This window comes from Globicephala melas, chromosome 9, assembly GCF_963455315.2.
Source record: "Globicephala melas chromosome 9, mGloMel1.2, whole genome shotgun sequence".
NCBI lineage: Eukaryota > Metazoa > Chordata > Mammalia > Artiodactyla > Delphinidae > Globicephala > Globicephala melas.
In genome coordinates, this window is record NC_083322.1 from 101,623,268 (window position 1) to 101,911,625 (window position 288,358).

At 37.9% G+C, this 288,358-nt stretch overlaps 1 pseudogene; it reads left to right on the forward strand.

The window, feature by feature from the left end:
- The first annotated feature begins 231,329 nt into the window (after window positions 1-231,329).
- LOC115861023 (nuclear transcription factor Y subunit alpha pseudogene) lies at window positions 231,330-232,046 on the forward strand (annotated as a pseudogene).
- The last annotated feature ends 56,312 nt before the right edge of the window (window positions 232,047-288,358 follow it).

Below are 288,358 nucleotides of genomic sequence, written 5' to 3' on the forward strand. Positions count from 1 at the left end.
GACCGTTTCAAATTTGGAGCTGGTAGATATAAGCCTGCTTCAATCGTTGCTGAACATATACATTTTGTGCATACAGGCTTGCATTTCTATCAGTTTTATACATGGGGTAACTTTCTGGGCTGTACAGTGTGAATGATTAGATGCACATTTTTTTTTTTTTTTTTCGGTACGCGGGCCTCTCACTGCTGTGGCCGCTCCCGTTGCGGAGCACAGGCTCCGGACGCACAGGCTCAGCAGCCATGGCTCACGGGCCCAGCCGCTCCGTGGCATGTGGGATCCTCCCGGACCGGGGCACGAACCTACATCCCCCGCATCGGCAGGCGGACTCTCAACCACCGCGCCAGCAGGGAAGCCCTAGATGCACATTTTAAGATTCCCAGAAATGCCTCCATATTTCTTTATCCTGTAAAGTATCTCACTAGTGCTATGTTGGAGTTTTGGTCTGAAGGTAAAATTACTTTAATTAAGGATTATTTCCATAGCCACTGAAATATTTTTTAACATTGTATTCTTATTGTAACATGTTAAACTATATTAATAAAATGAACAAATGTAAAACTGAACTTTTTTCCCCTTAATAAAATGAATTTGCCGCTAATATGTCATTCTTTTCATATATTACCAGACTTATTTTGTTAATTTTGAAAGATTTTTGCATCTATATTTATAAATGAGATCAGTCTCTAATACACGTTTCTTATAATGTCTTTGTCAAGTTTGTGTATCACAGGCAGTCATGCTGGACTATATAGACTCTTTATATTTATTGGAAGTACTTCCATTTTTTCTATTCTCCGGAAGAATTGGTAAAATATTACTGCTATTCTTCCTTAAATAGTTAGTAGACTTGATTTATCACTGAAGTAATGTAGGCTTGGAATTTAATTTGGGAAAGATTTTTTTATTAAGATTCAATATATTTAATAAATATGAGCTATTCAGTTTTTCTCTTTCTTTTGTTTCGGTAATTTCTTTTTAAAAAGATGTATTTTATCTAAATTTTATTTGCATAAATATAGTAAGGACTGAGGATCAACTGCTTAAAGAAACCAATAAGAGATTAAAAATAAAATAATTGTAAAAGTAACTACAATAAATAGATAAGGGATAAGTATGAAGATGTGAAATATGACTTCAAAAACACAAAATGTGGGGAAGGGGAGAAAAATATGTAGATCTTTTAGAATGTGTTTGAACTTAAATGACTCCAGTTTAAAACACATAGAAATAGTTAGACATCAACATATATGAACCCCATGGTAACCATGAAACCAAATCTGCAATAGATAGAAAGGAGCACAAGCGTAGTACTAAAGAAAATCATCAAAGCATGAGGAAAGAAACAAAAATAAGAAGAAAGGAACAGAGAAAAACTTCATAAACAACTGGAAAACAAGTAATAAAATGGCAATAAGTACATACCTATCAATAATTACTTTAGGGCTTCCCTGGTGGCACAGTGGTTGAGAGTCGGCCTGCTGATGCAGGTTCGTGCCCCAGTCCAGGAAGATCCCACATGCCGCAGAGTGGCTGGGCCTGTGAACCATGGCCACTGAGCCTGCATGTCCGGAGCCTGTGCTCCACAATGAGAGAGGCCACAACAGTGGGAGGCCTGGTACTGCAAAAAAAAAAAAAAAATTACTTTATATGTGAATGGACTAAATAGTCAAAAGACATATGGTGGCCAATTGGATAAAAAAAAAAAGACCCTTCAATATTCTGTCTACCAGAGATTCATTTCAGGGCTAAAGATACACACAGATTGAAAGTGAGGGGATGAAAAAGGATATTTTATGAAAATGGAAATGACAAGAAAGCAGAGACAGTGATACTCATATCAAACAAAATAGACTTTAAAACAAAGGCTATAACAAAAGACTAAGAAAATATTATACAATGATAAAGGGATCAATACAAGGAGAGATTATTGTACTCATTAATATATATGCACTCACTACAGGAGCACCTAACAATATGAAGCAAATACAAATGGACATAAAAGAAGAAATTGATAATAACACACTAATAGTAGGGGACTTTAACACACCACTTACATCAATAGACAGATCATCCAGACAGAAAATTAATAAGGTAACAGAAGTCTTAAATGATACAATAGACCAGTTGGACTTAACAGATATCTACAGGATATTACATCCAAAAACAGCAGAATACACATTCTTTTCAAGTGCATATGGAATATTTTCCAGTATAGATCACATGCTAGGTCACACAAGTCTCAACAAATTTAAGAGGATAGAAATTATATCAAGCATTTTTTCTGACCACAACAGCATGAAACTAGAAATCAATTACAAGGGGTTCCTTGGTGGCACAGTGGTTAAGAATCCACCTGTCAATGTATGGGACATGGGTTCAAGCACTGGTCTGAGAAGATCCCACATGCTGTGGAGCAACTAAGCCCATGCGCCAAAACTACTGAGCCTGCACTCTAGAGCCCATGAGCCACAACTACTGAAACTCATGTGCCACAACTACTGAAGCCTGTGCGCTTAGAGTCTGTGCTCTGCAACAAGAGAAGCTACCACAATGAGAAGCCCTCAGCAATTAGAGAAAGGCCACACACAACAATTGAAGACCCAATGCAGCCAATAAATAAATAAATAAATACACAACTAACTAAATAAATAAAATCTATTTTTAAAAAAAGAAATCAATTACAAAAAGAAAAATGTGAAAAGAACAAATACATGGAGACTAAACAACATGCTACTAAAAAACCAATGGGTCAATGAAGAAATCAAAGAGGAAATCAGAAAATACCTTGAGACAAATGAAAATGGAAACACAACACTCCAAACCTATGAGATGCAGCAAAAGTTCTAAGAGGGAAGTTTATACTGATACAGTCCTTCAAGATACCAAAAAAATCTCAAATAAACAATCTAACCTACCATCTAAAATAATTATGTAAAGAAGAACAAACAAAGCCCCAAAGTCAGAGGAAGAAAGGTAATAATAAAATCAAAGTAAATAACGTAGACACAAAAAAATAGAAAAGATTGGGCTTCCCTAGTGGCACAGTGGTTATGAGTCCGCCTGCTGATTCAGGGGACAAGGGTTCATGCCCCAGTCCGGGAAGATCCCACATGCTGTGAAGCAGCTAGGCCCTTGAGCCATGGCCGCTGAGCCTGTGTGTCCAGAGCCTGTGCTCTGCAACAGGAGAGGCCACAACAGTGAGAGGCCCATGTACCGCAAAAAAAAGAAAATATCAATGAAACTAAGAGTTTTTTAAAAGCTAAAAAAATGGAAAAACTTTTAGCCAGTCTTACTAAAGAAAAGAGAGAGAACACAAATAAAATAAGAAATGAAGGAGAAGAAATAACAACCAATACCACAGAGATACATAAAGTCATAAGAGAACACTATCAACAGTTATATGCTAACGAATTGTCATCCTAGAAAAAATGGACAAATTTTTAGAAACAAACAGACAAGACTGAATCAAGAAAAAAACAGACAATTTGAACAGACTAATCATTAATAAGAAAATTCAAAAAAAAAAAAAGAAAATTCAGTTCATAATAATAATAAAAAAAGAACTCCCAGCAAGAAAAGTCTAGGACCAGACAATTCCCACTCACAGGGGAATTCTGCCAAACAAACAAAGAAGAACTAATACCTATCCTTCTCAAATTATTCCAAAAAAATTGAAGAGGACAAAACATTCCCAAATTTATTCTATAAGTCCGTCATTACACTGATCACAAAAACACCAAAAGACATTATAAAAAAAGAAAATTACAGTCCAATAACTTTGATGAATATATGCAAATATTCTCAACAAAAGATTAGCAAACAAAATCCAGCAATATATGAAAAGGATCACACACTATAATTAAATTGGATTTATGCCAGGCATGCAATTTAGTTCAACATTCTCAAATTGATCACTGTGATACACCACACTAAACAAAAAGAAGGGTAAAAATTGCAAGATTATCTCAATAGTTGCAGAAAACACATTTGACAAAATTCAACATATATTTATAATAAAAACTCTTATCAAAGTGGATATAGAGGGAACATGTCTCAAAGTTACAAAGGCAATTTATGAAAAATCCACAGCAAACACCATATGCAATGGTGAAAAGCTGAAAACCTTTCCTCTAAAATCAGGAATAAAATATGGATGCCCACTCTCACTGCTTCTATTCAACAAAGTATTGGAAGTCCTAGCCACAGAAATCAGACAAGAAAAATAAATAAAAGGCATCCAGATTGAAAAGGTAGAGGTAAAACTGTCAATATTTGCAGATCACATAATACTTTATAGATAAAATACAGTTAAATCTCCGCCCAAAACCAATTAGAACTAACAAATGAATTCAGCAAGTTGCTATATACAAAATTAATATACAGAAATCTGTTGCTTTTCTAGAAACTAATAATGAACTATCAGAAAGACACAGTTAAAAAAATAATCTATTTAAAATCTCATCAAAATGTTGGGAAAAAAACCCCTAGGAATAAATTTAACCAATGTGGTGAAAGACCTATACTTTGAAAACTATAAAAAAATTATAAAGGGTATTGAAGATGATACAAATAAATGGAAAGATATCTCATGCTCTTGGATTGGAAGAATTATTATTGTTAAATTGGCTATACTACACAAAGCAATCTATAGATTTAATGCACTACCTATCAAAATGTTCATGATTTTTTTCATAGAACTATAACAAATAATCCTAAACTCACATGGAACCACATGGGATCATAAGACCCCAAATTGCCAAAGCAATCTTGAGAAAAAACAATAAAGCTAGAGTTATTATCCCAGATGTAAAACTATAGTAAAAACTGCAGGAATCAAAACAGCATGGTACTGGCACAAAAACAGACACAAAGATCAAAGTAACAGAATAGAGAGCCCAGAAATAAACCTATGCACACATGGTCAATTAATTTATGACAAAGGAGGCAAGAATATATTGATACAATGGAGAAAAGATAGTCTCTTCAATGAGTGGTGCTGGGAAAACTGGACAGCTCCATGTAAGAATAAGATTAGAACATTTCCTCACACCATACAGAAAAATAAGCTCAAAGCAGATTAAGGAACCAAATCTAAGACCGTAAATAATAAAATTACTAGAAAATAATATACACAGAATACTCTTTGACATAAACCAGATCAATTCATTTTTGCATCTGTCTCATAAGGCAAAATAAATAAAAGCAAAAATAATGAACAGAACTTAAATAAACTTAACAGTTTTTACACAGAAATGGAAGTCATCCACAAAACGACAACCTACTGAATGGGAGAAAATATATGCAAATGATACGACTGACAAGGTGTTAGTATCCAAAATGTATAAACAGCTCATACAACTCAATATCAAACAACAACAACAACAACAACAGCCCAGTCAAAAAATGAGAAGACCTAAATATACATTTTGCTAAAGAAGACATACAGATGACTAACAGACACATGAAAGGATGTGCCACATCACTAACCATTAGAGAAATGCAAATCAAAACAATAATGAGAAATCACCTCATACCTGATGGAATAACAATCATCAGAGTCTACAAATTACAAATGTTGGTGAGGATGTGGAGAAAAGGAAACACTTTGTAAACTCTTGGTAAGAATGTAAATTGGTGCAACAACTATGGAATATTGTATGGAGATTCCTCAAAAAACTAAAAATAGAACTACCATATGATCCAGCAATTTCACTCCTGAGTATTTAATCAGAAAAAATAAACACTCCAATTTGAAAAGATGCACACAACCCAATGTTCATAGCAGCATAATTTATAATAGCAAAGCTATGGAAGCAAACCAAGTGTCCAACAACAGACAAATGGATAAAGATGTGGTAGATATATATAATGAAATATTATGCAGCCATAAACAAGAATAAAATCCTGGCATTTGCAGCAAGGTGGATGGACCTAGAGAATATTAAGCTCAGTAAAATAAGTCAGACAGTGTAAGACAAATGCTGTATGATATAACTTATATGTGGAATCCAAAAAAATAATATAAACATGAATATAGCAAAACAGAAACAGAATCATAGATACAGAAAACAAACTAGTGGTTACCACAGGGGAGAAGAAAGGGGGGAGGGTCAAGTTAGGGGTATGGGATTCAGAGACACAAACTACTATGATAAAATAGATAAGCAACAAGGATATATTGTATAGCACAGGGATTTATAACCATTATCTTATTAAAATTTTTAATGGAGTATAATCTGTAAAAATACTGAATCACTATGCTGTACAGCTGAAACTACTGATAATATATTATTGTAAGTCAACTATACTTCAAAATGAAATAAAAAATAAATTTTATTTGCATAAATTTGTTGATAATATTCTTTTATTTCCTTTTAAATCTCTGAATTAAATTTTGATATTCTTTTTTTATTACTGGTGTTGGTCATATTTGACTTCATAAATTCTCTTCATTTTTTCCAGAGGTTTATTCAATAATCACAATTGCCTGAATCAATTATTAAATAACATGTGTAAAAGTCATTGTTTTTCTGATTCATTAAATTATACCACATTTATTGGCTTGCATTATTCTGTGAAGAAAAAAATTTTTTACTCTTGCTTTCTGAAACGACAAAATGTCCTGCACTCACACTGTTATATTTCTACCTGGAACCTGTAGTTAGACATTTCTCCATGGAGTCTCAGTTCCTTTTAAATAGAAATAGAATTACAATCTAATCTCTAGTTGTTCTCATCACTAATTGGCTATCATTGCTTTTGAGCACTTTTAGTAGACAACGTTAAGAGATATATTTAAAAGCCATGCATTCATTCTAACACCTTGAATTCAAATCTAATACAATTGGATTTGTCCTCAGATTTCCCCACCCTATATTTGTTTTTCCCTTCTCTCATAATTGGTTACAAAAACTAGCAATAATTTTACTCCTTTGCTGTATCCTACAATACACGCAAAAATAGTTTCAGAATTATGATATTTATAAAATTTAAGACAAACTTACTATGTAAACTTCAAAATTTTTCTACAGATTTGTTTTGTTTTCTTTTCCTTTTCTGAATTACCCTGCATACTTTTGTGGGTTTGCTTAGCCATATCATCTCTAAAATAAATTTATCTAGCTCTAGAAAAGAAGTTTTATAGTTTTTTAATATAATTATCAATATATAAAATATATAGTTTCACAAAAAGAGAACAGACATCTTTATAAAGTTGACTCATCCTATCGAAGAATGAGATGTTTTTTCATTTGGCTCTAACCTACTTTTGTGTCTCTCAGGGATATTTAAAAATGTTCCTTATAGATATTTTTCACATTTCTTATTATGCTGCTTTCCTAGGTATTTTTAATTTTTGTTACCACAATGAAACAGTATTTTCTCTCCCTTTATATAATCAATTTATTGTTTGCATATATAAATGCTACTGATTTTTACTTATGACTTTATTTTTTTAATTAATTAATTAATTAATTTTTGGCTGCATTGGGTCTTTGTTGCTAGGTGCAGGCTTTCTCTAGTTGCAGTGAGCAGGGGCTACTCTTTCTTGTGGTGAGCAAGCTTCTCACTGTCGTGGCCTCTCTTGTTACAGAGCATGGCCTCTAGGTGTGCAGGCTTCAGCAGTTGTGGCTCGTGGGCTCTAGAGCACAGGCTCAGTAGTTGTGGAGCACAGGCTTAGTTGTTCCGTGGCATGTGGGACCTTCCTGGACCAGGGCTCAAACCTGTGTCCCCTGCATTGGCAGGTAGATTCTTAACCACTGTGCCACAAGGGAAGCCCTTATGACTTTATCTTAAATCAAACTTATTGAGCTATCATTGTGAAAAATTTAAGTGCACAGTCCATTTTGATCTGCTTTGACAAATATAATCACCTGGAAATGATCATCAAAACCAGACGTAGAACATTTCCTTCACACCAGAAAATTGCCTCATGCCTCTATGTGGTTAATCTCCCCACTCCCAGCAGCAGACACAACCATAGGCTGTCACTGCAGGTTAGGTTTTGCTTGTTCTTGAATTTTGTACAAATACAATCAAACAAATTGTGTCACAGAGATGCAAACACCCTAATCCTCAATAACTGTGAATGCTGCCTTACGTTGCAAAAAGGAATTTGTCAGTGACAAGAAACACAGTCTGGAGAGGCACCATACACGTTGTGATGAGCTATAACATAGGGATGGAGTAGAGAGGAGAGACAGCCATACACAACATGATTTTGAGTGAGTTCCAGCTGTACATTCTAACACTTGAACAAGGAGAAACAGTCATCGTTTCGTGTCTGGTTCCTTTTTGTCACTGTAATGTCATTGAAATTCATCCATGCTGTTACCTGTTTTAATGCTGAGGAGTATTCCACCGTGTGGTTATAACACAGCATATTTATCCATTCTTCTATTGATGGATACTCATTTGTTCTAAGCATATGACTATTATCAATAAAGATGCATTTTGGAATCATGTGCTTTCATTTATCTGTGATGAGTGACAAGTAGAATAGCTGGGTCATTAGGTAACTTTATGTTTAATTGTATAAACCATGACCAAGTTGCTTTTTAAAGTAGTTGTGTAATTTTATACTATCATCAACAATGTAGGGGAGTTCCAGTTACTCCATCATTTCTGGCCATGGACTCCAGTCTTTATTTTAGCCGATCTGTGATGGTGTCTCATTCTCCTTTTAATTTACAATTCCCATTTTTATATTTTATTTGAATTTATATATCTCATTTTATATAGTATTTGTTCATTAAAAATGTGAATCCCAAATACAACAATTAAATAAATAATTAAAACTCATATTGGGGTTCTTTTTCTTTTTACTAAATTGTAACAGGTCTTTATATATTCTGAATAGAAGTCCTTTAACATGTGTATATACTGTCAGTATGAGCCAGTATCTTGCCCTATCATTTTCTAAATGATATTCTTTCAAATTTTATTTTTCCAACAATTGGAAACTCATATTAGAAATACAGTTGCTGTTTCCATCTTTTTTTCTCTCTGAATGAAGACAGTTTTATATTTTTTTCTTTTCAATGTAGATATTTATTTTCCTTGTCTAATTGCATTTTGTCATCATTTCATAAAATATTTAATAAAATGATGAGAGTAGACATCCTTACATTGTCCCTAATCTTAGTGATATGTGTTCAACATGTAACATTCAAGTATGATAGTACGATAAGTAGATGTCATAGATGTTTGTATCAGTTTTCAATTGATACATAACAAATTGCCATTTAGCAGCTTTGAAACTTATCCTAAAATTACATAGGCCAGAAATTCAAAACAGGTCTCACTGGGTTAAAATCAAGGTGTTGGTATGGCTGTGCTCCTTTCTGGAGTTTCTACGAGAGGATCTTCTGGTTTAATTTCAACTTCTTTTTCTAGCTCCTTAAGGTGGAAATTTAGATCACTGAAATTAACATTTTTCTTTTCTTTCAAAATGTCATGTCCTTATGAGACTGAGTCATCTAATCCATGAAGTATGTGCTATCATTCAAGTTTTTTTTTTTTTCTTTTGGGAATGTTTGCCCATATCTTGTCATGTTTCATGCCTCCTGTTATTGTACCTTTTTCGTTTCCATAATAAAACTTATTTCCAGGGCTTCCCTGGTGGCCCAGTGGTTGAGAGTTCACCTGCCGTTGCAGGGGACGTGGGTTCGTGCCCTGCTCCGGGAGGACCCCACATACCGTGGCTGGGCCTGTGAGCCATGGCTGCTGGGCCTGTGCCTCCGGAGCCTGTGCTCCACAACGGGAAAGGCCGCAACAGTGAGAGGCCCGCGTACCCCCCAAAAAAGAAAAAAGTTATTTCCTCTTGCTTTATGTCAATGAATTAAGATTTTATTTTGAACATATGAAGCCTATTGCTTTTTTTGCTGATTTTTAAAAAATTTGTGAGTGTTTTTTTTCATTATTGTGGAAAGTTTATTCAATTATTTTTGAAAACTCCAATTATTTAAATAGTTTAATTTTAAAGATTCTATGGAAAATGTGGCTCTCTGCATTTTTGTGTGCTTACATGTCTGCATTTAATATGAAGTTTTTATTCTTGATATTGTGGATTGTCTTTCGCAATTTCCATTTCTCCCTTCCTTCTCAGAGAAGTTGGAAAGCTACAACTTTATTTCTCATATTTGCTTGCAGCTTTGGGTCTAGAATTAAGAAAAATCCACAAATTAGTAACTTGTGAGTGGTTTTAATATTGGTTTTCTAGGTATTTTTCCAGTCGTATTATTGTATAATTACTCAATAGAATATTTTAAACATTTGATTCTAATTTTTGTAACTCTAATTGTTTTTCTCATATTTGAATATAGTAGCTACATTTTCCAAAATGTTAAATCATACTCGACATAGTTGCTTTTATTTTCTTCATATCTAAGTGAAAAAGTCTCTAGCATTTTCACATTAAATAAATTGCTGGCTTTTGAGCTAGGTATATATATGTATTTTATCTGTTAAAGGTATATCAATCAATTTTATTGAGTATTTTGAATATGAATGAATGTTTAAAGTTTTGACAGCGTTTTTAACAGCTATGGGGAAAACCCTACCATTTTTTTCTAAGATGAATTAATATGTTGAATCATAACAATGGTGTCCTAACAGTGAGCCAATTTTACATTTCTGAAATAAATCCTTCTTCATATTGGTGTGTTATCTGTTTACCATGCAGTTGAATTCTGTTTGCAAATATTTTACTTAGGGATTTTACATTTTTATACCGATATGAAACCTTTATTTTTGCTATGGTTATCAGGTTGGAATGTCAATGGTATCCTCTCTTCATGGCAAGAATTTGACTTTTTCTTCTTCTTCTCTGGAACAATTTGTGAATTATTAGAAACTCTGCCTTAGAAGTATTTATAGAACACTTGTGTAAAAACCCTGTGCTTGCTGATTGTTTGTGGAGGCTCTTGGATAAGTTTGGATGAGTTTTTCTTTTTTTTTTTTTCAGTTGTAACATAGTATAATTTCCTCAGAAATTATCCATATCACCTGGGTTTCCAAATTGATTTCCAAATAGTTACTCAAATTAATCTCATATTTAAATATTTTTCTGTTTAAATCATTATTCCCACGTATGCTAGCTTTACATATTTATGTTTTCTCATTTTTTCTTTATTATATATGTAATAGTTTATCCACGTTGTTTAAAGTTAAAGGATCAGCATTATGATTTATTTTGCAGTTCTCTGATTTTCCTCTTTTCTGCATTAGTTATAGATGTTGCCTTTATAATGTCTTTCCTTCTTTAATTTACTTTTTTCTTTTGGTTCTCATGCTTTTTGAATTGGGCATTTATTTTTTTTTATTTTCATTATTTCATTTGTATTCTTATAAGTATCTAAGGCTATGATTTCCTCTGGAGCTGCTTCATTTTAATGCATAAATTTTGATCTGTAAGTGTATTATTATTGCTGTTTTAAGAAAATATGAAGATGTGAACTTTTATATATTTAGAATCAAACATTGATTAATAGAGTTATAAAATTTTCAAATATATGTGACATTTTTGTTGATTTTTGTTATTACTCCATGGTTGTATTGCATGGGATATTCGTATTTTCTATCCCATAGAATTTAATGAGGTTTTCTGCATGAAAATTAACTACCAAAAATTCTTGTGTTCTATGGAAATGTTGAAAAGTTTTCTTTAAAAAAAAAAGGTGCATTCACTATTATTAGGATATGAAAATCATATATACATACATATACATATATATGTATACATAAGATCTATCTTACAGATTTTTATTGTTTATGTCTTCTATATTTTAGTTAGCTGTTTCTGCTTTATGAAATTGATACTGTGTTTATCCAAAGTATACTGTGTATTTTATAATATTTATTGTACTTTTTCTTTATGTGATTTGCTTTTCTTAAATTTTATTCATTATTCCTTTTGGTGCATATGAAGCTTCACATTTTTGTGCAAATGGAAAACTTTACTACTTTTGATAATGTACTGAACTCTATTTTTGCTTATTTTAGTTTCTACTATTTGTTTAATTACTTTAATAATATTACTTGAAGCTTACAATATAACAAATAATATTATTTAGAGGCTCTACCATAAATTAATACAACATTTATCTTTCTATCACTTTTTTCTTCCAATTTTAACTTTTTGTGTTTCATTAAATCATAAAATATTTAAATACTATTCTTACATTCCAAATCTACTTCTTTTTAAATCTGACATTTACAATTAAATTCAGGTGATGGTTACTACCAGGCATCTTCCCTCAGTCATTTCTTAGTGCATTAAGTAAGTTTATGTCAGATTCAAGTTTCTATGAAGTGCTTTTGCAAGTACTTTCCTGGCATTAGAGAAATGCATATTAAAACCACAGTGGGATACCACTACTCATACATTAGAATGGATTAAAAAAAAAAACACTGAAAATATTGAGCTTTGGCATAGATGTGGAGTAATTTTTAGACACTACAAATGAGATTGCAAAATGGTGCAGCTGCTTTGAAACAAAGTTAGGCCATTTCTTAGAAAATGAAACACACTTATTATATAACCTAGCAATCACACTTCCAGCTATTTACACAAGAGAAATGAAAACCAGTATTCAAAGATGATAGAATGTCTTGGCTACTCTTTGACATTTTATTTCCCTATAAAGTTAGAATTTCTTTGTCAATTTTAATCAATTTAAATCAGTCTGGGGAGAATTGACTTCTTTATAATTTTGAGTCTTCAGATTAAAAGTTATTTTTAAAATATTATACTGCTTTTACTAGTATAATACTACTTCTGTATTTTTACAATACAGAATTAACTCATGTATTTTGACCTTTTATTCAATAACCTTGACAACTAGTGATATCTTCTAATAATTTATATAGAAATTGTTTTTCAGGTTTTTACATACATAAGCATGTCTTCTATAAAACAAGATTAATCAAATCAGGGATTGATTTGCCTAGAAGCTGCCTTTTTGATGCAATTCAGTGTTGGATTAGGATGCCAGGGCACCTCTCCTTCTTTGTAGAGATCACTTTTTGCCACATTAGCCCCAAGACCGGGTTCACGTTTTTGCTCAGCTTTGCAGCTTTTTAGCACCTCTACTGGAAGAAGAAGCCAACAAGCAATACTAGAATTGTCAGAAACTTCTAGAGGAAATATGGCCCCAAATACTGCCTACATCTTTCTCTTAATTTCTTTAGTATTTCAAGCATAATTTTCAGCCTTCAAATAACTTAATATTACAAATTATGAGACAAATCAAATTTTTGTGTTACCAGATAGAACACATGAAAAGATCATAGTGTCCTATATGTGACATTCTTGCCCAATTCCAATGGTGAGTCAAATCATGAGAAAACATTTGAAATGAAAAACATGAGACATTTTGCACAATGACTAGCTTGTAATCTTCAACACTGTCATGATGAGGTAATCATTTCTATACATTCTAGGTGATCAGTGGTATCCTTTTCCTAGAATGGCTAGGTGTAAAAGGTGAGGTCAAATTTACAGCTTCTAAAATCACACAATCCTCCATATCTTGCAGAAATCCTTTAAATTCATAGGCAATGAGCTCTCTGGAAATATATGGGTCACAAAGGAAAATTCTTTCATTAAAAATAATTTGCTGAATGACTTTTCATATAAATACATTCACAAGGCAGAAAAAGAAAAATAAAATATGGCAATGTTTTGTTCTTTTTGTTGCTGTTTGTTTATTTTCCAAGATATTTAGTCAGTAATTTCTTAGAAAGGTCTCCATGAGAATTTTCAACTTTTTCACAAGTTTCCTAGCTTGGGATGAATTAGAGACTGCAGGTCTGACTGCTTTTCAATAATAGTTAGCCCATGCTCTGTTAGTCTCTGGCACACTGTGTCTGACTCCTTACTATGTGACAAAGAGGGATCCAACCTCTAGATGCTTCTCCAAACATGAAAAATCCTGGAATCCATGGAAGGAAATCAGCTAGGGTTAACTAAGTCAAAACAGCAACCACTGAAGATGATATTCATTTTCACACACAAAAAAAATGAATCAACACAGAAATACTTTTATCTAGGCATAGAAAGTGTTGGAATGTATACAAAATCAACAGCAAAGAAAGTAACTTGTTTACTAAGAAAATCAAGGAGATATTCTTCTATGGAACATTTACATGAACTCAAAGTTCCCAAAATTACATAAGAAATGATCAGATTCAATCTTCTGAGAGCAAAGATAAACAAATAAACAAAATGCAGTGCACTTGACAATGATGATTCTGGAGTGTGCAACAAAAATTATTAAGTCATAAGACAAATGAATCTTGACCCCTAAGATTCTGAAAACATTTGATCTCATCAATTCTTTATTGACAGAGTTTCTTAAATGCTAATGGTTATTTAGGTCAATATTGAGTTAATCATGACAGGTGATCAATCAATTAATAGCAGTAGCAGATGTGAATATCTTCTAAGTACTACGGCATTAGTAATATAAAGCTTTTGATCTTTAAAGTGAAGGACTAGCAGGCCAAATAGTTATGAAATATGTTTAACAGTTCAGTGTTAGAAACAATGTTTAACCAGAGGGACAGTCCACTTGAAAGTGTTTCCTGAAAAAACCTTATTTCAAATGAAAAAGTATATTACATATCTTTAATTAATATTTCTCTTATATTAAAATTAGAAAGGCCTAAGAAATTTACAAGCAGAGTAATTTCAAATTACATATTAAAGAAAGGAAAATATTTTATCGTTGCTCTTTTCTGACAAGAAATATTTTTAAATCATAAGATAATTTATAAAAAATCAATTTTTATTATAAAATAAAATGAGTGCTATGTAGAAAATTCAGAGCGTAAAGAAGCTAAATTATAATGATTCTACCATCTAGAGATAATTAATGAAAGCATTGTATTTTGTTAGGGAAAATGAACCTATTGATACCTTGCAATATTATCTTGTGAGGGAGACTCTTTAAATTAATTGCCTTTTCACATTCATGGCTTCTTTCCCTTGTGACTCATTACTACCTATTTCTTAGAAATGTTACTCTTTGGGTTTCCCTGGTGGCGCAGTGGTTGAGAGTCTGCCTGCCGATGCAGGGAACACAGGTTCGTGCCCCGGTCCGGGAAGAAACCACATGCCATGGAGCAGCTAAGCCCGTGAGCCATGACCACTGAGCCTGCACGTCCAGAGCCTGTGCTCCACAACGGGAAAGGCCACAATAGTGAGAGGCCCGCGTACTGAAAAAAAAAAAAAAAAGAAATGTTAGTCTTTGTGAAATAAGCTATTGTCTGAGATATTTGATATCCACCAACCCACTCCCTGCCCATGCCTTAGTAGAGAACAATGCTTTGGGAGACGAGAGATAAAAGCTGAGACTCAGAGAAGATTGAAATTGATATTCTATGTTTCTTTGGGAATCTCATGTTTACCTATATGATCCAGACTAAAAAGAAAACATGACTTCCATGATAAACAAATATATTACCCCTTTGCTTTTATTATTAAAGATGAATGGCATATTCAAAATTCAAAGTGACATATTCAAAAAGTAATTAGGAACACAATTGGAGATATTTGCCTTGTTGATAACAGCAGACTAGAGAAACCGTAGCAACTCCTCTGCTGAGGAAATTGATCAAAATATTTAAAGAGTAAAAATATGCATGGATAAATAATGAATTATTATAGAGATCATTATCTGGTTGGGGAAGAGTTACTGAGTGAAGAGGAGTGGCTAAAGCAGGTCAGTCAGTTTCCTAACTAGAGCACTTTTACACTTGGCTTGATATCTGAGAATATAGGGGAGAGCTGGAAACCTCTGGGGAATATATTGTCAAAGGGACTATAACCCAATTCTGAATTATTTTGATCCCCAAAATAAAATTAATTGAGTTGGCCTAAGATTGCTAGTAACAAGGTACCAGGAATACACAATACTCTCTCTTTAAGAAAATAATATCCTAGGCCTCATAATTTCTATAAATAATTTTGAAAAGACAACGCCTATACAGTCTACAAAGACTGTAAGAAGAGAAAAAGGAGGACGTTGTATAATGATCAAAGAATCAATCCAAAAAGAAGATATAAAAGTCATAAATATATATATACCTAACATAAGAGCACCTAAATACATAAAGCAAATATTAACAGAGATAAAGAGAGATATTGACAGTAACATGATAATAGTATGGGACTTTAACATCCCACTTTCTTCTAGGTTGTCCAACATATTGGAAAATTTTCTAGAAACATACAGCCTACCAAAATTGAGTCAAGAAGAAACAGATAATTTTAATGGACCAATCGCTCAAAATAAAATAGAATCTGTAATAAAAATAAAAAAAAGAGAAGTCACTGCAAACAAAAGTTCAGGACTGGAGGACTTTACTGGGGAATTATTCCAAACGTTAGAGAATAAGTAACATCTATCCTTCTGAAACTATTCCAAATATCTGCAGAGAAAGGAAGCCTTCCAAACTCATTCTCTAAGGGCAGCATCACCCTGACACCAAAACCAGAAAAAGATATCACAAAAAAAGAAAATTATAGGCCAGTATCACTGATGAACATAGATGCAAAAATCTCCAACAAAATGATAGTAAACCAAACTCAACAATACAGTAAGAGGACCATACACCTATGACCAAGTGAGGTTTATCCCAGGGATGTAAGGATGGTTCAATATCCTCAAATCAATCAATGTGATAACATTAACAAAGTGAAAAACAAAAATCATATGTTCATCTCATTAGATGTGGAAAAAGCCTTTGACAAAATTCAGCAATAATTTATGATAAAAACCTCAACAAGATGGGTATAGAGGAACATTTCTCAACATACTAAAGGTCATATATGATAACCCCACAGCTAACTTTATACTCAATGATGAAAAGCTGAAAGCATTTCCTCTAAGATCAGAAGCAAGACAAGGATGTCCATCTCAACACTTTTACTCAACTTAATATTGAAAGTATAAGCTACACTAATCAAATAAGAAAAATAAATAAAAGAATACAAGTTGGAAAGAAGAAGTAAAACTGTCACTGTTAGCAGATGACATGATACATACATAGAAAATATTAAAGAAACTACAAAAACTATTAGAGCTCATCAATGGATTTGGTAAAGTTGCAGGATACCAATCTAATAAACAGAAATCTGTTGCATCTCTATACACTAACAACAAATTAAAAGAAAGAGAAATTAAGAAGACAATCCCATTTACAAGAATAGAGTGCTTAGGAATAAGTCTAACCAAGGAGGTACAAGACCTGTACTCAAAAAGCTATAAGATGCTGTTGAAAAAAATTGAAGAAAACATAAACAAATGGAAAGACACAGTGTGTACTTGGATTAAAAGAATTAATATTGTTAAAATGACTATACTACCCAAGGCAATCTACAAATTCAAAGAAATCCCTGTCAAAATGCCAATGGTATTTTTCACAGAACTAGAATATACAATTCTAAAATTTGTATGGAAACACAAAAGTTCCTAAATACTCAAATCAATTATGAGAAAGAAAAAACAAAGCTGGAGGTATCATACTCCCTGATTTCAAACTATACCACAAAGCTACAAAACAATCAAAACAGTATGGCACTGGCACAAAAACAGGCACATAGACCAATGAAACAGAATAAAGAGCCCAGAAATGAACCCCCATTTAATGGGCAATCAATTTAGGACAAAGGAGACAAGAATACACAATAGGGAAAAGAAAATCTCTTCAATAAGTGGTGTTGAGAAAACTGGACAGCTACATGCAAAAGAATCAAACTGGACTACTCACTCACACCATGCACAAAAATAAATTCAAAATAGATTAAAGACTCAAAGTAAGACCTTAAGCCACACAGTCCATATAAGAAAACACAGTCAATACACTCTTTGACACTGGTCTTAGTAATATTTTATTGGCTATGTCTTCTCAGGTAAGAGAGACAAAAGCAAAAATAAACAAAAGGGACTAGATTGGGCTTCCCTGGTGGTGCAGTGGTTGAGAGTCCACCTGCCGATGGAGGGGACACGGGTTCGTGTCCCGGTCCGGTAAGATCCCACATGCCGCGGAGTGACTGGGCCCGTGAGCCATGGTCACTGAGCCTGTGCGTCCAGAATCTGTGCTCCACAATGGGAGAGACCACAACAGTGAGAGGTCCGTGTACCACAAAAAACAAAAAAAACAAACAAACAAAAAAAGGGACTAGATTAAACTAAAATGATGGAAACTATCAGCAAAACAAAAGACCAGCTACTTTGAGAGAAGATATTTGCAAACAGTATATCTGATAAGGGGTTAATATACAAAAATATAGAAATATCTCATATAATGCCAAAAATCAAATAACCTAATTAAAAAATGGGCAGAGGATCTGAATAGACATTTTTATAAGGAAGACATACAGATGGCTAACTGACACATGAAAAATGCTCAACATCACTAATCATCAGGGAAATGCAAATCAAAACCACAATGAGATACCACCTCACATATGGTACAATAGCCACTATAAAGAGGACAACAAATGACAAGTGTCAGCCGGGATGTGGAAAAAAGGGAACACTTGTGTACTTTTGGTGGGAATGTAAATTGGTGCAGCCATTATGGAAAACACTATGGAGAATATCAAAAAGTTAAAAATAAAACTACCATATAATCCAGGAATTCCACCCCTTGGGATTTTCGCAAAGAAAAGAAAAGCTCAAATTAGTAATGATATATACACCTCTATGTTCATTGCAACATGATTTACAGTAGCCAAAATATGGGAGCAACCTGAGTGCCCACTGATAGAAGAATGGATAAAGAAGATCTGGTGTATATATATAAATATATGGTATACATATATAATGGAATATTACTCACCCATTAAAAAATTGAAATCTTGCCATTTGTGACAACATGGATAAACCTAGAGGATATTATGCTAAATCAAATAGGTCATACAGAGAAAGACAAATGTTGTATGATTTCACTTATATGTGGAATCTAAAAAACAAAACAAATGAAAAAACACAACAAAATACATAGATACAGAGGAGAAACAGGTGGTTGCCAGAAGCGTGGGGAGTGAGGAGAGGAGAGAAATAGGTGAGGGAGATAAAGAGGTACAAGCTTGCAATTGCATAATAAATGGACCATGGAAATGAAATATACAGTGTGGGAAATATATGGTAATCAATCATGACTGAGTTGCTCTGGTGATCAGTTTGAAATGTATAGGACTATAGAATCACTGTGTTGTGCAACAGGAACTAAAAAAAAATAAATCCTAGACCTCATACTATTTCTATAAACAGTTTTGTAAAGACAATGCCCAGTATACAACCAAAAATAACCAAACACGTCTGGAGACAAGATAGCATTAATAATATAACCAATATAAGCAATAGAAAATATAAACAGACCAATAGAACTACTTAGTATTGACATTATCATGCACAGGTACTAATCATGGTGCTCAATTTTAGAGGGAATATGATGATGTTGAAACAAAACTTGGTCTATCCAATCCTTCCCCCTAAACTGATAAATGAAGTAGGATAGCAAAAAGGAAAAACAACTCCAGATAATATCTTCAATGAAACTAAGTGATAATATTATTCTAAAGATATCAGATTAATAGATGAAGAGGCCAATCCATCAAGAGTAACTACAAAGTTCTCTTTACCTTCAAAAACAAGTCCCACACTTTAATTGAGTACTCAGTTGATAGATCTGTGATAACAGTTGAAACTGAGTTAAACCTTGAATTTTTCTTTATTACTATGTCTAGCAGGGGATGGAAGCAAAGAATGAGTATGATAAGGCAAACTGGGCCTTCAGAATCTCAGAAATTATTCAGAGACATGTAAAGTTTTACACTGAGAAGAAATTGTTCACCAGAGAATAGAAACTCTTCAGACCAATAACTCTGGGATTGAAGGAGAGAGATTTGGTTATTGGTGGTGGGGAATACGAAGAGACATATCTCTGAAAGTATTGAAGACATGTTCTTACTGAGAGATTGTTTTCTTGAATATTTTAAGGTCATGAAAGAAATCTCACTCCTGTGTATATATCCAAAAGAAATGAAATCAATTTTCTCGAAGAGATATCTGCACTCCCATGTTCATTGCAGCCATGGTATGGAAACAACCTAAATGTCTTTAATGGATGAATAAATAAAGAAAATATGGTAAACATATAAAATGGAATATTATTCAGCCATTCAAAATAAGGAAATCCTGCCATATGCAACAACATGGATAGACCTTGAGGGCATTATGCAAAATGAGATAAGTCAGAGAGAGAAACACAAACACAACAAATATCATATATCATTTATACGTGAAATTTAAAAAAAAAAAAAAAAGATAATTTTGGGGACTTCCCTGGCAGTCCAGTGGTTAAGACTCTGCACTTCCACTGCCTGCAGCATGGGTTTGATCCTGGTTGGGGAACTAAGATCCCACATGCTATGCAGCATGGACAAAAAATTAAAAAATTAAAAATAATTTTAAAATGCTAATTTCATGGAAACAGAATAGAATGGTGTTTGTCAGGGACTGGGGATAAAGAAATGAGATGAGGTAGGTCAAAGGGTAAAAACCTTTAGTTATGAGTAATAATTTCTCAGGATCTAATGTACAGCACAGTGATTACAGTAAATAATACGATATTGTATACTTGAAAGTTGTTGAGAGTAGATGCTAAGCATTCTCACCACCCCCCCATACACAAAGCTAACTATGTGAAGTGATGGATACGTTAATTAACTTGTTCTTGGTAATCATTCTATAATGTATATGGATACCAAATCATCAAGTTGTACACTTTGAAGATATTCAAAGAAAGAATGATGTAAAAGAATTTAATATCCAATGAAAGAATATCCAATGAAAGATATTCAATGAAAGAATTTAATATCCAATGAAATTGACTTTCAAAAATTTAATATCCAATGAAAGAATTTAATATCCAATGAAATTGACTTTCAAGTATAAAGAAAACAGAGTTATGAATATATGAGAACTCAGGGAATATTTATTTTATGTGTCCTTAATGAATCAATTAGAGAATGGTTTTCAGAAAACCAACAGAGTGTTAAGAGAATTTTCCATGTACAATCTTTTGTGAATATTGTATATAATTAAACATAGAACTTATATGAAAACATGAAGTTAATAGTGACAAAATAGTTTTGTCACTGTTGAATGACCTAACATTATAAAATAATACAGTAAATAAAAGTAGAGGCAGACACATGGAAAGCAGTAAAATCCTTGTTGATAATTCAAAAAGAGTCAGGTACCAAAATGTTCATTGCAGCTCTATTTACTATAGCCAGGAGATGGAAGCAACCTAAGTGTCCATCATCCAATGAATGGATAAAGAAGATGTGGCACATATATACAATGGAATATTACTCAGCCATAAAAAGAAACGAAATTGAGCTATTTGTAGTGAGATGGATGGACCTAGAGTCTGTCATACAGAGTGAAGTAAGTCAGAAAGAGAAAAACAAATACCGTATGCTAACACATATATATGGAATCTAAGAAAAAAAAACAATGTCATGAACCTAGAGGTAAGATGGGAATAAAGACACAGACCTACTAGAGAATGGACTTGAGGATATGGGGAGGGGGAAGGGTAAGCTGTGACAAAGTGAGAGAGTGGCATGGACATATATACACTACCAAACGTAAAATAGATAGCTAGTGGGAAGCAGCCACATAGCACAGGGAGATCAGCTCAGTGCTATATGACCACTTAGAGCTGTGGGATATGGAGGGTGGCAGTGAGGGAGACACAAGAGGGAAGAGATATGGGAACATATGTATATGTATAACTGATTCAGTTTGTTATAAAGCAGAAACTAACACACCATTGTAAAGCAATAATACTCCAATAAAGATGTAAAAAAAAAAAAAAGGCTACTTGTTCAGACATATCCTGGGAGAAAGGAAGGCAGGAAAATGACACCAGACAGCAACAGGCAGTACCCACAAAAAAAGTAACAGGAGAAAGATAAACTGTGCTTGCCACAATAAGAAAATTTAAAACAGTATTGAGAAATTTGGAAGAAAATTCTCCAATGACTTAAAATGAAAATATAGAAATAAAATCTTAAGTAACTATATTAAAAATATTGTGGGTGGTAAGAAATATAGAAGCTTTAGGCAGAAGGAACAAAATATATGGGCTTGCAATCCCAAAAGAAGAGAGTTGTAAAACTAGGTCAGTTGCAGTATTTGAAAAATCAATGGCTGAGAACTTTCTGAATCTAACAGAAAGTATTGAATTACAGTTTCTAGAAGGCCAGCCCAGCAGCTCCAAGCACAACTGGTGGAAAGTACAGATGAGAGAGAGAGAGAGAACACAAAATGACTCCAAAGGGATAGAAAGAAAATTGACATCCCCATTAAAAAAATAAATAAATAAGATAATGGTGGTAGAAAAAAAAATAAAAACCTGCCAATCTGGAATTCAAACTTATCTCAAATATATTTCCCTAATAAGGATGAAAGAAGAAAATTTCAGATAACAAAATGGGAGGCAATCTGCGACCCACAGAACTGTCCTAAAGGAAACATTGAAGGGTGTTTCTGTCATGGAGGAAAGATAAATTGAGAGGGAAAGTTCACAAGATGGAAACGAGCAGAAAGCAATGAAAAACATAATTGTATGTGGACATATTGTCCTTAAATGTGGGTCCCTAACCTCACGTCCCAGTGTTCATACCAGGGTTCTCCTTAGCAGCCTGTTCCCAAACCCTCAAAACCACCATAGCATACCTTTCTGTTTCCTCCTGGTGAGAAAATGCTTTTTTTTTTTTTATTTTTGATCTGAGTCATGAGAATTATTACAACCCACATTTTGTAAAAATGTGGTGATATTCTATTAATATTATCAGCACAGTCAATAATAGGGATTTCTTCTGCACTTCAGTTATTACTCTCCACCACTGCTACAGTGAGGTCAACATGATTGATTTTCCTATTTTACAGGGATTGCGTTAATGGTGGGAGAATTTTCCAAGCCTATCTGTAGTCTTTGATGCACAGTTAGTATAGGAAAATATAGGAACTGAATTTCTAGACTGCCGTCAGCTGGATGAAATCTTTTGTCAGAGCACTGCCTGATAGAAATGGATATCTCTTACACTTATATACCAACACAATTTCATGTCAGATACTGATTTGTTGCCATTGGATGCTCACCTTTTCTGAAATTATAGAGAGCTTCCATTTCAAATTGTACACGATATCAGAAATACAAAAATTTCTCCTTCTTTCTTCCAGATGAACTTTTTCTTCATCAAATACATGACTGAATGTTATCAAGAAACAGTTTTCCTCTAAGCAAAAGTAGAATAGATTGTAATATGTGAAGTGAGCTTTGCTGCTTTAAAGAATAATGTTTTTGTTATTAGGTCCATGCTAGGAGCTTAATTACCTAACAATTCACTCAGAGAAGAGGAATAATAAGAAAAAGGAAATGTTCCTTATTGAACATGATTTTAATTTCATTCCTCTATGGTGCTTTTCCCTTCCAACAGAAAGACATTAGATCAGTCACTGAGGTGACTACCATCTATGCCTTAAGCACAAAGACATTATATCTTACCAAACATCACCCAAGATAACATATGAGGTTGTAATTTTTCATCAACAATAAAGACTTCAAAACAAAAATTATCAACTAGTATGAATTGATAATTTAATTATTTTACCTTTGCTAATCATAACTTAATTTAGCATCAGAAAAAATACATTTCAAGTATGTTAGATTTCCCGGCCACTTTATTTCCACTGAAGGGTTCATTCCAGTCTTTGTACAGTAGGTAAAGCTCTGTTTTCCTCCCTTATATAGGGAAGTAAGTTCTGTCAGGCATGTATTTGGTTCCTTTGTCCTGTCATAGAAGCTTCCAGTTCCTTTACCGTGACAGAGAAGGGAAAAAAAGGGTTAGATTATTGAACCTATAAAGAACAGTCTAATACATAGTGTCTATCATATTGGAAGATCATTTAAAATATATAAATTTGAAGAGTTAATAAGAATCTTTAAATACACTATGGTCTGTGGTTTTCACAACACCCTTGTGCAGTTTACACTATTATTCTTTCATGCCTTCAGTCCTCATCCTCCTCAGTCGTAGGAGAGACATGACTGTTCATATATGTTTCATCACCATTCTCTAATAATGTAAAATGGAGATGACTGCATATTCAGGTTTCAGAACTCTTTAGAATGTTTTATTTCACAAAAGCATATGAAAATGTATAGTGTTTTTGATTTCCATGCTAGAACACTCTGCATGATGATCTTGCTTCTTGATATATATGATATTTCTGTATATGGAATATATACTCCTTCTTGAAAGTAACTACTGTCTCAGTTTGAAACTTGTATCCACAGAGAATTGTTTGAGCAAACATAGAGTCCTCTCTACCTTCATTCCTGTCTATATTCTTTATCTTATTAAAAAATCAAAGCAGAGAAATAACTACATGATATTTTTTTTGGAGGGGTTGTTTGTTTTTGTGAGAGTTTTTGGTTCCTTGAGGTGCTACTTTTACTGATTTGGGGTTTGGCATTTTGCCCTCGACTTCCACAGAGGCACACACAAGAATCATGCACCCACATATAATGTGTATTTATGCTGGGGATGCTGTTTTGGTTGTTGTCTACTACTTCACAGTTTGTCTCTTTTAGGAGGACTCAAGGGAGTAACTTCCCTTCAAATCTCTGTGTTCCTTTCCTCAAAAAATGGTTTGTTCTTGTGAGGACGTATTTTATTTGCTCTTCTGTCTAGAACAGTTAAGACCTTATGGTATTCCCCATCTTATTAACCTTTACCATGTGTTTCTCTCATTTTTTTAGCCTCGTAACATACTTTAGACATTTCTATAAGTTTTCAAAAATTTGACATGCAGATGAAAATATATAACACACCATCACCTTCATTACACTGTTGGAATAAGTAAGTCTCAGAGAAATTATTGAACACATTTTTTTTAATCATGATGGAGCTACCATGATTAACTCAACTTAGATTCTAAAATTTAGCATCTTATTCTTCTGCCTAGGGAGCTGGAACAGAGTCACCACAATACTAGCAAAAAAAGAAGGCTGGATAACCTACAAAACTGTAACATACTCTGAATCTACCTGAGAGCTGAGGTTACAGGAAACCTTAGCCAAAGCACAGAAGTAAGGAGTGGCTGATATACATATGGGTGAAAAGAAATCAGTTAAAATTTCAATGACTGTTTGCTAGTAAGGCAGAAAAGAGACGCTGGAAGCTGAGACACAGGGAAGTTAATACTCACTTGCACTCTCTTTTCCATGGACCTCCACTGGATGCTCCCAAGAGAGATAAGGGACAGAGCTGAGAACCAGACAGTGTCTCCGTGTGTGGGGCAGATGTGCAAGGAGCAGCTACTCTTGCAAGAAAGGAAGAAGGCTACACCACTCCCTCCTGCTCCCTTCTTTCACATAAAGCAATCAAATTCAGCCTCTAGAGGAGAAGTAGGCAACTTTGTCATGCCTAAGACCCAGGTAAAGGCCCACTGTTGATGTGGATGGCAGAGAAAAATCACTTTAGACCTAAGGAAAAAACAGGAAATACTCTGTGACCCAGCACCTAAGTCAACACCATCCAAAGTCTCTTGTCAGGAAGGGAGAAGTAGGAAAATCTCCCATTAAAGACCCACCAAAAATACTAGGGACTAGGCAGAGGGGAAGTAATGATGAATCTCACCCTCAAGGAACAGGAACATAAGGACCAACAAACACTGTGGATGGTCCAGGACAACCTACCATGCCCCTGCCTTCCACTGTCAAGCAATGATCAAAAAGCAGCAAGAGATTATGCCTTCCAGTTTGGCATGCAGAGTTTGAAGGTCATTATTCCTCACAGCAAGAAAAACATCTCAACAACCTGAAAACTATCAACTCTCTTTAGATCCATCAGAGAATTGAAGTTATAGGACTGCCCTGAGTGTTGGAAAGACAGGTGAATAGAGAACCACAGATTATCAGGAACATAAGCTCATGATCAGAAGTCAGCTGTTAGTACCTGTAGGAACACCTCAACTGTGATCCATGAATTTCTGGAAGCTCTGTGTGGAAGAGACTGAGAGTTAAAAAACAAAGTTTATGTGAACCATCAATATGTCTCTCAACAGGCAAATGAATGAAAACCAGTGGTATAGCCATATAAGGGAATATTATCGGTAATAAAATGAAATGAGCTACCACTTCATGAAGAAATGGATGAAACTTAAAAACATGTTGCTAAGAAAAAGAAGTCAATATGAGAAACTAAGTACTGTATGATTCCAAGTATATGACATTCTAGAAGAAGCAAAAACTAAGGAGACAGTAAAAGTATCAGTGGTTTCCCAGGATATGGGGAAAAGGAGAAAGAGATGAATAAGTGGAAGGTCAGGAAGTTGTAGATCAGGACAACTGTTCTGATACTGTGATGACAGATGTAGGTTGTTATACATTTTATCAAAACTCACAGAAAATGCAACAAAAAGATTGAAGCCTAACGTAAACTAAGAACATTAGTTAATAATATGTACCTGTCAATTTTAATAAATGTAACAGAAAAATGCAAGATGTAAAAAATGAGAAAACTGTGTGGGGGGTGAGTGGGCTTGGAGGTATATGGAAACTGTGCTTTCTGCTCAATTTTTCTGTAAATCTAAAGCCACCCTAAAAAACAAAGCCTATTAATTAAAACTAAAATAAAAAGCAGCATCAGTCTACTGCTGGGAGCAACAGAGTAGAGATAGACTCATTCTTGGGTACAGATGTACTGAAGGGAAATATAAAAGCTGAGGCTAGAGCACAGACACGAAAAATCCTATGGACTCTCACCTCACCCTAGGCACAAGGTATTGTTTTTTTTTTTTAAAAAAAATGAAGCCTACAGTGCTTCATGGTTAATTAATGGTCAATTAATCTATGACAAATTAGTCAGGAATATAGAGTGGGGAAAAGACAGACTCTTCAATGAATGGTGTGGGGAACACTGAACAGCTACATGCATAAGAATCAAATTAGACCACTTTCTCACTCCACATACAAAATAAGCTCAAATGAATTAAAGACTTAAATGTAAGACCTGAAACATAAAACTCCTAGAAGAAACTGGAGGCAGTATTCTATTTAACATCAGTCTTAGCAGTGTTGGTTTTTTTTTTTTTGGAATTGACCATTTAAGCTTGGGTTTACTTCTAGGCTCTCTATCCTGTTCCATTGATCTATGTGTCTGTTTTTGTACCAGTGTCATACTGTTTTGATTACAGTAGCTTTGTAGTATAGTCTAAAATCAGGAACTGTGATACCTCCAAGTTTGTTCTTCTTTCTTGAGATTGCTTTGCTATTTGGGTCTTTTGTGTTTCTGCACAATTTTTTTCGGGATATCTGCCTCCTCAAGCAAGGGAAACAAAATTAAAAATAAAAGGGACAAACTAAAAGAACTTTGCACAGTGAAGGAAACTATCAACAAAATGAAAGGCTGCCTACAGAATGGGAGAAGTTATTTGCAAATGATATATTTAATAAAGGATAATAACCAAAGCAAATAAAGAACTCATACAACTCAGCATCAAAAAGCAAACAACCTGATTAAAACACAGGCAGAAGGGCATTTTTTTTTAAAGAAGAAATATAGATGGCCAACAGGCAGATGAAAAGATCCTTGACATCACTAATCATCAGGGAAATACAAATCAAAACCACCAGGAGATACCACCTCACACCTGTCAGAATGGCTATCATCAAAAAGACAACAAATAGTAAGCATTAGTGAGGATGTTGTGAAAAGGGAACCCTCATGAACTGTTGGTGAGAATGTATATTGTGCAACCACTATGGAAAACAGTGTGGAGGTTTCTCAAAACATTAAAAATAGAACTGCCATATGTTCTAGCAATTTCGCTTCTGGGTATTTACCTAAAGAAAACAAAAATACTAATTCAAAAAAGTATATGCACACCAGTGTTCATTGCAGCCTTTTTTTACAATAGCCAAGATATGGAAGGAACCTAAGTGTCCATCAATAAATAGAAGGATAAAAAAGACACAGTGTACACACACACACACACACACACACACACAATGTAATATTACTCAGCCATAGAAAATTAAATCTTGTCACTTGTGACAACATGGATGGATATCAAGGGTATTATGCTAAGTAAGATAAGCCAGACAGAAAAATAAAAAAACTGTATGATCTCACTTGTGGAATCTAAAAAAACAAACAAAGAACAAAAGAAATAGAAATAGAAACAGATTCATAGATAGGTAGAACAAACAAACTGGCGGTTGTCAGAGGGCAGTGGGTGGGTATTTGGATGAAGAGGTTGAAAGGTACAAACTTCCAGAGAGAAAATAAGCCATGGGATGTAATATACAGTGTAAGGTATATGGTCAATGATATTGTAATAACTGTGTATAAGGACAGATGGTTACTAGACTTGTCATGGTGATCATTTCCTAATGTATGCAAATATTAAATCACTATTTTGTACACCTGAAACAATTTTAAAAATTAAGAAAAGTAAATTGACAGATTCTCATAAAAACTATATAAAAGGAAACAAGAAAATAAGATGTATGACAATGCCAGTACAGTTTGGGAGGGAGCAATTAGAAGTACACTATTATAAAGTTCTTACATTATACATGAAGCAGTATAATAACTTGAATGTGGTTTGTTATACATTAAAATTTTATGTTGTAAACTGTATGACTATACCAAAAAATTAGAAAAAATGGTGTAGCTAATTAGTCATCAAGGGGAAAAATGGATCACAAAATCAAATATTCAATTAATCTAAAAGCAAACAGAAAATGAAAAAAGAAACAAAATAGATAAAAACAAAACAAAATGAAAAATTAGCAAAACAGTAGATTTAAATTCAACAGTATCAATAAATAACTTAAATGTAAATGTATAAACACATCAGTTAAATGACAGAATTTTTTATATTGAGTTATAAAGCAAGACCAAACTATATATAGTTACAATACATTTTCTTTAAATTTATAGATAGAATGTTACAAATTTTAAAAGATATACCAAAATAAATATGCCTTATTTTAACACTAACCAAGGAAAGCTGGAGTGGCTGGACTTCATAACAAAAAAAGTGCCAGGGGTAATACAACCAAGAGAAGGGGACTCACTCTAGGAAGCTAATCGTCCTGTGTATCACATAATAGCAGAGCTTCAAACACACGAAGCAAAACTAGAGAACTGAAGAGATCACAGGCGTGTCCACAATTCAGGTTGGAGCTGTCAACACTCTCCTCGGTCATCAGCAGAGAACTTTGATAGAGTTACTAAGAATAAAGGAAACACTAACCCTGTACCCCCATACTCCACTCAACAACAGCAGACTCACACGCATTCGTTCAGAGGAACGTTCCCAATACAGACCACAGCTTAAAATTGAAAACTTTAAAAACCGTGAATCTTTGTGTCCATATCTAGCATATATTTGACCACAATAAAATTGAACTTGAAATCAGTAACAGAAAAGGTATCTGGAAAATAGGCAAATATTTGGAAATTGTTTAAACAATGCACCCCTAAGTAACCCTCATGTCTACACAAAACCCAGTACACAGACATGTATGGTACATTTCCTCATAATTTTCACACATTGAGAGAAATGCACAACAGACTATTAGATAAACTTACAGATAGTACAATAATACTATTTAGCAGTAAAAATAACCAACTACTGAAATATGCAGCGATAAGTATAGGTCTTAACGTATTCTGGTAAAGGAAAAGAAGCTAGACTTTAAAAGGTGCATAGTTAATAGCTCCATTTATATTTTAGTTTGGAAAAATATACAATAGGGTCAGAAAACAGGTAAGTAGCCACCAGTGACGGGGTCGGGGGGAGGGGGCTGGGGAGAGGGACTGTATGCAAAGGAAAGAAAGGGAAAATTTTAGGGCAAAGATTTGAAATGCGTACCTTGATTGCCGTGGTACTTATATCACTATATGCATTTGCCAACATTCATAGCACAGTGCATTAAAAATGTGGAAGTCATATGAAGCAGGAAACTGTGCAAAGGTTAATGTATGCAAACTGTATCTTAAGAAATCTAACTTAAAAACAATGAAGTCTCTTTCAGTCTGCCCTACCATGGAATAAGCTAGACCTTTGTACCTGGGGAACAAAAGAGAACTTCTGTGGGGGATGGCATGGGACACCTTTAACGTTTTTCTTTTTTTTTTTTTTAATTTTCCCATAGATACAATGGTAAAACTAAACTTATGGATAAAGCTTATGAATAAAAGCAATTTTATTCTAAGGCAACACGTGTGTTTCTTTGCAATGAATACAGTTAGCAAAGCAAAATAACTAAACTTGATTTTTTTGTTGCTTTTGGAAGAGTTAAATATTTATGCAGCAAAAAATATTTCCAAACCTTGAGAAGTAGATGTTAAATTTCAAAAGCACTCAAGATTTTCAATTTTAAGAGTACGTCAGCAATGCATCTCAGTTGCTTTTCCAGAAGCTGCAGTCTTTCTTTGATGACTCTGGCACTTCATATGGCTAAATATCTTAAATTATATTATTATAGTGTGTATTTCCTAAGAACATGCATTGAAATCTGTTAAAATTAAAAGGATCTCCTAAGGCATAGTTAGTTTTGTTTGGTTTCTTGCATCGAACTAAGTCTAATGAGGGCAAAATTATATATAAACTTCATGAGTCAGTGACCAAAACAGCAATATAAAATACTTAATTTTCAAATATGAATTATTTGAAGATGTCAATATTCTAAATTTAATGTGATTTTAAGTTCATTGGTGGGTCATTTTGCCAGTTAATTGTTTCATGAAAAAAATATAGCTACAAATTTCATCTCCCTTCTAGTAACACCATTGCAAATGCATCCAGATTCAAGCAAAAGGGGATCCTCCCTGTACAAATAAATGTCCTTAATGTTCATCACATAGGCTCAGCAGCAGAAAGGTCAGAGGTCCTAGGAAATGGTGTTTAGTCAACTTATTTCTGGTCTTATAAACCTCAGGACATTGTTATATAAATGTATAGCTCCTCCATATAGCTTTTTAAACCACTTTTTAAAAATTGAAGTATAGTTAATTTACAATGTCATATTAGTTTCAGGTGTACAGCAAAGTAATTCAGTTATACATATATATATATATTCTTTTTCAAATTATTTTCCATTACAGGTTATTACTAGATATTGAATATAGTTCCCTGTGCTATACAGTAGGTCCTTGTTGTTTATTTTAGATACAGCAGTGTGTATGTGTTAATCCCAAACTCCTAATTTACCTCCTCATCCACCCCCGCTATCCCCTTTGGTAACCATAAATTTGTTTCCTATGTCTGTGTGTCTATGATAATCTCTAGGTCCATCCATGTTGCTGCAAGTGGCATTATTTCATTATTTTTTAAGGCTGAGAAGTATTCCATTGTATATATGTACCACATGTTCTTTATCCATTCCTTATCCATGTTCGATGGACATTTAGGTTGCTTCCATGTCTAGGCTATTGTAAATAGTGCTGCTATGAACATTGGGGTGAACGTATCTTTTTGAATTAGAGTATTTTCCAGATATTTGCACAGGAGTGGGATTGCAGAATTATACAGTAACTCTATTTTTAGTTTTTTAAGAAACCTTCATACTCTTCTCCATAGTGCCTGCACCAATTTACACTCTCACCAACAGTGCAGGAGGGTTCCCTTTTCTCCACATCTTCTCCAGCATTTATTATTTGTAGACATTTTAATGATGCCATTCTGACTGGTGTGAGGTGATAACTTATTGTAGTTTTGACTTGCATTTCTCTAATAATTAATGATGATGAGCATTTTTTCATGTGCTGTTCGGCCATCTGTACCTCTTCTTTGGAGAAACATCTACTTAGTTCTTCTGCCCATTTTTTGATAAAGGACTTGTCTACTAAGGCACAGTTATGCCTAATAAGGTTAGTGTCTACTTGCAATTATTGCATCCAAATTAAATATTGAGAAAACAAGCCAAAGGTTTTCTGTTTCTAATTAGGTAGGCTACCCCTTAGTACTCATGCAAAATGACTAAATATTATGCATTTTAAAGAGAAATCTTTGCAGGACATCTGTCATATTTTTAAATATTAAATTGTATCTGTGTATCAAAGTATTTTATTTCAGTTTAATGGAAATTCTTAATAGGACGATTGAGAACACCATAGGAAGAATATATTTATTTGTATCCCAGATCAGAAATAACAAAATTTTTATTTTTTTTCCTGTGTGTGTGGTGTTACATGTTTGGGAGTTTTTAAAATCTTCACTTGTCTAAAGTAACATTTTTTATATTATTACATGAAGAAGACTCATTAAAATGCATTTTCTGGTAATTTTGGAGGGTATATTTAAGCAAAAGTAACATACTCGGTGGATTTAAGCATAAATTAGTTTTGCTGTTAAAAGTATTATGGCAAAATATGTCTGCATATAAATTCTATTAGCATTTTGAATTATTAGGATAAATCCCTGAAAGTGGGATTTTCAGGTCAATATGAAAATATGTATTTAGGGTCTTGATATATATTGTCAATTTTTTAAAAAGTAATGTATATTTAAGATTTCACCACCAATATATGAACGCTTGTGTCTTTCTACCTGTTATAATTTACTATTTTTAATTAAAATTCAAATTGACAATTCAAAGATTTTACTGATTATTTTTTGAATGTACATTTTATTATACATTGAAATGTTTTTCTATTTCTCACACATAGATTGTTGATTCTTATCCATTACTAAATTTCAAACTATATTCTTTATATGTTTCTTGCCAAATTAAGAATTTCACATATTAGGGATATTAACACATAGTCATATTAGCACATTAGTACATTATTTATGACAAATATAGTGTTAGGTACTATATTTATTACTTTTCTGACTACATAATAAGCTATATTTATTGCAAAAAATACATATAAAAACCCAAAATCCTACAACACAAAAATAAAGATTAATAATATTTCATATACATTCATAAGTATGATATACATACATGAACCTATTAGTATATATTCAATATAGGAAATATAATTGTAAATAATCCTTCTCTTTAAAGACATTTTTACTATTTTTCATAGAATTATTTTAATAGCTGTCAAATATTCCAAAATGTGGAAATACTTCATTATTTTTATCATTTTCTTTGCTAGTTCCATGTAGGTATTATTTAGATAAATAGTACAGCCTTTTTTTCAAACTTAAGAAAAACGTAACATTAAAATGTTGAATTATATTTTATAAAATTAAAACTATTCTGTAGTAAATTGGCATTTTTACTATCTTGAAAACTCTTATTAACCATACGTACTTCTCTATTCAAACCTTTGGGATTTTCCTAATGTAGTTTCTATGTATTTCTCCGTGTTTTCATGAACTAGTATACTATTATTTATACTGTGGGTGAGATAATTCCTTAAAAATAATTTGCAATAAATTATATCTGAAGTAGCTGGATATTTTTTTCTGTCACAGGACGTTTATTAAGCTCTCTCCTTCAATCTAACACATTTTTCCTTTTAAGTGTAAAAACCATCCTGTGTAACTCAGTGATTTATCAAAATGTGAATACTGCCCAGATAAAGAAATAGAACATTTCCAGAACCCCTAAGAAATAACCCTCATGATTTCTCTCAAACACTGTCTTTTCACTGACCTGAAGTGTATCATCATTCTAATATTCATAGTAAATACACTTTTGCATTTTTAATCATATTACCATGCAAACATATACATATAAATTATTCCTTTTAAAAATTTTTTTGTGTAAATGGACTCAGAGTTAATGTTATTTTTGCCTCTTTTTTTTGGTCAAAATTTCATTTGAAAGCCATTGATACTGTTCTCTGCAGCTGTAGTCTGTGAATATTTACTATTCTCTAGTGTTTCATTGTATTTATAGTTTATTTTTTCATGCTCTTGTTGATGTATATTTTTATTATTTCCATTTTGGGTAATAATGTATATATAATTACACTGCTGTGAATATTCCTGTGAACAGGAGTATGCCTTGTTCTTAAGTAAAAACCTAGGAGGAGAAATTCAGGGTCACCATTTTCATATTAAATGGATGATACTTAACATTTTTAAGGTGGTATTACAAATATTACTAATTCATACAGTTTTCACACCAGCAGTTTATGAGAGTTCCTGTTGATCCACATTTTGACAAATATTTTAAAAATTATCATCATATAGGTGACTGTGCTGAGATACCACATTGATAAATTTGTTGGCCTTTTCCTCATAAGAAATGTGATTAAATATATTTTTTTACTGTTGTTTGTTATTACCATTTGTATGTCCCAATTTGGGAACTTTTGGTTCAGCAGTGTGTGTGTGTGTGTGTGTGTGTGTGTGTGTGTGTGTGTGTATGATATATAGATAGACAGAGAGAGACAGAGACAGAAACAGAGAGACAGAGGGAGAGAGAGGGAGAGGGAGCAAGAGATTGCTCTATGATTTACAACATGCATCTTTAACTTATAATACTCAAATATGAATTGAGGGCTTCCCTGGTGGTGCAGTGGTTGAGAGTCTGCCTGCCGATGCAGGGGACACGGGTTCATGCCCCGATCTGGGAAGATCCTACATGCCACGGAGCGGCTAGGCCCATAAGCCATGGCCACTGAGCCTACGCGTCCAGAGCCTGTGTTCCACAACAGGAGAGGCCACAACAGTGAGAGGCCTGCATACCGCAAAATATATATATATATATATATATATATATATATATGTGTATATATATATATATATATATATATATATATGAATTGATATTATACCACTTCAGCAGAATGTGAGAATTACACCAGAGCGTACTTTCATCTCTCTTCCCCTGATATCCTTTAGGCTATTGCTATCATACAAATATATCTATACATATCTATATGTGTTTATCATATGTTTATGTATGTAAGAAACAAGTCCAAACACTGTTCATTAATTTGGAAAACCATAGCCCTCATTTAATCAAATAATTTTTGCATAGGCCCTTTGTCTTCTTGGATTGCATCTTCCCAAATTTTGGATTGCTTATTATTTTTCCACAGGCAAATGATACTCTGGTCATTTTTTTCCAATTATATTTCTTTCTGTGCTTTATTTTGCTATAGTATCTTTGTAATTTTCACACCTTTTTTTATCTGCAATGTCTAAACTGTTAATATTACACAGTATATATATATATATATATATATATATAAACATCTTTATTGGAGTATAATTGCTTTACAATGGTGCACTAGTTTCTGCTTTACAACAAAGTGAATCAGTTATAAATATACACATGTTCCCATATCTCCTCCCTCTTGAGTCTCCATCCCTCCCACCTTCCCTATCCCACCCCTCCATGTGGTTACAAACCACCGAGCTGATCTCCCTGTGCTATGTGGCTGCCTCCCACTAGCTATCCACTTTACATTTGGTAGTGTATATATGTCCATGCCACTCTCTCACTTTGTCACAGCTTACCCTTCCCCCTCCCCATATCCTCAAGTCCATTCTCTAGTAGGTCTGTGCTAGAGAGGGTGTGGAGAAAAGGGAATGCTCTTGCACTGTTGGTGGGAATGTAAATTGGTACAGCCACTATGGAGAACAGTATGGAGGTTCCTTAAAAAACTAAAAATAGAACTACCATACGACCCAGCAATCCCACTACTGGGCATATACCCTGAGAAAACTATAATTCAAAAAGAGTCATGTACCAAAATGTTAATTTCAGCTCTATTTACAATAGCCAGGACATGGAAGCAACCTAAGTGTCCATCAACAGATGAATGGATAAAGAAGATGTGGCACATATATACAATGGAATATTACTCAGCCATAAAAAGAAACGAAATTATGTTATTTGTAGTGAGATGGATGGACCTAGAGTCTGTCATACAGAGTGAAGTAAGTCAGAAAGAGAAAAACAAATACTGTATGCTAACACATATATATGGAATCTAAGAAAAAAAAAAAGATCATGAAGAACCTAGGGGTAAGACGGGAATAAAGACCCAGTTTATATTTTATTTCAGATTATTTATTTTCCATCACTAGAAGTTATTTTGAAGTTATTACAAGTTCTGGATTCCAAACAAAAATTAACAGGCATGCAAAGAATGAGAGTGATATGATTCGATCAATAGATTCTGAAACTACAGATATAATGACACTAACAAACAAGGACATAAATCAAGTTATAAATATGTTCTATGTGTTAAAGAAGGATGAAAACCATAACCATGGTAAGACTCCTTGTCTCAAAATCTACTGATAGTAACATAGTCACTACAGCTTTCTTAGGATTAGTGTGGCTTATCTTTTTTTCCATCTTTAAATATTAAACCATCTTTGTCTTTAAAATAAAAGTATGTCTTCTTGTTGTTTTTATCCAGTCTGACATTATCTCCAATTTATTTTGAGTTGTTCTTTACATATAATGTAATCATATATGTTTCTATGGGTTTAAATGTACCATCTTTCTTGTTTTCAATTTGTCTAATATATATATATTTTTTATTATTTCCTGGTTTCTTTGAATGAGTTGTTATTTATAGTATTCTATTTTAAAAGCTAATGGACTTTAGCTATACCTCTTCCTTTTTAATGTATTTGCATATGTATTAATTGTTCTAAATCTATGACAGTTTTTCATGAATTAGTATTATAACACTTCACATATAATGTAAAAACCACCCCCGCTAGGCTTTTGTGTCATTGTCATTACACGTATTATATCTACATGTATTATAAACTCTGTAATATATGGTTATTAATTTGCCTTTAAACAATTTATTTTCCTGTAGAGAATGTAAGATATATGAACATTAGACTGTTCTGTATCAATATGTGTACATATTCAGTGCTCTTCATTCCTTTATTTAGATCCAAATTTTCATCTTTTATCATTTTCCTTCAACCTAAAAAGCTCCCTTTAAAATTTTCTATGCTGAACATCTATCTGCATGGTAAATATCTTTTCCAATCTTGTATATCAAAAAATCATTTTACTTAATTTTCATTTTTTAAAATATATTCTCTCTATACAGAAAAATCCTAGTTGAATAGATTTTTTTCCCTTACTTCACTCCCTTACTTCATTTTTTTTTGACCTGCATTCTTTTCAATGAGAATCAGTGGATTTTAAATTACTATTCCCTCTGTGTTATTGTCTTCTTTTACTCTAGTGAGCCCTGGTCTGGTTTCTGGAGACCTTTCCTAGATTGGGATTTATTGAGCCTCTTGTATGTATGTGTGTGTGTGTGTGTGTGTGTGTGTGTGTGTGTCTTTTTTTTCCTCTAATTTGGAATAAATATCACCTATTACATATTCAGGTTTTTTTCTACCCCAGTTTCTCTTTTTCCTCTTCTTCTGAATCTCAAATTGCATGTATGTTTGATAATGGTATTGCCCTCAGGTGGTCCAGTTTTTGTTCATTTTCTTCACTATTTTTTACCTATGTTCATCCCGTTAAACCTTTTTATCTGCAGTTTCCAATATGCTGTTAAGCTCACTGAATGATTTTTTTCCACATATTCTACTTTCCAGTTCAAGGATTTCAATTTTGTTCTAATATTTTCCTACTGATATTATACTCTCTTCACTAATTATATTTGTCATTTTCTTTACTTCCGTAAGTAGGAATATAATACATGTTTTAAAATAGAGAACAAATGTATGGACACCAAGGTCGGAAAGCGGGAGTGGGTGGTGGTGTGATGAACTGGGAGATTGGGATTGACATATATACACTAATATGTATAAAATGGATAACTAATAAGAACCTGCTGTATAAATAAATAAAATAAAATAAAATAATTGCCTATTTCAATATTGCTATCATTTCTGGGTCTGTTTATATGCTCTTTTCCTGGTATGTAATATATTAGCCCCAACTTTGGGTACAGTGTTTTAAAGAACGGAGATTTATTTGTGTTTTATGCCTTTAAAAGATGTTGATTTTTTTTTTCTTTCTTGGAAGGCAGTTAATCTCCACTGACCATTTTGATGCTTGTTTTTAGGCCTTGGCAGGAAAAGCACATGAGTTTGACTTGGTATTACTCTGATACAAGGCGTTCTGAGGGTCCAAGCCCCACACCTCTGTTTCTCTGCACTTTCCACCTTTGGAATTTCTGTTCACCTTACAGTTACCTAGTGACTGTTCTCTTCCAGGTCACAAAACATCCCTTTTCATGGACAACTAAGCATGCAGTCACTGACTTCGCAACACCTCTGTGAATTCTGTGTAGCCCTGTCTCCGTGAAGGCGGCACAGAAGCCGGTGGCTCAGCCTCGCAGAGGTCTCTTCTCTACCCCTCAGCTCTGCAGGATTGTTTTACTCCTTCCTTCCTGGGCTTCAGTTTGGAGTGTACTTCTAGCCAGAATGCCACTTTGATATCTTGCCTGTTTCCCATTTCTCAGAGGTCACATTATCTAATCTCTGAAAAGACTGCTTTCATATTCTCTCCAGGTGCATAGTTTTCAAAGGCAGAATGGCTTGTCTGGTGATAGATACTTTATTATGGCCAGAATCAGATACGGTACTTGTCAGTTTTTTTTTTTTTAATATCAATGTTATTTATGACTCTAAAAGAAAAGTATGAAGGTATGATTCCTTATCTCATATTCTGTGGAAGAGCTAATGCAGTATTACTATTATTTCTATTTAAAGACAATAGAATTCACTATTGAAGTCAGATAAGTTTGGAAATTTCCTTTAAGGTAATTCTTTATTACAAATTAAATTCCATTAATAGATGTAGAACTATTAAGTAATTAAGAAATAATTACAAGAGCCCTAAAAAAATAGGTTTTTACAAAAGAAAAATGTTTGCCTTCAGGCTTCCAAAAATCCTAATATCCACAGCTTCAAAGGCTTTTATATTGTGAAGCAAATATTCTATCCTCAGACAGAGTATCATTTATGTGTGGGAACAAAGGAATTTAGACAAGCAAGGACTAAGAAAGTGTAACACCTATGTGTCCTTTCTAAAAAAAAAATTACTTGAAATATTTCAGCAGCTTGAGAGATGAATGAACCTTTCAAATCAGTGTTTTTATAAAAAGAAGATAAAAAATGAACACCAGAGAAACTTTAGCAAAATTGGACATGAGGGAGTAAACTACACATAAGCTAGCTTAAAGAACAAAATATAAAATAATGAAATAGAATTAAGAGCATATTTATCTTCATTTATTATTATACAGTGATGGCATATGGATCAAAGATTTAATCTCCAATGGATCTAAAACAATGTAATACTGAAATACTTAAATACAAGAGATGGGCAATGACTTCCAGTTGCAAATGATGCAAATTCAACTCAGGTCAACTTAAGTGAAAGGCCCCAAGTTGACTTACCTTACTGGGATGTGGACTGGTTTTAGGCACAGCTAATACAATAGCTCAAAATGTTGCTTGGGACACGTCTTTCCCTTTCTTCATTTTGGGGCTCTGAATATTTCTAGTTGACCTAATTCTATAAGAAAGCTTATTTCCTCATGGCAAGAGTGAGGGCTGCTGGAATCCCAGACTTACAGCAACCCGTGGAGCCAGAATTGTTTAGGCTTGATTCATGATCCCACCTTGATGCCTGGAGATGGAAAGCTTGAATCAGATAGGGTGTGTTCCTCGTGAGAAAAGTATATCCAGAAGAATGGGGGAAAGAGTTCTGGACCAATAAAATAACAAAACTCGAAAAAAGACAAGGGAAATTAACAAACTCTTGACCATAATTATTTTTATATTTAATTCATTTCTATGTATGTATATTCTATGTCGTAAACAATATAAAGCATCACATACTTTAATATTAATTATGAATTATAGCTTTATTATTACAATATAGAAAAGAAGGGAGGACACTTGATCTCTCTAAAATAAAGTGCCTTAAAAACTGTAACCAGAGAGAAACTTTTATTAAGTGAACTTATTCCAGAAAAAAAATTAAAATGTTGCTTCACTTCATCTTTAATGACTGTCTAGTATTTTATTTTACATATGGAATTTAAAGGGCTAACTGTCTAATAATGAATATTTAGATAATTCCGTTTAAGTGTGTGTGGGTGGGTATGTAGGGAGGGAGAGAGAGAGAAAATTCCTTACATGTTTAAATTTAGGTCTAAAACTATGCCAAGCACAGGGCATATCAAAGCTTATCCTAAATCTTCTGAAATGTTTGACGTTTGATTTGTTCAGTCCAAATAACTTTAGTAATAATAACAAAAACATTGTGAAACATGGAGATTTTCCATCTCACGTTGGGTGTCACGGTTTTCTGGGTTTTACCCAACTGCGGTCCGTCCAGGAGGAATGACGAGCTGGGTGTTGAGTGGTTAAGTTGGGCTGTACTCTCAACTTGTTGGAGGCGAATAGCGGGCAAAGGGCTGGAATGATGGCTTGAAAGTTTGTCAGCATCCATTCATGATGGACCAGGAAAGCTGGGTTGAAGGAATTGAGTTTCTATTTCACTCAGTGAAGAAAAAGAGAATAATACTCCCAAATCTCCTCTTCAGACAGTGAATTGATTGGAACAGGTGAAGTTTACTTTAAAATATTATATGGAGACAAAGAGTGGACGCTTTTACTATCTGGGTTTAATGCCACGGATCTCCAGTTTTTCTCTGCAGGGAATACTTCAATGCCCTGTTTCCTTCAGCTCTGTACAATTAATTCTGGTATGTTCAGCCCAATTCGAAAGGTAAAAATGTTCATAAACACAGCCTGTGCTCTAAATCTCAACTTCAGGTACAAATAGCTTACTTTTATGGCTCTCCAGATGTGTATCTCTTAGTGCTATATATCCTCTTGATCTTGCAAATACACTGGAGTCTTTATCTTTCTTGAAAGTAAATTATAACTAAATAGTATAGACTAACACTATACCTTGAGGCTATAACTCTTTGTTAAATGACCCTGTATAACGACATTAACTTAAATGTAATGTAAATTTAAACTGTTTCTTTTTTGTTGGGTTTGTAGCAGGATTACTGTAAACAATTTCTACATGGACCTTGAGTTTACACTATGTATTGTTTATGCATTGTGCCTCCTCTGTATGTTACCTTCTCACTATTTCCTAGGCTTGGTTCATTATTGCAAGCATATAAAATATAAGAGATCTCTTTCAGATATTAGCCAATAAAAAGTATTTTTCCTTTGCCTCTCAAGACATCAGCTCATTTTATGATTCAGTTAATATAAAAATATACATCTGAGAATTAAAGAAATAACTGCAGGCACTAAGCCTGCCTAGAGCTATCATTCCTACTCCTTTTTGTTCGTTCCTAAACTTTATTAGAAACATCACTTTTTCCTCTGTTTGTGTGAAAATTATTTTTTAAAATTTAGCTTGAGAATTTTGTATCGAGGAAGAATATAATAAACATTAAAGAAGCTGACTGGGAAAGATGAGAAACAATGATAAATATGTTTAGATACTTATCACAATAAACTCTATACTTAAATTTTTTTCGAAGGAGGAAGAGCCACAAGCAGAGCCCACTGTTCCTTCAAGGACAAGTGTAGGTCCTATAATACTGCTGACTCTGCCATCCCAGAGGTGGGATGGGGTCACAAGTAAACAGGATCTGCTTATCAGAAGAGGCTGATATAAAAGTAATCAAGAAATAATGAGAATGTCCAAGGGAGCAGATCTAGAAACAACAGATAAAAATTTACAAAATGAATAGCTTCATAGATAAGTCATTTGTGCCATATTTTAGATTCCACATATAAGTGATATCATACAGTATCTATGAAACAAAAAGAGACTCACAGACGTAGAGAACAGGCTTGTGGTTTCCAAGGGGGAGGGAGGTTGGGGAGGGATGGATGGGGAGTTTGGGGTAAGCAGATGCAAACTATACACATATATATATATATATATATATATATATATATATATGATGGATAAAAAACAAGGTTCTACTGTATAGCACAGGGAACTATATTCAATATCTTGTAATAAACCATAATGGAAAAGAATATGAAAAAGAATGTATATATATATGTATATATATCTGAATCACTTTGCTGTACACCAGAAACTAACACAACATTGTAAGTCAACTATACTTCAATAAAATAAATTTTTAAACTCCAATAAAGACGTTAAAAAAAAGAATAGTTTGCCTCAATATATGAGATTCTAAAATAAGAACAATTTAACCATGAAATCGTTTTTGTAACAATGAAGTTAATTCCTTTCCATTTTGAAGTATTCAAGGATATAGTCACATATTGTCAAAAGGATTTCTGATATGGAAGGAAACAAAAGTCTGCCTTTTATGTGACTAAACCAGGGCTGAAGGGTACTGAAGCAACTTTACCTTAAAGATATGGTTTGTGTCATTATGTGTTCTTAATTGAATATTGCAAACTTCATATTATTCTGCAGTTCATTTATCCACTCATTTTGTCTTTTTACAGCCTTTACAAAACTCTGTTACTCTCCCCATACACAACACATGCCTTTGCTTCCTCAGCAGAAGACTGTGTCCCCTAACTCATTAAGAACATTGAAACTGGTATGTGAGCTACATGAATCTATCTCATATGAGAGGTTGTGATGATGACTCAGTCTTTATTATTAGCATATTTCATGTTGTCATTTTCTATTGCTGTTATTAATGACAGTTTTATTTCTTAATATTTTATATAGGTGTAGAAACCCATGAGTGAGGAATACTGCTTCAAAAACAAGGAACTTCTCTGCAGACAAAGTCGCATCCTCAGAAATTAACTGGTCCCTTCCCTCTTTGGCTTACTATAATGATGAGGCAGAGCTGCAATACTAATACACCAGATTTCTCTTATTGGCTCAATAGTTTAGAAGAGTCGTGCCTCTTCTTCAGGAAATTGCTTGAAAGTATGGATAATGGAAGTAGTAAAAGAAGAATTTTCCAGAGAGGCTCAGTATTCCATCCAATGGCACTAGCTTGGTAGTTGGGTGGAAAGTTGATCAGAATCAAGTGTGTCTCTAATCATTCTAACAAATTCTGAGGAAGAATGTGGCACCACATTAGGACTGTAACAGCAAGCGAGACTTGTCCTGGGCTTCCTAGAGAGATGGGTATACAATAATCAGAATTCCACATCAAATATTCATTGTGGGGCTTCCCTGGTGGCGCAGTGGTTGAGAGTCCGCCTGCCAATGCAGGGGACACGGGTTTGTGGCCCGGTCTGGGAAGATCCCACATGCCGCAGAGCGGCTGGGCCCGTGAGCCATGGCCACTGAGCCTGCATGTCCGGAGCCTGTGTTCCTCAGTAGGAGAGGCCACAACAGTGAGAGGCCTGAGTACCGCCAAAAAAAAAAAAAAAAAAAAAAAAGATCATTATACAAATTGGCAAAAGTAAGATTAATATTTGAGTCTCAATAACAAGATTAATAGTTTACATTTCTCTATGAAAAGGCAAAGGCAGATTCAGTAAGTGGAAAAGCAGTAGAAGATATTAGAAAAATATATAATTGGATGATAAAGGAGCCTCAGATTAATCTGTAATAACAAATGCCAAAATACATTTTAGATGAATTTCAGAGTTGAATGTTTCCAAAATAATTAAGGAAATGCTGTATTTTGTTGGTTCTAACATCTGTGTATTTCAACATTTTAATATCATTAAAATAATGATACACATTACAATGAATGGCATGTCATAGTTTTATTTCTTAGTGGTACACAAAATAATTGTGAATCTTACAATTAAGATGTCTTGACTTTAATAAGAATGATATATATAAAAGTAGGTAATTACTTATCTGACCTTAGGTGGAAGAAGAATTTCTAGGCAATCTGGAAATTACTCGAAAAGCATAATAGCCAAGCCAAATGTATAGAGAAAACCTCCATAGATAAATAATAATCATAACAATGTTAAAAGCCAAATAAACTGGAAAATTTGGGGAAATAAATGATGTATAATAGGTTATGCAACTTTTTTCATTTTACATAATTTCATACATAGAAATTAGAAGACTAGTATAAAGAATTCCAGTATACTCTTCACACAGATTCTTCAAATGTTAACATTTTCCTACATTTGCCTTAGACTTGTCTCTTCCCGTGGGAAGGTAGATATACCTATTATGCATCTGCATATCCTCTCAAAATAAGTTGCAGAGATAGTGTTCCTCAATTAACAAGGATATTCCCTCACATAATCACAATGCAGTTATAAAAATAAGAAAACTAACACTGATACAACACTATTAGTTAATTTATAAACATTATTGACATTTTAATGACTATTTCAATAATTTTCTTTATAGAAACACAGATTGTGAGTTGCATTCAGTTATTATGTTCCTCTCATATTATGCAGAACTCATTTAATTTGAACTTTTGTTAAATTTCACTTTACCTTTAATGACTGAGTTTTTGATAAGTACAGGAAATTTATTTTTCTAAAATGCCCATCAATTTGAATTTGTCTTATGTTTCCTCATCATTGAATAGATTTTATTCACTTTTGTCAGAAATATCCCAGAAGTGTTATGGTGATCTTCTCATTGTCTCATAGCAGAAGTCACAAAATACCAATTTGTCTCAATACATATTATGTCAACTACTTGATTAAATTCATGTCTGCCATACCACTCCACTGTAAAATTCTATTTTTCCTTTTATAATAAAGTAGCTGTTTATAGATACTTTGATAACATGTAAATATCCTGTTACTCTTCAAACTTTCTCCCACTAGTTTTAGCATCTACTGATGTGCCTTACCTAAAACAATTATTACTGTGATGGTTACCACATTGTAGTTTCCTAATTCTATCATTCTTTCTGTAAATATTAGTTGACATTCCAATGTAAGAAAAAGTTCCCCACCATTTTCTTGTATAAGTATAAACTCATGGATTCTTATTTTATTTCATAGGTAATAATCAATTAATACTTATTTTGGCATGAAAATTGTCTCAGGATTATCTGATAGGAGTCCCTAAATTCAGCTCTGGCATGTGTGCGTGCATGTGTGTGTGTGTGTGTGTGTGTGTGTGTGTGTGTGTGTGTTGTCCCTAAGCATCTCCCTTACTTTCTGACATAGAGATGTTGCAGGTTCATCTTGTCCTTTCTCTGCCCCAGCCGTAGCATTAACCCTTCCTCCAAGGAACTTTGGTTTCTTTTAGTGAATATTGGCACTAGGTTTCCTACTTACTACTATGGTATAATTCTCCTAGCCCTTCTGAGAGAACAGAGCTAATAGATGATACATAGAAAGATACATAGATACATAGATACATATTATAGATAGCATATTTTGATAGAGATATAGATAATATATTTAGATACATAGTTTATGTAGCCATAGTTATACCCAATACATATTCATCTCTATATCTATAGTGAAACTGAGATGTAGTTATATTCATATACAACAATTGATCTATGTAACTATATCTATATATAATTATATCTGTATATATATATTTCAACATATAAATATATCTTATCTATTTATCCATCTATATAAAACTATGATTTTATATTGGTGCCTTTGATTTCAATGCAGTACCACGGAATTCATTTCATATTTATAATTTATATCTGACAGTGAGAAACCTAGTTCCCATTATCCACAATGGGATATTATTAGCTCAGTCCTAGAATGTACAAAAGGTCACTTCAGAATAGCTAACCTATATATCTGCAAGAAAAAAAAGAAAAAAATAGCCAATAGTTATTGTCATTTTTCTGTTTGTTTGTTTTGTTTTAGCTTGAGGGTATAGAGTCAAAGTACAGTGTGCAAATATTACTTGAGTTAGCTTTTGTTTCTCCAACCAGTGTGGCAATTTTATTCATTTTAAAAGCAGTAAGTACATTTGTTTCTCTTTCAGGTTGGAGTTTTATCCCCATCCTTGTTGAGTATGGTGTGTGGTGGAGGGGAGGTAAAATATGAAACATTAATGGAGCTCCAAATGTCAACAATCTAAGAAGCTATAGTCAGAGAATTGACCATCTCTCCATCCTTTTTATACCCTTCCCAGTACATCACTTTCCTCCCAATTCCTACCAATAATTGTAAGTATTTCCAATTATTAAAAGTGAGCTTTAAAAGTTATATTTGACATAAAGATTATATATATTATATATATATATAATTCATATGTGATATTGTAAACAATGCTTTCATTTAGGGTCTCCAGAGGCACAGCGTGAGTTAAGGGCATGCATGCATGCTAGTTATTAAGAATGTATCCCCAGAAGGCATTGAAGAAACAAGGGGAGAAGAGGAACAAATCCAGAAGGTTTCCCGCAGGTGCAGGATTTCAGGTGGACTGACATCCTGACTGTTTGGGAATCAATAGCTCCAGTTGACAAAGGGTGGTTATCTGAAGGTGGTGGACTCTATCCATTAGGAGTTAAGAATGCAGAAGGTAGAGGAGCAGGAGTCCCAGACCAGAAAGAACTGGAAGGAGTGTCAAAATCTCTACTCCAACATGGATAATAAAATACAGTCACTCAGCTTTATTGAAGCATTAATCAAATGAAAATAGTAAAACAAGAATGCGGATATTAAATAGAGCCATGAATAAAAACTAAGCACACTTGTTTGTCATCTTCACTTACACATTTGATGTGTCTGAACATCAGGTTTGCCTGTAGTCTTTCTAACAATAAATATGGAAAAAATAAATTTAGTGTCTTAATTCACAGTGATCAGAAGTTAAAATATAGGCAGATATATAGATGGATAGATAAATAGATAGATATAATTATGTATAGGTAAGTGTATATAAACAGATATAGAAGTAGTAAGCTACAACTTCTCTTAGTACGAAGATTGAAAAGAAATTTTCATCTGATTGAGTACATAAAGATTACTGTGTAATACTATGAACAATTTATTCACAATATTTACACTATAAATCCAGCTTTTTTTTTTACTGTGACCTTTAGTTTGGGTTGTTCTTTTATGCTAAAGCAGAATTCAGTACAAAAAAAAGTTGTATAACACAAACATTTCATGAAGACATTTTGCTTTTATAATTCTGATTGATTTTATAATTCTTGAATTATTTTCTTAATTTGTAGGTAGAAGTTCTATTGAACTACTACTATTCCACATTTTATGACAGAAAGTAAAGCATAGCATCACTCTCTCCTAGAAGGTTTATCTTTCATAGATATAGGACTGAAGGAAAAGTCAAGATGGCAAATGGGTGTGAAATAATGTCCCAGCTTGGCTCAAAGGTATCTAGCCATCTATCTAACATGTCTCTATCTATATCTATCCATCACTACATCTATATCTCTTTATATATATGTGCCTATACATACATATATATATATATATATATATATATATATATACCTATGTATCGATCTATATAAAACTATGAACTGATATTCGTGCCTCCTCAACCAACATCACAGGATTGCAAAGATCAGGTACTTGAGAGACTCCAGTTTAAATGCATTCCCAAATTGCAGAAAAAGAAGGTTCAGATAGCAGAATGATACCCCAGAGCATGTCAAGAATACTGTACACAAGGGTGTGTGACACATGGCAAGAGGGACATTGACACACTGAATTGGATCCAGAGGAGAGCTTTTTGAAATGGGAAATAGTATTGAAACTGGGTCGTATATGGCACAGTCAAAGGAACTTGAATATATAGCTTATAGAAGAGAAGACTTGAAGGAACATGGGAGACTGTTTTTCAAGTTTTGAAAATTATCCTATGTATTAGTATTTAGAATTGATATATGGGGAATTTGTCAAGCAGACATTAAATCAATTTACGGGTTAAAGGGAGACAATTGAAGAGGATGAGTTTTGAACAAGTAAAGCCCCACTGCCCAGTGAAGAGAAATGTCATGAGAGAAAACTGCTTCCTAAAATGTTTCCAACTAGATACTGAATATAGTTGGATTTTTAATCAGTCAGTTGTCAAAGTCCTATCAAACTGCACAATGTCACAGTTTTGGAAAACTACAAAGAATATGTATTTGGGAACAAAATAAGTGGCTTTACCAGCTGTGGGAGCTCAAAAACGTTACTATCTCCTCTAACCCCAGCAAATGTGTCAATAAGATTTGGGTGATATTTCCATCTTCATATCAAATTTCTGACATTGAAGTAAGATGTTCTGCACAATTTACAAAAAAAAAAAAAAATAGACCTGACACATAGTGGGAGAGCTAAGAATATTAATTTACTTCCTTCCCTTTCTCTCAGCCCAAGATACAGAATTTGTATCAAGATCCGTTTAGATAAGGACTTGAAAGCACATAGTGATATATATGACAATAACACCAAACCATACTCTTACGCATAAGGCTCAGTAGATTTATGAGAAGACCACCAAACAAACTGAATCTTGGATTCTATTCCAAGAATCCATTTCTTCATTGCAAAATGGAGATAACTCCCCCATTTACCTCATAGGGTTGTTGTAAAATAAAATGATTAAAATGCATGAAAAATTTTTATGAAACAATACAAAAACACTACATGATGGTAAAACCGATATCCTATTATTACAGTCATAAGACTATAAATGTACAGCTGAAAAGTTAGGCCTAGGGTAAAAATATGACTCTTCTTTGATAAAAGATGAATAATCTTTCTTAATAGCCTTCCCAGGGACATGTGAAAAAAGTTCTAAAAACAAAATTCTTACTTACTGCCTACCAGTCAGAGCATTTGTTTTTAAAAACTTCTAATGCTTCATTTGTTTCATAGAGTAGGATCACTGAAAGGGCTCACAAGTCTTCATAGGGTGAATTCATGTAAAGCTGAAGTAAAGATAAAGAACACAGAGAAAAATCAGGCAGGCATCGTGTACCTAAGAGTATTACAAGCATCCTGCTCACTCCCCAGGGTCCTTCCTCAGATGTACAGGATGTAACTTGGAGTAACCAACTCATATACTATTCCTGGGACTTCCCTAGTATTAGCACCTAAAGTTCCACATTCTAGGAAATTCTTGAGTCCAGATATCTGGAGTGGTTGGTCACCAAAAAGAAGCTTCACCTTCAGAATATTAATCAAAATATCCATAAGGAACTGTGCCTTCAGGAAACCCCAGGCAAAAGTTTCCAGTGAGGTCTATATATCCCACTGGTCTTATAGCAAAGTCAGACTGAATAACCTGGTGTACACAGGTATAAACCCCCAATCAACACATTTCTGAAAAATGTAGTGACATTAACCTTGAGCTCCTCCAGGGAAGTTTCAAATTCTATGCAGCACATTATAATTCACCAGCTAGCACATCTCATTCTTATCTTGGACAAAGATCAGTACCAGACTTCCAGGCATACCAGAAAAAAACACAGAGTTGTCCCAGTTCAGCTTAAGATTATCCACTCTTTTACACTGTTAAAATCTACTCAGAATTTAAGGCCTTTTGAATAATCAGCGTATGGAAAGTGGGAAGACCCTGAGCTCACCCCCTCCCAGGGACACACCAAAACTACAACTAAATATAGAACAACTATCTCTGAGAATGACCTGAAGACCAACAGAACAGGTTTTCTACAACTAAGGATATAAAGAAAAGGCCACATGGGGATGGAGAAGAGGAGAAGAGATACAGTCCAGTCAGAATCCACACACCCAGTGCAGTGACTCACAAGTAGGGGGGATATTACCATTATGGAGCCTCCCCCAAAGAAACAAGGAGCCCAAGCCCCACGTCAGGCTCCCCAGTTGGGGAGACAAGCCCCCATGACTTCTGGCTTTGAAAACCATCAGAATTTACATCTGTGAAAACTAGAGGGCTATGGGAAACTGAGGCTCCTCTGTTGAAGGGTTCACAAACAAATTTACTTGCACCAAATACCAGAACAGAGACAGCAGCTTGAAAAGCAGCTGGGTCATAGGAGAAGGAGATTCATTGACTAATTTTAGGGTGGTGACATAGGGGCAGGAATCTGGTGGAAATTTCTCCAGGGACAGAAGTGCTAGCAGGAGCATTTTTTATAAATTTATTTATTTATTTATTTTTGGCTGCATTGGATCTTTGTTGCTGTGTGCCGGCTTTCTCTAGTTGTGGCGGGTGGGGGCTACTCTTTGTTGTGGTGCATGGGCTTCTCATTGCAGTGGCTTCCTTTGTTGTGGAGCATGGGCTCTAGGTGCATGAGCTTCAGTAGTTGCAGCACACAGGCTCAGTAGTTGCAGCACACAGGCTCTAGAGTGCAGGATCAGTAGTTTTTGTGCATGGACTTAGTCACTGTGCCGCATGTGGGATCTTCCCGAACCAGAGATGAAACTCGTGTCCCTGGCCTTGGCAGGTGGATTCTTAACCACTGCACCACCAGGGATGTCCCCAGGTGCATTTTTTAAAACTCTCCTTCCATGTAGCTAGCTCAGTCTAGTGGGCAACATTTCTGTCACTCTCCTTCAGCCTAAAACTGTGCACACCACTCTGTCAATCCCTTGAGGACCAGCCCCACACAATCTGCCCACCCAAAGGCTGGTCTCTTTAAAGCAACTCTCATCCTGCACCAGCCAGGGTGGGGTTGTGCCAGCTAACACCACCACCACCCTCCCTAAGCAGTTCACCTTCTGTGAGGCCAGCCCCACACAACAGCAAACCCACAAAAGTTATGGTTGAGCCTCACAGCCAGTTGTGCTGGAGCCAGCATTGCCCTCCAGCGTACCCACAGCAGTCACAACCAAGCCTCATGGATATTCACACCAGGGACCAGACCTCCTACCATGGAGTCTACAGCAGTTGCAGCTGAGCCATGCAGCTAGCCAGGCTGGGGATCACATGCAGCAGATGCTGCCCAATCACAATAGGAGGGCACATGCAGCCCAAACAGGGGATACCTCTAAAGTTTTGGTAAAAAAGAATGATTGCACCACTGGGCCCCAAAGGACATCTTCTACATAAGGCCACTCTTTTAAGACTGGAAGATCTAACTGATATACCTAATACATAGAAACAAACACAGAGAGTCAGGCAAAATTAAGAGACAAGTATCTTCCAAACAAGACAGAACAAGACAAAAACTCAAACTAAATGAAATGGAGAGAATCAATTTAACAGATAAAAATTTCAAAGTAATAGTTATAAAGCTCTCACTGAACTTAGTTAAGGAATACACAAAATTAAAAGATGTAAAATATGATGTCAAAAACATAAAACAGGGCTTCCCTGGTGGTGCAGTGGTTGAGAGTCCACCTGCCGATGCGTGGGACATGGGTTCGTGCCCCAGTCTGGGAAGATCCCACATGCCGCGGAGCAGCTGGGCCCGTGAGCCATGGCAGCTGAGCCTGTGCGTCCGGAGCCTGTGCTCCACAACAGTGAAAGGCCCGCGTACTGCAAAAAAAAAAAAAAAAAAAAAAGCATAAAACAGGGAAATGGGCATAAAAATGTAGAAATTTTAGAATGCACTCCAACTTAATCAATCATAAAGTTAAAATAACACTAAAGTCATCATATTACAAGGGAAGAGAAAAATAAAAGGACAGAGAAGAATTACAAAAACAGACAGAAAACAATTAACAAAATGGACATAAAAGGCTTCCCTGGTGACATAGTGACTAAGAATACACCTGTCAATGCTGGGGACATGGGTTCGAGCCCTGGTCTGGGAAGATCCTACATGTCACAGAGTAACTAAGCCCATGTGCCACAACTACTGAGCCTGCACTCTAGAGCCTGCAAACCATAACTACTGAAGTCTGCCCGCCTAGAGCACGTGCTCCACAACAAGAGAAGCCACCGCAATGAGAAGTCCATGCACCACAACAAAGGCCACAACTGAGGAAGCTGGCATGCAGCAATAAAGACCCAAGTCAGCCAAAGATAGATAGATAGATAGATAGATAGATAGATAGATAAATTAATAAATTTATTTTAAAATATAGAAATAAGTACATACCTAACAATAATAACTTTAAATGTAAATGAATTAAGTGCTTCAATCGAAAGACATAAAGTGGGTGAACGGATTTAAAAAAGACCTAAATATGCTTCTTACAAGAGTCTCTTCTGACATAAAGACACACATAGACTGAAAGTGAAAAGATGGAAAAACGTTATTCCATGCAAATGGAAACAAAAAGAAAGCTGGGATAGCAATACTTAATTCCAACAAAACAGACTTTACAACAGTGACTGTAACAAGAGACAAAAAGGATATTACATACTGATAAAAGTAACAATCCAACAAGAGGTTATCATATTGTAAATATCTATGCACCCAACATAGGAGCTTCTAATACATAGATCAAATATTAACAGACATAAAGGAAGAAATTGAGAGTAATACAATAATAGTAGGGGAATTTAACATCCCACTTACATCAATGTATAGATCATCCACAAACAAAATCAACAAGGAACATTGGCCTTAAATGACACATAAGAACAAGTTGACTTAATTGATATATATAGAACATTCCACCTAAAAGCAGCAGAATACACATTCAAGTGCACATGGAACATTCTCCAGGATGGATCACATGCTAGGCCACAAAGCAAGTCTCAATAAATTTAAGAAGATTGAAATAATATCGAACATCTTTTCTGAGCATGATTATATGAAACTGGAAATCAATTACAAAAAGCAAACTGGAACAACATGATACTAAGCAACCAATGAGTCACCGAAGAAATCAAAGAGGAAATCAAAAAATAACTGGAGACAAATGAAAATGGAAATACAACATTCCAAAATCTATTTGAAGCAGCAAAGCCAGTTCTAAGAAGGAAGTGTATAGCAATACAAACCTACCTCAGGAAACAAGCAAACAAAATTTTCAAATAAACAATCTAACCTTACACCTAAAGGAATTAAAAAAAGAACAAACAAAGCCCAATGTCAGTAGAAGGAAAGAAATAATAAAGATAAGATGGAAATAAATAAAATAAAAACTAAAATAGCAATAGAAAAAATCAATGAAACTAACAGCTGCTTGCTTGAAAAGATAAACAAAATTGATATAGCTTTAGCCATATTCTTCAAGAAAAAAAAAAAAAAAGGCCTCAAATAAATGAAATCAGAAATGAAAGAGAAGTTGCAACTGAGATGACAGAAACACAAAGGATCATAAGAGACAGCTATGAATAATTATATGGCAATGAATTGAACACTCAAAAAAAAAAAGGCTATATTCCTAGAATGTACAATCTTCCAAGATTGAATCAGGAAGAAATAGATAATCTGAACAGAATAAACATTAGTAATGAAATTGAATCAGTAATCAAAAACCTCCTGACAAACAGAAGTACAGAACCAGACAGCTTCACAGGTGAATTCTAATAAATATTTTAAAAAGAGTTAATACCTATCCTGAAACTATTTCAAAAAATTGAAGAGGAAAGAAGGCCTCAAAACTCTTTCTACTATGCTAGTATTGCCCTTATTACAAAATCGTAGAAAGATGCTGAAAATAAAATTACAGTCTAATATCCCTCATGAATATAGATGCAAAAATCCTCAACAAAATATTAGCAAACTAAATTCAACAATACACTAAAGAGATTATATACCATGATCAAATGGGATTTTTTCCAGGAATGCATGGATTGTTCAATATTTGCAAATAAATCAATGTGATATACCACATTAACAAAATGAAGAATAAAATCATATGTTTATCTCAATAGATGCAGAAAAAGCATTTAACAAAATGCAACCTCCATTTATGATAAAAACGCTCAACAAAGGGGGTACAGAGGAAACAAAATAAACATAATAAAGCCTCAACATAACAAAGACCAAATACGTCAAATCCTCAGCTAACAACATACTCAATGGTATAAAGTTGAAAGCTTTTTCTCTAAGATCAAGAACAAGATGAGGATGCATATTTTTGCCACTTTTATTCAAAATTGTATTGAAAGTTCTATCTGACAAGAAATCAGACAAGAAAAAGAGATAAAAGGCATTCAAATTGGTAAAGAGGAAGTAAAACTGCCACAAAGTGCAGATGACATGAAACTACGTATAGAAAACCCTAATGACTCCACCAAACAGCTATTATAACTAATAAATGAATTCAGTAAATTACAGAATACAAATTTATTATAATATACAGAAATCTGTTGCATATCTATATGTTAATAACAAACTCCCAGAAAGATAATTTAAGAAAAACAATTCAATTTACAATTGCCTTAAAAGGGTTAATTTAACAAATAATACATTTAATCAAGAAAGTAAAAGACCTGCACTCTGAAAACTCTAAGACATTGATGAAAGAAATTTAAGACAACACGAACAAATAGTAAGTTATATCATGCTCATGGATTGGAAGAGTAAATATCGTTAAAATGTCCATATACTCAAAGCAATCTACAGACTCAATGCAATCCCTTTCAAAAAACTGATGGCATTTTTCACAAAATTTGAACAAACAATTCTAAAATTTGTATAGAACCACAAAAACTCTGAGTAGCCAAAGCAACCTTAAGAAAGAGGAGGAATGCTGGTGGTATCATGTTCTCTGATTTCAAACTATACTACAAAACTATAGTAATCAAAACAGTATGATCCTGGTTCAGAAACAGACACACAGATCAATGGAACAGAATAGAGACCCCAGAAATAAACCCATGCTTATATGGTCAATTAATCTAACACAAAGGAGCCAGAATATAAAGTGGGGAAAAGACAGTCTCTTCAATAAATACTGTTGAGGAAACTGAATAGCTATGTGCAAAAGAATGAAAGCATACCATACACAAAAATAAACTCAAAATGGATTAAAGACTTAAATGTAAGAAAATGAAGCCATAAAATTCTCAGGAGAAAACATAGTGTGCTCTTTGACATTGGTCTTAGCAATATGTTTTTGGATCTGTCTCCTCAGGCAAGGGAAACAAAAGCAAAAATAAACAGGACTACAACAAACTAAAAATCTTTTGTACAGCAAAGGAAACCATTACCAAAATGGAAAGGCAACCTACTGAATGGGAGAAGATATTTACAAATGATATATCTGATAAGAGGTTAATTCTAAAATGCATAAAGAACTCACACAACTCAACAAGAAAAAAAATAAACAACCTGAGTTTAAAGATAGTCAAAGGACTTAGATGTTTTTCCAAAGAAGATACACAGATGGCCAACAGACACATGGAAAGATGCTCAATATCACTAACCATCAGGGAAACGCAAACCAAAACTACCTCACACCTGTCAGAATGGCTATTATCAGAAAGTCAAGGAATAACAAGTGTCAGTGAGGATGTGGAGAAAAGGGCACCTTTGTGTACTGTTGGTGGAATTATAAATTGGTGCAGCCACTTGGAAAACAGTATGGAGGTTCCTCAAAAAATTAAAGATAGGACTTCCCTGATGGTCCAGTAGCTAAGATTTCATGCTCCCAATGCAGGGGGCCCGGGTTCAACCCCTGGTCAGGGAACTAGATCCCATATGCTGCAACTAAGAGTTATCATGTTGCAACTAAAAGATCCTGCATGTCACAACTAAAGATCCTGTGTGCTGCAACTAAGACCTGGCATAGCCAAATTAATTAATTAATTATTTTTAAAAAATTTAAGGTAGTTCTACCATATGATCTAACAATTCTACTTCTGGGTATTTGCTATATTTAAAATGGTAACCAGCAAGGGCCTACCATATAGCACAAGGGAACTCTGCTCAACATTCTGTAACAAGCTTATTGGGAAAAGAATTTGAAAAAGAATAGTTACATGTATACGTATAACTGAATAACTTTGTTGTACACCTGAAACTAACACAACATTGTTAATCAACTATATGCAAATATATAATAAAAGTTGAAAAAAAAAGAAAACAGAAACACTAATTTGAAAAACATATGTGCAGCTCTGTGTGTATTGTACCATTATTAATTATAGTCAAGATATGGAAGCAACCTAAGTGACCATAGATAGATGAACAGATAAAGAAAATTATATTACATATATATATAAAATCTCATATACATACATATATATACACACACACAATTAAATATTACTCAGCCATAAAAATATTGAAATCTTGCTAGTGAGACAACATGAATGGGCCTCAAGGGTATTATGCTAAGTGAAATAAGCCAGATGGAGAGAGACAAATGCCATATGATTTCACTTATATGTGGAATCTGAAAAAAAACAAAACAAATGAACAAAGAGAATAAAACAGAAGTAGAATCATAAATACATAGAAAAAACTGGTGCTTGCCAGAGGGGATGGGGGTGGTGGTTGGGTGAATTAGGTGAAGGGAATTAAGAAGTACAAACTTCCAGTTATAAAATAAATTAGTCATGGGGATATAATATACTGCGTAGTTAATATTGTCAATAATATTGCAATAACTTAGTACAGTGAGAGATGGCTACTAGACTTATACAGTGATCAGCTCTTAAGGTATATAGATGTCAAATCATGATGTAGTACACCTAAAATAATATTATATGTTAACTGTACTTCAATATAAAAATAAAAAGGAGAAAAACAAGACTAATCAACCTGTGTGGGCAGAATTCTAAGCTGACTCCATAATTCCTACACCCTGGTCTACATACCATATATAATCACATCCCCTTGTGGGCAGAGCAAGTGAATATGATACGCTATCATTCCCATGGCTGGGATTCTAATCAGTTGGCTCTGAGTTAATGAAAAGGAGATTATTCTGTTTGGGCTGCACCCAATCAGGTGAGCCTTTTAAAAGAATGTCCCCTCCTGTCCTTTGAAGGAAGCTAACAGGTGTATAGTAAGAGCAGGGAGCCAGGTGCAGGTACTTGCCTGTAGCCTCAGGAAGTGGAGAGAAGTCCCTGGTTGACAACCAGCAAGAAAACCGGACCTCAGTCTTGTGCTGCAAGGGAATGATTCTGCCAAACACCAGTGATCCTGGAAGCTAAGAGCACAAGGATTTTGTTACTACACTTTGGCATCTCAAAGATGGCATCAACTAGCTGGGCTAAACACCTGGTCTGTCTTTTTTGTTCTATTTATTTGTTTAGGTAACATTCATTTATAACATTAACTTAAATGTGTACATTTTATTTTAACTTCTGTATTCACTACAGCATGCTCACCACCAAATATTTGGTTTCTATCCATCACCAGACAGTTGACCCCCTTTTATCATTTTGCCCTCCCCTCTGGAAACCACTACTCTGTTCTCTATATATATTTGTTTTTGTTTGGTTTGGTTTGTGCATTCATTTATTTATTTTTTTATATTCCACATATAAATGAAATCATATTTCTTAGCCCGTTAAAATTCAGATAGTAAGTGCTGGTGTTCAAAAGTCAATTTATTCATGAGTAAGATGACTGGTCAAAGGGCTGAAAATTAATTTCAATAGATCACTCTGAGTGGACTATTGAATATACTGCGGGTATATACTGCGGGTTAAGCAACAGCCCGAAAATGTCGTGATCTTTAGGCCTCATCTGAAGTCATCACTAGCACATGAAGAGGATTAAAATTATATTGAAAACATTGGTAACCAGTCACTAATGACCGAGTGGAATGTCACTTCCTTTGTTCTTATAGGTATTGTCCAAGTGAAAGGATGTGCATTTGGTAAATGTGTTTAACCTTTCACAGATAGAGAAATAAGAAGATTTCCATTTAATCTCTCTTCTGAAAAGCTAATGTTAAAATGAAACGTCTTGAGCCATTGGAAATTTATGTACAATGCATTGTATAACTTTTCAACACTTACCCTTCTAATCCTATATTTATGAAGGAGACTCTTACCTTACCAAAAGTTCCTAAATTGATAGAGATCAAAACCATTATTGCATACATGGCAATGACATGAATTTCCCTTACAAATATTCATTAGTACTTAAGCTATTAATGTGGAAATTGTCAACTGTTTAATTTTCCACACTAAATCTGATTGTATCAAGGAAATAATTATTATAAACATATATATTTAACACCAGTATCCAAAATGCCATATAATATAATGCTGGTTAACATTTATGAGAAATATAAATATCTAATACTACGTGACACCTTAGTTCAAAGAATCATGGAATAGGAGGAAGCCAAGAAGATTCAAACATATTCAGCCTCCTGAGTCACCGTGAAATTCCTTCCTTTCCCATTATTTTTTCTCTTTTTAATTACTTTTTGTTGGAGTAGAGTTGACTTACAATGTTGTATTAGTTTCTGCTGCATGGCAAAGTAAATCAGTTATACATATGCATATATCCACTCTTATTTAGATTCTTTCCCATATAGCTTATTACAGAGTGTTGAGTAGAGTTCCCTGTGCTATACAGTAGATTTTTATTAGTTATTTATTTTATACATAATAGTGTGTATCTGTCAATCCCAATCTCCCAATTCATACTCCCCTTTCCCCTTAGAGATTGCCATACTGAGTGAAGTAAGTCAGACAGAGAAAGACAAATATCATATGATATAGCCTATATGTGGAATCTGAAAAACTGGTACAAATGAACTATTTACAAAACAGAGATGAGTCACAGTGGTAGAAAACAAGTTTATGGTTTGTTTTCCCATTATTAAAATGATTATCCTGCAATGAGGGTAACCTCATTCTCATTCTTTACTGAGAAATCTCAGTTCCTTTCCTCTTTCTAAGCCAGGTCAACCCCTGACTCTCTCATTGTAAATCATCTCCCTTCTCTAAAAAAGTCTAATTCTTATCCTTCTTGTAGGGTAGCATAGTCAATCACACCATATTTATTCACACGTGTCTCTTGTTTAGTCTGTGTTCCCTCCTCAGTGGTTGACCTTTTGAGATTAGAGACCATGTTTCCATTATTTTATATATCTTCCATTATGACATTCAGGTTGAACGCTTAGAGTTCAAGTTTGTCTTGGAAAATAGCTTGACTCTCAGATTCTCCTCAGATGTGTTCACCTCAGGCTTCTCATGTTCCCATATTTTCCTTGCTTGAATGACCTCTATCATTGGTAACTGTAATCTTCTTCCTTGTGTTCCTGTGTTTATCTATATTGGACATTCTGTTGGAGGTGAGACATCAGTATTGAAGGTTACTTAGCTCTGAGTGCATCAGGCATGTTTATGGGCTCAAACCTGTCAATCATTTTGGCCCTGGCTGACCTATCTTTACGAAGCTGAATGAGCTCACCAGACTGATGGCCAGGTAGGTCGGGAGGGTCTGCCTAAGCTTGGGAGGAAGAGAGCCATTACTGTTAGTCAGAGCAGACATGATGCCATAGGAGATTGTAAGGGAAAGACGAGTGTCATCCAAAAACAACCAGACCTAAATATTTTCAGATTTCTTGTTGCATAATATAATGACAGCTAAGGCCAGTGATAGACAATGTTGTTTAGCAATCTCGTGTCATCAGAACCTTGTAGGTATCCCTAACTGATTCTTGGCCATGTGGGTAACTTCACCAATGTCATGCATCTGCGACTTGTCTAGCTTGGCCTACAGAGTCCAGGCCCCATCAACCAGACCAGTATTCTGATTTACAAACAAGACATATGTATTAAGATATAGAATTTAATCCCTTCTTAGGAGGAATCAACTTCAGTCCAAGACTAGGTCCTGGAAAGGAGAGGGTGTGGCTAGCTACCATGGTCATATTACTACAGAGGTGAATGTTCTCACTGAGCTACGTTATATGCTTGCTCTGAATTCAACACTAAATGGCTGCCCACTCAGTAGTCAGATTCTCTACCCATATGAGAGTCCAAGGCAGTAAGTATGACATTATACTTTTGGTTAATGAGGGCAGTCTTGTTAAAATTCTGACTCTCAGGTCAAATAGCAACACATTTTGGGAGGCATCTTCTTGAACAAACCATGAGCAGTCACAGCGGCAGCTGGCTCATTGACAGTTTTAAGAATATAACACCATCCATGGTTTCATCATTTTTGAAGATCCCACCACAGGAGTAGTTAAGCTACTGCCATTGTTGCCATTGGTAACAGTCATCTTTGTCAGAACTATGGGAAAAAATAATAATAAAAAAGAAACTGTCCTATCAAAACTAGTCCATGAAGACTGTCAGCCTTTCTGTATCTTTCACCACCAGGAAAGGTCAATGCTTCGTGTTTAATGGGAAAACAGCACAATTATATCTGAGTAAAATCAGATTTTCCACAATAACAATGAAAATCACTTGCTTGGGTCTATCACACCTTAATTCTTTGCACCTTGCCAATCGATCTCTCAATGCCAGTGAAACCACAGAGCTCAAATAGTCCTGTATCCATGATCTCAGCCCTGAACAGGCTCCACTCACCCATGTAGAGAGCTATTGGCACAGAAATAAAGAATGCCAAGGTCAGTTGGACTTACAGGGCCCTTCAGCAGGTCTCTGGTCCATCGGAGAAAGATGTGGACACCAGAACTGAAGAAATGGGGCTGCATTCAATGAGATGAGGCTATTTTGAAAAAGTTATCCACATAATATATCTCTATCATCATAAACTCAACGTCTGTCTTTCCATTTAAATCATGTTTTTATGCTTTTTTATTGAATCTTGTCTATTTTGCTTTGGTTGCAAGGCTTATATTCTGTATAATATTTTTTTAAGTACAGGGAACTGCAAAGTAAAGAAACATTACAATTTATCCAGTTATTCACTTAACTTTTGATAAGTATCCAAAATATTGTATAATAATTTTTGTATAATTATTTAAACATAGAATCTTTTAACATCCTAATTTCTAAATACAGATATTTTATGCTTTTCACTTCTTCTCTTTTTGTCTTCTGTCATCTTTGTCAGTTGCCACTGTAAACTGTGATTCTGAGCATTTTCATCTCACCGCTTTATCTTTTTTGGTAGCTCTTCCAAGCCACCCCATGTTCTGGAACATCAGATCTAAAGTATAGACTTTTCATCCAAGCTCCTTCTTCCTTGATTTGCTTTACTGAACTTTCTGATCTGTACTTAATTACCTTTAGATGTTGATTTTATTTTATCTGGTGTAATTTTACTTGGGATGCTAAATCTGTCTTCCACAGTTTTTTCCTTCGTTAAATATATGTTAAACCCTATTTAATCTTATTAATAAGAATGCCATTATAGTCTATCAACAGATGAATGGATAAAGAAGATAATCAAGGAAATATTACTCAGTCATAAAAAGTATAAAAATTTGCCATTTGCAACAACATGGATAGAACTTGAGGGTATTACACTTAGTGAAATAACTCAGAAAAAGAAAAATACTGTATGATATCAGTTATATGTGAAGTCTAAAAAGTAAAACAAACAAACAAATATAACAGAATAGAAACAGACTCACAGATACAGAGAACAAATTAGTGGTTACCAGTGGGGAGAGGGATGGGTGGGAGGAGAAAGATAAGTGAAGGGGATTAAGAGATACAAACTACTATGTTTAAAATAAATAAGTTACAAGGATGTAATGTACCACACAGGGAATATAGCCAATATTTTATAATAACTTTATATGGAATATAAGCTATAAAAATTTTGAATCACTATCTTGCATACCTGAAACTAACATAATATTGTAAGTCAACTACACTTCAATAATAATAAAAAAGAATAACATTGAAATATTTTTATGTAAATAAACTAAAGGGAAAAATATACTTAACTTTAAGCGTTCAAAGATAAATCCCACATTATTCTCCGCAAATAACATAAAGATAGCATTGTAAATTAATCTCCTTCACATCTTAAGTAAGAATGAATTTAGTTGGAGAATATCATTATACTGAGGATGGAAATTTTGATAACTGGTGTTGAAGCGCTGAGTTCAAAAGCCTGGAGTGTTGTGGACAGCAAGGCAATAGCGTGAAGGACTCTTTATGAGTGTAGAGATCTTAACTAATGAGGAACTCAGTGAAACTCAGCTTTTTAAACCAAAATGTTCTCCTTAGTGTTTGTCCAGATGTCACCAAAGGTTATCTGATCCAATCCTGGCATGTCCCTTGAGCCACAGTGCCAGCAACATAGTAGGTGATTTTGCAGCATGTCTGCCAGAAAAATAAGTACATGAATTAATATATTAAAAGGAAGATTAAAAGAAAAAGGGAAAACAGTGAGTAAGAGAGAATAAAAGAGAAGAATAAAATCACACGGGCTCAGCATGTTCTCCCTCTGTTCATGTCTAAACCCCACAGGATTTCCCAACTCACAGAGCAGTCAGAACAAAGTCCCTTCACAATACCTAGGTTTGCTAGAGCTGTGGGAAAACTTAGGGCTTAGAGGCTCACTTTTTAACCCTAGCACTTTATGGAACATTTTAAAGTTTATGTAGAGCTTTAAAAAATGCATTTTCTCATTTAAATTCATTTTCTGCCAGTGGCTTCCATATTGCCCAGATGAGAGTAAACACATCCTCACAAAATTTTAAAATGAAAGTGATCATGTTGTGTGGTGAATACAACTCTGCTCATAGCCACTTTTTCTTTTTTTAATGGTTAGAAGAACACATTGTTTTTGTGTTTAAACTTATAAGCAGGGAGAGAGAAAATTAATTTACCAGATAAATGAGATACTGCTCTGTTAAATCTATCATTGGTTGTCTCAAATTTAAGACAGATTTCTTCCCTGTCCAGGAATCAGAAAAGCTGGTTGAGGCTGAAAAATCAGATTTTTTGTTTGTTTGTTTGTTTATTTTTGGCCTTGCTGCACAGCTTGTAGGATCTCAGTTCCCCCACCAGGGATTGAACCTGGGCCACAGCAGTGAAAGCCCGGAATCCTAACCACTAGGATACCAGGGAACTCCCAGATTATGGTTTTAAATAAAGGAGAAAGTGTTTTGATCACTACCCTTTTCCCAAACCCTGGAGTCACTTTGGAGTTTGGGATTTGAGCACAGTGGTGGCATCCTCATTGTGGTGGTGGTGATGTTGGTGAGAACGGGCCATCCTGATTCAGGCTATAAGCAGTGCCTTGACTGTGGGAATCTAGAAACAATAATAAAACCAACCAAAAGTTAATCTGTTTTGATGGTCACCACGCACCTGTCATTATACATATTGTCAGTAGTAAAATACTCCTCCACACTGGGGCGGAGCACAGCCCGCATCCCCTACCCCACCTCACAGCAGACTTGGAGTTCAGACAGGGAGTGTTCAACTTTTAAAATGTGAGGGTTAAAAATTCTAAAACAGGAAAGAGCTATCCTGGAAAGCCCTTGCACGATTCAGTTCACTCCCAGGTCCCTTCAGCTTTAAGCTTCTTAGATGTATCAATGCTGATTAGCAGTACATATCACAATATATAGCATTTATCAGGAGAATTAATGAGGCATGAAGCTCACTTAGATAATTCACTTATTATTCTAATAATAAACATATTAAGTCATGGCAGCTACTTTTTCCCAAAGGTTAAAATGATGGTATTTCAAATGTCATGTTTTGGATATCTGAGTTTCAGTCCCTTTATTAATCACCTACAGTAAACTGATTCATTACAGGTATTAATTTGATCCCCTCTTTTGCTGTCACATTATTAATACCACAAGCAAAAGTGTGTCATTGTAGAACTTATTGTTAGAATAAAATTTCTGCAGAGGTTATGGAGATCTGGTTTAATAAGAAGAAAATATGTGAAGAGTGATGGGGAATACTTATCTAAAGTTATTAAAATAGATAAGCAATCTTTTTATCTGGAAACAAACCACATTATCAGCCCCAGACTAACTTTTGGAGAAGATGGATTCACTTGGGAATGCTTCCTTAGCCAGGAGGAAATATTCCTTCTGGAAAAGGAATATGGGAAACCTTCAGGTTTGCAGAATCTGAGGCTAGGACCTGTCTTTTCATCAACATCACACTGCTAGCAGCTTTTGTCACTTGCTGGCTTAAACAAAGCAGCACACTCAGAGCCTTCCAGATGTCTTTGAAATCAAGGGTAATGTTCCCTGATTTATTTTCCTCTTTTCCTCTTAAATAGCATTCAAGTGCTGCAGGAATTAAGTAGTGCATGATTTCTCTGGGTGAATTTAAGAATATGAGGAATCAGTCTTCTTATAAAGCATGGCTTCAGTGTGTGTAACTATTCTATTTTAGCTCAAACTTTAAATACCCAGGAATGAAAATGAATTACTGATGACAAAGCAAATATACCAACTCTTGTAATTCATGGTTCAGCTGAAATAAAGGTAATTATATTGCAATGAAATAAATAAATCAGTCCATAATAGGCATAGAGAAGATCTGGGAAGATATTTATCTTGTATTTTTGCATGCATGAACTCAGCTTCCTTTTTGTCATTCAAAGAAGATAAGAATTACAGGAAAAGGAAACAAGTGTTTACTGAATTCCACTAGGTTGCAGGCTTGTTTGTCAAGGGGAAACCTTGAACAGAGATACAGGTCCTCTGTAAGGAGCACATGAATCTTCCTGTGTCCTTGAGCCCATACGACCATATGCTCCTTGACTGTGTATGCTAATGCTGGTATTCTAATATTGTAGGTGGAGGTAGGGATGTTTTAGGTATCCTGCAAACCAATCCAAATATAACCCTTCATTAAGATAAGGTTGGAGGGGTCTGACCACCCTGCGTCCCCTGAAGAAGAATTTTCATGCTGTTTCTTCCTTGCAGATCAGACTGAGTGACAATGTAAGCGCCAGCAAAGCCTGCACTAAATGAAACTCTACCCACTTTTCACACCGTTGTTTCATTTTGATGTTCAATTGTATCCTTCCATCTAATCCTCTGGAGGAGAAGTTAGAGCTGCAGAGTTCATTTTCTGAAATATTTGGATGACAAGCCTGGCTTGTTGATATTAGAAGGAGGGGCAAAGCGGCTCAGACAACGGAGCTGGAGTGTGCACATTCTAGCAGTCATGAGTTTGAGATAGCAATAAATTTGAGGTCTGTGTGCATAAGACATACAAAGACCTAATCTCCTATGTCAGCAGCCCTAGTAACCACATATATGGATGGCCTACTGGTCCCTTGAGGACTTTTGGTCCATAAGCTGGCCATGCTCTTTCTAGGACTTGGCTAAGCCTCTCCTTATGACCCCTAGAGAACTCAGAATTATATCCAGCTTTTGGGGAACACCTCAGTGTCTGAACAGACTTTGAGACATTTCTAATATAGTATAGAAATGAAGCATTCAGTGTTTATTAAGGATGCTGGGTCTTCCCTCCATGCAATAGGAGTAATGTGGGAGCTGGACTAAGTCCATTTATTGTAAGTAGCCACTGGTGAGTCTCATCCCAAGCAGACCATGTTTTAAACAAACACAAATATTGACAGAAGTGGTCAGTATATCCCACGATTCATTTGCATAGGATTGTAAATGTGAACAATTTATATTAATATTCCAAATATCACGCTTCACCTCTGGCTACCATTACATGCAAATTTCCCCCTGAATCTCACTTCCAAATATTGTTAAAAATTTCCAGGACTATTTAAATGGGCTATGGGAATATAATTTAGGGCCTAAATTTTACTTGTACGTGCTTTCAGGGGCAACAGGGACAGTCCAGTATTTTTTCTTTTGTATATCAATCATACCTCATAAAGTAGTTTAAAACATAATAAAGGTAAAGAATATAAAAATTGTTAAATGAAAAATCTCCATCCTAGTTCAGCTCCTTATGGATTACCATACTGTAAAGAACTGGATGTGAACATTTACAGAAATCTATTGCAATACGCATGGACAATTTTAGATATATTTTTAAATAAATACTCTTTTAAGTTAAAAAAAGAAACCCAGAAAAGTCAACATAATATTGAAGAAGAACAAAGTTGGAGGTCTGACACTATCTGACCTCAGGACTTAGTGTAAAGTTACACTAATCAGAACAGCGTGACATTGGTGAAAGAATAGACAAATAGATCAATGAAAAGGAAGAGAGCCCAGAAATAGATCCACATAAATATGGTCAACTGATCTTTGTCAAGGAGCAAAGGCAACAAAATGGAGCAAAAATCATCTCTTCAGCAAATGGTGCTGGAACAACTGAATAAGTACAGGGAAATAAATAAAAATTAACTCAAAATGGATCATAGACCTAAATTTTAAGTGAAAGGCTATAAAACTCTTAGAAGATAACACAGGAGAACATTTAGACAACATTGGTTATGGTGATGCCTTTTTAGATACAATGCCAAAGATATGAGCCATGAAATAAATAGTTAATAAGCTGGACTTTATTAAAACTCAAACCTTCTACTCTGTGAAAGACAGTATCAAGAGAATTAGAAGACAAGCACAGACTGGGAGAAAATGTTGACAAAACAAATAAAGGACCATTATCAAAAATATATAAAGAACTCTTAAAATGCAACAATAAGAAAACAAACAAAAAAAAAACAGATTCAAAGAGGACTGAAGACCTTAACAGACACCTCACCAAAGAAAATATACAGATGGCAAATAAGCCTATGAAAAGATGTTCCACATGATATGTCATCAGGGAAAGGCAGATTAAAACCACAGTGAGATACAATTATACACCTACTGGAGTGGCGAAAATCTGGAATGCTGACAATACCAAGTGCCAGTGAGGATGTGGAAGCAGCAGGAACTCTCCTTCATTGCTGGGTTGTAATGCAAACCAGTGGGAGTGTAAAATGATAGAGCCACTTTGGAGGGTAGTTTCCTACAAAACTTGACATCTCTTACCATATGATCTAACAATCAAGTTCTTTGGTATTTACCCAAAGGAGTTGAAAAATTATGTCCACACAAAACCCTGCACATGGATGTTTATAGCAGCTTTATTCTTTTTTTATAATGTACATTTTTTTCTTTTTTTAAATTGAGATATAGTTGACATACTGTAATATTATATGTTACAGGTGTTCAACATAGAGATTCACAATTTTTAAAGGGTATACTCCATAAATAGTTATTATAAAGTATTGGCTATATTCCCCATGTTGTACAATATATCCTATAACTTATTTTATACACAATAATTTGTACTTCTTGATAGGATTTTTATTCTTAATTGTCAAAATGTGGAAGCATCCAAGATGGCCTTCAACTGGTAAATGGATGAATAAACTGTGGTACATCCAGACAACAGAATATTATTCAGCACTAAAAAGGAAGGAGCTATCAAGCCATGAAAAAACATAGAGGAACCTTAAGTGCATATTATCGTACTAAGTGAAAGAAGCCAATCTGAAAAGGCTATACAGTTTATAATTCCAACTATATGACATGCCAGAAAAGGCAAAACTACGAAGACTGTAAAAGGATCAGTGGTTGCTGGGAGTGGGAGGAGGTGGGGTGGGGTGAGGACATGAATATAAATAGCACAAAGGACTTTTAGGACAGTGAAAATATTCTGTATGATGTTATAATGATGGATATGTCATTATACGTTCGTCCACATCTGTAGAATATATACCACCAAGGCCACTGTGATGTGTCAATGGAGGTTCATCCTTGGTAAAAGCTGCACGATTCTGGTAAATAATGTTAATAATGGGGAAACGCTACATGGGTAGGGGCAAGGGGTATATGGGAAATATCTACTCTTTTCTCTGAATTTTGTTGTGAACCTAAAACTGCTCTAAAATAAAGTCTTAAACAAACAAACAAACAAAAACTGGAAAAAGATTTGCACCACATAAAATGGTGCAAGGCCCACATTGCTCTGATCCTTGGGCCTGACTTGTCTTCACAGCTCACCCATCTCTGCCCGTCCCAGGGTCAGCTTCCCCAGGGAGGCACCACAGGCTGCCTGTGGGTTCTTTCCTGCAGTTTTCTTCTGCGGGGCTCCTGCTCTCCCTCCTGACCTGCTCTTCCAGAATGGGCCCCACTGTCGTGCTTCTGAGTTGCTAGGGTGTCTCTGTTCACAGGGTGGTCAGGCTGTGCCTCAGGGCAGAATCCAACATGACTGCAGCTAAGATTAAAAGGCAGATAGGTTCCTCCCTGGGAAGAGACCAGTGCAGGTTTGGAGGTCACCAAGACTAGACAACACACACCCCATCCTCAAGCAGTGTATCTTTATAACGAGAGGAGAGAGAGTGCAGGAGATTCAGACCCTGCAGTCCACTGGGTCCCCAGGGGCAGATTCCCACTGGGTCTGCACTCTGCACAACCCGAGCAGTGTGAGTGCACACACCCGCTTTGTGCTGCCCTCCCTGGGGGACTGGACCTAGCAGCAGGGTTGGCCTGGGCCACTGATGCACGTGCTCAAGCAGAGAAAAGCAAAGCTCATACAACAAGCCAGACCAGGAAATCATGTTCCCAAACACAGCAACATCCCCAGCTCAGGATGTGTGGCTGCTTTACCTCTTTACAAGGAAACATCCCTGGCCCAAGGCCACTCTTATGGAACCACACAAGGGGTGACAAGCTGGGCATGACTGTCTTTCCCAACACCTGCTGATATGGCTTTTGTCTTTATACCACAGCCTGCTGCTCCTCCCCAGATTTCACTGAAATGCTCTGGGAGTGGGTGCACATTGGTAGAGGGGCAAGAACAGCCTCAAGAGAAGAGCAGAACTATCGCTCCATGCCCTCTGACATCCGAGCTGCACCTGAGCTCTGCCCTGAAGCCCTCATTTCTTCTTTTGCATGTCTGGTGTCCATGAGATCCTCAAGCCAGTGATTCAAGTGACACCCACTATCAGCTGGACACAGTTGGAGAAGATGCGGGCAAGACGGCTCACAAGGCACTCAGAGCACCGCTCAGCTATGATACAGGCAACAGAGATAAACATGCAAACACAGACATAGATGATACAATGTTTTAAAAGTTTTCCAATACATGAATACTGGTAAGAAGAGGGACTGGTGAAGGCTTGGGAGGAGAATGGAAGATTTATCTGAGAAGATGACCTGAGGAATTGGAGTCAGATACCCCATAACGTATGTAAGGAGATGCGGCAAAAGCAGAGGGGCTAGGGGTGAAGCAGGGAGTCAGGGAAGGTGGGGGGAAAGGCACGGGAGGTGAGGCAGGTGGGAAGGTGTGGTCATGGGCCCTGCACACTGGTGAGGAGTGGGGCTTGCCTTCTCACTGCAGAGGAATCATTGAGGATTCTAAGGCAACATTGAATTGATTTGATTTTCCTTTTAAGAGATCATTCTGGTTTCTATAAAGAGAATGGACTGACAGGAAACAAGGAAAATTGGTTTTAGTTAGGAACATGGTGTATCTGGGGATCACAGTGACCTGGATCATGAACCCCGTCCCCAACATCATCTATGAGTTTTTAAATAATATCAAGTGGAGGTACCCAGCCCATGTCCTTCTTTTTCACCTTAGCTCTTTGTTCTTCCATGTAGGGGGTTGCATTCATGTGTTTAGACACACTAGCCTTTGTGCCCAAGCTCCAAATACACCCCACACCTTCTAGGATCTAACCATGGTTAGAAAGGGTACAGGCACCCCAGTGTTCATTGCAAAGCTGTTTACAATAGCCAAGACATGGAAGCAACCTAAATATCTATCGAGGAATGGATAAAGAAGATGTGGTACATATATACAATGGAATATTACTCAGCCATATAAAAGAATGAAATAATGCCATTTGAAACAACATGGATGGACCTGGAGATTATTATACTAAGTGAAGAAAATCAGACAGTGAAAGACAAATATATAATATCACTTATATGCAGAATCTAAAAAAAAATGATACAAAGGAACTTAGTTACAAAATACAAACAGACTAACAAACTTAGAAAAAAAAATTATGGTCACTAAAGGAGAAAGGGGAGAGGGATAAATTGGGAATTTGGGATAGACATATACATACTGGTATATTTAAAGTCGATAACCTACAAGTACCTACTGTGTAGCACAGGAAACTATGCTCAGCATTCTGTAATAACCTAAGTGGGAAAAGAATCTGAAAAAGAATAAATATATGTATATGTATAATTGAATCACTTTGTTGTACACCTGAAACTAACACAACATTGTTAGTCAACTATACTCCAATATAAAATAATTTTTTTTAAAAAAAGAGCACTCACACCATCACATTTGCCCACTGCAGGAACCCTGAAAGAGAGTGAGGGCCTATTATTGCAGGAAAGGCCAGGGTCTCAGGTCCCCAGAGGGTGATCTATGGAGTTTCCAGCTAGAGGCAGGCAGAGCTGGGCCTTCCAGAGCACAGGGCCCAGAATAAGAATGTTGGTTGTCCCGAGTCCAAACTAGAATAGTAGCAACGAAGGTGAAGATTTGCTGCCGTCTCCAGGTTTCAGTTTGCAGTAGAACCACTCATCTGAGCTGAAGGCCTGAAGGTTCAGCCCATTAGACAGGTATGTCTCTGAATGTCTGTGATTCCCAAAGAGACCCTGCATTCCAGGAAAACTGAGGGTAGGCCCTGGAGAGCTGGGTTAAGTACACTTGAATGTTTCATAACTTTAAAAATCTTCTCTGAACCTTCTTTCTGATTTGAGAAATTGGCCTTTCTGGAGCCCATGGACTTAACAGAGTCTCATATCATCAGCCAAGTATTACATAAGTATTTTCTCCCTGAATTCACATATCAAGTTTGACATGAGCATTGTTGTCTCTCTTTTGTAGGTGAAAAAAATGATAATAAGAAAGATCAAGTCAGAAACTATATTTAATGTCTTATAATAAACTATAATGGAAAAGAATTGGAAAATAAAACCAATACAATTATATACATATTTATATGTGTGTGTATGTGTGTGTAACTGAATCACTTTGCTGTACACCTGAAACCAGCACAATATTGTAAATCAACTATACTTCAATTTAAAAGAAAATCAATCAATAAAACCAAATTTGATCCATTAAAAAAGAAGAGAGGGCTTCCCTGGTGGTGCAGTGGTTGGGAGTCCGCCTGCCGATGCGGGGGACGCAGGTTCGTGCCCCGGTCCGGGAGGATCCCACGTGCCGCGGAGCGGCTGGGCTCGTGAGCCGTGGCCGCTGAACCTGTGCGTCCGGAGCCTGTGCTCCGCAACGGGAGAGGCCACAGCGGTGAGAGGCCCGCGTACCGCAAAAAAAAAAAAGAGAGAGAGAGAGAGAAAGATCAAGTCACAGAAAAATTTAAGTCTAGGCCTTCAAGACGCATGGACTTTCCTTTATAGCTATCTGAGTCCTGAAAGGACTTTAGAAATCTTCTCCTCTAATCCTTCCCCACACCCCAAATCAGAACCCCAGAGACAGGGAATTAATACCAGTTCTGGGAGTTGCTAGGCAAATTTCTCACTCCCAGTACTTTCCAAGTACCTAGTAATTGTTCAGTTCTTTCCTGCTTCCCCTATCTTTGCAATACAGGGTTGCTTCTTTGTAATTTTTTTTTCTCACGTGGGAACCACCTGTTATTATGTGTTGCCATTTTGCAGAGGCTACATAGAGACACACTGTGCATCCCATAGTGACCGGATTTGAGAGCAAGGTTAGAAAGAGAGGTCAGAGCGTGTGTGTTGCTGCAGGAAAAACATGTTTCTATGTTCCCTTTTTCAACTTGGCGAGCAGATGGCTGGAGCCTTAGATGAGTGCCAGGAAGAAACAGCTGGCAAATCAAAACATACTGAAAGTTGTTAGAAGTGCTCATGAGAATTTGGAAGAAACAACATTTTTGAAAAAAGGGGAAAAGTTCAAGCCATACTTAACATGCAGAACTGAGCTTGAAGCAGGAAACTGAATACTAAAGATGCATGCCAGGAGGCAGGGTCTGGTGCTGGATCCAGCTTTCCTAAAGGCGCCTGCTGGGGTGGGGTGCGGTGGCTACAGGGAACATAAAAGACAGGTAATTCAGAGCTGGTGAAAATGGGGATGGGACAGGCAGAGGGATGAAAAGGAGAGGCAGGGGTGTTGCTTCGCAATCTCCTTGGGAGCTCCCCTGGTGAGATCTGAAAATGGTCCCCATACTCAGGGGACAGGGAGGGACCAAAGAAAGAGGCAGACTCTCCTGATGGGCAGGTGGCAGTTTCAATAAGCAGGGAACTTACTTAATGAGGCTTGTCTTGGGCACCTCAAGATGAGTATATCTCGGCACCTGCCCACCAGAATATTAAAGGTTTATACGGAGGCCTTACCTGGGTTCAGTCACACATACCATCCAAGCTGTCTCAACACTTTACTATTTCAAGGCTGTGTCCTCGGGGGTCTTCTACCCTGGGAAAGGCAAGCATGTCGCACCTTCCAAGGACAGGGGAGGGGTGAGGAGCATCCAATTGCTCTGGTCTAGTTGGAGGGTCAACTGGCCATCATATCTTTTTGATGCCCTCCTCCAACAAGGGACCTAGAGTAGAAGATCCGTAAGAAAAGGGAAGTGCCAGAGAAGGGAGAGTGAAGGGAAGAGTAGGGAGGGTGAGAGAGGACAAAGGAGAGGGAATTTAGGGGAATGTCCCAGTTTCTGACACAAGAGACTCCAAATCCTTGGAATCTCCTGAGTGTTTCCTTTGTATGTTACAAGATGGCTGGTGGATGGAGTCCCTAGATAGTGTCAGGATGAGGGTTTTCAGAAAGACCACGGCATGGCTAGAGGTTGGAACTTTCAACTCGCAAACTCTGGGGAGAGGCTCTGGAGACTGAGTCCAGACCTTCATCATTGTCTCAGATCATTGACCATTGAATCACCAATGATCAATGATTTAATCAATCATGCCTACATAATGGAACCTCTATAAAAACCCTGAAGGATGGGTTCAGAGAGCTTCTGTGTTGGTGACCACATGTAGATACTGGGAGCGTGGTGAACCTGGGAGGGCATGAGAGCTCCATACAGCTTTGTGTCCTTTATGATAAGCCAGGAATAATTAGAACAAAAAAAGAAAAGAAGAAGAAGGAAAGATGAGTGATAAATTACCCCCAACCACAGGCATCATCTCTTCTCAGAATTCCAGAATTCTCACTCCTTTCATTTTCTTTTTCGTGACTCTCCCTTTGAACATTTAAAGTAAAAATGCTTGGTCCACAGCACCTCTCTGCTTTCTGCACAGGAAGAGAACTGAGTGACTGCAAGCAAGGAAGGATGTAAAGATCCCCAAAGACTTTTCTGAACATGTCTGGTCTTTGCTGGTCTACAATTAGGAGAAAACAAGTGGAAAACTTCTGAGGCTGCACCACTCAGACTCAGGGGAGGACCGGGGCAGGCACACAGGGATGGGGGATCATCTCACGACTCACCCATGAAAAGTACAAATTACCGCCGAAATTTCACAGTAGAGAGCAGTGGGTAACGCCAGATACACCTATCTGTAGATGACTCTGTTCTTTCTGAGCATTGGGCACCTCATTCAGAATATAAGGGTAACAATTACCTTATAGGCTTGACATGGGAATCAAGGGATAAAACACTCAAATCATCAAGCAAAATGTTCTGCACACTTGGAGATGTTCAATCAATGCCAAGGAAAGGGCCCTCAGAAAGTAGTCATGAGCTATGACAATTATACATTTATGACAGATTTCATTTGGTCCACGTTACTCCAGGGGTAAGGGCAGCCATGTACGGTCATTAATATTTAAATTTTTCCTACCTTTACATGAAGTGTTTCTTTTTCTTCAATATATTCAAGATCTATGAGTTATGAGAATAACTGGGAAGAGATATGGGGATATATGTATATGTATAGCTGATTCACTTTGTTATAAAGCAGAAACTAATACACCACTGTAAAGCAATTATACTCCAATAAATATGTTTTTTAAAAAAAAGGATAGATTGGGCATCCAAAATATTTATGTCTGAAACTCTAATAAGATCACTACTTTACCTGTTGGAATGGCTATCATGAAAAAGACAAGAGCTAACAAATGTTGATGAGGATGTGGAGAAAAGGGAATGTTTGTGAACTGCTGGTGAGAGTGTAAATTGGTGCAGCCACTGTGGAAAATAGTGTAGAAGTAATCCTACTTCTGAGCATATATACAAAGGAAACAAAATCACTCTTTTGAAAGATATTTTCACCCCCATGTTCGCCAAGACATGGAAAAACCTAAGTGGTCATCGATGGAAGAATAGATAAAGTAAATGTGATATATATACACAATGGAACATTATTCAGCCATAAAGAGAAGGAAATCCTGACATTTGGAACAACATGAATGGACTTTGTGAGCATTAGGCTAAGTGAAATAAGTCAGACAGAGAAAGATAAATACTGTATGCTCTCACTTATACATGAAATTTAAAGATACCAAATTCATAGACACAGAGAACAGATTGGTGGTTGCCAGAAGCAGGGAGTGGAGGGTGGGCAAAATGGGTGGAGGTGGTCAAAAGTACAAACTTCCAGTGATGTGATAAATAAGTTCTGGGAATGTAATGTACAGCATGGTGACTATAATTAACAGTTCTCTATCGTATATTTGAAACTTGCTAAGAGAGTAAATCTTAAAAGTTCTCATTGCAAGAAAAAAACTATATGAGGTGACGGATGTTAACTAAACTTGTGGTAATCATTTTGTAATATATGCATATATCAAATTATTATGTTGTACACCTAAAATTAATATGATGTATGTCAATTATATCTCAATGAGACTGGAAGAAATCATGTTGCTACTTTGAATATTTTGATGAAATTTATCCAATGCAGACTAATTAACTCAAATATCTAGAATATAACTGGAAACTGAGTTAATAGCTTTATATACAAAACCAGTGTGCAATAATTGAGCAAATATATCAGGTGACTTGGGATTCACATAACTTAGGTAAATTTAAGGTATGTATTTAAGCCTTTGATGGCTGAATATGCTCATTTATAAAATACAGAGTATAGTTTAGATGAACTGAAGATCTCTTCCAACTTATGACATGTCTTGATGTGCGTGGCCCCAGCACTCTTTTGCTGAGTAGGACCCAGGAAAATTCATAAAGGAGAAGTTACTCTCTTCTCCGTCTTTAATAGATTTCTTCCTTAACCACTTTCAGCTTCCAAATTCTCTCAAAACTGCCTTCTGAAAACCTAAGCTTCCCCACTGTGTCTCCACCCAGAGCTCATTCTAGTCATTTTAGGAGTTCTTAACTCTTCACAAAACCTTCCTCAGACCTCATAAACATTATTTGAACTTAGCCTTTTTTTAAAACAAAAAAGTTTTTAATCAAGTAAGTCCTATTAAGATTAGAGATAGGACAGGATGTGATTCAAAGTGGGAGTGTTGGAGGGAGGAATATCTTGAAGGCAGATCTGAAATAGCCTGACATCTGCTCTATAGAATGTGGACCTGGCCTGGTGTGTTTGCAAATCATTAGCAACTCCACTCCTCACAGTTTTTAAGGCCTCTGCAGCTTGAGGGACAATTTCCTGAAAGTAAAAATGTTGGGAGAAAAGTCTCTGCATACTGAAGACCTGGTTTCAAATTATTATGAAATTTAATATATTTGATTCTCAGCCCAAGTCATTTCTCTCTATATCAAAAAAAGATTGTTCATTATTAGAATGCTCTTCCTTATGTCAAATTGCAAATTGTCTCCCTACATTTTCCATCTCTTGTTCCTAGTTCTGTTCACTGGAACAGCTCTTCTAATTTATTTTCTGCATTAACATGAATCAGCACACTCCCATGAGAGTAGAATTGCCATGATCCTTGACATATCAGAGAGAGTTGTTCCCTTGAGCTGTTCTTTTAAAATGATTATCTGTTGTGTATGCACAAGTCCTGACACAATATCTTGTTTTACCCTTTAAGAAAACATACTCATTGATTTATTTGCCCATCCATTTACTAACAAGTATTTTTACGCTGCCTCCCATGGGCCAGGTACTATTCTAGGCAATAAGGATGCATCAGTGATCAAAATAAATGATCTGGGTATACATATGAAGTCAACTGTGGAGAGTTGGAAGATTTAGTGATGGGTATCAACCATTTATCTACCCTGAGGACAGTCACAGGATCAACAGAGCGGGCAGTGTCAAGGTTGGGTGTGCAGGAAGTGTGGGAGGATGGGGGAGACACCACGTGAGGTGGGTTCGGAGCACATATGATTGTAACTCTAACCCCTCGTCCTTCCCCAAGATGAATGGCTCCCTGGGAGAGTTGCCATGAAGAATTAGTCATATAGAACAATGTGTTTTCTGTAACATAGGAGTTCCAGATGGCACAACACAAAGGGGTGGGAAGGATTTGGGACATGGAAGACAGTGAGAGCAGAGAAAGTGTGGGGACCAAGATCAACTCAGTGGGTCCAAGATCAATTTCTGTAGCAATTTCAAACCAAATCCCAGTAGACTCAGCATCACAGGTTGGTCTCCCTTTGATGTTTAAACAAAAATGTTGCACTGAAAATATTTCTGTGAAGAGTTAGAAATTTATAGAGCATAAGCAACATTATTTAAATTTCAAGTTTTAAAACCTCGGATAATCAAATAGAATTTGTTTCCTCTCATTCAGTTATCCTCCTGCTCTCACCCCAAGAACCATGAGCTGAATGTGGAAATTTTTTGTTATTGTTTCCTAAAAGCGAAATCGAAGTATCAGAGCTCAAGTAGAAACAGGCAGTTTACTCTTGCTATAGGGACCAGTAGTCTGGAAACCTGAAGTGATCCTCTGAAATCATTAAAGATTTTGTTCTGGGTTGTTCATTTCCTGTTACTTGTTTGGACTGGATTCTATTAGCTGCCCTGAACAGCAGTAGACTAGTGATAATTTGCTGGTAATTCCATGTTGCCAGTTGCTAATAGATTGTGCCTAGCTGCTGTATAAAATATTTAACTAAAAGAACCATCAGGGATGCAATGGAAAATTATTCCACATTGAAATGTTTCCACCCATAGCTGTAAAACTAGCAATTTTTCTGGTTCCAACAGTCACCCTGTTCACTCATTTTTATTTTTCTATACCCTGATTAGCTCCAAAGACAGAATAATCTCAGCACCTAGATAATCTCTGTTTAAACTTCTCATGTGCTATGGAATTAACCCTGCTCAACCCACATCTGATGTATCAGGAAGGTATAGACTACTGCCATGCTCCCAGCCCTCTCTCCTCTATCCCAGTGGATTTCTCCCCTAAAGATAAAGACAGGTGACTCCCAAGATTGCATTTTAAGGTCTCTTTTTTTCATGCATGTCTCCCCACTATATCTTATTCCTCTCACCATAATTCCAGTTTCTTAATTCTTTCTTTCCTGAAATATTCCAAATATTTCCTGAAATATTCCAAATATTCCATGATTATGTAAATAATCATGAAGATATGATTCTTGCAAACAAATGCTTATATTAAAATGTGGTCTTGTGTTATGATGGCCTAACTTCTTCCTGGGCAGGTATGTGAGATAATATACTTAAATCATCCAAAATGATCCAAATGTATGCTCATTCGTAACTATGTCATCTTACTAATTCTTTCAGTGAGGTGCACACTTTCCATGGCTAATTTTCTCAACTTTGTTCCATGAGATTACACATTATAAATCTCTACACTTTATTTTCTTCTCATTCCAGTTGGCCTTTCTTTGTTCTCCATGATGAAATGTCATCTGCTTTTACCTCACTACCTAAATCTGAATCATCAGTCAAGTTCACCTGTGAGCTTCATGTTGCAAAACAAAATGAAGATATCTTAGTCCTCATCTCATCTGACCAGCCAGCAGCATTTGACACAGTTGGTCAATTTTTCCTACTGAAATATTTTCTTCAATTGACAACTGGGATACCACTGTTTTAATTTTAATATTTTACTAGACATTTCTTCTCAATTTCCTTGCTGACTGACTTCATCAATGGATGCCCAAGAATTTGTATTTTGCAGGATTGAGTCCTCCTCCATCCTGCTCTTCTCAGTTGTAGCCAGTGCCTTGTTACCTCTTCAATCTGTGCCCTCAACTCTCCCACAGGTCCTCAGCTGTCACAAAGGCTTTCCCCAACTTAAAATTCATATTTCTAAATCTATCTATAACATTTCCATTTGTAGGTTTAAGAGACATCTCAAAACCAACTTATCCAAAACAAGATTCATGATTTTTTTTCCTATGACCTACTCTTTGGAAGACCATACGATCCATTTCTGTAAAAGGCAACGCCATCCTATCACTCTGAAATAACTCAGACTTCCTGACTTATTTTTATATGCCACATGCAAATAATCAGAAAATCCTGTTGAGTTTTATTGCATTATTCACAATAGCCAAGATATGGACACAGCCTGTGTGTCCATTGACAGATGAATGGGATAATGTTAATGGAATATAATCTGCAAAAACAGAGTCAGTAGCACATTGTTTAGTCTCCATGTGTTCGTGTTTTTTACACTTTTTACCTGTAATTAATTTCTAATCTCATAGAGCTGTGGTTGGAAAAGATGCTTCATATGATTTCAATTTTCTTAAATTTACCGAGGCTTGATTTGTGACCCAAAATGTGATCTATCCTGGAGAATGTTCCATGTGCACTTGAGAAGAAAGTATTCTGCTGCTTTCGGATGGAATGTCCTATAAATATCAATTAAGTCTATCTGGTCTAATGTGTCATTTAAAGCTTGTGTTTTCTTGTTAATTTTCTGTCTGAATGATCTGTCCATTGGTGTAAGTGAGATGTTAAAGTCCTCCACTATTATTGTGTTACTGTCGATTTCCCCTTTTATGGCTGTTAGCATTTGCCTTATGTATTGAAGTGCTCCTACTTTGGGTGCATAGGTATTTATATTTGTTATATCTTCTTTTTGGATTGATCCCTTGACCATATGTAGTGTCCTTCCTTGTCTCTTGTAATAGTCTTTATTTTAAAGTCTATTTTGTCTGATATGTATTGCTACTCCAGCTTTCTCTTGATTTCCATTTTCATGGAATATATTTTTCCATTCCCTCACTTTCAGTCTGTATGTGTCCCTAGGTCTGAAGTGGGTCTCTTGTAGACAGCATATATATGGGTCTTGTTTTGTATCCATTCAACCAGTCTGCGTCATTTGGTTGGAGAATTTAATCCATTTACATTTAAGGTAATTATCGATGTGTATGTTCCTGTTACCATTTTCTTAATAATTTTGGGTTTGTTTTTGTAAGTCTTTTTTTCTCTTGTGTTTCCCACCTAGAGAAGTTCCTTTAACATTTGTTGTAAAACTGTTTTGGTGGTGCTGAATTATCTTAGCTTTTGCTTGTCTGTAAAGCTTTTGAGTTCTCCATCGAATCTGAATAAGATCCTTGCTGGGTAGAGTAATTTTGATTGAAGGTTTTTCCCTTTCATCACTTCAAATATGTTCTGCCACTCTCTCTGGTCTGCAGAGCTTCTGCTTAAAAATCAGCTGATAACAATATGGGGAGTCCCTTGTATGTTTTTTGTTGTTTTTTCCTTGCTGCTTTTAATACTTTTTCTTTGAATTTAATTTTGGTTAGTTTGATTAATATGTATCTCGGCATGTTTCTCCTTGGTTTTATCTTGTATGGGACTTTCAGTGCTTCCTGGACTTGGGTGGCTATTTCTTTTCCCCATGTTAGGGAATTTTTTTACTATAATCTCTTCAAATATTTTCTCAGACACTTTCTCCTTCTCTTCTTCTTCTGGGATGCCTATAATTCGAATGTTGGTGCATTTGATGTTGTCCCAGAAGTCTCTGAGACTGTCCTCATTACTTTTCATCCTTTTTTCCTTTATTCTGCTCCTCAACAGTTATTTCCACCATTCTATCTTCCAGCTTACCTATTCGTTCTTCTGCCTCAATTATTCTGCTATTGTTTCCTTCTAGTGTATGTTTCATTTCAGTTATTGTGTTGTTCATCACTGTTTGTTTTTCTTTGTTCTTCTAGGTCTTTGCTAAACATTTCTTTTATTTTCTTGATCCATGCCTCCATTCTATTTCCAAGATTTTGGACCATCGTTACTAACATACTCTGAATTCTTTTCAGGAGGATTGTCTATTTCCTCTTCATTTATTTGGTCTTATAGGTTTTTACCTTGCTCCTTCATCTGTAACATATTTCTGTCATCTCATTTTTGTGGATGGGTGGGGCTGTATTCCTGTCTCGCTGGTTGTTTGGCCTGAGGCGTCCAACACTAGAGTTTGCAGACAGTCGGGTGAAGCTGGGTCTTGGTGCCAAGATGAGGACCCTCCAGGAAAGCTCACACTGATTAATATTGCCTGGGACCTGAAGTTCTCTGTTCGTCTATCGGCTTGGGCTCGGCACTACCATCACTGGGGCTCAGGCCCGACCACCAGCCTGGGAACCAAGACCCCACAAGCTGTGTGGCATGGCAAAACAAAACAAAGATACCGGGCTTCCCTGGTGGCGCAGTGGTTGAGAGTCCGCCTGCCAATGCAGGGGGCGCGGGTTCGTGCCCTGGTCCGGGAGGATCCCACGTGCTGCGGAGCGGCTGGGCCCGTGAGCTGTGGCTGCTGAGCCTGCGCGTCCGGAGCCTGTGCTCTGCAGCGGGAGAGGCCACAGCGGTGAGAAGCCCGCGTACCGCAGAAAACAAAAACAAAAACAAAAACAAAGATACCAAAACTAAAACCAAAACAACAAAACAAAACAACCCCCCCCCCAAAACGGACAACAAACAAAAAAGAGCAGAACAATAACAAAGGATAAAAAATAAAATAAAATTAGGAAAATAAAAAATATATTAGAAAAAATTAAAATGAAACAACAGCCACAAAATAAAACACAACAGCAAAATAAATAAATAGATTGAAAATAAATAAATTAATTAATTAAAACATAAAAATTACCCTGTGCCTCTGATATCAGTGTCCTTGCCACCACAGTGAGCCACATCCAACCCCCACCACCCCCAGGAAGGCCTCCAAGAGTTCTAGGTAGGTTTCAGCCCCACCTCTGCATGTGTTCCTCTCACCAGCATCTGCTTCTGAAGCTGGCCCAGATCACAGGTGCCCGTGCAGGCTGGCTGGGGCACAGGCTTCCATGGGTGTGTCTGCAGGAGACAGCGCAGCCAGAGGAGGTTTTGGAGGGGGCAGCGCTCAGCCCGCCTGGGCCCACGCAGCCAGGAGAGAGTGGGATGGATTGGGAGATTGGGACTGATATATATACACTACTATGTATGAAGTGGATGGCTGGGGACGGCCTGCTGTATAGCACAGGGGGAAAAAAAAGAAGGTACAATCTGTTTGCAGGACATATATTAAGTTAATCTTAAAAATGCATTCCAATATACATTAGATGCAGACAAATACTAATTGAGTCCACTTACACAAGCTGCGTAGAATAGTCCAATTCATAGTCAGAAAGTACATTGGTAGATGCCAGGGGGCCAGGGTGTGGGGGGATGGTGAGGGGGAATGGAGAGTTAGTGTTTAAAGGGGATAGGGTTCCAGTTTAGGAAGGTGTAAACTTCAGGAGAGGGATGATAGTGAGAGTTGCACAACAACATGAATGTACTTAGTGCCACTGAACTGTACAGTTAAATATGGTTAAAATAGTATGTTTTATATTCTGTGACTTACCACAATAAAAAACAAATTTTAAAAACTGTTGTATACCTGAAACTAACAGAATACTGTAAATCAAGTGTACTCCAATAAAAAAGAGAAAGATATAAAAAGAAAAAAAGAAAATTATATATATGATAATATTTTATCCTGTATGTTACATTTATTGTAAATCAACTATACTCCAATAAAAAAAGAAACATAAAAAAGAGAATTATGTATATGATAGTATTTTATCAGCCTTAGTGAAAAGGAGATTCTGATATTTGCAACACATGGATGAACCTGGTGGAAATTATGCTCAGTGAAATAGAAAGAAAGAAAAACACTGTATGATCTCATTTATTTATGGAAGGTCAAAGGTCAAATTCATAGCTAGAATGTTAGTTACCAGGGACTGGTTTGGGGAGGCAGCAGAATGGGGAGATGTTTGTCAAAGGTACAAAGTTGCAGTTATGTAGGATGTATATCTTCCAGAAATCTAAGGTACAGCATGGTGACTATGGGTAATTGTATTGTGTTTTATGCTAGAAATTTGCTAAGGGTATAGTTCTCAGGTGCTCTCTCTACAAAAAAGAAAGGGTAAATATGTGAGGAAATGGATATGTTAATTAGCTTGACTGTAGTAATTATTTCACTTTGTATATGTATATCAAGACATCATGATGTAAAGTCTATATATATAATTTTCATTTAAAAGAAAAAAAAAATTTTAAATTAAAATCCAAACCCTATGGCCTCTAAGACCCACCACTCTGCTATTACTCCTTTGCTCTCACCCACTGCTGTGTTCTCAGTTGGTCACATGACTCCTTGCCATTGTTGAGACATCTGAAAAAGGACACAGCCCGGAAATGCTGAACCCACTTTTCCCTCTACCAGGACTCCTCTTCCTACAGACAGACATCTGGCTTGACCCTTCCTTTCATTTATGTCTCTACCAGATCTAAGTATCAGAGAGAACTTTCTTGAATACAGTTTCCAAAATAAATACAGTTTCCTGACATATGACATATTTGTTTTATCTGATTTTATACACAATGTAAGTTCCACAAGAGCAGAACCTTAGCCATTTACTTCACTCATATACTAGCTTTAGATGAATAAGTGAATAGGTGAATGATCAAATAAAAAGATAGCTTAAAACATGACTGTTCCCTAGGATACAACCTGTTGGCTTCATTGGCATGGCTCTCTGCAATCATGCAGGACTCTGGCCTCAGAAATGCTTACCTTTGGTTGAATACTCTGTTGTTACCATCTTAAAATTCCTTAAACAACAAGGTCCTACTGTATAGCGCAGGAAACTATGTTCAATATTCTGGGATAAACCATAATGGAAAAGAATACGAAAAAGAATATGTATATTTTTGTCACTTTGCTGTACAGCAGAAATTAAACACAACACTGTAAATAAATTATACTCCAATAAAATTTTTAAAATCCTAATTATTTTTGCATGAGGGTCCCACAGTTTTATTTTTAAAATTATATAGCTGGTCTTGCCTCCTGGACTGCCATGATCAGTACGCTTGATGCTATCTCATTACATTCATTAGGGAGATTTGACCAGCTATTTCATGCTTCCTTTGTATTCTTAGCCAGTGTGTATTTAGTTGTTTTGAATTCACTCTCTTCACCTTAATACAGAAGATCTGTGTCGTAAGGATGGGCAGTGCCAGCTCTATCAGTGACTGAATCCCCAGTCCCAGGGAACATTGGGCCCCGAGGTAGAATGAACAGAGCTGGTATGCTTTATAAAACCTTAAGAAAGTGTTCTGATATCATGATACTATTTCCTCCAAATTGTTCATTGTAAACTTTTTGAAATTTCCATCATATTTCATCCTCTTCCCATCAACATAAAGTCAACAACTCAGAATGATTTAAATTGGCTGCCCCATAAAAGGATGTTTGCACTTAAGTATGGTAGCCATGATCCTATGGACCCTGAATATATCAGTGTAATTTTTAACAACTACATTGATTGAATTGAAGTGCATTTTAGTTTTTTTATTCTAGATCTGTTGCAACCATGGGAAAACCCAAAAACATAAATGCCAAGAAGTCTGCCTCTGACAAACAAGCTTTATTACAGATACAAATGGCCCCTATTATAAGAATAAATTAAGATTTCAATGAAATAATTTTACATGAAAATAAAAGGAAGGAGAATAGAAGACAAGGCGGCAGAAGCAGATTCTGCAATTTAAGACTTTTCCCTGATGACTTCTTGCATTTCTTTTTCCATAACTAACTTAATATTTTTACTCATGTTTATCTCTTTTTTAAAAAAAATATTTATTGGCTGCATCCGGTCTTAGTTGCAGCACACAGGATCTTTCATTGCGGTGTATGGGCTCTTTGTTGCAGTGCACAGGTTTCTCTCTAGTTGTGGCGTGCAGGCTCCAGAGTGTGTGGGCTCTGTAGTTGTGGCACGCAGGCTCAGTAGTTGCAGTCCACAGGCTTAGCTGCCCCATGGCATATAAGATCTTAGTTCTCTGACCAGGGATCGAACTGGCATTCCCTGCATTGCAAGACAGATTCTTAACCATTGGACCACCAGAGAAGTCCCTCATGTTTATCTCTCAACTTTTGGGTTTATTCTTCTCTGATATTTAAGTTTTCTATCTCTACTGGTTTCCGATTAGACAAATCATATTTTGTTAGCTGTGATAACATCTGTGTTTTCACATTTTCCTACATGCCATTTAGGAAAATCTGGTATGTAATTTATATCTTCTAACTTCTTTGCATAAATTTTTTTCAGTGTCTTTGTTTTGAAATTTATTTCTCATTTAATTCTTATTTTTGCATTTATTTGGTTAATAACAACTTTCACTTATTAAAATTATTTTAGCTACTGCTTTGATTATTTTGTTTATTTTTCCCAAGAACCAGATATATTTTATACTTAAAAAAAATATAACATACACACTAACACATACATATCATATATATACAACTTTATTTTAATGAGGTGAATTCACATATTCATATATGAGTGGCACTAAATACTTTCATAATGCTGTGCAACCACCACCTGTATCTTACTCCAAACCATTTTTATCACCACAGAATAAAATCCTGTATCCACTACTCCCCATTCCTTCCTCTCTGAAATACCTGTAAATCATCAATCTACTTTCTGTTTCAGCAAATTTATCTATTCTATATATTTCATATAAATGAAGTCATACAACATGTGACCTTTTGTGTTGGTCTTTTTTACTCAGCAGTGTTTTCAAGGTTCATTTATGCTGTGTTAGTACCTTTTATGGCTGAATAATATTCCATGTAATGGACACACAACAATTTGTATATCCATTAATCCCTCGATGGATATCTGAGTTGTTTCTACATTTTGGCTATTGTAAATAGTGCTGCTGTAAATATTCATGAACAAGTATTTTTAACACCTCTTTTCAATTCTTTTGGTTATATATGTAAGTGCAGAATTCCTGGGTCACATGGTTATTCCATGTTTAATTTTTGAGGGAGGGCCAAACTGTTTTCCACAGTGGCTGAACTATTTTACATTCCCACTAGCAATACACATGGGTTTCAATTTCTCCATATTCTCACCAACACATGTTGTTTTCTAGGTTTTTCATTTGCTCATTTGTTTTTAGTATGGACAACTTAGTGGCTGTGATGTGGTATCTCACCGCGGTTTGGTTCGCATTTCCCTGATACTAATGGTGTTGAGCATCTTTTCATGTGCTTGTTGACCATTTGTATATCTTCTTTGGAGGAAAGTCTATTCAAATCCTTTTTCTGTTTTTAAATAGGGGGTTTTATCTTTCTGTTGTTGAATTACAATTTGAGATCTAGACTTCCTCTTCTCCTTTGTCTTCCCATACCTTCTCACAGGGTGAACACATATTCCTGAGGTCTTGTCTCAGGCTCTCTCTCTCTCTCTCTCTCTCCATCTCTCTCCCAGCTTACTGACATCTACATCAAGGCCATGTAAAATAGACCTGAAGGAATAGCATACCCCTACTTCAGTGCTTGCCACTAGTTTGAGTTCAGATTTTTCAACGAACTTTTTCTTCTGTCATTAACACCCTTCTTGGATGACACCTTACCACTTAGGTTTCCAGAAGGAGTCAGGCTTTCCAACCTATAGCTTCTTGACCTCTGAACTTTCTATCTCCTTCCATCTTGACTTGGGAAGCATCCATTTTAGTCTAAACATTTTTTTCTTATATTCCCTACTGAAGGAACCCAATAATAGTCAAAACACACTAACCATCTGGATCTTTCCAACCACTTCACTGAAAGCCATAAGACTATCAGGTGTATGGTTAACCTGTCATGTTATTTTAGGCAACATTGAACCAAATATGCCTTCACTTCACACCATGAGTCTTGGGGTTCCAAATTAGGATAACAGTTAACCTCAATGACCAGTGCCCGTTTGCTAAGACAATGTTTCAAACACACCACAAAGTATTATTTTGCAATTTAGCTATGGTATCAAATGAACCCCCAGATCCAATGGTGTACAAAGGAGGTGAAGGTAGGTGCAATGTGAGTGGTTATATTAGATTCCTATTGCTGTCCTAACAAATTATCACAGACTTGGCCATTTAAAACAGGACAAACTTTTTAGTTTACTGTTCTAGAGATCAGAAGAACAAGATGTGTCTCAGTGAGCTAAAATCAGCGTTTCAGAGGGTTGTGTTCCTTCTCAAGGCTCCATGGGAAAGTCGGTTTTCTTGTTTTTTCTGGCTTTGAGAGGCTGCCAACATTTTTTGGCTTGTGGCCTCTTTCCCTCTTCAAAGTCCACAATGGCTAATTGGATAATCTTACAATGAATCACTCTGACATACTCTACTCTTTCACTGTAAAACTCTTGTGATTACACTGGGCCCAATTAGATAATTCAGGATAATCTCTTTATCTCAAGGTCACCTAAACCTTTATTCTCCCTTGTCATATAACCTAACATATTCACAGGTTTCGAGGGTTGGAATGTGGACATCATTTGAAAGCGTTCTAACACAAATGGCAAAACACAAAATAAGTCTCTAACTCACTTAACTGCCAAGGAAGATATTCCTGGTCAGTGGTTGTTCTTCCACTTGGGGATTCAGGGTACCAGGAGTCCATCATTTTTTGACACCCCTATTATCAGTGTGCAGTTTCCAATTTTGCTGTGCATGGCACAGAAGTAAGAAGAGTACTGAGACTAAGAGGTTACTGGAAGTAAAACGGGCTGTTTCTGGGCAGATTCATTGATTAGAACTCAGTCACATAAATGCAATTAACAAACTCCTATAGGGGCTTGGATATTAATCTCAATCTTTACCCTAAGAGAACAGCACAAATTTAAGTGAGCAGCAGGTTAGACTGTGTCACACCAGGGACAGTATTTATGTGGGCAGCTAGAAGCCACCAGGAGAGCACAACATAATGCAAAATATTACTTTAATAAAGTCAATGCTTCTTAAGATATCACCATTTTAATTTTACATTGCAATGCAATGGGAGAAGGTCATGCAGGTATTTTATTTTAACCCTGCAAAGGCTCAAAACTTTCTTCTTGACAAAGTCCTTGGGAGAATTTTTGGATATAAAGATGAGTTAATTTCCCTTTCATTGAACCCTGTTTTTTTTCCTGAGTAAGCTCACTATTTCAGCTTTGATATGAAGCCAATCAGTCACATGATATCTAGTGGCTATTTTTAAATTAAAAAAATCATTTTAATATGTATCTTCAAGTTATGAAAAATGTGAGAAACAAACTGCATTTTGAAAATAGTTATTTGGAAATGTTTTCATTGTATGTGATTTTGTTGCCAAAAATGACATGTGAAACCACAAAATTTCTGACATTTTCATACTAAGTAAATTGGAAACATAATTTTCTAACTTGTTGAAAATGCTCCTAATTAAAAATATAATAAAATAATTTTATTAACATTTTTTAAACTTTTTTTTAAAATAAACCATTTTGATTAGTTTGCAATGAAGTAACATCAACATCATAATAATGCACTACTAAATTTTATTAAAAGTTTGCATAGTTGATGAATGAGATTTAAAATGTCTTTGGAAGTACCAGATTTTCTTTCTGGAGTTAGGAACCAGTAAAGAGAAAGATATGCAACAGTTTGCCAAAACAAATATAATGTGCACCTTAAAATTTAAATTTGGTAGCAATTCCATCATGCATGCCTTTCATTTATAGCTGCATAACTTCATGAAGTTTCTTCTTCTGATGACAGCCACTAATTTTAATCAGTGGAAAAAAGAAAACTTAGAACCAAACCTTTAATTTGCTGCCTCACAGAGTGTTAAAGAAAGATATTAAAATATAATGAGGTATGTTCAATCATGCTGTGTTAGGATGTAATAATAATAATGATAATAAGAGAAATAAAGGATCATGTACAATTAGTAAGTATAATAGATTTAAAAGCATATTGAATATTGTTCATTTCACTATTTTTTGAAAAATTTTTTTGTTTTATTTCTACAAATCACATAATAAATTACCATTTTCTGCATGAATAATTTTAAATTAATTACTAAACAAGCTATATAAATTTTAAATTGTATGAATAAATAAACAAGATTTTTATCGAAACAGATTCTCCAATAAAATGTCCTGAGTTCGTGGGTCCACTCTCCTCCATGAGTTCCCTGCACCTGTCTCTCCCTCCCCATGTATCTTTGGTTTCAGGATTCTCTCATTCTGAAAGCTTATAGTCTTCAAGCGCACTATGACTGAGACCTTATTCAACCCATTCTTCTGTCATGGCACCCTTCCTTTCTTCTCCAAAGATTAAATACTTCTTACTTTTAAAAGAAGGTCACAGCTTATCCTCCCCCCTCCCCATATCCTCAAGTCCATGCTCTGGTAAGTCTGTGTCTTTATTCCCATCCTACCCCTAGGCTCTTCATGATATTTTTTATTTTCTTAGATTCCATATATATGTGACAAAGTGAGAGAGTGGCATGGACATATATGCACTACCAAACGTAGGGTGGATATCTAGTGGGAAGCAGCCACATGGCACAGGGAGATCAGCTTGGTGCTTTGTGACCACCTAAAGGGATGGGATAGTGAGGGTGGGAGGGAGGGAGACACAAGAGGGAAGACATATGGGAACATATGTATATATATAACTGATTCACTTTGTTATAAAGCAGAAAATAACACACCATTGTAAAGCAATTATACTCCAATGAAGATGTTAAAAAAAAAAAAAGGTCAGTGTGGATGACCTTGCACACCCCCATATACCTTCATTCTATCCTGGAGAGTTTTCATCTCCACAACCATTCCATTCATACCTCAGGCTGTGAGTCCTTGCATGACAGTGAGCAACTGAATTGTCTTTAAACCCCCTAACCTATCCCAGCCTGTGGCTCTTAGAAAGTCGCTCAGAATTTATTTAAATGAATGGGGGAAAATAAAAATAACAAAAGCAAGAAATCCCACTTATTGACTTCTTGCTGTAATCCAGGAACTGGATTATATGATTTACATATCCACTCATCAGTTTAATCCTCAATCTATCCTCATGAGGAAAGATCTGAGAAGTTAAATAACTGTCCTATGATTAAAGGGTTAGTAAGAGTCAGAGAGAGCAAACAAAGCCATGTCAAGTTTCCTCCTTGTGTTTTATGCCACTCTACCGGTGCTCCATTCTAATGTTTGGTGATGTCATATTTAATTGAAAACTGAGATAAAGCATCTAGTTTCTGTACTTTTACAAATACCTTGGTCTATTGTAAAAATATAGAAGGCATGTGAGATCTTAGTTCCCCAACCAGGCATGGAACCCACGCTCCCTGCATTGGAAGCACAGAGTCTTAATTGGACCACTAGGGAAGTCCCTAGAAGGCATTTATGCTTAAAAAATAGATTATAGTTTTATCATCCAGTTTCAAACACATAAAAGATATGTTTTTAAAAATATATATTCAGTATTTTTGAGTTGTTTCTTTTTGGTAGACTTATCTTAACTAATAAGCAACTCTAGCAGGGGAACACTTCCAATTCAAACTGTAGTGGGATCATCTCTTTCCTTCTTCTGGAAATGTTCTGACAATATCATCTCCTCATCTGAAAGTCTCCTTCTCATAGGCTGAAAGTTGCCCCTGTCCAGGTCTTCTGATTGTAGGTAGCCTAAGAAATGGCATCTATTTTCCAAATGATAATCCTTCAGGGAATATTTCTAAAAGCAACATGCCCACCATTCTATGGAGTAAGACATGTTGGGCATCTTGCCATTAATCAGTTAATTAGAACTAGCAGCACCGTTTCTCCTCCCCATCTCCCCTGAGGTGCAAAAGCAAAGCTGCACAGTCTCTGTTCCCAGGGGTCCTTGCTGGGTTTGTACCAGCCAAGGAGGCAAGCCACAGCATCCTGTGCTTTCATACTCTTCTCTCCCACCTAGAGAGCATGTAAGGGAGGTGACTCTCAGTGTGGTTACAGATTCTATCCTACACTCAAAAACTAAGCCAACAACATATAACCTTTACCACTTAAATAATAATAACTGATTCATCAACTTAATTGCCTAGTTATTTATTGAAGTTTTATTACATATTAAGTTCTATGCCAGGAACTAGGAATTAACAGATGAATAAGACATAGTCCCTCCTTTCAAAAGTGTACATACAAGGGCTTCCTTGGTGGTGCAGTGGTTGGGAGTCTGCCTGCTGATGCAGGGGACACGGGTTCGTGCCCTGGTCCGGGAAGATCCTACATGCGACGGAACAGCTGGGCCCGTGAGCCACGGACACTGAGCCTGTGCGTCCGGAGCCTGTGCTCCACAACGGGAGAGGCCACAACAGTGAGAGGCCCGCGTACTGCAAAAAAAAAAAAGTGTACAGAAGAATAGAAAACTAGACAAGTAGGCAATGCCTTATTAAAATGTGTTTACAGAGTTTCCCTGGTAGCACAGTTGTTAGGAATCCGCCTGCCAATTCATGGTTCGAGCCCTGGTCCAAGAAGATCCCACATGCCACGGAGCAACTAAGCCCGTGTGCCACAGCTACTGACCCTGCGTGCTGCAACTACTGAAGCCCACGTGCCTAGAGCCCATGCTTTGCAACAAGAGAAGCCACCACAGTGAGAAGCCCATGCACCATAACAAAGAGAAGCCCATGCTCACCGCAACTAGAGAAAGGCGGTGCAACAGCAAAGACCCAACACAGCCAAAAATAAAATCAATCAATCAATAAATTTATGTTTTAAAAAAAGTGTGGTTACAATCACAGAAGTGCTGGGAGGTTGTGAAGAGGGAGATCGCTACAAACTGCAAAATTAGGGAAGAGTTTACAGACACTGAAGATGAGAAGTGCACAGTAAAGGTAAAGGAAAGGAAATCCCATCAAAGTTCAGAGGCTGAAAGAACATGGCATGTTTAGAAACACCCTATTTGCTCCAATACAGAAGCTGCAGAAAATGCATGATAGGTGTCTAGCAGGAGGTAAGGTCGGAGAAATAGGAAGAGGTATAATCAGAAAGAGAATGGATGTCATTCTTTAAAATATTGACTGCTTCCCTCTGGGCAAGCAGCATCACTGTAGAATGCAAAGAATTGGGATCATGCAATTACCTTCACATTTAGAAGGATAGCTTTTGAGAGTGGAGACAGAGGTGAATTGCCACAGTCCAGCTGGACAATTTTTCAGACCTGAATCAATAAAGCAGAAGTGAGGATAGAGAGGGAGGAGGCAGACAGGAAGAACCTTGAGAGGACCTAATAGTTTCTTGGTTATGTTACTGAACCTGGACTCGGGTCTGCTCTCCTGATGTGCGGTAAAGCCAATCTACTGCCACTGGGTTTTGAAGGAAAATATAGCATGCATTGCAGGTGCCAAGCAGGGAGAACGGGCAGCTCATGCTCAAAGACACAAACTCCCCAATGGATTTCAGGGAAGGGATTTTAAAAGCAATGTGAGGGAGAGGGCTTCAGGGTGTGTGATCAGCTCATGCTCATTTCTTGGATTGGCTGGCATCAAGGTGAAGTTTCGAGCATCATCAGCCTCCTGGCTCCAACTGGTCTGTGGTCTACATGCTTGGACTCAGCAGTTTTCATCTGATGGGAGTCTGGTTTCTGTAAAAACAACTTAAGACTGTGTATCAGACACTGTTATCTATGTCCTTCAGGGAGGAACTAAAGTTCTGTGACTCAGCTATATGGCTCATCTATTGTTTACGTTGTTACCAGTTCCATTGGCCCAACTGCTATTCTTTGTTTCTACATGTTGACATTCTTCTAATCATTGACCCTTGAGCCAGCCTTTCTGAGACTCAGGGGAGGCATAAGGGACTAAAGCAAAGTCTTTTACTTCAAGAGTGGTTAAGAATCTGCCTGCCAATGCAGGGGACACAAATTCCATACCTGGTCTGGGAGGATCCCACAGGATAGAGGGGCTCATATACTCAAGAGAGTTCCCCAAGTGTCCTGCTGGGTTTCAATCCCCCATTTTCTTGGTTACTCCTTAGTCCTGAGGGGAACAGGGCAGGACAAGAAAGGGGGAAATTGTTTTGGATAGAGAGGTTAATCATAAACTCAGTAGAGAAACTTGGTTTCAGTTATAGAAAAGAAAATTTTATATAACAAAAAAGGTCTAAAAAATAATGCATAGGATTCCTGCTTGATTGAAGGGGTTGGATTGATTCACCAATGACGAAAAAGGATGAAAATTTTGGGATGGAGTGGACATGCTGGGGAAAATGATGTTGAGTACAGATTTGGCCATGGGAAATTTGAGGTGCTCATGGAGCCTCCAGGTAGAGATTTGTAATTGAAGTTTGCTATATGGGACTGAGCCTCAGAAAAGAGATCTGAACTAGACATACATGGGTTACTAACTGGTGGTTGTAATTGCTAAACTGTCTTCAAGAATGGTGACTTGTTATACTTAGGTTTTCATGTCACTTTAACACAACTGACTATGCATGTTTTGGAGGGCCCTTCAGTGCTCTTCCATCCCATCAATCACTTGTGGCAGTCAGGCGGCTCAACCCAAGGCTACTGCTCTCTCTTCCCCAAAGTCCCTTCTCTCACATGGATCAGTCTGGTAAACACATCTGCCTGATTCTTTCAATTACCTCTTTTCTCCTGCTTTCCTGGCTCAATAAGACAGCCCCCAGCTGTCAGGAAAAAATCCATAGCCTATCTTATTTCCTTGTCTTTTTAGAAAAGTCTCCTGGCACCTCTCAGAAATTGTGACTAGTGAAGTAAAGGAATAGGTTTCTTTTAAGACGCTGCCTTTTGAGTTTATCATTTTTGATTGTATTTTCCACTGCTTACAAGGCGTGGATCATGCAGAGGGTGGAAGAGTCAAGGAGGTACACATCAGTCTTGACAATGCCTGCGACAACGGTGGTCTATTTCCACAGAGAGCCAGACTTTAATTTCACTTAACTTGGGCCCAATTAGCCCTACAGAGGAGAGTAGCCAACTTGAAAAGTTATCCCAGGAGCAGACAGACTTCATTCAGACTGTCGTGGTGGAGCTTCCTACACAGAGGCAAGCAGCCCTCATCATTAACGTCTTTCAGACAAGCAGGTTACCCCATGTGACTCATGAACGGATGAGGATTAATCACCTCTGCCTTACACTTGGTCTTTGGACCACTCCAACACAAAATAACCACTTAGTCTGCTCTTTAGCTCATCAATAATTAACATTCCTTTCAAGTTATGTATATAGAAAAAACAATGATTGCATACAAATCAAAGCAGAACTGTGCCCTTCAGTGTGATTCTGATTACAGATTCATCCTTGGGAGAACAAGGCAGAAGGACAGGACATGAGTTGACTGTTAATATTAAAAGTAACATACGTACAATTCAAACTTCAGTCTAAGGAACCTGAAAACCAAAAACCAAATTTTAAAAATTAATTTGAAACATACATAAGTGTTTCAGTTGAAATTATGTTTTTCACTCTGCAAAATGCTTAGCCACAAATTCCTTAATAAGTAAATATTCCAAAAATGCATTTATGGGACTTCCCTGGTGGCTCAGTGGTTAAGAATCTGACTGCCAATGCAGGGAACACGGGTTCCATACCTGGTCTGGGAAGATCCCACATGCCATGGAGCAACTAAGCCTGTGTTCCACAACTACTGAGCCTACACTCTAGAGCCCGTGAGCCACAACTACTGAAGGCTGAGCACCACAATGAAGACCCAACACATCCAAAAATAAATAAATAAATAAATTAATTAATTAAAAATACATTTATTTGTATTAGAAATTTGAAAATCTCACAGAAAGAGGGACAAAGATTTTTGATTGACCCAACCACCCATCCGATCCATTCTTCCTCTCCACACACAGGCCCAAAGATTACCCTTGATCATTATATATTTGAATATATCTCATGCTGGGAAATTTGTTACTGATAAGATCAGTACATCTTTGATGCTTTCGGCTATTAGAGATAACTTCTTTCTATGTAGTTTCAATCTGTACATGTACACTCCATATACTAGTCATTTCTGTTACTTCATAAACACAGAATATTTTTTTGAAATTCAAATATGGTATTATACACATTAAACTTTTTAATAAACTTAGGAATATGGAGGTGTTTCTTTTCCATGAATTCTATCATATTTTGTCATGTTCTTTTAAGACGCACAGGATTTTTACCTGTAAGAGTAACATCCAGAAGATATTCAATTATTATTGGAAAGTCTAGAAAAACATAGAAGTATATTAGATATAAATAATAATGCATAGAAAAGTAAACAAACAAAAAAAATTTGACTCTGAGTTAGAGAAAGTAAAGTGTTACATATATGAGAGAGGAAAACCTCTCTCATTTATGTAGCAAGTAAGTTAGTAATTACTTCTTCATCATGATGTGAAGAAAAAGGAAAGACTCTGAAAGTTTGTTTCCACAAGATGAAGCTAGGTAAGAGGATTTCACTTAAGGTAATACCATTTAATATTCTGCTTAATATGCATCCATTATTTTAAAGTGATTTGCATACATTAACTCATTTAATCTTCAGAGTGAGCCCATAAGGCAGGTACTGTTATTACACCCTTTTACAGATAAGGAAAATGAGATACATGGATGTTAATAATTTGTCCAAGGTTATACAGCAGATGAATGACAAAGTAGGTCTTCAGCCTTGACATTTGCCCTTAAAAGTCCATGCTCTTAATTACTACGAGTCAATGAGACTGACTCACTGAGTCAGGAGCAGTTGCCGTCTCCTGATCATTAGGAAAGATGCTATCAAAGAAGTGGGATGGATTGTGCTCTTGAAGTCTAAACACAGCAGTGTTAAAGGATCCTGGACAAAAATCCCTGCAAGATTAGAACAGGAGGAGTTCATAATTCAGGTAAAGGCATCATTTACTGTCCAAAACAGGGAATTTTTGAGAGTGAATAGGGCAAACTGAAAATTAATTTAGAAAAAAAGAACAAAGAACTTTTCACAGCAAATCAGGATAAATGAATATAAAACCTTTTCCTATAATTCATATACTATGGAGCAAGACACTATCAAATAAATTAAAATTTTAGATGTCAAGAATAATTAGGATTAGGGAGTAGATGTCTTTCTCTTGGATGTGTTTCTTTTTTTCTCAGTCATTTATCTTCTGTAAAACAGTAACATTTACCTTACATCAGCTCATGCATTAGAAAAAGAAAATATCAACATTGAAATAGAGTAGGCTGGCATAAACCCGGAACTGTTCTTGCCATCACAAAGACAGCTGATTTTTCTATAAAGCAGATTTTTAGATGATTTTAAACACTACCATGGCTGTATCCTTGAGTCATTTATCCTCTCACAATTTACCCTGTTGTTTTGAACATCCATCTATCTATTCATTCACATCCAATTTAAGATTTTTCTCCCACTGGAGTCCCAGGAATTCTGCTTTGCCAAGCACAGTTTTCACCATTATAAGGGAAGATTTCCTACACATTTCCCCAGCAATAATCATTAAATAATAGGAATAGGAATATTGTTAGTCATCTGGTTGTCCCTTTTAAGTCATTCATTATATTTAACACAATAAAAAACAACTTCAAGACAAGTTTCTGTGGATTTGAGGATGATTCATAAAAATGAACAATTAAGAGAATTTTAGAATGATTAGGGTACATGTCAAATGTTAAGAAGAAAATACATTGTTCTCTCATATTTTCCTTTCCAAGTCTCTCAAATTGATTCTGGATTGATCATTAGGTGTTTCTTTTGGTTTTGGGTCCTCACTAGTTTTGGTTCATTTTATTCAAGATAATACATTTTACAATCCCAACAGGGACACTGCATGCTTTTGAAGGAGAAGGATGAAGTCCACGTGACCTGAAATCCAAAGGAAGAAAAGGTAAATGGGGGAGTCCCACAACCAGACAGCAATGCTGCCTTTTTCTGCTTAGCATATGCAGAGGGTATATATATATATATATATATATATATATATATATATATAGCATTTGTATCTCCTTTATTCTAAATCAAGAATCCTGGTTCTTAAAAAAACACAGAATTAGAATAAGAACATCTCATAATTATTACAAAAGTCTCAGAATAACAACAATACCATCATCAATTAAGATTACTGAAAACAGGTCAATTTTTAAATCTCTATATTCTTTTCCCTCCCCCCAATTTTTCTTGCTGTATTTGTGTATCAGATCATACAACAATATATAAGGGGGAGCTTCAAGATGGCAGAAGAGTAAGACGTGAAGATCACCTTCCTCCCCACAGATACATCAGAAATACATCTACATGTGGAACAACTCCTACAGAACACCTACTGAATGATGGCAGAAGACCTCAGACCTCCCAAAAGGCAAGAAACTCCCCACGTGCCTGGGTAGGGCAAAAGAAAAAAGAAAAAACAGAAACAAAGAATAGGGACGGGACCTGCACCAGTGGGAGGGAGCCGTGAAGGAGCAAAGGTTCCCACGCACTTGAAGCCCCTTTGCGGGCAGAGACTGCGGGTGTTGGAGGAGGGGAAGCTTCAGAGCCAGGGAGGAGAGCGCAACAACATGGGTGTGGAGGGCAAAGTGGAGAGATACCCACACAGAGGTTCGGTGCCGACTAGCACTCACCAGCCCGAGAGGCTTGTCTGCTGACCCACAGGGGCAGGTGGGGCTGGGAGCTGAGGCTTGGGCTTCGGTTGGAGCGCAGGGAGAGGACTGAGGTTGGCTTGAACACAGCCTGCAGGGAGTTAGTGTACCACGGCTAGCCGGGAGGGAGTCTGGGGAAAAGTCTGGACCTGCCGAAGAGGCAAGAGACTTTTTCTTCCGTCCTTGTTTCCTGGTGTGCCAGGAGAGGGGATTAAGAGTGCTGCTTAAAGGAGCTTCAGAGACGGGCGCGAGCCACAGCTAACAGCGCAGACCACAGACACCGGCATGAGACGATAAGGCCACTGCTGCCGCCACCAAGAAGCCTGAGTGTGAGCACAGGTCACTATCCACACCTCCCTTCCAGGGATCCTGTTCAGCCCGCCACTGCCAGGGGCCTGGGATCCAGGGAAAACTTCCCCGGGAGGACACACAGCGTGCCTCAGGCTGGTGCTACGTCCCGCCAGCCTCTGCCACCCCAGGCTCGCCCCGTACCCCTCCCTCCCCCCAGACTGGGTGAGCCAGAGCCCCCGAATCAGCTGCTTCTTTAACCCCGTCCTGTCTGAGCGAAGAATAGATGCCCTCTGGCAACCTACACGCAGAGACAGGTCCAAATCCAAAGCTGAACCCAGGGAGCTGTGTGAACAAAGAAGAGAAAGGGACATTTCTCCCAGTAGCCTCAGGAGCAGTGGATTAAATCTCCACAATCAATTTGATGTACGCTGCATCTGTGGAATACATGAATAGACAACAAACCATCCCAAATTGAGGAGGTGGACTTTGGGAGCAAATATATATATATATATATATATATATATATATATATATATACATACATACATATAATTTCCCCCTTTTTCTCTTTTTGTGAGTGTGTATGTTTCTGTGTGTGACTTTGTCTGTTTAGCTTTGCTTTTACCATTTGTTTTAGGGTTCTGTCTGTTTTTATTGTTTCTTTGTTTTTTTTTACTTAAAAAAACATTTTTTCTTAATAATCATTTTTTATTTTAATAATTTAGTTTTCTTTTATTTTACTTAATTTAATTTAATTTTATTTTATCTTCTTCTTTCTTTCTTTTTTCTCCCTTTTATTCAGAGCCAAGTGGAGGACAGGCTCTTGGTGCTCCATCCAGGTGTCAGGGCTGTGCTGCTGAAGTGGGAGAGCCAAGTTCAGGAAACTGGTCCACAAGAGACCTCTGAGTTCCACATAATATCAAATGGCAAAAATCTCCCAGAGATATCCACCTCAATGCCAAGACCCAGCTCCATTTAATGACCAGCAAGCTGCAGTGCTGGACACCCTATGCCAAACAACTAGCAAGACAGGAACACAAACCCATTCATAGCACAGAGGCTGCCTAAAATCATAATAAGGCAAAAGACACCCAAAAACACACCATCAGACGTGGACCTGCCCAACAGAAAGATAAGACCCTGCCTCATCCACCAGAACACAGGCACCAGTCCCCTCCACAAGGAAGCCTACACAACCCACTGAACCAACCTTAGCCACTGGGGACAGACACCAAAAACAACGGGAAGTAAGAACCTGCAGCATGCAAAAAGGAGACTACAAACACAGTGAGTTAAGCAAAGTGAGAAGACAGAGAAACACCCAGCAGATGAAGGATCAAGGCAAAAAACCACCAGACCTAGAAAATGAAGAGGAAATAGGCATCTACCTGAGAAAGAGTTCAGAATAATGATAGGAAAGATGATCCAAAATATTGGAAATAGAATGGAGGAAATACAAGAAACATTTAACAAAGACCTAGAAGAACTAAAGAGCAAACAAACAGAGATGAACAACACAATAAATGAAATTTAAAATTCTCTAGAAGGGATCAATAGCAGAAAAAGTGAGGCAGAAGAATGGATAAGTGACCTGGAAGATACAATAGTGGAAATAATTACTGCAGAGCAGAATACAGAAGAAAGAATGGAAAGAATTGAGGACAGTCTTAGAGATCTCTGGGACAGCATTAAATGAACCAGCATTCAAATTATAGGGGTCCCAGAGGAAGAAGAGAAAAAGAAAAGGATTGAAAAAATATTTGAAGACATTACACTTGAAAACTTCCCTAATATGGGAAAGGAAATAGTTAATCAAGTCCAGGAAGTACAGAGAGTCCCATACAGGAAAAATCCAAGTAGAAACACACCAAGACACATATTAGTCAAACTATCAAAAATTAAATACAAAGAACAAATATTAAAAGCAGCAAGGGAAAAACAACGAGTAACACATAAGGGAATCCCCATAAGGTTAACAGCTTAACTTTCAGCAGAAATCCTGCAAGCCAGAAGGAAGAGTCTGGGCATGTTGAAAGTGATGAAAGAGAAAAATCTACAACCAAGATTACTCTACCCAGCAAGGATCTCCTTCAGATTTGATGGAGAATTGAAAAGTTTTACAGACAAGCAAAAGCTAAGAGAATTCAGCACCACCAAACCAGCTTTACAACAAATGCTAAAGGAAATTCTCTAGGCAGGAAAAACAAGAGAAGGAAAAGACCTACAATAATAAACCCAAAATAATTAAGAAAATGGCAACAGGAACATATATATCGATAATTACCTTAAATGTAAAAGAACTAAATACTCCAACTAAAAGACATAGACTGGCTGAATGTATACAAAAACAAGACCCATATATATGCTGTCTACAAGAGACCCACTACAGACCTATAGACACATACAGACTGAAAGTGAGGGGATGCAAAAAGATATTCCATGCAAATGGAAATCAAAAGAAAGCTGGAGTAGCAATTCTCTTTAAGACTTTTAGACTTTAAGACTATTACAAGAACAAAGAAGGACACTACATAATGACCAAGGGATCGATCCAAGAAGAAGATATAACAATTGTAAATATTTATGAACCCAACATAGGAGCACCTCAATACATAAGGAAATTACTAAATGCCATAAAAGGGGAAATTGACACTAACACAATCATAGTAGGGGATTTTAACACCCCACTTTCACCAATGGACAGATCATCCAAAATGAAAATAAATAAGGAAACACAACAGCTTTAAATGATATATTAAACAAGATGGACTTAATTGATATTTATAGCACATTCCCTCCAAAAACAACAGCATACACATTCTTCTCAAGTGCTCATGGAACATTCTCCAGAATAGATCATATCTTGGGTCACAAATCAAGCCTTGGTAAATTTAAGAAAATTGAAATCATATCAAGTGTCTTTTCCAACAACAATGCTATGAGACTAGATATCAATTTCAGGGGAAAATCTGTAAAAAATACAAACACATGGAGGCTAAACAAGACACTACTTAATATCCAAGAGATCACAGAAGAAATCAAAGAGGAAGTCAAAAAGTACCAAGAAACAAATGATAATGAAAACACAACGACCCTAAACCTATGGGAGGCAGCAAAAGCAGGTCTAAGAGAGGACTTTATAGTTATACAAGCCTACCTTAAGAAACAAAAACATCTCAAATAAACAACCTAAAGTTACACCTAAAGCACTTAGAGAAAGAAGAACAAAAAAGCCCCAAAGTTAGCAGAAGGAAAGAAATCATAAAGATCAGATCAGAAATAAATGAAAAAGAAATGAAGGAAATGATAGCAAAGATCAATAAATAAAGGCTGGTTCTTTAAGAAGATAAACAAAATTGATAAACCATTAGCCAGACTTACCAAGAAAAAAAAGGGAGAAGACTCAAATCAATGGAATTAGAAATGAAAAAGGAGAAGTAAAAACTGACGATGCAGAAACACAAAGGATAATGAGAGATTACTACGAGCAACTATATGCCAATAAAATGGACAACCTGGAAAGAATGAACAAATACTTAGAAATGCACAACCTTCCAAGACTGAATCAGGAAGAAATAGAAAATATGAAGAGACCAATCACAAGCACTGAAATTGAAACTGTGATTAAAAATCTCCCAACAAACAAAAGCACAGGACCAGATGGTTTCACAGGTGAATTCTAACAAACATTTAGAGAAGAGCTAACACTTATCCTTCTCAAACTCTCCCAAAATATAGCAGAGGGAGAAACACTCCTAAACTCATTCTACGTGGCCACCATCACTCTGATACCAAAACCAGAAAATGATGTCACAAAGAAAGAAATCTACAGGCCAATATCACTGATGAACATAGATGCAAACATCCTCAACAAAATACTAGCAAACAGAATCCAAAAGCACATTAAAAGAATCATACATTTTGATCAAGTGAGGTTTATCCCAGGAAGGCAAGAATTCTTCAATATACGCAAATCAATCACTGTGATACACCATATTAACAAATTGAAGGAGAAAAACCATATGATCATCTCAATAGATGCAGAGAAAGCTTCTGACAAAATTCAACACCCATTTATGATAAAAACCCTCCAGAAAGTAGGCATAGAGGGAACTTTCCTCGACATAATAAAGGCTATATATGACAAACCCACAGCCAACATCATCCTCAATGGTGAAAAACTGAAACCATTTCCACTAAGGTCAGGAACAAGACAAGGTTGCCCACTCTCACCAATATTGTTCAATATAGTTTTGGAAGTGTTAGCCACAGCAATCAGATGAGAAAAAGAAATAAAAGGAATCCAAATCGGAAAAGAAGAAGTAAAGCTGTCACTATTTGCAGATAACATGATACTAAACATAGAGAATCCTAAAGATGCTATCAGAAAACTACTAGAGCTAATCAATTGCACTTGGTAAAGTAGCAAGATACAAAATTAATGCACAGAAATCTCTGGCATTCCTCTACACTAATGATGAAAAATCTGAAAGTGAAATTAAGAAAACACTCCCATTTACTATTGCAGCAAAAAGAATAAAATATCTAGGAATAAACCTACCTAAGGAGACAAAAGACCTTTATGCAGAAAATTATAACACACTGATGAAAGAAACTGAAGATGACACAAATAGATGGAGAAATATACCATGTTCTTGTATTGGAAGAATTAACATTGTGAAAATTACTCTACTACCCAAAACGATATACAGATTCAATGCAATCCCTGTCAAACTACAATGGCATTTTTCACAGAACTAGAACAAAAATTTTCACAATTTGTATGGGACCACAAAAGACCCCGAATAGCCAAAGCAATCTTGAGAAAGAAAAACAAAGCTGGAGGAATCAGGCTCCCTGACTTCAGATAATACTACAAAGCTACAGTAATCAAGACAGTATGGTACTGGCACAAAAATAGAAATCTAGATCAATGGAACAGGATAGAAAGCCCAGAGATAAACCCACGCACATGTGGTCACCTTATCTTTGATAAAGGAGGAAAGAATATACAGTGGAAAAAAATAGTCTCCAATAAGTGGTGCTTGGAAAACTGGACAGGTACATGTAAAAGAATGAAATTAGAACACTCCCTAACACCATCCACAAAAATAAACTCAAAATGGATTAAACACCTAAATGTAAGGCCAGACACCATCAAACTCTTAGAGGAAATCATAGGCAGAACACCCTATGACATAAATCAGTGGAAGATCCCTTTGACCCACCTCCTAGAGAAATGGGAATAAAAAGAAAAATAAACAGATGGGACCGAATGAAACTTAAAAGCTTTTTCACAACAAAGGAAACCATAAATAAGACGAAAAGACAACCCTCAGAATGGGAGAAAATGTTTTCAAATGAAGCAACTGACAAAGGATTAATCTCCAAATCATACAAGCAACACATGCAGCTTCATAGCAAAAAAACAAACAGCCCAATCCAAAAATGGGCCAAAGACCTAAATAGACATTTCTCCAAAGAAGATATACAGATTGCCAAGAAACACATGAAAGAATGCTCAACATCATTAATCATTAGAGCAATGAAAATCAAAACTACAATGAGATATCATCTCACACTGGTCAGAATGGCCATCATCAAAAAAATCTACAAATAATAAATGCTTGAGAGTGTGTGGAGAAAAAGGAACCCTCTTGCCCTGTTGGTGGGAATATAACTTGATACAGCCACTATGGAGAACAGTATGGAGGTTCCATAAAAAAAGAAAAATAGAACTACCATATGACCCAGCAATCCCACTACTGGGAATATACCCATAGAAAACCATAATTCAAAAAGAGTCAGGTACCATAATGTTCATTGTAGCTCTATTTACAATAGCCAGGACATGGAAACAACCTAAGTCTCCATCAACAGATGAATGGATTAAGAAGATGTGGCATATATATACCGTGGAATATTACTCAGCCATAAAAAGGAACAAAACTGAGTTATTTGTAGTGAGGTGGATGGATGTAGAGACTGTCGTACAGAGTGAAGTAAGTCAGAAAGAGAAAAACAAATACCGTATGCTAAAACATATATATGGTATCAAAAAAAAAGAAAGAAAGAAAGAAAGAAAATGGTCAGAAGAACCTAGGGGCAAGATGGGAATAAAGATGCAGACCTACTATAGAATGGACTTGAGGATACAGGGAGGGGGAAGAGTAAGCTGGGACAAAGTGACAGAGTGGCATGGACATATATACACTACCAAATGTAAAATAGCTAGCTAGTGGGAAGCAGCCATGTAGCACAGAGAGATCAGCTCGGTGCTTTGTGACCACCTAGAGGGGTGGAATTTGGAGGGTGGGAGGGAGGGAGATGCAAGAGGGAAGAAATATGGAGACATATGTATATGCATAACTGATTCACTTTGTTATAAAGCAGGAACTGACACACCATTGCAAAGCAATTATACTCTAATAAAGATGTTGAAAAAATTAAAAAAAAAAAAAACAATATAAGGGTTCCCTGGTGGCACAGGGGTTGAGCGTCTGCCTGCCGACGCAGGGGACACGGGTTTGTGCCCCGGTCAGGGAAGATCCCACATGCTATGGAGTGGCTGGGCCTGTGAGCCATGGCTGCTGAGCCTGCGCGTCCGGAGCCTGTGCTCTGCAACGGGAGAGGCCATAACAGTGAGAGGCCCGAGTACCGCAAAAAAAAACCAACAATATATACTGTAATCTGCCCTTTTTTGTTTGTTTGTTTTTTGTTTTTGTGCGGGCCCAGCCACACCGCGGCGTGTGGGATCCTCCCGGACTGGGGCACAAACCCGTGTCCCTTGCATTGGCATGCGGACTCTCAACCACTGTGCCACCAGGGAAGCCCTCTGCCCTTTTTAACCCTCATTTAGTTTTAGTTTGTAGAGGGTAACTATTAAGAAGAGAATCATTATAAGGACAACAATGGATTCTAGATATGAATTCTAGATACAAGTCCTTCACCAGATATGTCATTTGCAAGTATTTTCTCCCAATCTGTAGCTTGTCTTTTCATTCTCTTAACAATACCTTTCAGAGAAAACATTTCTAATTTTGATGGAGTCCAGCTGATCAATGTATTCTTTTATAGACCAGGCTTTTCCTGCAGTGCTTAAGAACTCATACCCTTCATTTTATTCAAAAACTTTATAGTTTTAAACATGGATATTTCAAAACCATGTGTTGAAAAGACTACCCTTTATCCACTGAATTGCCTTTAAAACTTTATTAAATACCAACTGGCCATATTTGTGGTCAGACTCTGTTCTTTTTCACTAGCCCACGTGAGTATAACTTTGTTAATATCACACTAATGTGAATATTCTGGTTTTACAAAAAGCTTAAAACCAAGTAGTTTGTGGCTGCTTCAAATTTATGATTCTTTTTCAAAAATATTTTAGCCATTTTAGTTTCCTTATCTTTTATATAAATTTTAGAATCAGCTTGTATATATCAAAAAAGATATCCTGCTGGGATTTTTAATTGGTATTGCATTAAATCTATAGTTCAATTTGGAAAGAATTAACATCTGAAATTATATTGAGTGTTCAATCCAAATTCATGGTGAGTCTCTCCATTTAATTAGTTTTTCTTTGATTCCCTCCATTAATGTTTTAGAGATTTATCATATAAATCTTGTAACCTTATTTTTATTTTTTTATATTACATATTCATTTATCAAATAAAAACAGGTTATCATAGAACAATATATATTGTGATCCTAAACAATAAAAGGAGGAAATCTTTAACGTAGGTAATTGATTGAGATGTAACAATATTTTTTATTGAACTTTTGAAATTCATTTTATTTCTTTTACAGCAAATTCTTAATAGTTATCCATTTTATACATATTAGTATATATATGTCAATCACAATCTCCCAATTCATCACACAACTAAACCCCCTGCCACTTTCCCACTTGGTGTCCATACGTTTGTTCTCTACATCTCTGTCTCTTATTTCGGCCCTGCAAACAGGTTCAAATATACCATTTTTCTAGGTTCCACATATATGCGTTAATATACGATATTTGTTTTTCTCTTTCTGACTTACTTCACTCAGTATGACAGACTCTACATCCATCCCCGTCTCCACAAATGACCCAGTTTAATTCTTTTTAATGCCTGAGTAATATTCCATTGTATATATGTACCACATCTTCTTTATCCATTCGTCTTTTGATGAGCATTTAGGTTGCTTCCATGACCTGGCTATTGTAAATAGTGCTGCAATGAACATTGGAGTGCATATATCTTTTTGAATTATGGTTATCTCTGGGTAGATGCCCAGTAGTGGGATTGCTGGGTCATATGGTAGTTCTATTTTTCATTTTTTAAGGAACCTCCATACTGTTCTCCTTAGTGGCTATATCAATTTACATTGCCACAAACAGTGCAAGAGGGTTCCTTTTTCATCACACCCTCTCTAGCATTTGTTGTTTGTAGATTTTCTGATGATGTCCATTCTAACCGGTGTGAGATGTTACCTCATTGTAGTTTTGATTTTCACTTATCTAATAATTAGCCCAATAAATACCTCTTGAATGAAAAAATACAGGAACTTCTTATGATGTCATGATATTCTCTGAAATGTCTGCACCGTAATTCATCCACCAACTCCACTCTGCCCAGCTTGTTTACCCTATTGTGGGAAGAGCCTTGCATGTATGCTCATTGTAGGATGTGCTTTTTCCTTCATCCTTTATGGGGAGCTTCCTTCTCTGCTTGGACAAATCACACCTCGTGTCATCACTCCCCACCTGCCCTCCTGGGTTCAGGTTCAACCTTGAACCTGGTTGGGGGGGGAGAGGGGACACGATTGGCTTTTTCTCTCTCCCCCCACCTTTTGCTCTAACTCTCCTTCCCCCCCAAGCCAGAATGTTCCGAACCCTCCATGGCAGAGTCAGGGAGGGAGGAGAAGGGCCAGCACAGGTCTGACTTTGCAGGAGAAGCTGGCCTTTGCCCTGGGCATCCTCTTGAGGTCCTTTAGCCCGTTAGCACACAGACCCTAGCCAGCATCCCTGAGATTCCCTACTTCATCTTTTCAGCTGCAGTTTTATACTCTGGATGTGCCTGTCCTTCAGTGAATGGTCCACTGCCCCAACCTTAGAGCTTGAGCTGCTCTTTGGCCCCCAGCCTCTGGGCTACTGACATATCCTTGACCCTTGCAGGAAGCCCTCTTGAACTGACCACAGAAAAAATTCTCTATCACTAAAATAGAAGACACCAAGTTAAATATGGATTTCAGATAAACAGATCATTTTTAGCCTAAATATGTCCCAAATATTGGGTGGGAAATTCAGACCTACGTGGATGAGCTATATTTTGTCTGACAACCCTAGTCCCCTATGGGCCTGAAAACACTGCTGGTAGGACGACAGCTACCTCTCATATTCAGCCCATGTCAGCCGCCACGGGCTGCTTCTATTTCTCTCTTTCTTTTCTTCTCTCTCTGGAGACTTTTCTTTTCAGATACCTGTAGGTGTTTGCCAAGCCACACCTCCCCTTCCTCACCTGGGAGGCTGGAACCCACAGCCCTTCTCCTGATAAATCCTCTGTTAAATCCCAACAGTCCTCCAGGCAGGTTTTGAGCTGAGGGTCAACTTCGTCCATGCCTTTTCCAGTCCTGCTTAAGGAGGCCTGGGACCTCACTTTGAGAAAGCGGAGTACTTATCAGCTAGTCCCAGTTCTCAGCTCTCCTGGCTTCAGTCACAGCTAAGAGACAAATTCCTAGTGTGAGCGTCTTCTTTCACACTCTATTCTTTTCCTTCCTTTATACCATTTCTTTGGGAAAGAATATCAGCAGAATGATGGTGCAAAGATGTGTGAGCATTAACGTGACTTGTAAAACTCCATTGATTCTCATTTTACTCTGTCTCTTTTCCCCAACTCCTCAGAGCAGGCCTCCAGCCACCTCCCACCAGCAAACCAAAGCCATCTGCAGCACTGAGACCTGAAAGCATCACAGGTTCAGAAGCTCAAAAGGGCTCACCGGCCTCCTTACAGCATCATCACGATAGCCTTGATGTCAAGGCAGAGAGAATGAAAGCAGGCTTCCATGTTGCAACAGACACCCCAGGGCCCTTACATGGGCACACTGGCTCTGTCTGGATGGAGTCACCAAGATCGGGGTCAGGAATTGTGACTTCTGTGGAGCTCAGGGCAGAATGCTCAGTGGGGTTTTGTGCATCTCTGTTCAAGCAGTCAAGCTAGGCGGGCTTGTAGAGTATGCAGGGGGAAATCATCAAAAACCAACTGGCTGCTGGGAATGCCAGGGCAGGGCTGGGCTTTAAATAGCACATTATGAATCCCACAGCCCTTATCACGGCCCAGCGTGAGCACAAGACCCCCACGTGTCTACAGGAAAGAGTTTTCCCGGTCAAGCTGTCAATCTATTTTGTATGACACAGCATTTCTTAAGATTCACTTTGTATAAACTAGTGGGAAAAGCAAGGTAAACTTTGGTCCCACACTTTGGCTTCCCTCAGACCACGAGACTCCAGGAAAAATCATTGAGATGTCAGGTCTCTGTGTTTGTGTGAGATTAATATCTGGCTCTCTTAGGAAATGAGTCTTAGCAGGCCATCTACCATATTATTTATTTTTATAACCTCTCCCCTCTCTGAATTGAGCGTCATTAATGTCCTTTGAGATCAGTAAGATAATCTAGGTCCCTTTCCATTATTAATCCACAGAACAAATAGCTATAGAGTGATTATTTCATGTTAGGCTCTTTCCTTGCCTCTGAGGAGACAATAGTAAAAAATAAAGTCCTCACCCTCTTGAAGCTTTCATTCTAGGAAGCAGACAGTAAGTAGAATATAATATAGCTTATTATGCAACACCATGCAAAGTAGGATTGTAAGATAGAATCAGGGCACAGAGAGTGAAGATGCTGCTTTAAATAAGGTGGTGGGGCAGGCATGTTTGGGCAAGGTTACATATAAAAAGAGATCAAAAGGAAATGAAAGACTGTCTAGCATGTTCATGACAATCTTGAACTTCTCAGCCTCCAGAACTATGAGAAATAAATGTTTGTCATTGAAACCAAAAAAACAAAAAACCAAAAAATGTTACTTAGTAGTGAGTTTCCATCTTCAGGCCTGGATTAGGCATCTGTTTAAAATAAAGTGAACTTGATGGAAGCAACCTAAATGTCCATCAGCAGAGGAGTGGATAAAGAAGATGAGGTACATATATACAATGGAATATTATGCAGCCATAAAAAGGAATGAAATTGGGTCATTTGTAGAGATGTGTATGGACCCAGAGTCTGTCATACAGAGTGAGGTTAAGTCAGAAAGAGAAAAACAAATATCATATATTAACACATATATGTGGAATCTAGAAAAATAGTATAGATGATCCTATTTGCAAAACAGAAATAGAGACACAGACATAGAGAACAAACATATGGACACCAAGGGGGAAAGGGTGGTGGTGAGATGAATTGGGAGATTGGGATTCACATATATACACTACTATGTATAGAATAGATAACAAATGAGAACCTACTGTATAGCACAGGGAACTCTACTCTGCTCTGTAGTGACTTAAATGAGAAAGAAATCCAAAAAGGGGGGAATATATGTGTACACATAGCTGATTCACTTTGCTGTACAGCAGAAACTAACACAACATTGTAAGGCAACTATACTCCAATAAAAATTAATTTAAAATAAAATAAATAAAAAGTAAAATAAAAAAAATAAATGTACACTTGGCTGAGTGCACTCTGGGTTGGCTCTGCATTTCCAGGGAGTTCTGTAAGCCCAGCCTCCCCTCCTCACCTTCTCCCTCCTCTGCCTTCCCTCCAGGCTTTGTTATAAAGCCTGTGCCCAATGAACCACTTTGCCCACTACATTGTTCTTCCTCATCCTCAGTTCCTGGACTGGAGTCAGTTCCCAAGGCTGAGACATCTCTTCTTCCTTCTGGATTTCTCTGTGTCTGCTTCCAGGCTCCCAAGACAGCCATTTTTCACCAGGCTACATTTCTGGTTGAAATACCTTACATGTACTAATACCCTTATAATTTAAAGTGGTTAAGGAAGTTGAATAAAGTATCTCTGATGGAGAATTCATATCACTAAAGTATAACAGTTTCAGAAGTAAGACATCTGACTTTTCCATGAAAATCATTATAAATACATATTTTTAAAATTATTTTGAAATGTTACACAGCAGGTCTTAAATATCAGATGCATGCAGGTTCATGACAGAGGGGAAAAAAGAAGAAAATACTGCATTTCTAAGAGTTCATAGGATTTACTATAAATGCACTTTCATTTTTCTTTCAACCAAAGGAAAAAGGAAAATCTGACAATTGGCATAGTTTTCGTTTCAGCAAAAAGGTCACACGTTAGTTCATCGGAAGCACAAAATTTTCTGCCACTAAAGGCTGGAATGTCTCACATTGGAATTCACATGAAACATACTAAGATAATGTCATTAATGATATTTTTTTTAGAAACCACACCAAAGATAATTTTGCTGGACTGCTTTTTGGGCAATTCAAGATGAAACCTAAAGGCATTTCATTCAAGTATAGCTCAGAAAGGCTCTTCCATGGGAGGCTAAGCTTACGTGGCCCAAAATTATGGCTTTCCTATTTCCAATTCAATCAAAAGATAAAATTTAGAATATAGAGTAGAAGATAGATTAGAAATTTATTAGACTATGTTTCTTAAATAGCACTGATGTGCCTTGTGTTCCTAAGTACATGAATACTTTATGTATATTTTTAACAGAGTAAACAGAACACAACACAGATTGGTCTCTTCTGTACCATCCATGACAACATTCAAGAAATTTTTATTTACAAATTTGTGTATGCATGCATACACACAGGCATATATAAACACATACTTGTGTACATAACAACCTTTAAATTATGTATCTCTTTCTGTTTTTCAAAATGTAATAACTCAAAATCTGATAAAACAGTGCAAGAGATATCATAGGCAGTTATCATGGTCTAGTACACAAATGCTTATGGCATGATACATGCTTAAAAAAATGGAATGTAAAAATGTACACTGGGAACACAGAGGAAGAAGCAAGAAAATAAACTGGGATAGACATTAAACATTTCATGGGAGAAGCAGTATTTGAATGAAGCCTTGAAGAATAAGTAAATGTTGATTAATATGGAAAAGGAACACCAGTATTCTCATCAGAAAGAACAGCCTGTGAGGTATAGCAGGGAGACAATGATGGGCTAGCAGCTTCCATCATGGTAGCTGGAGAGTATATGGCAGAGCACAGAGCAGGGAAGAGTGGACAGAGGTGCAGAGTGGGCTACAGAGGTAATAATGTAGCCACTGGACTAACGGGAGTCAGTCAAAGATCTACATTATTGAAGAGGAAGACTAGGAAAATCATGATTCATCACGTGACTGTGGGTTTCAGAAAAATAAATGGCAGCAGTGTAGAGCTGTGCTAAAGTTGACTGACCATGGAAGAAGACCACTTAGGAATTCACACTGCAATCCAGAAAGTGGTTATACATACCATTCCTGTGACTGTGCCACCACACTTGCTGGTTTACTGCTTCTTTTTCATCACTTTTGCAATCAGCTCTACTACGTTTCCAATCTCTGCCAACATTTGAGTGATCTACTACTTCTGGGACATCTTGTGCTTTTCCCATTGTGTATTTCTTTGCCCTTGACCCATCTTTATCCCTCACTCTCTTTTTCAGAGCTTCTGAAGGATGAGCCCAGCAGGACTTGAATTTAATGACATTCTACAACCAATAGTAGGATTTCATTAAACTTGTAAACCAAAGTAGCCTTACCACATTCATATCTCAGTTTTTCATCATCTCTAGTGAAAATCAAAGTCATGTTTACTTACATTTTGATTTAATTCCATTTGGAACCACAAAATTTAAATATTGAACAGCAACTTAGAATTATGTGTGTCAAATAGCCTCATTTTACAAATTTAGAAAATGAGTTTCACAAAGGTTAAGGTTATTCCTCAAAACAATAGGACTACTGCTGGAAGCCAACTGAAACTGAAGCTTTCAACTCTTCTCACAAAGCCCATTTCTATGACGATCAAGATTTTTGGGTTTTCCAGAGTGTTAAAGAGTTGAGGTGTCTGACTATGTCCATAGAATCTGGCTATCCAGATAGAGAAATCTCTTCTTACTTTGGGAAACAACAGTTGGTGAGTCTTCATGTAAATGTCATCAAAAAGCCTCAAGTGCAAATTATTCTCTTCTTAATAGAATATGGCGCTATCTCTAAAATGCTGAAATTAATGGTCTCCATGTTCTCAGCCTGATTCATTAATTTGTTAACCTTTATTTAGCAAATGGTAGATGGAAGGCTGCCAAAATAATAAACAGTCAACTTTTTTTTGTAGGTTCCAACATTCATAGCATTTGGTGGTAGAGATAATTGGAGCAGAGTTCTTCATTTTATGCATTTTTTGGGGGGAGTGGAAACAATAAAGGCCACTGAATGGTTTTACAAAAAGGATCTCTGACGGCTGTAGATCATGTTGTGAAAGTGATATTTACCCGGTGCTGCAGATGGCTTGAAATGATAGGCTTTTAGTTTACCACTTGGGATCACGATGATGAGCAGACTACTAAAGTTATTTTTGTATTAAAACACTTGTGCGCATCAGTAAGTGATGAATTTGAACTTTAGAACATATTGATCTTAAAATGCACAATGATCCATATGTCAATGACTTAGACAATGAGACCAATCTGTGTTCATAACAATCATATTCACTTGAAAGAAAATTATGCAAAGAGAGGGTGAGAATCACTTTAAAGTTAAATGGAAATAAAAGTTGCATCTTCATAAATTTGGGTTCAAAGAGTCTCTGACTTGAAAGACACTTTCAAAGTTATCCGAGCTTTCTGTTAAAGCTGGATTCACCTTGTCACACTGCTCACTAAAACATGCCTATCTTTCCCATTCTGTCATTTGTTGCATCCGTACCTTCACTCTACTGGTTTCAACTGTGCCAGTGATAAAATCTTTCTGAAGACAGAGCCTGCAGAACAGGACCACAGACCTCCCTCACATCTGACATCGATTTGCTTTTGTGTTTATTTGACAATTATCAGATCTACTGTCTTAGCTAACTAAGCGTGAGAATCCTTGAAGCAATCATTTAACCTTACCCTGGGCTTTAAAACCAGAACAACCTGTATTAGGACACCAGGAATGATCTTAACTCCAAAAAAAAAAAAAGAAGAAATAAACAGACACATACAACACACGCACACATATTCATGGCAATACATCTGTATCTTCTAGTATGGATTCAATATTCTCACCGCTTTGACTGAAATCCTTAGAATCAAATTGTTGAAAGAAGCAGGAATTTTCCCATGTAACAATGTGGTTTTATTCAAGAATGTATTCTGACTGGTTGACTATTTTCACTTCAAACTATTTGAGTGGACTTTCAACTCTTTTCTCAAAGAACAATAAAAAAATAAATAAAAATGCAACTAGATATTTAAAACAATATATGACAATGAGAATAAAGTTATAGATAGAAATATGGAAGAAATAAGTTATCCCTTTCTATTGGTTTTAATTATTTATATGAGCTTAAAGAACTAAATTAAAACAGGCAATTCTACAGAAAGCAATAGCTTTGAGGTGATCTGTATTATTGGTGGTGATTTTTTTTTTCAAGCAACTATTCTCAGAGCTAAATCTAGGTATATATGCTCAGCACCAGAAGGCCTATTCCTTATTCCAGGTAAAAGCCAATATAAGCTCCCTGAAGCAGAAGACTCATGAAGAGTCGCTGAAGGGAAAAAAGAGAGAGGGAGCTTCCAGCATATTCGGAGGGGAGGCCTAGTGAGCTCACCCTGACATTCATGGGACAGGCTGAATGCCTGTGGCAGGCTACCCAGCGCTGGAGAAATGTTTTTTTCAGATTTATCCAAGTAGCTGCATCAGGGCCCAGATCAGAGTCAGATCTTGTACCGAGGGTCGCCTGTGATCCTTAGGACCTAGCAAAGGGCTTTCTTTCAACAAGACAGATTTCTCATGTCTTAAAAGGAAAATCTCTCAGGCTGCCACATCACCAGTGGGAAGGTGAAGAATTCCAACAATTTCCGTAAATGGGTTAAAGGATATATATTGGCATTGATGTCCTCTTTCTGGAAGGATTTGAAAGCCTAGTCTCTGCAGAAGCATAAGGAAGACTTGCTGCCTTTTGACTAACATGATGCCTAGCCTGTGCTAACAGATTGCATCTCCCTTCAGTGAGAGTTATTTCCACATCATGAGAATGAAAGAGTGATCATAACAGGAAGCCTGTGTACCCAACTCCACTCCCACCACAACTGATGCCATGAGAAACATCTCCACGTGGCAGTCACTAACAGCATAGTAAGTGCCAGGTCTGTGTGGGCTGTAAAGCACCCATATCCCCGTTTATGTGTGAGATTCTTCATTGCAAGTATGCTGCTGGAGACATGGTCCCTTCTCAACACAGAACTGCCCTGCCTGGGTCTGCCCACTGCTTGGGATACTGGAATTGGAGGAGGCCAGCGAGACAGCCCATTAGATACAAGACAGTCATTCACTGACTCCAGGGCTTGAAATGGCTACCATGGATTCCAAACAGAAGGTCAGCAATTCAAAACCAAAGTATTGACTCCATTTAATCACAGGTAAATTTTGGATCTAAGTGCCTTGCAGAGACTGGCTGGATTGGAGGCAAAATTTCTCTGAAGAATGTCCACGCTGGACCTTTACACTGCATGCACCTCTCTGTCCGGATCATTGGCTTGGCTCCCAGGCAAGTAAGACCCCGTGTCTCACAATAAGGAGTGCTGAGCAGGGCTGGAAACCACTGCAAGCAGAAGTCAGCGGACCCAGAGTTAGAGAGAACCCCTTCCTCACTCTCACTTCTTTCTCATTTCTTCCTGTAAGAGAGGAGTCCAGCTTAAAGACACAGAAGCTGAGGGGGAACTCCACTTTCAGGATGTAGTCCTGCCTCGGCTGATAGGGGCAATGAACTCACACTTTCAGTGATCCACCCACCGGTCCTCCAGTTCTCCATAGAGAGGTTATTGACCTGAAATCTATAGCCAACATCATACTTGGGTTGAAACTCCAAATCCATTCCCACCAAAGTCAGAAAAAGACAGATTCCCACTATGGCACTAACTGATTTTGATCTAAAAGTTATAAACAATGGACCAGTACAAATAATCTATATTTTAGCAATGAAGATACAATGTTATTTCATCTGATTATTATGATGGCAACCTAGAAGTCATTGACAATTAACTGAAATTATTAAAACAAGAATCTAGAGGAAATAAGAGTTGAGAGTAATGGTTAGTGTTGAATGGCATACTAAATAATCAAATTACTTAATTTTATGTATATCAGCAATAACCAATTAAAAGTATTGAAGTGGGAGAAATCACATAACACTAGCAACAAAAAATAATATGTAAGTATTTAACAAGAACTCTGTAACGGTTTGGTTAGGAAAGTTACAAACTTTTCCTTAGAGGCAGAGTGGTAAACTTGAATGAATAGGAACAGATCTCAGTATTATACAGATGACAGTGATGGGTAAAATAATTTTAATTTGTTGGAATTTTATATGAATTTAAAATAGAATTTGGAGTAAGAGGTCACTAAATGGTTCTGCAGGAAGACAATTCTCTGTGGGCCTCTCAGTTTCTGTACATCTCTGGAGCAGAAACATTTTTACAGGTTGTGTTCTGGATTACCTGTTCAGGTATGTTCACAGAGTAAAGACACTTAGAAGACAGAGAGTAACTTTCTACGGAAGGTAGGTTGGTGTGTCCAGTATAACAAATGTGATATCTTCCTTCATGGCATATGTAAAATGGGTTTACCAGGAGCCCATCACAAAATATTTGGTCCATGGAACATTCACCACAATGTTTTGGTGAAATTTTTTTTTTAATTTAAAATGTTTAAATAATTTAAATCATATAGAGGATGTTCTCTGACCATACTGAAATCACACTGGAAATCAATAACAGAAATGTAACAGGAAAAGTCTCCAAACAATTGGACATTAAGCAAGACCCTCCTTCATAATCCATAAATCAAAGAGGAAGTTTCTCAAAAAAATTATATAGATGGAATGAAAATAAAACTTATGAAAGTATGCAAAATGTGGCTAAAGTAGTGCAGAGAAGGAAATGCAGACCAAAGAATGTTTACAAATCAATAATCTAAGTTCTTACCACAAGAAATTAGAAAAACAAAATAAATACAAAGCAAACACAGGAGGAAAATTATAAAGATAAAAACAGAAACAAATGGAATTTAAAAGAATAAACTCAATGAAACGAAAAGTCCTTTCTTCAAAACATCAGTAAAATAGATTAAAAAGATCAATAAAGATGAATTGAGAGAAGACACAAAGCAGAAATTTCAGGAATGAGACAGGATATCACTGCAAATGTTGCAACCATTAAAAGGATGATAAGGGAACATTGTAAACTCCTACATGGTCATAAAGTTGACAACTTAAGAAATGGACTTATTTCTCAAAAAACAGAAACTATCAAAATTCAACCAAGATGAAACAATTTGAATAATTCTATAACCACTGAGTTATTTGAATTTATAACTTAAAAACACTCAAAAGAGATTTCTACAGACCCACAGGGTTTCACTGGAGAGTTCTACCAAACCTGTGAAGAAGAATTCGTATCAATATTACACAATCTCTTTCAGAAAACAGAGGAAGAGGAAATACTTTCTTAGTGCATTTCACAAAGTTAATATTACTCTGATACTAAAACAAGACAAAGACAGGAGAGAGAGAGGGGGCATGAGAGATAGAGAGAGGGATGAGAAGAAAAGTACAAACCAGTATCTTTCATGAATTTAGGTGTAAAAATCCACAACAAAATATAGCCATGTTGAATCCAGCAATGCGTAAAATAATTTGACACCAAGTGATGTCTATCATCTATCCCAGGAATGCAAGGCTAGTTTACCTTTTGAAAACGAATCATGGCAATCCAGTGTATCAAAAAAAATTGATATCTATATCCCTATCTATATCCATATATATATATACACATAATCATATCAGTTGATGCAGAAGAAGAATTTGGCAAAATCCAATACACACAAGAACTTCAGCAAACTCAGAATAGAGGAGATCTTCCTCTGTTCAATAAACAGCATCCACAAAACTTACAGCTAACATCATACATAATAATTACTTTATACAATTAAAATCAATTAAATTAATTGTCCTCAAATATGAGGGAATTAATAGAGAGAACATAATTGAATGTATTAACAACTAGGAAAGAGGTTTCCTGAGACAGATAAACACTCACCTTCAATAATGTAATGATTTGAAATCTACTTTATTTTGACTTAGAAATAGCCAGTCTTAAAATGTAAATATGCAGAATATTAAGTAAAACATGCATCAGCCAAGATTAGTCATTAGCCAACTTGCCCATTTAGAGAATACCAGGTGAAATTATTGTCTTAAGCTATAAACATCTAATGAGGTTAAACTTAGTTATGGAACATAATATCATGGCCATAAAATGTACCTTGTTGTTTAACATCTATGGAAAGGAAAATAGGAAGTAAATAAAAAGAAAATTTAATGGTTAGATTCTAACACATAAGAAGTACAGAAACAGGTAGGTAACATGCTTTCCAATATAGAGAAATATACAGCAATCTGATGTGATATTCCAGTTCAGTAAAAATGAGCACAAAACATGGAGAATACTGCTATTGACACAATGAACACAGGAAATTTGAAGAGGACACAGTCTCTGTTCCCAGGGAACTTTCCAAGTGGGAACCTGCTATTCAGAGCCCCTCTATTTCTCTTTAGAATTGAGTAGGTGGTCTTACATACTAAGGACTCTAGGAGAAGAAGGGCTGAAAGTTGGGGTGGGAGGGGACGTGCAGGGAGAGTTGTCCTGAAAGTGAATGTGGTCTTTAAGGATGAAAGTTCCCACATCTCATCAGCTGTGAAGGCACTGGAACCTGAGGAAAACATGTTAGCAAAGACTTGGAGACCCAGAAGCAACTGTACAATAGCACAGGAAAATTCCGAAAGATGCAAGATTTTAAGTAACTATGACAAGACAATCAATGTAACTATTTCTGTAACTGTATCCACAGAAGAGCAATTTCTACATTGACACTCATGTAGGACAAAGAAGTATAAGGAGAAGGGTTTTGTTTGCTTTTGTTTCCTTTATAAGTTATCTTAAAATATTCAAGATTGATTTTGCAAGCAGAGAAAAAGGTCCACACAGTGCCAAAGCAATTTTATCAGATAATATCTTTCTTTTTGGGCTACAAAATCTTTGTTACCAAGAAGTACAGCATTTCAGGTATGTATTAGAAGAGAAAAGAAAAGTAAGTTACATTGATGAGTCATCAAAATCTACCTATGTTAATTTTTTTTCTGAAAAATGAATCTGTTTCTGAAAGCAAAGGATATTTGAAGGCAGGGCTAGTAGAAACCAGCTGAGTCTATAGCACCTGCACAGATATCGCTAAGGTCACCAATATGGGCTCTTCTCTCCTTCTGGGCATATGGAAACCTACTTTTCCTACCTGCCTGTGGATAGGTGAGTAGAAATGATTTATGCCACTTCTAGACTGAGGCACTAATTGCTGTAAGACCCTGCTGTTCTGGCTGTTTCCCTGCTTCCATATCCTGAGTGACTGAGTGTGATAAAGACTCACTCCCCCAGCTCTTGCCAACCCTCCAGGACTATCTTTCAAGAAAGAAAAAAATATCAAGAATTTGTGCTTGCCACTAAAGCAAAGCAAAAGCTATCTTGACTAATAAAACAAACTGATTAATTAACATGCAATTTTTCAAAACTTATTAAATTATACCTTCCTAATAAAATTATTTTTTCCTAAAAAATGGAAAAATCTTTTGTATAGATAAGACTTTCTAATACTGAGAGGTAATTGTGAGAGAACACTAAGACACATAATCATAATTAATTCCCACTATAGCCTATGAAGTAGACTTTATTTTGTAGTAATTTCCCCCTTATTTTACAGATAAGGAAACTGAGTACAGCAAAGTTAGCATAGATTTGCCAAGGTTCACATGGTTAATGAAGGATGAATTCATAATTCAAACCCATATACTCCATTTATTTTTTCTTACTATACATATTGCATCATAGGTTGTGGTTTTATAAAAGACATTCTCTAAGTGGACTTTTTTTATCTTTAAACATAGAAGTGTATCTTCCTGAATTTTTAAATCTTTAAATAACTTATAGTTTAAAATATTTAAGTAGCTTTAGTAATTACTAAGTATATGTAAATGTAGATAAATAAATACATACATATGTACACTGAACTTTAAAAGATTAAAATATGATATGTTTTCCATTTGTTTACCATTTTTAATCTTTAAAAATGCCAGTATTAAAAACACTCAATGACCCACATGTCAGGTTGGACCATATGAAACTGCTGACATTTGACTCATTTGAATGACTCATCTGTTAACTTAACAGAAAAAGCATGATTTCTGGATTGAAATAACCCTGAATTTGAATTTTAGCTCCATCATGTCTATTCAAGTGATATGGGGCAAATGTCTTGGAATCTGTAAATCTCAGTTTCCTCATCGTATAACAGGATGATAATACTTATTTGAAAAGATTGTTGTTAGAACTAAAAATCACATTTGTTTTTTCTTTTCCATAAAATAATTTACACTGTTCCTGCCTCACAGCAAAGTAAAAACTGAATTAGGCTGTTTCAAATGTCATTAACAGAAGAGTCAGTGTTTTAAAGCCCATTATTTGGGAACACTCTGGGAATGTTAATATCATGACTCATCACCTCAACTCTATCAGGGTAAAGTGAATAAAAAGTATCATCTGGGGCTTCCCTGGTGGTGCAGTGGTTGAGAATTCACCTGCCGATTCAGGGGACACGGGTTCGTGCCCTGGTCCAGGAAGATCCCACATACTGTGGAGTGGCTGGGCCCGTGAGCCATGGCTGCTGAGCCTGCATGTCTGGAGCCTGTGCTCCACAACAGGAGAGGCCACAACAGTGAGAGGCCCGTGTACTGCAAAAACAAACAAACAAACAAAAAAAACTGCAAAATAAAACAAACAAACAAAATAGTATCATCTGCAATCTGTAATTGGCACTCCATTCTTTTTACATATTTATTGTTCCTATGTATTAATGATTTTTCAATAGACAATGACTATACATAATCATACTTGTGGTGATGCATTTCTTCCTGCTCAAGGGAATATTTTCAATTAATTGCTTTTAATTGAACTTTAGTAACTCTGTGGCTGTAGAGATGGATAAGATAATATGAGATTGTGAGAATTCATTTTCCATTTAAATTAATACAACTGAAACATTTTCATCCTTCACCAGAACCCATGGACATTTAAAAAATATTGTATGTTGAGATTTTAAATTAATATTCAAATGGAAGAGTTAACATTTAAAAAAAAAAAAACAAGCAAAGCATTTTTGTGGTGTGGAGACATGAGATAATCTCAAGCTGGTCACTAGCTATGAGACTTCGGGTAAGTCATTTGGTTTTTCTGAGTCTCAGGAACCCAAAAAGGAAAACAAGGAAATGCTATTTCTATTGCTGCTCTTACAGGAATATGCATAATGCTTATCTAGGTTCTTTGTCAATTATAAATTATTATACCAATCTGTATGTTTTTAATCTGTCTACACTGAGAAATTTTATCATATTTTGCAGTACCACAAAAATGTCATTAAAAAACACATCTGTAGGGAGTGTTATAAACAGATTCTTCTTATTCTCATTTGATATCCAATTTGAAACTGCCAGTATTATTTTCAGAGGACACTGTTTTGTCCAGTTTAGTTTGATAATTTGACTTGACGTTAAGTATAACAAACTTTAATGGATGTGTTCATATTTCAAGAACAAATATGTTCTTGTCTCTAAATTTTGTTAGTACTTGTAGTTTGGAAATTACTCCTTCATCTATTTACAAGTAATTGACAAAAAAACCCTCAACTATGCTATACTATTTATTTTTTAAGTAAGAAGAAATGATGATGATTTTCATCATCTGAATTTTAGGGGGTGATTATGACAAGAAAGTGTTTCTGAAAAAATGAGAATAAAAGGATTGAGCAAAAGAAAGTGCTAATTTATTTTAAGGCTGATGGAAGAATTACCTTTCTGTCAAGTACTTGTTCATAACTCTTATTATTGTTCATGAATTGAACTTATATTTCTAGGATAAAATTTAATGGAAGTTGCTTTAAAAAATAATTTCCAGATCCTGAGTTGAGTGTCCTGTGAAGAAATTCAGTGCATGTCCTGAGCTGAGGTATAGGCTGAGCCATTTCATGAGGAACTCTGGTCTGAAGTGCTGGGGGCAAGACCTCTGCATGGTGCCTGCTATTAGCAAGTGAAATGTGCAAGTGCTATAAGCAGACTAAGCACAAAGGGCAAAATGGTGGATGGGTTAGACCTGAAGTGAGACTGCCAGATTTATGCCTTTTCCAGATGGAATGAGGATCATCTAACAACAGGAGCCATGTGGCTGACAGGGTCTTGGTGTTTCAGCCACGTGTCAGGCCTGAGCCTCTGTGGTGGGAGATCTGAGTTCAGGAAAACAGACCACAAGACACCTCCTGGTCCTATGTAATATCAATTATCAAGGGCTCTCCCAGAGATCTCTGTCTCAAAGCTAAGACCCAGCTCCACTCAATGACCAACAAGTTCCAGTGCTGGACACCACCTGCCAAACAACTAGCAAGACAGGAACACAACCCCACCCATTAGCAGAGAGGCTGCCTAAAATCATAATAAGCTCACAGACACCCCAAAACACATCACTGGATGTGTTCCTGCCCAAAATAAAGAAAAGATCCAGCCATATCCACCAAACACAGGCACCAGTCCCCTCCACCAGAAAGCCTATACAACCCACTGAACCAACCTTACCCACTGGGGCAAACACCAAAAACAATGGGAACTACAAACCTGCAGCCTATGAAAAGGAGACCCCAAACACAGTAAGTTAAGCAAAATGAGAAGACAGAGAAATACACAGCACATGAAGGAGCAACGTAAAAACCCACCAGATCAAACAAATGAAGAGGAAATGGGCAGCCTACTTAAAAAAGAAGTCAGAGTAATGATAGTAAAGATGATCCAAAAGCTTGGAAATAGAATGAAGAAAATACAAGAAATGTTTAACAAGGACCTAGAAGATCTAAAGAGCAAACAAACAATGATAAACAACACAATAAATTAAATAAAAAATTCTCTAGAAGGAATCAACAGCAGAATAACTGAGGCATATGAACAGAAAAGTGAACTGGTGGAAATATAACAATATAAAGAAAAAAGAATGAAAAGAATTGAGGACAGTCTCAGAGACTTCTGGGAAAATATTAAATGCTCCAACATTCGAATTATAGGGGTCCCAAAAGAAGAAGAGAAAAAGAAAAGGACTGAGAAAATATTTGAAAAGATTATACTTGAAAACTTCCTTAATATGGGAAAGGAAACAGCCAATAAATCCAGGAAGAACAGAGGGTCCCATACAGGATAAATCCAAAGAGAAACACGCCAAGACACATGTTAATCAAACTATCAAAAATTAAATACAAAGAAAAAAAATTGAAAGCAGCAAGGGAAAAGCAATAAATAACACACAAGGGGGTCCCCATAAGGTTAACAGTTGACCTTTCAGCAGAAACTCTACAAACCAGAAGGGAGTGGCATGACATATTTAAAGTGATGAAAGGGAAAAACCTACAACCAAGATTATTCCAACCAGCAAGGATCTCATTCAGATTCAACAGAGAAATTAAAAGCGTTACAGACAAGCAAAAGCTGAGAGAATTCAACACCACCAAACCAGCTTTACAACAAATGTTAAATGAAGTTCTTTAGGCAGGAAACACAAGACAAGGAAAAGACCTACAAAAACAAACCCAAAACAATTAAGAAAGTGGTAATAGGAAAATACATATCGATAATTACCTTGCTCTGTAAAAGTAAATGGATTAAATGCTCCAAACAAAAGACACAGACTGGCTGAATGGATACAAAAACAAGAACTGTACATATGCTGTTTACAAGAGACCCATTTCAGACCTAGGGGCACAAACAGATTGAAAGTGAGAGGATAGAAAATTATATTCCATACATGGAAATCAAAAGAAAGCTGGAGTAGCAATTCTCATATCAGAAAAAATAGACTTTAAAATAAAAACTATTACAAGAGAAAAAGAAGGACACTACATAATGATAAAGGGATCAATCCAAGAAAAAGATATAACAGTTGTAAATATTTATGCATTCAACATAGGAACACTTCAATATAAGGCAAATCCTAACAGCCATAAAAGGGGAAATTGCCAGTAACACAATAATATTAGGGAACTTTAACACACCACTTTCACCATTGGACAGAACATTCAAAATGCAAATAAATAAGGAAACACAAGCTTTAAATGACACATTTAACAAGATGGACTTAATTAATATTTATAGGACATTCCATCCAAGAAAAACACAATACACTTTCTTCTCAAATGCTCATGGAACATTCTCCAGGATAGACCATATCTTGAGTCACAAATCAAACCCTGATAAATTTAAGAAAACTGAAATCATATCAAGTATCTTTTCCAACCACAACACTATGAGACTACATATCAATTACAGGAAAAAATCTGTAAAAAATACAAACACATGGAGGCTAAACAATACACTACTAAATAGCCAAGAGATCACTGAAGAAATCAAAGAGGAGATCAAAAATTACCTATAACAAAAGACAATGAAAATACGACAACCCACAACCTATGGGAGGCAGCAAAAGCAGCTCTAGGATGGAAGTTTTTAGGAACACAATCTTACCTCAAGAAACAAGAAAAATGTCAAATAAACAACATAACCTTACACCTAAAGCAAATAGAGAAAGAACAACAACAACAAAAAAAAACAGCTAAAGTCAGCAGAAGGAAGGACATCATAAAGATCAGATCAGAAATAAATGAAAAATAAATGAAGGAAACAATAGCAAAGCTCAATAAAACTAAAGGCTGGTTCTTTGAGAAGATAAACAAAACTGATAAACTGTTGACCAGACTCATCAAGAAAAAAAGAAAGAAGATTCAAAACAACAGAATTAGAAATGAAAAAAGAGAAGTAACAACTGACACTGCAGAAATACAAAGGATCATGAGAGATTACTACAAGCAACGGTATGCCAGTAAAATGGACAACCTGGAAGAAATGGACAAATTCTTAGAAAAGCACAACGTTCTGAGACTGAACCAGGAAGAAACAGAAAATATAAACAGACCAATCACAAGCACTGACATTGACACTTTGATTTGAAAATCTTCCAACAAACAAAAGTCCAGGACCAGATGGCTTCACAGGTGAATTCTATCAAACCTTTAGAGAAGAACTAACACCTATCCTTCTCAAACTCTTCTAAAATATATATAGAGAGGAGCATTCCCAAACTCCTTCTACAAGGCCACCATCACCCTGATACCAAAACCAGACAAAGATGTCCCAAAAAGAAAACTCCAGGCCAATAACTCTGATGAACATAGATGCAACAATCCTCAACAAAATACTAGCAAATAGAATCCCACAGCACATTAAAAGGATCATACACCATGATCAAGTTGGGTTTATCCCAGGAATGCAAGCATTCTTCAATATACAAAAATCATTCAACGTGATACACCATATTAACAAACAAAGGATAAAAAGCATATGATAATCTCAATAGAGAGAGAAAAACCTTTTAACAAAATTCAACACCCATTTATGATAAAAACTCTCCAGAAAGTAGTCATAGAGGGAAGCTACCTCAACATAATAAAGTCCATGTATGGCAAACTCACAGCCAACATCATTCTCAATGGTGAAAAACTGAAACCATTTCTTCTAAGATCAGGAACAATATAAGGTTGCCCACTCTTACCCCTATTATTCAACACAGTTTTTAAAGTTTTAATCACAGCAATAAGAGAAGAAAAAGAAAAAAAGGAATCCAAATTGGAAAAGAAGAAATAATAATGTCCCTGTTTGCAGGTGACATGATACTATACATAGAGAACCCTAAAGGTGCTACCAGAAAACTACTAGAGTTAATCAATGAATTAGGTAGTGTAGCAGGATACAGAATAAATGCATAGAAATCTATTGTGTCACTATACACTAATGATGAAAAGTTTGAAAGAGAAATTAAGGAAACACTCCCATTTACCACTGTGAGAAAAAGAATAAAACACCTATGAATAAACCTACCTAAGAATACAAAAGATCTGTATGCAGAAAACTGTAAGACACTGATGAAAGAAATTAAAGATGATACAAACAGTTGGAGGTGTATGCCATGTTCTTAATTGGAAGAATCGATATGGTGAAAATGACTGTACTACCCAAAGCAATCTATAGATTCAATGCAATCCTTATCAAACTACCAATGACATTTTTCACAGAACTTGAACAAAATGTTCCACCATTTGTATGGAAATACAAAAGACCCTGAATAGCCAAAACAAACTTGAAAAAGAAAAACGGAGTTGGAGGAATAAGGCTCCCTGACTTCAGACTACACCACAAAGCTACAGTAATCAAGACAGTATGGTGTTTGCACAAAAAGAGAAATATAGATCAATGGAACAGCATAGAAAGCCCAGAGATAAACCTATGCACATGGAGAAAAGACAGCGTCTTCAATAAATAGTGCTAGGAAAACTGGACAGCTACATATATAAGAATGAAATTAGAACACTCCTAACACCATACACAAAAATAGACTCAAAATGGATTAAGGACCTAAATGTAAGGCCAGACACTAGGAAACTCTTAGAGGAAAACAGAGGCAGAACACTCTATGACATAAATCACAGCAAGATCCTTTTAGATCCGCCTCCTAGAGAAATGGAAATAAAAACAAAAATATACAAATGGAACCTAATGAAACTTAAAAGCTTTTGCACAGCAAAGGAAACCATAAACAAGACAAAAAGACAATGCTCAGAATGAGAGAAAATATTTGTAAATGAAACAACTGACAAAAGATTAATCTCCAAAATACACAAGCAGCTCATGCAGCTCAATTTCAGAAAAACAAACAACCCACTTCAAAAATGCCCAGAAAACTAAATAGACATTTTTCCAAAGAAGATATAGAGATTGCCAACAAACACATGAAAGGATGTTCAACATCACTAATCATTAGAGAAAAGAAAATCAAAATTACAATGAGGTATCACCTCACACAGGTCAGAATGACCATCATCCAAAAGTCCACAAACAATAAATGCTGGAGAGGGTGTGGAGGAAAGGGAACCCTCTTTGCACTGTTAGTGGGAATGTAAATTGATATAGCCACTATAGAGAACAGTATGGAGGTTCATTAAAAAACTAAAAATAGAACTACCTTATGACCCAGCAATCCCACTACTTGGCATATACACTGAGAAAACCATAATTGAAAAAGAGTCATGTACCTCAATGTTCATTGAAACAGTATTTACAATAGCCAGGACATGGAAGCTACCTAAGTGCCCACCGACAGATGAATGGATAAAGAGAATGTGGCATATATATACAATGGAATATTACTCAGTCATAGAAAGAAATGAAATTGAGTTATTTGTAGTGAGGTTGTTGGACCTAGGGTCTGTCATACAGAGTGAAATAAGTCAGAAAAAGAAAAACAAATACCGTATGCTAACACATATATGTGGAATCTAAAAAAAAATGGTCATGAAGCACCTAGGGGAAGGACAGGAATAAAGATGCAGATCTAGAGAATGGACTTGAGGACATAGGGAGGTGGAAGCATAAGCTGGGATGAAGTGAGAGAGTGACATTAACATATATACACTACCAAATGTGAAATAGATAGCTAGTGGGAAACAGCCACATAGCACAGGGAGATTAGCTCGGTTCTTTGTGACCACCTAGAGCTGTGGGATAGGAAGTGTGGGAGAGAGATGCAAGAGGGAGGGAATATGGGGATATATGTATACGTATAGCTGATTCACCTTGTTATACAGCAGAAACTAACACAAAATTGTACAGCAATTATACTCCAATAAATATGTTAAAAAATAAATAAAAATTAAAAAAAGAATTTCTGCTCTCCACCTTTTTCTATTATTCTAATCCAAATCATTTTTGTCAGCCTTAGATATGCAATTATCTCATTCAGATGGCTGCTTTTTGTGTTGAGAGGATTATATTTGAATACTAAATTTTATCTGAGCTCTGATCTAACAATACATATAAAAATAGCCCATTGGACTAGTTCTGAATTTAGAAAAACATGTAATTTTGCTTCCATTTTCTTCTGGTATTATTCAAATTGCCATATTAAATAGACAAAGCAGTAAAATTTTAGCTGAGCTTTTACATTTCAGCATAGCTAAGAAGTAAATTTAGAGACTGATGATGACACACTGAACACCAGACTTGAAATTCCATTCATTCCTCCAAACATTCTTCAGAAAATGTCCTTGGCAAGCAGTAGCATGTTTTTTTAACACTTCAGAACATAGGTTTACATGTCTTTGACCAAACCAGGTCCAAGGTCTCTATTGCAAAAAGAATGAATGCATGAATAAGCAGGAATCTAGTCTTCTAGCATTTTCTGCCATCAGGGATCATTCTGGGGTGTGATGTGGCCAAAGTACATTTTGGTATAAATGAGGAATATTAAACCCTATTTTCCATTAAATTTCCTTTTTGTGAAAAGAAAAAAAAAAAGAAAGAAATTTTATTGCTACTGCCGTCAAAATCACTCTCTTTACATCTTTTATGATGTAAAAATTTGCAATTATACTGTAGACTTTATGAGACAGCAAAATAAACAAGCAAACCAAAAAAAGGAGAGCTTATCAGTAATCTGTCCTACTGGTGTAAACAATAAACTCTGAAATGCAGATAGAGAATTCTAAATAACCTGTAAAGAAGGTTTGCTGAAGGCCATTAATACATGACAGCAACTTTATTTGCTAATTCTGATAGTGAAAGATTCCACACTTTCTATAAATATGTAATTATCTTAATATTCCAAATGTTAATACTTTGCTTTAAAAACAAAATGTCCTACACACAGCAGGCACTCTGAAAATGCTCGTTGATTGTTGGTTAGATTTGATTTAGGGGAGGTCATCTAAAGGGGAATAGATTTCCAATTAAACAATAATTGCTTGGCAGGAAAGAGATGAATGAAAGAAGAGATGCATGGGTCCCCTGGAACCACATTTTCTTCTCCTTTTGGAGCACTGTGGCATCTAATTCTAATGACCACAAAATTATATTTTTATCTGGGCATGTCTTTTGTTCTCCAAGTACTAGTGTCGCACGATTTACTCTATTGCCTACACACAAAAAATATCTAAGAATCATTATTGGCAACTTGCTCCCCCTTACCTCTTTATAAATCCATTATCAATTTGACTGATACCTTTGAGATATATCTTTGTTTTATATTTTATTTTATTGAAGTATAATTGATTTAAAATGTTGTGTTAGTTTCTGGTGTACAGCAAAGTGATTCAGTTATACATATATATAATATACTAGTTTACATCTGCTAGTCCCATACTCCCAGTCCATCCCTCTCCATCCACTCCTCCCCCTTATCAACCACAAGTCTGTTCTCTAAGTCTGTGAGTCTGTTTCTGTTTTATAGGTAAGTCCATTTGTGTCATTTTTTTTTAGATTCCACATATAAGTGATATCACATGGTATTTGTCCTTCTCTGTCTGACTTACTTCACTTAGTATGATCATCTTTAGGTCAGATACATCTTAGTCTCTTTCTCATGTTTCTGTCCCCCCATCACCTTGTGCTTAGCTATGTCCACCATCCTTCAGCTCTCAGATTAAATGTCAGGTGCTCTTCTTGACTACTCCAAATCTTATTCCTATCGTAGCGTCCCATTTGGTTAATTTCTTGTGCTTATCACAATCTATAGTCCTTTTCTTACATTTTCATATATGTCATTCCTACTTTGTAAGTTCCATAAAGGCAAAGACCTTGTCCATCTTTTCATGTATCTAACCCAAAGTCTGATGCACAGTTTGTACACAATTGTGTTTTTTTAAAAAAAATAAAAATATTGTCTCCCTCCATCCATATTTTACTCCCCAAATCTCCCTAACGCATTATAGGTGGAGTAATTATTTAAAGAACAAATTGGATCATGTTGTCCTGCTTACTGTTTTTGATACTATATGTTGGGTTTTCCATTTCTTGAAAACATTGGAACTAATAGTAAATGGAACTTCACCAAAGACATTTTCCTGCCATACCCCACCCCGTTAGCTGGATTAGGACCTTCCTCCTCTCTTCAGCCCACTGCGTGGCACTTTGAATTTACTCTTCAAAGCAATGATCTGAGATGTAAGTCTGCAATGCCTTTGCTCTTTGCACTTTGTCCTTCTCATTCACTGGGGGAAGGGACCACATTAGGCTTGGCCATCACCACTCCCATTACAGCAAGCTCCATGCCAGGCATGTCAGTCGGTACCAAAGAACGATGGTCAAAAATGAATTCATGATATTTTAATAGAATATCAGATACTTTTTCCTTCTGAAGGTAAATTTTCATTTTTTTAAATTTGACTATGTGGACACCAAATATTTGCTGCATTCTGGAACAATTTCCACCTGCTACTATCAATTACTTTTTCAGATCAAATCATTTACTTTTTCTTTTTGATTTTTTTTCTCAACTATGCTATTGATTTTTAATTGCATTTTTATTGAAGTATAGTTAAGTTACAATGTTGTGTTAGTTTTAAGTGTACAGCAGAGTGATTCAGTTATATATATATATATATTCTTTTTTCAGATTCTTTTCTCTTTTAGATTATTGCAAGATGTTGAGTATAGTTCCCTGTGCTATACAGTAGGTCTTTGTTGTTTACATATTTTACATACAGTAGTGTGTATATGTTAATCCCAAACTCCTAATTTATCTCTGCCCCCCCCACCTGCCCTGCTGTCCCCTTTGGTAACCATAAGTTTGTTTTCTGTGTCTTCAAATCTTTTACTTTTGATGTTTCTTTTGAGCCATATCTGTGGGTCTCCTCCTGAGGAATTTCTATATTTTTCATAATGAGAAATACTACTAAGAATCACTTATATTTTTATCACTTATAAATGCTTCCCAAATGCTGTGCTTTGTAAATGCATTTTCTCTTTCACATCTCACATTAACACTCTTGGGTAATTATTAACCTCCATTTTAGACACAAGGAATTTGATTCTTAAGATGCAGCAAATTGGGATTTGGAACCATGTAAGTTTAACTTGACTCCTACATGCTGTTCTATCTCCTTATCAATTTCTGGGGTTAGACTAGGAAGTTGGAAAAAGTAAGGTCTTTGAAAGGCTGAGTTATAAACCACCACACAGATTGAATGGAAGTCTGTTATAGTGAACCATGTTTTTCCTGTTTGCTCACATCCTTAGTATTTTAGACAGGTGCTCAGACTTTTATATCCTCTGCAGGTGAATTTAAAGGAGGGTCTTTGCACCTGAAGGTGGTATCTTTACTATGGAAATGTGGTTCCCAACGAGGAGCTCTACACTAAGACTGCATGTGGGCAAGTGACTGGTCAAGAAACACCCTCCCTTTCCTCAAGCCTCACAAACCCCCTTGTACTGGAAATAAAATTTAAAAATCTAAGAGACCACAACAGATTGACCCCAAATTTATCAAGTTATGTTGAAAGTCTGTGTCTATGGAAGAGCAGGATTAAAAGCCAGGTAGCAACTGTCTACTCACCATTGTAAAATTGGGGTCTCATCTGTGGGGCAAATAAAGAGGATCTCTTTTAAGTGTTGGCAATGGTCAGTGGACTGCAGCTGCATGAAATTAGTTTAATTCCTGTGATTGTTAATCTTTGGTGTCAACTTGACTGGGCCACAGGCTTCCCAGATTAAACACTATTTCTGGGTGTGTCTGTGAGGGTGTTTCTTTATGAAGTTAGCATTTCAATCTGTGGGCTTGGTAAAGTAAATCGCCCTCCCCAATGTGGGTAGGTATTACCCAATCTGTTAAGGGCCTGAATAGAACAAGAGGTGGAGAAAGGAAAGATTCGTCCCCTTCCTGCCTTTCTGCTGAGCTGGGCCATCTCATCTTTTCCTGTTCTTGCACTGGGACTTAACACCACTGGCTCCCCTGGTTCCCAGGCCTTCAGATTCAGATTGGAATTATACCACCGGCTTTCCTGGGTCTCCAGTTTGCAGACAGCAGATCCTGGGATTTCTCAGACTCCTTAATAGTATGAGCCAATTCCTCATAGTCAAACGATCTCTCTGTCACTATATATATATATTGTAGATATATAGTACACACACACACACACATTATATACATTTCTCTTTCCAAAGGATGTGAATAATTGACTATCAAACATTTGAAATATCTATGCACATGAAATATAGAGGTACTTCATTCACCCATTTTGTCCTATGCTCTGTGCTGGTATCTGGAATGCACTCGTGAATTCAATACAGACTGAGCCCGCCAGGAACTCATAGTCCCAGGAGGAGAGAGATGGGGGCAATCTCAGGGCCAAAACAAAGTAAGCAATAGCAGGAAGGGTAACATAGGGTGTTAAAAAAGTAAGGAAATAGAACCCCTGTTACCTCACAGAAGATTTTTGGAGGAGGGGGTCAGTGAAATGAAATCTTGAAGAAGGAAGAACATTTAACCATATTGAGGAAGAGGAGAGCTCTTCTAGGTTGACAGATTCACATCTGAAAGCTTACTTGCATATAAGCATGGCTCATTCAGGGAACTTCAAATAGTTCAAATAGATGGTAGAGCAGTATGAGTGACCAGAGGAGAGGTAAAGAAGGCTCATGATATGAAGACCTTGTATTCATTTGTGTAGAATTCACCTACAAGTCAAAGGCAAGAACTGAAAAGATCAGAACCAGTGAGCATCACAGTTAGCTCCAGATTACCAGTATGTGGTCAGAGTGGCTGCTGGGAAGATCTTCCTTGGGAGGGCTCAGTGGTTCTGTGTCCCATGAAGCAGAAAGCTGTGCTGGTCCAGGCTCAGTCTATGGAGACTGGGAAGCAAAGACAAGGAGCCAGGGGAGTTCTGGGGAGAAGATTGAAAGGATGGCTCATTGCAAGTTGTCAGAAAAGGAAAGAACTGCAAAGAGAAATAAATTAATGAATAAAAAAATGGTGATGGGAACCAGGGACTTGTCTTACAATGGAAGAAGCATTGCGGTGGGAACAAATGAGTGAGTGTCAAGCCTGGGAAGTTAGGTTCTATAACTTTCTTAAAGTTGAATTTCAGTTACATATGTAATTGAAATCAATCTTTTCTCATGTTAAGATTCCATAATATCATTGTATTTAATTGCATACAATTTGTGTACCATAAAACAATAAGAAATGTGTTATGCTCCTGGAATGTACCACTTCCATTGTTCTGACTGGAGTTTGATTCACCTTCAAATTCTGAAAGGTCATCCTGCAACCTAAAAGCTGTTTGATAAACAACTAGCATTTGAGGATGAATATTAAACTAATGTCCTGTGCATTGTTCATATTCTTTCACAACTTGCACAAATTTCAATTTTTGTAATGTAATTTAACATCTATGGGCAGTGAATTATTTGTAGATATTAATCACACAAGATTATTTCCCTTTTAAGGATTTCCTCTATTGTTAGCCATTCAAATCAATATCCACCAGCCAAAATAGAAAATGAATATCTGATTAATATCTGTTGCTTAATTAACGTTGTTCTCATTTATTGTGAGTCTTTTTCACCAATTGATCTAACAGTGAGGCATTGTTTCATAACTTTCTTTTATCTGATTCCTTTAACTTTGCCATTCAACTTCAAGTTCTATTTAATGCTCTTTGGCAGTATTGCAATAACTCTCTTCTTTTGTGTAGAAAAAAGTTCCCCACCAATAGAAGGTGGTGGATGTTCTATGCTAAAATAGCACTGGAAAGCTCTGGGTTAAACTCTGTTAACTGAATAACTTTTTAAAGTTCATTTTGAACTCCCAGGGTCATTCAAAACTATGCTTCCCAAACTTATTTTGTTGAGTTCCTTTTTCAATTAGTTTTAGTGGGGCTAGAATTACCTCAGGATATCTCCTTGAAAAGCCCTGTTCTAAATGTTACATCTGCATTGACCTTTTCCTCACAACTGCTGACCAGTTACCTTACTTTCAAAAAACATATAGAGTTTCTCAATAACTATAGAAAAGTGTTGATATTATTGAGTAGAAATCCACAATTTGACACAAACTCACTCCTGTTCTACTACATCCCACTACACACCTGTTGTGTGGACATGATAGTCAGTGCTCAAATACTCCATCCATGTTTACATAATACTATATTCTAGTTTTTTGGCAGGAATCTTTCCCACCTACCCATACTCTGCCTTGCATTCATGGCACAAGTAATATTTTTCTTTAAGAACCCAATTTTTTACCACCTTATAAATGGAGTCTAAAATTTTTACTATAGGGCTTCCCTGGTGGCACAGCAGTTGGGAGTCTGCCTGCCGATGCAGGGGGCGCAGGTTCGTGCCCCGGTCCAGGAAGATCCCACATGCCGCGGAGCGGCTGGGCCCATGAGCCATAGCTGTTGAGCCTGCACGTCCGGAGCCTGTGCTCTGCAAAGGGAGAGGCCACAACAGTGAGAGGCTCGCGTACCGAAAAAATAAAATAAAATTTAAAAAATAAAATTTTTACTATAGACTACACAGCCTTTAAATGTCCCTCCTGCATCTCCAACATTTTCTAGAAATTCGCTTTCATTGTCACAAAGCCCTTCTCATTTCAGAGACTGCTATGCTTATTCCCTTTGCCTAAACTGTTTTCCCCCTTTGCTTCCATCATACAATCCTTCACTGCATTCAGTCTCACCTGAAGTACCTCCTCTTCTAAGAGGTCCTCCTTAACAATTCTATTAGTATAGCATCTTCTTTGTAGCCTCCACTCTTAAGTGTTTCCTTCACCCTTATTATTTATTAACATGACATTTTATTTATTGGTGTATTGTCCCTCCTACAAGAATGTGAGCTCTATCACAGAAAAGACTTGGATTCTTCTGTTCAGTGTGTTTTTCTATTATCTCTCCACCATGGAAGAGTTTTTGACTCAATAAATATATTTTTTTTTTTCTGACATATATAAAGTATTGAATTTTTTTATTTTTTAACATCTTTATTGGGGTATAATTGCTTTACAATGGTGTGTTAGCTTCTGCTTTATAACAAAGTGAAGCAGTTATACAGATACATATGTCCTCATATCTCTTCCCTCTTGCGTCTCCCTCCCTCACACCCTCCCTATCCAACCTCTCTAGGTGGTCACAAAGCACAGAGCTGATCTCCCTGTGCTATGCAGTTGCTTCCCTCTAGCTACCTATTTTATGTTTGGTAGTGTATATATGTCCATGCCACTCTCTCACTTTGTCTCAGTTTACCCTTCCCCTTCCCTGTATCCTCAAGTCCATTATCTAGTAGGTCTGTGTCTATTCCTGTCTTGCCCCTAGGTTCTTCATGACCTTTCTTTTTTTTTTAAGATTCCATATATATGTGTTAGCATATGGTATTTGATTTTCTCTTTCTGACTTACTTCACTCTGTATGACAGACTCTAGGTCCATCCACCTCACTAATAATAACTCAATTTTGTTTCATTTTATGGCTGAGTAATATTCCATTGTATATATGTGCCACATCTACTTTATCCATTCATCTGTTGATGGACACTCAGGTTGCTTCCATATGCTGGCTATTGTAAACAGAGGTGCAATGAACATTTTGGTACATGACTCTTTTTTTTTTTTTTTTTGCGGTATGCGGGCCTCTCACTGCCGCAGCCTCTCCCGCCGCGGAGCACAGGCTCCGGACGCGCAGGCCCAGCGGCCACGGCTCACGAGCCCAGCCGCTCCGCGGCACGTGGGATCCTCCCAGACCGGGGCACGAACCCGTGTCCCCCGCATCGGCAGGCGGACTCTCAACCACTGCGCCACGAGGGAAGCCCCATGACTCTTTTTGAATTATGGTTTTCTCAGGGTATATGCCCAGTTGTGGGATGGCTGGGTCATATGGTAGCTCTACTTTTAGTATTTTAAGGAACATCCATACTGTTCTTTATAGCGACTGTATCAATTTACGTTCCAATCAACAGTGCTAGGGGGTTCCCTTTGCTCCACACCCTCTCCAGCATTTATTGTTTCTAGATTTTTGATGATGGCCATTCTAACCAGTGTGAGATGATATCTCATTGTAGTTTTGATTTGCAATTGTCTGATGATTAATGATGTTGAGCATTCTTTCATGTGTTTGTTGGCAATCAGTATATCTTCTATAGAGAAATGTCTATTTAGGTCTTCTCCCCATTTTTAGATTGGGTTGTTTGTTTTTTGATATTGAGTTTCTTGAGCTGCTTGTAAATTTTAGAGATTAATCCTTTGTCAGTTGCTTCATTTGCAAATATTTTCTTCCATTCTGAGCATTGTCTTTGTATGGTTTCCTTTGCTGTGCAAAAGCTTTTAAGTTTCATTAGGTCCCATTTGTTTATTTTTGTTTTTATTTCCATTTCTCTAGTAAGTGGGTCAAAACGGATTTTGCTGGGCTTCCCTTGTGGTGCAGTGGTTGAGAGTCCACCTGCCAATGCACAGGACACAGGTTCGTGCCCTGGTCCTGTAAGATCCCACATGCTGCAGAGTGGCTAGACCCATGAGCCATGGCCACTGAGCCTGCACGTCCGGAGCCTGTCCTCCACAACGGGAGAGGCCACAACAGTGAGAGGCTCACATACCACAATAAATAAATAAATAAAGGATCTTGCTGTGATTTATGTCATATAGTGTTCTGCCTATGTTTTCCTCTAAGAGTTTGATAGTGTCTGGCCTTACATTTAGTTCTTTAATCCATTTTGAGTTTTGTTTATTTTTTTTCTGTATGGTGTTAGGGAGTTTTCTAATTTCATACATTTCCATGTACATGTCCAGTTTTCCAAGCACCACTTATTGAAGAGGCTGTCTTTTCACCACTGTATATTCTTGCATCCTTTATCAAAGATCAGGTAACCATATGTGGTGGGTTTATCTTTGGGCTTCCTATCCTGTTCCATTGATCTATATTTCTGTTTTTGTGCCAGTACCATACTGTCTAGATTACTGTAGCTTTGTAGTATAGTCTGGAGTCTGAGAGCCTGATTCCTCCAGCTCCATTTTTTGTTCTCAAGATTCCTTTTGCTATTGGGGGTCTTTTGTGTTTCCATACAAATTGTGAAATTTTTTGTTCTAGTTCTGTGAAAAATGCCAGTTGTAGTCTGATAAGGATTGCATTGAATCTTTAGATTGCTTTGGGTAGTAAAGTCATTTTCACAATGTTAATTCTTCCAATCCAAGAACATGGTATATCTCTCCATTTATTTGTATCATCTTTAATTTCTTTCATCAGTGTCCTATAATTTTCTGAATATAGGTCTTTTGTCTCCTTAGGTAGGTTTATTCCTAGATATTTTATTCCTTTTGTTGCAGTGGTAAATGGGAGTGTTTTCTTAATTTCACTTTCAGATTTTTCATCATTAGTGTATAAGAATGCCAGAGATTTCCATGCATTAATTTTGTACCCTGCTACTTTACCAAATTCATTGATTAGCTCTAGTAGTTTTCCGGTAGCATCTTTAGGATTCTCTATGCATAGTATCATGTCATCTGCAAACAGTGACAGCTTTACTTCTTCTTTTCCGATTTTGATTCCTTTGATTTCTTTTTCTTGTCTGATTGCTGTGGCTAGAACTTCCAAAACTATGTTGTATAAGAGTGGTTAGTGTGGACCACCTCGTGTTTTTCCTGATCTTAGAGGAAATGGTTTCAGTTTTTCACCATTGAGGATGATGTTCGTTGTGGGGTTGTCATATATGGCCTTTATTATGTTGAGGATAGTTCCATCTATGCCTACTTTCACAAGGGTTTTTATCATAAATGGGGGTTGAAATTTGTCGAAAGCTTTCTCTGCATCTATTGAGATGATCATATGGTTTTTCTCCTTCAATTTGTTAATATGGTATATCACGTTGATTGATTTGCGTATATTGCAGAATCCTTGCATTCCTGGAATAAACCTTACTTGATCATAGTGTATGATCCTTTTAATGTGCTGTTGGATTCTGTTTGCTAGTATTTTGTTGAATGTTTGTATCTATGTTCATCAGTGATATTAGCCTGTAGTTTTCTTTCTTTGTGACATCTTTTTCTGGTTTCGGTATCAGGGTGATTGTGGCCTTGTAGAATGAGTTTGGGAGTGTTCCACCCTCTGTCGTATTTTGGAAGAGTTTGACAAAGATAGGTGTTAGCTCTTCTCTAAATGTTTGATAGAATTCGCCTGTGAAGCCATCTGGTCCTGGGCTTTTGTTTGCTGGAAGATTTTTAATCACAGTTTCAATTTCAGTGCTTGTGATTGGTCTCTTTATATTTTCTATTTCTTCCTGGTTCCGTCTCAGAAGGTCGTGCATTTCTAAGAATTTGTCCATTTCGTCCAGGTTGTCCATTTTAGTGGCATAGAGTTGCTTGTAGTAATCTCTCATGATCTTTTGTATTTCTGCAGTGTCAGTTGTTACTTCTCCTTTTTCATTTCTAATTCTATGATTTGAGTCTTCTACCTTTTTTTCTTGATGAGTCTGGTTAATGGTTTACCAATTTTGTTTATCTTCTCAAAGAACCAGCTTTTAGTTTTATTGATCTTTGCTATCATTTCTTTCATTTCTTTTTCCTTTATTTCTGATCTGATCTTTATGATTTCTTTCCTACTGCTAACTTTGGGGTTTTTTGTTGTTGTTGTTCCTCTTTCTCTAATTGCTTTAGGTGCAAGGTTAGGTTGTTTATTTGAGATGTTTCCTGTTTCTTAAGGTAGGATTGTATTGCTCTAAACTTCCCTCTTAGAACTGCTTTAGTTGCATCCCATAGGTTTTGGGTCATCATGTCTCCACTGACATTTGTTTCTAGGTATTTTTTGATTTCCTCTTTGAATTTTTCAGTGATCACTTCTTCATTAAATAGTATATTGTTTAGCCTCTATGTGTTTGTATTTTTTACAGAACTTTTCCTGTAATTGATATCTAGTCTCATATTATTGTGGTCAGAAAAGACACTTGAAATGATTTCAATTTTCTTAAATTTATCAAGTCTAGAGTTGTGACCCAAGATATGATCTATCCTGGAGAATGTTCCATGAGCACTTGAGAAAAATGTGTATTCTTTTGTTTTTGGATGGAATGTCCTATAAATATCAATTAAGTCCATCTTGTTTAATGTATCATTTAAGGCTTGTGTTTCCTTATTTATTGTAATTTTGGATAATCTGTCCATTGCTGAAAGTGGGGTGTTAAAATCCCCTACTATGATTGTGTTACTGTCAATTTCCCCTTTTATGGCTTTAGGTATTTGCCTTATGTATAGAGATGCTCCTATGTTGGGTGCATAAGTATTTGCAATTGTTATATCTTCTTCTTGGATCGATCCCTTAATCATTATGTAGGGTCCTTCTTTGTCTCTTGTAATAGTCTTTATTTTAAAGTCTATTTTGTTTGATATGAGAATTACTACTCCAGCTTTCTTTTGATTTCCATTTGCATGGAATATCTTTTTCCGTCCCCTCACTTTCAGTCTGTATGTGTCCCTAAGTCTGAAGTGAGTCTCTTGTAGACAGCATATATATGGGTCTTGTTTATCCATTCAGCCAGTCTGTGTCTTTTGGTGGGAGCACTTAATCCATTTACATTTAAGTTAAATATCAATATGTATGTGCCTATTCCCATTTTCTTAAATGTTCTGGGTTTATTATTGTAGTTCTTTTCCTTCTTTTGTGTTTCTTGCCTAGAGAATTTCCTTTAGCATTTGTTGTAAAGCTGGTTTGCTGGTGCTGAACTCTCTCAGCTTTTGCTTTTCTGTAAAGGTTTTAATTCCTCCATCAAATCTGAATGAGATCCTTGCTGGGTAGAGTAAATTTGGTTGTAGTTTTTTCTCCTTCATCACTTTAAATATGACCTGCCACTCTCTTCTGGCTTGCAGAGTTTCTGCTTAAAGATCAGCTGTTAAGCTTATGGGGATTCCCTTGTGTGTTATTTGTTGTTTTTCCCTTGCTGCTTTTAATATGTTTTCTTTGTATTTAATTTTTGATAGTTTGATTCATATGTGTCTTGCATGTTTCTTCTTGGATTTATCCTGTATAGGACTCTCTGTCCGTCATGGACTTGATTAACTGTTTCCTTTCCCATATTATGGAACTTTTCAACTATAATCTCTTCAAATATTTTCTTGTCCCTTTCTTTTTCTCTTCTTTTTTTGGGACCTGTATAATTCGAATGTTGGTGTGTTTAATGCTGTCCCAGATGTCTCTGTGACTGTCTTCAATTCTTTTCATTCTTTTTTTTCCTGTATTTTTCTCTGCAGTAGTTATTTCCACTATTTTATCTTCTAGGTCACTTATCCGTTCTTCTGTCTCAGTTATTCTGCTATTGATCCCTTGTAGAGAACTTTTAATTTCATTTATTTTGTTGTTCATCACTGTTTCTTTGTTCTTTACTTCTTTGCTGTCCTTAAACATTTCTTATATTTTCTCCATTTTATTTCCAAGATTTTGGATCATCTTTACTATCATTATTCTGAATTCTTTTTCAGGTAGACTGCTTATTTCCTCTTCATTTGTTAGTTCTGGTGGGTTTTTGCCTCGCTTCTTCATCTGCTGTGTGTTGTTTCTCTGCCTTCTCATTTTGCTTAACCTAGTATGTTTGTGGTCTCCTTTTTGCAGGCTGCAGGTCTGTAGTTCCCGTTGTTTTTGGTGTCTGTCCTCAGTGGCTCAGCTTGGTTCTGTGGCTTGTGTAGGCTTCCTGGTGCAAGGGACTAGTGTCTGTGTTCTCGTGGATGAGGCTGCATTTTGTCTTTCTGGTGGACAGGTCCACGTCTGGTGGTATATTTGGGGGTTTCTGTGGCCTTATTATGATTTTAGGCAGCCTCTCTGCTAATGGATAAGGCTGTGTTCCTGTCTTGCTAGTTGTTTGGCATAGGGTGTCCAGCACTGTAGCTTGCTGGTCATGAGTGGAGCTGGTTGTTAGCATTGACATGGAGATCTCTGAGAAAGCTTTCATTGTTTGATATTACATGGGTCTGGGAGGTGTCTGGTTGAGCAATGTACTGAACTTGGCTCTCCCACCTCAGAGCCTCAGGCTTGACAAACGACCAGAGCACCAAGACCCTGTCTGACACTCAGCTCAAAAGGAAAGGGAGGAAAAAAATGAAGAATTAAAGAAAAATAATAATAATAAAATACAATTATTAAAATAAAAAGATAAATATTTTTAAAATTAAATAATAAAGAGTAATTAAAAAAAGAAAGAAAGAAGAGAACAACTGAACCAAAAAACATATATACCAGTGATAACAATCGCCATGAAATATACTAAAAAAAAGCAAAAACGAAGAGAGCAACCAAATCAATAAACAAATCTACCAATGATAATAAGCTCTAAATACTAAACTAAGATAAACATAAAACCAGAAACAAATTAGGTGCAGAATGCAAACCTCAAGTCTACATTTTGCTCTACATTTGCTCCCAAAGTCAATCACCTCAATTTTGGGATGGATCATTGTCTATTCATGTATTCCACAGATGCAGGTACATCAGCTTGATTGTGGAGATTTAATCCACTGCTCCTGAGACTGCTAGGAGAGATTCCCCTTTCTCTTCTTTTTTCACACAGCTCCTGGGGTTCAGCTTTGGATATGGGCCCTCCTCTGTGTTTATGTCACCTTAGAGCATCTGTTCTTCACTCGGACAGGATAGACTTAAAGTAGCAGCTGATTAGGGGGCTTTGGCTCATTCAGGCTGGGAGGCGGAGTGGTATTGAATGGGGGCAAACCTGTGGTGGCAGAGGCCAGCATGACATTGCAACAGCCTGAGGCATGCTGTGTGTTCTCCCTGAGAAGTTGTCCCTGGATCACGGACCCTGGCAGTGGCGGGCTGCACAGGCTCCTGGGAGGGGAGGTGTGGAGAGTGAATTGTGCTCACACACAGGATTCTTGGTGGCAGCAGCATCAGCGTTATCCTTTCATGCTAGTCTCTGGTGTCTGGGCTGATAGCAGCAGCTCACACCCTTCTCTGGAGCTCATTTAGGCAGTGCTCTGAATCCCCTCTCCTCGCACACCCCAAAACAATGGTCTCTTGTCTCTTAGGCAGGTCCAGAGTTTTCCCCGGACAACCTCCCAGCTAGCTGTGGTCCACTAGCCCCCTTCAGGCTCTGTTCATGCAGCCAACCCCAGTCCTCTCCCTGGGATCTGACCTCCGAAGCTGGAGCCTCAGCTCCCAGCCCTCACCTTCCCTGGTGGGTGAGTAGACAAGCTTCTCATGCTGGTGAATGCTGGTCAGCACCTATCTTCTCTGTGAGAGTCTCTCCACTTTGCCCTCTGCACCCCTGTTGCTGTGCTCTCCTCTGTGGCTCCGAAGCTGCTCCCCTCCGCCACCCACAGTCTCTGCCCACAAAGGGGCTTCTAGTGTGTGGAAACCTTTCTTCCTTCACAGCTCCCTCCCACTGGTGCGGGTCCTGTCCCTATCCTTTTGTCTCTGTTTTTTTCTTTTTTCTTTTGCCCTACCCTGGTACATGGGGAGTTTCTGGCCTTTTGGGAAGTCTGAGGTCTTCTGCCAGTGTTCAGTAGGGGTTCTGTAGAAGTTGTTCCATATGTAGATGTATTTTTTATGTATTTGTGGGCAGGAAGGTGATCTCCACATCTTACTCCATCTTGAAGGTCCCTCCCAAGGACAATATTTTAAGCACAATTCTTGCACATAGAAACTGCATAACTTGAGCAAAGTAGGTAAATCGTAAATGATATTGTGAATTGAATAATATATAATGCAAGTAAAGCACTGATCAGAGATCTTGACACATAATAAGGAAAGTTTTATTAATAGTGAAGTTTTGCATAAAAGGTATATGATAGAGCAGAAATACTCCACTCAATTCTGACACTTTTACAAATTAACACTTTTTTGATGAATGTGTAAAATCAGTTTTTAAAACATCAATTGTTTAGATGTCATGTATGCAGAAAGCTTTTAGCATTCTTCAGAACATTAAAAAAAATATCTCAATTCCACATAGCATTAACTTTGCTCTCACTTTGTTGGTTCCAGCTCCATGAATTTATGATGGAATTATATTGCTCTTGGCTTGTATTTTATTTGTTATGTGGTTCAAGAAGTTATGGGGCATCAAAAGTACACAAAATAGGACATAGGGTTGTTTAAAATACCATGCAATTCAGATAAAAGTATGTTCTGTTATTCTGTAACCTTAAAATATAATTATCCTTTCACATAAACCCTGTCAGCTCAGAATGTTCCAGGTTACTGTCCTACAAGTGAACATGACGTAAGAAAAGTGCTCATAGACTCCTGGAGGTTTGACAGTCAGTAGCCATTTTTTATGTAATTTTGCCTTCAAATGTATTCTCACAATTCTTCAAATGTTTTCGATAATTCCAATTTGCATTTCCTAAAAAATATAAATAGATCATAAAAAAAGTGATACCTCAAAATTCTTATTTACCTGAACACTTTATTTTGTTACCAAGGTTGTAGCCAGAGAATCATACCCCCACCTCTCCCTGGAATAGAAACAAATTACTCTTACCTAAGTCTCAGGAGGAAGCTGCAACAGAAGAACAGGTTAAACCAGCTATACCCAATATGGGGGATGATTTGACTTAAGCCTCATTATACACTCATTGTAATGCATTAGCTAAATGACACACCCACCAGCATCATGACAGTTGACAGTTGCCATGACAACAACCAGAAGAGACCAAACAAGGACTGAAAAGGAGTGTTCCAGGTGGAAACCACACCTCTGTTCTTGAATAACTCATGAATATTCCTCCCATTCTTTTCAAATCCCTCCCTTTTACCTGGACCCTCCTATTACAGTATTTGGTGTCTCCACCCGAATCAGGTTAAGAAGTTGATTTGTGAACTAGGTTCCTGCTTTTCCATTCTTTGGCCATTGAGTAAAGCTTGTGCTGTTCCAGTCTCAGCATCGGTTTTGCTTCTCAAATCTGATGGGAAAAGAAACCTCTCTGGTCAACACAAGGGGTCTCAGACAAGGCTAGGACGCTGGTGTGGGTCAGGTCGACCAGTTCGGTAACAAATAGATTTATTACACTGGTTTGACTATATGTTTCCTGTAGCACATTTAATCGCATATGATTAACAATTGTGAAAATATGATAATAGAATTGTCTTTGGGGATAAGTATCAGGTTCATGTCACTAATAAACAGAGGCACGTTTCCTTTGGAAAATCCTTCCATCAGTTCACACTCACTTTCTTTTTTTCACACTCACATTTAACACTTGTCAATTTCATCACCTTGCCTTTCATCTGAGACCAACATTCCCTCTGTGGTCAATGAGATCTGCTCCAGCTTGAAGTCTGGCATCCATATGTGTATCATACCATTAATTCCCAAATCATCTACTTTCAGTAAATCTTTTAATTCATTAATTGTTGCCTCAAAATCTCTCTCATGAGGTCTATTTATTTTCATTCCAGAAGCCTGGTAATAGACCTTTAGCTGTTCTCCCAGATCACAGGCTTTTTTACTCCTGATACTATTCATTTATCACAACCAGACTATTGCCAGACATTTTCCATCAACTTGCGTTCTGCTTAAAATGGAACAACCCAGAGCCATCCCACCCAGTTCCATCCCCTCCCAGATCATAGAGATCTAGATTCTAAATGCCCTGATTCCAGGTTTCCAACCTCTTCCCTCCCCTCCACAGAGCTTGACCTCAGGAAAACAGTACTGAGAAGAGTCCTGGCAGCATCTGAGCCATCAGGCCTGTCCTCTGAATTCTGTCCTTTCTGGTCTTTCACATGTCCATTTACACCTTTCCTCCCTCCCAGACCAGTCCAAACCCATCCAGATCATATTATCCTACTGCTTAACAGAACTCTGCAATTATTTAATTGAATCACGGAAAAGCATTTTTTTTTTTACACAACCGTAAAATTCTTAGGGTGGTTTGAATGTCTACATGACACCAAACAATTGTATTAATAACTCCCTGGTTTATATGGGAACTTTTAGCACATGTTTGCATCTGTTTCTTTTTAATTAAAATGTTATGATTGAATAGACATTTGTGTACTGATTTGTTCTTTTTTTTAATCATACATTTACAGTTTCCCAATAGTCTTAGGAACAGGTGGGGGATTTTTGTTTGTTTAATGACAATTATGTGACAAAAAGTATACTATCTTCTTTGCAAAGCAAGAAATTTCATTTTTCCAAATGCACAGTAGCTATCAGTATGTATGACTACTGGAGATTGTGGTGTGATTAATCTTTTCAGGCAAAAGAAGAAAGGAAAAGCAGGCATTTCTTTTTTTAACTTCCAAATCAAAAACTTTTATTCTTGTTTAAAGACTGCATGATTTGAAATTTGAAACTTTCACAAATATTTTACACAACTGTTGATAATTAACCCAACCAATACATGACAACAAATTGGTCTGAAATCATATCATTCACAGGCTTCTAGTTTTAGATCAAAATTGTTTACATAATAAACCAAACATAAGGAAAAATTGAGAAAAATTGAGAAACTTTACATTTTGATTATTTCTTATGTTTTCTACTTTTTAAATATATGTCTCTATTTCTATCTCTTTTCCTTGGATTGCAAACTAGACTGTGTATTATTTTTATGAATAAATTAGTACTTAACTTATGTAGTTTTGACCCCTCCCCTCAAAAAGACATAATTAGATTTTCATCAATTACAGCCTTGCGTATGAGATTTTATGCGGTTATAGTTGTCTCCATTCATTTGCTTACACAACACAGAGGGGGCTTCGTATGCCTGTGGCTCTACCCCATACAATTTTAAATGATAGTCTTCATCCATCATATTAATAGTCCAATTAAGAGTGCACAGCCTGCTGTGGTTCTACCTGATTTACCTCTCCTGATAAACAAAGAGATAATATTTCTAGTTAGATTCACAGTATTGAGATTACTGGGGAAACTAGATTTAAACTTGTAGGTTCACTGTTAGTAAGGCCAAATATAGAGTTTGCAGGCAGCAAGATATGCATATTGTATGTCTTATCAGGGCTGCATCTCATGCAGGAAGAAACCTGTGACAAGGTCTTCTCAGCAGATGTGAAACGAATTCATCGCCCAGTGATAATTATAAACTGTTAAAGATGTGGCATTTTCCAATGTGCCTAGACCTCTCGTGAGGGTTCTGAAAGCACCACTAGTCAATTGGCTAAAATACTATCATTTGTCTACATGACTCAATTTCAATGTAAGTTGTTTCGCATTATAAGACAATGGAGTAGTCTTCACAAAGCTGAAGCTCAATCTAAGTAATGAGCAACATTAATCAAAGTCCAACAGGACTAATCAGGCTTCAGACAATGCAACCATTTAAAAAGTTTGCTAATGAGTGTTTCAAGTGGAAGTGAGTGATTTTATTCTTAGGTAAAATATCACTATTCATGACCATCCACTGGAAACATTAAACCCTAGTAGGAAAGCCACTGCTGTAGGCTTCTGCAATTACCTATAAAAACTTCTTCAACAATGGTCAGGAATTGAATATATTTGCATAATATGCAATTTCAGTGCCCAGTGGTTTTCTGAGTAATGCATCACTTGTCGAGTTTCATCTCAGGTTAGCATAATGTTTTTTCTTCAGCCACTGAAGGGGTCTGGGTCTGCTTTGCATTACTTTTCTGTGTTTAGCACGGAACAAACAGAAAGAAATGACAAAGGTCCAAATAAACTAAGGAAGCTTTGACTAAAATGGCAGGAAAACAAGGTGAAATGAGAGAGGAGGAGTAATTTTGTCCGTACCTTTGCCTGACTATTATTTACTTACTCTTTTTCTCATCGCTGTAGTAGGTAGAAAAATGCCCACCCACCCCCCACCTCCCCACCCACCAACTGGAAAGGTGTCCCTGGACATGTGTGAATAGTCCTGGATCCTGGGAATATACTACCTTTCATGGTCAAAGGGACTTTGCAGGTGTGATTAAATTAAGGTTCTCAAGATGGGGAAATTACCCTGGATTATCCAGGTGAGACAAATGTAATCAATAAGGTGCTTATTAGAGGGACAGAGGAAGGTCGCAGTGAAAAAGAGATTTGAAGGTACTATACTTCTGGCTGAGTGTGGAGGGTGCTGTCACCAGCCAAAGAATGCGGAAATCTCTAGAAACTGGAAAAAGGAAGAAATCACATTCTCCCCTGGAGACTTCAGAGGAATGCAGCTCTGCAGACACCTTGATTTTAGCCCAGTCAGAACCATTTTAGTGTGACATCTGGAGTTGTAAGATAATAAATTGATGTTGCTTTAAGCCACAAAGTATACAGCAATTTGTTACAGCAGCCATAGAAAACTAATAGTACCAAAAAGCGAGAGGATAAATGTGTATGTACAGCTGATTCACTTTGCTGTACAGTAGAAACTAACACAACATTGTAAAGCAACTATACTCCAATAAAAATTAGTTTAAAAAAGATAACTGATAGTACCAATAATACCACCTACATGGCATCTACCTTCTATTCCTGGATATTATCCATCTGAATGTCTCCCATTTGCATCTCAAAATCCCCTTTTTATTAGACCATCACCATGATCCTCCTCAATTATCTTCCTTAAACAAATATTTGGTGGGCACCTTAAGGTACTTAGCATTTGAGGAGGCTCGGTGGGGGGTGCTTCAAGTGTTCAGGTCTTAGGAGAAAGGAGAGATCCCTTCTTGCTGGGGAAGTCGTCAGTATCTTTGTTGACAGGGATTATTGCATTTAACATAGACGATGTCTGCTTTTACATTAATAATATCACCATCATCACCATAAATAAATGTGGAAAGTGTTAATGACATTTGTTTAAGCCTCAGATATCTTAGATAACTTGCTCTATTTATATATTTTTCAGGACACATTTTGCCAACCCTTTGCTCTCTGTGGAATGCAAATGTCCTTCTAAGAGAGCACTCCTTTGCTCAGCTTTGAATTAGAGTTCAAATTTTACAAACTAAAAAGTGTATATTTTGCACACTGCAAATGCTAAATAAAGGTTTGTTATTTTAACTTAAATTGAACTGGGAGAATGACGTCTTCAAAACAGTCAAAGAATTTCCTCCTGTCTTCCAAAGAGCAACACTTTTAACAATCACTCACAGAAAATAGTGCCTTTATGAAAATCCGGGAATCCAGTGGAGAAATTCCAACACACTACTGGAGAAAAAACAATCAAGATAGACTGCATTAGACACAGTACAGGAACAGTTTCAATGCTCCCACGTGGCCCCTCCCCTAAGGTGCCATGGTTTGGTAACAGGAGACTGCTTAGACTGGAATTTCTCTCCTGGGGACAGTGAGAGCATGGAGTGAGAACCCAGCTTTTCCAGGTGTACGGATGCTGCCAAAGAGACCCACATCTTTCTTGTCCCATCCAGAAGGCCAAAGTGAACTGCATGGCTGGGAAGTGGGGAGCAGCTGAAAACAGCATTCAGGGCTCTCCAATGCAGATCTTAACTGTGCTGTGGAATTCATCAGGATGCCTGCCCATGAGCCACTGGGGTTCCCCAATACTAGCCCACAAGCGCCTCCAATATTCCACATACCTCACTGACACACACATCTCACTGTGTCTGTCCTCAAAGGCAATGAAAGTGAGCCTTTGCAGACAGGTAGTGAGCACATGCAGAAACCAGCTTGACACTGCAGGATTGAGAGAAGCGATGCAAACTTGAGCATTTGACACTGCCCTAGAGAAAACAAAGAAGGCCGTCGGCACCTGGTGTGGCTTGGCAGGATGGGGAAAAGACATACAATCTTATGAAATCCCTTTCCAAGAGATAACAAGAGGTGTGGAAGAGTGTATGCATAGAAAAATCTGAGAAAACCTCAGAATCCCTAGCAGGGCTGATGAAAGATATTTTGTTCTTGAAGCCAATCAAAAAGACCGGAAGGGGTGATTCCTTCCTCAAATGTGAAAATAGCAACCTAAGTCTTCCAGGTGCATCAAGAACCAAGAAAACATGAAACTGCCAAAGGATGACAATAATTTTTCAAAAACTAACCCCAAAGAGATGTGCCCAATAAAGAATTCAAAATAGCTGTTTTAAGGAAGCTATAAGAAAATTTAGAAAGATAATTCACTGAAATCAGGAAGATAATGGATGGACAAAATTAAGTTAAACAGAGATACAGAAATCTTAAAAATGAACCTAAAATAGAATTACCATACGACCCAGCAATCCCACTACTGGGCATATACCCTGAGAAAACCATAATTCAAAAAAAGTCATGTACCAAAATGTTCATTGCAGCTCTATTTACAATAGCCAGGACATGGAAGGAACCTAAGTGTCCATCTACAGATGAATGGATAAAGAAGATGTGGCACATATATACAATGGAATATTACTCAGCCATAAAAAGAAACGAAATTGAGTTATTTGTAGTGAGGTGGATGGACCTAGAGTCTGTCTTACAGAGTGAAGTAAGTCAGAAAGAGAAAATCAAATACTGTATGCTAACACATATATATGGAATCTAAGAAAAAAAAAAAAAGTCATGAAGAACCTAGGGGTAAGACGGGAATAAAGACACAGACCTACTAGAGAATGGACTTGAGAATATGGGGAGGGAGAAGGGTAAGCTGTGACAAAGTGAGAGAGTGGTATGGACATATATACACTACCAAACGTAAAATAGAAAGCTAGTGGGAAGCAGCCACATAGCACAGGGAGATCAGCTCGGTGGTTAGTGACCACCTAGAGGGGTGGGATAGGGAGGGTGGGAGGGAGGGAGATGCAAGAGGGAAGAGATATGGGAACATATGTATATGTCTAACTGATTCACTTTGTTATAAAGCAGAAACTAACACACCATTGTAAAGCAATTATACTCCAATTAAAAAAAAAACTGTTTGAAATCAAAGACAAAGAGAGAACTTCAAAAATAAGAAGAGGAAAAAACCAAAAAATTCTTACATGCAAGGGAACCCTCATAAGGCTATCAGCAAATTTCTCAGCAGAAACTTTCCAGAGAAAATGAAATGATTTATTCAAAATGCTGAAAGAAAAAACCAAGAATACTTTATTTGGCAAAGTTGTCCATCAGAAATAAAAGGAAAGTTAGATTTTCTCCAGAAAACAAAAGAAGAAGTAGTTCATCAACACTAGGCTTGCGTTGCAAGAAATACTGAAAGTCCTTCAGGCTAAAATAAAAGTACGCTAAAGAGTAACATAACAACAGATGAAAACATACAATACATTGGTAAAAGTAGGTATATAGTCAAATTCAGAATACTCTAATACTGTAATATGGTGGTATATTAATCTCTTAACTCTAGAATAATGGATAAAGAACAAAGGATTAAAATAAGTATAGCTACAATAATTGGTTAATGGATATACAATATAAAAATAGGTAAACTGTAAACAACCCAAGTGCCCATCAACAGACAATTGTGGTATAGCATGCAATGAAATATTAGTCATAAAAAGATAATGAAACATTGCCATTTGAAGCAACATGGATGGACCTAGAGAATATTATACTTCGTGAATTAAGTCAGACAAAGAAAAGCAAATACTATATGATATCACTTATATGTAGAATCTAAAAATAATACAAATGAAACTATATACAAAGCGGAAGTAGATTCACTGACATAAAAACAAACTTATGGTTACCAAAGGGGAGAAGGATGGAGGGAGGGACAAATTAGGAGTTTGGGATTGACAGATAGAAACTATTATACATAAAGTAGATAAGCAATAAGGATTTACTATATAGCACAGGGAATTATAGTCTATATCTTGTAATAACCTAAAATGGGATATAATCTGAAAAAAATAACTGTATCACTTTGCTGTACACTTGAAACTAACACAGTATTGTAAATCAACTACACTTCAACAAAAAAAGAAATACAAATTTTTTAAAAGATATAAATTGTGGCATCAAAAACACAAAATGGGAGGAAGAGTAAAAGGGTAAAATTTTTGTATGTGATTGAAGTTGTCATTATCTTAAAATAGACAGTTATATCTATAAGATGTTTTACATAAGCTTCATGGTAACCACAAAGCAACACCCTACAGTAGATCACAAAAGATAAAGATAAAGGAATCAAAGCATACAAGCCGAGAATACTCAATAGGAAAAGAATAGCCACTTCAATAGTCATGGAAAAAAATGATCATTCTCATGGGAAAGAATGAAAATGGACCTGTATCTCGTAACACTCACAAACCTTAACTCAAAATGGATTAAAGACTTAAATGTAAGACCTAAAACTTAAACATTTTTAGAAGAAAACACAGGGGAAAAGCTCCTTGACATTGGTCTTGGAAATAGTTTTTTGGGGGATACAACACAGACAACGAATACAAAAATCAACCAGTGGGACAACCCTAAACTAAAGAGCCTCTTCACAGCAAAAGAAACAGTCAACAAGAATAAAAGGCAACCTATGGAATGGGGGAAAGTATTTGCAAACCACACAAGAAGAAGGGGTTAATATCCAGAATATAGGGGTTGGGCAAAACGTTCGTTCGGGTTTTTCCATAACATCAAACAGAAAAAGCCGAACAAACTTTATTGGCCAACCCAATAAAAGAAACTCATACAACTCAATAGCAAATATATATATATATATAAAATTAAAAAGTGGGCAGAGGATCTGGAATGACACTTTCCCAAAGAAGAGATACAAATGACCAACAGGTACATGAAAAGATGCCCAACATCCCTAATCATCAGGGAAATGCAAATCTAAGTCACAGTAAGATATCACCTCATACTTATTTATATGGCTGTTACCAAAAAGACAAAAGATAACAAGTGTTGACAAGGAAGTGGAGAAAAGGGAACTATGCATTATATACTGTTGGTGGGAATGTAATTTGGTAAAGCCATTACGGAAAACAGTACAGAGGTTCCTCACAAAAAGTAAAAGTAGAATTACCATACGATTCAGCAATCCTGCTTCTGGGTACATATTCAAAGGAAATGGAATCATTAACTCAAAGAGATATCTGTACCCCCATGTTTATGGCAGCACTATTCACAATAATCAAGACATGGAAACAACTTAAATGCACATTGATGAATGAATAGATAAAGAAAATGTGACATAAATAAAGTAGAATATTATTCAGCCATAAAAAAGAAGGAAATCCTGCCATTTTCAATGACCTAGATGGACTTTGAGGACATTATGCTAAGTAAAATAAGTCGGACAAAGACAAACACTGTATGAAATTCCACATATGTGAAATCTAAAAAAGTCAAATTCATAAAACCACAGAGTAGAACGGTCATTGTCAGAGGCTGGTGGGGGTGTGGGAGTAGAAGATGGAGAGATGTGGTTCAAAAGGTGCAAATTTCCATTATAAGGTGAACAAGTTCTGGGAATCTAATGTATAGCATGGTGACTGTAGTTGACAGTGCTATATTACATACATGATGTTTGCTAAGAGAGTAGATCTCAAAAATTCTCACTACAAAAAAAAAGTGAGGTAATGAATGTGTTCATTAACCTTACTGTAGTATCATTTCACGATATATATGGTTATCAAGTCAAATTATCATGTTATACACCTTCAAATTACATCATGTTGTATGTCAAATATATCTCAATATGGTTGGAGAAAGTTTTAAAAATATAAGATAAATTGAATTGGCCTAAAACCACTTAAAATTTTTAAATTGCACCCATTTGCTTAGTTTTAAGTGGAATAGTCATTTAAAAGAAATATAATTGGGAAAACCAAATCAAGAATATGAGTACAGGGCTTCCCTGGTGGCGCAGTGGTTGCGAGTCTGCCTGCCGATGCAGGGGGCGTAGGTTCATGCCCCGGTCCAGGAGGATCCCACATGCCGCGGAGCAGCTGGGCCCGTGAGCCATGGCCACTGAGCCTGCGCGTCCAGAGCCTGTGCTCCGCAACACAAGAGACCACAGCAGGGAGAGGCCCGCGTACAGCAAAAAAAAAAAAAAAAAAAAAAGGAATATGAGTACAAATGGCACCCTATGTTTGTGGACTTCAGTAATAAAATGAATATTCCTTTGAAAGATTTTCCAGGGAAGTAAAATAAATTAAATGTCATCTGGGTTTTTTCCATATTTTTGTTTTGATAATTGATTTTATTAATGATATTCTCCTGCACTTTCTAAGTTTGTATATATTAAGAAAGCAAATATTCCACTATTATTAACCAAAATGTATTTTCTGACTTTTATTAGTTGTATGAATAATATTTTAACAATAATAAAGGAAATAATGTGAAAGAAATATAACCACCAAATATATCAGCTGTTGCTTTTTTCCAAAGGTACGTGCACTTGAACATAATAAAAGTTATGACATAACTTTTTCATTTGATATTATATCAGAAACATCTTCATATTTATGTATGGTCATTATAGTGCCTACAGTTTCACAATACTTTAAGCATTCCATAATATTTTATCATAGTTATCTACCACAATTCATTTACCTAATCCCTTATCTTTCTGCATATATTTTATGCCTTTATTTCCATTTCAGAAGCAATGTGGTAAAATATATGTGTGTGCTCTATATTTTCCAATTTTGAATGATAGCCTTTGGATAAATTCTCCAAGGAAAACAATTTTAGGGTATAAGTTGATATAGTCCTTGTTATGTTTTACATTATAACTTTACACATTCTCCCACAGCTTATCCTGACTATATATATATAATGTTTTACTGCAGCATTGTGACACTGGTAAATGTGGACACATATTTCATTCATGCATGCTTCCCACCTTCACCCACCTGGCCCTTGGGTTCCTTAGCAGCTTCATAGGGAGGAGGTGATGATCCCAAAAACAAGGTGGAAGGAGATGGGGTTACCTTCAGATCTTGGCTCCCACTCCTAGGGAGTGTGTTTTAAAACTTTCTTCATGGAAGGACCGTTCTAAGAAGAAGAAACATGTGACCTTGAGTCTGTGTGTCCAGAAGGGGAAGGTTCATCTGAAAATACAGGCATTCACTCTACCAGCCTTTCTGGGAAGACTCAGATCTTGTGAAAGGAAGCTAAGAATGGGAAGACAGGCCTTAGCCTGGAGATGAGAAGGGGGCTCCCTAGCCCCTCTCAGTAACACTCCTGAGCTCTGGATGTTGAGATTTATTTAAAATGCTTTAGTTGCTTTCACAATGGAGAGGGAATTGATTTACATGATGAGAGGTGCAAAGTTCTGCTCCAAGTCAAAGATGTATCCTTTGAGGACCCCATGGAGATTTACCTGGGTATGGCCTTAAACAGCAGACTCAGAAGAGTGGGTGCAGGCAGTGGTACCTCCTCACCTGCAGGTAGGACAGACAAGGTCCAAGAGAGCAGGAGTCTGGAGGAAACTCTGGTTGGAGGACCAAGGCACTGCTATAAATCAGCAGGTGTTAACAAGCTAGGAGACTTGGGGATTAAAACCTCCTTTATACCCACACACTGACAAGGCCTGGGAGCATTCTAGTTGGTTGGAGACCAAGAAAGAGATGCAGTAATAAAAAACATTGACTATTACTTAAATGTTAATGACTTAATTATTAGAGAGTTTGAGACAAGTTTATTTCATGAAAAAGAGCTTAGGTTTAGAGTCTTTTGTTTTCATAATTTTATTTATTTATTTTTGACTGCGTTAGGTCTTCGTTGCTGTGCACTGGCTTTCTCTAGTTGCGGCGAGTGAGGGCGACTCTTCGTTGCGGTGTGCGGGCTTCTCACTGCGGTGGCTTCGCGGAGCACGGGCTCTAGGTGCACAGGCTTCCGTAGTTGTGATGCAGGGGCTTAGTTGCTCCGCAGCATGTGGGATCTTCCCGGACCAGGGCTCAAAGCCATGTCCCCTGCGTTGGCAGGAGGATTCTTAACCACTGCGCCACCAGGGAAGTCCCGGATTTAGAGTTTTAACTCTTGATATTTTCTCGATGTGTGATCTTGCATTCTCCAGAATAGGGAGAATAATGCATTTCTCATTGAAACATTGTGAGGAATAAAAGCTGGGATAATGATGATGGTAATAATGTTGACATTTATTATGCACCAGACAATGCCCCCTGATCTTTCCATACTTTTGCCTTTAACCATACAATGTTATAACATATACTATTATGATCTCTTCTCTGCAGAGGTAAAAAATGAGAGATAAGTGAAGGCTGGCATTGCATCACAGGAATATTCTCGGGTGCAGGTAGCTGAGGAGAGCCGTTGAAAACTGAGCTGCTCCCCTTTCATCCAGGCTATGAATCGTTTATATTGTGTTCCTTGATTTTGTATTTTGTACAATACATCTTCTTAAATTGTACAATTCTGTGTGTTTGTGTGTTAAGAACATGTAACATGAGATCTACCCTTTAAAAGAGTTTTAAGGGTACCATGTCTATAGTTATTGTTAACTATAGAGGCACAGCAGATGTCTACAACTTAGGTCTCTTGCAGGACTGAAACTTTGTAACCATGGAGTAGCAACTGCCCACTTCGTCCTCCCCCAGACCCTGGCAACCACCACTCTACTCTCTGCCTCCATGTGCTTGACAATTTTAGATCCCTCATGTTAAGTGGAGCCACGCGGTATTCCTTCTTCTGTGACTGGCTCATTGTACTTGGCATACTATCTTCAAAGTTCATCCAGGTTATTGAATGTGGCGGTGTTTTCTTGTTTTTATTTAGGTTGTTTCCATGTCTTGGTTATTGTGAACAACGTTGCAAAGAACAGAGTGCAAATACCTCTTGTAAACAGTGATTTCATTTCTTTCAGATAAATACCCAGAAATGGGATTGTTGGATCGTATATAGTAGATCTTTTAATTTTTGAGGAACTCCTAACTATTTTCCATAGTGGCTGCACCATCTTAAATTTCTACCCACAGTGCACCAGGGTTCCAATTTCTCTACATATGGGCCAATGCTTATTATCTTTATTTTTTATTTTTTTGATAGTAACCATCATAAAATGTGTGAACTCATATATTATTTTTTGTTGTTGTTTTGTTTTGTTTTTTTGCCTTTCCCTGATTGTGAGTGATGTTGGTTTTGTGAACGATTTCTCATCCTACGCCTATAATAGGGAGCTGATCATCACTAAGCCAGGTTACCACTGCGAGGAGGACGAAGAATTCATTCGGGATTGCAAGGGAAATAGATATTTCCAGAGATTTTACTCAGGTACTTAAGAGATGATCCCTTGGTTTGTTTTTTCTCTCTACTTTTCTTTCCCCCAGGTGAATAGATAACTGGTGTGTGATTGGCGGGTGGGAGGATGACGGAAGAGGACCCTGAAAGAGTGCGGGGAGAGTACTCCTCCTTCTATGGACTCATTTATCCCTGTGTCTTCAGCCCCACATCTTATTCCTGTGCATAAACAACCTGCTGCCTCTACTTCCTATGTTCCAGAAATGTGTTAAAAATCTCTCACCAAACCATGGTCTTTTTCTTTGCAATATGTGCTTGCCCTTTTTATTCCCTTCCCCTGATTTTGCAGAGTTTCAGGAAGAAATCAGAAGGAAACAGGCAAATGCATTTTGTCACATGAAACTATTAGCTTGTCACCTTCACATCATTCTTTCCTGGATTCTCCACCTTCTTTCTCTCATTGGCTTTTCAGTCTCCCTTTCTGCCTTTATTTTTCTCTCTTAATTTGCAACTTCCCTACTCACAGTGCACGAGGGTTCTGATTTCTGTACATATGCTCCAACATGTATTATCTTTTGTTTTTTGATAATGGCTATCCTAGAAGGTGAACATTTTCTTAAAATCATATGCCATGGTATCATAGAAGCAACATCTTCTTTCCACTTTTGAGGAGGAAAATATGTGGTATGAAAAGTAATTAATTTGGTTTTTCATAACACAATTTAAAATACTTTATGTTCCAGTTTTTAAAACATCCAGTGCCCGATGGAAATATAGTCAGATTGTCATGAAAAACGATGAAGAGAGACAACACTCAGAGTTGGGTTTAAATCCGCCAAGTATGTCAAGGTTCCTCAGCTCAAGACCAAAAGGAACAACCCACTGTTGAACGATCTGGAGGTGTTACTCTTCGCAGGGAGAAGCAGCACACACCTCAGGAGCAGTAAGAGAGTCAGAAAACTGTTAATACAGTTATTATAGATTTGGTCACCTGGGTGATTTTGCTCCGGATTGGGTGCTTCCCAGAAGCCGGATTTGTTCTATGAGTGGATATCTTAATGAATCTGATCTATGAGGAAGGGCAATCAGACTAAAGCTAAAGTCCTGATTTGTAGAGAAGCAACCTTCACCCCCAGTAGCCAGGATAGGGGTGTATAGTCATTTTTTCTTTGGCTTAGACAATGTTTATGTTTTATCTATGTTTAACACGATTACACTGTCTCCTTTTTGTCCTGATGAATAATGGTCATGGAATGGCCTCGTTTGATGCTGATGTTCTGTGAAATGTTTATATTGAATAGGAAAACATGAGGACCCGTCTTTGAGTGCAGGGCAGGTCAGCTCATAGCACCCTGAGCCCGAGCTAATGGGGCCAGGGTAGCTCCTGGAGGCCAGGGGCTGCTATGCTCTCTTTCAACAATTCCAAAAATGTAAACCAAATAAAACAACCATTTTAACATCATGCAATCTATTCCTGTGTCTTCATTTTCAAGGACCTTCATTAAAATGATTGAATATGATTATATTAGTCTGCTAAGGCTGCTGTAATAAAACACCAGACTGGGGGCTCAAACAACTGAAATATATTCTCTCCCAGTGCTGGAGGCTGGAAATACAAGATCAAGGTGCCAGCAGAATTGATTTCTGGCGAGGTGTTTCTCCTTGGCTTGCAGACGTCCACCTTCTGCTGTGTCCTCACACTTTTCTCTATATATGTTCTCCCTCTTCTTATAAGATCACCTGTCCTATTGGATCAGGGCCCAACCCTCATGCTCTCATTTAACTTAAATTACCTCCTTAATGGTCCTGTTGCCAAACACTGACACACAGGTGTTAAAACTTTAACATGTGAATCTTAAGGAAACACAGTTCATCCTGTAACAATGATACTGCATGATTTTCATTTTTGTCAAATTTTAATTTCTAAAACAAGAATGTTTTACTAATAATCAAAAAGCAAGAAAAGGCAACGGAAAATTATAGTCCAGTAAAAATGAGCATAAAATCTAAAAAGAGAAATGTTCATGTACTAAGTAATTAGCATGAAAGTCCAATGAAATCAAAACTCTAAACATAGAATACATGCATGCAATTATTTGCTTTGTAAATTGACTCAGGAGTTTCTTTTTAAAAATAGGCCCTGGGTTTCCCTGGTGGCGCAGTGGTTGAGAGACCGCCTGCCGATGAAGGGGACACGGGTTCGTGCCCCAGTCCGGGAAGATCCCACATGCCGCGGAGCGGCTGGGCCCGTGAGCCATGGCCGCTGAGCCTGCGCATCCGGCCTGTGCTCTGCAACGGGAGAGGCCAAAACAGTGAGAGGCTCGTGTACCGCAAAAAAAAAAAAAAAAAAAAAAAAAAAAATTAGGCCCCAACATCTCAGTCTGCTTCTATTTCTAACTGTGGCAGGTTTCCTACATGCCAGGCACTTGCAGGTGCATTGGGTCTGTTACCTAACGCTTTCGCAATGATCCTCCTATTTTACAGCGCTGACAGCTGCTGGATCATGTTCAGGTAGTACACGGCAGAGCCAAAATTCAAACTCAGTATTTCTGGCTGCAAAATCACATTCTGCTCATTGAATACATAGCTGTGCAGAGAAAGATGCAGACAATAAATTAATGTCATAAACAATCTTTGGAAAATAAAATTTAATCCCATAGGAAATGGATTTATCATTTTACTACCATCATCAGACATTACTATCACCTATAACGTTTTATTGCCATCCTAATTATTAATACACTTGAAACAATGTTATAGATGTATTAATAATTTCATACCCCCAAATAATGTCAACTCCTCTAGTATTTGTTACCAATGATACCATGACATTCGAATTTTAAAATCAATATTTTGAAGAGTCTAAGTTGATGTCAGAAAAATTAGCAAAGAAATACAGTTATAGCTCTTTTCCCTCAAGCTACTTTTGTTCTCATTAGAGGAAAAATATTTTTCAGATGGAAGTCATTCCAGAAAAAAATTCTGCCAGCCTAATGCTGCATCATTTGCAATTATTAAGTAAGATATAGGTCCTAAATTAGGCAAAAGTTAATATGACTCAAATTTTCTGGGACCCTTAGAGACAGCCTTCTATATTACTTTGAGCAATATCCACATAAAATACAGCCATTTTTCTGCAATTACCTTAAACCACAATACTATAGTTCCTTATTTAATATGAGATTACAGATGTGGTAGAGAGCATGATCCTCGGATCAGAAAGACCTTGATTTGATTCTACAAGGGGTTTTGTTTTTGTTTTTGTTTTCCATAGATGGGTAAGTTTTGGAGCAAAAGAGTTACTTTTATGAACACTTTCTGCATTTGTAAAATGAGTTTAATGATGGCATCTTATAAGGGTACTGTGAAGTTTAGATGCCGTTGAGTCCTAAAAGCACCTGGCACACCTCTCAGTGGTGCGTTCACCTCCTTTCCATGACGTGGCTAATGCAGGGCGGCTGGGTCCCAGTGCTGGAACCCCCTGGGCTGTGGGAATACCTCATTCCTCCCCACATCATACATTCCTAGAACCTTCCAGGCATCCTGGAACACCTCATTGTGAGCCATTTGGATCCTCCACTCCTTTCCCTGCTCTACAGACATTACGTGGATTAAGTTTCCTGTTTTCCTCAATTCTAGGGTGTCTTGTGACTCTGAATAATACTGCATGTTATTAACAAAAAGGATGCCAAAGTCCTCTTTTAGGTACTCTGAGTTGGAAATACTAGCAGTACGTTCAGGTGAGGACATGTACATTATTAAGGGCTCTGCACATCGTATGTACAAGTGTCTGACATCAGTACAGCTGTCAATCAACAACAAATAATGACTTCATCCCTAAGTTACTTGTATTTTATACTTATTATGTATGACTAGAGAGAAGCCAATGCATTGTTTAAGAGATGATCTTTTTCTGTGTACAGATTCATTAAAATTACATCCCTTGAGTTCCCATACAATGGATTTTGGAATCTGAAGGCAATTTTGTCAACTACTACATGTTTTCAATCCATCAAACAGATGTTTCTTACAGAGGCATTCAATAAAAGCTGAAGAAAAAAAAAGCACACAATTTACCAGGGAAAGTACTTTCTGTACAGGTGTAAATTAATTGAGTCTAGGAATGTTGGTTTCTGACGTTGAAACTGAGTACAAAAGGATCTTCAAACAACAGAAGAGACATTTCAAAAACTCTTGGTGTTGTGCTTAAGAATATTTTCTGGGGACATGAAAAACAATGAAGCTATTTTCTCAATTTAAGAACGATATATACTCTTGCAGACAATTTATTTTCCAAAGCCATTCATCTCATTTGGTCTAATTCTTTTATTTCAGGATTCTTAAAATAAAAACAGCCACAGTGAACCCTTTGAGAACCATGACTTAATTCTTATGTGAAAGTTGGAATATGAGTGAAGAGGTTTCTGAGTCGGGTGGCAGACTTCTCCCCAGATCCTGGTTTTCTCCAGGCCGTAGCTCATGGTGTGCCCATGGTCTTTAAATTAGATGGACCCACCCAATGCAGAGAGAGAGCTCTCACCAGCCACCTCACAATGTGCACCTGCCCAAGCCTTCCTAGATTCCTGAAACTTACAAAAACCCCAGGGGTGGGGAGGGCAGAGGGGTAAAGTCAGAGGTTCTCAATGAAGAAAGTGAAGGAATAGTCACTTTTTTTTTTTTTTTACTTTTTATTTTATCTTGAAGTAGATTTGATTAACAATGTTGTGTTAGTTTCAGGTGTACAGCAAAGTGATTCAGTTATACATATACATGCATCTATTCTTTTTCATATTCTTTTCCCATTAGGTTATTACAGAGTATTGAGCAGAGTTTCCTGTGCTATACAGTAGCTCCTCGTTGGTTATCGATTTTAAATATAGCAGCGTGTACATGTCAATCCCGAACTCCCAATCTATCCCTCCTCCCCAACCCTTCCCCCCGGTAACCATAAATTCCTTTTCTAGGTCTGTGAGTCTGTTTCTGTTTTGTAAATAAGTTCATTTGTATCTTTTTTTTTTCTCATGTAAGGGATATCATATGATATTTCTTTTTCTCTGACTTACTTCAAGAGTCAAGATATATTCTTTTCCTTTTCCTTTTGATTCTCCAGTTTGGTGGGAAAGCATACAGATAAAAGTCTGACACCTTAGGTATCATACCAATCCCAGCATCCACCTCAAACAGGCAGACATTTAATCTCCCTGAAACTCTTTTTCATCTAGAAAATAACAATGATAGTAGGTTCATAACCACCTCATCCCTTGCCACAAAATTCAAATAACATGTAAAAAATATTTGTTCACATATACAAGTTTTCAAAGCCACAATCAATAAAGCTTTAGGATATCAAAAGGAGTTGCATTTTTGAGGCATAAGATTTTACAAGAAGCATCTATCTGTGAGATTCTACTTCTTTGCTGGCCCCTCAAACCCACATTCAGGTAGCCTAGATATCCTGTAATTTTGTGCTTTCCCTATACCAGTTATGATTATGCAGGGTGGGTGATTACCCGGTTCTGGTTCACGGGTCTTGAAAAACAGATTTAAAGATCACGGAACAGCTTTGTTTGCTCCCTATCACCAAGGAGATGATGCTGAAGTATTCAGCAGTACAATTAAGAGTATGCTTGAAGAGATGGAATAAAAGCTTTTTCACTCTGCCCTGGCCAACACTTGACTTTAGCATCTGTGATTTTCCATTATTGTTTATTACATGAAAAAAGAGAAAAGAAAGAAAGAAAACTCTGATGAGGTTATGGCAGGTATTTGTGATTGTAGGTATCAGTGACTGTACCATTAATTGGGAAGAGAAAAAACCCTGAAACCACAGCTGGGAGAGGGGAGGGGGTGACTTTAAGTTGCTTTTGGGTGGGACGTGGTGGAAGTGGAAAGATTTCTGCCACCACATCCTGACACTGTGGTCCTGAAGGAGAAGATGCAGGCATGGCAGGAATAATGGTGATGGTGTGTCGAGCCACCTGCAGGAGTGGGTTATGTTCAAGACAGAACATTCCACACAAAGGAAGGCCTTGGCACTGGATGGGCTTGACTTCACTTTTCTTGAGGTGTTTGTATGGTGAGTGCAGGCTGATCAGATTGGCCTGGAGCAGTTACAGATTCCTTCCCTTAGGCTCAAGGCCATCACCTCTGACTCCAGTCCTGGGTCTTGGAGACATATCAGGTGCCCTCTTTAGCTCTTTGCTACCTGATCCTCCCTCCTCCCCACCATGACTTGGAGCCATTGCAGCTCTAAGAGGCAGTTCCTCTCCTCCAGTGAATCACTGCATTCCAACTATTGATCCCTTCAAGCCAGAACTGTTCCTGAGACAGGACCATATGTGACAAATACAGATTGTAAAGTCTCCACAACTGCCCATGGATGCAGGACAGGGCTCTACTCAAGCCTAGCATGTGTGTATTTCAATCCCAGATGAATCTGTCTTACTTACTTATGCCTCTAGCTATCCTGGCTCTTCTCCACTTCTTCTTCACCTGGCCTGTCTTGTTTTTCATAGCATAGATCCTCCCAGTACGACCCTCCTGCCCTCCCCTCCACCACCCACGCCCTATCCTGGTCCCTGTCTTTCCAGGGACCCTGGATATGGACCAAGTGGGGTTCTTTAGACACACACAGCTGGATGTGAGGATGAGGTTGGTGAAGTGACAAAAGTCCCAACCCAGGAGCTGAAGACGTCTGAATTCTGGCTGAAGCTCTGCTATGGATCACCTGTGCACCATGGGCAGGACACACAATCTCTCCAGAGAAAGCATTTCCCTTAACTACAGATAATGAATCCCTAATGCTTCTTTCAGTGATAGCAATGTTAAATTCTATGTAGTCAGGCCTGGGGCTGAGAGCAGGCACATGTCTCGGGGGCCACCATCTGTGGAAGAAGAAAGAGACTTTCAGGGCACACTTGTGAAGACACTTTATATTATAGCAGCTCCCTTCTCTGTCACCAAGAGGGAGAGACCCAGACCCTCAGTCCTGTGGGAAGATGGGTAGCTCAGCAATCATGGAAGAATCTTGTAACTCCAGCTTGCTGAGCTGGTCCATGAGAATGGAAGGTAATTGTTCATTGCAAAGAGAAGGGAAATGCTGTGTCACAGCGGGGCCCTGGGAGAAGCCCAAGGTGAGAAGGGATTTGAAAGGAGAAGAAAACCAGGGAGACAGGAGAGGGAGGGGCTGGGAGGCAGAGAGGCAGGCTGCATGGGGACCCTTCAAAATGACAAATCATGTTTGACAGGAGGATCGAATGGCAGTCCCAGTGTCAGCAGAGTGAGGATCCCACAAAACTAGAATCTCGGTGAGGAGGAAGGCTGGAGATAGCAAGTGGGGATGTGAATCTAGCCCAGTGCCTGTGAGGAGGGTGGAGTTTCACAGCCCAGCTCTCCTGTCAAGGAGCTTTTTCCCTGTGATTTCTTCTAGAAATTTTATGGTTTAGGTCTTACATTTAAGTCCTTAATCCATTTTGAGTTAAGTTTTGTGAATGTTATAAGATACAGGCCCTATTTCATTCATGTTCATGTGAATATCCATTTTTTCCAAGACTATTGAAGTGACTATTCTCCTGAGGTGACCTGTCTCTGCATCAGCCTCCCGTCTCTAAGGAAACCCTAGTCAGAGGGGCATCTGTGGGTGAAATGAATCAGTGGATGGAAAGCCTTTAGAATCACAGTTGGCACACAGTCAGTCCTCAGTTACACTTGGTTTCCATAATCCCTGAGGACCTGGCCTGAGTCTGAAGGCCACCAGCCACCAGTCTCCTCATCTGTGTCCAGGTCCTCGGGAGCCTGTCTGACGCCACTCCTCTATAAGGCCCTCGGCTGGCCCTTGCTCTTGGCTCTCACAGTCTCTAATTAATTCTCTTCTCTACCCAATGCAGTGGCTAATTTTTCTTTTATTCCTTCTTTTATCTTTTTTAGTATTTTGGAGAACTTTGAGATTCCACCTAAAGCTCTGACCAACCATGAGAAGGTTCTTGTATGCAAACTGCTACAAAATTGATATACGCTAAAGTTTACAGGCTTTCCCACTGACCTATTTCCTATAATGCTGGGTGGGTTTTCACCTTACTATTTGCCTTTCAACTTCCTCACCAACTTGACTCTGATTTTGGCACCATGACCTCCCAGGCAGGTAGGGGAATTCTGTGGCCTGCTTGCTGTGACATGCCACCATGCCATGCTGTAGGCATTTGACTTATTGAGGATATGTGCTATGTTAGTACACATACTTGCTGATGAGCATGAAGAGGTGATCCCTCCCTGCCTTCCCTCCCCTGCCCTTCTCCTCTTTCTGGCTTGAGATGGGCTGTGTAGCCCTGCCCTTAAAATCTGCCAGAGGAGCTGACTCTCTTCATGGGCAAATTGTTTGATTAAGCGTTATACGGATTGGGGACTTCCTCTTGTGAGAGCACTGGAATCACAACTAACTGCTGAACAATCATCAACATGAAGACACTGGAACTCATCAAAAAAATACCCCACATCCAAAGACAAAGGAGAAGCCACAATGAGATGGTAGGAGGGGCGCAATCACAATAAAATCAAATCCCATAACTGCTGGGTGGTTGACTCACAAACTGGAGAACACTTATACCACAGAAGTCCACACACAGGAGTGAAGGTTCTGAACCCCATGTCAGGCTTCACAACCTGGGGCTCTGGTAATGGGAGGAGGAATTCCTAGAGAACCAGACTTTGAGGGCTAGTGAGATTTGATTGCAGGACTTTGACAGGACTGGGGGAAACAGAGACTCCACTCTTGGAGGGCACACACCAAGTAGTGTGTGCATTGGGACCCAGGGGGAAGATCAGTGACCCCATAGGAGACTGAACCAGACCTACCTGATAGTGTTGGAGGACCCCCTGCAGAGGCAGGGGAAAGCTGTGGTTCATCGTGATGACAAGGACACTGGCAGCAGAAATTCTTGGAAGTACTCCTTGGTGTGAGCCTTCCCAAAGTCTGCCATTAGCCCCACCAAAGAGCGAGGTAGACTACAGTGTTCGATTGTTTCATGCCAAACAACCAACAGGGAGGAACCCCAGAGCCACCCATCAGAAGACAAGCAGATTAAAGTTTTACTGAGCTCTGACCACCATAACAACACCCAGCTCTACCCACCACCAGTCCCTCTCATAAGGAAACTTGCACAAGCCTCTTAGATAGCCTCATCCACCAGAGGGCAGACAGCAGAAAAAAAAGAACTACAATCCTGCAGCCTGTGGAGCTAAAACCACATTCACAGAAAGATAGACAAGATGAAAAGGCACAGGGCTATGTACCAGATGAAGGAACAAGATAAAACCCCAGAAAAACAACTAAATGAAGTGGATATAGGAAACCTTCTAGAAAAAGAATTCAGAATAATGATAGTGAAGATGATCCAGGATCTTGGAAAAAGAATGGAGGCAAAGATTGAGAAGATGCAAGAAATATTTAACAAAGACCTAGAGGAACTGAAGAAAAAAACACCTAGAAGAATTAAAGAACAAACACACAGAGATGAACAATACAATAAATGAAATGTAAAATAAAATAGGAGAAATCAATAGCAGAATAACTGAGGCAGAAGAACAGATAAGTGACTTGACAAACAGAATGGTGGAATTCACTGCTGTGGAACAGAATAAAGAAAAAAGAATGAAAAGAAATGAAGACAGCCTAAAAGACCTCTGGGACAACATTAAATGGAACAACATTCGCATTATAGGGGTCCCAGAGGAGAAGAGAGAGAGAAAGGACCCAAGAAAATATTTGAAGAGATTATAGTCGAAAACTTCCATAACATGGGAAAGAAATAGCCACCAAAGTCCAGAAAGCGCAGAGAGTCCCAGGCAGGATAAACCCATGGAGAAACATGCCAAGACACATAGTAATCAAATTGACAAAAATTAAAGACAAAGAAAAATTATTGAAAGCAAAAAAGGAAAAATGACAAATAACATACAAGGGAACTGCCATAAGGTTAACAGCTGATTTCTCGGCAGAAACTATATAAGCCAGAAGAGAGTGGCATGATATATTTAAAGTGATGAAAGGAAAGAACCTACACCAAGATTACTCTACCTGGCAAGGATCTCATTCAGATTGTACAGAGAAATCAAAAGCTCTACAGACAAGCAAAAGCTAAGAGAATTCAGCACCACCAAACCATCTCTACAACAAAAGTGAAAGGAATGTATCTAGGCAGGAAACACAAGAGAAGAAAATGACATACAGAAACAAACACAGAAGAATTAAGAAAATGGTAATAGGAACATACATATCAATAATTACCTTAAGCGTGAACAGATTAAATGCTCCAGCCAAAAGGCACAGGCACACTGAATGGATACAAAAACAAGACCCTTACATATGCTGTCTACAAGAGACCCACTTCAGACCTAGGGACACATACAGACTGAAAGTGAGGGGATGAAAAAAATATTCCATGCAAAAGGAAATCAAAAGAAGGCTGGAGTAGTAATTCTCATATCAGACAAAATAGACTTTAAAATAAAAACTATTACAAGAGACAAGAAAGGGCACTACATAATGATCAAGGGATCAATTCAAGAAGACATAACAATTATAAATATATATGCAACCAACATAGGAGCACCTCAATACATAAGACAACTGCTAACAGCTATAAAAGAAGAAATTGACAGTAATATAATAATAGTGGGGGGCTTTAACACCTCAATTACACCAATGGACACATCATCCAAACTGAAAACTGATAAGGAAACAAAAGTTTTAAATGACACAATTGACCAGATAGATTTAATTGATAAATATAGGGTATTCCATCCAAAAATAGCAGCGTACACTTTCTTCTCAAGTGCAGATGGAACATTCTACAGGACAGATCATATCTTGGGTCACAAATCAAGCCTCAGTAAATTTAAGAAAATTGAAATCATACCAAGCATCTTTTCTGACCACAACGTTATGAGATTAGAAATCAATTACAGGGAAAAAAAAAGTAAAAAACACAAACACAGGGGACTAAACAATATGTTACTAAATAACCAAGAGATCACTGAAGAAATCAAAGAGGAAATCAAAAAATACCGAGAGACAAATTACAACAAAAACACGATGATCCAAAACCTATGGGATGCAGTGAAAGAAGTTTTAAGAGGGAAGTTTATAGCAATACAAGCCTACCTCAAGAAACAAGAAAAATCTCAAATAAACAATCTAACCTTACACCTAAAGGAACTAGAGAAAGAAGAACAAACAAAACCCAAACTTAGTAGAAGGAAAGAAATCATAAAGATCAGAGAAGAAATAAATGAAATAGAAACAAAGAAAACAATAACAAAGACCAATAAAACTAAAAGTTCATTCTTTGAGAAGATAAACAGAATTGATAAACCATTAGCCAGACTCATCAAGAAAAATAGGGGGAGGACTCAAATCAATAAAATTAGAAATGTAAAAGGAGAAGTTGCAACACACACCACTGAAATACAAAGCATCCTAAGAGACTCCTATAAGCAACTCTATGCCAATAAATTGGACAACCTGGAAGAAACTGACAATTTCTTAGAAAGGTATAACCTTCCAAGCCTGAACCAGGAAGAAATAGAAAATATGTACAGACCAATCACAAGTAATGAAATTGAAACTGTGATTAAAAATCTTCCAACAAACAAAAGTCCAGGATCAGATGACTTCATAGGTGAATTCTATCAAACACTTAGAAAACAGCTAACACCCATTCTTCTCAAACTCTTCCAAAAAATTGCAGAGGAAGGAACACTCCCAAACTCATTCTATGAGGCCACCATCACCCTGATACCAAAACCAGACAAAGATACTACAAATAAAGAAAATTACAGACCAATATCACTAATGAATATAGATGCAAAATTCCTCAACAAAATGTTAGCAAACAGAATCTAACAACATATTAAAAGGATCATACACCATGATCAAGTGGGATTTATCCCAGGGATGCAAGGATTCTTCAATATATGCAAATCAATCAATGTGATACACCATATTAAGAAATCAAAGAACAAAAACCATATAATCATCTCAATAGAGGCAGAAAAAGCTTTTGATAAAATTCAACACCCATTTATGATAAAACTTCCCCAGAAAGTGGGCATAGAGGGATTCTACCTCAACATAGTAAAGGCCATATATGACAAACCCACAGGAAACATCATTCTCAATGGTGAAAAACTGAAAGCATTTACTCTAAGATCAGGAACAAAACAGGTGACCAATCTCAGCACGATTATTCAGCATAGTTTTGAAAGTCCTAGCCATGGTTATCAGAGAAAAAAAGAAATAAAAGGAGTACAAATTGGAAAAACAGAAGTAAAACTGTGACTGTTTGCAGATGACATGATACTATACATAGAGAATCCTAAAGATACCACCAGAAAACTTCTAGAGCTAATCAATGAATTTGGTAAAGTTGCAGGATAGAAAATTAATGCACAGAAATCTCTTGCATTCCTATATACTAATGATGAAAAATCTGAAAGAGAATTTAAGGAAACACTCCCATTTACCATTGCAACAAAAAGAATAAAATACCTAGGAATAAACCTGCTGAGGGAGACAAAAGACCTGTCTGCAGAAAACTATAAGACACTGATGAAATAAATTAAAGATGATACAAACAGATAGAGAGATATACCATGTTCTTGGATCAGAAGAATAAATATTGTGAAAATGACTCTATTTCCCAAAGCAATCTACAGCTTCAATGCAATCCCTATCAATTACCAATGGCATTTTTTATAGAAATACAACAAAAAATCCTAAAATTTTTATGGAGACAGAAAAGACGCTGAATAGCAAAAGCAGCCTTGAGGGAAAAAAACGGAGCTGGAGGAATCAGACTCCCTGACTTCGGACTATACTACAAAGCTACAGTAATCAAGACAATATGGTACTGGCACAAAAACAGAAATATAGATTGGTGGAACAGGATAGACAACCCAGAGATAAACCTATGCACCTATGGTCAATTGATCTATGACAAAGGAGACAAATATATACAATGGAGAAAAGACAGTTTCTTCAAAAAGTGGTGCTGGGAAAACTGGACAGCTACATGTAAAAGAAAGAAATTAGAACACTCCCTAACACCATACACAAAAATAAAGTCAAAATGAATTAGAGACCTAAATGTAAGACTGGACACTCTAAATGTCTTAAAGGAAAACATAGGAAGAACACTCTTTGACATTAATCACAGCAAGATCTTTTTTGATCTACATCCTAGAGTAATGGAAATAAAGAGAAAAATATACAAATGGGACCTAATAAAACTTAAAAGCTTTTGCAAAGCAAAGGAAACTACAAACAAGACGAAAAGACAACCCTGAGAATGGGAGAAAATATTTGCAAATGAATCAACGGACAAAGGATTAATTTCCAAAATATATAAGCAGCTCATGCAGCTCAATATTAAAAAAAAACAAACAACCCAATCAAAGAATGGGCAGAAGACCTAAATAGACATTTTGCCAAAGAAGACATACAGATGGCCAAGAATCACATGAAAAGCTGCTCAACATCACTAATTATTAGAGAAAGGCAAATCAAAACTACAATGAGGTATCACCTCACACCAGTTAGAATGGGCATCATCAGAAAATCTACAAACAACACGTGCTGGAGAGGGTGTGGAGAAAAGGGAACCCTCTTGCACTGCTGGTGGGAATGTAAATTGATACAGCCACTCTGGAGAACAGTATGGAGGTCCCTTCAAAATTAAAAATAGAATTACTATATGACCCAGCAATCCCACTACTGGCATATACCCAGAGAAAACCATAATTCACAAAGACACATGCACCCCAATGTTCATTGAAGCACTATTTACAATAGCCAGGTCATGGAAGCAACCCAAATGCCCATTGACAGATGAATGGATAAAGAAGATGTGGTACATATATACAGTGGAATATTACTCAGGCATAAAAAGAAATGAAACTGGGTCATTTGTGGAGACGTGGATGGATCTAGAGACTGTTATACAGAGTGAAGTATGTCAGAAATAGAAAAACAAATATCATATATTAACGCATATATGTGGAACCTAGAAAAATGGTACAGATGAACCGGTTTACAGGGCAGAAATAGAGACAGAGATGTAGAGAACGAACGTATAGACACCAAGGGAGGAAAATGGTGGTGGGGGTGGGGGTGGGATGAATTGGGAGATTGCGACTGACATGTATACACTAATATGTATAAAATGCATATCTAGTAAGAACCTGCTGTATACAAAAATAAATAAAATTCCAAAATTTAAAAAAAAAAAGCATTATACAAAGAGGTGGGGTTACAATGTTCATTATTGGATACAATTAAAACCCATTTAAAGAGAACAGTGTTTTGCAAGAGAGGATTCCAAAACCTTGTGATAGTAGAGCAAAGATAAACAGTAACATCTGCTCTCAGAATAACAGCCACACTCATAAACCAAACATTTTCTATTGTAAAAAAAATCATTATCTGGAAAGGCGCTCCTGATACTCCTTGTTTGTGTGAAATCCCTGAGGCACGTTTAGGGTTCTCCAATTTTACTCTCTCGTTCTCACTCAGTGTTTCTTTTCTCAATATCTTTTGTAGTTGTTAATAACAGGGTATAACTTTTAAGGCCATAAAGGGACCATTCTTGCATTCATATCATTGCTTATGCCAACAGAGTGCTCAGTTTGGTAAATAAACATATGCCTTAGAATTCTACCTCTAGATTTCAGCTTACATTTGATGTCCTCCATTTGACATCCTCCATCCTAATCAGGCAGAATGTCAATGGTCTAAAGATCTTGTCTTCCTTGTGTGATTTTGCTTATTTTAAAAGAGGGTGCTCATTTTTAGCATTCCCAAGATAGCTGGATTTATTGCTATTTTGACAAACAACTGTACTCAATATCATATCATTCAGAAACACAGATTGCCCCAGTTTTGGAGTATCACTTACACAATGGTCCATATGGTAAAATAGATCCATTTGAAGAATAGCACAATAGTTTGTGGACAGCCAGATGCATTGGGTCAGTTCAGACCAATTAACACCAACTGAAGTGCCAAAGTCTTTTGGATTGTTAGAAAAGCAAGTTTCTAGTGGCATTTGATAAGCTGAATTAATATAGCAATTATTCCTAGGCTCTTGGGTTTTTCTGTATTGCCTTTGAAACAGACAAATAGCAGAATCTCCCACTCAGACATGCATTTTAATACCTACTCTTTGACATTAGACCTAATTAATAATCCTAATTAAAAGCTGCAATGACCAGCCCATAGCCAGACTGTAACTGATAGGTCAATTTCATTTTTCTTTTGTTTCGAATTTGAATTTTTAAAACATTTTTATCTGCCCACATTCACTGGTTAAAGATCAGCTACAGTATCTCTAATTCCTGTTGGATTTTACTCCAGTAGTAACTTACAGGGAGACACGAACTCAGGGAAGGCAGTCGTACCGGTGAAGCATCAGTTTCCCGAGCCAATATCAGCATCGACTGTATATTTTTTCCTGGAGAGAATGGAGTCCGGGGGTGTCCCCTTGGTGCAAGTTTCTGTTTCCTTAAGATGGTGATTCTGCTACTTTTTTGACTTTGGTGCTGCTTTCGCATTTCCCTTGGATTTTCTTTCTCTCTCCAGCATTAGTAAGTAAAAAATAGGGGAAAATACAAGAACTGGGTTTCTCTTCTTTTGTTGTTGTTTTCCTCATCATAACTACCTGCTTCTTCTAGTCCTCCCTGGAGGTTATGATCAATTTCTTCCTTAAGCCTGGGGATCATTTGTCCACAGTCCTCCTCCAGTCCCAGATAAGGACTGGGTGACTTCAACTCATGGGCAACTTCTGCCTCTCTTTGTCCTGGTCTGTCAACCTCCCTGTTGTTTTTAAAATCTCAATAAGAGTTGGGGGAAATTAAAAGAATAGTTTGATAAAATATTTTTTAAAAATTTCAAAAAGGTGAACAACCATAATGGTAACACATTGTTTCCATGTTTTCTAAGGATGGTTATAGAAACATGTATCGAAGGGCTTCATTTTTTTTCTGGTTTTCAACTGGTTTTTCACCTGCCAGAGAACTTGGCTAGGTAACAGGAAGATATACACCTTATATTCTTATTTTTAAGGAGACTCTGAAAATAATTGTAAAGTATTATGCTCATTTCATAGTTGCATTAATGTTTAGTTTAACCTTTGAGTGACCTGATTTTGTTCTCCAAGTGGTGCTGTGATTATCAGGCTCATGGTCATACTGATAAAGTACGCAAGGCATAGAGGCAGCTAAAGGAATCCAATTATAGGTAAGAGTTTTTCCTGCAACAACTCAGATACATAGTATAGGTTAGAGAACATTTCCAACTGGGCATCTGTCCTGGACCCAGCTACACTTTTACTTGCTCTTGGCAATTTGACCTTCTACAATGTCGAAGACCTTCATTATCTACAAGATAAAGGCAAGTAAGATCATCAGCTAATGACCAATTACCCATTTCAAACAATGGTGTCTGTCTCATTTCTGAACATCTCTTAAGAGGTACAAATCCACTTTTGAGAAATTGGTCTCAAATGTGAGGACTATCAATGCAGGCTTTTTCCTGCCAGGCGTATTCATTAGAGCTAATAAGGTCTGAAGCATCAAGTGATTTCTTTTGTCAAATGCACTGCACTGATAGACTTTTCCATGAATTGATTGTAATCACCTTTATGTTGAACTTCAAGTATCTAATTTGGACATAAGTGTTTTCATCTAACATCTTGCATTTTTAGGTTGTGCAAATCCACATACCTCTGAGTCCCCAAGTACAGAGGTGCCTATGTTCCAGGCTCTGAGAACCTAAAATAAGTCCATCCATGGATGAGACGAAACAAAATACGTAAACTACACCATTTCCAGATCTCTTCTTAGGGTGTGGGAGGAAGGGGAGCCAGAAAGAAATATAAAAAAATATATGAATTATCAGATAAATAAAAAGACTCTTAGATTCATGTAATTTTAGAATTGTGAGAAGTCATACAGACATTCAAGTTACTGGTTCTCAGACTCACTGTGGTGAGGGACCTGTGTTTCTTTCTATTTTATTTACTTGTTTATGTTTCCTTTCCAGCCTCAGTCTTCCAATTGCAAGGAACCAAATTCTGTTCACAGCCTGCATGAACTTGGAAGAGGTCCTGGAGCTGCAGGTGAGAACCCAGCTTGGCTGACACCTTGGCTACGGCCATGTGAGACCCTGAGCTGAGAATACAGCTAACACTTGCCTAGACTCCTAAAAATTGTGGTAATAAATTGTGAGCTGATCCCTTCATAAATAGAATATCCATGCACTTGGATGGAGGATACTGAAAAGTCATTACATTTCTAAAGACACTTGTCAACAAAAATAATCAATATAGCACAGAGAGATCAGCTCCGTGCTTTGTGATCATTTAGAGAGGTGGGATAGGGAAGGTGGGAGGGAGACATAAGAGGGAGAGCATATGGGAATATAAGTATGCATAGAGCTGATTCATTTTGTTATACAGCAGAAACTAACACAACATTGTAAAGCAATTATACTCCAATAAAGATGTTAGAAAAAGGAATGTAAAAGATCTCAATAATCTTTACGTTGACCATAAGTTGAAATACAGTAATTAGATATATAGATTTAAATAAAATAATATTAAAATTAGCTCCAAAAATAATCAATAAACAGTTTAAAATAAGAAAATAATTTTATCTGAGCCAAACTAAGGACTAGCACAGAAGCCTGGATTACTTCTCAGATTACTCTGAGAAGGTGCTCTGGAGAGGCATGGTTTTCAGCACAGTTTTATATCTTGTTAGAACAAAGAACATTAAACATGTGAGGGATACATTTCTCCAAGGTTTAAAAAAAAAAACTCACATAGATCAGCACATACAGAGCGAGTCAGCATGGCCTTGACACCTGGGAATGGAGTCTTATCATTGAAGGAGGACAAGCATTGACATTCCAGGAAGAAGCATTTAATCTTCATTTTTAACATGGACATTCTTTACTTCTGGTCAGTGTGCCCTTTTCTTTAATAATTAAAACAAATGCACAATGTATGTTTGATAAGCCACAAACAGGCTATTGTAGTTGCATAAAATTCAAGTTAGCTCATGCATAGGCCCTAATGACTTCCTTGTATCTCAATATGTAAAAATTTCTTTTTTCACACTCAATACCTATATTTAAAAAGTTAGGTAACAAGTCTTTTGAGTGCGAGTGTTTTCTGTAGACCACACTGTGAGTAGTGGTTTAAACATATCCTTTTAGAAAACTGAGTCATGGAGAGATGAACCAAACCAAACTAACAACAGCCTGCTCTTGACCGTCTTATGTACCTGCATGCGTGATCTCATTTAATCTTTAGAAGAATCCTATGAGGAGACTATATGGAAGTGAGAATTTTATTCTGCAATTATAGAACTCAGAAAAGGTTAATTAATCTGCTTAAGCCTCGCTGTGGAAAGTGGGAGGCAAAGCAGGTCTTAGGACCCAAACACTATAAAAAATTAGGAAGGAGAAGATGTTCTTGGATTTGTTCTTATGAGATTATTTGTGATTTCACCCGACTCCTATTCATGTAGGTAGATATATTCATTTTCCTTTGATGAGTAAAAACTGACCACAAACATAGCAGTTGGAAACTGCACACAGTTATGGTCTCCCTGTCTCCGTGGGTAAGGAATCCAGGCTTGACTTATCAGGGTCCTCTGCTCAGAGCTGAAATCAAGAGGTCGACCAGGCCTGGGTTCAGAGCCCTCTTCCAAGTTCATTCTGGTGTTGGCCCACTTCAGACCCCTGTTTTATTGCTGGCTGATGCCCAGCTCCTAGAGACTCACACCTCTCAATACCCACAAAGCTCAGTTGCATGGCTCTTCTATAGATCCTCACACTTCCAGTCTGTCCTTCGAAGAACTCGTTGATTATGTCAGACTCACCCACATATTAACTCAAAGTCCCCGGGAGTGACATTTCATGCTATTCCCAGGTTTGTTTGCCCTCAGGGGAGGGTGTTTTATGAGGTGGAGTCACCAGGCGTGGGAATCCTGGGGCCATCTTGGAATCTGCCTGCCACAGGTAGAAACCAGAGCACATGTCACTCAAATCTTCCCCCTTGCAAAGGGCACTAAAGTAGAAAACATGGAGCATCTACTTCTGTCTTGTTAGTATTTCTATGACCATAGGTCATGTGGGGCTAAGGAAAGTGAATGTTGGGTAAAAGTAATTCAATACATGGAGCTACTATAGATGCTCCTAAGAGATGCCAGTCAGTCCCTGTAAGGAAAAATGCACATTGTCCCAAAGGAAAGGCATATATCATGGAAATGGCATGTTGTCCAACTTGCTTAAGAATGAACAAAATATGAATCTGGACAAAAATGAACACGATTTGTATAAATCAAATACTAATTGTTATCAAATAACTGAAAGAAGTGAACAAATTCTAGAACATGCATTATAATATCTAGTATATCAGTTTAGTGAGTGTATTTCATGAATAAAAAGTCATAAAAGTGCCCCCATAGTTCATCCTTTAACCAGGTTGCTTCATTTTGATCTAGAGAGATATTATGTGGAAATAAATAAACCTAGACATTAAGGCTTATCTTTGATGTGCCAGACTGTGGGCTAGACAAGAAGGAATTTTAACATCACCTCACCTAACAGCCCTCCTGGATCCACATAGCTGGCGAGGAGTATGAAGTCTAAGGATCTCGACCGAGGAAGTGATCAGGTGTGCATTTAAATCCAAGCCTCTCTGGCCTTAAAGCCCAGCCTCTCCACATGTACACACCACACAACCCCACAGAAAGGATGGCTTTAAGCTCTGCAGCTCCAACTAGCTCACTGTCCACATAACCCATGGATTCTTGGTACACTGGTAAATGGGAAGCAAATGATTTTTACATTCTCCAGAAGTCCTGTAGTTAATAAATAGCTTGTTTTTTGTAATTAAAACACATGCTACACATACACACACAGAGCCTTCTCTTTTCTACCCGCTACTATATCAGAAAGCTATCATTTATTTATAATCTTTAAATTACACAACTCTCTTTTTTTCCTGTGATAAAAAAAAATCCATGTTCCCCACATTTATGAGCTATGTCCCTTCTCCAAAGGATATATGTGTCCATAAATAATAAACGGCACCAGACTTTAAAGAAGGAGAGAGAGGGAGACCTTAATTTTTCTCTTATAAAAAAAGTAATGGGCTACAGTTCCTGATAAAATACATTTCACAGAAATGGTTTGTAGAAAGGAGTGTGGTAGGGAAAATAAATGTGGGGTCTGGGAGCCAAAGAAAACAAAAATAAAGTACAGAGCAGTAAGAGAAAATGTATGCAGATCAAACCCTGAAAAAGACCAACTAGAGATGAGGCCCAGGGCCCCAGGGGGAGGCACCACCCTGGCGGTGATTCCAGAAACACACATCTAGCCTGCACTGGTGATCATCAGGGGATGTGGCCTTATTTAGAAGGAGGGTCATTGCCATCTAATCAGTTAGGATGAAGTCATACTGGAATCAGTTGGTTAATCAGTTGGACTTCTAACCCAATATGACTAGAGTCCCTATGCAAAGATGGCCATGTGAAGACACTGAGATACAGGAGGAGAGAATACCATATGACAATGACAAGGAGGCAGGGATAGAAGTGTTGCAGCTGCAAACATAGGCGCGCCAAGGATTGCCAGTGACCACAAGTGGAAGATGAGAGGAAAGAGTCTTCCCTACACATCTGAGGGCACACAGCCCCACTGACATTTTGACCTTGCTCTTCCCTCCCCCAGAGCTGTGAGACAAGAAAACTCTGCTCTAACTTTGTTACAGCAGCCTGGGGAATGGATACATACAACCTAGTGTAGGCCTTTCATCCACACCCCTAACCCCACTCACTCAAGCTTTATGTGCTCGTAGCCAAGGCCATAGAGGATGATGATCTCACAAGGAGAAAAAAAACGAGTCTCCCTGACAATATTTCCTACAAGATTTCAAGACAAAAAGAGAACTTTGGATGCAAACAAATGAGAGGGGGAGTTAGGCTTCTCAGTGCCATGCCCAGAATGAAGATCTACTGGGCTCCTTGTGGGAGGACAGATGGAGAACATTGATGAGAACAAAGAGGACAGTGAACTCAGGAGAGAGGCCTGAACCCTTCATGCAGGAGGGACATGTCCACAAAGGGCACTGAGAAAAGAAAGGACTGGGATTGGGGTCCACTTAGACCACATGGTTGGCTGCAGCCTGGCTACATGAGCTGCCCTTCCCACCAGGGTCTGGGAAGTTCACGTCTTCCACTGTTGCCAGTGTTTCTTCTGGTGATCATATGGTAGGACTGAAGCCTGGTTGTGCTCTGAAATTGTATGAGGTCCCTTCCTGACTCCAGGCAGACGGTCCTCCCCACTCCCTGTGAGAATCAAAAGACACCTGTAAATCCACAAGAAATAAGGCAGGACCCAGAGACCAACGGGTGGTGGTGGTAGGAAAGGAAAAGTCCCCAGGAGACTGAGTGAGAGCAGATGCCTTTGGGGTCCCAGCACAGCCTGGACCCGTGAGCTCCTATTTGCACAAAGTTCAATGACTCACAAAGGACTCATCTGGAAACCCAGGGGCCATCCAGAAAAACAGGCAGGGGAAAAACAATAGCTTGATGGACTGTTTAGATTCAGGAATTTTGTGTTTTCCCACTGATGCATATGACTATTTCTGCATAGTAATTAGCAAGAAAATCCTGCAAATGAAGTGTTCTTTCTTTTGAGACAGCAGCTTATGGCTTCACCCTGTTGGTTGCCTACCCTGCAGACAGCACAACATCCCTGTCTTCCTTTATTCTGTCCAAGTAACCAGGTACCCTCCACAGCTACCAAGTCTGCTGGGTGGCTTCTAGAAGAGCTACCTCCATTTTCCAGAGATTTGTAGGGAGAATTTTCTGTTGTTTTCTTTTCTTTTCTTTTTTGAGTCTGTGGGAAATTTTATTTTGATTTTCCATTATAGTTTTTGGGTTTATAGAAAAGTTACACAGTTAGTACAGAGTTACCTGCCACCCAGTTTGTACCCCCTAATGTTTGTATCTCACACTCCAAGACCTACTTGTTAAGACTTAAAAAAACTAACATTATGCATTACTATTAACTAAACTACAGACTTTATTTAGAGGTCACCAGTGTTTCCACTAACATCCTTTTTCTGCTCCAGGATCCAACCCAGGGTACCACATTACATTTAGTTGTCATGTCTCCTCTGGTCTCCTTTGGTTTTTAACAGTTCCATCGTCTTTATTTCATGACCATGACAGTTTTGAGGAGTATTGATTGGGTATTGTATAGATTGTCCTTCAAATTGGGTTTGTCTTATGTTTTCCTCATGAAAGACCGGGATCACAGGTTTTTGAAAAGAAAACCACAAGTGAAGTGCCCTTGTCATCACATTCCATCAGGAGGTAGGCAATGGACCCATGATATCCCAGGTGATGTTAATATTGGTTATTTGGTTAAGGCAGCATTTGCCAGATTTCTCCTCTGTGAAGTTAGTAGATATTTTTCCTTTCTATTCTCTATTCTTGGAAAGTGAGCCTAAGACCAGCCTAGAAGGGGAGAAAGGTTTATTTTCCCATATCATTTGGAATTCTTTTGTAAGGAGAATTTTCTGATGTTGTTGTGAGATAAGGTGATGCCCAGAGCTGCCCCTGCCATGTTGCTGTCACAAGGGGATAAATATGAAGACAAAGAAAGAAAGACAAAACAGACAGACACATGGGAAAGGTCTTAGTTCTTCATGATGTCATCTAGCCACTGCTTTCATCAACCTACCTTTCGTTAGGTATGAGCTGTCAATGTCTTTAAGTCTTAAGCCATGTGAATTGACTGACTATGCAGCTGAAAATAAACTCGCACCAAAGACTATGGGCATTTGTGTGACCCTCCTGTGCCTGTCCTGGGGGGGAGCCCCAGGGAGTGAAGGGCATAGGACCTGTTTAAAGAGGAGGAATCCCAGGAAGGAGGAACCAAGAGGAGGAAGAGGACTCTGGGAGCTTAAAAGTGTCATATCTGGAGCATTCTGTACTCTTGTATTCCAGGGCCAGCTGAGTCCTCAAAGCAGAGCATGAGGGGACTGGGTACTGGAGAGTCTGGGTCACTTGTGAGGGGTCCCTTCTCCACAAGGAGGCACTGTGGGGGAGGGTGCAGAGGAAGAGGGGATACGGGGTGCTGGGAAGGCATGGAGGAAAGAGTAATTCCAGCAGAGCCCATCAGGGCAGACTGAGCATGAGATATACCCAGGTGTTCTCCTGTAAAGCCCAAGAACCCTCTGTCGCTGACCGACTGGACTGCTTCCAGCATCAGAACACGGCACCTCACAAGTGAGCGGGTCAGAGGATGCTCTCTGCGTCCCAACAGCCTCAGGTCCCACAGCAGAAGATCCAAAGTAGACTCATCCATGACAATCCTACTGGGGAGACTGGAACTTCTTCTAAAGTTTTGGGGTTTTTTAGTCTTATTTTCATTGTTTCTTTTTTAATCAGAAGCAACGATTCTGTATCTTAAGAGAAACTGTCCTTGGAGAAAAGGGAATCCTCCTACACTGTTGGTGGTAATGTAAACTGGTGCAGCCACTATGGAAAACAGTATGGAGGTTCCTTAAAAAACTAAGAGTAGAGCTACCATATGACCCTGCAATCCCATTTTTGGGCATATATCTGGAGAAAACCATAATTCGAACAGATGCACGCACCCTAGTGTTCATTGCAGCACTATTTACAATAGCTAAGATGTGGAAGCAATCACTAAATGTCCATCGACAGATGAATGGATAAAGAAGATGTGGTACATATGTACAATGGAATATTACTCAGCCATAAAAACAAATGAATGAAATAATCCCTTTTGCAGCAACACAGATGGACCTAGAGATTATCTTACTAAGTGAAGTAATTCAGACAGAGAAAGATAAATATCATATTATATCACTTATATGTGGAATCTAAAAAACATGATACAAATGAATTTATTTATAAAACAGAAATAGACTCACAGATGTAGAAACAGAAATAGACTCACAGACATAGAAAACAAACATATGGTTACCAAAGGGGAAAGGGGGGAGATAAATTAGGAGTTTTGGATTAACATATACACACCACTATATATAAAATAGACAAACAACAAGGACTGTATAGCACAGGGAACTATACTCAATATCTCGTAATAACCTATAATGGAAGAGTCTGAAAAACTATACAAATATATATATATATATATGTATATATATGTAACTGAATCAATTTACTGCACACTAGAAACTAATGCAACACTGTAAATCAACTATACTGCAATTTAAATAGAGAGAGAGAGAGGGAAACCCTTGACATTGCAAGTTCTTTTAATTCTTCAGTATCTTAACTTTTCCAAGACTCCACAGAACTGAAAGGGGATGAGAAAGATAAAGGATATCTCAGTATAGAAACATCTAAGAAACAAAGGGAAAAACATCTCCATAAGTCAAGACTTCATTTCAGGAAAAAGAAAAAAAAGGAGAACTCAGAATACCAAGGGAGGCAACAAGGTAATTATTGGTGATGAGAAAATGTCAAATAAAAAAGAAAAGCATGGAAGTCATGTGTGGAGAGTACAGATTTCTCTGAGATGAAAGGCATTTCTCTTTTGCTTTATCCTATTACAACTCCTTAAAATAAGAACAAAAACATGAAGTGAAAAGCTGATAGAAATTTTTGTTATTTAATTACAAATGTTTAGATACTTTAATTTTCAATTTTCCCAAATGGTATTTCTTGGCAAAATACAAAAAATATATATTATGTAAAAATTATGGCCTTTCTTAAAAATCCTTTGTTCACTCCTGACACTCTATTAATAATTTTTGAGAGTGAACCATTTTGTGCTTTAGAAATATCATCCTACAGGTTGGAAATCATTTGTCATTCTTTGGACTTTAAAACGCTTTTTCTTATAAAACCCTTTTTTTTCCTTTTACACCAGACACTCTAAGCTGAATTCTAAAGAATAGAAGCTTAATTTAATTATGTTCATTGAATTCCAGTAAGTAGATTTTCACTGATTTTTACTCCAATTTTTCAAAGGTTAGCTATACAAGATAGAGGGAGCCCCTTGAGATTGGCTAACCAAATTTAATTAGGACCATCTTATGAATCTCCACTTTGAGTCTGCAATATAGATTTGAATTTTCCCATTAAAGCTTTGCTAATCTTTCTCTTGCTCAGAACTGTAATAAACACCTGGAGATACCCACCGCCCTTCTGCTTGGAAATTCTAACAAAGATTTCAGCTCAGGTCATATGACACAAGTGAGGCCATGTTAGGGACCCCGTCATAGCATCCTGACTCACAAATTCTTTTCCATCCTAAGTCTCAAAGCCTCAGGTCTCTGAAATGCCCCCAGTGCTTTCTTTTAAAGCAAGAACTGAGACAAAACAATGGATATGGATTAATTCTGGAGTTTCCAGACTACGAAAAGAGGTTTCCAGGACCTCCCCAGAAAGATCCAGGGAGGAGAGTCTGAGGGCCAGTGGAGTAACCATGCTTTGCCCCTACATGCATGCAGCTTGTCACACATTTCTCATTTAATGAGCACTTTTGAGTGCCTTCCATATGCACACACTGTGACTACAGAAAAAATCCCAAGACCCTACTAAACCCACCCAGCTCCCAAGCCTCATCTAATATTGCCTTCCATCCTCCTTCCCTTACAGCTTATGTTCCAGGACAATCAGAACACTGAGAGCCTTTGAACAACTCTCCCCCATGTCTGTGTTGGCAGCTGGATTCACTGCTGGCATTCCTTTTTTACACCTTCCCCTTTATCACCCATCAATATTTATTCTTCCACCAACCCAGTGCTCTGATATCTCTCTCTAATTGTATTCTGCCACCAGAGAGTAAATCACTCACTCTGTCTTGGTTGTAATGCCTGGTGCTTCCCCTGATAAACAATGACAATTTATTTGTGACTCTGATTGCTCTTTCTTTTGGAAAGGGTTGGATGTTTTGTCTCTTTGTGTCTCTTGAACTTCAACCAGGAAATGGTGCAGAGAAGTTATATGATGATTGGTCAGTGAATTGAATCAAACTTTGAAATACATGGAATTTATTCCTCTACGTGTACATTCATGCTGGCCACCCCTTTCCCTCCTACAGGATAAATGGTCTTGCCTTTAATAACCTGTCCTGGCCACACACTGGAATTCTCTGAATCCTCAATCCATTAATCCCATTTCCCCTCCACACCAATAGACACAGACATTGTTCCAAGTTGAGTTACTTAGATTCCTTGTGCTTCTAGCTTCTCACCAATAAAATGGGAATAAAATATAAGTATCTGCCCCATAGAGCTGATGTGAAGCTTAAAGGAGATAATATATCTAAGGAATGTAGGTGTTGACTCGGGGTAAATCTCATCTCTCAATAAAAGCTGGCTCATATGTAGATTAATCATTACTCTTATTAGAGATTAGAATGAATAAACCCAGCTTCTAATGCAGTTCCATGAATGCTGATAATTCCAGAAGGGCAACTCTGTTAAGCGCAGGTTATGTTATTTTGACAGCTCACAGCTGCACAATTTGGCCTGCTGCTGGAGGGTGGCTTAAACATGTGGATTAGATATGTTCTGAAATAAGCATCTAAATGTAAACTTCCCCAAGACCTACAAGGAGCCTGTAGCCTCTCCTGTCTCTGAGACTAGATGTGACAAATGTTTCATCTACAGACACAGGGAAAAGAAAAGTTTCTTTCTCCAAACTTCCAGAACAAGCAAATATTGGAGAGGAAAAAAATAAATAAACTGGCTTGTTTGATATTACTTTGACCTTCCAAAAAAGTTAAGAGTAAATGCTTTTATCCAGGCACAATAATGTTGCAAGGTGCATCTTTTTTTTTAATTCAAGTAGAGTTGACTTACAATGCCGTGCCAATCTCTGCTGTACAGCAAAGTGACTCAGTTTTACACATAGAGACATTCTTTTTAAAATATTCTTTTTCATTATGGTTCATCCCAGGAGATTTGTTATAGATCCCTGTGCTATAGAGTAGAACCTTGTTGTTTATCCATTCTAAATGTAATAGTCTGCATCCTCCAACCCCAAACTCCCAGTCTTTCCCTCTCCCTCCCCCTCTTCCCCTTGGCAACCACAAGTCTGTTCTCTATATACATGAGTCTGTTGGTGTTTTGTAGATAGGTTCATTTGTGCCATATTGTAGATTCCACATATAAGTGATATCATATGGTATTTGTCTTTCTCCTTCTGACTTACTTCACTTAGTATGATAATCTCTAGTTGCATCCATGTTGCTGCAAATGGCATTATTTTGTTCTTTTTTATGGCTGTGCAGAATCCCATTGTATACATGTACCAGATCTTCTTTATCCATTCATCTGTTGATGGACATTTACATTATTTCCATGTTTTGGCTATTGTGAATAGTGCTGCAATGAACATTGGGGTGCGTGTATCTTTGTCCGGGTATATGCACAAGGTGCATCTTTTTAACTCTGCTTTTCAGATGAGAAAATGGCAGCTCCAAGAGGTTCTTACTTTTCAGAATTCTGCAGCTTCTAAACTGAGAAAGCCAGATCACTCAGAAGCCAGGCTTCTTTCTACCCGTGATGGGAACATGGACTGTGTCAGGTCTTTCTGAGGGGAGTGCAGTAACCACATGCCTGGTGAGTTCAGATATTAATTTGCAATCTGAGGTTTGTGTGGATATGAGTTTCAGGGTCATCGGCTTCACCATGACTTTGCCTCCTTCCCTCACATCCCCACCCTCACTGTAGGTAATCTGATATCTAAATTACCACGAGACACCTAAATTTAACACACAGCAGAAATGTGAAGTTCAGGGATGCTGGTTTCAATAAACTAGTTTCAATGAGTTAGTTTCAATGAACTCAATTGAAAAACAATTGGCTGCTTTCAGAGTGGTTGCCCTCAAAGGCACTGCATAAAAAGGGACTTCACTTAGGAATCTTTGATCAGATTTCATTTTTAAATGATTTTGTCACCAAGAGACAGCACATTATCATGGGTAAGATCCATGAAATCCCTGAAATCTCTTGGGTTTTCTGGCCCCTTTCTTGAACTATTGGGCTTTTCAAAGGACAATTTTTTTTTTCCCAATGTAGTATAGCCATCTGAACATGGTTTATATTAAACACATTGCATAAATGAATAGGACTTGCCAGACTTTTAAGACACCAAAATAAATTCCTAAAACAGAGTGTTGTTAGTTTTCTTCTAAAATGCCCATGATCTTCATGTGCAATGTGAGCGTTAGGCATTGGTCCGCTGGTGAAGTTGTCCTTTGTCTCCAGGGGCAGAAGTTAGCTTCATGAGCTGCAGAAAGGGCAGCACCTGTGTATAAGAATTCATCTATGGACAAGTTTGTCCTATGGAATGGGGACCGTCTTTCAGGCACCTCACAACCTTGAAAATGTCATTACCTAAAAAGAAGTCACTATAATTGCCTCCATCTCAGTAGCTCAGAGAAAAGGAGCTCTCTCAGTAGCTGAGAGAAGGCATCTGTGGAAACAAGATGTTAATAGAGCATCCACCCTGATAAAGGATCATCCTTCCAGCATAGCTTATGCTGCAGAGACGGATCCAACACCCAGCAAGAACAGAAGCAGCTACAAAGATTGAAATATGCTTGAGAAAGCCTAAGTTGAGCCAGGAAATGTATACATTGAAACAGCATTTCTCAAAATGTGATTGCTAGACACCCTGCTTCAGAGTGAGCTCGAGTGCTTACATTTTTAAATCCCTGGGTTCTGCTGAAGACCAGATGCATCCAAGTAACTAAGGATGGACTCAGAAAAGTGAGCCGCATCCTTAAGTACATCCCATGCTCAGTAGAGTTTGGGGTCCACACCATCACATGCTCGGGAGCAGCAATTGCAGAAAGAAAAGATGCGAATATCAGGAAGAGTACAACCTAGTCCCGGGATTTCCTACTGTGACGAAAGCTGCATTGGACCAGGCACTGCCTATGTGCACTTTCCTTGTTCAGAGAGGAGCCTGCAAATGTTGACTGTTGACTGGTAGCAGTTGGAAGAGAGTGAGAGGATGAGCACACAGAAGAGAGAAGGACCAACATTTGGAATAATCCTCAGAGGGAAGAGGAGGGAAAGCAAGTGGTGCCAGGAGCCTGGAGCAGGGGCGGGCATCCCCTTCCTGAGACTGGGGAACAGCAGGAAGGAAGAGAGGGCAAGTCAGTGCAGGTCAGGTGAGCAGCAGGCAGTGGGGTTATATCAGTTCTAGTTTCTCTGTCAGATTGGAGACTAGACCATCTATTGACAGAGGAGAAGGTCTGAAATAGACACTTGGCAGGAAGAGAGTTGACCACGGAATAATGCCAAGACTGCTCCCTAGAAACACTGGAAACTTGCACAAATATTGAGCCCTGTGGCCCTCAAGGGAGATTTCGAGATTGAAGGAGTTGGCAATCCAGTTCTCTATCGTGGAAACAGGAGATGAAGGAAAGAAAAATATAAAGAAAAGATTAATACCTGACAGCCTATACTTGATACCAAACGAATGGAACAGCCAATGAATACTGATGGCAAAGCAGATTACTTACTAGACTTTTCTGGGTCCCCAGAGTTTCAAGGGGCCTGACTACATATATTAATTGGACTTTCAGCCAACAGATGGTGTATTTGAAGGATCTTGATTGGTTAAACCCATGTTCACTGATAATTTTTCTCATTGATGTTAAAGGAGTCTTTCTCTTGGTTAAATGAAATAAATAAAAAACAGTGCCCCAATGCTTCCAGAATACTGTAATGTTTCTTATAGTATACAATAATCATTATCAATCCTTTGAAGGCTTTTGCATCAAAAAGTTATGACTTAAATAACTCAGGAAGAAAATTATCTTATCTTCCTAGTGTAGCTGATAGCAACTTTCAATGAAAAAGTGAAATACAAACAAATAATAAGCCAAATGCAGTAAGCCCCAGTGGACTACTAAGGACAAAAACCAACCACACGTTTCAGTAAGTCCAGGATGAAAACTGACCCTATTACTTTTACATCCATGCTGTGCACCTGATGAACCAATTTTAATTAAAAACAGACACAGTAATATTTTCTAAAGAATGTAATGAATTCTCAGCAATGGTAAAGTTTACAAAGACTACCAAGAAGAATTTGGAAAATGGGCTACCTATTGTTGAGTCAAATCTTGCCTGTGTTCATGCTCTAGTGAGCATTCCTGAGAGAGCCAAAGGAAATGAACATTGTGAGGTTACATATGTGTATATGTGTTTGATAATTTATGTTTTTAGTACAGAATATGTCACATGATTCATTAGAAAGGAAATAGCAGCGTGTAATTTATAGGTACTTGGCTGTACCCTCAATTCTACTAAAATAAACAGCTAACAGTAACATGTTCTTGCATATATGGTAAGGGTTGAAGTTTCTGATGGAATATTGTGTTTTGTGTATTTGGGTAACATTGAGATTCTGTCTTCCTGCCTCTCCTGTAAATGAAAACTCTGTCCCTTCTTTCCACTTCCGCTTCCACTCTCCATCCCATGCCCATTGTCCCTTGCATATTCCTGATGGACTTGACCTTTGGTGGTGACATTTAGTTTCTTGTGTTCTTACCTAAACTATAAACACATGTACACTGCCCTTTGCCTATATCCAAACTTTGGTGTTCCTCCACAATACTTAAATCTTTCTTTACTGTTGATGGTGGGAGGGGTGAGCTTTCCCAGTCTGGCTCCTTGCCAAAGTCCCCCTCTGGATTTGTTTTTGCCACTGTCATCAACATCTTCCCAGTCACTGGAATGCAAAGGAAATACTTTAATGTTCCCCTTGCTAATTGGCTCTGCTCAGGTTGGCAGAATGGATAAAACACTTTCCCTTCCTGCTCCCCTGGATTTCCTAACAAGATTTTTCTGGCTTTCCTTTTGTCACTGTTCTCCTTTCAGCCTCTTTCCTTGTCACTTGATTTTCCCAATAGCTCTGACCTTAGCCACCTTCTGCATGCTGATGTCTCCTAAATCTACCCAACACAGACTGTCTCTTAAATTCCTGATCTCGATGTCCACTGCTTGAAAGCACTTCCACTTAGACATCCTGCCATGACCTTCATCTCAGCCCATATAAAACTGACCCCACAATTTCCCCCATCCCACTCACCCTCCAGTTCTGCAACTCCTGCTCTTTCAATTATTTTGCCGTCAGTGAACATGCATTGAGAGGATGCTCTGTTCCAGATATCAGGCACTAAACTTGTAAGACCTGAGAGAAATCAGTCTCTGATCTCTTTTGGCTCTTCCTTTTTAACAAGTCTCTTCATGGCTTTAATCCCAGCTCTTATCATCTCATACTTGGATTCAGACAATAGTTTTCTAACTTGTTTAATCACTTCTTCCAGCCACAAAGCTAAGTAAGTAAAACGCAAAACTGATCTCGTCATTTTCTTAAGTAAAACACCTCATTGTGCACTGGAGACGCTCAGGCAGCATGTCAACTGAATACATAATGAGTGTCTCCCATGACTGCCCAACTATTTTCTAAATATATGTAGATGCATTTGTGATCAGTATGTGATGTGCATTTACAGGTGATCTTAAACCTTCATTAATTCATAGCAGTTCATTATAATTTTAATTAACATATATGAAAAGTACAATTGCTATATATAAATCATTATTTGTTTTTAAAAGTGGATGGGAACTCTTTGAGTAATGGAAATTTCCCAGTTCTTTCTTTTTTTTAATTCTTTTTTTTTCTTTTTTCTTTTTATGGAAGTAGTTGATTTACAATGTTGTGGTAGTTTCTGGTGTACAGCAAAGTGATTCAGTTATGCATGCATGCATGTATGTGTGTGTGTGTGTGTATATATATATATAAAACATATATATATTCTTTTTCATATTCTTTTCCATTATGGCTTGTTACAGGGTATTGAATATAGTGCCCTATGCTATACAGTAGGTCCTTCTTGGTTGTCTATTTTATATATAGTAGTGTGTATCTGTTAATCCCAAACTCCTAATTTATCTCCCCCCACCCCTGCACCTTTCCCCTTTGGCAACCACAAGTCTGTTCTCTATGTCTGTGAGTCTGTTTCTGTTTCATAGATAAGTTCATTTGTATCATATTTTAGATTCCACATATAAGTGATATGATATGGCATTTGTCTTTCTCTTTCTGACTTGCTTCACTTAGTATGATCAGCTGTAGGTCCATCAGTGTTGCTGCAAATGGCATTATCTTGTTCTTTTTTGTGGCTGAGTAGAGGGAATTTCCTAGTTCTGCAGCATGGCCTGTCTACACTCTCCCTACCTGTGCAGCCTCTTCTCTTGGTGAATCTCTCCTTATATCCTTCTTTCCAAACATACCAATTCATTAGAACTTCCCCAATATGCCAACTCCTTTTTGAGGTGGAGGTAAGGCTTTTTCTTTCTTCCCTGGAATATCTTGCCTATTCTTTCCTTCCAGTAGAGAAAGCCTGTTTTGTTCATGCGGGGGACAGAGACGTCTCCATCCCAGGGAGGAGAAGCCCTACCCAGACAATGAGAATTGCCATGGTAAACCCACTCCCCTTAACCTGGAGGAGCCCATGGTGGGTTTGTGCCCTTGTTTGTCTAACCTGAGCTCAGGGGAGTTCTTTGGTCTCCAACAGCTTTGGAAGGTTAGATGTATCTCTTCTGGAATGAAACGAAATTGCCTCACATGGAAGGATATTATGTTTGCTCCCACTTTCTGCTTCTGCATCTGAATGTTGTTGGGATGATAACTGGATTGCAGTAGCTGAAAAGGAAAAGCCAAAAATTAAGGGCAAAAACACCAGCTCTAGTATCATGGACTTACTCACCAATGCTTAGAAACTGCCTGCTGTGAATTTAAATTATAGAAAACCACTGTGATTTAGGGTTTCCAGATAAACCCTAATTAATGCATTTCTCCTGCCTGCTCACCTTTGCACGTGCTAGAAGTGTTGATCCAATCCTCCCTCCCCAGCTAAACTTGCCCAGTGTTCAAGAATCCGCTGAGTCAGTACATTTTTTCCAAAGCCCGTCCTGTGCATCATAACACCCACCACAATGTGTTGTAAGTATGTTTGCTTGTGCGTCTCCCACAGTGGGCTGTAGTGTCCAGTCATGCGGCCACTTATGCCTACTTTTCATATACTCGTCAAGCTCCTTTAAGCCAGCAACGTTAGACCCAGGCAAAAAAGCCCCCTTTCTGGACTCTTTGATTTAGAGTGCCCAGATCTGGCTCTCCCTCACATGACTCCCCACCCCACAGAAAAGAATCCTCCAGACCAAGGGCATGTGCCCACTCAGACCCCATGCTCATCTTCTAGACTACATATGCAAACTGGCAACCTCAGGATTCCTTGCCAAGCCAGGTCTGAGCCCAGTTCCAGGGCCCTCTGAGAAGGTGGGTGTAAGCACCATTATCTGGGAGAGGGCAGGGGCAGGGGGCACTCTCCTAGGCAGGTGGGCACAAAGTCTGAACATGTTGGCCTGTCCTAGCAGACAGTTGTGAGGTGAGGCTCCTCACAGAGAGAAACAGAGCAGCAGGGAGAAAGAGGGGGAGCACTTTGCTGCATCCGTCAGTCAGACATGACTTCAGGGTCATCGTGTATTTCTCAGTGTGGTGGGATGGACCGTATTTTATACAGCAGTCAGTACACTTAAGTGTGTGGGCCTCAAGGCAGACTCTCATCACTGCCCATAAAGGATAAGGAGGCATCACTGAAATTGCTAACCACTTAATGTATATAATTTGATTAGTAAATAAACAAATGAATGCACAGATTTTTTTAACATTAAACATCAAATATATATGTACTAAGGCAGCAAGCACTTTTTTATAATTTATTTGTTATTGAATGAAATATTCTTTAAATTCTAAAATGCCTTACTATTTTCAAAACACTCATGATTTCATATAATCCCATAATAACCCTTTGTTTTTGAGTGCCTAAGTGTGTGTGTGTATGTGTGTCCCCATTTTCTGAGTGTGGAATCTCCTGAGTTTTTCCTAAAACTCCTCTATACAACCAAAGGTTGAACTCTGAGTCTAATAGTTACCTTGCTTTGTTTGCTCACACCTAACTTGGCTAAAAAAATTGGGTGATGCAAGGGAGGTGATCATTGTTATGAAGTGTTAAATAAGTTCTCAGAAACAGGAAAAGCCAACAAAGAAAAATTGTATTGGCAAAAGCTGGATCTTAAATAAAAGGGATAGTCTACATATGGAAGTTCAAAGACCCTTAAATCTTCAGATCCACACCGTCCTAATGTATATATTTAAATAAATTAACATAAACATAAGCCTAAAAAAGACTCTTCCTAACAGTATTCTTTATTTATCCTAAACTTAGCGCTGAATAAGTCTCCTTTGGGAGCCCAGGCATTGAGGGAAACGCAATACTGCTTATTCAAAAGCCATTTGAATCACCTACTGTAAGAATGTTATTATGCAAGATATGTTGTGCCAGAAACAGTATTGCGCCATGAAGGTAATCCATGAAAGTAGTTTGTGAGAAAGAAGAAAGTAATATATAGTTACTTCTAAGTGCATGTTATAGTCCTTTGAATCACCTTTCCTCCTGTATTGGAAATGCAATCTTTGGAGGACTTGTGCAGACATTGGATTCATATTAGGGATGAAAACAACCTTTGGGTAAGCCTTATAACCCCAAGAGGTATGTAAGTGTTATTGTGTATCAGGAAGACTGGGTGTCCAGGATAAATTGACATACACTACAAAATACTGGTGTATTTGTCTTCCAAGTGAGTCATTGGAAAAGAAAATCAGAAGGCAGGACATAAAAAATAAAAAATGTCAAGGTAAAAATGGATGATTTTCTTCTGTATTAGAACATGGATCTGCTCAATAGTTTCAAAATGCTTTGAAGGACTCAAGGTAGAAGATCCAGTGGTTAGTTTTCTTGGGGATAAAATGGTTAAATATAAATACACCCCAGAATTTCTCCCTCTCCCCTCTTAAGGCAGACTGAACAGTCTGGCCTTTGTTCCCTGCTCCTGCTACTGGACTGATTCAAGGCAAAAGCTGATTGGTGGCAGCTGCCTGCAGACACTTTGGGCAGCCTTCCAAGCAGTGCTTTATAGAGTTGCCCACATGCATTTGCTGTCTGTAACTTACAGAGAAGTGAGGGAGGCCACATCCTGGGATCAATCATGTTGAACAATTATATCTCCAAAACTTTTCCATTCCCCCACTACCCTTTTGTTTCCCCATTGTGTATGCATGTATACCCTGTAAAGCAAAGAATATTGCCCACCATCGACAAGAACTGAGTCATCAGCCGCTGCAGTCACTGACCTACAGCACATCTTAGAATAGAATCCAAGATGTAGATCAGGAATGAGGCACTCTGTGCTCTGGGAAAACTGACAGAACAGGGCCTCAGACACTTAGGGATTTTCAGGAGAAATTTTTATCACCTCAAACCCTTGCAACTTCTCATACTTAGAAAAGCGCTAAAATCATTAACTGAGATACCTGATCTTCCTGACTAGCAGTAAACTTTCACCGAGGTCTTGACTGCAGGTATACATCCTGGGTCCTCCCCCACCTCTTCACAGCAACCCCTCAGAGCTACCTGAGAGGACATCCCCCAGACTATAGTTCTCAGTAAGACCCTGAATAAACTCAACTCACAGCTCTTACATGGTAGGTTTTCCTTCCAAGTTGACGTAACCCAAATATATTTTTTTTCAAAATATGATTAATTAAATGATTAATTCATTGACCAATACCTATGAGATACAGTCTAATTACATTTATGGAGAGTCCTGAAGTTTTTCAAAAGAATTCGTCATTCTCCACAATAATGAGAAAAATAAAGTCCAAAATGACAGAGTTTGGGGCAAGGATAGGCTTACTCAATGGCCTCTCCTGAAATCAGATGTGTCCTTAGGTTTCTCCATCCTAACTCATTATCTCTGAACAAAAGACCAGGCTCAAAGAGGTTACTTTTCTTAGTTTAACATTAGATCATCTACGTATCCAGAAACCAAAAATGTGTCCATGTTGTGGGTGGTTTAGATTTTGCCTTCATCTGTTTGTTCTACAGTTGTAATCATTCAAGGTCAAGCCTGCTACTGCATTCCTAAACCCAACCCATAATTACTATACTGAATTTAAACATTAGTTTTTACCTACAGAAGATCAGAGGACACTACAAGAGAAAGCCATGGTATAGTGTAGTGAAGAGGTATTGCTGGAAAAAAGTAAAACAGAAAATTATGTTAAAAATCTCCTCAAAAGCCCAACAGCCAGTTAAAGGCTCAAGTTAGGAAATCCCAGATCAGAAAATGATAGTAGTTAGAGCTATAAACTTCTCCTTCTTGACTAGTTTAAGCTCACTCTTCTAATCTAAAATCTTTACTGTCCTATTTAAATGAATCTGACATTTTAACAGAGCACTGAAGTGTTGTTAGCCAATGAAAGGAAACTGGAAGCCACAAACATATTTTGTTAGTATATATTAAATTTGCATCAGATTCATCTATCTTAAAAAAAAAATTACATACAAACAGTGTCTTCTAGGATTAAAAAAAAAAACTTTCTATCCAACTGTTCCACAGCCCATGGAAACAAATGGAGGTAAATGCGCACAGTGGTGTCACATCAATACCATTTCCTTTACCTCTGAACGGGTGAAGCATGAAAGAGGAAGTGGAAAACGTAGAGAAGGAAGAACAAGAAATACAATGGTGCCAAAGTTCAAAATAACAGCAATCCCCAGCATGCGCCTGTCTTGCTGGCATGCTCGGGGGGCCACAGTGCTCTAGCTATGGCAGACAATTCCCAGTTAGGGCTGCACCCCCTCACTGTTGACAATGTCCTTCATTGCCATTCCCTCTCTTCTCTGCTAAAGATACTCCTGGGCTCCACTACCTCCCAGTTCAAATTTCCTGAGGAACTGGGAATTTGACGCCACCCCAGTCCCAGCATCCTGCTGAGATTCAGGAGACTGTCTCAGGCCTGCAGGTCCATGGGCATTGGGGAACAAGAGGAAGGAGGATGAGAGAGAGCTTAGCCTTCTGGGATTATCTCGAAGCATCAGAAGCTGATGGCCATGCAACCTAGTGGGAAATTAAAGAAAGGAGGGGGGGGGGGGGGCGGGCAGGCCTGGCTCACAGGGTCAAAGATTAGTGTTGAAATCCACAGGGCACCAATAATGTGCTATTTCTAGTTAATAAGGTGCCTCCACAAACCTGGGAGATGTGATGTTAGTCTTTATTGCTTTCCTAAGGTAGTATCCTGTGGGTATTTTCCATGTCATTTCTAAGTGTTTTCATTTCACAAAGAAAATGAAATGACCCTCTGACCACTGCACATTTCTGGTGTCAAAGAAGATGTATTATGATAATGAAATTCTTGTTGTTAATATCTAGATGTAAATGTATGGATATTTGAGCCACCCTAAAGTATATTAGGAATGCAAAGGCTGAAAAGGAAATAATAGCTAGTTCTATTTCAACTTGGATACTTGTATTTTGGTTACATCATGTTAATATTATTAGTGTCAAATGTCCTTTAAAGATGACATTTTTAACCATCTTCACATCCATTTAACTATGAGATAAGTCAGGAATTATTTGAATTACAGGCATGTGCTCCAGCCCCTTTCCATGATCATATGTACGGGTAAAAGTCCATGGTCTTCATCAGCCTTGCTTGATCTTCACCTTTGTTCAGTGACAAGGGATCTCCATCAAGTTTCCAGTCTGCTCCTCCTTTAATTCTGTCAGAGCAGATGAATGGCACATCTTCAAAACTCAGATAAAGCCTACAACCTCATCACGTGGTCCCAAGTTACAGAAGCTTTGTGTGTGGTGTGTGTATATGTGTATGCATCTGAAAACAGCATCTCTAGCTACACAACTGCAAGGCAGTGATAGCTAAGACCAAACATGTCCAAAGAAAAAAGCAAAATAAAAGAAGCAGCTTTTCATTATTAGAGCAAGGCTCCTGAATACGCCTGCTGGGTTTGTAAGCATAGGGAGAAGTGGTGCTGGACCCTGGGTGCCCTTTCCCTGTGCTGCCTGGAAAAGCTGAACTCAGGAACAGATGGGTGAGGTTGCAGAGGAACCAGGAGCTCCAGGGAGAAAAGGACCCTTCCCTCCTCTGATAGGTTGGAACAGACCTGCCAAGGGTCACTGGTAGGAAACAGTTTGCCACGGAGGAAGGTAGACTGGATTCCTGACCAGGAACAAGAGGTCCCCCAAAGGTGACCCACAGACCTGATGCCCCATGGTTGGCTGGGTGATTCCCAGTCTGGTTGGTATTTTCACTTGAAAGAGTAAAGAATATAATATCCCCATCATACACACAAATACACACACAAACAAACACGCACACCTCATACATCAGAAAGGTAAGAGTAGTATGATTTGCAATAACAAGTCATTATATATGCATATGTTTTGGATACTAAATCTGACAGTTGATCTATCTCTGACCACAGGTACTTTAATTGCATTACATTTTAGCTAGTTTCATTTCATTTCATTTTAAATTATTTATAGTTGTCAAATTCATGTTATTGTTATTTCTATTGTGTTGTGTTAGATGTTTATCTCACAAAAAGTGATTAGTTGCAAAATGAATGATGAAAACAGTAATTAAGTTTTTTTTTTTGTTTTTTTTTTTGTTTTTTTTGCAGCATGCGGGACTCACTGTTGCGGCCTCTCCCGCTGCGGAGCACAGGCTCCGGACGCGCAGGGTCAGCGACCATGGCTCACGGGCCCAGCCGCTCCGCGGCATGTGGGATCTTCCGAGACCGGGGCATGAACCCGTGTCCCCTGCATTGGCAGGCGGACCCTCAACCACTGCGCCACCAGGGAAGCCCCAGTAATTAAGTTTTTACAGTTCCAAATAATTTTGTGAAAGCAAAAAATAAATAGAACTTCAATGTAAACAGAGATCATGAAGCTGTGACAAGTGAAACCTTCATTGTGAAACACACCACAAACCCAGAATTAAAAAGAATGGTGTGATGAAGAATTATAAATACAAATAAAAGAAAACTGGATTTTATAAGGACAGCAATCTGTTTGCCTAGACTTCAGTGCATAACTTTTTAAGAAACTGCTTTGCAATTAAAAAATAATAATAAATTTTAAAAGGCTCATTCAATCATACTTTTGGTTTTGGATAAATATGAGATAGTTCTTTCCAATGTAAATTAATGAATTGTGCTATTTATGTAAGGAAGAGAAGAACAAAGCAACAGAGCAGTTGTTCAGTGTCCCGATGTGCAGAGCAAAGTTACACTATTAAGAACGTGAACGTAAAACCTTCACAGGGTTAACAGCACAAGATCTCCTAATGAACTCTGATCTCAATGGTTCCCAGATCCTCTGTTCATTCCCCACAGGAAACACACAGGCTGATGCCAACCTCAGGCTGATTTCTGCTGGTTCTCAGCACAGCTCGCTTTTCTGCTTTGCCTACTTGAGTTTGCTGGTACAAATAGTCAGTTACTTTTCTTCCCAAATATGTTTTGGCTCATTATTGTAATTATTTAATTTCATGAAATATTATGGAAACTTACAAAACATAGATGTAAGCAAAAAGTTGTTTCAATGAAAACCAAGTTGAATGTTTTGGAAAAACTAAACAAATCAATGTTAGTTACTAAAATATTGCTGCCAAATTGAATTTAAAAATGTGGAAGATGTAGGGGGCAGGGAGTCACACAGATTTAGAGGTCCTGTGCAGGCTGATTACTACCCAAGTATATTGAGGTCCTCAGTGCACTTAAAGAGTTCCAAACTGGAAGTTATCAATGATGCTTCATGGGTATGGTAATAAAGCACGTGCTGAGAGCCAGAACAAATCTCATTAACAACAAGAGGTAAAAATAAATATCACTCTTGAATTTGCTATCCCCCCAAAAAAATCTTGTAATAAAAAAAAAATCACTGATCTTGTCCCTTCAGGAAATATTCACAATGAATGTCCACCCAAATTTTTAAATTAAAGTGTCTAATATAATAATAACATTTTATTCCATATTTTAATTTACTTTTTTCTATTAAATGAACAGCCACTATTATATTACCAAATTGGATAAGCAGGCTTCCACTGTAATATATTCTCTAGGATTCCATACAAGTCAGGGGAAATATTATTTTAATGAATGACCATGTTGTATATTGATTAAGTGAATTACATCCATCTGATGGAGTAATTATTGTCACATAGGCATCCAAAAAATAATGCAGTATTATAGGCAGATTAAAAAAAAACAGATGTGCAGGGTACAAATCAGAATTCTGGCATGTGTGAGGGAGACTTGCCTGACCACTATATTATTTGTGAATTGTTGAAAGCCATGGAAGAGAAAAATCCACAATTAAGGAAAAACACACCCAAGAGAAGCCAACTTGCAGGGGAACCCCTGCTGCAGGAGATGTGTTACAGGTGAACTCATGCTAGTAATGAACTCACACCAAAGATAAATGATGCTACAGGTAGAAGCATGGAGGACCAGAAGCCATGCAACTGGTGAAGGTAGAGGAGGACTCTCTTTACAGGAAACTCATGCTACAGGAGAGCTAAGGCCATAAGAAAAGGATGCTGCAAGAGAAAGCAAGCTGCAGTGTGACACATCCTTAAGAAACCCTTTGGTCTTTCTCCCAAAGTTAAAAATGTGATTCATGCTCAGGAGAAGACATGTTTTTCATTAGGTTAAGATTATCTGTAAGCACAAAAATGGACTTTTCTTAGCATAAGCATGTGACAGGTCCTGACAGAAGGCCAGCAGTAATGGCATTTATCTCCATTATTGAAAACTGTAACAATAGTAATAAAAGAATGGTAACTTTCTGAGTACTAAGTAGCAGCCAAGCAATGTTTTGAGTACTTTACATGGAGTTGCCCAGCTCATCTTCAAAATAACCTGTAAGGTAGAGACTGTCATTATTCCCATTTTATAGCTGAGGGAACTGAGCAAAGAAGGATGAAGTAGTTTGCCCAAAGTAACACAGTGAATAAGAGGCAGAACCAGCACTGAAAATCGTGTGACTCCCTTAAATCTGCTTACGACCACAATGCTAGCGAGTCTCTCCCAGTCAGTCCTGCCCACGGACACTGCACGACCTGCTGGACCGAGAGATGGACAGCAACATGGAGGAATAGGGCTCACACAAGTCTTTGAAATAATGTCTTTGAAAACGCCAATGAAACCTTTCCTGTAGTTCCAGTGACTAGTGCAAACAATATTTCTCAGCAATAATTCCACCCTTCTGGAGAGACCAAAGAGCCTGTACCAAAGTATCACATTGTTTTAATGTTGAGAGGAAGATCGTAGGGTTTCCTAAGAGGACTGAAGCTTGTCATCAATAGTGTTACTGCCAACCGTAACAATCTCCTACTTCTTAATTATTTTCTTCTTTCATTAGAGCAAAAGAGTCAATCACAGATTGTTAGCCCTAAAACAAAATCAAGCAAAATACAAAGCTCCATCCAGGAGCCAGAACAGAAGAAAATAAATACTTTCCAGAGTGAAATATTTCAGAAGAGGGTGTGAGAAATCCACTCGTCACTATCCCACATTGAAAAGTTTACGTACCCCATTGTGAATCTGATGACCATCTACTCGATTTCTGACAAAGGGCTGAGGCAAATCCCACTGAGATGTAAAGTAAATATCCCATACCCTCTGACAGACCCACCAGATCCGAGCTGCATTCCTACCCACTTTTAATAGTGAATCAGGAAAATAATAATTCTATAGAAGCAAAGAAAAGAACATAAAAGCACAGGGAACAATATTCAATGTCTTGTAATAACCTATAATGGAAAAGAGCCTGAAAAAGAATATATATAAACATATATATATATATATATATATATAAAACTGAATCACTTTGCTGTACACCTGAAACTAAAGTAACATTGTATGTTAATTATACTTAAACTAAAAAGTGGTTTTAAAAAAAAGAATATAAAAGAACTGTGTGTGAAAGCTGATCTAGGGCTCAAAACTTCCACCCCTGAGCCAGGCATCAAAACCTTGAGGAGAGATTATAATCATTTCTCTCCCTCCACTAAATAGTGAGCCCGATCATTATATTTTTATAATATTGGGTTTTATTTTAATTATATTAAATATTGTGATAACAGCTTCTCATTTTTTTCCTTTCTATATTACCCAAAATCGGCACTCTACCTGGCTGATTCTGCTTAGCATGTCTGAACCTGTAAATCCCTCCGTGTATGGCTCTTGGATGAAACATGGCCAAGCTTCAGTTTCTCTACGCAGGTACCTCCTCCTGTAAATCAGTGGAAGAGGAGGAGGGAGTTTGGCCTCACTCCACCCATCACATGAATCCCATGAAGTGAGAACATGTTTAGGAAAAATAGCTGAGCATGTGAATATAATCAAGGATAAGTCTGGGATTCCCCTCGTGTAAAGAGATACCCAGCCAGGGTTGAAGATGCACAAGCTCTCTGACCTGGACGCTATGTGGCAGCCATGGGCACAAACGGGGCTAAAAACTGGGAACCTCTGGATCAGAATTGCTGATCCAATGTCCCAGGCCTCTCTGGCAGATGGAGTCCAGATGTGTGATTGGATCCTTTGGACCAAATAATCCTTGGGATTCTTAAAATATTCCAAGTGCCCCATGAGAGCAAAATGGATATTCCAATAAATTAAGAAAATGGAGGCTCCAGCAGCTACTTAAAATATTTTTTAAAGTGTGATCTATTTGTAAGCCAAAGCCACGTGACCTTTTCACACATAAGCTCTCGTGTGTACACAAATAGTGATGATGTGTTGGAACCTGCTTGCACCGGCTCCCACGAGTCAATTGTTCTTATTGTCTCCCAGCTCCGCATTCAGTGAAGTCACTTGGGTGCCTGAAATCAGCCGTGAAATCAGCAAATGCTGCAAAGCAGAAATTTTCCCCTTGGAAAACCAGTTAAAAGTTAAACATTTTACCAGCCCACTGCCAAAATCCATCTCTCTCTTTCTTTATTGAGAACACACACACAAGCGCGCACACATACACACACACATACGTTCTGCCCTTTCCAGTTGCAAGCATTGGCATCTGTCACTGGAACACTTGACCTATGAGATTATTGGGTCAATATTAACCAAAGATTTTAGCATCCTTCACAGATGCCACCAAGGGGAGTGTGAAATTTACCCTGTGGTATTTTTAAATTCCCACTCTATTTGCAGTTATCCCACAAAAACACAAATGTCTCTCACCACACCTGTTCTGTCCAGAAGATGTTCCAACAACTCCAAAATCGGACCTCCCTTTTCTCCAGAACCTTCTGGCACTAACTCTCCATTAGCTTGGTGGGGCTCAACAATCTAACAATCTGATATTTGTGAGTAGCATTGCCTTTTTCTCCTGGTCAGCTGGGGACCAAGGAGAGCCCTCACTTTGTAGCATTTACCATTCCTGATGAGCACAGCTGCCATACCCCATGCAGGGAACCCACTGTGGAACGCATGGCACTCAGATCCAATGCACAACTACTGTGCCACTTGGAGTTGTCTGATTTAGATTTTTCTGTCATTACATAGAGACAAGTTCTATAGTCTAGCACGCCCCTAACTTGTCTGCCTGGGTTTCCTGTCCAGCTCTGATGTGCCTATACGATGCCTCAAAGCTGAAACCATCCAAGTTTACAAAAACAACTGTCATCTCTCAATCCCTTCACTTTGTGACTATATATAAACTATGAAACGTATCAAAATCCTACTCAAAGTGTTGACGAGCAGCAGTAACAGGAGATGAGTTAAGATTGTGTGTTATTGTTGCTATTTATTATTGATCGATAGTTAGTACTCCTTGTCCATCTGGGTCATGTCCATCATAGTGCTGGAGAGCTGGGAGAAATGCAGCAGACACATGGACTTTCTGCCCTTACAGTCTGATCCAGGGGAGAAACGGAACTTATAAGCAGAATAACAGAGCATAGCGCTTATCTTCTAGAGGGCTGGGGTTCAATGTTGGTGTTTCTATTTTGAGGGCGATGTCTTAGTGTTTTCATCACTCTGGATTCCTGTAGTTTCCTGTGGAAAGTGTTTTAGATAACAGTATTCAAGAGTAATATGACCTCTCAAAAAATTGTCTAGGAAATTCGTAATCCCTACCTGTTTACTGCTAGTAGCAAAAGACTGTGTTTTTAAATGCTGTGTTTCAGCATTGCTGGGGAGACCCACAGGAGAGAAACTCGCTGTAGTCCAGAAGTTGCTGGAACAGAGTGTCTCCGTGGACATTTGTGCTTTCCTCCCCCAGGAATCCCAGCCCCGGCCACACCCACCTCCCCCTTCCCACCCAGAGGAGCCCCCAGCACACACTGTGACCTCTGTCTCCTTCCAAGCCCTAATCACTATTTGTACCTTATTCATTGCTTCGGCCCCATAGTCCATCCATATTTCTTAGACTGTAAGCTTTCTTAAGACAGGAACATAGATGCTTCTCCACCTTGTGTTCCTAGTGTGCTGTCTGGCACAGGTGTTCAATAAAGAGTAAATTGATAAATATACCAATTAAGAGTGCTTTGTACTTATTCCCACAGGCTTTTTTTAATCTGTACTAATATTCATTATTTATATTATTTAATAGGCATTAAGAGCTGTGAGATACTTGACTGGAAATATAAAATAAACCTTATATATACTTGTGGAAACCTGAGACAGGAGACTAATTAATCTAGCAAAAATGGTCTGTTCTGATTACCGTGAAAACCCTGAGTGGCCTTCACCAAGTCTCCTCACCTCTCTCACCTTCTGTTTTCTCTCCTATAGAATACAGATGTTGGACAATGCTTTCATAGCCCTCAGAATCTTAGTAAATGTCCATTCTTAATAATTCCTAAAAGTATTTGTTAATAGTTTGGGCAAAAAATAAAACTATTCAAATAAATAAATAAATAACCTGATAATGCAGCATATCCTCTTTTCTCACTTGTGTCTACAGAGATAAATATTGATAATAGTCAATCATATAATGCCATTATTCAAGGAGGCCATTTCAGCCAAGGTACTTCTAACTTTTCTTTGCCAAAGATGTTCTTCTTTAGGTAAAGAAAAAAATTAAAAGTCTTGAAAAATAGGTTCAATGAGTAAATAGGAAGTTGATAAATAAAAATAAATAAGTGGTTATTTTACAGTCTGAAATTATCTGTTTCCTTTTTTTTCCATTTCAAATCATAGAAATGCAGGTATTTTCTGTTTAGCCATCCCAAGTCTCTAAAAACAAAAGAGAGTTAAAGTGTTTTTACCTTTCAACTGTAAAGTGTCCTCCAACTTTCACTAGCTTCATAATATTTTAGTATTATTTGTTTACTTATCAAAGAAAACAGGCAACTCACATTTCAGTGATTAAGGCCATGTATCACATACTCTCCTGTTACTACATTGAAGACCAGTGTTACAGGAGAAGAGAGCACAACAGTTTTTTGTTTTTCCTTAGATTAGAGTTAGCTTCTAGGTCATGGCTGTGTCCACATGTGGCAGTGAAGCCATAAGGAAGAAGTGAACTGTCCATTTGCAGAGACCAGCAATGATGGGTCCACACATGAACAGGCTCATTTGGAATTGGGTGAAGTTCATGACAGAACAGTTTAGGATTAGTGGACATGTCAAGGAAGGGGTCATGAAAGGAGCCATAATAAATAAGCTTTTGTTTGAAAGCGAACAGTTTGGCCAGGGGAGCGAAGTGTTGTTCTAATAGAAGTGTCATTTACTCAGAGGCAAACTGTTTCTGCACATAAATTGGTTTTCAAGAATTTTCTAAAGCAAATTGTATATTTACTTATTGATTTATAGCCTGACCTTCCTGGACAATCATTTCTAAGAGTAAATATGAATGCCATGTTGACAAAGGTGACCTTGGTTCTCAGTCCTTCCAAGCAAGCTCTGTGGATGAAAAGGGTCGTAATTCTCAAAACAAGTACACTGAAATCTCTCAAGGTGAGGGAGAGTGAAGAGAGTGTGTCCTCATCAAAATGCATGAGTTAATCTTTAAAAAAATAAGAATAAAATAAATAATAAGAATAACACAAAAAAAGAGATGGAGGAGAGAAAGAAGAAGAGAGAGGAGACTGTGGGTGTCTAGAATTCTCCTTTTTCCCACCACACCAGCTTCACAGCCTAGGAAGGTCTGAAACCACTTAATCCTGCGAATGCCTGCAGTTCTGTCGTTCTTTCAGCTGCACCAATTTTGCCAAATACTGAAGTTCAGGAAGCTCTATCACACTAATTAGTGATGAACTAAATAGATTGGAGTAAATATTTCAGAAGAAAAATGGATGTGAGGTTATGTGCAGCCTGGCAAACATTTAATGGAATTGTACACAATACTATTCTTAAAATGTCCCTCAAACACCATTTCTCACGAAGTTTTTATTTCCAACCCACCCAGACATTTCCTCTTTATCTTTCTCATTTTCCACCCTTTTCCTTTTTTCATTTTTTTTCCTTATTCTTCTCACCACCTTATCAGTCATAATGGTTTTCTCTCCTTTCCTTTTGCATGTCAGTTTACACCTTATCACTTTTGTCTTGGTGTGTCCTCAGGATTTCACCATCTTTTAAGTGCCTGATCAAAATAATTTTCCTAAGTTCTCTTCCTAAAATACCTTCTTAAAACATGCCTAATATCAACCTTAAAGATGTTAATATTTTCTCCACATTGTTACATGTATTTTACTATTTGATAAAAAACACAGAAAATTACTTAACCACTAATTTGGCCAATTAAGGCAGTTTTTCTGGAGTTATTTGGAGAGGATAATTAGACAGTTTCAGACTCTGTGCTTGAACAGCTTTAAATGCTAATCTTTCAAAGTGAGAAACATTGGAATTGGGCAAAGTTTATGACAGAATAGTTCAGGATGGTCTTAATAAATACAGTGTTTTCGGAAAAGTGAACAGTTTGTCAGAAAGCTAAAATTTGATATGAGCTTGTTCTTAGATTCAGATTTTGTATCTTTGTATGCCTTCATACTATGTTAATTTGCAAGTGAAGAAACGTTAAATCAGCCCTCTAAATAGTGTTGCCACTTGAACATGGAGCCTAAAGGGTAACAATTTCTCATGAAATATCAGAGGAATGTTAAGTGATATCAAAACATAAACAAGAACACTTACTTTCCATATTATTTAATATTGTTTTGGAATTTGTAGCAAAGCCAAATATAAATGGTGATTTACTTATTAGGAAGATTATACCCCTAGACAACCCATTATTGTAAGTTTAAAATGCATTGGCTAAACTCTAAAAAGATAAATATACAAAAGTCTATAAAACTTCTTCACAGTGGTAATTACTGGTTTAATTATTTTTCAAAATAGGCCCTATTTAAACTTTTAATGAAACAGTTCAAACCTGAAAACCATGAGAAATGTATGTGAACTACTGGAGGAGAACTATGAGACTTGGATAAACAAAAGGGTTGTATCTTTTAAACATCCCTCACTTCTTTACCTCCCCACTGCCATCACTTAAAATAAGCTTACGTTCTGTCTCTTTCTCTCTCTCTGTCTCTCCCTCTCTCTCTCTCTGGACTATCAGAGCTAATGCCTCCTATTTGATATCTTAGCATAATGGTTAAATAAATTTTAGTAGCATCACTTCATTTGTTTGTTAAATTGTCATAAGTGGGCTTCCCTGGTGGCGCAGTGGTTGAGAGTCCGCCTGCCGATGCAGGGGACACGGCTTCGTGCCCCGGTCCGCGAAGATCCCACATGCCGCAGAGCGGCTGGGCCCATGGGCCATGGCCGCTGAGCCTGCGCGTCCGGAGCCTGTGTTCCGCAACGGGAGAGGCCACAGCAGTGAGGGGTCTGCGTACCGCAAAAAAAAAAAAAAAATTGTCATAAGTTCACCTAAAAACAACAGCATTGAAATCTATACCTCAGTAACATGAAAGAAATATGTAAAATAATATTAGAGTGATCACCGTTGGATGGTAGAATTCTAGCATTTAAAAGTAGCTATTTATTCCTATTTATATGTTTCAAATATCCTACAATGAACAAGTATTACTTCGAAAAATAGAAAAAAATAACATTAAAGCACATTACATTGCTTTAAAAATGTTTTGATGCAATGAATAAACAAAATGTGGTATACACATATAATGGAATACTATGCAGCTTTAAAAAGGGAGGAAATCCTTGTCATTAACATGGATGAAACTTGAGGATATTATGAAAAAGAAAATAAGCCAATGACAAAAGGACAAATACTCCATGATTCCACTTATATGACGTATTTAAAGTAGAAAAATTCATAGATATAGAAAGTAGAAAGGCAAGTACCAGGGGCAGTAGAAAGGGGTGGGGGGAATGGAGAATTGTTGTTTAATAAATAGGAACTTTTAATTCTGTGAAATGAAAAAATTCTGGAGATCTGTTTTACAACAATGTAAATATATTGTTTAACACTACTGAACCATACACTTAAAAATGATTATGATGGTCAATTTTATGTGTGTTTTTTACCACAATAAGAAAAAGTTGATGTGATTTGATGTTACAAATGTTTTATCATTATGTAATTTGATAGAACCTCAAAACTTTCATATTCTATATATGTAAGTGTTATGGTGGGTACACTTTTGGAATTTAAGGGATTCTTGTTCATTCCTATGATCATACTTTACTTGAGACAAATGAAATTAACAAAGCTAATTATATATTATATCATTTATACTATTTCACATAGGTACATGGCATAAGATAGGTGCTAACTATGATGGTGGAAATATGAATCTAGTCTTCAAAATTCTATTGTAGCCTGCTCTTTTACAAGGGAATCCTTCTTTATGTTTTCTAGCAAGGCTTTATTTGGCTGATTTTTTATGTTTAACATCTGTTGTCACCTTTGTTTTCTATTTTAGTCATTACTACAATGAATATCCTAAGGATAAAAATGATCATCTTGAAGATTGCAATGAATGCACCTGTCTAGGCACCTATAATGACATGGATGGACTCAAGCAGGCTTCCTCTCCTGTCTGCTCCATCCTTGTGTCCAGGACAGCAATGTTCCTGCAGCACTGCAATTGTTCTGCTAAGCATCGCTCTTCCTTGTGGAGAGCCTGCTCTCCACCCCAAGAATGTCAGATCCTCCTAAACACCTTTAAATGTGTGTTCAGTGAACCAATTAATATAAACTATCATCACTTTAATCCCTATACTGGGAATAGCAATACTGGGTTCAATGCATCATTTTTAACAGAATTCAACCATTATTATGTGTAAGTGTTAGTTCCTGACATTAATGTTTTTCAGAATATTTCATTGAAACATATTGCTCTGAAAAATAATTGGCTTTTGACATTGCACCATTAATTACTAAAAACTAATAATCCATTCAGTGTTGGAATAAGCATCAGTGTTGTATAATGAATAATTAATAAATAGAGCAACAAGTACCTCTGTGTGTGTGTGTGTGTGTGTGTGTTTGTATGTGTGTGTGAAGGTTGAACATTTGGGGACTTGGGGAGGTCTGGCATGGAGCCTTAATTACCCACTGGGAAGAATGCATGGATTGTATTCACTAATTAAGTGTCACAGGTCACTCTGGCTTAGCAGGAAGGATCTAAATCCTTTCTTAATCAGCACACAAATGAGGCAGACGTTCCCCATCTCAATTATCAATTGTTTCCCCTCATCTTTGGGAATATATGTGGCCATGCTTCTCTGTTTTAATGGACAACATCTCATTTATCTAGACAGCACCTAGTTTTGTGACACTGTGTGCCCTGGACACTTGCTCCAAAGACCGCTATCCAATTACAATACAGAGAAAGAGCCACTGGGAATTCAATAATGAGAAAACCTTTGGGCACTGAAGCTGCCAATACATCACAGGCTTTATACATGAGAGAGCAGAATAGATCTTTTAACCAGCTGGGCCAATATGCACAGTGGGGAATTAGAGGAAAAGAAGCAGTGGGTTGGAGGCTGAGAGAGAAATGTTGTGATACTGGGTTTGCTCAGCAAACAGCTGCTGTCATATTTGTGCTTGAATCCTTATTCCACAACCAAATAGGAAAATTGTTTAACAATCTGCTCGGCAACCTCCCTCTAAAAAAAATTCCCTTTCCTCTGTAATCTAATATTTCCTAACCTGTGATACCCATATAATATCTGCATATGTGAATACTTCTATTTGTGCTTATATTCTAATGGTTGATAGGAAATGCTATCGGCTAGGGCCATCTTATTAAATAACAAATCCTTCTGTAGTACTTACTATATGACAAGTACTTTACAAAGAGTAACTATTCTTATCTTCAAAATAACCCTATGAGTTTGGCATAACCATAACCCCCATTCTACAGATTAAAACAAACAACCAAAAATATTATAGCCCAAGTCAGAAAGAGAAAAACAAATATTGTATATTGGCACATATATGTGGAATCTAGAAAAATGGTAAAGATGATCTTATTTGCAAAGCAGAAATAGAGACACAGACGTAGAGAACAAATGTATGGATACCAAGGGGGAAGTCAAGGGGAATTTGGAGATTGGGATTGACACATATACACTATTGATACTATGTGTAAAATAGACAACTAATGAGAACATACCGTATAGCACAGGAAACTCTACTTAATGCACTATGGTGACCTAAATGTGAAGGAAATCCAAAAAAGAGAGGTTATATGTATATGTATAGCTGATTCAATTTGCTGTACAGCAGAAACTAACACAACATTGTAAAGCAACTATAGTCCAATAACAATTAATTAAAAATAAAATAAAAATTTATTATAGCACAGATGGTTGAAGGACTTGTCTAAGGTCACACATGTATAAGCAGCTGTGTTAGAATTTGTTTCTCAGAAAGCTCCCCACTAAGGCGTATACTCTTCTCCTCCAGGCTACTTCATCCAGGCATTTCTACGCTGTGCACACTGAGAGTTGGGGCTGGCTCTTTCTCTTCTTCTTTGGGATCCAGCGATTCCCTTAGTCCCCAGTGTTCCCACGTGCAGTGAGTGTGGTGGTGTGCTGCCTGCAGCCACCTGTCTCCACTGAGACACCTATTTTTCCAGTTGCTAAGAGAGTTGAAGGCTGACAGCTCTCAGTTTAGTCCCTCTCTGGAAATTGCCTTCAGCTGAAAGGAGTTATTTGACAATATCACAGCCCATCCTGAGGGACATCCCAAATATGTGTCTGTCCATGTCCACCCCATGACCCATCCTCCTTGTCCAAATTGGGAGAATTCCCAGCAGTTATCCCAGCTCCAGAGTGACTGGGGGTATCTGCTGAGGATTTCGTAGAGATTGCATCACAGTTCAGCTCTGTCTCTGAACTATCTTCAAAGATATTTGCAAGCCAACTCCAAAGTGGGCTCTTGCTGATGGATCAAGGTGGTAGTTAGACACTAGCTCTGTAAAGGCCTAACTCAAGAGTATCAGGAGAAGAATATGTTATATTTCTCACTATCACTACAGATGGTTCCAGTGACAAAATGTATATCCATTATTTTCCTCTCTTGCCACAATTTCCTCACCCTTGGCCAGCTCTTCAGCTGTTCTAGGTTGCTTGCTAGACCTACTCTGTAGTTCTGAGCTCTTAATTGTCTGTTGTTGTTGGGGTTTTTTGGAAAAATTAAAAAAAAAAGTTTCCCCAATGCCAAGGGAACCCTCAACAAATACCACACATATTCCTCTTCACCATCATTGTGTAGTACCAATCCCAAAGTCTGACGGTAAACAGGGTAATTTATACCCATTAATGTGATAACTTCTAACTTTGTCTGCTGGTCCACTGGCCTCAGGAGCTCAAACTGGCCAAGCAGTAGCATCTAATTCAATGGAGCCGTCGCCGGATACCCTAGTGGAAGAATTTCCCCTTAGAGACTAGGACAGAGGCTAAACTGTGGGGACCAATCCTATTTCCACCCCCCATGATAGTCATCATATACATTATACTTATTGAGACACAACATCATTTGCCATAATGCCAGACAGCCACACGCCATAGTGGTCACTGGATGAACAGATATATCACAACTTAAAGGGATATACCACAACCCCTACCCACTGTAAGATTTCTACCAAGCTGGTGCCTTGATTAAGACTTTGCCAGTCTAGTCCACCATTATATTGGATCTGCAGCCTTTGAGTGATAAGGTATATTGTACAATAGCTAGATTCCATGGTTGCAATACATAGCATAGACCAAGATACCATGCCTTCAAATTTAGTATTCTGCATGGTGGTTCTGGAGAAAGTTAAGTTCTGGGCCGGGTAGAAAGACTCATATCTCCAGGTGTCAATTCTAGTTAGGAAAATCACTGGTGTCTCTAGGGTGAAAGAGTGAAAAGAGCTCCAGTGCCTAGTCATCTGAAGAGATGATGCCAAATCAGAGGTACAGCACTGGTCTCTGCTTCAGCAGGGAGTAGATCAAGCTTAATGAGAATAAGACAGAGCCTGTGATGTCAGGTCCATGCTAAGCTTCCAACGCTTCCTCTGCAGCTTCCTTGTTCATGGGCCCATAAGAGAAGTCATCCTATTTATGAAAGTGTTGAGTGTCTCATCATGGTAAATGCTCTCTGAAGGTTATTAACATGAAACACAAAGATCTGTAATTTTGTACTGACCTTCCCAGACTTTTTCACATTCTTGTTTCCTAAAATTTCTCCTTGGATATGATATTTCTTCCTATGTAAGGGAGTGAGAGTATTTCAACAGATCCTCTTTGGCCCTTCCTAGCCTAGAACTTTTACTTTGCAGGTCAAAGAACAGATGTGAGGTGTTTTGTGACCACATAGAGGGGTGGGATATGGAGAGTGGGAGGGAGACGCAAGAGGGAGTAGATATGGGGATAGATGTATATGTATAGCTGATTCACTTTGTTATAAAGCAGAAACTAACACACCATTGTAAAGCAATTATACTCTAATAAAGATGTTTAAAAAAATAAAATAAAAAGTGCATGAGAAAAAAAAATTAAAACAAATGATGTGAGGGTTATGTCATCTATTAAGTGTATCTACCCCCATTATACTCCAGAAGAATGTGATTATAACGAGGTCTATGGACACTTTGAGTCACTGTGACCTTGGCTTGGACCAGAAGTCAAGTTAACACTGGTGCCATTTAGATTCCATTCTAATTTAAGGACAATGCTGGCATTTGAGTATCTGGTATCAGTGTTAGTTCTCTATGTGACCTTGCTTACTTTTGCAAAGTTACATGGCCTCAAATCTTTTTGATAATTATTAGAGGATGCTTATGACTTTTGCCTGTGAAGGTGTGCAGAGTCCTTTCTCAAGGGTGTCCATCCTCCCTTTAATCAATGGGCTTTGTGTCCATTAATTGACTTCAATATGAAAATGAAGTGAGGACTACAATTTCCAATCGCCAACTCTCCCCGCCTCTCTCTGTCTCTGTCTCTGTTCAGCAGCACTCCACTTTTGTTTATAATATAAGGGAAACAACATCTTATTTGGTCCTTTCTGCTCATAGACCTATTAGCCTCCAGTATGGACCCCTTGACTGTGTTCACTGTGGTCATTATTTCCACAATGCTGATGACAGTTAAGTGCAATGATTTGGTTTCTGTCATTCCATTTTGGAACCCCCATGTAATCATACCCTACTGTCAAGCTATGCCTGAAGACGACAGTTCCCACTGAGATTCTGGGTTCCTCCGACATAGGCATCATCCAGTAGGACATCTGGCTTCACACAATGAGCAGATGCTAACATTGTTGCCTCCATTACCCCCGGACCCCCTCCTCAATACTATGCCAATGAATCTAAGGAATCTTCCATTCACTTACAGTAGGCTTTCTATGTTCCATTAGCTCCATGAAAGTTATTGACTCTATGGATCCATATTAGGATCAGCTCCATGGGTTCCAGAGAAGACTGCGTATTTCTGAGTCATGGATGAGGGTTCCCATGTAAAGTCTCTCCTCTCTCCAGTTTTAGCATTCTATCTGCCCACCCCAATATGTTCCTCCTTACATGTTTTCACAGTTCTTGCTGACATATGTTGGATGCTTCCTGCAGTGGTTTTCATGTGTGAGCTCTTCCCTCCCAGGGATGGGATTGCATTCCCCCATTTGGGCTGAGACCTGATGTTAGTCATAGGCCTGGATGCAGTGAGGGTGGTAGGATACATCTTAAAGAGGACCAGTTTCATCTTACAGGCACATTATTCATTTGATGTCTCCAAGTAAGAGGAGGCTTCTATTCTCTGGGAAGAGAGGGGTGGCTTCTGACTCACAGAAGATTCAAGAGATCTGGCTTCAGGGTTCTCAGCCTTACTATTTACAATAGCCAAGACCTGGAAGCAGCCTGAGTGTCCATCAGCAGATGAATGGATAAAGATGATGTGATATATATATATCACATATATATGTGTATATATCACATATATATGTGAGATATATATATACATATATACACAATGGAATACTACTCAGCCATAAAAGGAAGGAAATACTGCCATTTTCAGAAACATGGATGCAACTAGAGATTATCATACTAAGTGAAGTAAGTCAGACAGAGAAAGACAAATGTATGATATTGCTTATATGTGGAACCTAAAAAAATGATACAAATGAACTTTCTTACAAAACAGAAATAGACTCACAAACATATAAAACAAAGGGGAAAGGAGGGAGGAATAAATTAGGAGTTAGGGATTAAAATACACCTAGTATTATATGTAAAATAGATAACCAAATAAGATCTACTGTATAGCACAGAGAACTATACTCAATATCTTGTAATAACTTATAATGGAAAAGACTCTAAAAAAAGTATATATATATATATATGTATACATAACTGAATATATATATATATACTTTGCTGTATACCTGAAACTGACACAACATTGTAAATCAACTATATTTCAATAAAAATTTTAAAATAAATAAATAAAATAAAAACAGACTCACAGACATGGAAAACAAATGCATAGTTACCAAAGGGATAAATTGGGAGTATGGGATTAACAGATGCACACTACTGTATATACAATAGATAAGCAGCAAGAATTTACTGTATAACACATTGAACTACATTTTATACCTTATAATAAACTATAACGGAAAAGAATTAGAAAAAAGAATATATATATGTATATTTATAACCAAATCACTGCACTGTACCCCTGAAACTAACACAATATTGTTAATTAACTATACTTCAATTAAAAAAAAAAAAGATTCTCAGCCTTGTGTTCCCAAATATCTCCTTTCCAGTTCTCATATTCCAATTTTTAACTATCAGGGCCTGATTTTGTCACAGGAGGTATGCTAAGCCTCGGAAGTCAATCTCTCTCATAGCTCTGAAATTGTTTCAGTTAAATCCTGGGCTTGGTTTTCAGCATGGTCTTCCCTGGAGGTGGAGGAGATGAAGGTCTCCTGTGAACATGGCTGTGGAGGACTTCCAGCTTTCAAAGTTCACTCAAGTTGTTAGTTGGCTGATCTGGGTCCACATATTACCTAAAACTTCCAAAGTGTTAACCAACCAATTTCAAAATCCTTAAAATTATTATTAACCACCCCCATTCTGTACACATGCCACAACTAACATATAACCTAACTTTTCACTCGCTGCTTGAATTTTCTCCCAGCACTCATGTGAGAGGCCCAGCGATGGCAAGGCTTTTCCATGCTAGGGGTTACCGCCACCACCTTACTTTCCTCTAGGGTTGGGGACTTTTTGCCTTCTGACTAGAGAATGATCCAGCTATAAACTCCTACTTACTAGGGTTATAAAGTTCTAATTGCTAGGGCTAATTCTAGTACCAACTGTCAGCCCAGGTTCCCCCAAAGAGGAGAATCAGAACCCTCAGTCCTCAGAACTTACAGAAGAGCTTTATGGGATACGCTGGAGAGTTGTGCTCCCAGGCACAGTAGGGAAAGCATTTATCCAAGATGCCACCTCCCTTTAGCCAAGCGTGCCCTGCAGGTTCTGACTCCCCTGCACCAGGGACAGCTGACACATTCCCAGGGCAGCCTATTGCGGAGTCAGAGAAGCACCCAGGCAGGAAGTAGGGGGTGTGTGGTGCAGGCCTGAGCAGAGGGGCCATTGTGTGCATTTAAGCAAAGCTAATCTAAATATGGAATCTAAAGAAAAAAAAAAGGTTCTGAAGAACCATAGGGCAGGAGAGGAATAAAGACGCAGACGTAGAGAATGCACTTGAGGACATGGGGAGGGGGAAGTGTAAGCTGGGACGAAGTGAGAGAGTGGCATGGACATATATACACCACCAAATGTAAAGTAGATAGCTAGTGGGAAGCAGCCACATAGCACAGGGAGATCAGCTCAGTGCTTTGTGTCCACCTAAAGGGGGTGGATAGAGAGGGTTGGAGAGAGATGCAAGAGGAAGGGGATATGGGGATATATGTATATGTATAGCTGATTCACTTTGTTTTAAAGAAGAAACTAACACACCATTGTTAAGCAATTATACTTCAATAAAGATGTTAAAAGAAAAAATCTGCACAGAGTTGGTCATTGCAGCAGTGACCAGAGGAGAGGGAGGGTGTGAACACATATTGATACCTGGGATGCAAAGATGAATACCTTGCCAGATATTGTGGGTAGAAAGATGTCTAAATCATGTCTACTCTTCTTGGGGAGCTCATATCTAAAATAAGGCAGACTATTAGATCTAAAGTCAGTCATCTGGAGAGGTGACAACTGCACTGACCCAGAGGTTCTACTGTGAGTCCAGGACATAGCACTCATGTTAGATTTCTAGGGCTGCCACAACAAAGTACCACAAATGGGGTGGCTTAAAACAGTAGAAATTTATTCTCTCCAAATTCTGGAGTCCAGAAATCCAAAATCATGTTCCCTCCAAAGACTCTAGGGGATTATCCTTCCTCGCCTCTTTGTAGCTTGTGATGGATGCTAGCCATCTCTGGTGGTCCTCTGATTGGACCTGCATCACTCCTATCTTTGCCTCCATCTGTACATGGCCACTTTTCCTCTGCGTGTGTATCTCTGTGTCTTCATGTGGCCTTATCAGGACACCAGTCACTGAAGTTAAAGCCCTCTCTACTCCAGGATGACCTCATCTTAACTAATCACATCTGCAAAGACTTTATTTTCAAATAAGGTTACATTCTGATATTCAAGAGGTCATGTGCTTGGGGGAGACACAATTCAACAACAGTGAGGGAAGAGTAGTTAATCAGTTGTAATCAGCTAGATATTCTAATATCTAATAGTTAACATATTGGCCATGGATTCACTCAAGTTCCAGTTGGGTCTAATATGGAGCTGCAGTATTTAATAAAACAATAACTCAGTTAAGTCTCTGTCCTTGGAAAAAGACAAAAGACAATTTTTGCAGAGCTAAGTAGACATAGATAACAATCCTCCCACCTTTCATCCAACCTAATTTCATGACCCTTTTTCACCACAGACGATATAAAAGTTATTTAAGATTCAAGTGTTTTTGGAGTGAGAGTCCAGGCCACAAGTACCTCTTTCGCTTGCTTTGATTCACATCTAATATTGTTAAAATTGCAAAAGCAGACCATCTCAGATTTTAGCCCAGGCCTCAGACTAAGTATCTGAATATCACATTTACTGAAAGAAAGTTATAAGGTAGAGCTTTGCATTGGCTCTAACTAACCTGCTTTGCTGAGCTAAATGGCTTGAGATTTAGAACAGAGCTTTGCTGCATATTCTAACGGTGAAAAATCAGGTGCAGAGCAAATGAGATTAATGTCTCCGGCAGCCCCATATCTTCCCTTTGCTGAACGCGGAGCATGCCATATTTCCTCTCTTGGTGCAACTTCAAAGAATTATCGTATTTTAGAGTGAAACTAATTGTCAGAGAGAATGGAAGTTCATTTCCACAGACGAGTTAGCTCCGTGGGCCTAGGAAGAAAGTGGCTTTCATTTATCTTTATTTGCATTCTCAAGGATGACTTGAGAGACAGGCATAGAGACGGTGCACTTATGGCTGCCCAGCTGCTCAGACAAACCCTTTGTCTTCGGCTGCTGACACATTAGGATCTGCTGCTCTCCAGCTGTATTTGTATGAGAAACAAAAGAGTGTAATTCTTAAGTTGACTGATGTGACGATGATGATGATGATGACAGCTAATAATTACACCAAGGTTCAAGATGTGAGGCACGTCATACCATAACTTCACTGAGCACCCCTAACATGCACGTGGATTCCATGTCATTAACAGTGTTTTGTAAATGAGGAAATATGCTCAAAGAAGCAGATAATTACTCAGGATGTGAAATAAAAGCCATTCTCTTTCCTTCAGTCTTCTTAGACTCCTAGCAGAAGGAAGATGCTGATGCTTTATGTTTGAGACCATGATTAAAGCATGAAAGATGGGCTAAAGGTCAGGCTAGAATATCAGAACTGGACTTGAGGCCTTAAAAACAATTCATTCCTAGTCCATTAATTTTTGAGATTAAGAATGTAAGGCCCAGGACGTAAAGTGACATGTTAAAATCCACACAGCCATTTAGAGGGAAAATCTTATTCCAGCTTAAACAATTTATGTATTACAGAGGACTGCCATATTGTCTGCAACAATGCCACACCTATAGAAAATTTCTTAAGCAGAGTTGGATAATGATAGAATAAATAAAAGAAAATAGGTGTAATTTTTTGGAAGATTGGGTCTTCTTCTGATGTTTTATGTCTGAAACTCCAGTCCAGAGAGCCGGTAACCATGAAGAGCTCTGGGGACAGTTGGCTGGATCCCTATGGGCTCAGAGCTCCCTTGGGCCAGGGAACCCCTATTACCACCACAAGCACCACTTGGGTGACATCCCCAGGAGACATCTTCTCTTTTCTACAGCACATTTCCAAAGTCACTGAAGTAAGGTTCTTATGTAATTGCACAATCTGCTTAACAATGATGGAGGTATCACTTACTCTAAAATGTTGGCTGACAAGGCCCACATGAGTTGAAATGACTTTTTGTGCCTAATGTACAAAAATCCACATCTGGTGACCTTAAGTCCGAATATCAGGAAATAATGTTTAAAGAATTGCAACGTATATAGGAAAGCCAGTATCTGAGATCGAACGGCACATGGTAATTTATCTGGACATATTACAGAGAGAAGACATTAGGTTTCTGTGTGATCATTATTTATTTGGGGGGCAAAGCCAGACACATTCTTCAAAATGTGTTCTTTTTCTTTTTTCCTCATTGTAGAAATTTGTCTGAATCAAAGAAGACTCTTTTTATTTCATTTCCCACTCTGACCACAAAGTCTTTTATTTAGTGTCCAGAGGCAAAGTCACCATGAAGCAAATGAAACTAAAACTCCAGGGTGTCTAATTTCCTTGGCTCCTGAGGCCCCCTTGGGGCAGATCCTAGAAACTTGTTCACTTGCCCATATGATTTCATAAAATTTGCAAAATTAAAGTAGATTAACTCTGCTACATTGAGATCCCTATCTGCTTCCACTCTGACAACACTTCCCCACACTTACGGCCACTTGTGGCACTGGAGATAGGGTGAGCATTTTTGCAATTTGTTTAGAGAAAACATGATTAGAGAAAATTTCATTTGGATGAGGAGTAATAGATTTCTGTGCTTTTTCAGTGGCTTCCATGTTTAATTGAGCTATTGCCGTCAGCTTAACGTAGCAAGGACTAAAGAAATACATCTCTGGCCCTCTCTCCTGACCCTGTTAGGGATGTGTCACTAAAGTGCAGAGCCAGCACTGAAATTATGTGAGTCATGGAGGAGAAAAGGAGTTTGAAATGTGTCAGAGATGTTGACACAATCCTCCATGAAGTCGCGTCTTCATCCTCTCATCTAACCTGCTGTTGGTTATTTTATAGGAAAAAAATACAGGCAACTCGTAAAATGCAATGTCACATCAAAGGCTTATCAAGAAAAGCATCAACCCCTCCCTTACCCCGGACCACTTCCCAACACCAGGCACTGAGAACCACTGTTGATTTGTCTTCTTTTTGTGTTTGAACCCTCAACTTGTTTAGCAATTTTATAAAACATGTATTAATTATATTATAAGTGATGAGTATTTAGCCTGCTTTCAACACTGCCTTCCCTCTCCACAATTTTCAATGACTATTATTTCACTTTTTGTGGCTCCAGATACCACATTTTTAATTCCATCAACTTGAGTCATAGTAATGCAAAACTGTGAATTGGTTTTCTATATTGGGAATCAATCTAAAGATAAAGCATGAGAGACATAACTATCACTGTAGGATAGAATGTATATAGTGCCATTCTCATTAAAGTTAAAGTATATGCTTAGCTAACAGGAGATGGACTGCAAAAGACAGGAGAAAAAGAGGAAGGAAACTGGTCCTTGTGGCTAGTGCAGCATAAGGGACAAGGTTGTCTTTAAAAGGCACCAGGAAGAGGGTAGAGCGTATATACTTCATATTAATGTGACTTTTGTGGCTATAATATAAATATATGTATATATGCATATACATGTGTGTGTATGTCTTACTCGCATTGCTTCATCTTACCCCATCTCAAGACAAATCTACAAAATTTAGTGGTAAAGTCATTTATTTATGTTTTAATACTATTTTTTACTTAATATAATATACAGAGTGTAAAAGTTAACATCCCCATCTTAAAAAGAAAAATGCCAGCATTACCTAAAGTCTTCTACCTACTAAGTATTGCAGTGGATCCCATTTAAAGTTACCGCTCCTGTAATTCTGAATAATAAAACAAGACTGCCATTGTAAACCCTATTTCACAATGCAGGGCATAAATAGGCATTGTCCTTAAGCACTCGCTAATTCATGGATTGTGATATCCACAAGGGTATCCCAACAAGTAGCAAGAGGTTGCTGATACAGGATTGGCTGTAATTAGGGTCCTCTGAGAGTGCCAATTCCCTATGCTAATCACACACAGCTTAATAGAATCTAGATTGGGGTGGATTTGGCCTGTGCAAGTCTTCACTTCCCTTTTTCTTTCCTAATGATAACATTAACTGTAGCTATTTTAAACATTCACACTGTTAAAGAGCAGGGATGTTGTAAACTGCTGATATTTTGACTGCTTGAAAACACATGAAGTGATTTTTAAAAGAGATTTTTTATAATAGTTGCATTAAATTAAAGGGCAATAAACAATTATGCTATGAGAAACTGATTAAATTAAATTTAGGGTATTTCTTTTTCCCTGAATGATTCATTAACTGACAAAGGTGGACTCATGCTGTTCCCTTGATCTATTATTTGCAGGATTTTTTGCCGTATGGAAAAAATGGGCAGCACCTTATTTGATTAAGTCAGAATTACAGAAAGGACCTTTATAAAGGAAGAATCGGGAAATAGGGCCTGCCATGGCAAGGCTATCTTTTCCTTGTGAACATGAAGGAAGATTCCATGAGGTCAAACAAGACTTTAAATATCTTTTTGTACTTTAGGCACCTTGAGAAACAGTGAATCTTCCCCTACATAAAAATAAGCTATTTATTGCATTTTACAATGGTATAAACGTGGATAAGGTTATTGCTGCAATAATATTATCCACGCATAATTGATGCATAGTTTTTCACTGCACAGCACAAAATAAACTTACCAATCTTAACTCTGAACACATCCCTCTTAAAGCTCATTTTCTCCCAAAATCCCCCTCCAATGCTTCCTCATTACTAAACAATCTTAACATCTTACCCTGCATTGTCTAAGTTTTCTTTCTTGGAGAAAAAAGCAGGAGACCTTGCTGTCTCAAAAGCAAAGAAGAGTAAAACAAAATAGGCTTCATCAAATAAAATGTGTTTCTTGTGCTCAAGAAATTAAGCTCTTACTTGTTTTTTTTTTTTTTTTTAAGAAAGTTGAAAAGATCCTCCAAGCAAGATCAGAGGATCTTAAATATTAAAAGTTGAAAAAGGACCTTCAAGATGGCAGAGGAGTAAGACGTGGAGATCACTTTCCTCCACACAAATACATCAGAAATACATCTACACGTGGAACAACTCCTACAGAACACCTACTGAACGCTGGCAGAAGACCTCAGACTTCCCAAAAGGCAAGAAACTCCCCCACGTACCTGGGTAGGGCAAAAGAAAAAGAAAACACAGAGACAAAAGAATAGGGATGGAACCCGCACCAGTGGGAGGGAGCTGTGAAGGAGGAAATGTTTCCACACACTAGGAAGGCCCTTCACTGGCAGAGACGGGGGGCAGGGGAAGCCTCAGAGCCACAGAAGAAAGCACAGCAACAGGGGTGCAGAGGGGAAAGTGGAGAGATTCCCGCACAGAGGATCAGTGCCGACCAGCACTCACCAGCCCGAGAGGATTGTCTGCTCACCCGCCAGGGTGGGCGGGGCTGGGAGCTGAGGCTCGGGCTTTAGAGGTCAGATCCCAGGAAGAGGACTGGGGTTGGCTGCATGAACACAGACTGAAGGGGGCTAGTGCGTCACAGCTAGCCGGAAGGGAGTCCGGTAAAAAGTCTGGATCTGCCTAAGAGGCAAGAGACCATTGTTTCAGGGTGCTCGAGGAGAGGGGATTCAGAGCACTGCCTAAATGAGCTCCAAAGACAGGCGTGAGCCGCGGCTATCAGCATGGACACCAGAGACGGGCATGAAACGCCAACGCTGCTGTTGTCGCCACCAAGAAGCCTGTGTGCAAGCATAGGTCACTCTCCGCACCTCCCCTCCCAGGAGTCTGTGCAGCCCACCACTGCCAGGGTCCTGTGATCCGGGGACAACTTCCATGGGAGAACACAAGGCATGCCTCAGGCTGTTGCAACAACACTTCTGGCATCTGCCGATGCAGGTTTACCCAGCATTCTATATCACTCCTTCCCCCAGGCCTGAGTGAGCCAGAGCCCACTATTAGGCCTTTCCTTTAACCCCTTCCTGTCTGGGCAAAGAACAGATGCCAGAGGGCGACCTACATGTAGAAGTGGGGCCAAATCCAAAGTTGAACCCCAGGAGCTGTGCAAACAAAGAAGAGAAAGGGAAATTTCTCGGTGCAGGCTCAGGAGAAGGGGATTAAATCCTCATATCAACCTGATGTACCCTGCATCTGTGGAATACCCGAATAGACAATGAATCATACCAAAATTGAATCAGTGGATTCTGGGAGCAACTGTAGACCTGAGGTTTGTTGCGTGCAACTGACTAGTTTCTTATTTTTATGCTTATCCTAGTATAGATTTTAAGGCTTTTTATCACTGGTGGATTTGCTTATTGGTTTGGTTGCTCTCCTCTTGTTTTTATTACTTTTTAATTTTTATTTTAATAATTTTTTTAATTTTTTATTTCAATAACTTTATTTTATTTATTTTTTCTTTCTTTCTTTTTTTGTCCCTTTTCTTCTGAGATGTGTGGCTGACAGGGTCTTGGTGCTCAAGCTGGGTATCAGGCCTGAGCCTCTGAGGTGGGAGAGCTGAGTTGAAGACATTGGACCACCAGAGACTTCCCAGCCTCACATTATATCAATTGGTGAGAGCTCTCCCAGAGATCCCCATCTCAAGGCTAAGAACCAGCTCCACTCAACAACCAGCAAGCTCCACTGCTGGACACCACATGCCAAACAACTAGCAAGACAGATACACAACCCCAACCATTAGCAGAGAGGCTACCTTAAAAAATACTAAGTTCACAGACACACCAAATACTACTAGATGCAGTCCTGCCCACCAGAAAGAAAAGATCCAGCCTCATCCACTGAAACACAGGCATCAGTCCCCTCCACCAGGAAGCCTATACAACCCACTGAAACAACCTTACCCATTGGGGGCAGACACCAAAAACAACAGGAACTATGAACCAGCAGCCTGCAAAAAGGAGACCCCAAACATAGTAAGTTAAGCAAAATGAGAAGACAGAGAACTATGCAGAAGATAAAGGAGCAAAGTAAACACCCATCAGACCAAACAAATGAAGAGGAAATAGACAGTCTACCTGAAAAAGAATTCAGAGTAATGATAGAAAAGAAGATCCAAAATCTTGGAAATAGAAAAAGTACAAGAAACGTTTAACAAGGACCTAGAACAACTAAAGAGCAAAGAAACAATGATGAACAATACCATAAATGAAATCAAAAATTCTCCAGAAGGAATCAATAGCAGAATAACAGAGCCAAAAGAAAGAATAAGTGACATGGAAGAAAAAAGAATGGAAATAACAACTGCAGAGCAGAATAAAGAAAAAAGAATGAAAAGAATTGAGGACAGTCTTAGAGACCTCTGGGAAAATACTAAATGCACCAACATTCAAATTATTGGGGTCCCAGAAGAAGAAGAGAAAAACAAAAGGACTGAGAAAATTATTTGAAGAGATTATAGTTGAAAACTTCCATAATATGAGAAAGGAAATAGTCAATCAAGTCCAGGAAGTACAGAGAGTCCCATACAGGATAAATCCAAGGAGAAACACACCAAGACACATATTAATCAAACTATCAAAAATTAAATACAAAGAAAAAATATTAAAATCAGCAAGGGAAAAGCAACAAATAATATACAAGGGAATCCCCATATGGTTAACAGCTGACCTTTCAGCAGAAACTCTGCAAGCCAGACTAGAGTGGCAGGACATATTTAAAGTGATGAAAGGGAAAAACCTAAAACCAAGATTACTCTACCCAGCAAGGATTTCATTCAGATTTGATGAAGAAATTAAAACCTTTACAGACAAGCAAAATCTAAGAGAATTCACCACCACCATACCAATTTTAAAACAAATATTAAAGGAACTTCTCTAGGCAGGAAACACAAGAAAAGGAAAAGACCTGAAAAACAAACCTAAAACAATTAAGAAAATGGTAATAGGAACATACATATCGATAAATTACCTTAAATGAAAATGGATTAAATGCTCCAACCAAAAGACATAGACTGGCTGAATGGATACAAAAACAAGACCTATATATATACTGTCTACAAGAGACCCACATCAGACCTAGAGACTCATACAGATCGAATGTGAGGGGATGGAAAAAGATATTCCATGCAAATGGATATCAAAAGTAAGCTGGAGTAGGAATTCTCATATCAGAAAAAATAGACTTTAAAATAAAGAGTATTACAAGAGACAAAGAAGGACACTACATAATGATCAAGGGATCAATCCAAGAAGAAGGTATAACAATTGTAAATATTTATGCACCAAACACAGGAGCACCTCAATACATAAGGCAAATGCTAACAGCCATAAAAGAGGAATTTGACAGTAACACAATAATAGTAGGGGAGTTTAACACCCCACTTTCACCAAGAGGCAGAACATCCAAAATGAAAAGAAATAAGGAAACACAAGCTTTAAAGGACACATTAAACAAGATGGATTTAATTGATATTTATAGGACATTCCATCCCAAAACAATAGAATACACTTTTGTCTCAAGTGTTCATACAACGTTCTCCAGGACAGATTATATCTTGGGTAACAAATCAAGCCTTGGTAATTTTAAGAATATTTAATTTGTAACAAGTATCTTTTTCGACCACAATGCTCTGAGATTAGATATCAATTACAGGGAAAAAAAACTGTAAAAAATACAAACACATGGAGGCTAAACAATACATTACTAAATAACCAAGAGATCACTGAAGAAATCACAGAGGAAAACAAAAAATTCCTGGAAAAATGACAATGAAAACATGACACCCCAAAACCTATGGAATGCAGCAAAAGCAGTTCTAAGAGGGAAGTCTATAGCAATACAATCTTAGCTCAAGAAACAAGAAAACTCTCAAATCGACCACCTAAACTTATATCTAAATCAATTAGAGAAAGAAGAACAAGAAAACCCCAAAGTTATCAGAAGAAATCATAAAGATCAGATCAGAAATAAATGAAAATGGAAGGAAACAATAGCAAAGATCAATACAACTAAAAGCTGATTCTTTGAGAAGATAAACAAAATTGATAAACCATTAGCAAAACTCATCAAGAAAAAAAGGGAGAAGACTCAAATCAACAGAATTAGAAATGAGAAAGGGGAAGTCACAACTGATACTGCAGAAATACAAAGGATCATGAGAGATTACTACAAGCGACTCTATGCCAATAAATTGGACAACCTGGAAGAAAAGCACAAATATTTAGAAAAACACAACCGTCTGAGAATGAACCAGGAAGAAATAGAAAATATAAACAGACCAATCACAAGCACTGAAATTGAAATTGTGATTAAAAATCATCCAACAATCAAAAGCCCAGGACCAGATGGATTCACAGGCGAATTCTTTCAAACACGTAGAGAAGAGCTAACACCTATCCTTCTCAAAATCTTGCAAAATATAGCAGAGGGAGGAACACTCTCAAATTCATTATACAAGACCACCATCACCTTGATACCAAAACCAGACAACTTGTTACAAAAAAGGAAAACTACAGGCCAATATCACTGATGAACATAGATACAAAAATCCTCAACAAAATACTAGCAAACAGAATCCATCAGCACATTAAAAGGATCATACCATGATCAAGTGGAATTTATCCCAGTAAGGCAAGGATTCTGCAATATACACAAATCAATCAATGTGATACACCATATTAACAACTTGAAGGATAAAAACCATATGATAATCTCAATAGATGCAGAAAAAGCATTTGACAAAATTCAAAACCCATTTATGATAAAAACCTTCCAGAAAGTAGGCATAAAGGGAATTTACCTCAACATAATAAAGGCCATATATGACAAACCCACAGACAACATCATTCTCAATGGTGAAAAACTGAAAACATTTCCACTAAGATCAGGAACAAGATAAGGTTGCCCACTCTCACCACTATTATTCAACATAGTTTTGGAAGTGTTAGCCACAGCAATCAGAGGAGAAAAAGAAATAAAAGGAATCCAAATTGGAAAAGAAGAAGTAAAGCTGTCACTGTTTGCAGATGACATGATACTATACATAGAGAATCCTAAAGATGCTACAAGAAAACTACTAGAGCTAATCAGTGAATTTGTTAAAGTAGAAGGATGCAAAATTAATGCACAGAAATGTCTTGCATTCCTATACACTAATGATGAAAAATCTTAAAGAGAAATTAAGGAAACACTCCCATTTACCATTGCAACAAAAAGAATAAAATACCTAGGAATAAACCTACCTAGGAAGACAAAAGACCTGTGTGCAGAAAACTATAAGACACAGTTGAAAGAAATTAAAAATGATACAAACAGATGGAGAGATGTTCTTGGATTGGAAGAATCAACATTGTGAAAATGACTATACTACCCAAAACAACCTACAGATTCAATGCAATCCCTATCAAATTACCAAAGGCATTTTTCACAGAACTAGAAAATTTTTTTTTCACAATTTGTATGGAAACATAAAAGACCCCGAATAGCCGAAGCAATCTTGAGAAAGAAAAATGGAGCTGTAGGAATCAGTCTCCCTGATTCAGACTATACTACAAAGCTACAGTAATCAAGACAGTATGGCACTGGCACAAAAACAGAAATATAGATCAATGGAACAGGATAGAAAGCCCAGAGATAAACCCATGCACATATGGTCACCTTATCTTTCATAAAGGAGGCAAGAATATGCAGTGGACAAAAGACAGCCTCTTCAATAAATGGTGTTGGGAAAACTGAACAGCTACATGTAGAGGAATGAAATTAGAACACTCCTTAACACCATACAGAAAAAAAAAAAAAACTCAAAATGGACTCGAGACTTAAATGTAAGGCCAGGCACTAGAAATCTCTTAGAAGAAAACATAGGCAGAACACTCTATGACATAAATCACAGCAAGATCCTTTTTTCCCACCTCCTAGAGAAATAGAAATAAAAACAAAAATAAACAAATGGGACCTAATGAACCCTAAAAGCTTTTGCACAGCAAAGGAAACCATAAACAAGATGAAAAGACAACCATCAGAATGGGAGAAAAAATTTGCAAACAAAGAATCTGACACAGGATTTATCTCCCAAATATACAAGCAGCCCATGCAGCTGATTATCAAAAAAATAAATAAATAAACCCAATCCAAAAATGGACAGAAGACCTACATAGACATTTCTCCAAAGAAGACCTACATATTGCTAACAAACACATGAAAGGATGCTCAACAACACTAAATATTAGAGAAATGCAAATCAAAACTACAATGAGGTATCACCTCACACCAGTCAAAATGGCTATCATCAAAAAATTTACAAACAATAAATGCTGGAGAGGGTGTAGAGAAAAGGGAGGTCTCTTGCACTGTTGGTGGTAATGTAAATTGATACAGCCACTATGGAGAACAGTATGGAGTTTCCTTAAAAAACTAAAAATAGAACTACCATATGACTCAGCAATCCCTCTACTGGACATATACCCTGATATAACCATAATTCAGATAGAATCATGTACCACAATGTTCATTGCAGCACTATTTACAATAGCCAGGATATGGAAGCAATCTAAGTGTCCATCAATAGATGAATGGATAAAGAAGATGTGACACATATGTACAATGGAATATTACTCAGCCATAAAAACAAATGAATTTGAGTTATTTGTAGTGAGGTGGATGGACCTAAGGTCTGTCATACAGAGTGAAGTAAGTCAGAAAGAGTAAAACAAATACCATATGCTAACACATATGTATGGAATCTAAAAAAAAAAAAAAATGGTTCTGACGAACCTTGGGGCAGCACAGGAAGGAAATCCAGAAGTAGAGAATGGATTGAGGACATGGGGAGAGGGAAGGGTAAGCTGGGACGAAGTGAGAGAGTGACATGGATATATATACACTACCAAATGTAAACTAGCTAGTGGGAAGAAGCTGCATAGCACAGGGAGATCAGCTCGGTGCTTTGTGACTCCCTAGAGGAGTGGGATAGGGAGGGTGGGAGGGAGATGCAAGAGAGAGGGGATATGGGGATATATTTATACCTATAGCTCATTCACCTTGTTATACAACAGAAACTAACATAACAGTGTAAAGCAATTATACTCCAATAAAGAAGTTTAAAAAAAATGTTGAAAAAGCATTTCAACAAATTAAGCTGGGATGATTCCGTACTGCACAATTAAATGACTCTTGTTTCTCCATCTATACTCACCCCAACTCTCTGTCATTGTCCTAGGACACAGCAAAGAAAACTCACCTGCTCATTGGACCACATTTACTTCCTGTTGACAAAGGTGGGATTCATTAGGCACTTAATTGTATTTCTGAGACTATGGTTGTCTTTATAGGCTGTGATAAAAGGTTATGATGCTCTTACAGTGATGAAATTACAGACTTGAGATGCAGAATTCATTTACTCCTTCTTGTACTTCTCAGTCGACAAAGATTATTTTTTTCTAGGCCAGTAACAGAACAGTAAAGAGGTCAATATTGTGATACATTCTTGAATCACATTTATTTTTACATTCAGTCACTCAGAAAACTACTGTTGACTGGCTTCTTTAAGCCAAGCATTGGGCTGGATCCGACTGAGGATGTAACATTATATCAGGGTACACTCAAGGGTAAATAGAACATTGATAACTGTTATAAAAACTAGAAAGTGACCAGCACTGGGTGTAGGGATTGGGAAACAGATGGCCCCTGTTAAATTGTAATGGCAGTGATGGCAGGAAATGCAATGGTCCTAAATATTAGTAGTAGTAGTAGTAGTAATAGTATTATTAGTAGTATTTTACTAAGATCATACACATTTTAACTGGAGAAAAGAGTAAAGAAAGACCATTTCAAACTGTGAACATCAGGGAAGAATTCAGATAAAGGGTCATGTGAACTGAACTTGGAAGATAAGATTTCTATGATAAAGGAAGGGTTGAATAGGGAGTTTTAGCAAAATGGGCAAAAATGTGTAAGTCACTGAGATGAAAAAGTGCATGTCTCATGGACCTGATACTGAATTCCTCAATGTGATGACAGCAATGGCCTTGAAGGCAGAGGCTTGAAGGAGGGAAATGGGAGGGCACTAGAAGCAGGCTGGATGCCCACGAACTCCAGGCTGAGGAGCTTAAATTAGGTCCTGGATGTAATAGGGAGCCATTGAGGACTCTAGTACCCTGTGTGATGAGCTGCCCAGGACCCCTTTCAGCAGGGGACTTGCCAAGGAGGGCTGTCAACAGAGATTCTCCAGCCATCAGCCCTTCCAGGGGTTGCCTCAACTGCAGGTGTTACCAAAGCAAACTTGGGTCTGCTTGCCCATGTGCAGTAAAGCCAATCTACTGACACTGGGTTGTGGTGAAGGAAAGTGCAGTGTTTACTGCAGGTGCCAAGCAAAGAGTCCAGGCAGTTAGCGCTGAAAGGACCCGAACTCCCCACTGGGTCTCAGGGAAAGGTTTTTAAAGACAATGTAAGGGAGGGGGTTGCAGTGTGTGTGATCAGCTCGTGGACATTCTTCTGATTGGTTAGTGGTGAGGTAACCAGGAGTCAACATCATCAACCTTCTGGTTCCAACCAGTCTGGGGTCTACGTGCTTGTGGGCAGCATGCAGTTAACTTCTCCCAACTTGTGGGGATTTCAGTATTTGCAAAACAACTCAAAGGACATGGCTCAGAATATTATCTATAGCCTTTGAGAAGGAACTAAACTATCATTATTTTGTCTTGCTTGACTATTTTCCTTAGCTTCTGCATTTTCTCACTTCTCTGATTAAATTTACTCTTTGGAACTCAGAGAATAAGGCCTCAGAGGCTAAAGTTTTTCTACAAAGAAGAGGCAGGAGGAGGACATGGGTGAAGTGATGTCTGCCCAGGGAAGGCCCCATAGGGTCCTACTTGGTTACACAGGGAGATTCCTTGCCCGGCATTGGTGACTAACCAGGGTGGGGATTAAAAGGTCTGGCCACTCAGTGCCCTGGGAGGTAACTCTCAAGGGCCATTCTAGACCCAGAGCTCCTAGGGGTCCATCAAGGCTGCATTGGACCTGCTCACATCTCAGCCTCTCCCTGCATTCTCTCCTGCTTCCCCACCTCCACAGGCACAGATCCTAAGGGCCACCCCTAATAGACATCCTGCACCCTAGACTACACCTCAGAGCTTGCTTCCTGGTGGGCCTGACCTGCTGCAAATGTTGAGAGCTGAGGTGCAACACAATTAGAAGTTTTATAAAGAAATATTACAGTGTCAATGAAGAGTGGGATTATGAGCGTTACGAGCATGAGATTTACTTCTTAAATCTGACAAGAGGTAATGAGATGCCACGTGAGGGTAATGTGCAAAAAAAGAATCAAACAGGAAGAATATCCCAAAATTGAATCCTCAGAAGGCTCTGTGACTGGTTTGGAGAAAACAGGGGAGGATCTGGAAGTGTTCAACGTGTGTGCTGGGCATGGTGCCATCAGGAGAAAATGAGAAACAGAGGAAAGGACAGAGCAGGGATGTGAGGGCATCACAACAGTCACGGTGGCCTAGCAATGCTGGAGGCACATCCACAAGCAGGTGTCTGTTAGTCGGTGGAACAAGGAGGCTAAACTGGGAAGGAGAATAAGGCAGAGACAAAAAATAAGAGTGCCATTCTCAAAAATGATAATATTTGATTTTGCAGAAAAGGGAGCAACACGTGTGAGAGAAGACCAGCTCTTTGGGGATTTTTGCATTTAGGAAGCAAGAGGAGGAAGAGGGGCAGGAAAAGGAAAAGACTGGGAGAGCCAGTGTCCCAGAAGCCAGGAGGGCAAATGAGATCCACGGTATCTAACGAGGAGGCTGCAGGCAGATGCATCAACCAGGTGCATGACAGGCAGGACCAGGTTGGTGCCTGGAGAGGACGGTAACTGCAGAAAATGTGCAGGGACATCGGGAAGGGGTCAGGATAAAGGGGGCCAGAGCTGCTGCTGACAGTGAAGAGTAAAGGTGCTTAGCAGTCAGACTTGTAGAAGGTTTGAGGGAAGATTCTCTTATAGAAGGAGGAGGAGAAATTAATTCTTCAAACCTCCATTGCACAGCAAAGCAGTAAGACAAAGAACAAGAGCCCCTCCTTCTCACAGCCACACCCCCCCCCACAAGTTAAAGGGGAGATCTCCTGTGGTGGGAGCCAAGGTACGGTGCAGGTGCCAGGGCCTGGGGTGCCCTGGTAGGTGGAGGCCATGCTGGGCCAGGGGAAGAAGGACCATTCAGGAACAAAATTTGGGATTTGTCAAAGGAGAGCTTTGGAGCAAACACTGAGGATAGAGTAATTGGCGAGGAGAGGAAAAGAATTCAGGGAGATGTTGCAGTGGCTGTGACTTCCCTTGTAGAGATGGAATTCATAGAGAGATCTGAATAAAGTTTAGAATCCCTTTAAAATTAATTCTGTCTGATGTGACTAAGCCAAGATTAGCGCACTGGGGGACCCGGCATTTGCACTGACAGCTCAATGTCTGCTTTATTCTTAAGCAGAGGCGACAAGCCCTATGCAGGGAGAAGAGACTGATGTCCAGGAGGACATGGATGGGAAGAGACAAATACAAGTGGAGGACTGACCTTCCATAGAGAGAGAGAAAAAGGGATTTGGTGTGTACAGCGGTGGGCAAAAGAAGCCCTGTGTTTTTCTCTTTCTTTTCATGGCTGAGTAATATCCCATTGTATATATGTGCCACATCTTCTTTATCCATTCATCTGTCGATGGACACTTAGGTTGCTTCCATGTCCTGGCTATTGTAGATAGAACTGCAATGATGGGAATAAAGACGCAGACCTACTCGAGAATGGACTTGGGGACACGGAGAGGGGGAAGGGTAAGAGCTGGGACGAAGTGAGAGAGTGGCATGGACATATATACACTACCAAACGTAAAATAGATAGCTAGTGGGAAGCAGCCGCATAGCACAGGGAGATCAGCTCGGTGCTTTGTGACCACCTAGAGGGGTGGGATAGGGAGGGTGGGAGGGAGGGAGATGTAAGAGGGAGGAGATATGAGGATATATGTATATGTATAGCTGATTCACTTTGTTATACAGCAGAAACTAACACTCCATTGTAAAGCAAGTATACTCCAATAAAGATGTTAAAAAAACAAAAAGAGGCCCTGTGCTTTTCTGCACATACGACATAAATGGATGATGGTCCACAGCCACACTTCACAGGGATGTAGAGACACGAAGACACCAGCTGTGTAATGATTGGAGGGGGTAAATAACCCTAACCCTAACCCTAACCCTAAGGGGAAGTACAAGTGATGGAGATTTTTGTACAGTGAAAAAGAAGTATATGTGACCTGAGGACAAAATACCCACCTCAGGGATTCTCTAGAGAGTAAACCTAATGAAGTGTTTGTATATCAGCTGACAACAGGGAGATGCTTAGAGTCCTCTCTTTTAGCGTATAAACTAGTGGGCCTCAGACCTGGCTGTCTGCTCCCTTCCCTGAAATTACATCAGAAATATCTAATGCTGGGTCTAAGAAACAGTATTTTTAAAAACCCTCAGGTTATTTGGCTATGCAGCTGAAGTCGAGAACTACTGACATAAAATAGAAAGAATGGTAAGGTTTGGCAGTTAAGGTACTTTATATTAGGGTAGATATTATTATTTAGATGGAATATAATCATATGAAAAGAGAATATTCCATCCAGATAATTCCATCAAGAAACTATTTTCTGTATGAGAATATGTGAACAATAAGTATATGCAAAGTACCCTCTGAATTATTAGAATATTACAGATCTCAAATTCATTAAAAATTAAAAGGAATGGCTATAAAATGTCCTATCTTTAAGAATGTAAGTTTACTTCAATATTCCACACTTTAAATGTCCTCATAGAGAAACATACCCATTTAGTTTTTATTCCTAAGTGTTAAAAAAAAAAAAAAGAAAACAAAATAACCAAGAAATATATTTTGCGTTGGGAAGATGAATCAAGAACAGGATTTGACATCACAGCCAAGATCACATGCTGGTCTCACCACTCATCAGCCTCCAGGATGCTTGCCAAAATGCTTCATCTCTTTAAGCCCCATTTCCTCATCTACATAATGGACAGGGTGACACCACCTTCTGATGAGTAAACCAGGCAGCAAAGGCAGAGCAACTAGTACAACAAAACGTCTACTTCCTCCTGCTCTTCCTCAAGGATTTACTTGCTGTGATTCTCCCCCAGGCTTGTAGAGAAATTATTTCTAGAATTGCTCATAGGTTTATACAATTTAAATGTCTTTAACATTGATCATGTAGATCAACAACATAATTATATGCAAAGATTCATGGTTAACACGTACATCCATTTGGCCACCTGTCCACAATAAATGGTTCCTCTTAGCTCCTCGGCTACTCAGCTCTCAGTCTGTGCTTCTTAGGTTTCTCTTTCTCAAATAATTTGAAATCTAACGTGCACACAAGAAGAGTGTTCATTCCATTCGTGTGGAGCCAGATGATATCCAGAAACTGAACATACCTGGGTAGCCAGCGCTCAATGGCAAAACAGAGCAGGGCCAGCACCCCAGAAGTCCCCTCATGTCTCGTTCAGCCAGTGACCGCCATCTCCCACAAGGGTTCTGACACATATGACCTTTGTCCGATTTTATACTTCATATAATTGAAACCATACAGTATGTCACCTTTTCTCTCAGGCTCCCTTTGCTCAACAGTTTGTTTGCAAGATTCATACTTTGCAATAAATCATACTTTGGTCAGAATAGGCCTGTATTAGTGGTGAACCTTCAGTCTTTACTAAGCTCTTCTAATTTGTTAGAACCCAAACTCCAAACTCTGTCTCCCTCATGATGGGCAGCAGCTGCCATATTTGCTTCAATATTTCAACCTTTCAACTCTAGCTATGTCCCTGGAGATCCCCTCCAAGGTTGGTGGTTAGCCGATGCTTTAAGAGTTTATAAGTAGATTTGTAGACACTCCTTCTTTCATTATCTCCTTTCTGGGATGCCAACCTTCAATTTTCAGCTCCTCTGATAGTCCTAATCTCCTTCCTTTTGCATTGCATGCTGTAATGACCATCACTTTCTGCTTGACCTCTAGTTTCTCAACTCTGTCCTCACTGAAAAGTCTCTTCAGGGGAACATGCCATTTCCTTCTTTCAATGGTCAAATCATCTCAGTATTCTTCTTGGTTCACTTTCAAGTACTTACAAATAGTTGGGTTTTTAAAATATTTGTTCAGACTTTATTGTATTTATCTGCTGTAGGGTGTGTCTAATGCAGATCACTGCACTGTGAAATTGGAATCCTCCGGGTCATTATTTCTAACCTGCCTCTTGAACAGTTTCTTCCGGATGACTCATACTCTTCACCTCACATGTCCACGCGGCATCTTTTCTCCCCCATATGCCTTCAGTAAATATCAAAATTACACAAACCATTTATTTACTTATTCTTTAATTTAATTAACACATACTAAGTGCCTAAATGAGTCAAAAACTGTCTGAAATTATGAAGCTATAAAAGTGAGCGAGGGCTTCCCTGGTGACGCAGTGGTTGGGAGTCCGCCTGCCGATGCAGGGGACGTACTGCAAAAAAATTAAATTAAATTAAAAATAAAGTGAGCGAGTCAGACACACTGTTGGCACATGGGGCTTAATTTTCTTTGACCTCATTCCTTACTTGATCTAATCATAAAGTTTTGTTGATTCAAGTTGAAAGAACTCTGAAGTTGGTCCATGTTTTTATACTCTCATACCTGTTTAATTCTGAGCATTGGTGTATCTTGTGTAGACACTGAAAATGTCTTCTCTAAACCTCTAATCCCCTCTCCTCTTTCCCAAAGTGCTCTTTCTAGAGATAAATAACACCATACTACTTCCATTTTCTAAATCATTCAATTACTCTCCATTATTGACTTAAGGATAAAATTAAATAATTAGTTGATCTATAAGAGTCTATGTGATTTAGCCCATTCCTGCTTATCTTTCTGGCTCCATTTTCATTGTTTTTTTTTCTTTTATAAATTGATTTATTATATTTATTTTATTTTTGGCTGCGTTGGGTCTTCTTTGCTGCACGTGGGCTTTTCTCTAGTTGCGGCAAGCGGGGGCTACTGTTATTTGCTGTGCACGGGCTTCTCATTGTGGTGGCTCCTCTTGTTGCAAAGCACGGGCTCTAGAATGCAGACTCCATAGTTGTGGTGCACGGGCTTAGTTGCTCCACGACGTGTGGGATCTTCCCTGATCAGGGCTCGAACCCGTGTCCCCTGCACAGGAGGATTCTTAACCATTTTGCCACCAGGGAAGCCCCTTCATTGTTTTTTTTTTTTTTTTTTTTTCTTTTTTTTCCTTTTTTTTTTTTTTTTTCTTTTTTTTTGCGGTACACGGGCCTCTCACTGCTGTGGCCTCTCCCGTTGCAGAGCACAGGCTCCGGACGCGCAGGCTCAGCGGCCATGGCTCACGGGCCCAGCCGCTCCGCGGCATGTGGGATCTTCCCAGACCGGGGCATGAACCCGTGTCCCCTGCATTGGCAGGCGGACTCTCAACCACTGTGCCACCAGGGAAGCCCCATTGTTTTTTTTTTTACAAGCACTTTATACCAATCATATTCAGTTAAACTTTACCAAGAACAACACGCTTTCTATTATTTTTGAAAAACATTTCTTATATTTGCACATTCTTTTCCCTGTTATTGGAAAGCTTTTTATCCATAACAATAGTTCACTATGTGTTTACCTTCTAAAATTATTTTTCAAATTTCAACTCATAGTCTTTCTTTTCTGAACAACCAACCCCTCCCCTAAGTGAAATAATCTAGACTAAATGAGGGCTTCTGTCACACGTTATGCATCCTCCACCATAGCCTGGCCCTCCTACCTAGCGTCTCCTGATTTAACTTCCAAAACAGAAAAATATCCAGGGACTGCATCACTTTCATTTCTCTTTCTTTTGCAGATAGCACAGAGCCTGGTCCATTCCCTAATTCATTGTTAAGGAAATAGAAAATTGGTATAGAACACAGAAAGGCCCTTGACAAATGTATCATCTCATCCAATTACTAGTTTTGACTTATTCATAAATAAGACAGAATTAATTTCAAAATATTTACCTGCTATGTCATTTTTATTTCTCTTTATGTTGGAATTTGCTGTAAGGTAATTTTTACATTTCTTTCAAGATTATCTATCTTGGAGTTGAGCTGAGCCTAGCCGAGCTGTGCAGCTGACAGCCCCGGTTGGAGCCTGTGAGCATCCCGGGGCACTCCTAGCCAAGCCCTGCAGGGGGCCACCCCATGCGGGGAAGGCACCCTGGGGAGCAGGCGTCTTGGGGTCCAGACCCTCGAAGGGTGCCAGAGCCAGTTGGGAATGCGGTGCGTCCCCGTTCCCCGGACCCTTAGGCACAGCTTCTCAGGCCCCAGACGGGGGGGTGTTGGGTTTGCCTGACATGAAGTCCCCTGCATTCAGAATTCATGAAGCCCTGGAGAGAAGTCTGGGGAAAGATTTATCTACGTTTTGCTTATATACAGCTGTACCTCCCCCATGTTTCCAAGGAGTGCGTCTTGAAATCTTCTAGGATCTCCAGAGTGAAACTCACTGTGGTCAAGACTCTAACTTGGAGGGACCAGTATACAGCAAATAGCGACAGCTCAACAGAGCAGATTGTTGTACAGGCTGGACAGGTTCAGCAGCAGGTCCAGGGACAGCCATTAATGGTACAGGTCAGTGGAGGTCAGTTAATCACATCAACTGGCCAACCCATCATGGTCCAGGCTGTTCCTGGTGGACAAGGTCAAACCATCATGCAAGTACCTGTATCTGGGACACAGGGTTTGCAGCAGATACAGTTGGTCCCACCCGGACGGATCCAGATCCAGGGTGAGCAGTCTATGCAGGTGCAGGGCCAGCAGGGCCAGACCCAGCAGATCATCATCCAGCAGCCCCAGACAGCTGTCACCGCTGGCCAGATGCAGACGCAGCAGCAGATTGCTGTCCAGGGGCAGCAAATGGCACACACTGCCAAAGGGCAGACCATCGTCCGTCAGCCAGTTAATACACATGGCGCCATGCTCCAGCAAGGCACGATCACCAGCCCTGTAGCCAGTTTGGCAGGAACACAGATTGTTCAGGCCGGAGCCAATACCAACACAACCAGCGGTGGGCAAGCGACTGTCACTGTGACACTACCAGTGGCAGGCAATGTGGTCAATTCAGGAGTGATGGTCATGATGGTACCTGGTGCTGGCTCTGTGCCTGCTATCCAGAGCATCCCTCTCCCTGGGGCAGAGATGCTTGAAGAAGAGCCTCTCTATGTGAATGCCAAACAGTACCACCATATACTTAAGAGGGGGCAAGCCCGGGCTAAATTAGAGGCAGAAGGGAAAATTCCAAGGGAAAGAAGGAAATACCTGCATGAGTCTCGGCACCATCACGCCATGGCACGGAAGCGTGGTGAAGGTGGATGATTTTTCTCTCTAAAGGAAAAAGATAGTCCCCATATTCAAGATCCAAATCAAGCAGATGAAGAGGCTATGACACAGATAATCCGAGTGTCCTAACCCCAGGCCATGTGACGGAGCTGATCAAGGTCATGTTCCTCACACTACTTCCCCCTGTTCCAAGGAAACTGATCAACTCTTCCAACGGGACACTGACGAGTACATTCTGCCCTTTTCTACAGGACAGAAACCATTTAGCTTTCAATAAGTAGCTCAATATTATAATTGCAAGGATGTCTGGCAAATTGAAGTTGCAAGTCTTTGTCTCACCCTTATCAGTCAGGATTCATTTCAGACTGATGGTGATATTGACATTTCATGGATAGGGATGATGCAGGGGACCCATGCCAGGCCAGCAGCACCACACCTAGCACTTAATGTTGACTGGTGATGCCAGCCAGCCATCTCAGCAGAGGAGAACGACTTTCTCAACCTAAACTGCAGTCAGGGAAGCTGCAGCCCACTCCTTCCCATGGATTCCAAACAGCACCCATCCCTCTGATGGGGGATCTCAGGCTGACGAATGGACACTTTGTATTCAGAGATGGTTTCTAGGCAAGGAAGCTCCATCTCATGATACAGAAACAATAAAATCTCTGAGATACATTCATCTAATCTGTGGTAATAATAAGAATCTCTTCTACCCAGATGATAGGTTGGTATTTTTGGACTCCAGCCAAGGAAAAGCTAACTCTGGGGATAGACTGATAAAGGACTCAAGCACTAAAAATATAAATTGCTGAATCTCTTAGCTTTGACAAATTGTGGTCTGCTTGTCTGTTGACAGGTCATATGTACTGTAGTTCTTCCTGTGGTTACTTTTAAGACAATTTAGAGTGTACTGGACCTTGACACTGCCTTTCTTAAGTAGAGAACAAAATTATAGAACTTCTGTGCTGAAGTGCTGGGACGTTTGTAGTTGAGATTTGGTCCTTGACAATTTCTGGAAAGCACTGTTCAATCAAGCTATCCTGGACATATTCCATGTTGCCTCCTAGAGCTTGAGGTGGATGTTGGCTTCACTCCTGTGCTTTGTGCTGGCCCTGGAGAGTGAATATTCTCATTCTTCCCAAGGCAGCTGATTCTTTGGTGCTAGTTTCCGTTTGTTTCCCCTTTTCTCCATAGACCTTGTGCGGAAAGGTTTTCACATTGCATCCATGTTCTGGGGATAAACTGCGGACTGGAAATAGAGATTCCTGCAGGGTCAGGAACAGGACCACAACTCCCAGAGTGGGTTGTGCCTCAGTCATCTGTTTCTTTTCTAGATGTAGGACCCTGGGAGAACTAAGATGATATTTCAGAAGAGTTGCTGTTTTCTTGGAAACAAAGAAGGAAAATGTAATTCTTTTGAAGAACATTTGGGGTTGATTTAAATACCAAGAGTAGAGATTAGCTCTTTCTTTGATTTCACTCAAACCCTCTAAAGAAAACATCACAAAGGGAAATCATTGTAATGGTACAAAGTAGAGGTACAGAGCTATGCAAAGAAAGCAGGAAGTGAAGTATCTCCCTAGTACCTTGAATCTAGTCATCTGTCCTGGCTTGCGGATGTTAGGAGGGGTTGACCTGTAGACTCACTAGAAACGTCTGGCTCTTTATGTGAGTTTCAGGTGTTAACTTTATTCAGTAAGCTCCAAGTTCTTCAGATGATAGATTACTGAAAGCAATGAAGAGTTTCTATCTTTTGGTTTGTTTAGGAATCTTCAAGATGCAGAGTTCAGAAAGAAATTCCTCAGAAATAATTTCTAGTACTTAAGCCAACAACCGTTCTAAGATGCTATTTGTTTGTGTCTGTAAGTTTGTACATAGTAATACCAACCTCATATTGTTGCGGATTTTTTTTTTCACGAGTTTGAGTTTGGTTTTATTTGAAATGAAATGCTTCAGTTGTCATTTTGTCATTGCCATTTCAGGTAGCTCATGGCCCTTTTATTGTGGTCATTTTAACACATAATAACCCACAAAGTGGGAGTGAGGTTTGGATTTTTTTGTTACTAGAAGTTCTTTTATTCATTTATCCTTGTGACTGTAGTGATGGCTTCATAGATGCAAAATGGGTGAATGGATGAGTGAATAACTGTTTTAATGCATAGTTATTTCACTTCTTGAGTGGTTTTTTTTTTTTTTGCAGGATAATTGTAAATGTATATATTTTAATTGCACTGGTACATTGAACATGTCAGTGTCTACACCACTGGACCAACAGCACTATTCTGGCTAATTGGTGCCTGATAATAATGTCTTCATTTTCCTTTGGGACTCAACTATACATAAGATTTTTTCCCCTCAGCTGTAGGGGGAGCACAGGTGATTGATCATTGATGTCATTTCAATTGTTATTTTTTAAAATAAATTTATAAGATGCTTTAAAAGAAAAAGATGACCTATCTTCCTGGGGTTTATTGGCAACAAAACAAAACAAAACAAAAATGCAGTCATGTGTTACTTCATCAGGACGTATTAATTGTAATCAGACTTGCAGGGATATTCCTCAGATGGACCATAGGAAGGATATAATCTGTTGATGTTAATTATTCCCTATCCACCTTTTTTTCCTGCTTAAGTGATCCTTTCAATTACACCTTTCCACAAATGCATTAATCTTCCAGTAGGTTTCATTTTAACGTTTTCTCCATTCATGATGTGAGCAGAATTTAGAGCTGAGAAGGAACTTAGAAATCATCTCAAATAGTGTTTCTTAAACTTAAAAATATAAACCCCACGGACACATGGTTGTGTGCCGGTGGGGCAGGAGGGTGGGGGCGTCTGAAAAGTGATAAGAAAAATCTCTGTGAAATATCAATTTTCCCCAAAGTTTGCAGGGCAGGAAGTCAAGTCATTTTGTTTGCAACTAACTTTAAAATAATTTTATATTTTAAATAATGTATATACTATGAATTAGAATGCCAAATTGACATTAGTTAATCAGAGCATTTCAAAGAAGTCTGAATTCGCATTGGTTAATTTAGTAGGACGTCTTCTGTCATCCATTCATTCCTCTATGGCTTTAGGTATTTGAATGAAAGGGTTTGAGAAACAGTAATCTCCCCGCTTTTTCAGAGATTAAAACATGCTCAAGGCAGTGTAAATTAGCGGGTGTCCTCCAGTGCTTTCACGACCTTGTCCAGCCCTCTCTCCACTTCACTCTGCTCATTCTTGATTAGGCAGGCTTTCTCTAACAGGGCAAGCTGTTCTTTCCTCTCAGGCTCTATTCCTGCACCTCATACGGCACCAGGGACCCACTCAGGGTGCTACATCCCTATTTCATACTAGAGAAAATTCTGGTTCAGAGAAATTCAAAATTGGGGGAAAGATTAAAATGTTAACGTGGAGCTAAGATCCAAACAACTCATCTAATTCCAAATCCCACATCTTTTCCAGACTGCTTCTTCATCACAGCTAAAATCCTTCTGCAGAAACAGTAACCAGAAAGCTCTTGGGTTTACACCACAGCACTTGAGTATTCATTGCAAGAGGGACTACCGTGGGTTACTGATTGAGCAAAGTGCCTACATCACCCTCCGCCCCGGCCACAACAGCTCTACTCACAGGTGACAGGTGGCACCTGGATTTGCATACTCTATACCCACAAATGCCAGATGAATATTTCCTGTTGAAATGATAGGGCATCTGGCATTCGTTTACTTTCTTTTCTGGACCTTGGAACTATTCCCTGACTTTGCCTTAAAGGCTTTCTCTCTAATCCATGGGAATAGGATAAACATGAAGTCTTTGGAGAATTCTGAGATGGAATATGTTTAAAATAATTGATTAAGGACTTCCCTGGCGGTCCAGCAGTTAAGACTCCACGCTTCCACTGCAGGGGGTGTGGGTTAGATCTCTGGTTGGGGAACTAAGATCCCACATGCCACGCAGTGCAACCAAAAATAAATAAATTAATTAAAATAATAATTGATTAAACTGGCAATTAAAAATCTGTAAAATATTCTTTGTTTTACTTAATTCCTCAAAAAATCCTCATCCTTATGTAGCAATAGAGCTTTATTAAAATAACAAATTCCTTAAATAATAGTTTAATTTGCAATTATGAATTCATTTCTCTTGCTTGATATTGTAAAACATAACAATCTCTCCTAAACACATGCTAATAGTTAGCTTTAAAATTGCAAAACGATAATCTGCTTAATAAGCCCAAATGCTGGGTGAACGGACAGTTATATTCCTGAAGAGGATAAGTACAATCAGCTCTGCACAGGCAATCACACAGCTTTTAGAAGTTGTGAAAATGCTACGAATGCGAAGAGCATTTTATTCAATTTGCATGATCTAGAAAGCCCAGTCGTTTGTCTGAAGCAGATGTTTTTAGGATGTGCCAAGCGTGGAGCTTCAGGGAGTTGGGCTGTTGTCAGGAGGAACTCACAGACTATTCTGTGGACAAGGGACCCTGGGGAAACCCAGGAGGACAGATATGTCATGCTCCGTTGGTATAGCTAACAGAGACAAGTATCACACGCCATTTATGTCTCCAGTTAGATCTATCTAGGTCTGCCATCAAACAGGAACTTTATCTCCTGAATTATAGAGAGCGTGGCTTTATGAATCATTCAGGTTACACTTCTCAGGAGGAAGCAGAGACCGTGGCTCAGGTCTTAGAAAAGTTTCCTAGGTTTTACTGATGGAATGTGGTCTTGTGTGTTTAGAATAATATAGTTCTCATCTTCATTGTTTAGTGTCACTGGATTGGATGAAATCAACTTAGAAAAGAGTGTGGATATAGCAGAGAATATGATTTTGAACTGATCCCTGGGACTCCAGGAGAAGCAACAAGCCAAGGACACCAAAAAAAGGAACATCTAATTTGGCAGGAAGAAAGACCAAAGAGAACGTGGCATTACCCAAGCTGAAACCAGACTGCACTTCAGGATGGAAAGTGTAGGCAGTTGCTTCAAATGCTGGTAACAGGTTGAATACAATTTGCAAAGAGAAGTGGTCTTTGGCTTAAGAAAGTAAAAGCCACTGTGTTTTGGACAAAAATAGTTTTGGGATAAATGGAAGAAATTTTAATAGGTAGAAGAAGCAATATGAATTGAGGAAGTATAGACACTCAGGTGGGAAGCTTTCCTGTGAACAGAGAGCAAAGCAATAGCAGGACCTGCAGGGACCCAGGGAGGGTCCTAACCCCTTCAATCTGATGTGCCTTCTGTCCTGCAGGTTGGAGTTCTTAGGGTCTCTGACTACATCGTCCTTGACTTCACATAGCTTTCATCCTGATATGAAATATTTATTGATGTATTTGAATAAATAAAACAGAGAATGTGAAAAAATTTAACTAAATGGATAACATTTCACAGACTACTTCTAAGGGGAGGTGGGGAAGGGAGTGCTGAGGAAGTTTTCTAGGGGATATAGCACTGAAGGTGGGCCCCGGGGAGCTGGTCAAGTTGTACCGCGTGGAGGGTGTGATAGGGAAGGCAGAGGGCTGGAGCAGCTACAGCACATTCGCTTGGTTTGCCTCAAGCAGGAGAGCATTTGAGGGGAAACGGAGGAAGTGGAGATGGACAAGCTCAAAAGCAGCCAGATCATGGGCAGCTTTGAATGCACACATGGGGATGCATGCTCAGGAGTACCAACAATGAAGAGTATCTCCAGCAATAAAACGATGATGACCAAAGTCCATATTTTGGTGGCTTGAATAAGCATTAAGAACATATAAGTTTGGTGACCAGGCTGTGAATTTTGAGCTTTATGAAACTTGTCAAGAGCAAGACCTTTTGATGTAATACCTTAGGCTGGGGACTGGAATCACACTGCTTGGGTTTATATTCTGTTTCCTCCTATTACTACCTATGTTGACTTACTGGGCAAATTTCCCATATCCTCAACACCTTATGCAGTAAATTATAAATACCCAAAGAGGTGTTAACTACTGTAATTACAACATCCCTCCCAAAACCTTAAAGATATCCATCCATTACCTCCAAGATGGGTCAGTGAGAGATGAGGTTCACAGAGCCTTGTTGCAGGAGAATTGGGCAAAATAATAGAGGTCAGAGTGAGGATAGTACTGCAGGTCCTAATAAGGCATTAGGGCTAAATTCTATGGGTAATGAGGAACCATTTTGATTATTTTCAGAGGGGAAGTGACACTATCAGAAGTGGTTTTTATGCAATAAACCTGTAAGCAGAGTATAGCATAGAAAGAATCTATTCACTCAGGGATTCTTCCAGCAAACATACATTGTGCACTTGCTGTGGTAAGGGCTGTATTTACAGAAATAAATAAAACAGACATGATCTCTGCCTCAGGGACCTCACAGTTTATCAAGATTGAAGTAATACAGACTGGGGTTAGGGACACTAATGCATGGACTTTTGAAATAGTGAAGTTGAGAAGGGCAGTGGGTCTGAGCCATACAGTGACTTAGAATGCAAAGAAGGGATGGGAATGTATCATATAGTAAACAACTCCTGCCATAAAACAATTATAACAAACGCATATACAATAGATAGATAGTGCATTTGTCTGTGTGTGTGTGTGTGTGTGTGTGTGTGTGTGTGTGTGCATATATATGTGTATACAATAGTGGTCTAACAAGGCAAAAGTGCCTGGGATCCATTGAATTCATAATATGGCTTCCATCCTCTGTGTCATTTGTTTTGTGACTTAAACAAGCAAATGCATTTAAACAGGAAACTGTCTGGGGCAAACCCAGAATATTGGACTTTGTACTAGAATACAATTAGACCCATTAAAACAGGGAAGTGAGCTAATGAACCTTGACTCTCAAAGTAATTGAGTCTCTTCTCACTGCTGACTTGTTAGAACCATGGATGCTTGAAGATTCTCATGCTCAGGATGGGATGAAAGAATCACATCTTTCTGTTGTCTCTAATCCTCACCTCCCAGTATTCTCATTCGTGTGATAACCTGTCCTTGGGTGTGTGCTGGAACCAGTGTCTAGCTTCCAAGGAAGAGAATATGGCAAAAGTGATGGATGTTCCTTGTGAGGTTGGGTCATCTTGGACTGGCCTCTCTCACTCTGAGGAAGGGCAACTGCCATGTCATGAGGTGCCCCACGGAGGGGAGCACAAGGCAAGTACCTGAGAGAGGCCACCAGCAAACATCAGCAGGGAAATAAGACACTCTGGCCAACAACAGGGGTGAGCTGAATCCTGCTGACAAACACACAAGTGAGCTTGAAATAGGATCCTCCCCACACAAGCCCTCACAAGAGACCACAGTCCTAGCCAGCACCTAAGTCACATCTTTTGAGAAACTCTGAATCAGAGTCACTCACTAAGCATGACTTGATTCCTGATTCACAAAAACACTCAATAAGATAATAGGCATGTATTGCTTTAAGCCACTAAGTTTAGGAGGTCATTTGTTATGCAATGGTAAATAATTAATACATCACCCCATGTCACCCTAGGATGGAAACCACAGTCAAGTCTCAGCATAACCCACCGCTGGAGGATGTAGCTTAAACGACAAAGACATTTCACCCCTAGAGAAGCATATATGGAAGTGAATTTTGAGGCTCATGTACTTGTGTGGAGAAATCAGAACATAAATCTGGATCAGGAGAATATAACGGCATGTGATATATCACTCAGGATGTGGAATTCGAAGTTCCAACCAAGACCCCCGGCACTGATCTTATTGTACCACTGGAATGGCTCCTTGAAACTGGGACACTATATCAACCTATAACAAAAGAAGAGGACATTCTGGATCTGTCTTAACATGGCATTGAGTAAAGGATGAAGACAGTCCAGTGGAACCTGACCTTCCAGGGACTGTGTGATAATAGCTGCCCACCAGTATCTAAGTCTCTTCAAAGACACTGAGCCATACAGGAAACTGGAGGTAGCAATGCACTGTTTCCTGAAAATGTTGTATTTGGAATAAGGTCCATGCAAGTCCAGGAATAATGAGTAAATTTCATTAACAGGTAGTCCAGAGGCCCAGGGCATCGCCTTCTTTTGCACTGACACCTCTGCTTCAACAGACACTTATCTGGGGAGATTTTCAATGCCCACCTGACCTACTCACAGATGTCTTGACATAATACGTCAGTGTCAGTGGAAGATGGACTCTGACACATTAAAACCATGCTCAGTGGTGGCCCTAAAGCTAAGGGCAATCCTCCCAGAGACAGTGTCCAGAGAGGTTCACATGAATCGGTCTAAGCTCTGTAAATGCAGAGTCGTGGGCAGCGATTAAAGTCATGGCTAGTTGGTGAGAGACAAGAAAGGAGCACAGGTCAAAGATCAATGACAGGAAGCATTGGGGAAGTCACTGAATGGACTGAAAGGTGGGAACATCTTTCGGAGCTTCCTTGCCCGGTAGTAACAGGAAATAGGTCATTGCAGGATCATTGCAGCTTCGGTGGCCAACCAAGAACAAAACAACTGATTGGCTGCCACCTCTGCTTTCAGGAAAGAAGTGAGGAATCTTCACAAAAATGGAGGCCTGAGTGGCATTACCGGCACCAGCTGTCCCGGAGGCCACCCGCAGACTGGAGAGCAGTGCGGGGTACACCCAGCCATGTAGCACCCCCCTCGGGCCACTGCGCATGCACCAGGCAGACCCTGGAGGATCGTGACAGCAGCTCACCCTGCTCCTGCTCAGACCGCCGGCGACCCCTGAGTGCCCAGCTCTGCAGCCCCGTGTGCAAGCTCTCAAGCACATAGGGTAAAGCTCTCCTAGGGTGTAACTCATGGGAGAGGGCAGTGGTGGACAGGCTCTTCCAGCGTTCTCCCCTGGAGGGGTCCTCTATGCTCTGCCACCTCCTCCTTGCTTCACTCTCACCTCCGCGGGACTGACCTCCTTAAATAAAGGGGCAGCACCTTCTCCTTACTCTTGGCCGCCTTCTCTGGGGAACCCAGGCTGGGAAGTGCCCACCCCCTTTCCTGCCGTAAGTCACCGTCTATCACATGCCATGTGTTCCTTCCCTCCTGCTACTTGTCTACTCTGAGATTATGCGTTCATTTCCTTGGTGACGGAGACTAGTGTTCATGGGTCGTGTGTTCTCAGTGTCCAGAACAGCCCCTGACGTATCGTTGGCGGTCAGTAACGTGTGCTGAAGGAACAGATAAGTCCTCCAACAGCCACCAGAGATTAGGGCTCCAAGGCAGCTCCAGAGTCCCATCCACTCTCTCTTTTAGGAGGCCAGGAAGGTGACATACAGGTGACACATCAGATGACCCCTGATGTTCTGCTCTGAGATCCCGCAGTTCCAATTAGCTCCAGCCACCCCCACTCCCCACTCCTGTTGACCCTGACTCTTCTTCCCCTAGAAGGAGCTGCCTGGCCCCTGTGGATACTTAATTACAAATGCCCTGCCAGAGCTCACCATTTTGATGAGAAGCTATTGGTCCCAGAGGCTCATACAGACTCCAGCTTAGTGGGAAAACTTGTCATAAACTTTGGAATTGCTTCAGCACCAGCTTAACAAGCAAGGGGGAAAAGACAACTATGTTTAAACATTTTCATTTAAATAATATTAAGCGATTTGCCTCTAGCTGATAAATGATTAATAAATTTCCCTTTCCAGAGTGGTTTTAATAATGCAACTTGAAATCTCTACTTGCACTTTAAAATAAGTTACTTTCAAGTGGAAGATAGACAATAGTTATTTTGCAGGCACAGATGCCTCCTGACATAGCCAGATGGTCAAATCTCCAAAATCCTCCCAACTCAGGCAGAATTTCCAAAGGATTACCAGGAAAATAGAGAGTTGACCCCAAGAAAAGAACTTCAAAAGGACCTTACTGAACACCTTCCTGTTCATCCCAGCAAAGGCAGGATGAGCCCCAAATCCCAGCAGCCTTCCACTTTGGGCTCTCTCCTGGGAAGCTGCCCAAGATTGGTCTCTGGAAATAGCCAGTTGCTGCCTGCCTTTGGTAAGGCTGCCTTTTGGCTCCCATTTGGAGACCAAATGGGGACTTATGCTACCTTAATACAAAGCTTTGTCCATTCTGGGAAGAGAATAATTCTTAATAGAGGGGTAACTGTGGATGGCTGATCTGACCGGTAGACCTGCCTGGGGCTGGGGTCCCAACACGGTCCCCAGTTCTACCCTCTGAAGCACAGCTTCTTTGTAGAATGGAGATGGGAAGGACAAAGTCACAGGATGGTAGTAAAAATTAGACATGACCCTCGTCTTCCAAAATCTTTTTTAAAATTATCATACTAAGTGAAGTAAGTCAGACAGAGAAAGACAAATATCATATGATATCGCTTATATGCAGAACCAAAAAAAAAAAAATGTTACAAAGGAACTTATTTACAAAACAGAAACAGACTCACAGACCTAGAGAATGAACTTGTGGTTACTAGGGAGGAAGGGTGGGGGTGAGGGATATTTAGGGAGTTTGGGATTGACATGCACACACTGCTATATTTAAAATAAAATGCCTTTCCATGAAAAAATAAATAAATACATTTATTTTATTGAAGTATAGTTGATTTACAATGGTGTGTTAGTTTCAGGTGTACAGCAAAGTGATTCAGTTTTATATATGTGTGTATATATATATTCTTTTTCAGATTCTTGCCCATTATAGGTTAATACAAGACGTTGAATATAGTTCCCTGTGCTATACAGTAGGTCCTCGTTGTTTATTTTATACACAGTAATGCGATTCTGTTCAGCCCAAACTCCTAATTTATCTCTCCTCCCACCCTCCCTTTCCGCTTCAGTAACCATAAGTTTGTTTTTTATGTCTATGAGTCTGTTTCTCTCTTGTAAATAAGTTCGTTTGTATCATTTTTTTTTAGATTCCATGTATAAGTGATATATACTTCACTTAGTATGATCATCTCTAGGTCCATCCATGTTGCTGCAAATTCATCTTCCAAAATCTCAGGTGCTATCCACATGTAAGTCTTCTTGCTTGACTATCACCTAACTCTAAAGGGGGACAGGAATCTGTTTCAGACTCGAGTCCTAGCTCTTCCTTTTCCTTTCTGAGCTCAGTTTCCTCATCTGTGAAACGGGGTTAATAACAGCACCTAGCCTATAGCCTACAGCAGTGTTTTTAGAATGAGATTAACTACTAAGTACAAAGTACTTGTAAGTGCCTGGCACAGATAAGCATCACACAAGTGTCTGTTGTTATCATTATGGAACAATTGAAAAACTCCTCAGGGTTTTACGCAAAACAAAACAAAACAAAATCCTTCAAAAGGATTGTTCCAAAGCACATTTCATTCTGTGAATCTAAATAATAGCTCTTTAAATCTCACTCTGATGCCAAATTTTCCAAGCATCTCCATGACCTTCCTGTAACTATAAGAGTTCTGGAATCAAAAGAAAAGTAACAGGACCTCGTGGGATGTATCCCTTGTATCTTCTTCTTCTCACTCCAGCCTCTTTCCCCAAACTCACAGCACAGCCCCAGCTACCCTCTACCCCAAACATAAAGCGTTTACATACCCCAGAAAATGCACTACTCTCCTGTGTCCTTCTGCCTTCATCTACGCTGCCCTCTCTGCCTGGATTATTCCTCTCCCCAACAGCAGCCTCCAAAATAGTCCTCAATTAAAATTCTGCTCAGTCATGACTCCACAATGAAAGCTTTTCTCATGTCTTTCTCTGGATTAGTGCCCCGAGTTTGTAGACACCACTATAATTTCTTCAGAGAATGTATCTCACTATTATATATTTTTAACGTTGTTATCTTTATTTATTTGTTCTATTTCTCCATGGCATATAAAGCAAGCAAAGACTGCTTTCTTTGCTATTATCTTTCCTGTGTACTGAAATCGTGATGAGGGTATGTTATAAGATTTCAGTTTATTATAATTGAATATACCATCACATCAGCGCTGGGTTCAGTTTTCTGCAACATGATACCTCAAAATAAGGTAGAAGTATGTTTCTGTGTTTCACAAAACAAAGTTCAGAGATGATCTGCCCAGGGTTGTTTTGGAGGTTCCACAATAATCAGTGGCTCAGAGTCCTTCTGTCTTTCTGCTCCATCATCCCAGAACATGGCATGGGTTTCCAAGGTGACTTCATAGCCCAAGATGGCTGTGGGTACTCAGCCATCATGACTGCATTCCTCTGAGCAGGAAGGACATCACCCTATACCTTTATGGGAATTTCCAAGAATTCTTACACGTCTTCCCTAACTTTTATCTGGAAAAACCTTTTCTGTGGTCACACCCGCAGCAACTGAGTCTGGGAGATGGGATCGATTTTGAGTAAAAGCATGGTTATCTTAACTGAAGAATGTGTAACTGATACAGGAAGCAGCTAGTAGTCAATGTCACTCGACTGACAGCACGTCACTTCTATTTGCTTACAGGAGTCTTACCTTCAAGACTGTGAGGACCTTGAGGACACTATTTTTAGTATCAGGAGAGTCTAATTCAATGCCTTGGCACCTACGAGACATTCTGTGTACTTAAGGAGTGAATAAGGATGAATAAATAATTTAATCAACAAACAGATGTTTGAAACTTAAAAACAGACACTTTGCAAGTGCCCTTCAGTATTCTCGTTCTACTTGAGCTTTTTTCAATGATCGAATCTAATATTTATTACCATGGAAAGTTTAACAAATTGCTTAACGGGAGATCTGAGACTATTCTGACATTTTAAATGAGAGAGATTTTTTCTTTGCCAACATTACAGGGCTAGAAATTTTCATTAGTTAAGTTTACCCATTCCCTAATGTGAATGTGGTGTGTTTTCCTTTTCAAAGGTTAATTGTGTTTTCAAATATCTACTTTTCTCCTAACTTGCAGAGTACAATATTTCAACTTAGTGACCTCATTCTTTTCCATATTTTACTAGCATTTATTCTAATCTTGTTACTGAGAGTTGAACATAATGTTCCCAAATCTAACTCAGCTGCTTTCAAATGATATTGACTTAAATTTATTTTGAAATTCTAAAGCTTTTGCAAGAATATGCTATTTCCTTTCGAATATAAACAGGTGCATTTTATTGAAACTCTCAGCTATAAATAAAATGGTGAAGGCAAGGCAGAGATTCTTCTAAATCTTTAGGTTTTGAAAAACGCAAGTGTAGAGTGCTAAATTTCAAACACATTTTGGTTTGAAATTAATTACTGATTTAGATCCCAGGGCTTTTATCATCTGTGCATATTTAGCTAAAAATGCGCTTGGAAATGTGACAAATTTCATGCATCATTAGGCACTATAAATAATTAACAGTTGATTATTTTCTCTTTTAAGATGGCCTCAGTTATAATTCTGCCTCAGTGATGAGATTGGCCTTTAGGTTAAAATGAAGTTGCATTTCTATTTAGAAAATCGTTCTTTACTTAGAGAGGATAATAAATGGCACTGTCAAGCTTTATGCTTTGTAAAGGGCGAAAGGCTTAGCCAATGTTATATAAACATTAAGTGAAAACATCAATAATGATTGTAATCATGCAGTGTTCAGATTGGTGTTTTTAGTGGCTGACCCCTGGGACCCTTTGCCAAGCCACTGACTGTAACTTATAAACAAGGCACACCCCATGCCCAGTACTCTCTCGCTGAGCCGGATGATAGCAGTGGCCACAATGAAACCAGGCCACAGAGAGGACCACCCTTGCACCTGCCGTCCATCCACAAGAGGCTTGATTTCCTTTCATTGCAGCTTCCTCCCTGGAGAGTTGAGCAGGATCTGGAGAACTCATAGAGCTTTTGCTGAAAGGGGTTGAGATTCTTCAGATGGTGAATGCAGTTCTCCAGTTTAATGATAAACTTTCTAAGTTGTATCCACCTTGAAAGGAGTCTTCAATAAAATACCATGTAAGCTTTTGTGACTAGTTGAGCTCATAGTTCAGAGAAAAGGACAAGAAAGTAAGTTATTCCTGGAAAGAAATCCTAATGTCACAGTGCACATGTAGCTAAATAAGATTTTAGGAAGCCCCAAACACAAGTTGACTCCTCTCCACAATTAGGCATTAAGCAAAGCTTCCATTTACGCAAGACACTAACCTCAGATGTAGGTTCCCCAAGTCCCCAAGACAAAAGGTCAAAACCCAATTCAGAACAGCCAGACCAACCTTCCACTAGTTTAACGAAAATAAAATGTTGCTCACTAGTCTGACCTCTAGTTCATTTCATAAAGAACCTACCCATCACCCATCGCCCTTTAACTGAAACTGAAAGTATGGTGTCCAATATGGGTTGCTTCAGGGAACATTGCAGGTGCTCAGCTGGGCTGTGGTAACTGGGTTCCACACAGCCAGCAGAGAAACTTGGCCTGGAATTGACACCCCCCAGTGGTCAGAAAAGCTTCCCACAAGTGAAGGGAGAGAGAAACTGACTTGCAGAATTTGACAATCCTATTTCCGTAAAGCTCATTCGATCATTTTAACAGTCCACTAAGGCACATATGATCATTTCCAATGTCCAAATTGGGATATGGTGGCTTAAAGAGGTTTTAACTTAACGATTCTAATATTTATCGAATTCAATGGCAAGGACTCTGCAGTTCCAAAGGATCTGGGGAAGATAGATGGAGAAGAAAGGAAAAAAGGTGGCTTAAGAATTAAATAAAACAGGGACTTCCCTTGGCAGTCCAGTAGTTAAGACTCCATGCTCCCACTGCAGGTGGCAGAGTTTCAATCTCTGGTCAGGGTACTAAGATCATGCATGCCACATGGTGCGGCCAAAAGAAAAGAATTAAATAAAATAATTACACAGACCACATCACTTGTAGTAAGCAGATGCTGAGATAGTGGAATAAAATAAAGGCATGAAATGCAGACTTCAGCCTATTTTTCTCAGAGAAAACTTTTCAGTCCAGGAATCAGAAGTGTTCCCACCCACGTCTCAAAGAATCTGAAGGTATACTTCAACCTGCAAGTTATGAAACACCGTTCTAATAATGTAGATGTTTTACTTTATTGTATATCCATCTTGCAGAGATGGTGAGCTGAAAGGCTAATAGAAATGCAGAGTGTGCTTGAAACCTTATTTCTCCCCTGGGCCCTTCTGGACTTACTCTGCTCTGTGGGTGGGTTGACTTTGCTCGTGTAATATGGAAAACATATAAATCTTGGAGCCATGAAAGTCTTCAGGGTGGTATTGACTTTTCATGGATGTAATTATTTTATGAATGATCACAATGTTTTAAGCCTTCGAGTGATATTTCACAGTGAGTTATGGTGTTTCACTGCATTAATATTTTCTGGATCCTTCAGTCCGCAGAAAGTTCCAGAGCAGAGAGAGCAGGCATTATAACTGCCAGACTGAGCACAGGGAAACCTGATATTAACTAAGTAGAGATGAACATATATTTGGAACGTATATTTGGACTCTTTGTTAACCCAACACAGGCCTGGAAATGCAAAATGGATGGATTTTTTATAATAATGTGTATCTCAGCGCACAGGCAGCCTAAAGGCCACAAAGAACCCAAACAGCTTCCTCCTTCTTACTGTTACCTCTCCTTCTTTCTGTGCATCTGATTATTCTTCTCTCCTTCTTCAGAATAGTTTTTTTTTTAATTGAATAGATTTTGAGAGGATCCCACATCAAATGGTGGAAAATTTGATGGTTACATTTTATGTATTTTCTATGCAAACAACAAAAAATGCCAGCCCAGGCTGAGACTGCAGACTGCAGGCTACAGATCATGGTCCCAGGAAGGCATTCTGATGTGGTTGGCTCCAGTGCAGAGTCCAGTCTTAAGCTTACCCCTCACCATGGGCTCCACGGGGCGGGGGAGACTGGCAACCTCACCCTGCATCCATTTCTCTCCCAGAAACAGAGATTGTGACCACAAGTGACCTCATTACTCAAGAAGCTCACTTACCAAACTCCAAATAGAAGTTGTTTCTGCAGAAGATGGTGACCTGGCTATGACTATACCCAATTTCCCTCTTCTCCTAACACAAAACAGTTGAAATGAAGAAAGAATATCAGAAAGAGGAAGAAGCTCGCCAAGGGCTGAAATGAGGAAAGGGAATGCTAAACATCAATATATTTCCTCCTGGGTGGCACAGATGGGACCACGGGGTTAAATTTTCCTGGTGAATTTTGAGAGGAAATCCCAGTGGAATCCCCAATGGGAAAGACCAGAGGTGGGAGCAGAAGACAGGTTTAAAGTTATTATTTTATATGAGCCCACTTTGTTCTCCAGAGATCATCAATAGCTAGAAATGGCTATATGAAGTTGAGGTGCAGATGTACCAACAGAAAGCATGTGAGTATGGGAAATATTCTAGGATAGAATGTCTTGAGCATGGGAAGTCTTTTCTCATTGAAAAACATTGAAAGGCGTATCCTCCAGATGCCATGACAGCCCACCTGACTCCTGTGGACAATGGCAGGAGCAGAAGAGGGCAGGTAAATAAAGACAACGTCCAAGAAGAATCCATTCTTATGACTGTGGGACCAATGGGACATGGAACATGAAGAAAGAAACACCTTTTTAAGAATTCTTACCCCGAAGTATTTCATTATGGTATCTATAAAAAGCTATGAATCAAGAAAGGGAGATAAACATATCATTATTTTCAGTTAACTAACACCTCAAGGGGCAGCAAAAGGAACTATCCCAAATGTCATGGCTTAAAACAAAAGCATTTATTCAGTTCATGGGTCCTGTTGGTGAGTGAGAGAGGCTAGGCTCTGTTTCTAAGATTAGCAGGTGCATTCACACATCTAGGAGTTGGCTGGCTGTCCTTTGGGATGATGGAGGCAATTTGCCATACATGGCTAATCACTTAGCCAGCGACAATGGGCCTTTTCCCTGGAAGAGGCAGAGCTCTGAGAGAGAAGTCCAAGGCCCCTTGAGGCATAGACTCAGGACAACACAGACCACTTTTGCTTTTACTTCTACTCACCAAAGCAAGTTACAAGCCCCATCCAGATTCAAAGGGTGGAGAGTAGATCCCACAGTTTAATGGTAGGAACTACAAGGTAACATTGCAGAGGGTGTGGACACAGGAAAAAGTGAGTTTTGCAATCAATATACCAGGACATAAATATTTTTTTTAACTTTTGAAAAGAATTATTTTAAGAATTAATTGATAGAAAGTATCTACTTGTTCTCTGAAGGAATATTAAAAAAATATGGATCCTTGAAAGTGAAAAATAGATGAATGAGATGTTAGGACAAGAGACAAGAGATTTTTAAAAAGAGGAGAGTGACTTAAGGAAAAAATAAGTAAATGTTGTCACACCATAATTTAAGATTCTTGTAAAAAGTGGTACAAATTATAATTGGTGACGCAGACAAAGTCAAGTCTGGGAGTCTCTTACTGAATAAAGACAAAAGGCGATATGTGTAATAATTAGAGGAGAAACGATGAAAAGGAGCCCTGAGGTGAGAGTTGTAATCTCCTCATAGTGCCTCTGAAAAGTGCATGACATAAATGAAGAGAAAAACTAATAAAGATTGAATAGGGCTTCCCTGGTGGCGCAGTGGTTGAGAGTCCGCCTGCCGATGCAGGGGACACGGGTTCGTGCCCTGGTCCACGAAGATCCCACATGCCACGGAGCAGCTAGGCCCGTGAGCCATGGCTGCTGAGCCTGCGCGTCCAGAGCCTGTGCTCCGAGACGGGAGAGGCCACAACAGTGAGAGGCCCCTATATCGCAAAAAAAAAAAAAGATTGAGTAAAGGAACATATTCTCAAGCTGAGGAAAGACCTAAACACCCTAATCCAAACAAGTCATTGAATATCAAGAAAAATATAATAAAAACAACAGAAACAAACTAATGTATAATGTTCCATTGTATGTACACACCAGTCTTTTAACCATTCATCTGCCTATGGACACTTTGATCATCTCCATGTCTTGGCTACTGTAAATAGTGCTGCAGTGGCCATGGGAGGGCAGAATTATCTTCCACATGCTGATTTCAATTCTTTGGGATATAGACAGAGTAGTGGGATTGTTGGATTACATGGTAGTTCTATTTTTAATGTTTTGAGGACTTCCCTGGTGGCTCAGTGGTTAAGAACCCTCCTGCCAGTGCAGGCAAGGGTTCGAGCTGTGGTCCAGGAAGATCCCACATGCTGCGGAGAAACTAAGCCCGTGCATCACAACTACTGATCCCACGTGCCACGTCTACTAAAGCCCACGCACCTAGAGCCCATGATCTGCAACAAGAGAGGCCAACACAACGAGAAGCCCATGCACCGCAGTGAAGAGTAGCCCTCACTCGCGGCAACTAGAGAAAGCCCGCGCACAGCAATGAAAACCCAATGCAGCCAACAACAACAACAAAAAAAATTGTGTGGTAGACAGAATAATGTTCCCCACCCCCAAAGATGTCCATGTCCTAGACCCCGAAGTCTCCATACGGTTTTCTATAGTGGCTGCACCAATTTTCATTTCTACCAATGGTGCACAGGGTTTCAATTTTCAACACTTATTATCTTTTTTTCTTTTTTTTTTTAAATAATAGCCAACCTAACAGGTGAGGTGGTATCTCAATGTTGTTTGAATTTGCATTTCTCTGATCATTAGTGATGTTGAGTGACATTTGTTATATCTGTTGGCCATTGGTATGTCTATTCAAGTCCTTTTTGCCCATTTTTAAATCAGCTTATTTTGTATTTGAGTTGAGTTATATGAGTTCCTTATATATTTTAGAAATTAACCCCTTATGAGACAGATGATTTGCAAATACTTTCTCCCCTTCTGTAAGCTACATTTTACTCTATTGTTCCCTTTGCTATAAAGAAATCCTACTATTTGTGGCAACGTGGATGCACCTGGAGGACATTATGCTCAGTGCAATAAGTCAGTCACAAAAGGATGAATACTGTGTAATTCCCCTTATACGAGATATCTAACATAGTCAAACTTATAGAAACAGATCCCAGAATGATGGCTGCTAGGGAAAGAGGGAGAAGTGAGAATTGTTGCTCAGTGGGAACAGAGTTATAGTTACACTAGATAACCATAGGAATAAACCCTAGAGGTTTGCTGTACAGCATTGTGCCTGTAGTTAATGGTACAATATTGTGTACTTCAAAATGTGTTAAGAGGGTAGATGCATGTTGTGTTCTTAGCAGAAAAAAAAAAAAAAGCAGAGGGACACAAGGATCTTTTGGTTGTGTTGAATGTGTTTATTATGTTGATTGGGGGGATGATATCATGGGTGGATTCATTTGTCCAGACTCATCAAATAGTATATATTAAATATATGCAGATTACTCTATATCTCTTCTACCTCAATAAAACTATAGAAAATATTATTTCAATAAAATAGAGTAATACAGTACCATAAAAAACAAATTAGAGAAAATATGAAATTAATGACTTTTTAAATTTAGAACATTCTAGTTAACAAATAAATCAAATTTCGTTCCCTTAAATAAACACTATAATACAAAGGTCACTAACAACAACAACAAAAAAAAAAATTGAACGCAAATACATGAAAAGGTAGTAAGTCTATAGTTAGGTTAAAGACAAGCCCTTTCAAGCTTACAAAGAATAGATGATTCCCATTCCAAATCATGAAAGGGAATTAAAAAATAAAAGTTGAATGTCCTCCATTCTCTTTTATAAATCCAACTGGCATCAAACCTAGTCAAAGCAGTTCAAAGAACACTGTATCTTCAAATACACATGCTGGCATCATGCCTATAATTTGAAAAAAAATATTTTAGCTTTATTTAAAAATGGAAATGTATGAAGACCATGATATAATAATTCTAGAATATTTTAATATTAGCAGAAAACTAATATGTATCATCAGGCTAATAATTAAAGGGAGAAAAAAAGCATTTGGTTGCTTTAATTCTGAAAGGGACCTCATAAAATTATGTCTATTACTTGCAAGTATTTACTAAATCAGTAATAAATTCATGCAACCTTAACAGAATAAATACAACTCATGTAGAAAAAATAGAAATCATAATTAATACAGGCATCATCTGCAAGTGTTAGACAGCACTAAAATTATTTCTACCACCACTGTTGGCTAATACTGTTTTGGATATCAGCTCTTTAGAAGTCAAAATATAAATAAGAGGCATAACTATTAAGAAGGGTAAACAATAACCATTACTTATAGATTTAAGCACACCAAAAGAACAAACTGAGGGCTCTTAGAAATAATGAGTTCATTAATGAGGTCATATACTAAACAAATATTAAAGTAACTGTTATTCATTACAGCAAGATGCGTTTTGCAAATACAAAATGTTCTTTTCAAAATGTTTCCAAAAATTTAAAATACTTACAAATATAATTCAATAGGAAATGTGCAGAGCTTATGCAAACAAAATTATACAACATGACTGTGGGAAATAAAAGTAGATTAGATGGGTAGACATGTCAGGTTCCAAAATGTGATTTTTCCAGAGTAAGGATTTAAAATGCTGCAATTTTAACAACACTTTGATAAAATCACGTTAAGATTATTCTGCAACATGTCAAGGTTGTTCTAGATGTCATCTGTAAGAAAGATTGGGGAGGATGGAATGAGAGTTAGGTTTTGCTCATGTTGAATTGATCACAGGTAGGCACAGAACCCCATGGTCCCATAGGAAAATTAGCAACAACAGCAGCAGCAAGGACAGAGGGCAAGTGATTAAAATGCCACAATCTTTTATTTAAATTGAAAAGAGGAATATCAGATTAAGCCCACCAGTATTCACACTTTAATTTGTCACTTCAATATTAAAACTTAGATAAAACATTTTTTTAAGAATACGGCACCTCATCTCAAAAAATACCCATATCAAAAAAATCAGGGCTTCCCTGGTGGTGCCCTGGTTGAGAGTCTGCCTGCCGACGCAGGGGACACGGGTTCGTGCCCCAGTCCGGGAAAATCCCACGTGCCGCGGAGTGGCTGGGCCCGTGAACCATGGCCGCTGAGCCTGCGCGTCCGGAGCCTGTGCTCCGCAACGGGAGAGGCCACAGCAGTGAGAGGCCCGCGTACCGAAAAAAAAAAAAAATCAGCTTGGAGACATAGGTATAAATTTTGGAAACATTCATGATACTTTTTTTTTTAAGGTTTGAAACACAACCTTCTACATTTATTAGTTACGTGACCTTGGATGAGTTACTTTACCTCTTCAATCCTCCATTTTCTCATCTGTCAATGAGAATAATAATAATACCAACATCCTAAGGTTAGAATAGATGTTTAATGTGTCTAGAATAGATTTTTTTAATTATTGAAGCTCTCATCTGAATTTGGAGGTTAAAATATCACCACTGTTTTTTTGTTTAATTTTTATTGGAGTAGAGTTGATTTACAATGTTGTGTTAGTTTCAGGTGTACAGCAAAGTGAATGAGTCATACATATACATATATCCACTTTTTTTTTAGATTATTTTCGCATATAAGCCATTACAGAGTATTGAGTAGAGTTCCCTGTGCTATACAGCAGGTTCTTATTAGTTATCTATTTTATGTATAGTAGTGTGTATATGTCAATCCCAGTCTCCCAATTTATCCCTCACTGTGCCAGAGAATGTGACTGTTTTTCCTTCAAATGTCTCTTGCTTGCCTACCGTGTAGGGTGAGAAGGACTGTCCGTGTGAGTGGTAAAAGAATAAGCATCGCTTTCCTTCTCTACAATCATGTAAGAGTTATTAAAAAGAGCCCACTATGCAATTATGCCAACATAAGTAATTCGGAGGAAGTTAACAGGGTTTCTATAAGGGGAAACATGGTGCATTAATCTACCTGGAATCTATCTGAAAATGAGTAAATAAGCATGGTGACACAAGTCATTTTTTTCCTTTGGCAAAATTTCAACTGGAAAGCTATAAAATAAATTATCATTAAGGTTGGGAGCAATGTTTTATCATGAATAAGGAACTGGAAATTGAAATATGCCCCTGCCACTAGATTAATCTTCCCTTGGTATTCTATTTTATTCCTCTACTCAAAAATCAATGCAATCTCACCACCTGGCAAATACTATGTGAATTAATTAGTCAGGCATTTAATGTCCTTGATGTACTAACTCTAATTCCTCTCTCCCTAAAATCCTCTCGTGCTCTAGTCCAGCACTGCTCAATGGAAATATAAGCCACACGTGTCATTTTTATATTCTAGTAGCCATGTTAAAAAAGTAAAAAGAAACAGATGATATAAATCACTTTTATTTAACCCAGTATATCCAAAATATAATTGCTTCAACAGGTGATCAATATAAAAAAAATTAATGACATACTTTAAATGTTTATACTAAGTCTTCTATATCTGGTATGCATTTTACACTTAGAGCACATCTCAGTTCAGACCAGCCACATTTTGAGTGTTCAGTAGCACATGTGACCAGTGTCTACCACGGTGAGCAGTGAAGACCTGCTTGAACTGTTAACAAAAGTGGGGTCGGGCTGCTCACCCCTCAAAAGCCAATAAAGAGGCCAGGTTGGTGCGGCAGACTCATGTTCAAAGGCTGACTCCTCCCATCCCTGGGCAGTCAGTGGCCAAGAACTTTTACAGACAGAGGGAGGGGGCTAGGTTTGTTCCCATTTCCTGAGGCCAGTTCTCAGACTTGTGGCAGCTTATATCATGGCTACAGTCTGGTCATCATGTAGTTAACTTCTTTCACCTGCTGGGGGTTTCAGTATCTACAAGACAGCTCACAGGATGTGGCTCAGAATATTATCTATAGCCCTTGAGAAGGAACTAAAAGTTCTTGACTTTGCTTAATGACTAAACTATTATTATTTGGTCTCATTTGACTGTTTTCCTTTGTTTCTGCATTTTCTCACTTCTCTGATTAAACTTATTTTTTGGCTAAGGTTTCTCTACAGACAAAAGTCAGGCAGAGGACTCTGGTGTGCCGGGGGGACTACAGGGTCCTGCTCCATTTCAGAACCACTAATTTGATTCTTCTTCCCTTCCACATATTCGCTGATTATACATCCTGTATCTCCAAAGCATATGTTGTCTATGTAGAGCAGCAACCAACATCCTCTGAAACCTCTTTGATAAGAATTCCTTTTGCACCGATTTTCGGTGGTCCCCCAACTAAAAGTCCTGGAGACACAGCATGTCAGGTAGGGAAGGGCCCTATTGATATGGTAGCCCGTGTTGGCTCACTCACAATCAGATGGATAATAACTGGCGTGGCTGCCTCTGTACTGAGCCACCTGCTGGTCATGTTCATAGTCCTGGTTACAGTAGACACCACAGTCAGTGTGGGTACCTTCTCTTCCAGAGGCAGGAACTATGGATCCTTCATCTTTATAACCATAGCTCCCACCATCCTCTCCTTACCACCCCCTCTTCTAGCATAGCATGCATTTTCACATTTTTAATTTTTTTTTCTTGGAAGAATATGATAAATAAAAGTGAACAGTTTGGTTTCTCCCACAGTGCTGCTAGGTCTAGCTTTCACACCTTTATAAATGGTACAAGAATGGAATATACCATGAAATGCCCTATTTTGCAGATCTCATAGGTAGTGAAATGCCAAGCGGACAAGGATAAATTGCAGGAAGGAGAAAACTCACAAAGTTCCGTGAGTGAGTGAGCAAAACCTGACAAATGATCTCCACTGGGAAGGAGGGGAAGAAAATGCATCTAAAAAGAAAATCTATGCCATTTATAAAATGACGTGCTCTGAGCTCTCATTTTCAGGGCAATAATGGATGTAGAAAGAGGCAGGCTGAATCTTAAGCACCACGGGGCCATGCATTGCTACGTTAGCTTGAAAAAGCCAGTAAAATGGACCCACATTTAGCCAAGAATTGGGAAAGTGCTATTATACTGAGTAAAAGCTCAGTTTGAACTTAAGACCAGCCAGCTGCAAAGGGGTTAATGGAAATGGTTCTCAGGAGAAGACAGTAATCAGAAACCCAGAAATGGGTGTGCCTTCTGGGACGGGGTCAGCCTTGGAGAATGGAGGAGTGAACACAGATGACAAAATGATTGCCAGTCCTGCAGGGAGGAAGCAGAAAAGTGGTCAGGAGCAGGGCTGACTTCCTGACAAGCAAGGCCATCAAGAGCCGAAGGTCCAGCCACCTCCACATGGCTGTGAGGCAGAGGTAGGTCAGCAGGTATCAGTGTTGTGGGTTTGGTGGGCTGGGAAGGCAATGCCCCATCCTCTTAGCCAGGTTATCATCCCACATGTCGTTATCAGGGAGAAAGACAAAGTCCGAGGAAACAGAAGGAGCTCCAAAGTAAATGTTCAGACACAGGAATGAGAGAGAAGCCAAATCATCAGGAAACAAGCAGAGCCAGGGAGCAGGGGTTCCAGTGCATCCATCCCAGCTGATGGCATCCACCTCAGCTGATGACATCCACGCTCACACTGCATCCATGCGGGTCTGGGGCCAGCGTGTGCCTGAAGCTGCAGCAGTGGTTGTGTGGGTTTGGTTGTGAGGATGCAGGGTTTTGGGGATACAAAGGGTCAAACAACCTGGTGGTAAATGCTGTCTGTACCTAGACTACTTCAATTCTAACCAAATGAGTAGTGTGGTGGATACAGTTAGAGGAAAAGGCAAGAAGAATACATATAAGGCATCCTCTGCAGTGAAATTGCATCTTGGCCCAGCCAATTAACTCCTGCTTGCCCAATCCTCTTGCTAGTGGCAAGATCCCACCTCTCTACCGAGTTGTGATAGCAAAATCAAGGCATAGGACATCTAAGTACAAGGTACACAGAACTCTCTAAACTGTTCAGGATCGACATCATCTGAAAGCAGTCATGCTGGGAGTCATGCCACATCCCCTTCCATAGCTGCACCAAAAGGAAGTCAGATCAAAGGACTTCTCACCATCAGCTTAGGCATCTTGTAAGAAAAACGACCTTGGCTAGCCACACTGGAAGCAACACATGAAAGTCGGTCTAAATATAGAACTGGGAACAGAAATCTAGTTTCCACCATACCTATAACAAATACAAAGAATAAACTGCAGTAGTCTCTCAGTATCCCTGGGGGATTAGTTCCAGGACACCTGCAATAACAAAATCCACGGATGCTCAAGTCATTTCTATAAAATGTCACAATACTTGCATATAACCAATGCACATCCTCTGGTATACTTTAAATCATCTCTAGATTACTTATAATATCTATTACAATGTAAATGCTACGTAGATAGTGGCCAGTGAGCAGCAAATTCAAATTTTGTTTTTTGGAACTTTCTGAAGTTTATTTTTCAAGTATTTTTGATCCACAATTGCTTGAATCCATGGATGCAAAACCTGCAGATACAGAGGGCTGACTATACGTAAGTTTAAGTTTCCTGCTAGGAGAACAATTGTTTCTAGCTATATCCTTAGTTCATCAAACTGGGAGAAAACTAAACAAATTACATACATCTAACTCAATTCTTATTTTAGCTACCAAAGAAGAGACCTCAAAAGGAAACAACGTTGACAACAAGGAAATCCCAAGAGAATGTGCCCTCTCTTTTCATGATCATACACAGAGTCTTTATTCAAGGATGATTAACTTTAAAAATTTAAATATAACAAATTTCCTAATACTTGTGCAACATAAAATAATGAAAAACTCTCAATATAAAGATTAAAATATGTTTTACATAGTAGCTAGTCATCCAAATGTCCAGAATACAAACCAAAATTACTTGGCATACAAAGAGTTAGGAAAATCTCAGCTCACATGGGAGAGGACAACGACCCCAAGACTAAAACTAAGACACTGGAATTATCTAACAGTCAGTTGTGAAAACTGTTGAGACAAATGGAAATACAGAATGCTTCAGCAACAAAACAGAAGTTATAAAGAAGAACCAAATGAAAAGACTGGAACTGAAAAGTACAATAACCAAAATGTGTAAATTAATTAAAAATAGATAGATAAATGATAGATTTGAAAAAATCAGCATAAAGATGGGAGAATCAAACTCTCTGATTTACTGTAAAAATTTACTGTAGGGCTTCCCTGGTGGTGCAGTGGTTGAGAGTCCGCCTGCCAATGCAGGGGACACGGGTTCGTGCCCCGGTCCGGGAAGATCCCACATGCTGCGGAGTGGCTGGGCCCGTGAGCCATGGCCGCTGAGCCTGAGCGTCCAGAGCCTGTGCTCCGCAACGGGAGAGGCCACAGCAGTGAGAGGCCCGCGTACCGCAAAAAAAAAAAAAGATTTACTGTAAAGCTACAATAAATGGTGGTTGTTGGAAAAGAGATTAAAAAAAATGGATCAATGGGCCAGAATAGCATTCAGAAATTATGCTTACAGTAAAACCTGTACACAAATGTTTATAGTGGCTTTATTTGTAAAAGTTAAAAACTAGAAACTACTCAAATGCCTTCATTGTGTGAATAGATAGAATATCTGGGATACATCCATACAATGTAATAAAAATGAACCTACTCTTGATACACACAAAACCTTGAATGAATCCCAAAGGCATTCCGTTGCACGACAGAAGTCTTACAAGGCTATGTATTGCTTAATTCCGTTTCTTGGATATTCTGAAAAAAAGCAAGACTATAGACACATAGAACAGAAAAGAGGTTGCCAGCGGTTAGGAGTTGGAGGTAAATGTGACTATAAAATTCCTAAGGGAAATTTTTGGATAATGGAACTATTCTGTATTCTAATTCTGGTGTGATTCTATAAATTTATGCATGTGTTAAAATGCGTAAAGTGTACACCAAAACAAAAATGTCAATTTTGCTATAGTAAAATATATTTTTTTAAATGCCAGCTTATCACCCACCTTCTGACATCTATGTGTTTTACTTAAGGGGTATGAGGTAAGTATTATTCTGCTTATCAGATAAAGAATAATATCCTCAGTGGAGCAGACTGATAATAACTGGTTAGGGGCTTTGCAAGTGTCTTTATCCAAAGTACAGTTTTCTCCCTGCTTCCCACTCAATGCCTTTGCTCTCCAGAAGAGAGTTAGTGGAGGTTTAGAATTCAATTCATTGTTTATGTCTTCTTTCTTTTTTTCTTAGTTAACATGGCTAGAGTTTTATCAATTTATTGATCCTTTCAAAGAACCAGCTTTTGGTTTCTTTGATTTTCTCTACTGATTTCTTATTTAAGTTCAATAAGTTCTGCTCTAAATTTTATTGTTCCTTTGCTTCTTCTTACTTTGTAAATAATTTATTCTTCTTTTTCTAGTTTCATAAGTTGGAAATCTACATTTTGATTTTAAATCTTTCTTCTTTTCTATCATATGCACTGAATGCTATAAATTTCCCTCTAGGCATTACTTTTACTGCATATGATAAACGTTGATGTTATATTTTTATTTTTATTAATTCAAAAAGATTTTTACATTTATCTTGAGATTTTTTTCTTTAACCCTTGTGTTATTTAGAAGTAGTGGGGGATTTTCCAGCTATCTTTCTGTTACTGATTACTAGTTTAATTCCTTTGTGGTCTGAAAGCAGACATTGAATAGTTTCTATTCTTTTTAATATGTTAAAGTATGTTTTATTGCCCAGAATTTTGTCTAATTTGGTGAATGTTTCATGTGAGCTTGAGAAGAATGTATTCTGTTCTTATTGGATGAAATATTCCATAGATGTGAATTAAATCTTGTTGATTGCTGGTGTTGTTCAATTCATCTATGTCACTATTGATCTGCCCAGCAGATCTATTACTAATGCAGAGATGTTGAGTTTCCCAACTGTAATAGTAGTTAAAACTCCTTTATCATTGTGTTATGTCTCTCTATATCCCCTGATAATTTTCCTTGCTCTTAATTCTGCTTCATCTGAAACTGATATATCTTTCACTGAGTGTTATTATGGTATATTTTTCTCCAACCCATTTCATATATCTAAGTCTTTATATTCAAGTGAGATTCTTGCAGAAAATATACAGTGGGAACTTGTTTTTTAAATTTACTTTGACAGTGCTTGTCTTTTAATTGGTGTATTTAGACTACTGATATTTAACTTAATTATTTATATGGTTTGATTAATAGCTCCTGTATTTGTTACTTTTTAAAATTATTTGCCTTTGGTCTTTGTTTTGTGTGTGTGTGTGTGTGTTTCATTATTTTTCTATCTTCTCTAATTTTAATTCAAAATTTTTTCTGCTTCCACTTTTTTCTATCTTAGCATACAACTACTTGTTTTTTTTTTTAACTTTTTAGTAGTTGTTCCTGAGTTTGCTATATACATTTATAACTAATCCAAATCCCCTTTCAAATTGCACCATCCTACTTCCTAGGCAGTTCATATACCTGATAATAATGTATTCCCAATTCCTCCCTCCTCTTTCTTTCAACATTATGGTAATTTATTTCACTTATCCATAAGCTATAATCACAGAATATATTTTTGCTATTATATTGAACAGTTATCTGTTAGATGAATTAATAAGAAAAATAAAAGATTTGTTTTATTTTCATTTATATCTTTTCTAATACTCTTCCTTTCTTTTTCTATATCTGACCTACACAGTTTTCCTTCCTTCTGAAGAATTTAGTTTAATATTTTATTCAAACCAAGTCTATTGAGGACAAATTTCCTTAATTTTTGTTTGTCTGAGAAAACCTCTATTCATCCTTCACTCTGAAGAATAATTTTGCTGGATACAGAATTCTAGTTTGGTGGTTCTTTTATTTCAACACTTTAAATATTTCACTCCACTCTCTTATTGCTTGCATAATTTCTAAAGAGAAGATTGTTATGACCTTTGTATTTCTGTGGTGTCAGTTGTAACTTCCCCTTTTTCATTTCTAATTTTATTGATTTGAGTCCTCACCCTTTTTTTCTTCATGAGTCTGGCTGAAGTTTTATCTTTTATTTATCTTTTCAAGGAAAAAGCTTTTAGTTTCATTGATCTTTGCTATTGTTTTCTTCATCTCTATTTTATTTATTTCTACTCTGATATTTATGATTTCTATTCTTCAACTCACTTTAAGTTTTGTTTGTTCTTCTTTCTCTAGTTGCTTTAGGTGTAAAGTTAGGTTGTTTGTTTGAGATTTTTCTTGTTTTCTGAGGTGAGACTGTATTGCTATAAACTTCACACTTAGAATTGCTTTTGCTGCATCCCATAGGTTTTGGATCATTGTGCTTTTGTTTTCATTTGTTTCTAGGAATTTTTTATTTCCTCTTTGATTTCTTCAGTGATCCATTGGTAGTTCAGTAGCATATTGTTTAGCCTCCACGTATTTGTGTTTTTTATAGGGTTTTTTTTTGGTAGTTTATTTCTAATCTCAGAGTTGTGGTTGGAAAAGATGCTTGATATGATTTTGATTTTCTTAAATTTACTGAGGATTGATTTGTGGCCCAAGATGTGACCTATCCTGGACAATGATCCATGTGCACTTGAGAAAAAAGTGTATTCTTCTGCTTTTGGATGGAATGCTCTATAAATATGAATTAAGTGAGTCTGATCTAATGTGTCATTTAAAACCTGTGTTTCCTTATTGATGTTCTGTCTGGGTGATCTGTCCATTGATGAAAATGGGGTGTTAAAGTCCCCCACTGTCATTGTGTTAATGTCGATTTCTCCCTTTATGGCTGTTAGTATTTGCCTTATATATTGAGGGACCCCTATGTTAGGTGCATATATATTTACAAATTCTATATCTTCTTCCTGGATTGATCCCTTGATTGTTATGTACTGTCCTTTTTTGTCTCTTATCACAGGCTTTATTTTAAAGTCGATTTTGTATGATATGAGTATTGCTATCCAGCTTTCTTTTGACTTCCATTTGTATGGAATACTTTTCCATCCTCTCACTTTCAGTTTATATGTGTCCCTAGGTCTGAAGTTTGTCTCTCATACACAGTATATATACGGGTTTGTTTATGCATCCATTCAGCCAGTCTCTGTCTTTTGTTTGGGTCATTTAATCTATTTACATTTAAGGTAATTATCCATATATATGTTCCTATTGCCATTTTCTTAATTGTTTGGGGTTTGTTTTTATAGGTCTTTTTTTTTTCCCTTCCTCTCCTATTCTCTTCTCTTGTGGTTTGATGACTATCTTTAGTATTGTGTTTTGGTTGTTTTTTATTTTGTGTGTGTGTATCTATTGTAGTCTGGGGCTTTGCTGTTCCCATCAGGTTTAGATGTAGCAGTGTATATATGTACAAAGATGTTTTAAGTTGCTGGTCTCTTTCTTGCTTAGAGAAATCAAAGATGACACAAACAGATAGAAAGATATACCATGTCCTTGCACTGGAAGAATCATTACTGACAAAATGACTATACTACACAAGGCAATCTACAGATTCAGTGCAATCCTTATCAAACTACCAATGGCATTTTTCACAAAATTAGAAAAAAAATACAAAAATTTGTATGTAAACACAAAAGACCTCCAATAACTAAAGCAATCTTGAGAAAGAAAAATGGAGCTGTAGGACTAGGGTTCCCTGACTTCAGACTATACTACAAAGCTACAGTAATCAAAACAGTATGGTTCTGACACAAAAACATAGATCAATGGAACAGGATAGAAAGCCCAGAGATAAACCTTCACACCTACGGACAATTAGTCTATGACAAGGGAGGCAAGATTATACAATGGAAGAAAGACAGTCTCTTCAATAAATGGTGCTGGGAAAACTGGACAGCTACATGTAAAAAAAAATGAAATTAGAACATTTTTTAACACCATACACAAAAATAAACTCAAAATGGATTGAAGGGGTGTGCCTTCAAGATGATGGAGGAGTAAGACGTGGAGATCACCTTCCTCTCCACAAATACATCAAGACAACATCTAAAACTGGAATAACTCCTACAGGACACCTACTGAACACTGGCAGAAGACCTCAGACTTCCTTAAATATGCCTTCAGCTGACTTACAGGCAAAGGCAGGGCCAAATCCAAAGCTGAACACCAGGAGCTGTGCGAACATAGAAGAGAAATGGAAATTTCGCCCAGCAGCCTCAGGAGCAGCAGATTAAATCTCCAAAACCAACTTGATGTACCCTGCATCTGTGGAATACCTGAATAAACAATTAATCATCCCAAAATTGAGGCAGTGGATTTTGGGAACAACTGTAGACTTGGGGTTTGCTATCTGCATCTAATTACTTTCTGGTTTGATGTTTATCTTAGTTTAGTATTTAGAGCTTATTATCATTGGTAGATTTCTTTATTGATTTGGTTGCTCTCTTCCTTTTTAATTTATATATATATATATATATATACATTTTTTCTCTTTTTTTCTTTTTCTCTTCTTATGAGCGTGTATGTGTACATTTCTTTGTATGGTTTTATCTATATAGCTTTGCTTTTGCAATTTGTCCTAGGGCTCTGACTGTCCATTTCTTGTTTTGTGTTTTTTGTTTTCTTTTAGTATTGTTTTTAACACTTGTTATAATTGGAGGATATGTTTTTTGGTTTGGTTGCTCTCTTCTTTCTTTCTCTCTTTCTTTTTTTTTTTACTCTTATAATTTTTATTTTTAATTTTTTTAATTTTAATAACTTTATTTTATGTTATTATTCTTTCTCTCTTTCTTTTTTCCCCCCCTTTTCTTCTGAGCCATGTGGCTGACAGGGTCTGGGTGCTCTGGCCGGGTGTCAGACCTGAGCCTCTGGGGTGGGAGAGCTGAGTTCAGGAAATTGGTCCACCAGACAACTCCCAGCCCCCTGTACTACCAAATGGTGAAAGCTCTCCTAGAGATGTCCATCCCAATGTTAATACTGAGCTCCATTCACTGACTGGCAAACTACAGTGCTGGACACCCTATGCCAAACAACTAGCAAGACAGGAACACAAACCCACCCATTAGCAGAGAGGCTGCCTAAAATCATAATAAGTTCACAGACACCCCAAAACACACCATCAGAGGTGGTCCTGCCTGCCAGAAAGACAAGATATAGCCTCATCCACAGAAAATAGGCACCAGTCCTCTCCACCAGGAAGCCTACACAACTCACTGAACCAACCTTACCCACTAGGAGCAGACACCAAAAACAACGGGAACTATGAACCTGCAACCTGCAAAATGGAGACCCTAAACACAGTAACTTAAGCTAAATGAGAAGACAGAGAAATACACAGGAAGGAACAAAGTAAAAACCCACCAGATGAAACATAGGAAGAGGAAATAAGCAGTCCACCTAAAAATGAATTCAGAGTAATGATAGTAAAGATGATCCAAAATCTTGGAAATAGAATGGAGAAAATCAAGAAATGATTAACAAGGACCTAGAAAAACTAAAGAGCAAACAAATAATAATGAACAACACAATAAATGAAATTAAAAATTCTCTAGAAGGAATCAGTAGCAGAATAAGTGAGGCAGAAGAATGCATAAGTGACCCGGAAGACAAAAGAGTGGAAATAACTACCACAGAGCAGAAAAAAGAAAAAAAAGAATGAAAAGAATTGAGAACAATCTCAGAGACCTCTGGGACAACATTGAATGAAACAACATTCGATTATAGGAGTCCCAGAAGAAGAAGAGAAAAAAAAAAAAAGGGACTGAGAAAACATTTGAAGAGGTTATAGTTGAAAATTTCCCTAATATGGGTAAGGAAACAGTCAGTCTAGTCCAGGAAGCACAGAGAGTCCCATACAGGATAAATCCAAGGAGAAACATGTCAAGACATATATTAATCAAACTAATAAAAATTAAGTACAAAGAAAAAATATTAAAAGCAACAAGGGAAAAGCAACAATTAACATACAAGGGAATCCCCATAAAGTTAACAACTGACCTTTCAGCAGAAACTGCAAGCCAGAAGGGGGTGGCAAGACATATTTAAAGTGATGAAAGGGAAAAGGCTACAACCAAGATTACTCTACACAACAAGGATCTCATTCAGATTTGATGGAGAAATTGAAATCTTTACAGATAAGCAAAAATGACAGAATTCGGCACCACCAAACCAGCTCTACAACAAATGCTAAAGGAACTTCTCTAGGCAGGAAACACAAGAGAAAGAAAAGACTTACAATAACTAACTAAAAACAATTAAGAAAATGGTAATAGGAACATACATATAGATAACTACCTTAAATGTAAATGGATTAAATGCTCCAACCAAAAGACATAGACTAGCTGAATGGATACAAAAACAAGACCCTTACATATGCTGTCCACAAGAGACCCACTTAAGACCTAGGGACACATACAGGCTGAAGTGAAGGGATGGAAAAAGATATTCCATTCAAATGGAAATCAACAGAAAGCTGGAGTAGCAATTCTCATATCAGAGCAAATAGACTTTAAAATAAAGACTGTTACAAGAGACAAAGAAGGACACTACATAATGATCAAGATATCAATCCAAGAAGAAGATATAACAATGTAAATATTTATGCACCCAACATAGGAGCACATCAGTACATAAGGCAAATGCTAACAGACATAAAAGGGGAATTGATAGTAACACAATAAATGTAGGTGATGTTATCACCCCACTTTCACCAATGGAGAGATCATCCAAAATGAAAATAAATAAGAAAACACAAGCTTTAAATGATAAATTAAACAAGATGGACTTAACTGGTATTTATAAGACATTCCATCCAAAAGCAGCAGGATACACTTTTTTCTCAAGTGTTCATGGAACATTCTCCAAGATAGATCATATCTTGGGTCACAAATCAAGCCCTGGAAAATTTAGGAAAATTGAAATCGTATCAAGTATCTTTTCTGACAACAACACTGTAAGACTAGATATCAATTACAGGAAAAACTCTGTAAAAAATACAAACATATGGAGACTAAACAATACACTATTAAATAACCAAGAGATCACTGAAGAAATTAAAGAGGAAATAAAAAATATGTAGAAACAAATGACAATGAAATCACGACCCCAAACCTATGGGGTTCAGCAAAAGCAGTTCTAAGAGGGAAGTTTATAGCAGTACAATCCTACCTCAAAAAACAAGTAATATCTCAAAAAACAACCTAACCTTACACCCAAAGGGATTAGAGAAAGAAGAAGAAAGAAGAAACCCCAAAGTTATCAGAAAGCAAGAAATCATAAAGATCAGATCAGAAATAAGTGAAAAAGAAATGAAGGAAACAATAGCAAAGATCAGTAAAACTAAAAACTGGTTCTTTGAGAAGATAAACAAAATTGATAATCCATTAACAAGACTCTTCCAGAAAAAAAAGGAGAGAACTCAAATCAATAGAATTATAAATGAAAAAGGAGAAGTAACAACTGACACTGCAGAAATACAAAGGATCATGAGATGTTACAACAAGCAAATATATGCCAATAAGATGGATAACCTGGAAGAAATGGACAAATTCTTAGAAAAGCACAATCTTCTGACACTGAACCAGGAACAAATAGAAAATACAAAGAGATTAATCACAAGCACTGAAATTGAAACTGTGATTAAAAATCTTCCAACTTCAAAGCTTTTGCACAGCAAAGGAAACCATAAACAAGACCAAAAGACAACCCTCAGAATGGGAGAAAATATTTGCAAATGAAGCAACTGACAAAGGATTAATCTCCAAAATTTACAAGCAGCTCATATAGCTCATTATCAAGAAAACAAACAACCCAATCCAAAAATGGTCAGAAGACCTAAACAGACATTTCTCCAAAGAAGATATACAGAGTGCCAACAAACACATAAAAGGATGCTCAACATCATTAATCATTAGAGAAATGCAAATCAAACTACAATGAGGTATCACCTCACACCTGTCAGAATGGCCATCATAAAAAAATCTACAGACAATAAATGCCAGGGAGGGTGTGGAGAAAAGGGAACCCTCTTACACTGTTGGTGGGAATGTGAATTGGTACAGCCACTATGGAGAACAGTATGGAGGTTCTTTAAAAAACTACAAATAGAACTACCATACGACCCAGCAATCCCACTACTGGGCATATACCCTGAGAAAACCATAATTCAAAAAGAGTCATGTACCACAATTTTCATTGCAGCTCTATTTACTATAGCCAGGACATGGAAGGAACCTAAGTGTCCATCTACAGATGAATGGATAAAGAAGATGTGGCACATATATACAATGGAATATTACTCAGCCATAAAAAGAGATGAAATTGAATTATTTGTAGCGAGGTGGATGGGCCTAGAGACTGTCATACAGAGTGAATTAAGTCAGAAAGAGAAAAACAAATAGCACATGCTAATACATATATATTGAATCTTAAAAAAAAAAAAGGGTTCTGAAGGCCCTAGGGGCAGGACAGGAATAAAGATGCAGACATAGAGAATGGAGTTGAGGACATGCAGAGGGGGAATTGTAAGCTGGGATGAAGTCATCATCTTTGTGTCCACATAGAGAGGTTGGATAGGGAGGGTGGGACGGAGACACAAGAGGGAGGAGCGATGGGGTTGTATGTATATGTATAGCTGATTCACTTTGTTATACAGCAGAAATTAACACACCCACAGAATGGGAGAAAATATTTGCAAATTATGTGACTGACAAGGGATTAGTCTCCAAAATTTAGAAACAGCTCATGTGACTTTATGTCATCAATATAAACAACTCAATCAAAAAAATGCACATTCTTCATTTCTGTGACAGTGTTTTTGATTGCTATAGGTTCCTTTTGATTATTTCTTAGAGTTTACATCACTCTGCCTACATTACCCATCTGTTCTTACATATTGCCCACTTTTTCTGTTATAGCCCTTAGCTTATAATAATAGTTGCTTTATATTCCCAGATAATCCCAAAATTTCTGCCGTATCTTAGTCTGGTTTTCTTGCTTACTCTGTCTCTTACAACTATGTTTTTTGTCTTTTAATGTGTCTGGTAACTGCTGAAATCTGGACATGGAGTCCTGGGTAAGAGAAAATAAGTTTTAAAATCCTTTTGTGTGAGGTTTTCTTTTACATGGTGGGGATATCCAGTGTTTACTGCCTGCTCTACATGTAGGTGTCAGAGGCTAATATTTTCCCTTGTGCCCTTATTTTTGTCTCTCTGGCTGTCCTCAGGTTTCCTTTAGATATTTTTTTCTTTAACAGTGTCTGAGATGCACAGCTCTTTTCATTGTATCACATAGTTTCTCTATTTATATGGTGATATGGTGGGGGTTTTTAGAAAGTATTTTTTCTATATTGTATCTTTTCTTTGCATTTATAACAAAATTCACTTCAACAATCACAGAATCCTTTTCCTCCAATGCCACAAATTGTTTTTCAAATGAAAGAACTGGTACTGATGCTTTTCAAAATATAGAAGACAATTGATATTTTATATAAAACCACTTTATATGTTAACTTTTTCCCCAGAAACATTTTTTTTTTGGCCTGGCTAAAAAGGGCAAGCAGGGAAACTATTTATTTATATAACTGTGTATCAGTCTTTTAGTGAGCCTGTGCTTCTCAGCTCTGGGTTTTTGTTTATTCTTTCTTAGATGAGACAGGAAATCTAGAAAAGGCTGGAGTTGGATAGTTCCCTTCACCGGGCTGGTTAGGTTCTGGTAAAATAGTTTCTCTGAGGCCAGGCCTTGTTAAGAAAATCAGAATGCTCTGGGCATACTTCTAAATGGCAAATTTTCCCTCCCCTGGCCAAAAGCATAAATGGAGTTTTCTCTGCCCTTTACTTGGAAAACCTGGTCAGGTTCCTTGGGGATAAAACTCACCAATTGTGGGGACTCCCCTCACACTGGGCCTGTGGGTTTTTAGCTCTTAAACTCTTCCATATGGTGCCTCCAGAAATTTGTTAATCACAATTTACATTGTTCTCCTGGGCTTTTGTGCTGCTGCGTTATGATTCTCTGTTTCCACCTGCCCATCTCTTCAGTGTTGTGGGCAGTCATCTGCCCTGTGTCCTCAGTTCTTTAAGGATCTAAGATGAATTCTTGATGTTCAGTTTGTTCAGCTTTTTATGTTTTTATTTTATTTTATTTTATTTTATTTTATTTTATTTTATTTGTAGAACAAGAGTGTTGACCTTCCAGCTCCTTACATGTGAGACCAAAACCCAGAAATCTCCATGTACTTCTTTAAATTCAGGGAAAAAAGACAAGATGCCTGATTTCACTGCTGTTATGCATGGCACTAGAAGTTCTGGATAACACTTGCAGACCAGCAAAAGAGACAAAGCATGTATGTTTTTTAAAAAAATTAAGTAGAATGTCCATTATTTATAGATTTTTATGGGCAAGTACAGAAAACATATCAGATATACTACTAAAAGTAAAAAGACTACAACAAATTTTCTAGCACAGATTTTAAAATAATCTAGACCATTCCTTTACACTGGTAAGAGCAAAAATACATACCTAGGACCTAAGCCCACAGAGAAAGCACAACTACTCTCTGAAGAAAATTCTTAAAACGTTAGAGTACAAAGAAAGAAAAATATATTATTTAACCACAAATTCACATATAAATTTATAATTTAATGAAATCAAATTAAAAACTCAGTTGGATTTTTTTCAAGTGCTTTTTTGAAAAGAAGTTGTCTAAAACTTTATAGGAAAGAATAAAGTTCCATCAATAAATTAGTCTTGAGAAAATAAAAGAGAGTATTGTCATACAAGAATTTAAGATAGAATGTAATGTAATGATAATAATGCTAATGTTAATAATAATAAAATAACATGATACTATGGTACCAATTAAAATATAGACTCACAACAGAAAAGCAAGCTCAGAAATAAATGCTCATAAAACAGACACAACTTGATATAAGAGTGGTACCAACAAATCAATAATAAAGAAAAAATATTAAATCGCTTTCTTGGGGAAGACTGTTCACCTCACATGAAATTTAAGCTGGGTCTGTATCTTTCATTAACTACAAGATGGATGCAGAATTAAGGACTTGAAAGTGAAAGATAACATAAAACTAAGAGATGAAAATATAGGAAAATACCTTTGTGATATAGAAGTAAGGAATTGCCTCTTTGGTAATATTAAACATTCACAAACCATGAAGATCAAAAACTTACTGGAACTTACTCTACCAAACTTTGAAATATCTGTTCAACAAAGAGAGACAAATAGGAGGCCACCTGACAGATGATAGACTGAGAGAAGATTAATTGAAATGTAAAAACTTGACAAGACTAATATTTAAGAATATATCAGAGTCTTAAAAATGTAAAGAAATACAGGAAAACTAATAAAAATGCAATTCATCAAAGACAGAAAATAAGTTAATAATAAAAGGGAAACCTAAAAAGCTAACAAGTTCAGAAAAAGATGGTTAAATTCATTAGTAGGTAGATATTTTCAAAGAAAAGCAACAGTAAGATATCATTCTGCCAACCACCTAGCTCATGGCTTGGTAGCCAAAACAAGCAGGCTGCTTGTTTTTCTGCAGTACACAAGCTAAGGATGATTTATGTATTTAAATGGTTGGAGGAAAAATCAAAAGAAGAATAATATTTCATAAAGTGAAAATTACTGAAATTCATATTTCAGTGTCCATATAAAGTGGTATGAATGTAATTTTTTTAAAATTATTTTTAAAAGGATATTCTACACCAATCAGCTTGATAAAAACAAGAAAGGTAATTATAAATGTGGTGGAATATATGGGAAAATAAGCATCCACATACCTTAGGTAAGAATGCAAATTTGTACATCATTTTTGGGAAGCAATATGGCAGTACTTATTATGTAGAGATAATGAAGACATATAACCTATGATTCACAAGCTCTTCTCCTGAGTATACCTCTCCCAGAGAAATTCACATGTCCACAAGGCAACATTCATGGGACTAATCTTGGCTTCAATATTTGTGGTATAACAAGTTTGGAGCAACTTAAATGTTAATTCCTAAGAAAATAGGCAAATAAAATATGATGTTTACATGAAGAGAATACCTTGAAATATTAAAACAGATATATTCTATCTACATAAGGAAACACTGGTGATCTTAAATGCTTAGGGTTATGTATTAAAAAAAGACAGAAGAATATCTATAGCACAATAGCACTTACAAAATTTTAAAACGTGTACATCCAAGACACTACGAGATTCATTCAACAAAGCATTGAATGACAATTATAGATCACACATTGTCCTAAGTGTTGGAAATTATCAAGGAACAAAACAGAAAAAAAAAAACCTTGTCCTATCAGAACATACACTTTAGTGGTGGAAACTGACAATAAACTAACTAAATTAGTAAATGACAGAAAGTATAAGGACTACAGGGAATAAAAGAGCAGGAAAGGGCTGAACAAGCAAAGATTAAGCAGCAGCATCCAGTGAGAAGGGAGGAAAATCAGAAGATTCTGAGGAGAGATTTTCATAAAGAAGGTGGTCAGAGATGTCAAATGCTGCTAAGTGAACAAAATGGGGACCAATGGAGTGACATCAGCAGTGTACTATGATGTCATAGTAACCCATCAAGAGCAGATTTCCTGGGATTGCAGGAACCAGTGCCCAGAAGACTGACTGTGAAGAGATGAGGTTAAGTGGGTACAGCAAATACGTGCAACCCTTTCAAGCTGTGCTGTGCAGAGAAGCAAAGAAATGAGGCATCACCTGGTGAGGACCCACACTCAGGAGTAGGTGTGTCGTTTAGTTTCAGTGTGGAGTGTTGGCATGTCTGTGGTCTAAGGGAAGAGAGAATTCAGTAATCAAGGGGAAAAGAGATTAGTTGCAGCTGCAAAATAGTCACCAACACGGGCAGGATTAGTACCCTAAGTAGTAGAGCAGCAGTAGCCTTTGGGTAGAGAAAGGGCACTTTGCCATTGTCCAGGACAGAGCATCCAGACTGTAGATGCGGATGTGTGGAATCGGAGGACTTGATGGCAGGAAAATAAGCTTCTTCCCATCATTTCTTCTCTCCATAAAGTGTGAGGCAGGACCATTAGCTGCAACATGGCACTTTTGGAGAGTCTTATGTAAGTAGATTCAACCCCTCGAGCTGTGAATCCTGGATTCTGGGCCCAGTTGTGTTCAGATGAAGTGAAAAGTTTTCAGAGGCTCCTTTCTCCCACCCCATCCCAGAAGGTAGCCCTTCGGAGATGCAAGGGGGTTTTATCCACACGTGGCCCATGGACCTGTCCTCACTGGTGGTCAGAGACAATAGAGTTCCAAAGATAAAGGTAGAGAAACACTTCTGAATCATGGCAGGGGAAAAAGACCTTCAAAAAGGGGAAGGAAAAGGTGGGACATGGAAAACAAAATCAGCATTAAGAACATATCATAAGCAGGTCAGTATTCCACCTACAGTGGCCGCATATTCATGGATTGTGAAATCAATGAAGTGGGGTCAAGATCATCATTTTTAAAATGAAAGAATGGAAGAGAAGAGAAAAGACTAGAAAAAAATGAAATTATGAGCATTCATCTCATGGATACACACATATGTGTGAGTACTGTGTCATGATGTAGGGTGTATTCACACTGTCAGTTGTTCTTATACTGCTGGAAAACAGACTCACAGACACAGAAAACAAACTTATTGTTACCAAAGGAGATAGCTGGGGGGGAGGGGGGATAAATTAGGAGTTTGGCATTAATATATGCACACTACCATATATTTAATAGATAAACAACAAGGACGTAGTGTATAGTACAAGGAACTATACTCAATATCATGTAATAACCTATAATGGAAAAAAATCTGAAAATGTATATGTATATACATACACGTATATATATAAATGAATCACTTTGCTGTACAGTTGAAACAACATTGTAAATTAACTAGACTTCAATTTAAATTTTTTAATTAAAAAAATGATAAGGGAAATGAAAGGGAAAAATATATAGATTTAGAGCAGTAGTTCCTAAATTCTTAGAAAGATAATGTTCCTTGTGTGCTAGGCTGTGAATGAACTCAATGTAACATCCTCTGGAACAATCTTCTCCCCACCCCAAAAAATTTCATCCACAAGATGCAGTTGTGTTTCTTGAATCTAGAGGCCTTTGTTTATTTATACTCCTCTTGTTGTAAATGATGCATTTTCAGTTTTTTAAACACCTTCTGAATTTTCTCTGGAATCTATTTTATGATTAGAAAATACTGTTAGAAATGCATTTTATAAGGGTTTTTTTTTTTTCCTCTTGAAGATATTAGCTAACAGAGTTGGGTTGTACAAGTTGTGATGAGTTGAAAAAGCAGCAGTGAATGGTACTCTTTTGTGCTATCTATAGAACATTGTGGGATCATTTTCTTTGTCACTCCAATACTTTGTTCTTCACTGCCCTTCAAACTGCATTGTATTATCCTTTGAGTTAGTCTGAATGGAAGTGGACATATTCAGAAGTTAGATTTAGAAAAAAATAAAACAAAATGTGCATATCTCTCAAAGACATTTTGCCATTCTAAATATTTCTTCAGAGAATTAATAGCAGTTTAACCATAATTCCTTCCCTTTCGCAGGGTGATAATATTTTCTAGAGAACTATCACCTCTCCTTACACTTATACACTCATATTTTACATATGAAACACTACAGAATTGTATATATTATTTTCCTTAGTTATATCTGCATTTTATTTCCTCCTTTTTGAGACAGAAAATGCAGTTTCTGTGTTGCTGTAACCTATTTATGCAAATTTCTATCCTGGTTACACCATTGGAGATTTTTTAAAGGACTCTGATCACTTTTATTGTGTTTTAAATTACTAAAAATATACAATGCAGATTTTATTTTTATACCACAACAGAAGCAAAGAACCCAACCATTTACCCATGCCCAATCCAGCCTGGCACTGCTCAGGCACCCACCCAGCTATTCCCAGTGTTTTTGTTCCCAATAAGACAGTCAGCTGTACAAAATTTCCAGGCTCAGGGCAGAGACATTACTTTATCCACAGTTGTCTTTGAAACAATTTTATTGTGCTTAGACATAGTCAGAAACCTTGAGAGCAGGAGGTTTTGCTCTGGAAATCTGGTAAAATATTCTGAGGCAAAGGAAAGGAAGCAGCAGCATTGAAAAAGAAAATGTTAGCTACATTCTTGATGCTGCTGAGAAGGCAGAGGGAGAGGGATTCCTTCAGGAATAAACCTGTCTGAGGGCTTTAGGTTCTGGGGGGCTGGCACTGGAACCCCAGTCCTGTCAAATGTACACTCTCCTCCTCCTAAACCTCACTGGAAGCTGTCTTTTCCCTGAGGAAGGTTGTTGCTCAATATTTGAAGGAATCATGGTTAAGAATTTTCCAAAATTAATGACAGACATCCAACCACACATCCAGGAAGTTCAGAGCACATCAAGCAGGATAAATACTGAAAAAAATTTACACTGAGGCATATCATATTCAAACTACAGAAAACAAAAACCAAGACAAAGTTTTGAAAGAAGCCAAAAGGAAAAAAAATCTCACTTATAGAGGATCAAGGGTAAGTATTATAGCAGACTTCTTATCAGAAATCATGCAAGCAAGAGGAGAATGGAGAGAAATATTTACTGTTGAAAGAAGAAAACCAAGGCTGGAAAATAAGATTTCAAAAGGGTTTATTAATATTATGGAGGCAGGGAGTATTATTTTTAACAACTTTTTGATGTATAATTGATTTATCATAAACTGCACATGTCTAAATTGTATAATTTAATCAGTTTTGACATATGTATATGCCTGTGAAGCCATTACCACAACCAAGATAATGAATATATCCATCACCCTCCCAAAGATTTTTTGTGTAATTCCTGTAATTTCTCCCTTCTAGGCTACCTTGACCCTCCACCCCAACAATCTGTGATCTGCTTTCCTCTGTCACTATAGATTAGTTTGCATTTTCTGTAACTTCATGCAGTATATTCTTTTATGTCTGGCTTCTTTCACTCAGCATAATTATTTTGAGAATTATCCACATTGAAGTATATATATATCAACAGTTGATTCCTCTTTATCATGATTGTGGATTTCATTTAAGGATATTCCACAATTTGTTTACCTATTCACCTATTTATTTGGCTATTTGGGTTGTTTCCAGTTTGGGGCTATTATGATTAAAGCAGCTGTGGACAGAAGAAGGAGAAGAGGAAGAAGGGGAGGAAAAGGGGGATGGGAGGGGAGAGGAGGGGGAGAAGGAGGAAGAGCTGACCTCTCCAGCTAAGCCAATAAGGCCACTGAGGAGGGGTGATTTTCCTAGTTCACTTTTCTCCTCTGTGGAGATACATGACACAAAGACACATGGATACATACTCCCTGGCCTCCCCTCTCCCCCCACAAACCCCCTTCAGCCTTCCTCTACTTCATCTCTGGAAATCATGCTGGAAGACTGGTATCTATGCAAACTAGATTGATCCAACTAATGTGATCTTGGTTCCCCAACACTCTCTGCTCCAGTGACCCTCCAACTCACAACACAGTGGTCACCCAGGGGCCCATGATTTGTCATCATCCACAAGTAACCAACACCTGGAGTCCCAAGGCCCAGTGTTGTTGTGCTCCCACCACAAGCTCTGAACTTCCAGCTTGCTTGCCTCCATGTTTCCACAGCTTCTACTCTCCGGGTTCATCACATCTGCCAGCCAGTGACCCCTCTGTGTTTGCAATCTCTACAGTCCGCACTGACTTATCTTCCCCTCATAGTCCATTGCATGAACCACACTCTGGCCAACACTTAACTGTTTTCCATTTGTCCTTCCCCCACATGTCTTCACATTCATCATTTAATCATCCACTGTTTGCCCCATGGCTCAGGTGTCTAACATGGCAGAGACAGACACAAATGTTGCCACAAGAGACCTTTTTCTTCCAAACTCAAGAGTAGCCACCATTTCATTTGCATCTCCCTAATAAGGTACCACTCCCCTATTTGACTCACTAGCTATATTAAATATATAAAATTTCCCTCCAACCATCTATCAATCTCTTTATCTGAGATGCAGATCCACATTTTTAATTTTAAAAATAAAATAGAATATCAAGGGACTCCTGCATACAGATGTGCAGTATGTGAACTGCACAAAAGCAACCGGCTGAGGGCCAGAGCAGAAACTACAATCCAGTCTGGACTGAGGCACACGGTTTCCACATTTTGGATAATTTGTCTGATGTGAGACAGAGTTCTTTGGCAAGTGGTCCACCCAGATGAGATGATTTTTTGTAATTTGTGCAATTCTGCATCTGGCATTAATTTCTTCTCACCTCCCTCCAACACACACAACAGGCACACACACACACACACACACACACACACACACACACACACACTTCATCATTTCCATCAACACCTTCTCTTTCATCTCATAAAGGTCAAATTTCTCCTATTGTTTAGAGTTTTCTATGTGCATGCATTCTTCGTCTCATCACCTTGACCTTCCTCTGGAATCTTCCTCCACCATTTTTTCTCTCTTACATCATCAAGCTTTCTAGCATGACTAATTTTCAAAACAATCTAAGAACCAGGAAAAGACTTGCAAAGTAACTTTTGTAACAGAATGAATCCCTGTGCCAGGGATTTTCTGGGACACCAACTAGGTTAGGGGAATTAAAAATGAGTTGAGGTAGATAAATTATTACACAGAAAAGAATTGTCAATTAACTTGCTTTAAAAATGTGTCAACATAGTGGGCATGGTATATCATTCCATATCTTTGTGTTGTCTTCAATTTCTTTCATCAATGTCTTATAGTTTTCAGAGTACAGATTGTTCATCTCCTTGGTTAAATTTATTCCTCAGTGTTTTATTTTTATGCAATAGTAAATAGGATTTTTTCTCAGTTTCTCTTTCTGATAGTCCATTGTTCATGTATAGAAAAGCAACAGATTTCTGTATATTAATTTTGTGTCCTGCAACTTTACTGAATTCACTTATTACTTCTAATAGGTTTTGGTGGCATCTTTAGGATTCTTTTATATATAGTGTTTATCTGCAAACAGTGACAGTTTTACTTCTTCCTTTCCAATTTGAATTCCTTTTATTTATTTTTCTTGCCTGATTGTTGAGGCTAGGACTTCCAGTACTATGTTGAATAAAGTGGTGAGAGTGGCATCCTATTTTTTTTTTCAGTTATTTTATTCTTTAGCTCTGTTTGGTCTTTTATGTTTTCTCTTTGGTAAACTTCTCATTGTGTTCATCCATTCTTGTTCCAAGTTCATTGAGCACCTTTATGATCATTACCCTGAATTCTTTATTTGGTAGATTGCTTGTCTCCACTTCACTTAGTTCTTCTTTTTACCTTGTTTCTTCATTTGAAACATATTCCTCTATCACCTCATTTTACCTAATTATCTGTTTTGTTTTATTTTATTTGTATTAGGTAGGGTGGTTATGTTTCTTGACTTTAGAGAAGTGGCCTTATGTAGGACATGTCCTATGTGTCCCAGCAGCACACTCCCCTCTGCTCACCAGAGCTATGTGCTTTAGGGGTGCCTCTTATGTGGGCTTCATGGGACCTTCTGTAGTGGCCAGGCTGACTACTATGGGCACTCTGGTAGGTGGGGCTAGTCCCTGGCCTGATTTACTGCTAGCTTCTCCCTTGTGAAGATGCTACTGGCCCACTGGTGGGCTGGGATGCATTCTTGTATGTCTGGCTGTGCTACCTGGAGCATCCCAGGGCTGGTACCACCCTGCTGGTGGTTGGAACCAGCTCGAAGGGTGGTTGCTTGCAGGGCTCAGGTAGTCCAAGGGCTGGTGCCAGCACACTGTGGGTGTGACTGAGTCTCCATGTGGCTGACTACTCTGCCTGGTGTGTCCCAGGACTGGTACTAACTGGATGATTGGCAGGTAAACCCTCACCACTAGTAGACCAAAGGGAGGATTCCAAAATGGTGCTTGCTGACACCAGTGTCCTTCTGGTAGAATGAGCTCCCAAATTTGGCTGCCACTAGCATTTATGTTCCTGGGCAGGGCGCAGGGGTGTCCCAGTTGCCTCCTGACTCTCCGGGAGGCTCTCCAATGTCAGCAAGTGGGTCTGACCCAATTTTCTTTCAAAGTACTGCCTCTGTGCTGAGTCTTGAAGCATGTGAGGTTCTGTGTGAGCCTTTCAAGACCAAAGTATTTGTTTCCTACAACCCCCCAGCTCTCCCATATGCAAGCCCTACTGCCCTTCAAAGCCAGATGCTCTTGGTGCAGAATCTCCAGCCTAGGAAGCCCGATGTGGGGATTAGACACTCACTCCTTTGGGAGAACCTCTGAAATTGTGATTTCCTCCTGTTTGTGGGTTACCCACCCAGGGGTATGGGTCTTTATTGCATCTCTGCCCCTCCTACTCATCTCATTGTTGTTCTTTCTTTATATCTTTAAGTGTGGAAAATCTTTTCTGCTTATCGTCAGGTCATTCTCATAGATAGCTGCTTTGCAATTAGTTGCAATTTTGATTTGCGCATGGGAGAAGGTAGGCTCAGAACCTTCCTACTCCATCACCTTGACCACACTCCCTCCTCCATGAATTCTGAGCAGGAAAAGAGCATGCTGTGTCAGTCACTCTATATGGCTGGATCTGTGGTATAAATGCTCAAGTAAGCTGGAAACTGACACTATGTGAGGTCATCTACATGAGTGTTACTCAAAGGATATTTAAGAATAGCTTTGGTGTGATGAATTGGGAGATTGGGATTGACATATATACACTAATACGTATAAAATGGATAACTAATAAGAACCTGCTGTATAAAAAAATAAATGAAATAAAATTTCAAAAAATATCTTTGACACAGGACAGAAATAATGAACACTGTCAATTCTCACTCTGTGTTATAAAAAAAAATGGCTTAAAAATGAGACTATTTCTTCCTCTTTTAATTCTCATATGGTGCCACTTATTTAGTTACATCATAGATCACTTGTATCACCTCAGCATTTGTTTGGACATCAATGAGGTAAGAAACATCCATAATTCTATTCTAATTGGTAAAGACCTACAGAGTGCAAGGCACCAGGAGAACACAGAGATGCATTTGACAAGCATTTTATGCACAAGAAACTTACAGTGTAGAATTGGAGAAATACGACAATCATCCACATCAAATTCCCTCGATTCCCTTTAGCACCGAAGAATCAGATTTCTCTGGAGGGATCATGTCTAAAAAATGTTATGTATTGGCAATCCCTATTTACCTGTTTCCTTTGGAAAGTAAAATAAATTTTTTAAAAAGTATATTTAGACAAAGATAACAGCAAGTTTGTCATAAATATTTCTGCCATTGATTGAAACTATTCAATAATTACAAACATCTGAAAGATCATATCCAACCTCAAGCTTTTAAAAATTCAAATAATTCCAGTTGCCTAGTTGTTGATTCTTCATCTGTTATATGTGTGTATCTAACTGGAAACTATTTGAGGCAAAGCACTGAAATCTTATACATTAAACTTGTACATTAATCTACCAAGAGAGTTCCAGGTCTTTTACTGTTTTGTGAATTCTGAATTTTCCTCCAGGAAAGTAGACACCAAAGCAAAAGGGAGAACTTTTGAACCAAAGCACCAACTCACATGGGAAAATGTAACTTCATAATTAAACGTTATTTTTTCTTCTTCCATTGATTCCCTTGGAGTGAACAAGAAAGGGGAGTTTTTTCCTTCTTTTGCAGTTGCCAGCCCTTCTTCCATCCTTATCATCTCTGATGACCAGCGCCAAATCATTTCACTGCCTTGGATGTAAGGAAGCAGCCCTGGCCTCCATATTTAGAGGGGAACCCATCCTGGCAATAGTTCCTGGGAATTTATCTACAAATAGTCTAGCTAGATAGGGAATTCTGCAGCAGAGAAACGAGTATAATCACGGCCTGTTAAAAATGAAAAATCAGAATATAGAAACTTACTGTGGAGGCACCACAGAGCTCCTGTAACATTCACTCCCAGAACCCTAGAGAGGTTGCACACCTATTTCAGAATGCAAGAGGGAGCTGCATGAAGCATGCTACCCATATAACTCCTGTGATAGATGGTGAGAGATGGAGCATGTGATGATGGACACAGCTGTAGCTGGGCCAGGACAAAAGAAGAGAGAAAGCACTACATTCCAAGCAAACATTTCTAATTATCTGCTTCTTTTTAATATGGGAAATGCTATTGTATCTATCTTCTAAATATTGAACACAAAGCATACCGTATTAATTTCCATCTAGGACTTCAAGATGCTATCCATTCTATGCCAAAAGACACCCACCACCCCAATTCCTACTATATTAGAGTATTAATATAATTACAATATGCCTGGTTCTAGAAAGTATGGTCAAAACTTATTTATTGCAGTCATTTCTTCCTCCAAAGCTGTCACTCAATGGATGAAAGAGAAATAGAACTTTGATTGTAAATAAACTATACTTGAACAAAATAAATTTTAAAAATAAAAATAGAAAACAAGAAATAGAACTTTGAAAGAAGCTGTTATCTTTCCAGATAAGTTTCTTTGTTCCCTTTTGTTTCACAACGTTATTCCTATTGTAAAGTAGAATAGTGGGAAAAAATCAGAAAACAATGGATTTTAAGTGTAGCCCTCCTACGTATCATTGAAGAAAATTTATTTAACCTTTCTGAGATGCACTTTGAAAAAAATTCAAGGAATGGCATTAGTCCTCTTATAAATTTAATTTGAGGATGAAATACAGTAATGATTAATGTTAACCTTCTAACAGTGAGATAGATAAGTATAACTTGTATAAATAAGTATTTGTCAAATGTAGGAATAGATAATCTTAAAAGTATTATAACTTTTATTATCTCTATTTCTATTAAGAATATTTTAGAAAATAGATGTTGCTCTTTTTTCACTGTATTCATTTTCCCCTTTGATGACTTAAGATCGTGATACCATGAACAAGTTATGCAGCCAAGTTGGACTTCGGCTAGGACAAAATCAGGAGTCAGCCCTGCAGGAAGAGCAAGGACAAAGTCAACATTCGCTGGTATGTCAGGGTACCCGCACCAACAGAGAATGTACTTATTGACTCTGGACAAAAACACCCTTCCTTCATCATCTTGGCCTTGTAGCTCCACTGCTTTGAGTTTCTACTTCTTCAAATGCTCTTTGGGGTTAGTGAGAAATACCACTGAACTCTATATTAAAATTCCAGCATTGTGCCTGGAGTTTAAGTCCCCAATCCACGACAGTCGTTGCTATTGCTGATTATGTTCATTTCAGTTTTATTTTGACTTTGGGTCCAAAATCAGCTTCACTCTAGGTCTTCCCCTTCTGGATCTATAGATACACCCCACACACATACCACATAAACACACACACTTCATTCATGACAGTTTCAGATCCAAGCTCTCTGTGAGCAAACCTGGTAGGTTTGAGCCATTCCATCAGACCAGGGATTCTCTGTGCCATAGACAAGACTCAGCCCACAATGCCCCAAAACACAAGGTCTGGGCATCCGTGTTCCCCCAAGCTGCAGACTCTCCTCAGCATCTGGGCTGAGATGATGCATCCCATAAGATTGTGCAATGTGCCAACCCTGCAGGTTTCCTGGTACTCCTGCTTCTTCCAGGCCCAGAATTTTAGTGGCTAAGGCAGTCTGCTGCCTTGTCAGAATTTTGCTGTTTCTCCTCTGAACTGGAGCTTCACCCCTATATCTCGATTTAGGGTTTGGAATCCTTCCCTTTGGACAAACCTCTTGGATGGATACCTGGTTAAGTCATGAAGATCTCTCTCCCAGATTTCCCACCACTCCAACTTGACTACTAGTTGCAGGGATTTTCAATGACCCCACCACAACCTCTGGAGGTTGCATCTCAGATTATTTTGTGGGAAATTCTGAGGGGAAAACTTTTGGAAAGTGGATGAGATTGTGATATTTATATTGATGAAACGACTCTATTTAAAATGGAGCTACTCAATTTGTCCCTAAGTTGATGATATCTATGAAAATATAAATTTTACTAAGAGAGACCTATTAATCGTATTTATTAACATTTAACAAATCTACTAAATATAAATATAAATGTCCCAGTATTTACCTAAACTTTTCCATCGTCAGAAGCAAGGAATTCTTCCTGAATTATAAAGTATATATGGTTATACCTTATTTTATTGTGCTTTGCTTTATTGAGTTGCACAGATATTGCATTCTTTACAAATTGAAGTTGTGACAACCCTGTGCAGAGCAAGTCTATCAGAGCCTATTTTTCCAACAGCATTTGCTCACTTCGTGTCTCTGTATCATATTTTGATAATTCTTGCAATATTTCAAACTTTTCATTATTATTCTATTTTTATGGTGATCTGTGATCAGTTGTCTTTAATGTTATTTATAATTATTTGGGGACTCCACAAACCACACCCATTTAAGACAGCATACTTAATTGGTAAGTGTTCTGACTGCTCCATCCGTTGGTTTTTTTCCCATCACTCTCCCTCACCTCAGGCTTCCCTGTTCCCTGAGACACAACAAGATTTAAATTAGGCCAATTAATAACCCCACAATGGCCTCTAAGTGTTCAAGTGAAAGGAAGAGTCACGCATCTCTCACTTTAGATCAAAATCTAGAAATGATTAATCTTAGTGAGGAGCACAGGTTAAAAGCTGAGATAGGCTGAAAGGTAGGCTTATTGCACCAAAGAGTTAGCCAAGCTGTGAATGCAAAGGGAAAGTTCTTGAGGGAAATTAAAAGTGTTACTGCAGTGATCACACTAATGATAAGAAAGAAAACTGCTTTATTGCTGATATGGAGAAAGTTGTAGTGATCTGGATAGAAGATCAAATCAGCCACAACATTCTATTAAGCCAAAGCCTAATCCAGAGCAAAGCCCTAGTGCTCTTCAATTCTATGAAAGATGAAGAAGCAGCAGAAGAAAAATTTGAAACCAGCAGAGGTTATTTTATAAAGTTTAAGGAAAAAAGCTGTCTCTGTAACATAAAACTGCAAGCTGAAGCAGCAAGTGTTGATGTAGAAGCTGTAACAAGTTATCCAGAGGATCTTGACTAATATCATTAATGAAAGTGGCTACACTAAACAACAGATTTTCAATGTAAACAAAATAACCTTATGTTGGAAGAAGATGCCATCTAGGACTCTCATAGCTAGAGAGGAAAAGTCAATAGCTGGCTTCAAGCTTCAAGACAGCCTCTCTTGTTAGGGGCTAATGCAGCTAATGATAAGTTGAAGCCAATGCTCACTCACCATTCTGAATTATGCTCAATCTACTCTGTCTGTGCTCTATAAATGGAACCACAAAGCCTGGATGATAGCACAACTGTTTTCAACATGGTTTACTGAATATCTTAAGCTCACTCTTGAGACCTACTGCTCAGAAAAAGACTCTTTTCAAAGTATTACTACTCGTTGACAATGCACCTGGTCACTCAAGAGCTCTGACAGAGATATACAGAGATTAATGTTATTTTCATGGTAGCTAACATAACATTCATTTTTAATCCCATGGATCAAGGAGTAATTATGACTTTCAAGTCTTATTATTTAAGAAATACATGTTGTAAGCCTACAGCTGCCATAGATAGTGATTCCTCTGATGGATCTTGGCAAAGTCAGTTGAAAACCTTCTGGAAAGGATTCAACATTCTAGATGCCAAGAACAACATTTATGATTCATGAAAACAGGTCAAAATACCAACAGTAACTGGGGTTTGGAAGAAGTTGATTCCAACCCTCATGGACGACTTTGAGGGATTCAAGACTTCAGTGGAGGAAGTAACTGCAGATGTGGTGGATACAGCAAGAAACCTAGAATTAGAAGTGGGGCCCGAAGATATGACTGAATTGCTGCAATCTCAGGATAAAACTTGAACAAATGAGAAGTTGACTCTTACTGATGAGCAAAGAAAGTGGTTTCTTGAGATGGAATCTACTCTTGGTGAAGATGCTGTGAAGATTGTTAAAATGACAAAAAAAGGATTTAGAATATGACAAAAATGTAATTGATAAAGCAGCAGTAGGGTGTGAGAGGACTGATTCTAATTTTGAAAGAAGTTTTACTGTGGGTGAAAAACTATCAAAACAGCATTGAATGCTACAGAAAAATCAGTAGTGAAAACAAGAGTCAATCAATGTGGCAAACTTCATTGTTTAAGAAATGGCCACAGACACCACAACCTTCATCAAACACCACCCTGATCAGTCAGCAGGCACCAACATCAAGGCAAGACCCTCCACCAGTGAAAAGGTTATGACTCACTGAAAGCTCAGACAATGGTTAACAATTTTTAGCAGTAAAGAATTTTTTATTTAAGGTACTTACATAGTTTTTTTTTTTTTTAACATAACAGCATTGCGTACTTAATAGACTACAGGATAGTGTAAACATAACTTTTATGTGCACTGGGAAATGAAAAAAATTAATTTGAAACACTTTATTGTGATATTCACTTTATTGGGATGGTCTGGACAGAACCTGCAATATCTCTAAAATATGTCTGCAATTGCTTTCTAAATGCCTCTTCACATTTTATTAAAAATAGTAACTAATATTTATGTATTTACTATGTGCCACATTCAGAACAATTCTAAGAGTCTTACATGAATTATCTCTTTTATTCTTCATGAGAAATACATGAGGGAAATACAGTATAGTCCCCACTTTACAGATGCAGAAACTTTTGTTAACCCAAAGTTCAATTATTTTTTTAATTATAAAATTCTATATATGTCAGGTATGACCTCCTCTACTTTGAGTTCAATACCTATAACAGGTATTTATTTCATTGCAGTATTTTTATTTCTTCTAAAAGTTATTCACAGATAAACAAATAAATAAGCAAAAATGCATTCTGCTCCTGAACCCAAAATTCCCTTATTTTATACCTAAAGGAAAAACAGTTGCTACTGAGGACCCCAAATACCCATACAGGGTTAGGAAATGAGCACAGTGATCTTAGGGCTTCACAAAGAGGTAATTAGACCACATAGAAAGCACAAAGGCCTGGTGAGAAGAGGTTTATAAGTGGGAATAAATGGGGGAAGGAGAGAGATATTTTATTTAAAAGTCACAATCCTATAGAAAAAATTAAATTGGTTCCATATGCCAAGAAATACATGAACATGAAAATGCATGGCTTGGAAGCATTCTCTCTGTGTGGGAAGATGCAAGGGCAGAGGAGCATGGAATCAATGGTGTGTTCTACATACTGTCCTAAATATTGACAGGGAAGCCAAATAGAGTATCTGTGTGGACCTGAGAGATTAACATAAACCCACATCAGCAGGCTTAATACTAAAGACCTGATTTTTTTAAAAAAATCATACACTCCTAGCTTAAAATGGTATGGGGAACGCTTTGATTGCCCTTTCCCATCATGTGTGATGTCATAGAAACCCACTCTTATTTCCATCCACCTGCTCCAACCACATTATTCTCATAACATGGGATGCATCCTCCATGAATGCTTTGAGACTCTGTATATCTTCCAGGGAAGATGCAATCAAACCCAGGACACTATGGTGGAGAGCACTTCAGGGGTACATTCCTTGAGCTTGGCATCCAGATGGACTGGAATATTCACCAGAGGGGAAGCAGAACTGAGACCATTAGAAGAGAACAGATTGCTTTGTCTCGGGGGTGCCTCAAAGGAAACCAAAAACCTAAACACATCTGAAAACGAAAGTGCAGAATAAATCAATACACGTTAACTTGTAGTTCAAGGTTATGCATTCAGTTAAGACCTCTTGAACATTTCAAGTTTCATTTCTTTAAGTTCAAAGAATTTGTGCATTTGAAATTTGAAGAAAAGATCAAACTTTACATTTTCACAGAAGGTGGCACATCTCTGGAGTAATCATTATTCGGGATTATATGTTTCGTACCATTTATTCAGAACGCTTTATTTTTATCCTACTTTGTCCCAGAATTGGTGGGAAGATTGAAATATGATCCAGAGCGCATACCTGTGATGCATGTTCATTTCTTTGGGACACTTGAATCAAGTCATTTCTGTAGTAAAGTCCAATCTGAAGTCATATCCCCTTTTGATTTATCTTGACGTGTTCTTTTACGTGAAAGGCAGCTTGAAGACAGAGACAGGATAAATGTTCCTCTTTGGATAGAGCCAAAAACTCTCCTAGTCAAAACCTCTCCCCCACCTGCCTTTCTGATAAATGAAAAAGAACTTCCTGAGAAGATGAAAGAAGCATCTTTCATCCACTGACATCTTGCACAGGTGAGGTTATCAGAATAGCAATAGCTGAAACAAGTCTCTCCATAAAGAGCACAGGTGAGGGTTCTTTGGAAGAAAGAGAGCATCAGGGGATCTAGTGCATGTTTTTCTCACTCCTGAGAGGGCTGGCTCTGCAGGACATCACAGCATTTTTCTATTGAGAGGTGATGGCCAAGACTATGTCTTCTGGATTTGGGATGCCTCAGTTTGCTCATCTGTAAAATGATTAATATTACACCCTCTCTTTAAGGGTTGTTTTTAGGAATAGCTAAGTTGTAAAGCACCGAGAATAGTAACAGGCACATGATCAAATGTTATCTAAAGATTGCCATCGTATCACCCTCATCCTCCTCATCCTCGTTCTCATTAAAACCAGTAGGGACACTATCTATTAAGAAGATTTTTAATGTGGATATTAAAATCCAAAATGGTTAACTAATTCAGGACCTTAAAGGCAGCCAAAGAGAAAATGACAATGAACCCAGAGGGGTAAGGTGGTGTGGAAATTAACTGGAGACAAAAGTACCATTTTGAGATTTTTTTTTTTTTTACCAGAAATACCACTAGATTGGGGTTTAGGAGACCTGGGGTGTCAGCCCTGTGCTGCCCAAGCTTAATGCATAACGGTGACCTAAGGCTCAACTTCCCATCCTCAGCTCGGTCATCTTTGAAATGCCGTTCTACCTCACAGAATTGTAACAAGGATTTATCAATATAATAAATGAAAAATACTCTGAAAATTATAAAGCACTATGGAAATACTTATAATAGCCAATATTTATTGTGAGCTTAATTTCCTAAGAGCTTGGCAATTTTCTAAACTCTTTCTCCATGTTAATTAATTTCAGGGTCACAACATCTTGATGAGACAGGACTATTATTCTCCCCATTAAACAGATGAGTCCTGGGGGCTGAATGGCACTCCCAAGGCCACATGGGTAATAAGAGTTCCACCTGGCATGTCAATCTTATCTCTCTCCAGGTCCTGGACCCCAACCACTGCACAAACTGCCTGTAAAACTGATTGGTTGATTGGTTGTCCAATTGATTAATTGATTCAACAGATGTGCATTGAACTAGCATGTGCCAGGCACCATCAAAGGCCCTGGGATTCAACAGTGGCCATGAGTGACAAAGCAGTGGCCCCAGGGATGCTGCTTTGTAATGTAGGAAACTGAAAAACAAATATCTCCAATGCCAGATGGCAGAAGTGGTAAGAAGGAAAATAAAGCAAGATAAAGGGGTGAATAGTTAAAAGGCAGAGACATGCTTGAACAGGACTTCCTAGGTAAGATGATCTGGTGACCTGCAAAGGTTGAACTGGCCGGGGTGAGGGGGGAAGGGGAGAGGCAGGAGGGCCATGACACTGACCATGGCTAAACACCTCTTTATGTATGTGATGTCCATGGGAAGTGCTTGGAGAAAACACTTACAGAATAAGAAGGGAAAGAAGGTTCCAAGAGAGAGGAAACAGCAAGTGAAGGTGTTATGGGTCATTCTTGACCAGTGGGGCTGGAGTTTCGTGAGCGAGGGAGAGAGTGATCATCAGAGTCAGCCAGGGTCCCGATTGTGTGTGTGTGTGGAGGGGTGCACATGAAGGGAGCAGCACAATTCACAGAGGTACCCAGGGTATCAGAGATAATGGATTACAGCGTCAACATCTTAAATACAGGCTCATGAAAAAAGAGTCACTTAACTAAACCAATCCATCAAGAGGGACACCAGTCAGAGAAAAGTTAGGTTTAGTAGACACACTTAGTACCAGATAATAGTCTAACGGCCACTGAATCAGCAACCAGTTTGATGGAAATCATGTTGTCCCTGGCAAACACCATTCACCTAAAAAATGATCTACAAAAGTGTGATTTCATTATCCAGACAACTCTCAAAATATATCAATAAACAAGTATCCAAGCCTTGATATCATTTTAAACAGCTTTGTACAGAAATACTCAGAGACAGTCACAGGAATTACAGTTTGTTGGTGAATTAACAAACTTTTATCCATTTTTCTACTGTGTACAGTTAAGTGAAAATAGCGCATCATTTATTAAAGACCTGGAAAATGTTTCCAATACAATTGATTTACTTTCCCAACAAAAAAAGTCAGTGTCCTTGGATTGTAACAACATCTGAAAGTAGCCATCTAAGTAGACCTTAAAAAATCCATGAGAAGAATTCATTTTACCTACCTGTCATCTGAGTTTCGACTGTTGAACTTTCTAACAAATGAAAAGCAACTGAAGAAGTTACTTGGCAAACCAGACAAACATAATGTCAAAGACTGACTCCATCATTTGGAAACAGCAGGAAGTATGAGCCACAATTGATGCAACAAGAAAACAGAGCAGCTTTACTGGATGGGGCCCCCAGCATCTAAGCCTTCAGGGTCTGTACTGCTCTATGACTTTGACTTTAGCACTTGGACAAATGAGTTCAGCCACACATTTTAGACCAAAGTAATAAAGAACTTTAAGGTCACACAGGCTGCCCACTTATGCCACTGATATGTTCAAACAGGACTTCCTGGGCAAGGTGGTTACCAACACAGCATAGGTTGAACCGAGGTTAATATGGTGGG